The sequence below is a fragment of the Coturnix japonica genome, chromosome 6 (genome assembly GCF_054131305.1).
Source record: "Coturnix japonica strain WE chromosome 6, WE-NBRP24, whole genome shotgun sequence".
Classification (NCBI taxonomy): domain Eukaryota; kingdom Metazoa; phylum Chordata; class Aves; order Galliformes; family Phasianidae; genus Coturnix; species Coturnix japonica.
The window spans coordinates 16,716,793-17,000,418 of record NC_140668.1 but is presented as its reverse complement, the minus strand read 5'-3'; the positions used below and the strand labels follow the sequence as shown (position 1 = coordinate 17,000,418).

General features: G+C 42.3%; 14 protein-coding genes, 3 long non-coding RNA genes and 1 pseudogene across 33 annotated transcripts; 10 read left to right on the top strand and 8 right to left on the bottom strand.

Moving 5' to 3' along the window:
• Window positions 1-23,906: 23,906 nt before the first annotated feature.
• LOC146760394 (uncharacterized) lies at window positions 23,907-40,416 on the top strand. 3 transcript variants are annotated; one of them, XR_014947690.1, is made up of 6 exons: window positions 23,908-24,931; window positions 29,560-29,644; window positions 30,940-31,160; window positions 36,646-36,756; window positions 37,862-38,088; window positions 40,144-40,416. It is a non-coding gene; the product is annotated as an uncharacterized LOC146760394 (long non-coding RNA). The 3 variants fall into 3 exon arrangements; XR_014947689.1 differs by having other exon boundaries at window positions 23,907-24,931; window positions 36,646-38,088; XR_014947691.1 differs by lacking the exon at window positions 36,646-36,756 and having other exon boundaries at window positions 23,910-24,931.
• A 40,835-nt stretch (window positions 40,417-81,251) lies between these two features.
• Window positions 81,252-88,217, top strand: LOC146760393 (nuclear pore complex protein Nup153-like). Its single transcript, XM_085551425.1, has 5 exons — window positions 81,252-81,309; window positions 83,300-83,764; window positions 85,291-85,659; window positions 87,281-87,481; window positions 88,025-88,217. The coding sequence occupies exons 1-5, from the start codon at window positions 81,252-81,254 to the stop codon at window positions 88,081-88,083; spliced, it is 1,152 nt and encodes a 383-aa protein (XP_085407551.1). The 3' UTR covers window positions 88,084-88,217.
• Window positions 88,218-88,365: 148 nt separating this feature from the next.
• LOC146760392 (uncharacterized) lies at window positions 88,366-90,873 on the top strand. The gene is made up of 4 exons (XM_085551424.1): window positions 88,366-88,378; window positions 88,429-89,072; window positions 89,491-89,597; window positions 90,525-90,873. The coding sequence occupies exons 1-4, from the start codon at window positions 88,366-88,368 to the stop codon at window positions 90,871-90,873; spliced, it is 1,113 nt and encodes a 370-aa protein (XP_085407550.1).
• An 8,318-nt stretch (window positions 90,874-99,191) lies between these two features.
• On the top strand, window positions 99,192-104,112 carry LOC146760391 (uncharacterized). Its single transcript, XR_014947681.1, has 3 exons — window positions 99,192-99,533; window positions 100,231-100,498; window positions 103,675-104,112. It is a non-coding gene; the product is annotated as an uncharacterized LOC146760391 (long non-coding RNA).
• Window positions 104,113-109,295: 5,183 nt separating this feature from the next.
• Window positions 109,296-114,608, top strand: LOC146760390 (obscurin-like). Its single transcript, XM_085551360.1, has 6 exons — window positions 109,296-110,057; window positions 110,682-110,795; window positions 111,698-111,969; window positions 112,665-112,927; window positions 113,138-113,402; window positions 114,386-114,608. The coding sequence occupies exons 1-3, from the start codon at window positions 110,045-110,047 to the stop codon at window positions 111,847-111,849; spliced, it is 279 nt and encodes a 92-aa protein (XP_085407486.1). The 5' UTR covers window positions 109,296-110,044; the 3' UTR covers window positions 111,850-111,969; window positions 112,665-112,927; window positions 113,138-113,402; window positions 114,386-114,608.
• A 6,916-nt stretch (window positions 114,609-121,524) lies between these two features.
• On the top strand, window positions 121,525-137,953 carry LOC146760389 (kinesin-like protein KIF20B). Of its 5 annotated transcripts, XM_085551555.1 has the most exons (12): window positions 127,290-127,490; window positions 127,754-127,893; window positions 129,090-129,245; window positions 130,174-130,364; window positions 130,805-130,943; window positions 131,672-131,794; window positions 132,194-132,352; window positions 134,102-134,221; window positions 135,164-135,244; window positions 135,973-136,099; window positions 136,637-136,779; window positions 137,793-137,953. In XM_085551555.1, exons 1-12 carry the CDS (start codon window positions 127,397-127,399, stop codon window positions 137,871-137,873), a joined length of 1,554 nt encoding a protein of 517 aa, XP_085407681.1. In that variant the 5' UTR covers window positions 127,290-127,396; the 3' UTR covers window positions 137,874-137,953. The 5 variants fall into 5 exon arrangements, 4 of the variants coding, with proteins under 4 accessions (XP_085407681.1, XP_085407682.1, XP_085407685.1 ...); XM_085551556.1 differs by lacking the exon at window positions 135,164-135,244; XM_085551558.1 differs by lacking the exons at window positions 127,290-127,490; window positions 127,754-127,893; window positions 129,090-129,245 and having other exon boundaries at window positions 130,287-130,364; window positions 132,142-132,352.
• Window positions 137,954-141,778: 3,825 nt separating this feature from the next.
• On the top strand, window positions 141,779-152,909 carry LOC146760388 (pre-mRNA cleavage complex 2 protein Pcf11-like). The gene is made up of 8 exons (XM_085551423.1): window positions 141,779-142,166; window positions 145,353-145,478; window positions 147,570-147,758; window positions 148,175-148,360; window positions 149,263-150,371; window positions 150,643-150,832; window positions 150,920-151,559; window positions 152,053-152,909. The coding sequence occupies exons 1-8, from the start codon at window positions 141,978-141,980 to the stop codon at window positions 152,907-152,909; spliced, it is 3,486 nt and encodes a 1,161-aa protein (XP_085407549.1). The 5' UTR covers window positions 141,779-141,977.
• A 42-nt stretch (window positions 152,910-152,951) lies between these two features.
• Window positions 152,952-158,338, top strand: LOC146760387 (pre-mRNA cleavage complex 2 protein Pcf11-like). Of its 4 annotated transcripts, none has more exons than XM_085551553.1 (8): window positions 152,955-153,488; window positions 154,166-154,288; window positions 154,814-154,919; window positions 155,217-155,400; window positions 155,801-155,923; window positions 156,422-156,514; window positions 157,187-157,222; window positions 157,921-158,338. In XM_085551553.1, exons 1-8 carry the CDS (start codon window positions 153,410-153,412, stop codon window positions 158,044-158,046), a joined length of 870 nt encoding a protein of 289 aa, XP_085407679.1. In that variant the 5' UTR covers window positions 152,955-153,409; the 3' UTR covers window positions 158,047-158,338. The 4 variants fall into 4 exon arrangements, with proteins under 4 accessions (XP_085407680.1, XP_085407679.1, XP_085407678.1 ...); XM_085551552.1 differs by having other exon boundaries at window positions 152,962-153,488; window positions 154,817-154,919; window positions 157,837-158,338; XM_085551551.1 differs by having other exon boundaries at window positions 152,962-153,488; window positions 157,837-158,338.
• Window positions 158,339-160,526: 2,188 nt separating this feature from the next.
• On the bottom strand, window positions 160,527-186,423 carry LOC146760385 (ankyrin repeat domain-containing protein 42-like). 4 transcript variants are annotated; one of them, XM_085551546.1, is made up of 7 exons: window positions 185,998-186,124; window positions 184,679-184,718; window positions 184,300-184,446; window positions 183,903-184,012; window positions 183,476-183,599; window positions 173,888-174,014; window positions 171,143-172,961 (listed from the first exon to the last, which is right to left on the bottom strand). In XM_085551546.1, exons 5-7 carry the CDS (start codon window positions 183,519-183,521, stop codon window positions 172,433-172,435), a joined length of 702 nt encoding a protein of 233 aa, XP_085407672.1. In that variant the 5' UTR covers window positions 183,522-183,599; window positions 183,903-184,012; window positions 184,300-184,446; window positions 184,679-184,718; window positions 185,998-186,124; the 3' UTR covers window positions 171,143-172,432. The 4 variants fall into 4 exon arrangements, with proteins under 4 accessions (XP_085407675.1, XP_085407672.1, XP_085407674.1 ...); XM_085551549.1 differs by lacking the exon at window positions 185,998-186,124 and adding an exon at window positions 160,527-162,215 and having other exon boundaries at window positions 172,817-172,961; window positions 184,300-185,752; XM_085551548.1 differs by lacking the exons at window positions 184,679-184,718; window positions 185,998-186,124 and adding an exon at window positions 186,289-186,423.
• On the top strand, window positions 163,966-170,245 carry LOC146760386 (ankyrin repeat domain-containing protein 42-like). Its single transcript, XM_085551550.1, has 4 exons — window positions 163,966-164,219; window positions 164,651-164,786; window positions 167,874-168,074; window positions 169,620-170,245. Exons 1-4 carry the CDS (start codon window positions 164,157-164,159, stop codon window positions 169,751-169,753), a joined length of 534 nt encoding a protein of 177 aa, XP_085407676.1. The 5' UTR covers window positions 163,966-164,156; the 3' UTR covers window positions 169,754-170,245.
• A 2,264-nt stretch (window positions 186,424-188,687) lies between the features above and the next one.
• LOC146760384 (kinesin-like protein KIF20B) lies at window positions 188,688-194,632 on the bottom strand. Its single transcript, XM_085551545.1, has 6 exons — window positions 194,510-194,632; window positions 192,552-194,114; window positions 190,835-191,035; window positions 190,541-190,667; window positions 189,861-190,003; window positions 188,688-188,848 (listed from the first exon to the last, which is right to left on the bottom strand). Exons 2-6 carry the CDS (start codon window positions 192,774-192,776, stop codon window positions 188,768-188,770), a joined length of 777 nt encoding a protein of 258 aa, XP_085407671.1. The 5' UTR covers window positions 192,777-194,114; window positions 194,510-194,632; the 3' UTR covers window positions 188,688-188,767.
• Window positions 194,633-195,327: 695 nt separating this feature from the next.
• Window positions 195,328-199,780, bottom strand: LOC146760383 (kinesin-like protein KIF20B). Its single transcript, XM_085551422.1, has 3 exons — window positions 199,591-199,780; window positions 195,940-197,143; window positions 195,328-195,499 (listed from the first exon to the last, which is right to left on the bottom strand). Exons 2-3 carry the CDS (start codon window positions 197,085-197,087, stop codon window positions 195,328-195,330), a joined length of 1,320 nt encoding a protein of 439 aa, XP_085407548.1. The 5' UTR covers window positions 197,088-197,143; window positions 199,591-199,780.
• Window positions 199,781-204,819: 5,039 nt separating this feature from the next.
• Window positions 204,820-208,217, bottom strand: LOC146760382 (obscurin-like). Its single transcript, XM_085551544.1, has 4 exons — window positions 207,874-208,217; window positions 206,622-206,888; window positions 205,717-205,986; window positions 204,820-205,079 (listed from the first exon to the last, which is right to left on the bottom strand). The coding sequence occupies exons 1-4, from the start codon at window positions 208,184-208,186 to the stop codon at window positions 204,901-204,903; spliced, it is 1,029 nt and encodes a 342-aa protein (XP_085407670.1). The 5' UTR covers window positions 208,187-208,217; the 3' UTR covers window positions 204,820-204,900.
• A 1,129-nt stretch (window positions 208,218-209,346) lies between these two features.
• Window positions 209,347-215,269, bottom strand: LOC146760381 (titin-like). 2 transcript variants are annotated; one of them, XR_014947637.1, is made up of 6 exons: window positions 214,887-215,269; window positions 213,517-213,607; window positions 212,685-212,799; window positions 211,220-211,391; window positions 210,502-210,596; window positions 209,347-209,604 (listed from the first exon to the last, which is right to left on the bottom strand). XR_014947637.1 is itself a non-coding variant. In XM_085551359.1 (4 exons), exons 1-3 carry the CDS (start codon window positions 213,655-213,657, stop codon window positions 210,505-210,507), a joined length of 405 nt encoding a protein of 134 aa, XP_085407485.1. In that variant the 5' UTR covers window positions 213,658-214,411; the 3' UTR covers window positions 209,347-209,604; window positions 210,502-210,504. The 2 variants fall into 2 exon arrangements, 1 of the variants encoding a protein (XP_085407485.1); XM_085551359.1 differs by lacking the exons at window positions 212,685-212,799; window positions 214,887-215,269 and having other exon boundaries at window positions 213,517-214,411.
• Window positions 215,270-216,535: 1,266 nt separating this feature from the next.
• Window positions 216,536-220,471, bottom strand: LOC146760380 (uncharacterized). Of its 3 annotated transcripts, none has more exons than XR_014947634.1 (3): window positions 220,374-220,471; window positions 218,297-218,473; window positions 216,536-216,827 (listed from the first exon to the last, which is right to left on the bottom strand). It is a non-coding gene; the product is annotated as an uncharacterized LOC146760380 (long non-coding RNA). The 3 variants fall into 3 exon arrangements; XR_014947635.1 differs by lacking the exon at window positions 216,536-216,827 and adding an exon at window positions 217,551-218,201; XR_014947633.1 differs by lacking the exon at window positions 216,536-216,827 and adding an exon at window positions 217,555-218,222.
• A 2,980-nt stretch (window positions 220,472-223,451) lies between these two features.
• On the bottom strand, window positions 223,452-227,068 carry LOC146760379 (uncharacterized). The gene is made up of 2 exons (XM_085551542.1): window positions 226,196-227,068; window positions 223,452-225,777 (listed from the first exon to the last, which is right to left on the bottom strand). Exons 1-2 carry the CDS (start codon window positions 226,286-226,288, stop codon window positions 224,110-224,112), a joined length of 1,761 nt encoding a protein of 586 aa, XP_085407668.1. The 5' UTR covers window positions 226,289-227,068; the 3' UTR covers window positions 223,452-224,109.
• A 4-nt stretch (window positions 227,069-227,072) lies between these two features.
• Window positions 227,073-229,449, top strand: LOC146760378 (uncharacterized; annotated as a pseudogene). Its single transcript, XR_014947685.1, has one exon. The product of XR_014947685.1 is annotated as an uncharacterized LOC146760378 (transcript).
• Window positions 229,450-234,611: 5,162 nt separating this feature from the next.
• LOC146760377 (nuclear pore complex protein Nup153-like) lies at window positions 234,612-240,709 on the bottom strand (the record flags this gene model as incomplete). The annotated part of the gene is made up of 5 exons (XM_085551543.1): window positions 234,612-235,208; window positions 235,752-235,911; window positions 236,464-236,727; window positions 238,349-238,717; window positions 240,244-240,709. Coding segments are annotated over 5 exons (1,344 nt in total), but the record flags the coding sequence as incomplete, so codon positions are not given.
• Between the last annotated feature and the right edge of the window lie 42,917 nt (window positions 240,710-283,626).

Here is a 283,626-nt window from a genome sequence, read left to right as displayed (position 1 = left end):
GGGCATTAGGGTGCATTGTGCACCAGTGTCCACCAAGGCTTTATATTTCTGTGGTTGAGATGTGCCAGGCCACTTAATCCACACAGTCCAGTATACTCTGTTGTCCCTTTCCCCCCCTGGCTGGGGGCAGGGCCCCTCTATTGTTTACCTCGTTGACTTGCAGCAACTGGAACTCTCCCCTTCTTGGAAGAGTTCACCTTGGTAGTTGTTTCACCTTGTAATTCTTTCACTCGTGCCTGAAGTGCAGAAGTGGATGAATTACACCACTTCTTCATGTCCTCCCCATGACTACAGAGGAAAAGCAACAAGGCAAGACGTGTAGTCTCATTGTTGATTCGAGGTGACTTATCATCGTCATTTGCTTGAATACGAGGACGTCTCTTTTTAATGGTTGAGATTTTCGATGATACAGGTCGAGAGGAACTCATGTTGTTTAGCTTCCTCAATAGGCGATTGTGGAAATCCTGGTTTCCATCATCTTGTACCACCGTGGATTCATCTACATCAGGCACATTAGCCAATTTGTCAATAATATCATTTTGTGTTCCCTCCACTTTGTTTAACCTTTCCACAATTTTGACAATGGCTGAAGTATACAGATTAACTTCTGTGGCGCTTATAAATAATTCAAGTTCCTGAAGTCTGCCAATTAGTTCATTCACAAAGGGTTTCCTGTCCCCTTTGCCATATACTAATGCAAGTGCACTGGCATGCTTTTCTGGAGCTGCTTTTGTAAAGTCACGCCACATTTGTCGTGGAACGCGGACTGCTTCGGGATCATGTAATTGGTCTGGATCATTACGATTGAACTCGCGGCTGTATAGCATTTCCACCAGAGCATTTTCTCTCAAAAACTGGATACCTTTCTCAATATCAGTCCATTTCTTTCTCTCAGGCTCCAAGTCCCGTTTAAAGGGGAATCTATCTCTTACTGCTATCAACATCCGCTTCCAGAGGGTGTAGGACCGATTTTGGCATGTGCCAATACCTCTGTCCACACGTGGGTCCCTGGAAATGCTACCCAGTTGGCGAGCTTCACTGCCATCGAGCCATGCACTGTTGGCACCATTGTCCCAGCAGCGAAGTAACCAAGTGACCATATTTTCTTTTGGCTGACGTGTGTAATCCTTTCTTAGATCTCGAATTTCACTCAGTTTAAAAGATCGATCAATAATGGTCGTAATACTTTGCTCACCTTTTGCTCTATCAAGAGTCCCAGGTGTTGATGGTGGCAACTGTGTTGATGAGGCTGCCCCATCTACAAGTTTGGACTTGAGAAATTCTCGTAAAGAAAAAGTAGCTTTTGGCTCCTCTTCTGACTCTGACCCTGACGCTGATGCTTGTGTTATTTCCTCCAGATAACCCTCCTTCTTTTTCCTCTCTCCTAACTTTCTCTGCTCCTCTAACTTCTTCTGCTCCTCTATCATCTTCTGCTCCTCTATCATCTTCTGCTCCTCTATCATCTTCTTATACCCCTCTAACATCCTCTGCTCCTCCAACTTCTTCTGGTCTTCTGACTCCCCCTGCTCCCCTGAGTCTCCTGAGTCCTGCTCTCCTAACTCCCTCCGCTCTTCTAACTCCTTCTGCATTTTCTCTAACTGAGTTGAAACTTGTTTTGTCTTTCGCCCTCTTACAGGGGCAACCAACATTGTATCTGGTGTCCCAGATGCTTGGTCCAATTGGACTACCTGTGCCCCCGGTGGCTGGTCAGATTGGACTACATGTGCCCCCAATGGCTGGCCAAATTGGACTACATGTGCCCCTGGCAGTTGGTTAAATACATTCAACTCATCCTGGAGGGCACATAGCTGGTCTCGGAGAGCGTTCCGCTCAAACTGGACAGCACCAAGCTCAGTCTGGAGGCTGTTGTAGTTGGATTGGATAGTGTTGTACCCGAACCGGAGGACGTTATGCTCGGCCTGGAGGGCAGTGTGCTCAGTCTGGAGAGTGTTGAGCTTGGTCTGGAGGGCATTGTGCTCGGTCTGAAGAGCGTTATGCTCGGACTGGAGGGCATTATGCTCGGACTGAAGAGTGTTGTGCTCGGTCCGAAGGGCATTGTGCTCAGTCTGAAGAGCGTTATGCTCGGACCGGAGGGCATTATGCACAGACTGAAGAGTGTTGTGCTCGGACTGGAGGGTGTCACAGTTGGTTTGGAAGGCATCATGCTTGGCCTGGAGGGTGCCGCACTCAGACTGGACGGCGTCATACTTGGACTGGAGAGTGTTGTGCTCGGTCTGGAGGGCATTGTGCTCGGTCCGGAGGGCATCGCGCTCAATCTGGAGAGTGTTGTACTCGGACCGGAGGGCGCTGTGCTCGGACTGGAGAGTGTCGTGCTCGGACCGGAGGGCGCTGTGCTCGGTCTGGAGAGTTTCATGCTCGGACCGGAGGGCGCTGTGCTCGGTCTGGAGAGTGTCGTGCTCGGACTGGAGGGCATCGCGCTCAGTCTGGAGAGTGTCATGCTCGGACCGGAGGGCGCCGTGCTCGGACTGGAGAGTGTCGTGCTCGGACTGGAGGGCGCCGTGCTCGGACTGGAGAGTGTCGTGCTCGGACCGGAGGGCGCTGTGCTCGGACTGGAGAGTGTTGAGTTGGGATTGCAGGGAGCTTTTCTCATCCCAAAGTTTTTCTGCGTCAGCTCTATGATTCTCTTTCTCGTACCAGATTGAGTCTCGTTGGTACAGGAGATCTTTTCTCTCAGCTTCAAAAACTTTTTCTCTCTCTACCTTCTCATCCCAAAGTTTTTCTGCGTCAGCTCTAAGACTCTCTTTCTCATGCCAGATTGAGTCTCGTTGGTACAGGAGATCTTTTCTCTCAGCTTCAAAAGCTTTTTCTCTCTCTACCTTCTCAGTCCAAAGTTTTTCTGCCTCAGCTCTAAGACTCTCCTTCTCGGCCCTGAGACTCTCTCTCTCAGCTTCAAAAACTTCCCTCTCAGGAATGGTATTGACTAAGGCCCGATAAGCATTAGCTAGGCCCAAAATCATTTGTGCCTCCTGAGATCTGCCTGAGCCACAACATTCCTGCCTCAAATATGCAATCAAACTCTCAGGATTCTTCAAGTGTTCAGGAGTGAAGCTCCATAACACTGAAGATGTCTGTCCTTTGAGAATCTCTTCAAAGCCTCTCCACACTCCCTGCCACTCAGTATTCTCTGGTTCTAGAGAAGACTTCCTCCGGATGTTATAAATCCAAATACTGAGTGAGATTATTACAATAATCAACAGTAAGATCAGGGAGATTAAGAGTGTGGCCCACTGATCATTCAAAAACTGCATAAAGGATTCATAGAAAGAAAGAGGAGCACGCTTAAAAATCACCATTTCTGTATAATTAGTTGCATTAGTTGCTCCCTCTGGAGCTGTATACAGATACGAAGTGAGCATTGCTAACCATGCTTTCAATCCATTATACAATTGTATAGCTCCATAAGAAAAAGTGGCTAGCTTAAACATGGCCCAATATGTTCGGAGCGTCTCAAAAAAGGAACCAATGGCACACAGTCCCTGGTAAAACAAATTTAGTAGAGAAAACATTTTTTTTCCTCCAATAGAGAGAAAAAAGTAAAAGAAAACAAAACTCAGCAGTGTTTATAAAATATACCGGAGTATTGGCAGTCCGCCTGGACTTTCAAGGTCAAGCTCGCAGGTGCAGAATCGCAAACACGAGATAGCTCCTTAACAGGGAAAAAAAACTCGTAGCTCTGTTAAAAGCTAAAAGAGCAACAGAAGAAAACACAGAAAAAAACAGCAACTCAATTTGCCCGCATCCTCCACCAAAATCTGTCACGGTTTGAAATAAAAATCCACCTGCGTCCGTGACAGGGGGCCGTGGGCCCCGGAGGGGCCCTAGGCCGAAAGGAAAAAGTTAATTAGGAAAAGAAAACAGCGGCAACGATCTAAGGAGGCACACTTATTTACTAAATACTATATCGAAATACAGGATAACACAATATAATACAATATAATTGAAAATTGAGCTAACGAATCAAGCAAAATAGGAGAGAGAATGAGTCCCGTAACCGAGAGGCCTACTGTGAATCTAGGCGAACGGCTGAAGGCTCCCACACACTCCCCTGAACGCCAGAACTCGAAAGACGTCAGTCTGTTCTGCGACAGAGTTAATATAGAGTCCAGGTCCCGTGACCTATCGTGTTGTTCCCTGGGAGATGTATTCTTCTTCTGTAAGTTGCAGATTCAGTAAAATTATTCATGCTTTATATGATGTTATGATGTGGAATACTGATAGCAAAAAAATACAAAATTATTAAACCATGACAGTTAACTTAATCTGTGACATCCCGTAGCAGATCTGGCTGCAGGCACTGCATATTCCTTTACTATGTTAAAAGCCTTCTGCTACAGCTGAGGGCTTCGGTGCTGCAGCACCAGAGCACAGCCCTGAGGGCTGCGTGTCTCAGCACGGCTGCAGGCTGTGCAGCCGGGGCTGCAGGCGGGTGCCCAGGGCTGTCCTGCAGAGCAGGGTCCCTGCTGTGCCCCAGGGGCTGTGTGCCGGGTATGGGACTCTGCCGCCTGCCAGGCTCAGCACTCAGCCTGCCCGGGGAGCTGCCCAGGGCGCTGCGGGGAGACGTGTGGGGGGAAGGAGCCCCCGGCATGTCTTGTGCTGCCACAGCTGCTGCCTGGGGCAGGGGGATCACAGCTCCACTGCACAATAGCATGTTTGTGAAGGCCCTTGGCAAGAGGAGAACAAAGGCAGGAGGTTTCCATTTCCTATTCTGGGGCAAAAAGGATTGGAGTCAGAAACCTAAAAGGGGCTGTCAGAGATCTGAGAATTTTTTTCAGTCATTTGCTTGTTTTGTGAACAGTCACACATGATGTGCTCTCAGTCTACGCCTTCTCTAAGAATGGAACCAATTGTAATTATCTTCAGTTTCTGCAGGCATGAATAATTTGCTTATCATAAAAACAGGCAGCATTATCTAACTGAAACTGTATGTCACTGAAGCTGGGGTAGGGGGCTCTAAGAGCACTTGGGGTAAAGATAAGACAAGAAACAGAAGGAAATATCCAGGGAGAAGGGATAAGAAAAGAAGAGGAAGGTCAGAGCTCCATATGCTGCTTCTGCTTTAGGAATGCTAAAATACATGAAATTAAATGCAAGTAATGGTGCTAAATGTACACTGTTGTAGGAGAATTAAAACATTTCTTATTATAGCAGGAGGAGTGTGTCTGAGAATGGTCTGGACTTGTCATTACCTTCTGCACTCTGAGCAGGACTCCAAGCCCAACAACAGCAGATGCCCAACAGCAGCTCCATCAGCGAGTTCCTCCTGCTGCCGTTGGCAGACACGCGGCAGCTGCAGCTCCTGCACTTCTGGCTCTTCCTGGGCATCTACCTGGCTGCCCTCCTGGGCAACGGCCTCATCAGCACAGCCGTAGCCTGCGACTGCCGCCTGCACACCCCCATGTACTTCTTCCTCCTCAACCTGGCCCTCCTCGACCTGGGCTGCATCTCCACCACTCTCCCCAAAGCCATGGCCAACACCCTCTGGGACAACAGGGCCATCTCCTACACAGGATGTGCTGCACAGCTCTTTTTCTTTACCTTCTTCATCTCAGCAGAGTTTTCCCTTCTCACCATCATGTGCTATGACCGCTACGTTGCCATCTGCAAGCCCCTGCACTACGGGACCTTGATGGACAGCAGAGCTTGTGCCACCATGGCAGCAGCTGCCTGGGGCGCTGGGGTTCTCAATTCCCTGCTGCACACTGCCAGTACGTTTTCACTGCCTCTCTGCCAAGGCAATGTTGTCAACCTGTTTTTCTGTGAAATCCCCCAGATCCTCAAACTCTCCTGCTCAGAATCAAATCTCAGGGAAATTGTGTTTATAATTTTTAGTGCAAGTTTATTCTTTGGATGCTTTGTTTTCATAGTGGTGTCTTATGTGCAGATCTTTGTGGCTGTGCTGAGGATGCCCTCTGAGCAAGGACGGCACAAAGCCTTCTCCACGTGCCTCCCTCAACTGGCTGTGGTCTCCCTATTTCTCAGCACTGGCTTTTTTGCCTACCTGAAGCCCCCCTCCATCTCCTCCCCACTCCTGGATCTGACAGTGGCACTTGTGTACGCAGTGGTTCCTCCAACCCTGAACCCTATTATCTACAGCATGAGGAACAGGGAGATCAAGCACGCTCTCAGGAAGGTGTTGCAATAAGCACTATTCCAGCTTCCATAAAATGCACAACTTCCTCATAGGATTCCCAGTGGTGGTTCTTCATGTTTTATGTATCTTTGGTTGTTTGATTATGTGAGATATAAGAATGTGCAAAAGAAAATAATTTTATTGAACTTATAAATAAAAATGAATTTAAATTCTTTCCTACCTAATTTCATTTTGTCACTTTAGGAGCTGGTGTAAACATGTAACCAGATTCCCTGAATACGTTATAAGATACCTAAAAAGGTTTCAAAAAAGACATTTGCTTAGCTTTTCTTTCTTCCTACTTTGTCTGGATTTGGGGAGGTGCAGCCACAGACAGCAGCTCAATGTACAGCATAGGAAGTTCCGCACGAATGTGCGGAAGAACTTCTTTACAGTGAGGGTGACGGAGCACTGGAACAGGCTGCCCAGGGAGGTGGTGGAGTCTCCTTCTCTGGAGATATTTAAGACCCGCCTGGACGCCTTCTTTTGTGACATGGTGTAGGGAGCCTGCTTTGGCAGGGGGGTTGGACTCGATGATCTCTGGAGGTCCCTTCCAACCCCTACAATTCTGTGATTCTGTGATTCTGTGATTTTCATTTCTGATCTCTTTACACTGCCACAGTGCTCTCAAGTCCTCTCATTTGTGCAGGCTGAATGTCTTCTGTGTCTCATGACAGTCCTGTTGTCTCTACAGCAGCACTCCGGGACAGCAGTCAGTAGCCAGCAATAAGAACGACTGCATCAGTGCTGGTCTCCTTGCTGTCACTGCCATAACAAGAGGGCCCCTTCGGAGCAGGTCCAGAGAACTGGAGGCCTCTTCCAAATCTGGTTAAAGGAATGTACCTCAGGAGCTGCTCCCTGAGAAGACTTCAAGATATTCTGGTGCATTTCACTGACTGGCAGGGATAGTTTCAGAAGTCCCAAGGAGATCTGTAAGGGACTCAAGGCAGTGCTGAGGATTAGAATCTGTGGTCTAATGTCAAGATAAAAAGAAAACGATTATAAATATGATAAATGCATATATACATATATATATAGTATATTTTCACATATGTATAATATAGGCAGTGGCTAACATGTGCATGTACTAGTACATATACATATGATACATAGATGATAATTGTTTATATGCATATCTGTTTGCAAGTCCAGGACCTGTTGCAGGGTTTTTAACAGCCCCAAGGTTCACTGTAGGAACTGGAGAGGCTCTTTTCCTATTGCAGGAGTTGGAGCAACTGCAGAGCTCATTGCCAGAGCTGAAATCACCGCAGGACCTGTGACTGAAGTTGGAGCAGCCACTGTGCTCATTGGAGGGGTTGGAGTGACCACAGTGCTGTACCTCCTGGCACAGTGCACCTCCCTTGGGAGGAATTTGTTTCATTTTCTTATAGCAATACTTGGAACAGCTACAGGACCTGTTGCAGGAGTGAATGCAGAGCTCATTATGAGGGGATGAGTGACAGCAGGATCTGTCCAGAGCATGGAGCAAACGCAGGACATGTGGCAAAACCTTGGAGCTGCTGCAGGGTCTGTGCCAGGAGTTGCAGAGGCTGCAGCACTGTCAGCATTTCCAGCTCTCTGGATCTGGCACACTGCAGTCATGTGTGTTTCTTGGGGGCTACCAGAGCCACAGCAGACCTGCCCCCAATATTCTACCAGTTTCTCAAAATCCTGCAGTTGCTCAGAGATGAAGTTCCAAAGCCCCTGGGGTGCGTACCGCTCCAGGCAGCTGCCCAGACCATCCCACACCCCCTGCCATGCAGAGCCTTCTCACCTTGAAACAGATCTCTCACTGATATTCCTGAATAATTGTTTAACCTCAATCATAGATTCATAGAATCACCAATGTTGGAAAAGGCCTAAAAGATCATCCAGTCCAACCGTTCACCTATTACCAATAGCTCCCACTAAACCATGTCCCTCAACACAACATCCAGTCACTCCTTGAACACCCCTGGGCTCCCAGAGAAGACAATGTAAAATGTGTAATTTCTAATCATACCAACAATATTACTTCCAAAACCCAAAGATGACCACAGAGATGAATGTGCACAAAACTTCACTTTGTCAGCTGCCAATTTTATCATGATACAAACCAAGGTCAAACAGCATAGCAAAATAAATACCCTAATCCAGAATCCAGAGTTGACAAATAATGCAGCAGGGAAAACAAGCAGCAAGCAAGGAGCTGTGCAATGCAGCTTCATGAGAAGACTCAGCAAGCTCCACACATAGGGAAACTATCAGCATCATGGCCAGCAGTTCTCCAACTCCCACAAAGCCCTGTGTTAACTCGATCTGGACAGATGTGCTGTTATCTCAACCCTTGGAGACTCACATCGGGAACAACAAGTGGTTGTTGAACCCAACATGTGGCTCAGCAGCACACAGTGCTTTGTGCACTGCCCCATTCACTGTGGGATGTTGAAGAGAGCTGGGAAAAAAAAGTACAACTTGTGGGTTGTAACAAAGTAATTTACTAGGAGAGATAAAAGGAGAGGAGTAATAGTTATCACTATATATCTGTGGATATGGAATTGTATGTAACAACTGATGCACAAGCACTTGCTCAGCACCATCAGACTGATGCTCAGCTGGGCCCTGGGAAGAGAAGAGACTGGGATGAACTCCCACCCCTTTCAATACAATTTCTGCTTGCTGTCAGCTGATAGAGAACGTCCCTTTGGCCACTTTCAGTCAGCTGTCCTCACTCTGTTCCCTCCCAGCTGCATGTGCCCTCCACTGACCATGGCCTTGGCTCCATACAACACTGCTTAGCAGCAACTGAAAACATCAGAGTGTTATCAATGGTTTTCTTCTAGAACCAAAACAGTGCAGGCAGTCTGAAGAAAACAATTCCATCTGAGCTATAACTCAGATTCCTGCCTGTCCCCCTCCTCTTGTTCTTCCTAATCAGGAAGCAAGGAACAAAATCTGCCGCTCTCCTCTTTGAAATCTTTTCTTCAGTTCTCAGCTGGCTCCTCTGCCATTCCTAGGCAGAGCTCAGTGCACTCTCAAGAGGGGCAGCAGCCTTTCCTCATCTTCCTTGCCCATCCATCATGAAGTGTCAGTGAATAGTGAAAAGGGACCCCATAGTAGATGAAAAGGGAACACTTTGCTACAGAAAGGGAAAGGGGGCCTCACTAAGGCAAAGGGTAGTTACAGATAGTTTATGTTAAGGGGGAGCAGAGAGAGGGGGAATTGCAGACACTAAGCTTGAGAAAACAAGGGGATGAAGGCCATGAAGATCAGGGTGGAACAGCCCAAGAACAGTGTGGTGATTAGATGTCCACAGAGCAACTGGAACCAGTTTGGGGGGTGCCCTTCCTGAAGGGTCGAAAGTTTACAGTGAGGAAGATGATGAGCCTTCATCCCACAACCACCACCACAACTCACTGCGCATGTGCAAGGGGGGAGGGACTGCATGCTAATGGGGTCTCAGGAATGTAATGAATATGTATCCCAATTCCTGCAAACTATTGATGATGTATTAGTTCAGCCTATATCTGTTGCATGCTTTCTCCTGACGGTGTGCAAGTTTGGACCAGCTCTCCCCCTTGCACCAGGGTGTGTGCGCATCACTCATTAAACATACCTGCTTTGTAACTACTTCATGGTTATGGAGTTTGATTCTGCAAGTCAATTTGGCACCCCAGATGGGACCTCCTCTGCTCGGCTGCAGGACCGGCTGAGAAGGGGAACGCCTTTGAAGTGCCCCGAGATTTCTCGGAAGGACTCCCCTCCCTCTTCTGATTACTGCAGGAGCAGACAAGAACCATCTATCGGTGGACCAGGTATGTGAAACTGGGAAACGGGGCACCCGTAAGTCATGAGGAGACATCCTACACAGGGCAGAGAGGAGTCAGCGTGCTCCCCCCCAAGGGACGTGAGCTCACGGGTTAGGTTAGGTTGCCGGCTTGGTTATGAGGCCTCCCTAGGGAGTGCCTACAAAGGGGTCAGTAAGTCGTACTCATGGTAAAAGAGCTATTGGTCACCCTCAGGTGATTGCTAATAGGGCAGAGCTTGTCTGCTCTCTTGTACAGGGTGATTTGGGTAATCCTGGGATAATTGGTATCGTACAGCGCTGTCTATATAGGTGACCTAAGTCAACAACTAGCACCAGTGTTCTTAACATCTTTGGTTAAGCTTAACAAATGATATATTGTAATTCTGTTTTTTTAAATTCTGTAATTCTGAATTGTCGTGTGAGTGTGGTGTGAGTGAGACGCAGCACAGCTGCGAGGCAAGTGCGGAGTCCCGACCCGCGGTTCCGTCCTCCCGCGAGGGAAACGGCCGGGGACGGATGAAGCGAAAGCTGTCACCAATACTTGTTTGTCTTTGTTTTTATACGTGTTTATTTTGTATTATTAGTTACCGGTTGTTGTAAAGTACGTGGTCATAAGTCATAACGATACTGTTGTGTCAGAAGTGGTTTTACTTATAAAATACGGTTGTTTATATTAAGTTACGATGGGGAAATCACAGAGCAAAGAGGTCCCTGAGTGCACACCCCTGGGTTGTATACTGGCACACTGGCGAGATATTGCTGGGAAATCAAGAGGAACCCTGAGTCGGAAAAACTTGATTAAATATTGTAATCAATGGTGGTTGGTGTATAAGCTGGAGGAAGGGGAGAAATGGCCTCTAAATGGAACAGTAAAATATAATACAATCTTGCAGCTTATGTTGTTTCTGAGGAGAGAAAATAAGTGGGAGGAGGTAGCATATGCAGATATGTTCTTCACCCTCCGCAACCACCCGGAATGGCAGAAAGAGTGTGGAATGGGACCGCCACAAGATCCTTTTGTACTAACTATAGAAAAAGTACGGCGGAAGGCAAAAGAAAGTAAAATAAAACGCTGCTGCTCATCCTGTAGTATCGGACAGCAGTGCACAAAGACAGGCAAGGTTAGGGAGCCTGAAGAATTGTCGGAATATCTCCAGGTTCAGTGGGCAATAAGGGTGAGAAATGAGGAAATCCCACTAGATCAAGAAATGCCTTCTCTTGAGGATTCTAATCCTCCTTCACCCCCTTCACCCCCGGCCCTCCCTTCTCCCCCTGAGCCTCCTGCCTCCCCAGTAGCCTCACGTACCCGAAGCCAGCAGCCGTTAACAATAGCTCCGTTGAGGGAAGTGGTACGTCCAGAGGGGGGTACAATGTTAAAGTTCCGTTCTCTTCATTTGACTTAGAATCTTGGAAGGAGGTTTGTAAAAACTACCGAGATGACCCATCAAAGGTAGCAAGACAAATGCAGTTTTTAGTTAGACAATTTGAACCAGACTGGAATGATATTCAGTTGCTGTTAGATCAACTGACTGAAACAGAAAAACAACTGGTTCTAAGAACAGCACAAACCCTGCTTGAGGATAGTTTGCGAGGAACAGATGAAGATATTGAAGACTATTTCCCATTACGAAACCCTTGCTGGGACCCAAATACAGATCATGGGAGGGAGCTTTTGGAGAGATACCAAGAATGGGTAATAAAGGGAGTAGAAAGAGCTATCCCCAGAACAGTGAACTGGTCTAAATTATTTGAAATGAAACAGGGTCCCCAGGAAACTCCCTCGGAATTCCTTGAAAGGCTGAGGAATGTAATGAGAAAACATACCTCCCTGGATCCAAATTCAGAGGAAGGTATTCATCAGTTGGTGTCACTATTCACAGGGCAGTCTGCAGGGGATATAAGAAAGAAGCTACAAAAATTACCAGCAACGGCCAATAGAAATTTGGAAAGTTTGCTAGAAGTAGCTTGGAGAGTGTTTAGCAATCGGGAGGAGGAAGATAGGAAAAAGGACAGACAGATACTGATTGCAGCTTTGCAAGGGACAGGGAGGGGTGAAATGTGCAGAACAAGAAAGCCCCTGGAAAAGGACCAATGTGCCATCTGCCGGAAAAAAGGACATTGGAAAAATGAATGCCCACTGAGAAAACAGAAAAGGGGGGCATGGACTAAGTTCCAAGCCCCCGTAAAGGAGGATTGACTGGAACTGGGCGAGTCTACCCTGGCGGATTCACTGGTTAAGATAAAGCTAGGGAAGAAACAAAAGAGTGTAGAATTTTTAATAGATACTGGTGCGGCTTGTTCAGTACTAAATGAAGAATTAACTCGATTAAGTAAAGAATTTATGACTGTAAAAGGGGCCACTGGTCAACCCGAAAAGGCTTACTTCCTTAAACCTCTGAAATATAAATTGGGGAAGCAGGTAGGGATACATCGATTTTTATACCTACTTGACTCACCACATCACCTCTTAGGACGGGATCTCTTAGAATTATTAGGGGCAGAAATAAAATTTGAGGCAGGAAAGATGCGGTTTAAAGTAAGGGATGATTCTTTAATTGAGGTACTGAGACTAGCACTGATTACAACGAACTCAACTCCCGAAAACACAGGGATGCCCGAAGAAATCAGTAATCAGGTCTATCCAGGGGTATGGGCAACAGAAACCCCAGGGCGTGCAAAAAACGCCCCTCCTGTGGTAATTAATATAAAGCAAGGAGCTCAACCCCCACGAATTAAACAATACCCCCTAAGGATAGAAGATAGAGAGGGAGCACAACCATTAATTGATAAATTCATGAGACATGGGTTATTAGTGGAATGTGAATCTAAATACAATACCCCGATACTCCCAATTAGGAAACCAGACGGGAACTACCGTATAGTACAGGATCTGAGAGCAATCAATAAAATAGTAGAAGATTTATATCCCCTGGTAGCAAACCCATATACACTGCTTACAAAACTATCTAGTGAATTGGCTTGGTTTACCGTACTGGATCTAAAGGATGCATTCTTCTGCTTACCCCTAAGTCCAGAGAGTCAGCTATTATTTGCATTTGAGTGGGAGAACCCTAAATCCGGCAGAAAAACACAACTGACATGGACAGTGCTTCCCCAAGGGTTCAAGAATAGCCCAACTATTTTTGGGAATCAGCTAGCCAAGGATTTGGAACAATGGGAACGCCTCTTAGAAAGGAGTTCTGTTACAGTATGTAGATGATCTATTAATAGCTACTGAAACGGAAGAAGAGTGTGTAACATGGACTATCAGTCTACTGAATTTTCTGGGGCTTAATGGGTATCGAGTCTCCCCACAGAAGGCCCAGGTGGCGAAACGACAAGTAGTCTATTTGGGCTACGAAATCACAGCAGGACTAAGGATGCTGGGAACAGCGAGGAAGGAAGCCATTTGTCAGACCCCCGAGCCCCGGACTGCAAAGGAGCTGCGCACATTCCTGGGAATGACAGGCTGGTGTCGACTCTGGATCCATAACTATGGACTTCTGTGGAACCTCGGGAGAACCAGTACTGCATGATTGCCTGGAAACCATTGATGCGGTGTGTTGCAGCCGACCAGACCTGAAAGAAGAACCACTAGAAGATGCTGAGGACTCTTGGTATACTGACGGTAGCAGCTTTGTGCTGCAGGGGGTACGCAAAGCAGGCTATGCTGTGACAACTACAAACAAGGTAATAGAATCAAAAGCCTTGACCCCAAATACCTCTGCACAAAAGGCAGAAATCATAGCTCTAACTCAAGCATCAGAGCTGGCAGAGGGAAAGAGAATCAACATATGGACAGATTCAAAGTATGCTTTTAGTGTGGTACATGCCCATGGAGCAATATGGAAGGAGAGAGGACTATTATCAACACAAGGAAAGGGCATTAAGCATGCCGAGGAAATTTTAAAGCTCCTGGAAGCAGTTCATAGATCAAGAAAGGTGGCTATTATGCATTGCAGAGCACACCAGAAAGGAAAGATGCCGGAAGAAGTAGGAAATGCTTTTGCAGATCGAGAGGCAAAACGAGCAGCAAGGGAAGACCCGGTGGAAATGCATTCTTTAATTCCAGACGATTCACCTCTGGAACCAAAGTGGAGTGGGCCCTACCAAGTGCTCCTGACCACCCACACGGCAGCAAAGGTGAAAGGACTGACGCCTTGGATACACCACACCCGCCTGAAGAAAGCTCCCAGACAACAGTGGACGGTGAAAGAGGAAGGACCACTGAAGATTGTTGTATTAGGCGAAATCGGACCCTCGGGATGTAACGTGATAGGCCCTCCCCTGCTGGGTCATGCATATGTAAAAAAGGTAAGGATGAAACTGGATACCTATATAAGGGACCCTCACATTCCAATAAAGGCCATTTTACCGCTCACCATAATGGTGTAACAAATAGCTGTGACTTGGTCGGGGCCGTCGATACACATTCACAAAGGGACTTGACTTTCCAGGTTACCAGATCGAGGTAACAAATGGTGCCCCGTGTGAGGCAAAGTCCTGGAGGTGAGTGTGCGACGGCTAAAACCGCGCTGACGGATGCGGTATCCACGGTTCGAGCCCGTGGAAGCACTCTCGGTGGGGTGCAAAGGGGAATGCAGCGCTGCGCCTATCCTACGGCCGATAGTTCGTAGAAGACCAGGAAGACTTCAGGTCTCTGGGTAAATGTATTCCGTCATTAGAGTAGTATTGCAACTTTGTAAAACCTACTATGGTAGGAAAGCTACGCCTTCTAAGAAGGACATTGCAGTCATCATCAGTTGTCTTGAAAAGGAGAGGGAGCTTTCCTCTCCTCGGGTGATTTTGGATCACAATAAGTGGGACTCTTTAACTTTTTCGCTCTTTGAGCGCGCAATGAATGAGCAAAAAGCTTTTGAGCTCAAAACGTGGGCATTGGTGCTACGGGCATTGAAAACGGCTCGGAAAGAGGGGAAGACTGAAACTCAGGTTGGGACGGCGGAATGTGGGTCGGGAGGCTTTTTCTCTTGCAGATGTGAGGATTTGAAAGACAAAGACAAGGTGGCGGGAGCCATCCAGACCGCACCCATCACTCCGGCTGAACAACAAGCAGACGGCCCCGTCCAGCAGCATTCCACACATTCCACATCCTTATCTCTTGACCAGGAGAAGCCTTCCTCTGAGGCCCCATATCGGTATCCAAAGCAACCGGTATCTTCTGCACTCCTTCGCCCATCCTTGGGGGTGGGGAAGGGGAGTGAGCAGGGGCGGGAGGATGGGTCCTTTCCTCGAGATGGGATGGGTTGTGGGTGTGGCTCCGCCCCGTGGGGCGGGGTGGATAGGACTAACCAAGATGGAAGCCAATCCTCATCAACGGGGGCGGAGGCGGAGGCGTTCCTAGTCATCATAACCCTGCTGGTCCAGCTCTACCTGGGGGGAGGGAGAGGGGAGAACAAGAGCGACCAAATCTCGGATTGGTCAAAGATAAGGGAGGCATTCCTTTTTATCGTTAATTGGGGGCCCGGTCAGGGGGCCCCGGGCTCGAGTGGAGCCTCTGAAGCAGAAACAAGACCAGCTGACGAGCGAGCCACGGCAGCCCGAGTTGGAGTCGGTTAAACTCCTGCTGACAACTTGGAGGAGAGGAAGAATGCTTAGGATAAACTGTATTGATTATTGTCACTGTCTTTGTGATTGTTAAATGTTTATGGTATGTGAAAGTATAAATGCAAATGGTGTATGGAACTGTTAATGTTATAGGGATGTGTAAACATGAATGCTATATGGAAGTGGAATTATTAATGTTACATGGAAGTGTAATTGAGGGTTCGAGTAGTGGAATTGTGAAAAAAAAAAAAAAAAAAAAAAAAAAAAAAAAAACGGGAAAAAGGTTACAGAAGAACAGTGAGTTAAAATATTGAATGTGACCTGCTCTAGCCAGAGAAGTTTAAGTGCCAGCAAGAGAATGCAAACCCCCGCGCTGCCCCCCCCCTCACTGCTTACCCCCCGCCCCTCGGCTCCGCCGCTTGTGAAAGTAAACAAATCGTTACTTCTGAATGGGGACAAAAGCAAAGCATTCTGAGTGCTCGTGCCCCTGGTTCAGTGTTAATCACTTCCCCTTCTGGGATCCGTATTACAGACAAAGTTTTCTCCCTCTTTGTCTGCAGTGCTGTTTAACCTCTGAAGATCTCTTGCTAGTCGGAGCAAGAATGCCTTCATTTTCTCCCAATAATATACACATTTAGGGAACTTGGACAAATTTGTTGATGGAGCTTGGAAATTGTATGGAGGGGGAATTGTGGTGGTGGAGCTGGATGGAATGGTGGCAGCCGTACTAGAGCAGGATCTGAAGATCCCAGGATGAGTTTTGCCCGTAGTGGGCTGAATGCAATGTGCACACAGCAGTGCAAAGATATTTGTTTTCTGACAGTTTCAGGTGCATCTCACTCTATACTGCATCAAGAATTACTATACTACCCATAGATGATTTTTGTAACAATAGAAATAAGTGACTATAGCTGTCAATAACTTTTCTGAGTAGTTTGTATTGTAGAGAGATCTAATATAGTGGTTTGTTATCTTTTAAGAACAGGTGTTTCATCTGGGCTCTGTATCATGCACTGGCCATGCATGTATGGAGCACATGTGAAAAAAGCCCTGCACAGGAGAGAGTCTGTGATGGGTGAGAAAGGCAAAGTGCATTTTGAAGCAGGGGACGCCCTGCAGGCACTGCCTATCGCATCCATCACTACTGTGTTCCTTTTCTCTCTCCTTTTGGTGGTTTGCCACCTCATAGTTATCGATAAGTAATAATACATTAGCTTAGAAATTTTCATTTATAGAATTGTCTAAAATGAATGCTTGAATGAGTGTGTATATGTCAACTCAAAAAATTATGACGTTACATGTAATCTTCTGTTTAGTGTATTATCAGTGAAGGTTTTGATTGGATGATGATTATGTTAACATTTAAGTCCCCTGCAGCTCAGTGACACTGGGCCACTGCCATCGTGGTCCTTGGTGTGCTGCGACACATCGAGACAGACAATGGCACGTGCTTCATCTCGAGATCTACTCAAGGAGCATTGGGGAATATCTCACTCGACAGGCATCCCTGGGAATTCCCAGGGACAAGCATTGTGGAAAGGGCCAACCGTCTCCTGAATGACAAGATACGTGTCCTTGGGGAGCGGGAAGGTCACAGAGAATAGAGCTGCAATAGATTTCCTGCTGCTGGCTCAAGAGGCACAGGTGCAAGGACTTTGAATGAGAAAATGGAGTTCCAGCAGATATATGAGAAGCTTTGAGCAGAAGGATGAACTGTATAATATAGCCCAAGATGCCTTGAAAATACTAAATACAGAACCACTAACATTATTACACACTGCACCACATACCTCTGCATGTTTACGTCACTTTTTAAATAACTCACCACAAAAATTTATATAAGTACTAACACTTTTATATACTAGGATTAGGATTGGAGCTTGCGTTGTAACGGGGCATGGTTTTGTTAAGCATGGGGAGAGGGAGATGTTGTATTAGGCGAAATCGGACCCTCGGGATGTAACGTGATAGGCCCTCCCCTGCTGGGTCATGCATATGTAAAAAAGGTAAGGATGAAACTGGATACCTATATAAGGGACCCTCACATTCCAATAAAGGCCATTTTACCGCTCACCATAATGGTGTAACAAATAGCTGTGACTTGGTCGGGGCCGTCGATACACATTCACAAAGGGACTTGACTTTCCAGGTTACCAGATCGAGGTAACAGAAGATCAAAATCCAAAAACATGTATAACAGCTTGGTAATTTTTAGCATGACCGTGACAACAGTCGTAGCCTGGCATGGGAACAGCTACCTGAAAATGACTGAGAAAATTGGCCAGGCTTTCAATAAATCTTGCTGGATATGCACGGCCCTCCCTAGAGGAGAGGGAAGAGTGCCTATGTATGGGGTGGCAACACTAAACTGGACAATTGCAAGCTGGGTGGAATATGGGAAATGTAAGTTTGGTCTAGAAGACAAACAAGACAAACCACAGAAAGGTCCTAGGTTTGAGTTGCTAATCTTAGATTCTACTAGGTCAATCTTTGTAGATAGAAAATTTGATAAGGGGGTGGGGGTGGGATGGCGAAACTTAACGGGCATAGGGTGTAGTTGGGAATATGGGAATTCAGGAATAGTAACAGGGATTGTTAGAATTGGGAAATGGGCACAAGGCACGGGATGCGACCCTAGAACAGATGAGGCATCATACTGGGTCTCAGATAAGAATATTCTCGGAATTGCAAGGATGGCTACATCATTTGCCTACCAAGAAAAGATGCCCAAGCCATGTAAATTACCAAATGGGTATTGGTAGCTGTGTGGGGATGGGCATGCTTGAAAAGCATTACCTATAAATTGGACAGGGACATGTACTGTAGGATATTTGGTACCTCAAACTACAGTACACGAAGACACCCCACGAGGACTTTTAAGAACTCCCTGGATTCGAACTAGGCGCACATACAATCCCTTAGTGCACAGCACAGGCTTTCATAGCTTCTTAAGAATTCTCATTCCATCTCTAGGGGTGACACAACTAGAACAGGCAATTGTGAATATCTCAGCTACTTTAGAAATAGTAGAAAATGCCACAACAGATGCATTACGAGCAATCCAAGAAGAGGTATCCTCCTTATCCAAGGTGGTGATTCAAAACAGGATGGCACTGGATATATTAACAGCCAAAGAAGGGGGGGTATGCACAATAATAAATCAGAGCTGCTGTGTGTACCTAAACAAAGACCTAAGAATTGAAACCGACTTGAGGAAAATTTGGGAACAAACAAAGGTGTTGCACAAGGCAAGTCAGGATAACATAGGCTGGGAAAAAGGATTGTGGGATACACTCACTAGCTGGTTACCAAATTTAGGATGGGTAAAGCAGCTCTTTTTGGTCGGAATCATTATAGCCATCTTGGTGCTGTTAATAAGTTATACCTGTATAGTAGTAAAGTGCTCTATGTGCTTGTACCAAGGTACCGGAAGGGAATACGAGGTTTGGAAGAGATATGAGATGAGACAAAAGGTAGAGAGCGGAGCCTATTTTGAGACCCATTAAGAATCTAGCAGGTAAAAGCCTGCTAGATTAAAGAAAAGGGGGGAATTGAAGAATGAGCAAAGCCTCAAAATAGTGGTAAGGTAACACTTTGCTATAGAAAGGGAAAGGGGAACTTAACAGAAACCAAGACAAAGGGTAACTGTAGATAGTTTACATTTAAAAGGGCAGGGAAAAGGGGAATTACAGACACTTAGTCAAAAGAAAACCAGAGAAGAGGGCAATAAAGATAAGAAGAAACTGTCCAGAGACCTCTGACAAGAAGAAGGATTAGATACCCCCAGGCAAGACTATGCTTACGTGGGAGAATGGTACCAGCAGATAACACCAAGAAGAAAACAGAAGAAGAATTTCACCCCAAAACAACGGCAAGGGTCGCAGGGAATGGGGTCAGGGGGAATGAGGGAATGGGGTTACGGGGAACGGGGCCATAGGGAATGTAATGAATATGTAATCAAACTGAGGAGGAGACTATTGATTATGTATTAGCTTAACCTATATCTGCAACACACTTTTCTCCTTACGGTGTGCAAGTTTGGTGGAGCTATCCCCCTTGCACCCGGCGCTGCGCAACGCTGGAATAAACATACCTGCTTTAGAACCCATCTCTGAATTATAGAGTTTGATTCCGCAAGTCAGGTTAGACTGTTCTGTGAGCTCATGAGCTTCAGAAAAAGGTTGGGGCTTGGTGGGTTGGAGGAACATTCTATAGGAAACTAATGGGGGAATCTCATGTCTGCTGTGATGAGTAATGCTTTAGCAGATGCGCATGAAATGATGGAAATAGATCAACTGTACCACCACATTGAGCACTGAAAATAATTTTGGAAAGCCTGTCTATCCAGGCTATCCAAATAAAAACTTGATAGGAATTTCATTGCTGAGCTGAGGAGGGGATGTGGTCAAGAAGTAGGTAACTTAAAATTCATACAGGGAGCATGCTTTAACATAAATGCATGTTTTGAGTTCTGGTAAGATATGAAGTGTGCACACTGGCACACTTGTATCCATTTTTCTATTATGTCATATGCACTTATTAGTGAAAACCTCCATGTAATTTTTAATATGTGCCGAGTGAGTAAGATAACTCTCAGTGTGAATTTTCCTGCACTATAACTTTTGCTTTCTGGCTTCCACAAAGCACCGTAAGGACTTCATCTGTAATTAGTGAGTTGTTCGCATTGCTGTAAAGTGGTAACCTGCTGTAGCTATTGTCTTCTTGGCTGTACACAACTTTCAAAAATATGGTCTAGGATGTCATTATTCTTTTCTTTGTGGTTCAGAAAAGGAATCCATTTTCTTTGATAAAAGACCCATTGATCTTTGTGATCTATAAATCATTCTTTCAAAAGAAGCCCTTTGAAATATCAATTCAAGGTATTCTCACAGAATATAACTTTATAGCTTTTTCTAGTGATGGAAGATAATCCTTGCGCCTATCAAAAAGGAAAATCCATACTATTTTTCATTGAATTTTGTGACTTTAGTTGAAGCTTTCTGAAGGCCCAACATTACCATCTCTAGCCTTGTATACCATATGAAGTCAAAGCCTTTGTGTCAAAACAGCATTTCCTTACCTCCAGCAGAGCTTGAGATAATTGAATTAAAAACAGGACTGTACGAAACAGCACTCCTTGCAGCACTGCAAAGGCTTAGCACCTTTCATGAGGAACACTTGTGCTGTGTGTGATTTCTTCCTATTTCTATTTTTATTTTATTTTATTTTATTTTATCTTATTTTATTTTATTTTATTTTATTTTATTTTATTTTATTTTATTTTATTTTATTTTATTTTATTTTATTTTATTTTATTTTATTTTATTTTATTTTATTTTATTTTATTTTATTTTATTGTCTTTTAAGGAACTGGTTTTCCATTACTGTAAACTGCTTTTAGGAGCCCTGATAAACTCTCTCCATAGGATGCGTTTCTTAGATGCCAGCTTGAAAGTGTCTTACATCCAGTGGAAATACCTGATCTTGCATAAACCTGTCCTGGACAAATCTGCCTCTACCAAGGCTACAGGCCAGGGTCTGCTAAGACTGTCGTATTTGGTGAAACAACTGGAGGGGAGGTGGTGAGTGAGTGGTGTCATCATGCTCTCACACCAGCTGTCAGTCCTGTAGCTATCAAGTTTTTTGGCATAAGGGTGCATTCATGTTTCTCCTTATGCAATAAAGGACTGAGACTTTTCTTTGTATAATCTGAAAACCCTGGCCACATCTTCAAGGAAAGCACAATGTACGATAACAATGCTGGCTCTATTGCTAGTGGAGGCTAGAGAGCGGGCCTGGGGTGGCTGCCTTTCAGTGCTATAAGTAATGAGCAGTCCTTAAGTGAACAGTTTAGAATTCCTCAGAGACGTTCAGAAACCTGCTGCACAAACCAAGGAATAAACGCAATGCAGCTCTTTTACATAAATAATCCTTTCTGCTTCTAATCTTCTGATTTATTCCCGTGGTGGCATATTGTTTGCGGTGTTTATCTCAAGGGATTGCTATTGATCTCTATTGAAGAGCTGAGGAAATGCATTTATCTGCATGAACCTGTGTCACTGTAGAGGCGCTCTGTGTCTGAGTGTACAGTTCTCCTCTTCGTGGTGATCACGCCTTATCTTTATTTCTCTTTTCCCTCCTCAGTTTATCTTTTGGGTGGCTGGCGCAGAGCAGTGGAATGCTTGGTGTGGTTTGTGAAACTGATTTAGGAAGTCAGCAGTGCTTCTAGTCCAGATCTTACCTCTTCAGTCTGTGACCTGACTGTGGATATAATGTGATTTGGTTTGTTTATTTTTAATAACTTTCTCACAGAGACATCTATACTTCAAGCATGTTCAGTGAAATTGGGGCACTCAGTAGAGGAGGGGAGAAGATGGTAGTGAGGAAATACTACCCAAACTGCATCCTTATTGAAGCTAAATAGGGTATTCCCAAAGGTTGAGAAAAGGACCAAGATCTGAAAGTAGCTGGAGTGCCATGCAGAAGGGGGAGGATTTTGTAGCAAATGTGTCCCTCTGTCTGTATTCTCCTCTGAGAATGTGAGGTCTGAAGGATTCTTCAAAGAGCAGAGCCTTCATCACAGGGTTGTCTCGTCTAAAACTGCAGAATAGAGTGAGAAACCTCTTAGGTCTGGTCCTCAAATGAGAAGATTAAAGAGAAAACCACACTTCTATTTTTGTTCATTTGTCCTTCAACATTAGAAACAAGGCAAATGTTAGATTTCTGTTAATTTTTTTTTTTCCTGTTATTTTTTTTTTTAACCTTGCTTGTATTATAGGAAATGTCAAGGTAACTGACCAAAGCTTTGGTATCATTCCTATGGGTTTTCCTGCCCCTTGAAAAAGGCAACTGAGCAGTTTTTGTGAGACCTAACATCCTGAAGATCCAGATCCAGAGCAATCAGATATGTCTTTGCCCCATTGCACAGGCTGTCACAGCAGCTGGCTTCAGGGCCTTAGGCAAAAAAATCTCCTTGGTCTTCAGCAGGATGCTGTGGAAGGAGTCTGAACTCAGATGAGTTCCTTAAAATCACCCGTAGAGTTCTCCTTCACATTTCTGTAAGGAGTTCAGATGCCATTTCACTGTCTTCCTTGGGATAAGTCAGCTTTGCTGTGGAAATCAGTGAGGCAGGCCATATCCTTGCTAGTTGTTCTGCAGAACCAACCTGCTTGTTCCTGTTGGCTGGGTGAATGGGATTTTGGAAAGATGCTTAATGTCTTTGAAGTATTTTTCTGGTTAAATATTGTTAATCGTCAGAACTATTCAGTTCTTAAGGTAATTTGTGGGTTTCTTTTTTTCTTTCTTTTTTATTTTTTATTTTCTTTAAATCCATTAAAGGCATGAAATGGAAAAAATTCTTTGGTTCAAGATTATTCAATGTAATTAGAACAGTGTCACTCATCTTAGTAAAATCCTCTATAAAAGTGGTTGGTTTTTTTTTTCCGCTCTCGTTAAAACTTAAATCCATGATACATAGGAAAAGATACAAGTTATTGTTCATTTACTCTGTACCTCGCCATATAATATATTCCTAGAAATAGGAGGCTCTTGGTTTTAGTTTTATAAGTTGAATGCAGCTACTGCTACTATAGGTTGCTGCATGTATGGGAGGCCTGGAAGTGCTTTCTGCTGGTATCGGATTAACTACCTCTGTAATGTATGAAATCCTCATGTAAAGGATGGCTGTGCAAGAAGTGTGGCTGGGATGTGAAATATGGATTCATTGGACACCATTAGGCAAGGCAAGCTGCAACGTTATTATCTGCTTGTAGATTGTCTTTAATACCGGAATACATGTTGAGCATCCTTCTGGCCATCAACCAGATGCTGATTGTGACTTGTTGATTTCTCGATTCCAGCTTCAGCCATGACATTCCAGGCTATGAGGAATAAGTTATTCTTACTACCAGTGCTCGGGATGATAAAGAAACTGTTATTGTTTTTCTTCTTCTCTGCTTTTGTCTTTAATTTGATTGCATAAAACCTTATTTTTCATTTTCTATTTTGTTCCTGTAGATCTCATGGTTCAGTGGAAAAGAAATCATGGGATGCTGCTTCCTTCTGCAAGCTCATCACTTTAAATTTTGATCATTCGAGTTAGTATTATTTCAAGGACTGTTCATTAATTAGGATTTGGATTGCCAAATATGACATTGTGCCTTGTGTAATCATGTATCAACATATCAATGACTGTGCTGTTCAGCAAACTCTAATAGCCATTTTGGGCAGATAAAAATTACAATAGAAATTAAAAGCAGATTTAAGTAGTTTTATGCTTATGCTTTATGCTTATGGCTGCATATATCTAAATTTTCCAAGTGTTTCATTTGATTATTCTGGACTCATCTATTATTATTGAAAGATTTTTTCCCCCCTTTTCTATGCTTCTCATGACTTTTTTGGTTTTTTTTTAAGTATCACAATTTGTTCCTCTCTCTGTGTGATGAAGAGACCTCCTCCTAGTTTTCTTCACAAAAGTTTGGCTTGCTCTCCACTTGAATCCTAGGAATGAATTTCATTTGTAGCCTGAAGATCCATAATCATTCTTTGTCTACATAGCTCACACCCTGTCAGAGGCTGCTGTTTCTTACAAATTGCTGAATACCTGCAGTGTTTTGCCTTCTTTCTGTTTGTAATGATTGTGTAACAGCTTCCACCATTCCCTAAGTGCTATTACTGTAGTCTGTTCTCAGTTTGCTGTGCTCAGTCTTGCACTTCAGCAAGCCTTTGATATTTCCAGTTGTCCCATGTGAAGTCTCCAACAGGCCTGATTTTACCTACCAAATACCCATTTTCCTTGGCTTTGTGAGTTACCACTCATCTGACAGTCTCTTAGATGGAACTCTATCCCTGTTCCTTAGTGAGGTTGGTGCACCTGGCTGGATTGCCAAAGAAGTTTAAAATGAAACTATTATTTGGAGACATTTCTCCCGCTGTGCCATAAACTGAGGTTTCCTGTGAGCCCATGAGAGGTTATTAACAACAGGCAGTCATGGAAAAGTCTGTTTCGCAGGACACAAATAAGTTCTATGAAATATAGTCCAGTACATTATTATTACTGTGGAGCAAAGGAATCAGGTTTTATTTGTATGATCTGGAAGCTTTGGTTTTTGGCTGGATAGAATGACTGGAAGATACTGGGAGAAGCTAAATACCAGTAATAAACACTCTTCTTTAGTGCTTCGAGCTTGTATTATATTTTTCTGTATGTTTGTCGGTTTGATATGATTGTCATAACTCAAATCCATTTGTTCTTAGGTGTTTAGGAACTGCTGTGAGCAGCTACAAGTATCATCCATTTATTTGCTCTCCTACAGGAAGATGTGTAAGAATACGAAGTTGCCTGAAAGAGACCTTTCCTGAAGTACTGATTTTGGTTCTCACTCTACAATGTGACAAAGCCACCTTCCTAAGACCTTCATCTACAGGTAATATAACATCAGCTGAGTCCATGGTGCTGCTGTTAGATGCAGCCAAATTGAAAATGTATCATAACTATCAATGCACATTGTACATCAGCATACTGAACACATGCATATGACACAGTCTGTAGCTTAGGATCTCTGGATTCCACAGGTTGGAGTATTGGGCACCATCACAGGTTGTTTACTCACCTGTATGTAATGTATGCTCACTATTTAGCAAATATGATAAATCTGGTATCAAGTTCAATGATATGGTTGGTTGAGGGAATCAGGCTCAAAGAAGAAGAAATGCTTTCAAAACCAGCTGTATTCTGAAGTGCTTTTGGGGTCCTACAGTTGATAGTTTCTGAAGTGCCCAAGCAGCAGGTTGTTTTTGTTTACTTTAAAGCTTGTTGCCTTCTGATTATTTTCTTTCTCTGGTCACTTTTTCTTAAAGGGAAATAATCTGAGTACCAGGTTTACCCACTGTATTTGTTTGTGCGTAGCTTCTTTGCCTTGTTCATGTTTTTGCTTGAGGGGAATGTTGTCTTTGGACTGACTAGGTACTTAGATATTTCTCCTATGTTAGACGAAATATTGTATCCTTTACAGGGTGGGGAGTGCTACCATTTAAGACGATGGAACCAGTCTGTTCCAAAACTGTTTTATATGCATTAGGATCAAGTTAAAGAAGTTTTTTTTTTTCTGTTGCTATGACCAAACTGTTTCGGTAGCTTTGGACCATTTGCATCCTCATCTTTGTATATTATCATTCTGAAGTCAGTGTTTCTACTGCAACACTGGAGCTTTTACAGACTTTGTATTGAGAAACTCTTCCTCAGTCTGGGAACGTATTTCTTGTACAGTCCAAATTATATTCACAAATAACTTGCCTTTGTGCGAGCCCCTACCACCTCCGTGCCTCAGCATGCACCGTACTTTTACAGGATGAATACATTAAAATGCTTAGGCATTCACGGCTGACATTTGTTCTGTTTAATTGAAATAATTTCATCACCTTCTAAACTAAGCTTTTATGACACATCAAAACTTTGGAACATTCTCTTTTCAATTATTTATAAGCCTTACAATATATTTCTAAATTTCTAGTTTAGTTGTCTCAAATCATGTTTTTATGTTTTCTCATAACAGCCTGCTCTTCATCTTAAGAATGCTGTCTAACCTCTAGCTTTCTAGAAAATGTGTCTCCTATGAGCTGTAGGATGAACACACAACACAATCCACTCCATTAAAATGCACACACCATAACAATGCTAAGCTTTTGATGCAGGAGTGCTTTCAAGAAACCCGTGTTTCTTTGTGCTATAACATGTCCATTGCTGAAAGTGGTCTAGTACCTAGAGCTGCCTAAATGAAGATTGTGTTGTAGCTCGACTATATTACAATGACAGTAAATGAAGGACATATTTTGTATTCACTTACCGTGTCTTTTTTTCCAATTTACTGAAATCATGGAAGTATTTATGGTTAGGTTACCTTAACTGAATGGTATATAAGCCCACTATATGGTGGTACATCTATTCTAAGAGTCTGTAATTGAATAAAGTAGGAAAACAGGGTAAGAGTTTATTGACAGAAGAGTGGTTCTGTGTTCACAGACTTCTGCACCATCTTGTCTTATTAACTGAAATGTTGTTTCCCTAGCATATAGCTGTTCTATGGTTGTCTTAATCATTTTGCTCTGTAGCCTCTAACAGCACCCTCAATGTGCTATTAGCAGCAGGGTCGTTCTGTAAATGAATAAGACAAAATATCTGTTTTTTTTTTCCTTTTTCCGGTGAAATTTCTCTGCCTACACAAGTTCTGTGTCCCTGGGAGCTGCAAGGAGTCAATCTTTGGTTCAGGTTGGGAGGAGTTTTATTTCTTTTTTTTTCTTCCTCCTTTTTAAATGTAGTTCAGCCAGCCACTTGGAAGGTGAAGATAAGATAGCACTGAGGTTGTCTGCAGACTCAAGTCACGAGGACTTGTAGGCTTCTCTCTCTGCTCACCATATAGTGTTGCAGCGGGCACTTCTTGGCATCCATGATGAAGGTGTATATTTGATTCTAGTTTCAGTGCTTTTCTCTTGGTTTCTGAAGCTGTGTTCTTGCTAAGCAGGAAGGTGTTTTTGTAGTGTTAGAATTAGCAATCAGTGTTGGAACTAATACCTTTGCTGTGAGCTGGGCAAGAGCGCTTCAGAAATAGCGCGTGGTTGTCATTAAATGCAGTGAAATGCGGCAGTGTCTTCTAAAAAAATTAACTTCCAGGATTTCCTGTGGAGCTGACTATTTTCTTGATCTTCATGTAAGTGCTCAGAATTAGTGCTCATAAAAAGATTTTAGTACTAATCCTCCTGTAGGTTCCTTTGAAATACAGTGTTAACTTTTTTTTTCTTTACTCCCGTAAAAGTTCTTAATGTGCCTCCTACGCTTCTTTCAGTGAACACACAGCCTCTGATTTATTAATGCACAACGTGTCCCAGAAATCAGTTTAACTGATTCCCATCCATCATTCAGCACCATTTCTTCTATTATGTTGCAGAGCAGGTGTCTTTGAAGCCCTATTTTGTATACACTGGGTGATAGTTCCGTCTAACTTTTCTGAAAAAGAGATAGAACTCACCAGTTTTATTATTTATGATTGAAGGGTGCATTAGTAAGAGCAGAGCCAGAAACCTACTTTCCATAAAAATGTTGAATACTGTTTTTCAGAAGCTGCCTTTCATTTACGCTTCTTAAGTTTTAGGAAATAAATTTAATGATCAAGAAAGGACTGACAACACCAGTTCAAACAATGTTTAAGGCCAGGTCTGTGTACAAAAGCAAGGTCTGCAATCATACATTGTGCATTACAAATTAATCTAAACCGGAAATGTTATTTCTTGAAGGCCTGGAGCAAAGACGATATTTATTCCAGGCAAGTACCTTCTGTTCTGCCATGTTGTGTCTGTCCATTGCTCTTAGCTGCCTGTCATCTCTGCTGAATGCAAAATACATTGATTGTCACTTCTGCCCTCTGACATTATTGAAGCCTAAATAGAAGGATGTAGAGCTAGTATTTGTTATGCTACATCAGCCATAACATACTTCCTGTACCAAAACAGTCTCGTAGTCTCTGATGTTCAAAAGTAAGCAATGTCAGGGAAACAAAGACATGCCCATCACTTGGGGACTTGTTTTATTAGCCTCCTCTAGCTAAATACTCCCTGACCTACATCTGGAGCTTGTCTGCAATTAGGAAATAACTATGTCTGCTGTGTTGAGCAAATCAGGAGAGAAGCTCTCAAAACAAGTGAGCAGTGGGTTATGCCTAAGCTGGGGATATTTAAGGCAGAATCCTGAAGTTCACATTCAAGCACGGAAAGTGAGTGACGTGGTAACTTTCTGGTGCACAATCCTACACCCTGGTCAGAAAGGTGACTGAAAGCAGCCCTCTGTGGGTTTGCTGATGGAAAAGCTGAGTTACCAGACTTTGATCCATAATCAGCACCATTTATTCACTGAGACGGTTGGGATGGCCCATGTTAGAGTCAGGCAGTCTCTAATCTTTAAGTAGGAAGTTTGCAAAGCCTTGGATCAGTTACATTCTGAGTAGGAATAAGCTCTGTTTTTTTGTGGGGATTGAATATCAGTAAGACTCCACCAGCAGGGCTCCCCTTTGCTCCCACAGTGAGGTGGTGTCCACAGCTCTGTACCTTTTCCCACATTTCATGGTGTCAGTGTGGAGTTTTTAACAATCAGCAGCACTTAAGTTAGCTAAGAGGCAGGCAGTGTGTTGGCACTGCCAAGAATGTCAGCAAGCAGTTTGTGGCCACCCCACATAATTGACACATCAGTGCGTTATTCAGAGTTTGCTCCGTACAAACTGTTAAACAATGAGTTAGGATTGCCAGCAAGGATAGTCAGTTTGGGAGTATGAAAATGTGTGCATCAGCATCTCTAAAATAAGAGAAGAAGAAGCAGCTTTGAGTCTGGGAAAGATTTACAGGTAGGCAGCACCCACTTGCTTTAATTAAGACTGAAAGAGAAGAGCTGAAGGTGACCTGTAGGGGTATAAATGAAGCTGGTGTGTGTAGTAGCAGAATAGGGATTAAAAGACCTGAGGAAGGGAACTGACTATCAGTGTTTGCTAGTGAGGAAGAGGAACCTGCAGCTTTTGGATGAGTACAGAGCTCTTCACTATTCAGTAAGAACCCAAACAGATTGAATGCAGTTTCCTCCTTTCTGGCTAAACAAAGACTGATGGAATATTACAATAAACTTCAGCCTTTTACTGCTTTAGTCAGTATAAAATTATAGAGAACAGGTCAGCCCTGTGAGTGCAGAGGAAATAGGTCAGGGGTAAAGCATATGAACAATAGCATCTCCATTTTCATAAGATATGTTATTCCTGTTTTGAGGCAGATTCTGGTCTTTGTGAAGTGCCAGAGGGCATCTGTTGTGAACTCTGGAACAGGTAGATGAATGGTGGCTGAATTTAACTAATATAAGGAAGCCTTCATTAACTAATGAACTGAATAAGTACAAAGAGAAACTGAGCTTGAATAACTCAGCTTCTCCTCTGAAAAGAAGAACAATGGCATGGAAATCAAATAACATACTCCTTACGTGGGAATAAATTTCTGGCCAATCAGTCCTTGATTTGTTTTCCAGGTTGTACCCGTGCTGGCAAGCTTCATTTCTCATGAGTTGCTGGTAGTTGCTGGCTCTGGGATTCGTGGGTGGTTTATGCCAGAAGGTGAGTCCCAGTCTTGGCATTTGAGCTTTGTGTTCCACATGCAATGTAGCTGTCAGCATTTGGGCTCATGACCTTATTCTGACTGACATATCCTGTCCTATGCCCTGGAAAACCCATATGTGCACAATCCACTGTCAAACAGAGTTCATAGAGAGGACACGTTATTCATATAAACCTTGTTTTGAAATCTTTGGTCTTGGCCCTTTTCCTGTTTATCTGTAAGTTTATTTACAAGACTGCTCTGTGTCCATTTGTGTCTAGATGATAAGTGACAAAATCAGATCTCACTTAAGGCTTACACTTGTTTACTTCTAGAAGATGGTGTGATATAGGTGCTAGGAGAGGTGAATCTATTGCAAAACAAAACAAAAATATTTCATTCAAAATTGAGCTTAGATACTTTCTTCTTGTAGTTCAGACTCTTTTACAAGGAATACAAATATGCAATCAGGTAATAGTGCAATCAGTGTCCTAATCAAAGTCAGGGGTCACTTGCTAGATGATCTCTTCGTTTGACACAAGTAGTAGGTGGCCAGATAGATAGTAGAGGACAGACAATTGCTATAGATAAAGAAACAATACAACCAAAATCAATTCAAACTTTTTTACTCTTATGACAGCAATATGAGTCATGCTGAAAAAACCTTCACAGCACTCCTTTGTTTTTTTTTTTTTCCCTGGTAAATGTTTCAAAGGCTGAATATGAAATTTGGGTACAATTATTATTCCATTAAAAATAAAGATGTACTGCATCTGATTTCACTGTGTATCCAAACAGTTTTTAACTTTTTTTTTTTTTTTTTCCAGAACAAAATTGCACCAAGTAAATTTGTGCTAGAAACTTGCACTTAACACAGGAAAGAAACATTATTTTCTGGGCTGAGTGTACAGATGCTGCTGCTTTGGTACACGTGAAGTTCTTTTGTGTTTTATAGTCAAGTGTGTGATTTTTTTTTTTCCACGTAGATGTACTTTTCTTTTGAAATGCCATAAAAATGTATTTTCTCCGCTTCCAAACAAAGATCAACAAGTATGTGATGCACTGACATGTCAGCAGTTACACAGGATAATTTTCCATGAAAAGGATGCTAATTAAACTTGAATCAAAATGAATTTGAACTAGAACTTGCCTTCTGGTGGGTGAAGCATGTAACAAAAGTAATAGCCTATGAAAAAATGGGACACGTGTATGAAGGTTTTTCTTTTGTGGTGTGGCACTCAGGAAAATACTCTTCATGTTGTGGAATTTCACGGTGCAGTGGGTGGTAAGTTTCTCTCTATTTCATTCCCCATAGATACTCTTGAAGCAGAACTGCTGAGTCACAGCCTGCACCAGTGACGGAGCTCCTGGTGGGAAGGCAGGGCCTACCCAGGGGAGCTTAAGTGCATGTAATGTGTCTGAGTGATTGGAAGGGCTGGAGCCAAGATCTACCCTTTCCAACACCTCATTTGAGGGTTGGTGGTGAAGGTGAGGATATCTTGTTGGAGATTCCTGTATACCTGAGGCCTTCTCAAAGTAAGTAGCTACTTTTCTTTATTTCTGTGTCTGCTGTGTTTGAGCAAATCCTCACTTGTTGCAGCCTGTGATCTTGCTCCTCTGCTGTTGTAGTTGTGCTTTCTGTTGTGTTACAGCCCTAAATTGTGCTCTTAGTCTGTGGTAGCTCTATGGGCTTTTTCCAGACCTTATTTAAAAACAAATGGAAAATGGGCAAAGTGGGTGTGAGAGTCAGATGAAAAAGTTTGGGTTTCACAGTGTCAACAACATGTATTGCCTCCTTTGGATTCCTTGACAGGTGACAAAAGATCAGAATTTCTATATTCTTCGCTGCACTATTTGTAACAAGGCTATACTACAAAAGGAGAACTGTGGTTTCTTTTTCCTATTTCCATTTCTTTTCTTCCTGTTCATTAAACTTCTCTTTGTAGAACACAGTTTATCAACTGGATGTATATGAAAGGATGCAGCCTTTTCAGCCAGAAATTTGACTCAAGCACTGCTGTTGAGAGGAGAATGCCAGTTGTGCTTGACAACTTAGTACTCTGTTGAGTGTGGAGTAGCTTTTGATTAGTTTTAGTTTTAATGTAGGCATTCTGCAGGTGAGAGGAGGTTCATGTAGAATCAAGGTAAATGTTTTTGAAAGGCTGTTTCATTTGATCAAGCAGCAATAATAAACTTGCAATTGTTGCATATATATTTCTAGGCAAGTCAGTAATTTGCTTCCAAAGTGATTTGGTTATGTTTGGCCACTCATAATGAAAAGCCTTATTCTGATTAATCTACAGCACATGTCAATTAATCTCTTGTGTAAGACTGAACTATAGTGCCTAATGTGGTTCTTCAAAGTGATAACCCTCTTATGCTTTGCTAAAAAAGTACTTGTCTTTGCAGTTCTGAAATAGATTAAATTAAATTTCACATTGTTGCTGTGAAGAGAGGAGGTAGGAAGAGCCCAGTCTCATAGAATCATAACTGGAAAGCAGTTTTGCTCTTCATGAACACTCTTGTAACCTCACTGTACTAACCTATGGGCAGAACCTAAAGGAAATGACATAAAATCCAATTTAACTTCAGACTCTTTCATTTTATAAGCAAGAAGAATTTGTGAATCTGCATAGATGCAATTGAACAAAATATGTAATGCAAGCCCTTTTTCATTGACTTAATTTAACCAATTTCAGCCACGTGTCAAATCACATGAGGGGGATGCTCTAGAAACTAGTAAAGTCACAAACCTCTTAACTAATCTTGTTGATGCTAATTTAAATTCTTGTAAGAAATTTCTATTATAAAAATATCAGAGGGAAATAGGAAATGCTGGTACATAATGCTCAGGAGATATGAAAACTAGTCTGATTGGCTGGGAAACTTGTGCCTTTCAAAATTCCACACTTACGAGCAGTCCTATGAATGTTTTGGTCAGTTGCTGGCATTTAATGAAACCTGCAGAATTCATGGCATCTGTAAGAGCCCCACATTGCATTAGTTGATGATGGGGCTTGGGCCAACAGGCTCAGTGTCTCTGGATGATGGATCTCAGGTTGAAAATCACTGTGCTCGCTCACCCTTCTGATCATCCTGGACGTCAGATTCATGGGAAATCAAAGTTGCTTTGTTATGCTCATTTCTGAATGGAAACGCTTTGCATGCCTCTCATGTCTACATCTGGGCTTTGGGTCAGATGCTTTGCACACTCAAGATTTCATTCAGTAGCTGTGGCAGAGTGCATCATGTTAGGTTTTCATTCGTCAGTCCTGGGTGCTTGAAACTGTAAGGAAGAGCCATTCTCACAATATGAGTGAGAAACCTGAAGTTGTGGGGTCCTCAGCGCATCAGCTGCAGCTGACTAGCTAGTTAAAGATAATCTGGTCTTTCTAATTTAAAAATGTAGTGTAAGATGATAAGTTAAAGGGAACACTGTTACGGTTGTACATGACGCTAGAATAGATTTGTCCTCAGTGCTGTTACAAAACAAATCTCCACAAACAAATTTTAGTGTCTCATTAAAGACTGCTTTATTGAGAGCATAGTGAACAATGGATATTTAAGGTTATTTTTTGAGAGCAGAAATAATTTACGTTTAAAGAAAACTTTGACTTTATTTCTTGACCATCTTAAGCTATAAATCTTAAGCTGTGTTTTACTTGCTCTGTTATTACCAGAAATGCAGTGTAGTAAAACATGAAGTACTCAAACAAAACCCCGCAAACATTATTGAAGTCTTATATGGGCACTTAATGTTGAAACATCTTTACTACCAGTTTATAGACACTTAAAATATCATTGTCCTATAAGGTCAATTGCTCTTGCAACTTCACTAATGGCAGTTACACTGCCTACCCTGTATTGCATTAAATCTTCGTGTACTTATTTAGAGTCATGTGCTTCTTCCACTTTCAATGCTCTTACATATGTTATAGGAATCAGAACTTTTAAAGCAGGCTTTTAAAAATCGGATGTAACTTTTAAATCATATGTGCCTTCCTTTTGTTTATTTCTAGAGCTGTTAGAGACACAAATGAAAATGCTTTTGTAATATAATTGATGTCTGACTATAACATGAATCTTGTCATATTCAACTTTTACCTCTGTTCTTGTACTTGTATCATTCTGCTCTTTTAGCAGAATTGAAGAGGATAGTGTCTGGTCTTGATAGCTTGGGTACAAAAAGGGATCTATGGCGAGTCCTAAATGAAATCATTTATCTGCTTTAAAACTATACTTCAAGGACTGTTATGCCTTCAGCAGAGATTTGCAGGGGAGGGGAAGAGATCAGAATGAAAAACTGAAGCGATGGGTCATCATGACATAGTTGCGTACAAGCATCAATAAATACACTTCTTAGGGGCAGTTGCTGGTACGTCTTCCTCCCAGATATGAGTACAGAGGTATGGTGTCTGCCAGCACCCACTGGGCAGCTCAACACACAGCTACGTGCCACACACACTCAGGAGAATGCACAAAAGGTAATTTGTGTAGGCATAAATATATGTACCGAGAATATAATTCCTTAGGAGCAGGCAAGCTGATTGTTTGATTCAAATTGTTTCTTAATTGAAACACAAAACAGCTCCTCTTTAATCTTCAGAGTACTTGAAATCATGTCTAGCTGGGAATATATGAACAACAGTATATGAACTGCATCTTTGAGGAATGATGTCTCTACTTTTTTCCAGTAACAGATGCCATTTGGATTAACAAATAGGGATTCTCCTCACAGCAGCAGTATCTGATGGGGTTATCAAATTCTCTGAAACTAAAGAGAATGTGACAGTGACATCAATCAGATGTTATTGCTGCACATACAAATTCATTTGCTAGCCCAAGTGGTAGTTCATTTTTGTGCAGCTGGGAAATTCCTTTCAAGATTTGGTAATAGCTCAGCAGTGTGTATGAGTGGATTTGTATACATAAATGACATATATGGGTGCTGTGGCAGCAGTACAAAGCCATACAAATCTGGAGCTGTTTGTTCCTGATTTGAGGCTTGCCATCATCAGAGCTTTGTCTTTTTGGCCTGTGTTAAACATGGGGCGCATAACATCAAGTTGAAACTTGCCGTGGTAGATTCACAGATGTTTCACCTATGTATTTGTTAAATTAAATGTAGGTCTGTAGTGACAAATTTCAGTCTTGATTAAACCTACGTCGGATTATAGTCTGGTGCTGCAGTTTTCACGTTCATTTTGTAGTGGAGTAGGTATCAGGCTTAAAACCTTAACCATAATATTTAGAGGATGTTCAACACTAGACTTCTGTTATAACATTGCCTTTATGGTTTTAAATGGTAATTGCCCTAGTGGCTATTTTATGCACTCAAGTATAAGTGCTCTATATGTGTATAATACCTGGATTTAACAGTTGTCTTTGTTCAGAGCCATATCAGGCATAGCAACAGCTCCTGTGGGTCAAAAGCTTTTGCCTTTTGAATACCCTCCGTGCCTCTCTGAGTTGACCTTCTCTTAGGAAATAGGTTCACAATAGGGCTGAAATGTCCTGCATGCATTTCTCATTTCGTAGTGGAGCATTGCAACTGCTATGTCCTCTTGGGCTTTGAGCTTTGAAGAGCTCCTCTTCCTTATGGCTGCTTTTAGACAAGAAAAAATATGCCAGCAGACTCTATATCTGTGCGTTAGCACTCCATGTACTGCATTCCCTTTCTGGGCTGTTGCATTAATTTCACAGTGTTTTCCAATATCTAGTACCTCTGAATCAAAAGAATCTTGGTCTTTTCTGTTTCTAGCAGTTCTGGATTTAGAACAGTCTAGAAATTAAACGATGTCCTAATCTTTCCTTAGTGGCAAATGAGGGAAGAGTACTTGTCTGTGTGGGCATGGCCAAATTGTGGCACTGGGACTTACAGTCCTGATGTTAATCCATGGAGAGAACATCCTCCTATCCACACTGTTATTGGGCCATGAGAAATTAGTTTATTATGAACAGGATTTAGGAAAAAAAATTAATGAAGTGTCATTAAAAAAAATATATATATATATATACACATATATATTTTTTCTTAAAGCACCCTGTAAAGTAAAAGCATGAATTCAGTTTGTTTGTGGAGTCAGAGGCATCTTGATATGTATTCGCACTTGTTAATGAAGGGGGACAGCTGCCTGGAGATGCAGAAATTGTAGTTGAAAGGAACTCTGAGAAACACTTATAAGTGTATGTCTATGTATTTTTATAGTCTTTTGTACAGATTTGTATCTATTCACTGTAAGAGAAACGCTATCCTTTTACAGTCTCCATTGAGTGGTATTGGCTTTGAAAGGTATATTCCACCCCTGCTTTGTTCACATATGCACATTATTTCTATTTTAAGGTTTGCTGTGAGTAAAAGCAATCACTGGGTAGGATTCATCTCCTTACAACTATGTCTCTTTAGAGTCAGTGGAGATCACATCAGGACAGTCAGTAGATTCTCGAGTGCAATTCCTGCTATCTTAAAGCAACACTTAAATAGGTCAGATTAATTGTGCCTGAGAGGTTTATTTCTTTCCACTGATTATGGAGGGAGAGTAGATGTTTGTATCACAGTCATCAGCTCTGAAGCTCAGTGATGTGCATCCCACCTGTGGTGTCAGCACAGAGTGGTTCCTGCAGTGAGGTGCTTCCCATCTACTGGCCTCCCGCTCTGCATTTCTGTGGTTCTGCTTTCCTGCACACCAGTATGATTTTTGCCTTGACATTAGAGTTCATAGATGTGAAAATGTAGTCTCCAGATGTTTTAATTCTGCCTGTCAGCACAAGAACCACATTCTAAAACACTTCATTTGACATAATGCATAGGAGAGAAGTGGAGGTGCTGTAGGAGACTTTGTCAAATGGGTCCTTTGCTGTTACAACTAGGGCAAGTTAGCCCTGTTTTGAGCATGGTTGGATTATGCAACCTCCAAAAGCCTCTTCCAGTCTGGTTAATTCTATGACTCTTCATCCAGAGTTTTTCAAATTCATGGTTATTAGTGGCAGGTTTTAAGTCGGGCAATCTGTCTTTTAACAGGTCATAACATAGCAGCCAGTCTTGGGCCTGTACCTTGCTATCTGACCTATTCCTGGGGCTGGATGAGGAGAGCTGCCTGGATTTTCTCCATGAAGTTAGGCAGGATCTTCTGTAGGTACTCAGCAGAGCATTGCTTGGCAAACTTTTTTTCCCCTTTCCTTCCTCTACAAAGAATAAGTATATAGAATAAAGTGAAAGAAGATATTTTTCTGTTCTGCTAAGGCAATTTTGTAAGACTTGGCGTGAGTATCCTGGGAGTCTAAGCTAAAGATGGTGAACATATGGGAAAGCCCAGGAGGAAGCACAGAGTTTTAGTTTTCAAACCTTACTCTTGGATTGCTACAGTAATGTAATGAAAGGACATTAAATGAGCTGAAGTTATTAAACCCTAAAGGTTACAGAGTCCTATTGGGGGCCACATTCAAAATGTAATTAAGCCAAGTCCAGATATTTTAATTTCTAGCTGGAGATTTACACAACATAAGTAGATTCTTCTTCCAATTCTAAACTTTATTGAAAATAAGCTTGTTAATTTGTTTATTTCTCTTTAGCAGTAACTGAATAGACATTGTTTAGAGCCACTTGGCTCTAGTAAAACAGTAGGTACCAGTATCAAAGAGTCATGGTTCAAATCAGATCATGTATCTGGGAAAACAGATGCTTGCACTCTGCTATTAAAGTCTCACTCCCCCAAAACCATGTAGTCTGCAAATGGTTATCCATTCTGATCCTCCAAGGCTCTCCCTGCCTGTTGTTCCAGATGGTCCATTGCTGGTATAATGCTCTCCATTACAGTGTGTGAGAGAACAGTGGTCCTAGAACTGTTAATTCTGCTTATTAGGAATATAGGATTACACTTATAAGAGGTTGTTTCCATCTAAAACATTCCGATTTCATTGTAAAATGAACTTGAGTGAGTTTAACTCTTCAAGAACACTATCTTTAAAAAACAAAACACAAGAACAACAACAACAAAAAGTTCACCAAACATGAACACCACCGAGAAAAATCCTTAAAACAAGCCAAAATCCAAAACCAAGGACATATCTTTATGGATTTGACTTGGCTTCCTATTGCTGGATTGGCTCAGCTTTTAGTAGTCCCTTCTCTCCTTCTGTCTGACTAGCTGCTCTTCTCTGAAGGAGTCGGATTGGCTCTGCTATCTATTTTCCTCAGGGAGAAAGCTGGCATGTGGTTCAGGTGCCTTGTGCTGCAGTTTGCAGGTCTGTGCTGGAAAGCTGACTCTTGAGATGACCTGGGTGAAAAAGAAGACGTCACTCCCTCTGCCCCACATCAGTTTATTTCTTGGACTAATTCTGTGACCTGTTTGGGCATTGTGACTCCAAACAAGTTTATTCATGAAACACATCTTGAGTGTGTCCTGTGACTGCCTTGGAGCTGGGAAGATGATTTGAGGGGGCAAGAAGCCAGCAGTCTGCCTTGGTGAGTTGTGCGCACACTAGCTAGGGTTTGAGTGACCTGGAATAATCAGGCACTGGCAAGGTATACCTGGGTGCTGTGAAAAGGTGTGGATTAGAATTCTTAAGGTGAGGGGAGACTCAGTCCTAAAACTCGCTCCTTGGTTGTTTGTCTTGACTGTTGGAGGCAACGGGCTGGCACTGAAAAAATGCTTAAGTTTTAAATTCAGAACAAAAACCTGCAGCAAGCCAAATCACCTTATTTAGAACTTACTAATTGCTTATAACTTTGCTACATCAGTGAAGACATTAGTTAGAAGCAATTGTGGGGCAAGGAGGAAGATAAGAACATGTTTTTAAGACTGTCTTAATATTCAGTCATACTAAACAAGGTTGCTATGCTTGAGACAACAAGAGTAGAGGAGAACTGCTGAGAGTTGCTCTCCTGCTGGAAGGTGTTTGTGTTTGGAAGTACAAGCACTCTGCCCAAGAGACAGCGGGCTGCAGGCTGGCGTAAAAGCTGCTTCAAGGACAGAATCCAGTGAGAATGGTTTGTATGCAGGTGGAGGAGAACATGAACCTTGGGCACCACTCTCCCTTTTTTGTTTTGTTTCTCTACTCTGATAGGGTTGTGTAGGGCTGGGCTTCTTAGAGGAGTAACTGTATTAAAGACAGCAATTCCTGAAAAGGTCAATTTAGGATACCTTCGTCTTGATCGGTAAACAGACAAAAAAATAGATGTGTGAGTTTTGCACTTGAATCTCGATGAGCAGGAGGCATGTGGTAATGTGTGAGAAGAGCCTCAATGTGCAGAGCAGCCCAGAGAGACCAGTTCAGCAGCAGATCTGGATGTGGGAGTCAGACAACGCTCCCACATTAATTAATGAGGTGAGGAAAGAAATAGAATCACGTGTTTTCCAAGTTTGTTCTCCAGAGATGATTTATCTGGAAAAGCTTCTGTGTTGATTTAATGGAGATGTGCACACTATGAGGTGTTTGTATGAACAGTTCTGAGCTATTTGGATGCATGTCCCAAAAGCAGAGTAGGGCAAGCGGTGAGAAACTTCTCCCCTGCTTTTTTATTTGCTTACCTTATTTCTCACTGAACGAAGGTGCATTGGGTCTGAGGGCAGTGTCTGAGCCAGTTATTCCTCTGTCCTTCCAGGGTACAGTGCCAGTCCCTGCCTGTTCCCTGCCGGGTGTTTCCTGAGGGAAAACTGAATGAGGAGTGGGGAGTGAAGAACCTGTTTCCCCCAGGAGAGCAGCTCAGGGATTTGTATTGAAACAGGCCAGTGATTGAGCTTAGTCCTTAACCAAAGTGTTAATGCTGGCAGCTTGCCTGCACAGTATAAAAAAAGAAGTAAAAAAAAAAGGTAGGGGGAAGGATGAGGGTGAAGATGTGGATGGAAAAGAAAACACAGCAGCCTGTACAACCCATGCAAAAGAGACAAAATGAATGTGCTACAAGGAAGGCAAGCTTCCTGGGTGAGGTCAGAATGGAGAGGGGAGCAGGTCACAGGCACAAGCTTGAGAAGGTTAGCTTTGAAAAGCACTCCAATGGCTTTTTTCTGTGCTAGGGAGCAGCAGCTGTTGGTTGTGCCTCTGCTGAGGTTGAATTTTGATCTACTTCAAGCTGCAGTAAAAAAGATGCAATATCCTCTGCAAAATGCCTGCTGAGCACAGAGCTGGGTTTGCAGGGATTGCATGGGTAGATCAATCTATTGGCTTATTAGCTAAAATGATCAGGAATTGCATCACAATGGACTATCGATGTCCCATAGCAGCTGATGGCTCTGAATTCTCATCTCTTCTCTTTGAATATCTATTTTATGTATGTATGTATATACATATATACATACATACATGTATATAAATATAAATTTAAGTTTCTTCATAAATTTTTAGGATACAGTGCACTCGTACCTTGTAACAATTGTATCTTCTGAGATAATTGTGCCCTTAATTTTTTCTGCTGGTTGTTTCTTCTAGGCTTGCCATCTGTGGGACTGGCAGTCCTCAGTGGCTTCAAACATCCCAGTGAAATCTGATCTGATCTTTCCTTTTTCTTTGTCTAAACAAGCATGGTCTAAACTAGTTGGTTCAGGGTGCGTGGCACACAGAGCATGCTTGACTGAGAGTTTCCAGGCAGGGTGAGGATCCTTATGAGGAAAATCCATTCTCTTCAGTGAAAGCTGCCTTCAGAGCCTGGGAGCCCTGGGACAACTGCAGCCGTGCCTTGCAGTAATCTGGTAAGCAAGAGAAAGATGAGGCTGATTGGAAAATAAACCGAAATGATACAATATTTGCAATGGATAGCTTTCCTCCTGTCTCTGCATATATTGAAAGTTTGTGCTATTTGATGATACCTCTCCTTTCCCTACCAGATGTTTTACTGTTTTGCTGCTTGCTCTGAAGCTCTAGCAGAGACCTGCTGTGGTACCTAACTTCTAATCTGAGGGTCAGCAGGTTGGGCTCATTCAACAGCAAACTCTGTGGTCACTAAAGTGTCAGTGATGCCATGTCCCGAGATACATCCCAGTAAGGTTTTCCAGAAGTGAAAAGATGACAGTTCTGACAAAGGCCGATGAAGTGGGAATTATCAAAGCAATGTAAAAGTGGAGTGTGTTCAATGAAGAAAAGAGAAGTTTCCTTTTGGGATTGGGGGAAAGGACTGAAATGAAACGAAGCTTTCTTGTAAATATTATAGAGAAACTCTTTGCTGGCTTGGCTGAAAGACAAAGTTAGCATGAAGTAAACCGGACAATGAATTGTACAGACAGTTGGATAGGCAGGCCTTGGATTTCTTCATAAAGACCATTTCCTGTGTGTTGTTAATCCTGTTGATTTAAAAACAAAACAACAACAAAAGGTTTCCTTAATTGTCCAGAAGTTTGCTGGACCCAAACCTTGATGGCTATTACGTATTTTCCACAGATTGCACAAATCTAAGTTTAGTTTGGATGTCATTCTAGCTGACTCTTTTTCAGCCATGCAGTGGAATTTGAATGTGGGTTATTATAGTGGGCCCCTTTTTCCTTTACTGACAATTTTCCCAGCGGTGTAATCAGTCTGTGATAAGTTTTGATTCTGCGTTAACTCTTGTGAGATTGTTTTTATGGATTCATAAGGAATCAGACGTTTGGAACCTGCGTTAGCAGAACAGAAAAACTTTTCCTCTTGTCCTCTGGATGCAGAAACGTCGTGTCACCTAGAAAGAGTGACACAGTAATCACAAGCTGAATGTGAATTTGCAGAAGAGGGCTGTTGTATGGTCCTTAGCTTAGAACTGCATGATGCTTCTTTAGAAGGGAGACCCTGAAGAGGCGTTCAAAATGGAGTACTTGATATGCTTCAAGTAAAAACCAATGCCTTAGTGGAAATCATGTGTTGCATTTTAATATTTCTGGTTTTGCTAAGGGAGAGGAGAAAAAAATAATCCAGGTTGCTATTTCTAAATGAGTTCTAGCGGTGACCCATACAGTCCACCTTCTTCTTTTACACAGGCACACAAGGGATCTCTCACAGTAAAGAGTGCTAAGTTTGCATGCTTAAATTTAAAATCCTGCTTAAATAGAGTTTAACTAAGACCTTAACTCTCTTGACATTAGACCTAATAATTATTAGGCAAAGCAAGTACTGTCTTTTATTAAACTAATGGGTAGAGTTGGAAGGAAAAAAAAGACAAGCTCCTGGCTGTAAAAGAATTTGTCTTTTTTTTTTTTTTCCTCCCAACATCTCTTAGCGAGAGGTGGGGAGAATGAAGTATTTTCTCTTTCCATTCAGTGCTTTTCTTGCCCATGTCCTTGATTGACCATAACTCTGATATATACTACATTATGAACTATTGCTGTTCTGTGGTTGTGTGATTAAAAATGAGAGAGGTCCTATTGGGGGAAGCTGCAGTCTGACTGGGACTAGACTCCATGGTGAGGTGCAGTAAGCAAAGGAGCAGCATCAGGAAGAGACAGTGAAAAAAGCATGTTTACAAAGGTCAGTTCTCCATGTGGTTTTGGTTTTGAAGACCAAGTACGTAATGCAGTAAGCTTCAGAAGCTATCAGCAGCTTCTCCTAGCTGACAATTCAGGTACTGGGGATAAAAGAAGTGATTTTGAAGGAACTGATGAAACTTGTGAGGTTACATGTTAACATCCAGTAGATGTGAGCTCCCAATTGCCAAGCTGGCCTCTGTGTTCTTTCATTTTTTGAGGCCTGTGGCAGATGTAGGAAAACATGAGGAATTCTGACCTGTGAATTAGGTTGGGATCTTTAATTAGGCAGGGAACACTTAGGAAAAAAATTGGCCTGAATGGGGATTTTTGAGCAATGAGCTGATTTGAGAGGTTCAGGTTTGATATCCTGCCAACTAAAGTTTTGCATTAATACTCAGGCCTCTCTTGCTGCGTGAAGTAGGATGAAATCTGTTTGGGTTTGCCCAGTTTAGCAACATTTTAACTGGTACAAAGCACATATAAACTGTCTGCAGGCTGCTCAGTGTTCCTGACTCATGCTGGATACAAGCAGCAGTTAAAGTTACAGCATCCCATTCTCCAGCTGTGCCTGGTCTAACAGGGCAATATCTGCTTGAGACTAAGAATGGTGTGGGTCTTCCTGGCCAGTTGGAAGAAAGCTTTAGCACGCAAGCCTGGATGTGGAAACAGTCTCGTCTGCAAGAGTCTCATTTCCATTGTTCTGAGACCTCATTTTCTATAATGATGTGGAAACACTGCTAATGAATTTCAATTCACGTTCATCAGATCTCTTGGATTTGATCAAATATAGGCAGGTCTAGTATAAGACTCAGTAAAAGGGGATTTAGTTTCTCAATAGCAGGAGTTATGTTCTCTCTATTGCCCTGTATTATCCAGCATCAGAACTAAGCTTGGTAGAGCCTGTTGCAAAGGTGGAATGTGCTTAGCTTAAAAACTAGGTCAGGGTCTGAGTAGGCAGTGATTAATATCAGGGTTCAGACCATGTGTAACCCATTTCTGTGAAATATTTATATTCTCAAGAAGGATTTTATCATGGGAGGATTTCCCAGCAGGTTAGGCATATACCAATGTAGCCTTCATTTTTCATGCTGTGATTTAACTGGGTCTATTCAAGAAATGAGTAATTGCTACATCATTGTGATTTTTTGCTTTATCTTAGAACTGCAAGTTTACCTGTTGCCTACAGGGTTCTAATATGAACCTGGTGAACCACGAACGAAATGCTGTTTTGGAATGTAGCTGAAATTAAATCTTGATGTGGATCCTTTGCATGATTTCTAGAATAATGTTCTGCAGGGTATCCCTTAACACTGCTGTGATTCTAACACTTGCCTGTAAGAATGTTTCCAACGGCATCCCTAACAGCGACTGGGAATCACTGTATGTTTTCATCTGAGATGTGTACTGACAAAACTTTTAGAAGAGTGTTTTGAGAATGTGATCATTTTCTATCACTTCTATTTTCTTGGAGTGTTTGCTGCTAACTGTGATCATAAACATAATAATAAGAAAGCAAGAGGATGAAAACTGAGACACAGGCAAGATCCACGTACTCTACCTGGTGCTAGTATTGCCTCGCTATGAGAATCATTGTTCTCATCAGCCACAGAAAATGTAGTTTAGTTTTGTCTTCTCAAGCTTATCTACTTTACGCAAGCAGCTCTAAGACACCAGGCTGAGTCATGCCTGGTATGCCTGGTAGATAAGTCTACTTCATGCAGTCATTTAAATTACAGTGCTTATCCCTTTCATAGCATAACGAGTCTTTTTTTCATCTTTGAAGTGCTTTCAGACTGTTTGCTCTTAGTTCACCTAACACCTGAGAGACAGTGACTGAGAAACGGAGGTTAAGGGGCTTGCTTCAGGCACAGAAACAGTTGGTGTCTGGGCTAAATTCAGGTTTCTGTACACTTGATTCCCATTCCAGAATTAGGAGCCTCCATTTAAAAGCCAACTAAAGCTTATATCTCCTTTTTGTTTCTTTACTTTTTTAAAGGGTAAAAACTATTTTGTTGCTCCACTGCAGCAACGCTAATGCAAGTTTTAATGTGGTAGCTGTAAGAAGGTATTTGTTACAGGCGACAGCTTAGAGTTTCTCATAATGACAGCTCCACACAAATAATAATCCAGTAGTTCTGTGTTAGGGTTGTCTGATGGCAACAAAATTCTGAGAATCAAAGGTATGGATGTAATTAGGAATCTTGCTAATGATTCTGTGCGTTTTTGTTTTTTCCTTCTCAATGAAATGAGATTCACACAGATTAATTACTACCTGCTATAAATAAACCCTGAGAATGGCAATCTGCATCGCAGTGGCAGAGGGTAGCTGTCATTTAATATATCACAGCTTTCCACGCACCTGTTCACCCGGTACTGTTCCTATGGCAACTACACTTTATAAGGGAAGCTCTGCATAATTAGCATGGATCGAGGTCTATATCAATCAGAATAATTTGGAAGAGTATGGAGAGCCCAAAGGAGAAGGCAATGCTACTTGTCTCAGTAGGGAAGGTATCAGACCTCTGCTGCGTGCTACATAGTGAGGCAGTTACTAGGAGAATTCAGCAGAATTAGCAAATCTGAGGAAGCCAAATTATACAAAACAAGAAACTTTATCTTTTTTATTTTTTTGGTTATGAAACCATGTTAGAATGAGCTTTGAAAAGTGAACAAAGACAGAAAACCAAACTAAAACAAAAACCATGCTTGCATAGGAGGCTTTGTTGCAACTTAGGACATTTCACAGAGTGCACAAGTGTTGTCAGCCTGGGGACCAGGCGGTGATGGCCAGCACTGCTTGTAATGTCCAGCTATGCCTTTTACCTTATTGATCTTTGTTTTTTGTCAAGACCTGCCAGACGCATTTCAAAGTGACAGATGCAGATGTGTGACCCGTGTTGCCTCACAATGCAGCACATTAAATGTAGAACAACAGCTTTAACTTCAGTTTTATTTTTTTTTCTTGGCTGCTGGTGTCAGAAATGTCACTTAAAAAAAACAAAGCTCAATGATTTTATAAAATGCCTATAAAAAGAATAGTGCTGAAACTGGGAGAGCTTTGTGTCTGGTTGTGTGTGTGTGCACAGAACACTGTCTTGGCTTCAAGTCTCATCTGGAAGTGACTCAGTTTTCAGTAGAGGAGCTGTATCAGGCTCTGCAGCTGTATGTGAAGTATATGACTTTTAATTCACTGGGGATCCAGTTTGAATGCAAGTGTTGATAGAGCAGAATCATACTTGTGTTGTAATAAAACTTCGTAATATGAGTCATCAAAGTATCTCAAAAGAAAAAGGGAATGAGAACTTGAAAATATGTGCTCTTCAGCATTAGTAATGCTGGAAAATAATTTGAAATACAATGGGTGTTAGAGGTCATGCAACAATGTGACAGTGTAGTATGTGTACCATCTTGGCTTTTGAAGATGCAGTTACTGAAATCGGTCTAAATTTGCAGAATTTGTAGATCTTGTATGATAAACAAGGTAGAATCCTTGGGTGATACTGATTTGTGTTACTTCATCATTGCTGAGTTCTGCATTAGGTGACAGGCTGTAGGAAACTCCTTTGCTACATCTGAGTAAAAAGTCTAGGAGAGAAGGTGCTTTTTTTGCTTCTACTGGTTCTGGATTGGGTACTTGGTGGAGAGGCCTCCACTAATGCTATATGTGATTTTTTTATATTTTATTTTATTTTATTTTATTTTATTTTATTTTATTTTATTTTATTTTATTTTATTTTATTTTATTTTATTTTTCCCAATGGGGATGATGGTGGGAGGATTCTTGACTAAAAAAACTGGCATTGCATGCCTCTGTAACAGAATACAGAAAAGATACCCCTCTTAGGTTCTGTGGAGGACAGGGCAGGGACTTGAGTCCTTGATGTCTTGAGGGTTCCTTCCTGCATGGTATCACAGCTTCAAGAGGCAGAGCTTTGGGTGCCTTCCATTTAAGCAGGTGTCTGCAACGCTCATTTTGGAGAATTAGTTTTGAATCTCCCTAAAGAGAGACAATGGAAAGAAGAGCTGGGGTGCAGCCTTAGCTGCGCTCATTCCAGCCTGGCTTTGCACCATTACCATTGTGGCCTTCCTGGGCAGGCTCTGAAGAATAATTTCAGATATGACAATTTCCAGTCAAATAAGAAAATGAATAAGGAGCTTAATTTCTTCCAGGAAAAGGCTGCAATTGAGTGAAGTTTTCTGAGTTGCAACTTTCCAGGGAGATAACTAATAACTACATTCCCCAGAAAAATCTTGCTTTTAGGAGCAAATCTAGCTTCAAGTCTCTATTCTAAGTTAAGGATTTTAGCTCTGAGAGTAATGATGCAATGTAAGTACTTTCATAAATTCAGTTCATTTAAAAAATATATATATTCTGTGGCCCCAAAGTGCTGGATCTCATAAGCTACCCATTTGAAATTGTTAGATAAGTGAGTTTTTTTATTGTTTTTCAGTAGGAAAACATAACCTCAAGATAAGGATTGTTTGGTGCAATCTATTCAGTTTTGGAGATGTGTTCTCTTTGGAGTTCTGCCTCATTTTACTTTTGTGTAAAGGAGAACTCAGTCCTTAGCTCCAGTGGTTCAAATCTTTTCATATTTCTAATCACGTTGAAGAAAAGGGGAAAAAACTTGGCCAGAAAAGCTTAAGTAATATGCGGTCCTAAGTTTTGGAAGGTAATCTTTGTACTCCATTAAGGTTTAAGGGAGGCACAGACAGTGGTTAAAAGAAATTTCCTAACCTATGTCAAATTATTGTGTGATCTACAAAAACAGCAGACTGGACTTTTCTCAGCATGTCTGCTTCTGTTTTTTTCCAGTGTTCATTTTTTGGTTATAAAATGCTATCCTTTTTGACATCTACTAAAAAATGCATTTAAAATCTTCCTTAAATATATGACCATCCATTTATCTGTGCATCGTAGATCTATCTGAAGTAAGAAGATGAGTAAAATGTCTCCTGATGCAATGCTTTAAACAACTAGACTGAAGCAAAGATTATTTCTAAACAGATAATTTACTGTTTATTAAAGGGACTAGATTGGGATAGCAAGAAAAGGTCCTCTAGATCTGAATGTATTAATAAGGAAAAAGCCCACTGTCTTGTCAACTTCTGTGTCTACACCACCAGGGATGCTTCAGTGACAATTACTGAGAGATAGTTACTCATGGAGATTAAATATAAGTTTACTTCCCTCTTCCCCTGCCCCATCCCTCCTGAGCTTAGTGGTATTAGAATGGACCACTGTCATCCAAAAACTTGAGCGAAACCACTGAATCATTCTATATGTGCGTTCAGAAACCCCTTTAACTACAACAGGCTTTAATCACTATCTATAAAAGAAATTGAGATGAAATGGAAGTCTGGTACGTGTGTTATCAGTTCCCAAAGCTAGCCAGTACACTTGGCATAAAAATACGTTCATATTCCAGGCTTACTTTCAATGTATCTTGCTGAAAATGAAGAGACTGTACAAAACCATTCCACCTTTGAGCTTACAGCTGATTTATGTAAGGTAGCAAAATGGGATCAAAGGTGTCCTGATGTGTCTTCTAGATTGTGGTTCTTGTAGATTCATAAAACACTAGTAAATTCAGCAAATTTCACCCTCATGACGAATAGTTTCTTCAGTGAACAATGTTTAATAGACTCCAGGTGATGAGACAGGCAGAACTGCAGGAAAGATCTTTGAAGGTCTGAGGATTAGCAAAATGCATTTGGAGTTTGGGTTTTCCTTGTAAAATGTATGGTCTAGTTTGTCCCTCAAAGACCCAGACTAACTAGTTTCTTCTGTAAGCATGGACCTTCGCTTTGTTTTGCTTTGGTTTCCACACTTTGGATCTGTGTAAATCTGTGTGCCACGCTGAAGAACAGCTGTTGTGAGTTTGCCTTTATTTCTCCCCCCCCCCCCTTATTTTTCTGCCTAATTTTTACTGAATCTGTCTTCTCTTGCAGCTTACTTTAGCTCATTCAGGGCTAGAGATCTGGAATGGGAATAGGAAAAGCAGTCAGTCAGATCTGTAAGCCTCACTTCTTTGGCAAAAGCATTGGCACTAACTCTAGTTCTTCATTACTTTTATTACATCATTATGCTGGCTTACTACACTGACTTTTCAGTGTAAAATTGGCACAGTGTGGGCTTTTGGAAGGTGGGGTTTAATGCAGGTACAAAGCCATGTAAAGCACTTGCTGGGGTTGCACACTGGAGGAAAGAGTAAGTAGGAAAAGAGGCAGATCCCTGTAGCGCCCACATGCTTTTATCTCAAACAGTGGATCTGTTTGTTTCCACTGGCATATGGAGGTGCTTTGGAGAGCAAAAGGATCCAGAATTTTGCCATCTGAGTGAGACTAGGAGTGAAATGTCATGTACCCTTATAGGACTCAATTAAAACATTTTGAAATGCTTGCATTGGGCATGCATACAAACACATTCAGAAGAAAGGCAAGGCTCGATTAATGATGGTGCATCAAAAGTTCAGCATCCTAAACCTTCCCTTTTAAACTCAGGGAGTCTTTAGAGATCTTGTCAACGCTGTTTGTGTTGCTTAACAGTGTCTTCTGCCATTGACAAAGCAGCACTTCGCTTCTGTAGTTAATGTGGCAGATTCTCTCTGTCCCTATTCGGATGCTGATGGAAGTTATTTACAGCCTCAGCAGAAAGATCACACAGCGCTGTGATAACTGGCCCCTATCGACACTGCCAGGTTTCCAGGTCTGTAAGACAAATGTTGCTGCTGGCTCTCAGCACCCTGTGTGCCTTGCATTCTGATGCAGGTTTTTATTACCTGGCAGGTGGCTTGGGAGAAAAAAGAGCTGAGATCAATAACTGCAAACGATCAAGTCATGTCAGAGAGGGGTCAGCAGCCAGCACTAGTGGAAGCTGCCCCTTGACACGGCTCTTGTGGAGGAGGAAAGGGCCTTGATTTCTGAAAAGCACTGTGCTGTGTTAAGAGTGCCTAATTATCGCTGTTGCTACGGCCGGCTAAAATAACAGAGGGCTTTGAACAGGACTGGTGAATAACTGCACTTAGCTCTGATTGTTGGCTGTGTTGCTGCTGTCTCTCAGGTCTATGCTGGGTGTTCCTGGTCTGGAGACCCAAATGCACAGTGCTGTGGGCCTGGGAGAAGACCCAAAGGCCTTGGGCAGCCCCACACCAACTGTGGCCATTTTGTGCCTGGGGTGGACTTATCTCACCTGCTCTTAAACACCACCAGTGTCACCTTCCTTTAGCACACTCCTGTGTGGCAAAACCAAAACCAGCAATTTTTGCTCTGGTTGCCAAAGCAGAACGATGAGAGGCAAGGGCCTTGTCAGAGTTTCAGACAGAACTCCAGCAGATATAGCAACCTCTTCATTTCATCTTGGTTCGTATCTCCTTGGAATTAGATGAGCAGCAGATTCTGCAGTTTTCTTCCAGCGCAATCCAGGAAGATGTCTGTAAGCAATTTCTGCATTAAAGTCCCTATTTATATCCGTAATTAAAGAAGTAAGTATCGTAGTTATCTTTCTAATTTCATAATTACCTCTTTGAAATAATAGCCCTGTTCCAGGTGTTTTCAAAAATAAAACAGCCAGGGAAATTAATTTCAATTAGAATGGAAAAATACAAACTGAAGTGGAGTGTTTTTTTGTTTTTAAAGATAACAGAAAAAACAACAATAAAACACAACTGCAAAGAACAAAAAAAGCCCAACGTGCACTTCTTGGAGTGTACTTCATTTAGATAATTAAATCCGTACAGTGTGAATGAACCATTGGCGGCAGTGCCCTTTGTCAAATGACATTTAGAATGCATTAATCTGCTCAATTCTGAGGCTTCCCAGCAGCTTAAAACACATCTGGAGGCAGAAAAAATCAGTGATTTCTTAATGGGAGTGAATAGTCTTTTGGTATGTAATACAGATGCTCTAGGCTTTCTCACTTGGAAGATTTAGTAATGTTGAGAAACTCAAGCTGTATTCGTGTGAATTCAGAAGCAATCACAAGCTCATAAGCTTGTTTATGCTTATGTTTAAGTGTTTATGTTGGGGTTCAAAATAAAGACTTTTTTTTCCATCCCAAAGAAAATGAGAGAACCCATGAAGGAGAACACTCTTATCTCAACCATTTCTTTTCCTCCTTTCTCCCTAATCTTTCTTCCAGCACCTTTTGTATTGTCTGTTACCACTACAAATCCTATTTTCTTCTTGTGACAGGGTTGTAGGGGAAACTGTTTGATGTGGGATATGTGGAAAGGAGCTCTTAAGAGAGCTGCCAAAGCTGACAGATTTTGGGAGAAAGTCATGCTTGTTAAAGCTCAAAGTCTAAAGTTGAATTCTGTTAGCAGCACCTGTTCTCTTCCCTTCTCTGGCTCTTGGCAACCCTTCAAAGTGGTCACTAGAATAGAGCTCGTCAAAACAGATAAGGCCTGAAAGCAAATTATTAAGGTCACAACTCTCTTCTGGAGTCTTTCAAAGTGTGTTTGTTGCCCTTGTGATGTTGTTGCTCCTATCGGGAATGACATCAGTGAAGTACAGTAGAACCTACCTTCCTGCAGGTCCCCTTGTGAGCCATTAAAATTTGAGACTTTGAAAACTTATTCTGAGTTTTTAATTCATCTGTGCAGGCCTTTGGGGATGAAGCTTCAGGTTTCAGTAAGTGTTTGATACAAGAGAAGGCCTCAAAGTCTGGACCTCTGGATTTGTGTGACATCTGAAAGTGGCCTGGACATCTCTGAAGAGTGTGTTCTCGGGTTGGCTCCCTGAACTTCTCGGAAAAGATCTAACATTGTTCTTAACAAGTACGAAGAAGTGCTGTGGCAGATGGTGAAAATGAACAGGAGGGTTCATTTTACCTCTTTAGAGGTAAATTACAGTACTGGGAATACTTGGTGTCTAAAAGTATGTGCTTTGAGGTTTAGAGGGAACTTAATGATATCTGTGTTACGCTAGCCGTGTACTGTTTCCATTTCGAAGTAAGATCTGGCACGTGCCAACCTTTCCCATCACACACATCACCCGAACTAAATGATTGTTTTCAATTGCATTAATTTTTCTGAATAAAATGTTAGTCCTTTAAGTAATAATGTGGTACAACACATTGGGTGGGAAGGTTCTATGTGGGCACTGAATAGGAATGGAATGAAAGATGACCAGGATCCATTCATAGAAAAGGTGCATTTCAAATTGAGGGTGGGACCGCAGATCAAAAGAAGAGAAACGGAGTGCTTATGATCTCTGAAATTAGTGCTTTAAAAAATAAATAGGGGGAAAAATAATTTTTGAACATTGCAAGATGTAAGGGAATTTACATTGGACGTTTTCGGTAAATGTTCTTTTTGTTAGTAACTAAGGCTTTTGCAGCTTGAAGACTTGATCCCTTGCAGCCTATCATTTTATCTCTCCTTGATCCTGCAGTGAAATCATAATACTTCATTTTTTTGAGCGATATTATGATCATTTCCATGGCAACAGACTGATGTCCAAAGTACGGGATCATGACTTCAGTGTAGGATCAAGGAAGGGGAGATAAAGTCCTTATTAAAATACGCACTTTGTCAGTAAGAAACGAAACTCATGAAAAATCAATTAATTTTATTATGTGTTTCCTTCTCCAACTGAACATAAGTACAATAAAAAGTACCTTTTTTTTTTTTTTTAAAGAGGCTGTTTATTTTTGCTTGTTAATGCTGATCAATAAAACTTTGGCTTTAAAGAAAACATGAACAAAGGAATTCAAGCTATCATATATCGTATACATATATAAAACCTTACATAAAATCCTGATAATATACATATATATTTAAAAAACAGAGTGTTTTCTCACAATCTTTAGTAGGTCTACTGTTATGAAAGTAGACCTTCTCCCCAAAAGATTACTTTTGTGCACTTATATGCCAATTAGGAAGCTCCTGATCATCCCAGCTGTAGTTGTATTCCATTAGGCTCTCTTGGTCATGATATTTCTCTCTTAAGACATTTGTTCTGCCTCCAGTTACCCACATTAGGGAAAAAGAAATACTGGCCTCAGTGACCTATGCTGCAAACCCTGATATGTGTTTGGCAGAGGTGACTGCCTTCTGACCTACCAGATATTTTGGAGGGCATCATGAAAGCCAATGTTAAAAGATGCTATTGGCAGTCCAGAGGCATCAGAATTTTGCCAGATAAAAATGGTCAGTGTTACATTTGTTTTGTGCACTCTCTTTCCCTAGAACTGGCTTGGAGAGGTCACTGCATGAAGACTTTCTTGATGTTTCTAAGTAGGAGCAAGAAGGAAGCAAGGGATGTCCTGTTTTAGTAGTCCTATACTGAAAAATACACAGTGAGCTCTGTGGAATCGTGCCTCATGCAGTGGTTATTAGCAGAGGTTTCATACTCAGTCTGAAGTGGTTGTCAGTCCTGTCTACTCCCTCTCAGACCTTTTCTCTAACCAGTTGTCCTCCAGTGAGGCAGTACCAGGCTATCTGTATGTCTGTGATGTGTGGAAGGGCTGAACGTGTGGTTGCCAGCCTGTAGTGGAGAAGAGGGATGGTAAGGCAAGGATGGATGAGGCTGGACCATGAATCCCAGCCTATCCCATGCTGTTGGCTTCTAAGAAGCCACTATGAGTCAGTCTGTGGTACTCTAATATACTTGCCTTTTGTCACTGGATGAAGATGTTGAATTATCTGCTATCACCCCATGGGCCTAGTTCTCCTCTGTCTTATACCATGTGTGTCAGAAGTATTCCTCCTGAGACCAATATTTTGGTGTAAATTAGAGAATAAAACCCTCAGTGCAGTGGATAAAAAAACAGACATAGATTTCACGATCTCTCCTCCCATCAGTGTGTGCCTGATTTATGCACAAAACTCCTATTAGCATTGGTGGGAGAAGAGATAACTTACATTGCTAAACAGGTTGTTGTTTTTTTTTTTCCTCAGCTGCCTGAAGCTACTCAGCATAAGCCTGTTGTGAAAGTGATTGGAGATTTAGGAGAAGGAATGCCAGAGAGAAATAAGAAAAACAAAACTAATTCTAAACCAAGCAACTGTAAGAACTGTGGGCTTTTTCTTGTGATTTTCCTTGAAACCTAGAGTTTTTAAGCAACTAAATAACTATTCTTAATGGTTTTGAAGTCTTGGAGCGGCTCTGTGGGTGGGGATTTGCAGAGCCCCTGATGAAGGTGGATGTGAAAGGACAAGGAAAGCTCTTAGGTGAGAAAGCAGGAGTAATTTCTCTGCTCATTTCCCTTATCCCAATGTTCCTTGTGACAGCAGAACTCCGTAGAAATGCAGCTCTAGCCCTTACTATTTTGCAAATCAGGTTTTGCTCCCTTTTCCTTTTAATAAAACTTCTGATCTCATTGCCAGCCTCAGAGCTGTAACATTTAAGATTAGTTTTCCCTCTCTCCCTCCTTCTCTGCAATGTCTTCTGAATTTCTATGACTCTTCTTGAATTTCTGGTCTCTAACAGAAAACTTGTTGTCTTGCCCTTATATACAGCCACCAACTTACTCACTGAAATTTTGGGTAGAACCTACCCATTTTGCTGTTTTCCAAGTGCTGGCATTGCAGTAAACTCTTGAAGGCAAGAGTTAACCTTTTTAAAGCAGAAGCATACAGGACCCACATAGACTCTATAGTCTCACTATATTCTCACACTTACCATTTCCTTTATTGATTTGCCTGTCTAAATGAGTACTTCTAAACTCTGTGGGAGTTTTCCAATTAGATAAAAGGCAATTCATGTCACCCTGCTGCAGCTCTAACAGCCATAACCAAGAGCGTGCGTTGAGGACTCTCAGCAGAACAACCTGGTTTAATCAAGGCGGCCCCCTTCGGTGCTGCCTCATCTGTAGGACATCTCTCAACATGCTTTCTTTACTGGAACTTTAGAGGAATGGGCTGCAGCTACACTAACAGCTAGATGGCTAGCAGAGAAGATGTGTGAGCTTCCCTCTCTTCACCTGTTTGGGGAAAGTGCTGCTTCTTTCAGAACACAGGTGTGATGCACGCAGAGCTTGGCAACTGTCATCAGCTGGAGCTGCCTGTAGCATCACAAATGAGAACAAAATGTCTGAGAATGGCACTGCTGCTCATGTGAATGGTGTGGCTTCTGTGAGAGCTGAAACTGATAAACTTGCTAACAGAGCCAAGGTAGCGTTTTCTGAGTCTTATGCGTTTGCTGGAGAGTAATGGACTCTGTGTTTTGTGAGAGAAACTCATTTTCTTGTATGCCTGGAGAGTGCTTATGTACACTATCCTGAGAAGCAACCGATGGACAACCTCTGGGCATGGCTGAAGAAACCACAATGGGAAGTGGGGGTTTCAAATTGAAACTCCATTGAACATTTAATACTCTGCATCCTATCCTGGCTTTGGCCCTCTAAGTTTCTCCCTGCTGCTGCCTTCCACCCTCCTCTGCTGTATGCCCTTCCTAGCTGACCTGTCTACCTTCAGAAGGATCTCCATGCTTTTTGGTTTACTCTCCTGCATCAGGTTTCCGGTGCCTCTCCTTGGTTACTCCAGTGAAACAGCCCACACAACTACCCATCTTTTTGAGGCTGCGAGCAGTCTCCGGGCTCTGCATGGCTTTTAAAGGCAAGGAAGTCCCTCACATCACAAGGATAATGGTCCAGCAGCCTCCTGTTAGCACAACAGATCCCCAGCAGGTCCTTCTTGACCTTGGGCCAATAGTAGGATTTAGCTGCTGATGAGAGGAGGCTGGGGAAGGCTCAGGAGGGAAATGTCCCTCTCATCCAAGAGGAACAATTCTTGGGCCTGAGGGGGCTGAAGCAGAATTTAGAGTAGCACAGCCTGGTCCCACTAGGTGGGAACCCATCATGAGGATAAAGGGATGGGGAAGAGATGGGCATTTGTGGCCTCAAATATTTGTTATTAGGAGAGAAATGTGTCCGAGTATACAGAACTTCATTTGCTTTGCTTCCTACCTGCAGTCCTCTTGGAAGACACCTTTGCTCAGAATTGTTGAGTGGCACTGGGCTGAAGCAAGGGAGATGGGTTTCTCTCTGTGTACTCCTTGGTCTCATTTACTCTTTGGTGTATAGTGAGGGCTGCTCATAGCTCTTTCCGCCCACAGAAAGAGCTTGTAGCTTTGACTGTAGAAGACAGATGTAGATGTGACCTATCTAGATTCTGAGCACGACTGAAATTTCTTTACATGTGTAAGATCTCCACAAAATACTTCTCAGTATCAGATGCTCTTTCTCAAGGAACTGGGCCATCTAAGAGCTCCTTGAGACTCTGGAGCAGTGCTGCTATGTGCCCCAAACTGTGATCAGAGTCCTGTGGAATATTGGGTGGCTGAGGAGTATTTTTCAGTTGCAACTTCCCACACTGTCACTAAAGTTACAATGAGGACTATGTTAATTATTACCAATGCATTTTGTCATTGTCAGAGTTAACGCTGAGTATTATTCTTTCTTTTTTTTTTTTTTTTTTTTTTTTCCTAGCAGGGAGAAGTGAAAATCCTGTTATTTTATTTTGTATCTAATATGATTGTGATATTAGTAATGCACTTTTTTTTTGAGTAATACAACTCTTTGTTCAGCCTTAGCAGTGTATTTGGAGTAGTGGTCTTCTCTTGCTGCCTTGTGTGTCTGCTGGGATGAATGCTGCAGTAACTCTGTAATCTGTAGCCCCTTCTCGAAGTGTATCAGCTGCCCTAACATTCTCATTCTGCTGCCCTTTGTTGTGTGGCTACATAAATCTTTCCATCAAGCACGGTGCCCCTTAGCTGAGAACACCTCAATCCGCTGAGGCATTAGACTTTTCTGAGGAAACAGTATGGCTGAAAAATCTTGCTTATTGGCAGCGTTGGAGAATGTTGCCAATAGGAAAACCCGTGATTTGTCCCTCCTGCCCGCACTACTGCAGTAACCCCATGGCTGACCTGCAGCCTTGCATTGTCAGTATGTTAATGCCACCTGGCTGCTGTAAAGCAGAATGGGAGACGGCTCTGCTCTGCTTGTCTCTCTTCTGGAGTGTTGCTGGCTGTGCTGATTTCTGTCTTCTCTACTCTGCCTACGCATCCACTAAACTTGTAAGAACTCAGTTATGTTAGAGGCTATACCCTCCCCTTTCAAATTCAGGTGAAGTTACCTACTGAACTCAAATGATAGGGGAGGACTTGCAGTTTGCACATTTGCTGGACAGACAGCATGAATATATCAGCACACTACTATTAGAAAACTAGGCTAGAAATAAATAGTAAAATTCCTGTGAATTTATGATGTGGTTCTCTGTATCTTAAACATCCTCATGATACTTGACTCACTTAAACAAATCATTATAAAAACATTCAGTGGGGGAAGTTAGGAAAAATCCCCTAACGATCATGGCAAATGCTGCTTTTCAGCTCTCACTGGAGCACATACCAAGACGCAGAAACCCAGCGTCCAGTGCTGTGATGACTAAGATGCTGCTTCTTTCTCACACTGAGAGACCGAGGGCAATGTGAAAAGGAATAAGAAAAGTAAAAGTGTAGTGGAGATGAAAATTATTTGATGGCAATTAACATGTTTTTCCTACACAAGACTAAGAAAGTTCTTCTTCCTTTTTAATGTTTAGAATGCCCCTAGCTGTAAATCTTACAAGTGTATGGGAGGACTTTATTAATTTTGAGAATTCTTTAACCTTGCTTTACCATCATCTGGGAGGCACAGCTTTACTCAGGAGTATGTAATTGCTGAACAAATGCTGCATCCGAGGGTAAGATGAATAGAATTAAGGTTGCCATGGGTACTTCACTTTTGAATTTCTTTACTTTGGAATTTAAAGTCTAAACATAAAAAATCCCAACAATTTTTAGCGCTGAATACACGTGTAAATTAATGTCTTAACTCATGGCTGCAGTGTAGCCATTACTGTCTAATGTATAATTCTCTGTGTACAGACAAGCTTTGTTTTCACTTGTTCTCTAAGTTTTTAATTGCCTGATGTTTTGCAGTACAACATAAAGCACAGGTGTTCAGAAATTATGTAGAAATGAAGGGAAAAAATTAAAAAAAGAGAAGCAGGTTATCTTTTGACTAAGAAATTACCTCTGGTGTTTGGCAGAGCGAAAGGGAAGATAAATGATGATCAGCGTTCGGCTGGGGGTTTTATGGGCACAGGTGCGGGCTATAAAAAAACAATCAGAAGGAGTCTGTGAATAAAGGCATGTAAATGTCATTGATTGGGGAAATATCAAATTGCAGAGCATCTCTTCTCTTATATGCAGACCTGGGAGCCTGTCTCTGAGAGGGGGATTATCTGATTCCAGCCTGAAGGTTTCATTGTGAAGGGAGGTTGTGATGAGGAGGGGCTTGGCCTCTTCTCCCAGGCAACAAACAGGACCCAAGGAAATGGCCATAAGTTGTACCAGAGGAGGTTTAGACTGGACATAAGACGGAACTTTTTATCTGAAACAGTGGTCAGGCACTGGAATGGCTGCTCAGGGAGGTGATGGAGTCGCCGTCCCTGGCAGTGTTCAAGAGGCGTCAGGATGAGGAGCTATGAGATATGGTTTAGTAGCTTGTGGTAGCAATGGTAATGGGAGGACAGTTGGACTAGATGATCTTGTAGGTCCTTCCCAACATTGTGATTCTATGATCAGAAAGTTGTATTACATTGTTTCTGATGTTCATGCTGGCACCTCATGGATAATGCAGTAGGTGCTGCCTTGAGGTGAGGGGCACTGAAACGATCCCAGGAGGGCCAGACTCACCTCACTGCTGCTGATCTGCCTGGGACCTCACATGTTTGAATGGGGCTGTTAAGTTCATTTTCTGCAGTGTGTTTCTGAAACCTGACAGAAAGACCACAAGACCCTTTCAGGCCTGAGTTACAGGGACAGTGCTCTCATCTGCCACTGAATTAGGCACAAGGGAGGATCCCAATATGTTCTGACCCAAGCTACACCTGGTTGAAGTACTCTTAGTGAAGTTCGTGTAGGGTGGGAATTTCAAGAGAGTACTGAGCAAGCAAGCAGAGAAGTGATGGTTATGTAGGGGCGTCTGCTGGCAGGGCTAAATTCCTGCCCATTTCCAGAGATGCATTGATAGGCAACTCTACCTCTTTGAGTCTTGTGAGATATTCTGGGAAATGTCTTTTTAATGGTAATAGCCACAAGTTATAAGGTGTGCCTTGAGACAGGATGGCTTTTATATGTTCTTACCCACATTACAAATTGTGGTACGTACTTGTGGTATGAGCTGGTGTGTGTGTTAGTCTTGATAGAGTTTAGTCATTATTTCAGCGTCAGTGCTTTTTAATCATGCTTCCCCTGTCAAACATAGCAAATATTTCCATTCTTCACTCTGGTAGTTTTTTCTTTTTCCCTGTAGCCCTTCCAAACGAGACAAAGCAATAGCATTATTTTAGTTCATCTGTATGTTTGTGCATCTCTGCTCTTAGCAAAGAGCATGCTAAAATCGATGTCCATTGAGGAACTGTTGCTATTGCCCTTGCTGCCTGATACTCCACAGTAACTGTAAACTGAAGTCCACTGGAGAGTCTGGGGCTAGAAGAACACTTAATATCAGAAGGGAACCCATATGGTAAATTGTCTTAAGACTAGTTGCTGGAGGATTTGTAGTTTCTAGCCAAAGCAAAGCAATAGTGGATATTTTGAAGAGAAGGAGCCCAAATTTCACTAAGATCAACAATGCTCAGGCTGGGATCTAGAGAGAGTAACTGTGGAGTTCTTCTGATTTGTTCCCTGACGTGTGTTCTAATCTGGGACAACTCATTTACTGAACTTCTAGCTTTGGGTTTTCCTGGCTGTAAAATGAAGATGTGAAGGTTCACAATGATTAAGATGAGGAATGTTATGCAAGTGCTGGAGGAGAAGGGAATGAGATGCTCCTTCTCAACACCAGTCCTTAGAGGAATGTCATTGTGGCATTGTCTGAAATATCTTCGTCTTCACTGTTTTACTCTTCTTGCACTTTCTCCTTTGGGTTAACCTTTTTATTAAGTCTCCAAACTGGCTCAAATTCTCTGTAGACTTAAAGTGAAATGCTAGTAGAGGGGTTTGGTTCTTTAATTCCATGGGGAATGAAACAGAGAGGAAGAGGCCTTAGGAGAGGGCCTAATCTGCAGTGTCAGAAAGGGCTAGAGAAGAAAGAGGAGTTCCAGAGAAAGCTGATGAATTGTGTATATGTGAGAACAGAATGTAAGATATATTTCATGGAACAGTTCTTGACAGAGGCGAGGTGGAAAAGCAGTCCATTGTGCACCTGATTACCTTGATGTATTCTGTGGCAGGCTGTTGTTGGATGGCTTTCTGGCTGGATGGCTTTCTGGATACTTGTCCTGGGGTGCTGCAATATAGCCATTCCTCTTCAGCCCCCAATCTCTTACTGTTATTTTAATATTTCTTTTAGATGTCTCTCATCTCCCATGAGTAACTAACCACAGGCTATCCTGAGCTCTTCTCTATCTGAGGCAGAGATTTAATATCTTTGATATTGGAGATTCTTTCCATTACAACTCTGTAGTGTTTTTTCTTTCTGTTTATTGACATACGTGCACTAAATAAAACAATGTTAAGCCCTGTTTTTGTAAAAGTTCTTTGGAGCATTATTCCATATATTGGAATTTATAGTTCCCTATATAGATTGCCTTGAAACCTCAACAATAGATTTGAAGAACTTTCTGCACACAGTTTTACTATTAGTCTGGAAGCTATTTTATGTATATATTCTTTGTGCATGGGCTCCCTCTGGAGCTTTCTCTTATTAAAAAAAGAAAGAAAACCCTTTAAAACATATTTAGAGGGAGATTTTAATAAAAAGCATCAGAAGTGCTGCTATGTCATTGCAGGGTTCAGTAGAGCACTGTTTGATATCAGTGTTAGGTACATGAACAGAGTCTTACTGTATTATGCCATCTGAGGAGAGGGGCCCTTATAATTAACATCTAGTTGGTCTTGGAGAGAGCCTTGTGTGAAAACAATGCCGCACAGTGTAAGAGTAATTAATTACAGTACTCTGAAGATGCAAAGTGCCATGTAAATCCCAGACATTCATCATAGCGTTTAGACTCTAATGGCTAATAACAGATTTGATTTCGCTTTCAATGAATCATCATAATCAAAGAAAATTTTGCTTCTCTGAATATTTTCACTATTTTCCATATGTGTTTTATTAGAGTGTGAGCACACAGGGAGGAGAAACATTTTAATTTACTGAAATCAAACTCTGCCAGTATTGGTGCAGACACTTCCAGTGCTTTCCCCTTGGAAATTCTGGGAAATTTTTGGAAAGAATTTTATGTGTGAAACCTATTCGGTGATGCTGAAGCATTTACCAGCATCTAGTGGCTGGCAACCCTGCCTGCAGTGGGGCGTTGGAAGTTGGTGATCCTTGATGTCCCTTCTAACACAAGGCATTTAATGATTCTGTGCTTTCATAGTTTTCCTTATCGAGGACAAAGTAAGCAGTAACATCTACATTGGTTTTCTCTGAAGGGAAGATAGTAAAAGTCGTATTTCCTTGAATTATGTTACTACTTTTTGAAGAGCTTTTAGATAGTGTTATTCTGAGGAGCATTTTCTCTTTATTTTAATAAAATTGGATATAATTGTTCTGTGACCAGCTACATGTACTTTTTAAAAGATGCAGTCTGATTGACAACAGTAACAAAAAGACGTTATGTACTTGGATTTTTATCCTGTGATCTGCTTCCCAAGCGTCTTAAACTGAGCAGGGTTGTAGTTTGCTCATGTCTCAGTGCACTGTGACAGGTGCATCAGAAATTCGGTCACCCTTCTGGCCATTACTGTTTTTATCAGAGATTTTAGTACCTTATCAGATTTGAAGGAATTTCTACTGCATAGCGGCGCAACTGGGTTTCTGTTTCTTTTTTGAAGCTATTTCAGTGTTTTCTTGGTTTGTCTTCCTTGTGTTTAACATGAATGGAGTCTTGTACAATTAGCTTACAGACAGTGATGTGATAGAGATATTTCTTGCATGGTTGTAATGAATTTATGACTCTTCTTATAAAGGCATTCTGATAACAAACAATCTTTTTCCTGTGGAACACAGGGAAGGAGGCCAGGATGTTCAGCTTCAACAAAGATTCCCCAGTCATTGTTATATATATATTTTTTTACTCTATGGTGAACCAACTTTTATTTGCTAGTATTAGAAGCTCTTTTGCACTCCAACTTTTGGCAAGAATGACCCAGTGAGCACAAACACTGTTGCTGGGTACGTAGAATCTCTCAGTTTTGGCTGGTGCTCCAGACCCCTTCACATCTGGTCAATTTTTCTCTTGAAGTACATTGGTCTGATTAATTGTCTGGGGTGAGAATATCACAGGTGTCCATACTGTTCAGAGTTTCTTCTAAACGTGGAGGTCTACACAAAGTGCATGCTCCCTTACGCTGGTATTAATCATCCTTGCCTATGCATCTTATTTTTGCAGCATTCCTTCCTGTAATGGGAGGTTGTTAGTGGTTTTGCTGGTCTTGCTGCTTATTTTTATTTATTAGCCGATGCAGGACTAATAGTATATTGGTTTTAAAAAATAATAGAGCCATTATCTTTGAGACCACTATAAGTTGAGTTACTTCTTCCATTAATAATTCACATTTTTAGTCCATTTGCAAATTAAACATCACATTTTCATTTTTAACGTCTACTGCTCTTTGGAAAAATTTAATTTCCTATCATTGTCTCATAATTAAGCTCACTGTGCATACTGTGTAACTTAAAGGACTCTAATAAGTAGGACATAGAACCAACTGTTTCAAATCTCTGCCCTTTAGAGTAGACACATTGAACATAAAAGTGGTTAAAAAAATGAAAAAGCAAGGGAAGCAGCAAAATCCAATGGGATTTTGTTGTTTCACTGAGCCATGTGCCTGGTACTGTGACTGTGGTCCTACTGAAAAAATGTTTCTTGACACTGTGGTAAAATGGGAGTTACCTTTCAGGCTGAAAACTTTTAATGAAGTTCTGTTGCAGTTTGGTTTGGCACACAGCACACGCAGGTGTTTTTGCTCCATTTTCTGTCTTCTGGATCCAGCCACTCTTTTCATGTAGCGAGAAACAACAGCAAGGGCTTCAGCCTGGCAGGGACTGCATGGGACTGATGCTTTGCAGATGGAAAGCAAAGTGCCTTACCCAGGCAAACACAGAGGCACGGCAAAAGTAGGACTGCAGGGAGGTGAAAGAACCAGCTATGGGTCCAACAACATTAGTAAGTTAATTTTCTGGACATCTGTTCAGATCCCATGAATTGTAAAAGGATACATTTTCCCCTGGTGATAGGACCCCACAGTTTGCTCCCTGAGATTTCCGCCTCTCTTTGCAGAGTGAATCTCAGGTGCTTTATGAGCAAATGAAAACCAAGATTTGCCTTGGTCCTGTGCTGTTAACAAGGCTGATTTTCCTCTGTCTGCTTGAGCTGCTGCTGATGCTGCACAAAGCCCAGCTGGTTTTGCAGGAATGGAAATGATATTCCATGAATGATATGAAAGGCATAGAAAGGCAAGAAAGAGGGAAAGTAATCGTGTGGGCTCAGCTGTTTACTATTTTCAGCGTACAGGAGACTTTTTCTGGTCTTCCTAAGTGAACCTGGTGAACTGAATGTATAATGTTAGCTCAGACCATGGTTCCTCAGTTTTCTGTGGTTTGCTAAGTAAGGACAGTGATTACAATTCTTCTTTTTCCTGTAGAAGATCACTGAAAACTAAATGAAAACCGTGCGCTTGTGCTGCACTTGCTGCTATGTCTTTTTCTTCCTCTCTCCCTCCTAACTACCTCCTGACCCAATTAACTGATGGAGAGGTAGAATAATAAAAAAGAATGAGTTCACATTAGTTTCTTGAGCAGAGGTGTCTCATTGAAGAAGATGGGTCTTGTGCGTGCTCCCACAAAGCGAAAATCCTTGGAAAATGCACACAGAGTGCAGAGCTGTGCTTTGGATCAAAACTTTGTAGAAACTAAGCTTCTTAGTTTTGGCTGCTGATGGCTCTGTTAGCTTGTCATTTTAAATGCATCAAGTTCCTCTTTGTGATGGCTGAATGAGTGTTATTCCATTCATTTGCTTTATGTGAGGACATTTTCCATACAGTTGATGCATGAATGGGTTTATGGTCCAATTTAAGATGAGTCTGGGGTTCTTCTGGAATGCTCTGCTCTACCTGTAAGGCTGGTGATTCATAAGGCAGGAGGGGTTTAACATCACAGACAAACACTGATTTATAAGAATATAAAGTGTTAAAACATTCTTTTTCCTCTTATAATTGTCAGTCCTAAGTCTCTTGTGGGGAAGACATATTTCACATTAAAAAAAAAGTAAATGCCACAGTTATACTGAAGACAAGAAGGATTCTTCCCCTCCCCACCCCAGTTTGATTAACCACAGCATTGTTTTTACTCTTGAACATTACTTGTTTCCTCTTCTATCTTGTACCAATAATATCCAGAGAGTGCTTGTACAAGCTTAGAGATTTTATTCCTTAATTTATACTCCAGGGGGTACATCTCCCAGAATCTTTCTAAGGAAAGGCCAGGGAAATGAAAATTGTTGGAGTTCTTATAGCCGCACCACTGAAGTATTTTAACCTTTTTATTGCTGTGTGGGTACATGCCTACAAATATTACCACTGACCTAAGTTTGTTCCGGGTTATAAAACTGCCTCTTGTTGATAAATGGGACTTGTCTTTCCAGAGACCAGGAGGCCAAGTATTTTAGGCCTCACATGATTATGATTTCCTCTTTTATTTCTGCTTATATGAGCTTAATCCAATACCCAGTTGAGGAGATAAGTCTTCCTGTTGACGCATGCAGCAATTGAAGGAAAAGATACAACAAAGCTGTTTGAAAGTTTCTGGTAGTTTATTTTTGTCAAAACAGAAGTGATTTGGTGGTTTCTTTACAGCTCTTCTCTCTGGCTGTAAATATGCCTGGAGAGGGAGCCTCAGTTCTAAACCAGGAAGAGCAGCCCTGAACCACTTACCCCATGCTGCTGATGAGTGTCTGAAGTGTACAGGACCCTTTTGTATTCTCTTTTTGCTACCACGTATAAGAAAGACCTTTTATTTTCATTCTTATACAAAGTGACATTAAGTTAGGTCTGCTTTCCCAACAATCCCACTGATGCATATCTTGGACTTTCTCCTTTGGGCTGCTTCTACAGCATGGTGTGATTGCAGTGGTACAGGGGACATCCTAGGTGGCTGAACTTCCCTTCGTGCAGAGGGCCATCACTGAGCCCAGAGGAAACGTAACTTCCACAGGAGTCCTAGTCTGAAAGTGAGCAAGGACTTTAAAGTGGCCTTTAGGGGCGAATTTATGTCAGCCTCTGCACTCTTCCTTGTGTTAAGCATGCCTTCTGTCATGGAAAAATCCAGGCTTGATTATTTTCATGGATGTATTTCTCAAGCGTATTTAACTCTATTCCTTTCCTCCTTCAGGACTCCAAATAATGTCTTGTGTAATTGCCATTGCGAGCAAATTTTTGGAAAGAATATTGCATTTGAGCTGTCAGCAATGCAATAATATAATAAGCAAATACAAGGTATGGAATAGGGTTGCATTCACAATATCTAAGTGCGTGTATACATAAATGTGAAAACTTGTATGCGTCATATATGTGGAGTGTACATAGGTATAAGTATCTATGTATGTACATGTAAGGAGATTCTTTTACTGCAAGTGGTATTGGTCAGCTGAAATCTGTGAAATAATAAAGTAATCCACATATTGCATGTTGAGAATGAAAGGGAGAAATGTGCATGAGAATACATTGAAAGATCATGTAGCTGTACAGTTAAAGTAAATGTCTCAAAGTTTCAAGAGAAAGTAGGAAAAATACTCTTTACAGCTGTGCACTTTGCAGTTGCTGATCTATGCAAACTGATAAGACTGATAAGCATTTTGGAAAACAGACCAATAGGAAGGGGAAGCTTGTAAAGTCACCTCCCCACACAAAGCAAACAAACAAAAGAAGATAATTCTAGGATGCAGAAATGGGAAGTAATTGCTTTGCTGAGTACCTGAGATACTGCCAAACTCTTCACCTGGTGTGGTTTACTCAGTTTTGGATATCACGCTAAAGAAAGATGTGAACAAACTATAGAGAGCTCACAGAAGAGAATAATCAAAGTGGGAAAGACACACCTGAATGAAGCAATTTCTCAGCATAGAGGGAAGGTGACAGGGTGGGATGTGGTAATGTTTTTCAAATATCCAAGGTGGCTATGTGAGGAAGGAAATAATCTATTTTCGGTATCCAGAGAGTTGTTTGCTAATATGAGTACCGTCATCAGATGCAGAATTGAACTAGGATTTCTTATTTATTTTGTGAATCAACATATGCATGGTCATGTATGCAGCCATTGCTGAATTTGATGGATTTTGTTGGCTCTGCACTACATGCATATGTTGCAGATATCAAAAAGAAAAGTGTATTTTACCAGAATCTATTTCCTTACATTTTCTTGGTGGCTTTTTCTTGTCTTGCTCCCACTCTTGATGCAAGTTCATAATAAAATTAGGCCAACTTGATTCGTTTTTACGCTTGTGGCCTTTTCTTTCTGTAAAGCTGAACTAGATCCACAAAGAGACATCACAGAATTTGGCATCTTTATCCCATCATGTGCTAGGCTGCCTAACTCTAGGTGCAGCATTTGGGAGCTGAGCAGAGGGGCAGGATCACCACCTTTCACTTGCTGGCAGCACTTGCCCTCATGTAGCCCAGGACACCATTCACCTTAGTGGCCAGGGCTCCCTGCTGGTTCTGCCTAGTGTCCAGCAGAACTCTGACTTACTGTCCAGATGGTTGGCACCATCTATGAAAGAGCCTGGTGATTTTTCTCCTCAGTTGCAGAAATTTGCTCTTCCCTTCACTGAGACCCACGGGGATCCTGCCTGAAATGTAACAGTGGCACAGCAGCAGGAAAAAGGGGAGAAAGCATTTGGGGTAGGGAGGCAATGACCACTATGCTGTTGGCAGCACCAACACGATTCTGCATCTCTGTTTCTGCTTGATTTCCATGGTGGAAGTGGACAGCAATGACAGGAGTCCATGGGAGCTGATTTGTGTCCCAGCTGCCACACAGCCCCAGTCTTGCCAGCTCCACCACTGTTGTATTGCTGCTGCTGGTGGGGTGGAGTCTTCCTTGGTGATGGCAGATCCTAGTAGTTACTGGCCTTCCTGTGGGAGGCTCACTGGGTCCCCCCCAGATGGGCTGATGCCACAGGGCCCTGCCGTAGGCTCTGCCAGTTCCTCACCAGATGATGCATGATCCACAATGAAGGTGGAATAGATGCAGCTCTTCTGCCATGGTTGGCACCTCATCCCTGTTGAAGCTGGTTGGGCTGCTGAACTGGGCAGAAAGTCTATTACAGGTGTGCTTGCTACGGTGTTTCACTTCATTGAATAATACGAGATTAATTCTCATTTTTCCTGTGTTCCCTTGAACAGCCACAGGAGCCTCGTGCTATTTGGAGTTTTTTTAAAAGCAAATTGAGGTATCACATATGAAGCTGTTCTCCATTTTAAAAAAATCGGGGGATTCAAGTAAAAAAAGATCATGATGTAACTTAAATGTTTCAAAAATCAAGGGTATCACTCAAGGCTATGTGCTGCTATTGGATTGGAGTTTGATTCTTTAGTGTTCCATGTGTTTTCCTTCCTCTGATGAGTTCCTGCATTACTCACAGTGGGATGGTTTGGGACGGGGTCTGATTTTGTGATGTCATCACGCAGTGTCATCACATGCAATCATAATCGGTCCATCTTCTGCTTATTAGGGTCTTTGTCTCTTTTATTAGTAATATCAGGAGTGCTGATTTACGGTCCTAAATTTCAAAGATGAAATTTAACACCCTCTATCTATAAGGACAGAAATATGGAGAAAGCAGCATGGGCAGCATGGGTAGGAACAGCAACGCCAGCAGTCTTGTCAAAAACACAGAGACTTTTTGTTCTAAGTTTTAAGGGATGTTTATTAGGTATTATAAGCAGCAGGCCGAGAGGCAGATGTTGGGCTCCCGGCCCGCCGGAGCCGTGCTGTGACGGCATTGCGGTGCCGGCCTAGTGCCGCCGCCGGGGCCGCCTCTTGCAGGGCGGCGCAGAGTCCTGGGGGCTGCTGCGGGCCTTCCTCTTCGGGGGGCGCCGGGGCCCCCCAGACGAGCGGTCGCTGCCCTGGGAAGAGGGACCCGCTGTGGCCGCCTGCCCTGGCTCCGTGCTGGGCCCTGCGGTGCTGGTGGAGCGGCCTGGGCCCGAGGCAGGAGGCTCCTGATGGGAGGTGCTGGTGATGGTGCTGGCTGCAGGACTGTCCTCCCTCCCTCCAGCAGCACGGGTGTCCTGGTGGTCCAGCTGGTGGCGGATGGTGGGGCCGTACAGGGCTGCAGCGATGCCGATGAGCCTTCTGACGAAGGGCACCACGTCACCACTGGTGGTCATCTGCAGCGCCTGCACCAAGGCCTCCTGGTCCAGCCCGTGCTGGCACAGGAAGTTCACGGTGGTGCACTGTGCCACGTAGACTTCCCACCAGTCGTCGCTGGACACCTGCTGGATCTCTCCCTGCAGCCATCGGAGCAGGGGTCCGAGGTCTTCCGGATGTTGCTGGAAGAAGGCAGCCCAGACCTCGGCTGGGAAGTTGTGCTCAGCTGGGATGAGCACCGGCTCTGCAGGCCCCTGCTCGTCCTGCAGGCCGTCACCTGAGTGCGCTGCGGGCTGCGGGACAGCACACTCCAGGTAATCCTCGTCCGACCTCACCGAGTATCGGATGGTGGCGACTTTGTGCCCGCATACGGCACAACTCGGCTTCTTCTGTGCCCACCAGACGGCACAGCCGTAGCACAGCTGGTGCTGGCAGGGGGTCACGTAAGCCACATCCTCCCGTACTTGCCCACAGATGGGGCAGGTCCAGTCGGATGTTGCATCCATGGCCCGGGCTGTTCGGTGGGCTGGGGAGAGCTGAGGTCGGGAAGCTGCTCCCCTCACAGGTGCTGCAGCAGGCAGAAAGACGGTGTCACCAACTGCAAAAGACAGAGAGAGGCCACGGTCACTCACTGTCCCAGTCTCTCATCAGCAAACCCTCCCGGTCCCTGTTCCCCTCCTGCCACTGCGGAGGCCATGTCCCCACGGGCATAGGCCGGCCTGGGGAGGGGCCCTCAAGAAGCACCCCCAGCTTCTGGCGTCAGGCATTGCCACGCTGCCCACCTGCGCTGCTGCACGCTCCTCTCCTAGATGTCCCAGACGCCTGCAACCAGCAGGGTCGGGGTACAGCTCAAGAGGCTCTGGGACGGCGGCTGAGTGCTGCGCAAGCAACACCCAGATCACGTTCCAGCTCCAAAACTCGCCCTGTCCACACTCCAGTCCTCGCACACTCGCTCGGTTGGAGGCCAGGCACGAACTGCTGGGCTGGGCTGCTGCGCCCGCATTGGAGCAGTGTGGGCCAAGCAGTCACAATCCATCGCACGGAGATGTCACAGACCAGGGCTTGGCCGTGTTGCTGGGCCTCGCCTTCACTGGGGGACATCACCACCCGTCCCACAGCGACGCCGTCATCCACTGCTTGCTCATCACTATGCGCCAGCCTCACGTGCTGCACGTTTTATTATTCAATAAAATTTCCTGCTTCCCTCTGTCTCTTGAAGTTGGTGATCTTGGAGATCTTTTTCGGCCTTCATGAATCTATGATTTTGTGTTACCCAAGATCACTCTGATTTAGATGCTGAGGGAAACCTTTGTTAATGAATTTTCACTGCCAGTGTATGGAATCTGTTTTAAGATTTTTATATCAAGTAGTTTGAAGAAGGTAAAATAAGAAACAATTTTCTATCCAAGTATTTAGTTGGACATATGCTGCTGGTGTAAAGGAAAGTTACATGGTTTTTTATTATGGAAGATTAAAAATATTTTTTTTTTCTGTTTTTTAGTAAAGTGATGTTTTTATTAGTAAGTATATAAATTTTATTCCTGTACATAACACTGTGCTTTAGCCATTTTCATAAGCCATCTTGGAGTAGATTTATCTTAGAGTAAAAAAGTTACTTCTTACATCCAGTGTCTTGTTTTTCTGTTTTGGAAGAGATACAAAACAGAAGTCAAATGCACATACATCAAGTTATTAGCACTCAGTGGAGAAAATGTAGTGCATTACCAACAACAGTTCAGCTCTAGCTGATCTCCAGACAAAGGTACTTTATGATTCTTACACCTTCACTTGTATGGAGAGCATATCTACTGTCACAGAATATCGCCCAATTGAATGCTGTACTGGCACTATGTAGAAAATGGCACCCACATAAGTGAATGGATGTTTTGTTACTGCTTTCAAAGTGCTACTGAGTATCAGACTTGCCTTGTGACTTGCATAAGGACTGTCCTATTTGAGTTGTGGCTGAATTGATGCTGTCTCCCAGCAAGTGGTTTTGAGGCTTCTCTCTTTCAGCTAGCTTTGAAGGCTCAGGGGCAGCAATTCCTGGCTGAAGGTGAAAATTCTACTGCAAAAAGATGAACTGTCCCCTCGCTAGTGCTTGCTTGTATTTCTGTTCTATTTGGAGTATAATTTCATTTTGGGCCTTCTTCCTCCCGTGTCATATGAAAGTTCTATGCTTCTTTTTGGGTATTTTTTATTTAATTCCTGTCCAGAGGGGTATAAAATGCAAGATGAATTAAGCTCCTTGAAGATAGGAACATCTACCTCTTTTCATGTACCATTTTGGGTGAATGTATATAAAATGTCTAAGAAGATGTTTCATTGAGAAGTAATCTGAAACCTATGGACTGAGTGACAACAAGTTTGTTTTCTTTTGACATGAAGGACCACGTCAATTAATGTTTGAAATTTAAATGACCTTGTGAAGGAGAAAAATAAGTACTAGCACTGTCGAAGGACCTCATGGGACTGGTATCTAAACCTTTTTCTACTAAGCACGGTCCTTTTCAGTGGGGAAAAAAATATTAAGAATATTAAGGAGAATTAGAACTGGATTTTCTTTAAGGTCCTTTCCAACCTGAGCCATTCTATGACGCACTGCTTGCTCTCTTCTGAACTAGAAGAACTTTGCCCTTAAACTGATGCAAATGCAGTAGCTGACATAGAAGAACAAGAATGCTCTCTGAGAGTTTTTGTTATGAAATACGTCAAATTTGGGTACCTTACTAAAAATACATTGTGTTTTGATCTTATTGGCTGTTGGAGCGCTTGAATAGTTAAAGAAACATTGAAAACCAGGATATTTCTGTTGTGAGGTGACTGTCGTTTGAGTTTTCTTTCGTGATGAGCCTTCTTATTTTAAAGGAGCATGATCTTTGTACTTCTTGTTTATCACCTTAATTTTTTATGAATTCAGAATGCTTTAAGAGAACTTGCTATGTCTCTTTGTTTATCTTTTTGCTTTTGTCACTATTAGTTTTGAACACATGAATGTGTGATCAGCTTTAAGAAACTGTCCGGACACAGACCAGAAGAGGAAAAGCTGCCGCAAAGACATGCCATGGTTTTTAACCTCCCAGCAGTTAGCTTGCTCATTCTGACTATGCAATTTTTTAAAAGCCTGCATGAATCCTGGTGTAATCTGAGTCTGCCACACTGTGATTTATGACACCTTAATGCAGGAATTTAGATTTTTGCTTGTCTGCCATGAGGCACCAATTGTAGTAAAGAGTTAACGAGGGGACATGAGTAACTTGAGCACAGAATAATTTTGCTGCCATAGGTAGGATTTAAGCCTTACAAACCTGAACATTGTGTTATAAATATGGTAAACACTGCCTCTTGTGTATGCCATTTGACAAGGAAAAAGTAGGCAGTGTGTTTGGAACTTGCTCCCTATAAATGATAGGACACAGAGCATTCATGCATAATTTTCTGGGGTCTGCATGTGCAGGCTGGTACCAAGTTAATATGCCACATAGGTGCAAATACAAAACATGAAAAAACCACTCACAAGTTGTTCTTGAAGTTTCCATCAAATGCCCTTTGAGTTTATACTTTATTTCTAGGAGTCCCTTATATTTCTTTTTATTCAAGATGTTTGTCATGATGCATCGGATGCAGCACAGATGGGAAATGAGATTTTTATCTGGAAATGTGTATTATCTTTTACAGAAGCATAGAGTCCAGAACAACTCTGAAAAATGAGTTTATCTGTGCAGCTGCCTGGGAGAAGTCTTTCTTAGTTTCTATAGGTACCTTGTATGCTTAGTGGGAATGCATGACCAGCCACTCTTTCTCTGATCATGCAACCTAATATATTTAATTTCGTGGGTAAGGTTCAGAAAAAAGGTGGAAGGGATTTGTCAGGGAATACAGCCAGTACGTGTTTGAAATGTTTCTTTAAACTTGGCTCCTTTAACTATAAAGCTAGAAATTTAACTTGGCTTCCTGGGCAAACTTCAGTCGTCCTGATAAACATACACAAGGATGTTTGGATAACAAAAGAGAGAGCATTACCAAGGTGATGCTTAATTGAGCTAAATCCACATATAATCATTCCTATTATAGTGAGTGCTGTTCCTCTTAGATGAAGTAAGCCACTTAGAAAATTCTGCAAATGTTTCATTGTGTTGCTGCTGCTTCTCTGACTTACACTAATGAGGATGAGGAAATGCTCTACTGAAATCCGTGGTGCTAAGCAACTGTTAAACATCATTTGACATGCCAATATTAAGACAGACTTATGTTTTCTTTGATTTTCTTTTAGTAAATTATTCATTATTATTATAAGTGATTGGGCAAAACTTCAAAAGGAAGAAAAAAGCAGCTAAGGATTGAAACAGGAGGAACTCACGTTGAACTGTTAATACCCACAAGGAAAGTGTTTTGGAACAACAGTAACAAAAAAGGCATAGCCTTTGTCCCAAATCATTTTTCCTCTTGAGTCACTTATCTAAGGACTGTTTGACAGATTCTGGCTCCATTTAATAACAGTTTTATGCACTCTGCACTCTCATTTTCTGTGGCATAAGGAGAACCTGTTGCTATTCAGGTGCCTATTTGGCTAACATAGATAAGTTCACGGGAAATTGGTAGCAACCAGTACATCTGGGAAGAGAGAGATCAACTCAGTATGTTCATTCCGATGCTTTAACTTCTCTTGCTTTTTAAAATTAATTTAATTTATCAGAAGTTGGTAAAAGATTGAAGTAAGGGGAGGAAATGGCATAGGCTGTGGTTATTTCACGCTTGTATTTTGAGGTTGTTTTCTGGGCATGATCTGCATTTCTTGGTCTTGCTTCACTCTATGTAGTGGATGGAGATGGAGGGCTTAGCTCTGGTGTAAAGCCAGCTGTTTCTGCTAGGAATCATGATATTCATTCACAGGTTTTTCCTTCAGGTGATTTTTACTGAAATTAAATGGTCTGGGAGTTACTTGAGTAGCTTATGATGCTTTTCTACAAGCATAAGTGAAGTATTCCTGGTCTTTTAGAGCACAGCTTTTCTTTAAATTAAACCATTTTCTGTGTGCTTTTATATAACCATTTCTTTATCCTTCTTAAAAAAAAATAAAAATAAAAAAAGCAAGTTTATACAGGAGGGAATACAGGAAAGTAGAGAACGATATTTGGCATGTTTTCTGAAAAGGGTAGATTGGGTTCTTGGCATCTGTTTGTTCCATATTTCTGAATATTGGGTTGGCCACAGTTTTTCGCAGTCTTCTTTCTGAAAGCTTTGGTCAGCTTGAATTCTAGAACAGCTGGATCTTCTGTGAAAAGTAGGCGTCAAGAAGACTCTGAGGGTCCTGGATTAGCAATTTCTTTCCCCCAGGCTTTCAGTCGATTGTGGCTGACAGTGCTGTACTTAATACATTTTCTTTCCAGTTGTTTCTGACATATGTAAAGAAATCAATTCTGATATTGCTTTAGAGGAGCACCTTGTTCTCTGGTTTCTTGCTGAAAGCTCACTAAGATCTTATTATTCAGAACTCAGCAATTCCTTAGAGGAATAACTGCTGTAATTTGGACTGGGAATTTAGGTAATGGAACAGTATTTATGTGAGTCCACTTACAGTGGAAAAGAAGGAGAAGAAAAATGTGAATAAAGGAAGGAGAAATATGTCAAGTATTAGTTCAGAAAAAATTAGCATTCAGTAGTTTTGTTCATATTTTATATTAGAATGGCAGATTGTTTAAAATTTAGTCCTAAAGTCCCACAGTAGTGCTAGTAGTTAGATAGACCTCATTTTATCTTTAGGATAGCAAGAAGAATTCCCTTTTTTTTTTTTTTTTTCTTTCCTCCAAAATATGAATTTAATATTGTGACTTGTTAGATATGAATCCGTTTTGCTTTCCTAAGGGCTTGTGCATCGCTGGAGATATTAAAGATGGAATAGCCTTATTCAGTCATCAACAAGGCCGTTACAGGTTTTATTCTCTGGACTATGGTTTCTAGTATTGTGCTCTCCTGGTTTGATATGCTCTCAACAATAAGGCTGCCTTATCTTTTCTCAGGAGGATGTTCTACTGCCTAATACGAATCACTATCAAGAAATACTTAAGATATCAAGTGTACTGTTTCTAAGAGATCTGATGCAGCAGTGTATGAAATTGCTCTGTATGGAACTCGTGCTGATCCATCGACACAGGGAAGCTCAGTCTGAGCTTCATGCTTCTGGAGTTCACAGGAAGGTTCTCATCAGAGGAAAAGGTTTCTTATTTTGCTGCATATATTCCACCTAAAATTAATTTTGAACAAAACTAATGATAATTCATCCACATTGGTGAAATATGAGGTCTGCTTCAAAAATAATGCTTCCTACTTTGTTGGCCTACAACATTAGAGGCAGATGGTGGTGGTACGGCAGTAGAGAATGAAAATTCCCACCAATATTCCATTGCATTTTGTTGCTGTGTGACAGATAGAAGCAGAAGGGCAGACTAACAAAGTGGTTTCTGGCATGGAAGTGCAGATGAAGCAAAAGTGTGTCATCCAGTGGTTTGGACAGGTTATGGAGGCTCTTAATTCTCCCTTATAGATGAGTTCCTTTACTTCATGTGTCTTACTTGTCTTTAAACTCTGTCCATTTTATTAACATAAAGCAAAATTTGCTATCTACTAACTAGAACTGAAGGCAGTTCAGCATGTGAAGTCACTCTGAAGCCAAAGAAGCATGGATTTTTACCTCCCCGATTGCTAAGCAGCAGATGTAATAAAGCTGAAATATTTGTACCACTTATACTGGAAGTATGCTCCCAGTCCCATTCAGGCAAGAGGGCAGACTGAGTGCCACGTATATCCTTTCTTTGTGTGTTTGTGAGAATAAATTGTCTACTCCTTCATAAAATGCGTCTGTGATGACAATCTCATATAAATGAGGGCAACCTCTTGAGACACTATCTCTTTTTACAACAATTGTTTCTCTTTATTGAGATACACAGAACTATTTTCATGAAATAGGATAGTTTCTAAGGCTTCCAATTGTATTATTTTTTGTTTTTCTCTGTCTGTTGCTTTATAAATCAGCAAATCTCTAATGTGTTTGACACTGGGTTTCAACAGCGTAGGCAGGCATTCTGGTTTTCAATTTTCTGTTGAACACAGTGTCGGAGGGTGACAACCCACACTTTAATGGTATTGTTCATTAATTAAATAGTACGGAATACGGATAGGAAACTGATTCCAAGGTCTTTCAAATAAGCAATTTATTTTGATACTGTTTTCCAATACCTATTTAAATGAAGGATAATGGTGACTAGTGGTTGCTTGTCTCTAGGTGCTCTTTAAATTCATCTCCATTAAACTCTGGTCCACTTTCAGACATACCTCTGGGCAGGTAGAACATGCAAGAAAAATGCATTTGATATAAGCAGTTGTTAATTCAATTGTGCTATCTTCTAGTGAGACTGTTTCAGAGAAATGCAAGTAGAAATCTAAGGGAAGTTTGTTTTAATACACGGAATGAAAATGGATTGGGAGTATGCCACTCTAGCCGTGCTCTATCATCTAAATTACTTTTGGTGACCTAATCCTTGCCCATAGCTGTTGATAGTAACCATAAATGCAAACTGACACGTGAAACCTGTTTTGTTCAACTTCAGGCAAAGACTGCTGAATTTGCCTGTTCATCAAATTGTTATGCGCCTCATATGTTTTAAAGTACTTCTATTTTCTCTCTTCGATGGTGTGTGATGCCACAGTAAGTAGTTACTAGTTAATGCTGTTTAATTTCCACCCCTATGAAGGGAGACAGGTCATTTTTACACTTTCTGTATATGAGCATGTGGACGTTCAACCTTTGAACTAAACCTTCAGTTTAGTGTTACAAAAGCAACACTAATCCCCATTGCTGGGACATCCATCAAGAAGTCCATTTGTTTAACTGTTCCACACCATAGACATGAATCCTTTGGTTTCTATGTCTATTTTTGCCACAGCATCCTCGTGTTGTCCTCTGTGCTGCCTTGACTTTTTTTCTTTGGTAGCAGACTGCTTGATAGACTTCATCACAGCATATTTGAACTGAAGAGGTCAATTGCGTAGCCTGAGCTGAACTCTGTTCCTAGCATCAGTTGTCTTGAGTGGTGTAGCTCTGCAATCCATCTTTAGTTTAAAGCATCTGTCGTGGTTTTCAACTCCTTCTCCATAACTGAAGAACCAAGTTATAACATTCAGAACAGGGCAATACAGTGAAGCACTGACATGTTTTGGTAGTTTAAAGAAGCTCCAAGTTTATTGTAGTAAAACAGGGACAGGCAGTTTGCATTTGCTTCTGCAACTCTAATCTCATCAGAGTTAAGACAGCCAAGATAAACCTAAGGCAACTTCCCACTTAACATATCTTTTTAATGCAGTCATGCTTAACGGTGCTGCTGCTGTATATTCCTAGGGTAACTATGGCCTGTTTCTCAGTGTGTGCTGAAGTGTTTCTGTTTTTAATATAAGGATCTGACTTGAAGAGGAGAAAAACATCCCTTTTCCAAGTTTTTCATGCTGAGAACTACAATTAAAAGTAATTGCTTCTATTTCCAAAGTAAAACATGACTTTTAAAAGCTGTAATATTCAGCAGTACCAGGAGGACGCTTATGTCATGTAGAGACAGTTTCGATATTTCACTTTATAGGTGCTCCCATCTGCCTCTCTTAAAGCAGTTCTTCCTGAGAGATGAATGAAGCAGGTTTCTCAAAAAGGCAATATAAAGGGAAGAGGAACACAAAATACCAGAAGTAGAAAAATGAAATAAATATAAATGCCGCATCAATCTGAAGGCATTTGTGCAAATTGCCTCATAAATATAAACAGTGTAGACTGCTGTGATAAGTAGAGGCATTTTAGGGCTGAGATGTTTTGTATACAACTCCGATGCTAATTGTAAACGAAAAAGATTATATTGATAAATGAACCTTGTCTTACTTCTTTTCTTCTTCTTCTTCTTCTTCTTCTTCTTTTTTTTTTTTTTCCCCTCATAAAATAGAGGTACAAATTGCATGAGTTAAATTTGTTTTACCTATAAGCCATTATAAATAAGAGAATCAAGAGAATGTCTGAACTTTGAGAGGAAACAGAACAACGTAAAATGGGTTTAGAAACCTATCTTGATTGGGCAATGAATTGTGCTGAAACAGCTCAACATAGAAGGACATGATCAGAATATCCCAAATTGGGAAATTTAAGTTTTATGCCTGGGAAGGAGAATAGACTGAATTAAAACAAAATACAAGTTCAGATGACATTGGAAGGGGAGATATGGCTTTCTGCAGAGTTTGCGCCTGCCTGGGAAAATCTGCTGTGATCTGACACATCCAGAACAACTGGACAAGTATTGGTTTTGCTGGCTTCCTTAATGTGTTGTTCCCTGGAGTGCACACTGTGGACAGAGTAAAAGCCAGATGCTTGCCAAATACAACAGAAAGGAATTACAGAATTAGAACCCTTAGCAGCCTCTTAAAACGCTATGAAACTTGTGAGATTTACACATGGCATCACTGCTTTCCGGCTTAATGAATTGGCCAAGTCCATTTTCCACTGCCCTTTGGACCTCCTCTGTAGGTCATCTCCCTGCAGAGACAGGCCAGCCTTTTAGGAGACCCAAGCTTTCAAATAGAAAAGCCATTTTTTTAAAGGCCATGCTCCTGTATCCATAGATGTAGGAAGTACTTTTAGCAGTAAGGATGGGGTAGGTTGGAGCATGTGTAGGAAGGCTGGGAAACCTGATGCCCTGACATCCTGCTCTCCATACATTTCCTGCAGGATTTGGGGCAAATTACTTTGCCTCTTTGCCTGGCAGTTACACAGTTGTGAAATGGGGACAGCTGTCCTCCTCTATTTCTCAGAGGACTTGTGAAAATAAAGGCATTAAAGATTGTGAAGCCATCTGTTGCTATGGTGATGAGGCTCATTTAGGCACTGAAGCAGCAAGATTAGAAACTAATATGTTTCCTGCACAACTTATTTAGAAATATGGATAGGCGGCACTGACGTGTCGGGTCTGGCTCTGCCTCCAGTAACAGGGTTACTGATTTTCATTGGGAACAGAATCTGTAGATTGTAGCAGGCACTCTTTGCTAAGCCTTGGTATGTTAAATGCCTCAAATTGGGTCAGTTGCATAATGCCTCATGGTTGCTTGTTACACCAGGTAAAAACAACGTGCAGGATTTTAACACCTATTATGATTGCTAGATGCTTTTGCATTTCTTGTTAGGTATTCAGAGCTCAGGTGAACGCAGTGGGAATGTGAAAATTTTGCTGGGGAGGTACTGGAGGAAAGAGCAGAGAAAGGGTATAGGGAAATGGATTTTCTTACTTCAGCCCTGCCATAAAGAGCATGCTATGGATGAGTCAGAGGCTGGGGAGGAGGATCAGTGGGATACCTGTGATACTGCTGTTGCTGGGGAAGGATGATGAAACTTACTTCCATTGTTGCTTTGCCCTGCAAGTGTAAGTTTGATATCTTGAGGCTGACAGATTTTGCAAATCTTACCTGCCTGTCTTTTCCCAATGCTCTGCATCAGTACAGCTAGTGCCACTTAGCTGTATTGAATAATTCAGGTTGGAAGGGACCTTTGGGTCCTCTGGTCCAATGCCTTGCTCAAAGGAGGGTACGCTTCAAAGCTAAACCAGGTTCCTGGAATTCTTGTCTAATCAAGTTTTAAAAATCTCCAAGGATGAGTATTCCATATCCTTTATGGGCCCCAGTTTCAGTTCTGATCCACATTTTTCACTATTATTTAACTAGAATTTTCTTTGATGCTGCTTATCCCTGATGGGTCTTTATTGGACTCTGAGGAAAAACTGCAGTACCTTGAAGCCACGAGACTGTGCTTACAGGACATTTGCTTATTAGCAAATGCTGCATGACCAGAAATCTTCCTGCTTGCAAGGCCTGAGCTTCACCCCACGTGGGACAGCCCTCTGCCACACTGCTGCTCATTCTCAGCCTGAGTCCTTCCTGCATTATGCTGCTGTGCACCATCTGTGTTTGCCCTTGGAAATAAAAAGACTGGAAAACAAAAACCTACTTATGATGAGGAGCTTTAATAAGCACTTGATACAAATAGAGGAAGCATCTGGGGTCGGCTGTAAGATGTTTGCTTTTAAATGGCCTATCAAAGTATGAGATGCTTTCTCTAAATCTGATCTTGAGAGAAATCTGAGTTCTATATCCCATTTCCAGATGGCATAACTTAATATCATGGTGAATTATTTGGCACACTTTAAACAAATTCTTCTTCTCTCTGCACCTGAGACAGAAGCATCATCAAATTATGTCTGGAAAGTTTGGTGAATTATTGTTTCTTATACTTAAAAACATAATACAGCTTTTCAGACTTTTCTGGGACCTGGTTAGTATTCTCTCTTTTTAAACCTAACATGACTTTTCTCCTATGTGTTTGTGTTTGGGAGTTATTCTAGCACACCATTCTCAACCATCTGTTTTTGTTCAGTGTTTTGAATCTTCTTCCAGCTTCCCCTTCTTCCAGCTCAGAAGTCTCCAATGCAGAGGGAGAATAGGCTCCAGTAAAACACTAGAGTGGTTAAGTGGTTCCAGCATGACCAGCGTGAGTTTGCTCTGTTTTTAAACAATGTGAATATGAACTAAATGAAAATGCTCTGAAGGAGAAGGACAAGGCAGGAAAACTTCTTATTTTCTGTATCTTGCTGAGACATTGTAGTCAGAAGTAACAGGAAAATTGATCATTTTCTCACATCCAGGTGATGGCGCACATGGCCTCTATTAGCTGACAACAAATTTAGATTATGTTTATGTTGTAGCCAGCTTTGTCAGTGATTTTCTTTTGAAGTAGTAAATAATATTAATTGTGTAGAACAGAAGCATAAATACTCTTCTTTACCACTCTCTGCTGTTTAGAACATTATTTTGAGAAGGATTTGTATTTCCTACAGTTTTTAATATTAATTTGTTAAGTCATTCATGGCGTGTTCAAGTGATTAAGACTCAAGGTCTGCTTTCCTGTACCTCTAGGTCATTGCAATGAATTTCAGTTTTTATTTGCTTCTGTTGCCTGAAGTACAAGCCAACAATCACATGTAAATGCACTTCAGAAATTCCACCGGTGTTCCATGAACACTGGCTTATAAATTGAGTTGAGACAGAATAGGATGCAGCTGAAACATAAAAGTAAAAGGTTGCAGAACTGTATTCCTGCAGCTGGGACCATGCCTTGGGGGGCATTTATCAGTTCAGACAGCCTCCTGATTAGGACTCAAAGAAACACAGGAAAGCACAGTGAGGGTGGATGTAGGAATAGGGCATTGCAGAACATACAAGCCAAAATCAAACATCTGAGGAGTCAAAATGTCAGATATGGAGTGGCCGAAAAACAATTGGAAGTCAGTCAAAGGATCCCAAAGCCATCACAACCAAAGCAAAATGTGGTCAGAAACAGGGATAAGGCAGGAATGAGTGGTGCTGACCCTTAGAGCAATCTCAGGATGAGGTGTAAGAGCCCCACGTAGCACAGTGGTGCTGTCCCCATGTCCTCCATGCCTGCCTGGGTGCTGCCACCATGCCTTAGGCTGACTGTGAACACTCTCCAACACCTCTGCAAGCTGTCCTGCTCAGTTGCATTTGCAAATTCTTAAACACTTTCTCCTTGGCAATGCCTCTGCAAGGAAACGAGTGACACTTAGGTCTCTTTCCTTTCACTGTCGGCCTTGTTCTTTGGCTTGTCAGGGTTATTATCATTAAGGGGTTGCAAAGCTCTCTTCAGCCTGTTAGCAATTAGCAGACTGTGGCCTGGGATTTCTGAGACAGAAGATGTGGCCTTGCAAAAGCAGTTACAGCTGAGAGTGGTGTCTTTGCTGTGCTCTCTTAATGCGTAATTGACTGCTCCAGGGCAGAGAGGGAATGAGCAGACAGAAGTATCGGGGAAAAGTGTATCGTTCTGCTTTTTCTTCATCTGATCCAAGCACTTGGTTGAATCTACAGTGAGCAAGGCATGCTTGTAATTGGCCTGACTTTTCTTTGCTGGGTTTTGTTATTCCCCGAACTATTTGGAGCTCTCCAAAGTTTTGGTGTTAAGTCTAAAGGAAGGATTTCTGTATGTTATACTCAAAATGGAGTAAAAGGTCTTCAGGGCCAAAAGCCTTTGGACCTTTGTGGTGCTACCATACTGGAAACCCAAGTTAAACACTCTATCACCACTGCAAGCTTTGTCTCTGCCTTAGAAACTGGACTAGTATTTTGTGGACTAACCTTTGTGTCTGTGAAAGCAGACTTGCACTGTGGTTCAGACCTGGTAGAAGCGAAGTTCTGCTGATCTGGAAGAAATGGTTCTTTGTTCCTATTTTCTTCCACTGTTTGGATAGAGAATGTTTTATGAAAAATGACTGTGTTCCAGGTAGCTTTGTTGCAGCTGATAGCTATGGCACTGCCATGTAGCTGTATCATCTCAGTGACTGCAATAAAAGATTCAGTGGGCTTGATTCTGCTCTCCATCTGATGTGTTTATGCCAGCAGGCTTCTGTGGCTGTATTATTGTTTGTTTCTAACAGTGTCAGAACAGGAACAGAGCTTCTGGGGACAAATATAGGTAAATGGAATATTTCTTTGGAATTCAACTCATTCGTTGCTCTCCCTCACCTGTCTAAGAGCAGACTACCCTGGCAAGGCTCTGAACCAACTTCCCATATTGGTCCTGTTCCAAGAAGGTCATCTGAAAAGTTGTACCACTTGGCAGCGATTTAAAAACAAATAATCAAACCTACTTGTCTCATTTCTTCAGAAGAGAGAGAAAGGGCACCAGTCTTAAAGAGAAATTTTTGAGCTGTGAATTCCAAGGAGACAGTGGCATCAACTACGGCCATGACAAAGTTGGAGGAGAATGCAGATTTAAGAATTACTCTATCCTTACTGAATAGTTGTTAGCTAAGGGTGGAGGAGAGTGGATTTTACATGGTCCCTTGGTTAGTGAGCTTGAGTGCATTATATACTGCTATTATGCATTAAATGCACCATGTACAAGACAAGATGTCTCAGTAGAGTTGAGGTCTCTAAAGTCAGATATAGTAGTGGCTGTCTTCAGCTCTGTCTTTAGTGTGAACATCTTTGCCAAAGGAGGGAACTTGTTTTAATTGACTTTTTTTTCTCTGCCAACATTTTGCTTTGGTAAAATAAGTGAAAAATCCTATTAGACAGGGGAAGGAAAAAAGAGAGGGACTTTTTGTCCCTCAGTGTGTTCTGAATATTTGAAGGATGTGATGTTTAGAAATCAGTGAAAGCTAGATGGGATTTAAATATTAAGGGGCAGGAATTTGCCTTCAGGTAAAGGATGATATTTGCATGACTCATGTTGTTAGGTGAACATTCCTGTGTATTGGTGACCTTTTACCTTGGTAGCAATGGGAAATATGTTAAGTAGGGGGCCCAGTTCTTCATCATGTTCCACCATAGGAAATGATTAGAGGGAACTCAAAAATAGTGTGTAGCATAACAAGATGCTGAACTAAATATTTTCACTGCTCAACTAAATCTCCCATTGCTTTTAATAACACACTATTTTTTTTTTTTCTTTCTTTCTTTTTCCCATGAATACCATACAAGAAGAGGAAATCTTGTAACAACTGCTATGGAAGCCATGAATTTCACTGCAATTTCATTTCTATAGTTTAAATTATATGAAAGAATATGCTGATTTATCTGCTTAACCACGTCTCTCCTCTGCCTGGTATTACAATTTTCAAGGTATCCAAAGAGTATGAATGTTTTGGTGGAGGTTTGTATGGTTTCTATAATGCATCGATACTTGAAACATTTGTCAAGTATGTAAACAAAGTTTATTGAATTTATTCTTTCCTGTTTAAGTCTTGTACGGGCCAGGAGTCCAAAAGAGAATTAGAAAATGGTGTTCTGCATGTCTGCTAATGATGACTTAGGATTGCTGATACTTACTGAACTTGTAGTGAAAGGCTTTTTTTCCTGTTTTAAGGGGAAAAGATCTATTTTATCAAACTGTAGCCACAAGTATTCAAGATTATTTTTCTGATTGGATGTTATCTGAGCTGCCTATGACTGTATCTTTAGTGTCAGTCTTTATGTTGGTCTTTTAGCTGATGCAATATAAAGAAATCATAAACAATGGAGTATGTTTATGTAATTCAAATAAAATAGTGATGCAGATAAAAATAGCTAAGTTCCATTAACTTTTCAGACCATAATAGTGAAACACTTGTAAGTCGTAGGATACGCTTGAATGTCTGTAGTACCAATTTATCCCTCTGCTTAGTCATTCATTTCTATTTAGATCTTGGTGCTTCTGTGCAGCCTGTGATTAGATTGGCAGTTCTCATTTAAACCCTAACTCATTCAGTCTTGGTTATCAAATAGCTTAAAAGGCAAGAACAAACGCTGTTGTTTTTAAGATGTACTGATATATGATTTGCATCCTTACATGTGGTATAGGCTGGATTTACCAGAGTAAATGTTCTTTCATCTGTAGTTTTCTTTGTAGGTATTTTGTGTTTTGTTGTGTGGGTTCAGTACACAATACTTTAAATGTTATATTTGTTCCAAATTCGCTGTTGTAGCGAATCAGAGCGGAGCAGGATGAGAAAGTAGCATGTTTTGTAAAAGAGAAAAATTTTACTTTACAACTCTAGGAAGTGGAGGAACCGGTACTCCCAAAAATATCCCTACCCATCAGTACTGCATCTCTGGCTCCATTCAACTTTAGTTTTCTGACTAGCAGTACTGTGTCATCGTCACCAAGCACTGTTTCAACATCAGTGATGAACAAGGTGAATCTATGTTGTATGCTATAAATGCTTTCCTGTATGAGTCTGTATCTGCTCTTTTGCAAGTTAACTTCTGTGGTGCTCATGAAATTAACTGGTGTTAGTTCATACTGAGTTGAGTAAGTCAGAGCTGTATTGCAGTTTGGAGAGAAAAATGCAGTTTTTTGATTGTCAGTCTTAGACTTGCAAATGTCTGGTTTGGTTTTGGAACTGTGGCAGAAAATGAAGTTGCATCAGCTTCTTTTGCATTTAAGAAATCAGATGAGAAAAAGGACGAAACTCCTGCATCAAAGAGAGGCTTCTCTTTTGGTAACGTGGAGTCGGCTCCTGCCTCGCAGTTTGTTTTGGGAAGGACAGAAGAGAAACAGGATTCTGTCAGTTCTGCTCCTCCGTTACTGTTTGGGAAGAAAGTTGAGAATGAAGAGTCAAAGGCACAACCTGTCTTTTCCATTGGGCAGCCTGAACGTACCAAAGAAGAAAGCACAGCAAAACCTATGTTCAACTTCAGCTTTGTTAAACCATCGGAGAAAGAAACTGAGCAGGCAAAGCCAACTTTTTCATTTGGGGCCCAAGCCAATACTTCAGGTAAGCAGAATATCTTTTATCTTCAGTTGTCTAAGTCCCTCAGATGGTACCTCTGAAGTCATAAGTTACAGAATCTGTAGGAGTTGCTGGGTTCATGTACTGGAGCTTTAGAAAAAGCTTAATTACTCTGTGTAGTGTGATTTGTGTTCCAGTTGTTGACGTATAGACAATTAGTAGAATTCCTGTTTTGATTTCAGTGAGTTTTAAGACTAGGTTTAGACAAAAAATATATACATATTGTCACACATTAAGGAACCTGTATTGCATCCCACATGAGCATGGATGGTTTGTATGGTTTCTGTGCTAGCAGCATAGTTGGTGGTACAGTCTTTAGCGTGGTGACAGAGGCCTCATGCGATGGTTTTCATAGTGAAAGGGGATGTGAGGAGGTGTCTCATTCATGTGTTCTTGCAGCTGTGCTGCTGCAATTTACTGCCATGAAGGTGTGGAAATTGCTTAATAGGTACTACACAGTTTTGTGCATCTTTAACCTTCTGAAAGAGCGGGCTGAAAGATTTTAGTAACAATTGCCATGTGGAAGAATTCTGATTCTGATTTCATGACTTATCAGCCATGGTTTGCAGAACAGCGTTCATTACTCACTTCTACTAACTTTGGAAGTTATAAGGGAAGGAACAGAGAGAATAAAAGCAGCGCATGGGGTTATGGTTCTTATGATTGAGTTGAAGTTCTGGAGTTTGATTTAACCATGGAAATTTGATGAAACACCTTGTGTAAAAATGAGATTTTAACGAGCCTTCTTCAGCACAGTAGAGAGTCCCTTAAAAGTGGCATAGATGAAAAGGGTCCGTAACTTCTGGAAAAACAGCAGTGGGAAATCAAGAACAGGGTCAGGTGTAATAATGAGAGAGCAGAAGCTTAGGGAAAGCTGAAGAACTGCATACTTTAAAAGATAACTTTAAATGTAAAATTGCACTCAGTACTTTGTTACAGTTCTGTAACAGGGGGCTGTTCTCCGTGGCTCCCAAAAGCAGGTCTTGAAAGTACTGAATTACAGTGAGCTTAAGCCAAAAGAGTGAGGCTGCAGGATGATGGGCTTAGCCAGCTTTAGGGCTGTAGGCACAGGGCTGTAATTTCAGGAGAGGCTACAAAAGCAGCTGTACCACTGTGGGTTGTTTTTTTTTTGCTGTGTTATTTAGCAAACTACAGAAGTGTTGCAGGTAATGCATGTTGTTCTTCTCAGAGCATCTGAAGAATAGTTTTGTTTGAGGAGCTGAGATGTACTGGTTCATTCTGGTTCCAGTTGTTATAGCCAGTGCTTGGTGTCCGTAACTACTAAAGCCTAGAACTGTGGTGGTGTCATCATTCTTCACAATTCTCCCATTCCTTTAATTGCACATGGCAGCGATCAGTGTATTAAACCTGGATTTTATGTAATCCACAGTAGCTGGATAATAGTTGAGACATCGTCCAGCATTTCTCCTTGTACAGTGGCTGGAACAGGGTCTCTCTGTTGCGCTTGGTTTGCCGTCTTGCAGCGTTTTATGTTCTGTTCTCCCTCTCAGATCAAGGAGCAGCAAAGCCATCCTTCAGCTTCTTGAGCTCTAGTTCCTCCAGCGCAGCCGTACCTGCCACTTCAGCCAACAGCAGCAGCCTGTTTGGCAGCGTCACTTCTTCCTCCAACCCTGCACCAGTTCCCACTCCCTTTGTGTTTGGGCAAGCCAGCAACACTGTGAGCAGCACCGCTTTTGGCAATTCTGCAGAATCTACAGCATCTCAGTCATTTGGCTTCTCTCAAGAAAACAAACCCACCACCACATCTTCCACCACTGGTGCAGCAGTTAATCCATTTGTCTTCGGTTCAGGAGCCAACAGTAGCAATGCAGCAAGTTCTGGCTTTACCTTTGGAGCCACGGCCACATCGAGTTCAACAGGTACATTTAAGCAGGTGCTTTTGTTTTTGCTCTTAGATCACAAAAGTGGAGCAGGGAAAGAGTGTTTCCTGGAGAATAGATAGGGAAAATGCGTGGAAATTGAGAAAAGTAGTGAATATTTACATCCAACAATATATAAACAGTGCTAATGCTTGGGGCTCAGGTCAAGTTTTGAGGCAGTCTGGGAAATACAGTTTAGGGATCAACTGGCTGTGGTGATATTTTGTGCATTGGATAATCCTTTACTGACTTTCATTTGCATAGGAACTTGTCATTGTGAGAATGAATTTCCCTCTTCTCAGTATCAATCCAGTGCTGAAGGTTAAAAGTTAGTTATAACTTGAATTTTTCTCTCCCATACCTAAAACTCTTCGAGCGTTGTAAATAACATCAAGATTTGTACTATCCACCCTTCACAGGTGTATATTACAAACACAGTATTGATATATGCAGCTGCTGCTTTGTAAAGCATGACTTCTAATGAGCACGATAGCCAGTCCTTCATTTTCTTGGTCTTCATAATCTTCAAATCTTCATAAAAGTACTGGAATGTGGGGATACAAGAAAAGCTGTTCAGAGCAGCAGCTGTGGAGCAAGATAAACAGCATGGGAACCAAGGACACCTCTGCAAGGAGAAGAAGAGTCTCACAGCTCTGATTGGATATGTGCCTGCATGGACAGTTGAAAAGTGTTTTGTAGAATGCTTTGTTGACATATAAGGTGTTTGGGAAAGTTGTAAGGGCGGGTGGGAAAGCTAGAAAATAACAACTTGTGAAGGTATATAAGGGATGTGAGAACTTGTAATAAACGATTTGGATCGTTCACATCTGAGTCCGTGTCGAGTCGCTGCACTGGAATGCTTTTTAGTCCGTCTTAACTTCTGTTTTTTTTCCTGGAAAAACAATCAGCCATTCCAAGTTACATTGCAGCAGTTGGTATTTTTGTGTTGCGTGACGTCTGCTTAAATTGCATTTAGATTAATAGCGCTATTTAGAAGGTCTCTTTTTGCTCAGCAGAAGTGTGTATGTTTGAAGTCACAGCTCAGTCCTGTATTTTTTTCTCATTATTTCTGCTGGCCATGCAGAACCAAAGCAGCTAATTGAATGAGCTTGTTTGCTATTATATGGAGAGACAGAATTATTCTGGTAGCTCAGTTAGGTCCCTGCAAGCCTGATGTGGTCTCCAGAAATTGATAATTGTAAACATTTGGATGAGGAAGGGGTGCAGTTGCTTATGAGAGGAAAGATTGGCGTTCTCCTCATTCTAATAGATCAGGAGCTGTGTTTTGAACGCTTAAAATAATACAAATAAGTGAGTGAGTGTTCTTTACCCGTGGTATAAATAAGTCTTAGTAATACAAATCAGCTTGTGCTATTTGTGGGAGCCTGCTTCTAGAGCATGAATGGCTAACAGTAATTTGAGTCTAGACAACCCGTGTTTGAGGTGTGCGTTGTCTGACTCCTTTAAGTATGCTGTTTTTCATGTAACTTACAAGAAAAGGTAGGATTCCTATCATGAATGAGGTGCTGTTTGTTGTTTTACCTACTTGGCTGCAAACATAAAGCTCTGTAACAAACAAAACAACTCAGCACATACTGAAATTTCTCTTCTTTTCCTTTAGGGTCGTCCTCTACATTTGTCTTTGGGTCTGGGTCTTCAGCGCCTGCTGCTGGACCAGCATTTGGTGCCAGTCAGCTACCAGCTTCACGAGTAACCCAGAAGTATTTACTTTTGGTGCAAATCCTCCTGCACCGGCAGCATCGGTACAACCTTCTGGCTCTTCAGGATTTTCATTCAGCCAGCCTGCAACGTTTACAGTGGGGTAAGAGACCAAATCAGATTTTCACTTGAGCTTTTGGTACTATCTGTGGAGCGCAGGCAGCCTCTACTGATGTTAAATTGTGAGGTGCTCAGATGTACTTCAGAATTTATGTCTAAGGACAGCATCTCTCCTCGCTCTGTTAGTGTGACTGGCTAAGTAGGCAACGATGGCTTTATAGCAGCACAGCTCTCAGAAATATCATGCAGCCATGAGAAGTGTTCTTGAAAAATAAGATCTGAATTGAGCTGTTACGCTGCTGCTTACCTGCTGAATGAGAGAGATTTCATTGCTTTTGGTTTCTGGAACTCTCTTCCCATTCATCATACGTTGTCTGTTGCCAGCTGCTGAGCAGTGAGCAGCCAGATGATAAAACAGTTGTTCTGGAATATCTGCTCAGTGCTGCTACTGAACTGTCAGCTAACAGTAGGGAACGTCAGCTGGGTTTAGACCGTCGTGAGACAGGTTAGTTTTACCCTACTGATGATGTGTCGTTGCACTAACTCTGCGTGGTCCTAACTCTGTGCTACCGGTTTCTATTCATAGGACTAATGGAAAAAATATTTTCTCTGCCTCTGGATCTTCAGTTCCCGGTCGGAAGATAAAGACTGCAATTAGACGTAAAAAGTAATCGGCAGATTGGTAAAGCAACTTTCAAAGCAGCTGCTGCCCTGCATTGTTCAGTTGTTGGGATTGTACCTTGTGCTGGGTTAGCTGAAGTCAGATCTGCCTAAAGAAATATAAAACTTTTCTGCCCTTTCCTTTTCACTCTGGTGTAGTTCATTTTGTAACAAGTAGAGTTGGCAACAGCGCCGTTCTCAAGCGAAACTATTTTAGAATCCAGCAAGTTACTTCTTTCACTGACTTGGCATGGTTCGGCTATAGAGATGAATATAGCCCGCACAGTGAATGGCTTGTGCAATACCTCTTCATCTGCACCACTATGTGAGCTCATCCTGTGCAGCAGGAGGAGAACAGCTGGGAGCTGGAGGTGCTGCAGGCCCAGCTGGAGGGCGAGCGGCTCCACTGCCAGGAGCTGCAGCGCCGCTGGGCTGCCGAGAGATGTGAACTGCAGAAGGCGGCAGAGCGGGAGCGGCAGCTGCTGACCGACCAACTGCGCTGTGCCTGGGAGAAGCAGCAGGCCCAGGAAGAGCAGCAGCTGAAGGAGTGGGAGCAGCGGCAGCGGGCGACGGGGACCCGTCAGCTGCTGCTCTGGAAGGAGGCCGAGCTGCGCGCGACAAAGGAGCTGCTGCAGCGTGATTGCGATGCAGCCCTGCGCCAGGCTCGGGAGCTGCAGCAGCAGCTGGCCAAGGTGCTAAGGAACCCCCCCAGCAGCGAGGCGGCCCATGCCCAGCTGCAGGACGTCCTCAGCAAGCTGCGCTGGGAGACGAATGGTGAGCAGCCCGCCTGCATCCGCCACCTCCAGCGTCAGCTGGAGCTGGAGAGGAGGCTCTTCACCTATTACATCGTGGGGAGCTGGGCAGATGTGCTCTGTAACGCAATGTCCTGCTCCCAAGAAAAAGAGGGAGCTCTGCACTGCCAACGTGCAGAGCAGGGCTCCAGTCGACTTGCCATGAAGGACGCTCACGTCCAGGTACGATGACACACTGAGAGAGTGGGGATTGTTCAGCCTGGGGAGGGGAGGCTCTGGAGAAACCACAGAGCAGCCCTCCAGTGCCTGAAGGAGAACTGGGGAAAGCTGGAGATGTACTGGTTGTAAGGGAGGGTAGTGATACAACAAAGGACAGTGCCCTGAAAGTAGAAGAGGGGAGATCTGGATGAGATATAAGAAGACAGGACACCATGAGGGGGCAGAGGCGCTGGCACAGGCTGCCCAGAGAGGCTGTGGTTGCCACACACCTGGCAGTGCCCCAGGCCAGGCTGGACGCACCTTTGGGCAACCTGACCTAGTGGAAGTTGTCCCTGCCCTTGGCATGGGCTTGGAACGGGAGAGTCTTGAAGGCCCCTTCCAACACAAACCATTCTGTTATTCTATGATTTTCTGGTTCTAGGTGCCAGAGACAGCCAAGGAAGACCTGGGGATCCCGGGCAGCCGGCCCTCTCCCCACCGGGACCCGGCACAGCCCCCCACCTGCCCTGCGCAGCGGGAGGAGAAGAGGCAGGAGCTGAAGGCACTGCAGGCCCAGCTGGAGGGCGAGCGGCTCCGCTCCCAGGAGCTGCAGCGCCGCTGCGCTGCTGAGAGACGTGAGCGGCAGGAGGCGGCAGAGCGGGAGCGGCAGCTGCTGGCCGACAAACTGCGCTCCAAGTGGGAGCGGGTGCGGGTGTCAAAGCTGCAGCGCCTGCGGGAGCAGAGCCTGAGGCAGTGGCAAGCAGAGATCTGCCAACTGCTGCAGGAGAAGGAGGCCCAGCTGCACCAGATGCAGGAGCTGCTGCAGAAGCGGCGCAACGACACCATCCGCCAGGCATGGCAACTGCAGCGGCAGCTGGCGGAGGCGCTGCTGAGGTGCGACAGCAGCAGAGCGGACCGCAGAATGCAGCAGGAAGTCCAGCGGCAGCTCTGCTGGAAGTCCCGTGCAGAGCAGGCCGTGGAGAGCAAGCGCCTCCAGTGTGAGCTGCAGGAGCAGAGAAGACGCTTCCTGCAGTACATCCTGGAGCACGTGGAGGGGCAGCCACGCGTCTTCTTCAACAGGGCCAGGGCCTGCCATCGGGCTGTAGCAGAGGTGGGTGTTCAGGCTACAGAACAACAAGAGGCCTGCCCACCTGAGCGCAGGGAGCAGCAGGAGCAGAACACCCATCTCCTGAGTAAGCTGAAGGAGCTGCAGAGACGGTGCAGCCTCCTTGAAGAGAAGAGCAGAAGCTCTCAGCAGATGTGGGAGGAGGTGGAGTGGCTCAAGGACAAGATGCGTACGCTCTGCCTCCGTACCCAGCAGCTGCTGGAAATACTCCGGCAGCTCAAGGAGGCCTCTTCTGCATCCAAAGAGGCCACAGAGAAGGCAGAGAAGGTCAACCAGCTGCAGAGACAGCATGTGGAAAAGGAGAATGAGACGGCCAAGGAAGACCCGGGGTTCCCAGGCAGCACCAGCAGCAAGCTGCTGGAGCAGTGCAGCTACCTCCAACAAGCCCTGAGGAACCTGGAGAGGCACTGCCAGGCCCTGAAGGCCCAGAACCACCTGCTGAGAGAGGGACGCTCTCCAGAAGCGTGCCAGAAGCTGCAGAGTCTCCAGCAGGCTGACATCAAGCTTGGAGCGCTCAGCAAGCGTCTGGAGGAAAAATGCACACAGCTCCAGGAGATGGGGAAGAAGCTGAGGCCGCACAGAAATCCCAAAGAGGAATGCCCCAATCCCCAGGAAAAGCCAGGGGAGTCAAAAGTGTGGCCAGTGGCAGTCTGCATCTACATTTTCGCAGACCATCACCTCCAAAATGAAGATTCTTAGCTCGTCACAGCTACAAAATCCTTATGAGGGCCCTAATGAGGACCCAGAAAACGAGCTTCCACTGACAGCTGGACAATACGTTTACATCTGTGGAGACATGGATGAGGATGGCTGGTTTCTGGGAGAGCTGACGGATGGCACAAGAGGACTGGTCCCTTCCAATCTGGTGGAAGAAGTTTCAGACGATGACCTGGATATCACCGTGCCTCCAGGGCTTCGTGATCTCCTGCTGGATACCGATGATGAAGAGAGACCAGGAAGCAGGAGCAGGGGCAGAAAGTGATGGTCACCATCCAGAAATCTGTGTCCGTGTGTTGGCTCAGCCTGGGGGACGCCGAGATTCCTCTCCATAAGACAGCAACATCCCATCAAGATTCCACCTTTCTGGATGAAGGCTACCTCATGCTCCACTTGATGTTCAAGTGGAGTGTGGTCCATCAGCAGGAAGGCCTTAAAAATTCATCCCTTGTAAGACTGAGAATTTATTACATTGGACTGGACTAAAACAACAAAAAACACCAAAAACACCAAAACAACTTAAAAAAATTTATATATTATATGTTATTTATATATTATCTATATTATAATATATGATATTATAATATATATATTATAATATATATAATATACATTATATACATAATATATATAATATAATAAATACAATGATAAATAATATTATATATATTATAATATTAAAAAAATACTAATAAAAATAACCAAACCCAAAAAGTGTGTCCAGTCTTCTTGTTTTTAGACAGTCTGCTTTTGTAAAGGTACAAGGAAAGGTAGAGGCTGAGGAAAGCCTCCAAAGTCTTTCTCAAGCGCTCTACCTACAAGTATTAGAATCAAGAGAGAAAGGAATCATCACTGCTTGCCTCTGTTCTTTGGGACACCTTAAGCACCTTGGAAGGCCGCACTTCCTGAGCCCTACAGACAGTCTGTCCCAAAGCAGCTGTTTGATCATTTCCATTGGGTGACAATGCATAGCGCTTGCATCGTCTGCAGGCACGGACTCAGATGCAAATCCACATCCTTAACTGTAGGTCCGTACATCCTTTATATACATGCTCCAGCTCCCCCTTGAAATTTTCTTTCTGTCCCTACATGTCAGCATAGCACTTAGCAAGTCTCCTTCACGTCTAGACACCAACTGCCCATACAAGTGCGTGTGATAATGCACGCGGCTGCCGCCAGCACTCTGTGTAAAGAGAAACTGTCAGAGAGCTGCACATCAGGGAGGGGTTTCTTGGTCTCAGCCTCTGCTTGCTTTTCTGGCTGGCTGTGAGGGACGCTCACGACCAGGTGAGATGGCACACAGAGGGCGTGGATCTCTGGGAGATAGGAGAGTTACATTCCTTGGAGCCAGATGTGCATTCTTCATTCTCAAGTGTTGAAATCTCTTCTGGTGACAAAGCTGGTGAGACTCAGACAGAGGGATGCCGGTGGATGAGAAGGCCAAAAAGACAGCAAGAGCTGTAACAGTACCTGTGGGAGATGCTGATGAGCATGGACTTGATCAGCCTGGTTCTCCAAGGAAGGTTTTGGAGAAGGCAAGGGGCAAGAGATGGGAGCGCAGGGAGACAGAGAGATGCTCTCAGCCAGCATTTGTGTGCCGGGGACAGAAAAGCCACTGGCACTGGAGTTTCTTGCTTGCTTGCAGGAGACTCGAGCTTTGTGGATGTGGCCGTGTATTTCAGCAGGGAGGAGCAGGCGCAGTGAGTGCTCTGCCGAGATGTCATGCCGTAGACATATGATTCTATGGCCCTGATGGCAGAGGGCTTTGCTGCCTTTCCTCCTCATGAAGGCATCTTGGGCACTGCAGAGTGAGCCTGCACAAGCAGCAAAATAAGTGCAGTGCATTTCCTTCCTGATGAATGCAACAGCAACTACAAAAGAAACACGAATGAGTGTGAGTATCAGAAGAGATTAATGTGCTCTGGACTCTGAGGAAAGACCCACAGTCACCGCTGGCAAGCAGGTGTCAGTCAGCCTTTCAATGAGGTCAGGGAGGGATGAAACAAGGCTCCAAGTATTTGTTGCACAGTTGAGTTGCTTCCTGCAGTGCTTCACAGCACAACGTGTTTTTATAAAGATGAATGCCTGGGAAACGGAAAGACTACTTTCATACATCTTGTCTGTGTTAGTTGACTGCAGTTCCAACCAGCTGGACATACAGGGTCTGGCAAATGACACCTGGAAGGAGGTACAGGCAGGAGGCCCAGCACCCTGCAACCTCCAGGTGAGGGAGAGCAGCCAAGGATTCCTTTGGGACCTGCAGGTTCACTGTGTGCAGCATTACATGCAGGAGCATCTGAGTATAGAGATGATGGCAGAGGTACAGAGCTAAGCATCACAGAGAGGGAGAGTTGCTCATTGTTGGAAGTAACCGCGGGAGACGAGTCTCATGCTATCATGATCAACAGGTCTCGTTTATTAGGTGTAACAGCATCTCATTTATACAGTCAGTAATAAGCTCATGCATATTGCAAAAGTAAAGCTCAGGATTGGTGGGTTACATATTACTTCATCTGACCTTTGTGGTTAGCCTTATAGTTACTTTTTCTATGTCTATACATTGCTACACATCTTGTTTTTCCCTTAGGCTGTCCTTGCCTCTAGATACATATTCTGTCTTTAGATACATATCCTGTCTTTCACATCCTGATTTCTCCTCAGCTGGTGCCTTCAATCACGTACCTTCTCTTACAATTTAACTAACGGAGTTTCATCATGTCCTTTCTCACAAAGCCATTCTGCATAAACACTCTCCACAGCTCATCTTGTTTCCCATGGTGAGACAGGAACTAGGAGCCACGAGGAAAATGTGGCCGCATTCTGCTTTCCTCTTCTGTCCCACACCAGCCCTGTCAGAGGGGAGGAACAGCCACGCTTCCACTGAGACGTTCCTCTTCATGCACAAATGAGTGTGCACGGAGCTGTGGACAGTGCTGGGGCTGCACACACATGGGTGTGCACAGGTGTGTCCATGCACTGCAGAGATTTGTGCACGCATGTGGGAGGGTGTGCAAGGACGAGGTGGTACGTGTGTGTGTGTGTGTGTGTGCAGGGATGGGGTGGTACGTGTGTGTGTGTGTGTGTGCAGGGATGGGGTGGTACATGTGTGTGTGTGTGTGCAAGGATGGGGTGATACATGTGTGTGTGTGTGTGTGTGTGTGCAAGGATGGGGTGGAACGTGTGTGTGTGTGTGTGTGTGCAAGGATGAGGTGGTACATGTGTGTGTGTGTGTGTGCAGGGATGGGGTGATACGTGTGTGTGTGTGTGTGTGTGTGCAGGGATGGGGTGGAACGTGTGTGTGTGTGTGTGTGCAGGGATGGGGTGGAACGTGTGTGTGTGTGTGTGTGTGTGTGTGTGCAAGGATGGGGTGGTACATGTGTGTGTGTGTGTGTGCAGGGATGGGGTGGTACATGTATGTGTGTGTGTGCAAGGATGGGGTGATACGTGTGTGTGTGTGTGTGTGTGTGTGCAGGGATGGGGTGGTACGTGTGTGTGTGTGTGTGTGTGTGTGTGCAGGGATGGGGTGGTACGTGTGTGTGTGTGTGTGTGTGTGTGTGTGTGTGTGTGTGCAGGGATGGGGTGGTACGTGTGTGTGTGTGTGTGTGTGTGTGTGTGTGTGTGCAGGGATGGGGTGGTGGCCATTTGCACGAGCACAGAGGTGTGCAAAGCGGTGGGCGATTGCTCCGTTGAAGCAAGAAGCAAGCGTGACAGTGCTCCAGTTGTAAGGAAGTGCATTGCTGGAACAGGGCAGAGCTGAGCCTGCAACTGCAGCCTCCTTTGCACAGCCCAGCTCTCAGAGGGTGAGACAGTTGTGCTTCCTGAGCAGCTCAGGGACGTTGTGGACAGAAGCAGCCGAGTCCAAAGTTCCTGGTGTGAAGTGCTCCGAACATCGGGCTCTCTGGGCGAGCTCCCGGCTGACAGCACTGCTCCCCTCTGCCCTCGCCCGGGCCTGCTGGGAGCTGCAGGGCCTGCTGGGAGCTGCAGGCCCCGCAGGAACTACCACTCCCAGGATGCTGTGCGGCAGCACCGGGCGCCGCCATGACAGTGCTGTGTGCAGTGCTGTGCAGGGCTGGGCCTGTGGGCTCAGGGCACCGGGTGCTCCTTCCCTGAGCCTGCCAGGAGGTAAGGCACCGTGAGGGTGGTTTGGGGGAGACCAAAAGACGTAGAGAGGACGTAGGTGGGACATGGAGGTGAGATAGATGGGGCATGAACTGGATCTAGAGAGAGGGGTGAGAAGGCAAGGTGGATATCCGACAGGTGGGGACAGGGGCCTGTACAGGTCAAGGGCCAAGTCCAGCTCTGCAAGCACAGCAACATGTCGGGGACGCCGGGCTGCGGCTGGGGATGGAGCAGAGCAAGATGGAGAAAGGGGGGAACATTCAGGGAGCGAAGAAATCTCCAAGTGGGGCTTTCTCCATAGCTCAGCCTGCAGCGCAGCCACACGACCTAGGCAGGCCTCAGACTGGGATCCTGCTGCTGGGTGCTGCAGGGTGCAGCCTGGCTCAGTCCTCTCTGCACCTGGGGACTGATGGCTGTGTCTGGGATGGCAGTGAGCCTCCTCCACTCCAGGCTGAGCCACTCAGCTCTCCCAGAATTCCCGTCCATCCCCCTTTCTCATCCCTCCATTCCCACGCAGAACTGACTGAGGAGGGGAGGGATGGGTCCAATGGTGGTGGCAGATCTGGGACACTGCCCTTTCTGCTGCCCTTTCACATTGCCCTGAAGGTGGGCCCGGGGGCCTGGGGAGGTGGGCTTTGTAACTGAAGGAGCGGCTGCAGGCAGGCAGAAATATAGCAAAGACATTTAATAATTGAACATAGCAAACAGTCAAGAAATGACAGTATTCCCAACCATTTCCCATCCTAACAATCCTTTCTGATCCCACCCCCTCAAACTCCCACCCCCAATCAACTTCCCTCCCTCTGCCAAAAACCTCCCAGCCCCCTGTTGTAATCCAAGAAGAATGGCAGCAGCCATGGATCAAGAGAAGGACTTGACAGAGCAGCAGCTGTGGAGCAGGATAAAGAGCAAACCGTGTTGGTGGTGGATGCGGCAGGCAGTGCCAGCAGGGCGTCCCCTGCTTCAAAGTGCACCTTTCCTCTCTCACCCACCACACATTCTCTCCTGCATTCAGGGTCTGAGGGATTTCTTCCAATTGTACTCCATATCCGCATGGCCAGTGCGTGATACAGAGCCCAAGTGGAACACCTGCTTGGAAAATGAAATCAACTCCCCCATTTAGTTCTATGAGCGTGCGCCTTCCTCTCAAGTGATGCGTGGTCATATTTGAAAAATCCAAATTAGTTGGATATAAGAGAGGTAATAGCATCATAACCGAGCATTACTAATACATTCAATGATTATTCCCGCAGATTCCAGCACCACTGGTAACATCAGACCCCATTGGATTCACATCCAATCTATTAACATAGTAGAAGCACAAGATAACCTGGATAATGCCTAATAACTCTGGTTCCTGAGACAGTAGTTGGCGAACCTGAAGGCAAAAGGTCAGCGTGCTAGGACAAACAGCCAGACAGCAGTATGGTTAAATATGGCTGCGTCCATCGACTGCCCGAAAAGCCATGCTTTTATAGCAGACAGACGAGGGCATTTAAAAACCACACACACTAATTGAAGGAAAGCTATTGCAATAACAACCCTAAAACCCCCGTTGAAAGCCCCGAGCTACTCATTCTTTTCCTAGAGGTGTCCTTGGTTCTCATGCTGTTTCTCCCTCCACAGCTGCTGCTCTGTGAAGCCCTTCTCTTGATGCATGGCTGCTGCTCTGTAAAATTCTTCTGGTATTACAACGGCCCCCCAGATTCCCACCCCAATAATTCCTTCCTCCAAATTGCAACACTGAATTTCAGAGTGTAACATTATCAGAGTACAATTTCTCCCCCAGAATTGCCACCGCACCAAGTTCCCTCCTCATCTCCCTTTCTGCTCTTCTCGTCTGCGCGTCTTCCTTACTTTCACCCTGTCCTTTTTCTTCTGGTGATGGAGATCTTCAGGCTGGAGGAGCTCTTGTCTTGCTGCAGCCACCCCAGCATCCCTTGCCAGCTGTGCTGTGCCCAAACTCATCCTCGCTGATCCATGCCAGCCGATCATCGATGTCAGCCATGTCCTCCGGGCTGCCTGCGCTTGTTGTCACTGCTGGAACAGCAGTCTGGAAAAGGCAATCTGGAAAAGTAAGTTCTTTGTACTTGAAAACTTCTCAGTTCCTTCTGATCTCGATATACAAAGTAGTTCCAAGTCCCTGTAGCTTTTGTGTTTTCTTTTGCAGAAGGATTCTGTGATTCTGTGTGATTCTGTGATCTTTGAGATCCTTTTCAACCCAGGCCATTCTATGACTGTACAGTTCCATACTGGAACAAATATAAAATGCTAACTATGTAAAACATGGAGTAAAACCTGTGTGATTTGTCCACACCAGGAGGTGATTAGAAAACAATTTGTAAGCTACAAAGCTGCTTGCTGGAAAGGAAGAGAAAATAAAACTACAAGAAACAGGGAAAACATTTCTTCCTGAAAATAGGAAGAATAATGGACCTGCCATGAAATTTGGGTGAAGCTGCCTGATTTTATGAAGGTATTCACATTATTTTCTTGGTGCTGTGTTTCCCAAATGAGTGGTTTCTGGCTCTGCTGCAGCACCAGTCTGCATGTGAACATCAACTCTACTCTCCATCTGGGAAGATTAAGACTTCACTTCTCCCACCAGCACCACTGAATTACAGTTACTCAGTGATTAAACAAAGGAATCCTTAAAGAAGGGTTTACAGCTGTCGTGTTATCTGAAGTGCTTGGGGCATTCTGATGCTATTAAGCTCTATGTATTAACAAGTTCAGAAAGAAAAGGTAGGCATCTGATTGTTGTGACAGTTTCTAAGTTATTTGGAAAGCTGTACCACCCAACCACTCCTTCTATTTGATGGAGGTGACAAAGCTCAGTTTAATTTCTGACTGCTGTTTAAATTCTGAAGCTCGAGCTGGTTCCTGGAGCAGAAAAAGCTCGGAAGCTGTCCCTCCTACAAGCAGGCACCTCTGAGCAAAATATGACATCTCAATTTCTGATGGTAAGGTCAGGAGATCTGATACCAGCGTCTAGCTTTCGGCTTCATGCTATGTTAGTGGGACCTTTGGCATCTAGCACTTAATGATCTTGAAGGTTTCTTCCAACCCAAGCCCTCCCATGATCCTATGATTCTGTGATTTCACTCAGGTTTATTAAGATGAGATGAGTTCTCCTAAATGCATTGTTCTCCATATGATTATATTTGGAGTCTTAAATTATAATTGGGTGACTTAAACCAGACACCAAACTTTCTGATGGCCAAAATTAAATGAAATCAATCCTTGACTGTGTCAGTAGTCTGTAACTAGAGCCCATCAGGTAATTCCCAGCCTCCTGCCTGTATCAGTGGCTGCACACAGTGAAAAAGTCTGATGGGATTTTAACCTCTAAAATGTTCCAAAGCAACCAGAGGGTGAATATATTCACTATGCAAATACCTGCAGGAATAAGCTTGTCATGTATGTCCTCAGGTACCACAGTAGTTAATGGTGGGACTCAGTAGGTCATGCTGAAAGTTGAGTCTGCTGATCTTGAAGGTCTTTTCCAGCCTACATGACCTTCTGCTAATATTTCTGTATTTATTTCTGTTCAGCTCCCAGAAAACCTCCCACCCAGCCCCCAGCTGACCCCGTGGTGAAAAATAAAACAGAAACCTCAGTGACGCTGGCATGGTCCCCTCCGAAGATGCACCTCCCCATTCCAATCAATGGCTACGTCGTGGAATGCAAGAAACTAACTGGCTTCACCTGGGTGAGGTGCCACGAGTCTCATGTCCCCGTCCCAGAGTTCACGGTGAGCAATCTGTCTGAAGAGGCTGATGATCAGTTCCGAGTGTCTGCAGTCAATGCGCATGGACAGAGCCCGTCTCTGGAATTCCCAGGGAGCGTGCACCTTGGTAAGCACAAAAGCCCCAATGGAAATGGGTCAGTGTGTGCTGAGCAGCTGTGTTGGTTCCCTAAAGATGTTTCCTTTGACTTTAAGGACAGTAGTGCATTAACACACCAAAGGCTTTCCTTTATTCCTAGTTCTCCTATCTCCTATCAACCTCCAGCTACCACTAAAGTGATAAAAGTTCTATTTCTGTGACAGAGACATGAATATCCTTATCTTTTGATATCTCACATGTGCAAGAGGCAGAACTTTCTGTAACAGATCTTAAGCATAGAAGTGCTTCTTCCAGCACTCATGCAAAGGGAGAAGTAGAAATGTCCCTATGATTTAATCTTCCATCTCTAAATGAGATACCAGACTTGCATCTAAAGAGCATTAAGACAAACATGTTGTTCTTCCTCAGACCCAGTCCTGGCTGTGAAATCCCCCCTAACAACTGGTGAAGCTGTACCTGGAGGGGATGCCATGTTTACTATTGACCTTACAACAATGTGTTGCGGCACTTGGTACCTCAGTGGTAAAGTTTTACAGGAAAGCGAGACCTGCATCATCAAGAGAACCCAAACTACTCACAGCCTAATCATAAAGAACGTCACCAAGAACGATGATGGAGCAGAAGTGAAATTTGTTGCCAAAAATGTTGGTTTCAGCAGCAAGATGAGAGTGAGAGGTATTTGCTTTGATCCTTCTCCTTTCCTCTTACAGTCAAGGCAGAGTTGCTGTGATCTGATGATTAGAACTGGGGCTGCAGGCATTCACTGACTGTACCAAATACCTGAAATTGCATCCCATGGACTGATGTGAGTTCTGGTAATGACCTAAACATGATAGCACTGAGTGTAGGGTAAGCCAGTCTACCCAGCTGCTTGGTATCTGAACCAGATTGCTTCATGCCAGCTGATGAATGTCTGCAGTTCACAGCTACTGGCCAGTGCCTTCAGTCACCAGGTTTACCACTGCATCACCATAGAGCAGTACTTTCAGCTCCAGGTTCAGACAGCCTTTCTGATTGCACTGGAATAGTTTAGAAGTAGGGGAGCAATCATTCCAATAATATCTCTATCAATCAGCTTTGCATGACAAAATAGAACAAATAAAGATTCATTATGGGAGGAGCTGTTTGTCATTGGGTGGAAACCTCTGCAGAAGCATGTTTAGAGCATTATTAATCAGTAGAAGGAGATGTTTGGTTGATTTTTACTTAGTAAATCCGGCAAGAAGACCAAATGAAACATCTTGAATTGCTCAGCACTGACACAATGATGAGTGCAGGAACAGAAGGTGATACTTTTTCAGAGATCTTGCAGCAAATATTGACCACGTTAGCCTGATATCAATTGAAATAACGAGGCCTTTGCTCCTGACAGGTGCTGCAGACCAATAAGAGCAAAGATGTAGAAAAGATCTGCGCTCGGCTGCGTGAGGAAGCCAAACTGCAGGCTGAGCTTTCAGACACAGGTGCTACTGTGGAGTGGATGAAGGATGGGAAGGAGCTCAAGGCCAGTGAAAAACATGAACTGCACATCGTGGGGAAGAAACACACCCTGAAAATTCACAGCGTCTCTATGGATGATGCTGGAAGTTATCAGTGCATCTGTGAGGGGGATAAAATGCTCTATCAGCTTTCAGTGAAAGGTATGTGACAGTCTGGGCTGTGCTCCTCCTGCCCAGGGCCAGCAGACTGCATTCACCTGACTCCCCGACAGTCCAGCTGTTGTCAGACAGCATCTGGGGTGTTTTCAGTGGCTGTTTTGACTTGAACTGGCCAATCTGCTTTGTAGAGCCATTTGATTTCTGTGTTCTGTGCTGTGATTCGTCCCTAAGATACAGAGGAAATCAAGGGAAAGATAGGAAAAAGAGCATCCCAGTCTTCCTGTTCTTCTCTCAGGGTGGCCACGAGAGATGATGTCAACAGCTCTTTTTGTAGCAGTGATCCCAAATGTAGAAGAGACCTGTGAAGAGTCACAGGGATGTTTACTTAGCTGTCATTCCATGGTGGGCTTTTTCTTACACAGATGGAGAGAGAAACTTAACTTTCCCACGCAGGTCTCTGTTTTGCTGCAGGGTGTAGGTCTGATCTCTGAGATCCACACGCTGGGCCTTGATTGCAATAAATGAGAGCCCTTTGTTTGCTCCAGTAGAAGACTTTCCATTTCTGCAGTACCCTCTGCAGATGACACAAATGCAAATGCACCTTCTTCCCAGCAACAATTGCCTTTTTTTTTTTTACACTGAGTATGCATGAGGCTCTTCATCATATTCTGCTGGCTTGTCACCCTTGTTGATCCATGGAGAAACAACAAAGCCCTAGAGTAGTGTATGCACTTTGGTATTGGAGAGCTTACTTAATTGCTTCTTCTCAAAGAACAAACTCCAGAGAGACATGGAGACAGCTCCAAACAGAATTGAATAATGGGACTAAATTGATGGAGAGCAGAATTCCTGCCAAGGCTTGTCAGCTAGTCTTAATTTTGCTTTTCTTCTCTCAGTCATGTTAGCATAATATTTCATACTGGCAGGTCTGCCCCCAGAATTAATTGAATTCGCTGATGGATGTTTCCATGTGCTTTGCATTGTAATGTGACTATCAAAAGAGTAATCAATGCTGTTATTTTAAAACCTGTGTTGGCAAGCTGTAAGACAAACAACTGCTGTTGGTAGCTTGGTTACTGCAGAATCAGCTTTCGTGTATCTCATAGATAGGGAAGAGACCCTTAAGGGTCAGCTAGTTGGACTCCGCCCGCAATGAACAGGGGCACCGCAGCTCCATCAGGTGCTCTGAGCCCTGTCCAGCCTGACTTTGAACATCCTCAGGCTCACCAATCTTATACCCCTGCCACACACTCGCAGTATTTCACCATTCAGCATCGCCACTTGTATCTTCTCTTGCTGTAAACCAGAGCTAGCTGGTAAATCATCTGCTGTGCGGGTCAGCTGTGTCTCTCCCATGGGCATCACGTGGCTGCTGGGAGGCTCTGAAGAGCTGCAGCCAGAGGTGTGTCACCCGCTGGGCCTCGTGCCCAAAGGAGCCCACAGGAAAGTGTTGTTGCAGTTTGTCATGCACTGCACTGCCATGAGACTTGACGTGCCAGACATCCTCTGACACGTGACCTCCTGCATCCAGGCAGGACATCTGAGACGTCTCCTTCAGCCTGACGTGGCTGCAGTTTCACACTGGTTTTACTAAGGAAGGAGAAGGCACGTGGATGAAACTCTTTTCCTGCCCTTCCTGGCATTAGCTCATAGTACAAGTAGAGCACTGTCAGGTCAAGCCTGGAGGAGTAATGCTTGTCACTGACATGTTCCTGTTCAGGGTGGAGCTGGAGGGTAGAATAACACAAGATATTGTCATTGAAATTCAATATCTGTGAAATTCAGCTGGCTGCATTCACAGAACCTGGCGTTAAGATCTGTTTTCTGGTTTATTTTCCATAACCCAGTCCTCATTTATGAACTGAAGCTCTACTGAAAGCCTTTCGCTGTGTATGCTCATGCTGCAGTGCAGCTCTTGTGGCCTTTAACAGCACATTCACGTTCCTCTGATCACAGGATCCTTAAGGTTGATTAAGACCCTCTAGTCCAACTGCTCACCCATCACCACCATGATGCTCACCATCAGCTAGCTAAAAACTCAGCAGAGATGATAGATCAAGCACAACACTGGATTTGGGATGGCTAGAGATTCCTAAGATATTGAAGGATTGCTTGCAGGTGGTGTTGGCTCAGGTATTCACCCTGCATCCCACCTCCCGTTCTGTTTGGTTGAGAATCATGCATTCTGCAATTTCACTTTGTAATTCAAAGACCCTGGCTTTACCTGTTGACAAACTGATCTAAAACAAGCCAAGAAGACTCCGTTGGAACTGGTGGATGCAGAACAAAGGCATCCCCAAAGGACAAGTTGCACTGTTTGATGAACATTATTGGATGAGAGCTAAGCTAAGATTTAAAAAGTTCTGGGGCTGTCTCTGAGCATCAGATACAGAGGAAGCCTGCATGATTCCCTGAGAATGGATACCTCCTACTTTGGTGTTGGGTTAAGGGAACACTAGCAGTAACTCCTATCACAAAATGTCACATGGCTCAGACAAAATGCCATCAAGTGGGCTTAATTAGAAGCACCAAATGGTCACAAGATGGTCTTAGGGCAGGGAAGTAATCTATCTATGTGATATTGATTGATGCTGTTAGTTCTTAACAGCTTGACTCTAGAGGGACTGTTCTTCTTTGGTCACCTAGTTTTAAAAGAATAGATGGCTCCTGTCTATTACAATTTTTAACGCATTATTTGTTCACTGATGCCATAAATGTGCCTGTCATAGCAATTGGCCTTGGTATATTCAGTGACTGAAAGCAACAGTTGTTGCTCTAAGAACTGCAATACTAAGCTAGGTCTGCCTGTAGCTGACAGCCATCAGCTTGCTCCTCAGGCAGGTTTCTGTGTGGATGGAATGAAGGGCATGAAATACTGATGTGCTCATCAAACGCTGCTTGTTAGCTTAGAGACAAGGTGTTGAATAGGTTTGTTCATGTATTGCAAACACGTTACTTAGCTGCCTTCATTTTAGCTTCAGAAGAACATGTGCAGAATACAGAATTGATTAGAAGAAATAAGAACTGTCTGCATAGAACTTACTCTTTCCTTCCACAGGAGAATCAAGCAGATGTTTGTATGTGAGTACCTCCAGAGGTGAAACTCGATCACCCAAATGTAATGAGCAGAGACATTACAATCAGTTCTAACTGTATCTTCATGCTGTGCTGAATAAGCCTGAGTCAGGATGTAAACCACTTTCTCTTTTTTTCTTCAGATGGAGCCATTAATTTTGTCAAGAAGCCCAAAATGACTCCAGAAATATCAGTCAGTCCTTCTGAAGACCTGGAGCTGGTGTGTGAGGTGTCAGCTGCAAGCGGAGCTGCCGTATGGAAGAAAGATCAAACAGAGGTGAAGCAGGACCAGAGGACAACCATCATCTCCCAGGGGACGCACCTCAAGCTCATGGTCAAAAATGTGACCCTGAAAGACCAAGGGAGCTACAGCTGTGAAACAAAAGATGACAAAGCAACATTCCAAGTGAAAGTCAGAGGTGAGAAAATGCTTGGAATCCCAGAGATAAAGGAACGCTTCATTTTGTGTGTCTTGCATTGGGAGGATCAACTGACAGCCTCTCTGGTGCAAAACATTTTGGCTATAGGACTTTCTTTGTCATCTAGTGTCATAGCAACACTTTTCTACATGTGCTTTTACATCCAGGAATGAATTACTGCAACAAACCATAGGCAAGGAGGGTAACTTGTGCACATCTTTAGTCATCTGGTGTCTGCAGGGTTACAGTGCAAGAGCACACCAGGCATGCAAGGAGTGAGAAAAGGGGAGGTGTTTGAAGAGATCTGGTTACAAAATTTGAATGACACAATTAGGTGGAAAATGCCACTAATCAGACTCATAAATGGCCTGGGTTGCAAAGCCCCACAGTGCTCATCCAGTTCCAACCCCCTTCTTCCTATGTGCAGGGTTGCCAAGCAGCAGCCCAGGCTGCCCAGAACCACATCGAGCCTGGCCTTGAATGCCTGCAGGGATGGAGCATCCACAGTCTCTTTGGGCAACCTGTTCTAGAGGGCCGTTCCCTTCTGATTTACTGGAAATGTAGAGAGACATGAGAAGAAAAAAAGAGAAGGGAGGAGGTTCAGCAGTGCATGCAGGTGTTCTAAATCTCATGTCCAAATCTGCTATCAGACTGCGAAATGTTTAGCTTTGTGATATGATGTGATATGATATGATATGAAATGATATGCCTATCATTTCCCAAGGCAAGATAGAGGGGAAAGTATTTTCCTGTCTTAATGAGGTATCATGATGCTCCCTGTGAAGGGCAGGTATAGTGAAAATGGGGAACTGGAGTTAGCTCTGCAGCAGACTACAGCAAAACGGTGTGACTGTTGTGATGTCCCTGCAGAGAAAGAAGACCTGTTTACAAACAAGGACAAGGTACAAAAGGAGGTGAAGGCTGTACTCACTCAAAACGCCACGCTGAGCTGCGAGGTGGCCCAGGAGAAGACGGAGGTGAAGTGGTACAAGGAGGGGAAACTGATCACCTCGAGCAAGAAGTTCAAGGTGGAGTCAGAGGGCAAACAGCGTCAGCTGGTGGTGAGCCAGGTGGAGAAGAAAGATGCAGGGGAGTACAGCTGCAAGGCTGCTGGCCAGAAACTCACCTTCAAGATTCATTTCACAGGTGAGAGAAATTGTTTCGACTGTACTGAAGCCCCCAACAAAGAAGGAAGGGAAGGTTAAGTGGTTTGACACATTCAACCCCAGCATTCAGTGATGTAGACGGTGCTTAAATTCTGTTTAATTCGTGTACTTTCTGTTTGTCTTCTGAAGCTATGAACGCAGAGGACTTGGGTAGCCTCAGCTTAAGACAGGCTGGAAATAATTGGGGAATTTCCCTGGGCATCTCAAGTAGATGCAATGATAGCAAAATGAGAAGTCAATAATTTCAGGGGAAATTAAAGAATATGAAAGATATCTTCAGGGCACAAGCACACCCCTGCAAATGCTTCTTCCTAAATAGTCTTAGAGACAGCATTTGGTCACAATGCTAGAAGGCGGCATTGGTGGTTTCTATTAAATTAAAGAAACCTGCAACTAAAAAGGTTTTCCTGTATTTTCTTTTGTTTTCTTCTCTATAGCAGGTACAAAAGAAATGCTTAAAAATAGAAAGGCTTCAAGCTGGTGCTTTTCTTTCCAGAAATGGAGGAGGACAGGCATTCTATTTATTAGGAGAGTCTGATAAGAAAGTGGAAAAAGGCTTTTTACCAGGGTCTATAGCAACATAAGAAGGGGCAATGGTTTCAAAAGTGAAGAGGGTAGACTCAGTTTGGACATGAGAAAAGTTCTTTATGATGAGGGTGGTGATACACTGGAACAGATTGTCCAGTGAAGGTTGTGGGTGACTCATCATTGGAGTGTCCAAGGCCAGGCTGGATGGGGACCCTGGGCAGCCTCATTTAGTGAATGATGTCCCTGACCACGGCAAGAGGTTGGACTGGATGATCTTTAAAGCTTCCTTCTATACCCAAACCGTTCTATGATTCCATAGGGGAAACCATTTTATTACTGCCTATGAAAACTCAGGAGATATTAGAACTGTTTTCAGAAATAAATAGGTGAGAAAAATACATTTCCTCACTATGACTTAATCACAAACAGAATTTAACCTTGACTCTCACCTGGCTTTTGCTGGCAAAGCAACTTACAGCTGTCAGCTTGTTTGGACAATTTAATGCCTGTCCCCTTGTATGAAACAGACTTTTCAATGACTGCGTATGCTGGTGTGCTGCTGGACAGTGGGGAAAGGGGTGTTTTTTAATTTTTGAAGATTTTGGAACATGATACTGGTGGAAATGAAAACAAGTTTAGGGCTATCTAAGCTGTTTTGGTCTGGCAGGGAGGAAGTTCTTCACTAGCAATTGATATAGTTCAGATGTTGGCATTCAGTTCATAGCACTGTCAGGAAATGTGAGTGGGAAAGCTGTCCTCAACGGTACAGTCCAAAGACTAATTTGGGCATTTGTGGAAGGCTGTGTAGAAAAGATTCGTGTCTTAAATGTGCCCGTTTGCCTTCAATTCCAGAAGCAGAAGATGTTTTTATCAACAAGGAGAAGGTGCAGAAGGAGGTGAAGGCTGCACCAACAGAAAATGTCACGCTGAGCTGCGAGGTGGCCCAGGAGAAGATGGGGGTGAAGTGGTACAAGGATGGGAAACTGATCACCTCGAGCAAGAAGTTCAAGGCTGAGTCAGAGGGCAAACAGCGTCGGCTGGTGGTGAGCCAGGTGGAGAAGAAAGATGCAGGGGAGTACAGCTGCGAGGCTGCTGGCCAGAAACTCACCTTCAAGATTCATGTCACAGGTAAGACAGGTGTTGTCTGAAATACAGCAGAGAACAGTAAAGTAAAATCTAGTTTCCATTATACAGTGATCCAGGTGCAGTAGTCTGTGCTGAGGTTTTTCCCCTAGACTTGATTGCCTGGGTTTGTAGCAAGTATTTGGTTTTAGTATGGCACAAAGACCTGTTTCAGTCTGTCTGTAGAATAATAATTACTGATATATGTACAATGGAAGCAATGTTCAAGATATTATTCAAATCTCTCCTGTGCCTGAGATCCCAAACTGTAATTCTTGTTCACCTAAACATTTGACTAAGAGAAGTATGTGCAGTGAGGCTGGAGTGCATGTTCTACGTGCAGCCTTTCATGGCAGGAGAAGCAGGAACTTCTCCTAGTAGTACACTGCCTTTTTACTATGCCTTTATGTTGGAGGCTGCTTCTGGATAGGTGAGTCTGCTACTCACAGTAAGAGACCTGGTAGAGCTGACTATTCCCAGAGCTCAAAGTAAGATAGATATCTGCAAATCACACACAAAGAACAAAGGACTGCGTTGGTGAGCATATTTCCTTTGTGCCTTTGACAGTCACAGTTGTGGCAATGGTAGAGGCCATGAGGAGTCTGTTCAGGAAGCCAGGAGTACTGTTCTGGGTCATGAAAAGGCAGCCAGTGGTTTGACTATCACATGTTTATGTGTTTTGATGTTTCACAGTGGGTCTTAAGTAAAAGGAACTCAGGTTTTGGTTGCCTGCAGGACAGATGTTGTTTTGGGTTCAATATGTTTGCATAGTGACTTGCAACCATGGGACTGGTGTTCAAGGACCCTCTTGGTTCCTTCAGTTCCTAGGTTCTTTCTTGCCTAGATTTGACACTTTGTTTCAACAGAAGAGCTGATATTCTCTAGTGAAGGCTATTAGTTTGGGCACAAGTGGTAACCTAAACCTGTTCCAACCTGTACATAAAAACCTGCAAGATGGTCTCATTTCAGTCCTTCTGTTTTTCTTTTCTTCCCTCAGAGCCAAAACCTGTGTTTATAAACCAGGAGAAGGTGCAGAAAGAGGTGAGTGCTGCCCTGGCAGCAAGTGCCTCCCTCAGCTGTGAAGTAGCACAGGATCCAACTGGAGTAAAATGGTTCAAGGATGGAAGACTGCTTGCCTCCTCCAGAAAGTTCAGAATGGAATGTGTGGGCAAAACACGGCGTCTGGTTGTGGAGCAGCTGGAGAAGAAAGATGCTGGAGAATACATCTGCGAGGCTGCTGGCCAGAAGATGACCTTCGAGCTGGAAACAACTGGTGAGCATTCAGAAATTCTCAGCCAGGATTTTGTAGCCTTGTTGTGAACTGGGTTTTAGGGTGAAATCTCAGTTTTCTTTGCACCTGACAGTGTGAGAATTTGCTCTGGCACTTTGTGTACCTCCCCGGTGCTCAGCTGTTCCTTCCCTTACTTGGGGATAACGTCATTTATTCAAGGTGATGTCCAAACGGGCTTGTTAACAGTCCTCTGCAGTGCTTTAAGCTGTCATAGGTCAGCCAGAATTTATGCATGTTCTATAGCCATTCCTACATGTTGAAAACACTGCACTGTGCTTAAGCTTCAGCATATGTGCCAGTAAGCACAGTTCCATTAATTCTAGGGAATTGGGTGAATTAAGCATAGATCTGAAGGCTGCCTTTACTCAGTGCAGAGATGGAAGGACTAATGTAGATTTGACTTGATATTTTCCCTTCTAGGATGGGAAGGAGCTCTGTCAAAGTAAAAAAGTGGGCATTACTTCCCAGGGAAATAAGAGAAGTCTCATTATTCACAGGTGGTGAACTCTCATTTTCTCTCTCAGTCTGCAACCAGGTTGGGTTGCTGTTTCAGTACTGGCTGTTTTATGCAGGAACTCTGCTCCTGAGGTTAATCCAAGTTGTATCCAGGCCCTTCAGAAGGAAAGGGAAATAGCAGCACAGAAATATGGTCTGATTCTGACATAAATAAGTGCAGACCTGGACAGTTAAAAAGGATTGTGTGATGTTCAAGGGATTTTGAAGCAAAGACGTCCCCTAGGTAAGATTTGTGGCTGACATTCCCCATACATTGTGGGCACACAAGCTAAGGAGAGACTAGTGATGAGCATGCAGAGAAGCCAATGATTCAGACAGGTTTGTAGTGACACGACACTGTAGAGTTCTGTCTAGTTCTCCTTGGCATAGTTTGGAAAATAAAGATGAGGAGATTGGTGGTAACCAGTATGGCTTCCTCAAGGTCAAGCCATGCCTGACAAACTTGGTGGCCTTTCATGATGGAGTAACAGCATCAGTGGATAATGGGAGAGCAACTGACATCATCTACTTGGACTTGTGCAGAGCATTTGATCCCGTCCTGCATGACATCCTGGTCACCAAACTGGAGAACAATGGTTTTGATGGATGGACCAGTTGCAGGATAGGGAACTGTCTGGATGGTCACACTCAGAGAGCTGCAGTCAATAGCTCAGTGTCCAGGTGGAGGGTGGTGTTGGGACCAGTGTTATTTAACATTTTTGTAGGCAACATGGACAGTGGAATCAAATGAACCCTCAGCAAGTTTGCAGATGACACCAAGCTGAGCGGTGCTGTTGATGTGCTAGAGGGAAGGGATGCTACTCAGAGGGACCTGGACAGGCTGGAGAGGTGGGCCCTTGGCAGCCTCATGAACTTGAGTGTGGCCAAGTACAAGGCCCTGCACCTGGGTCAGGGCAATCCCAAGCACAGGCACAGGCTTAGAGGAGAATGATTTGAGAGAAGCCTTGACCCTGAGGAGAAGAGTTGGTCTGGAGGGAGGTGTCCCTGCCTATAGCAGGGGGACTGGAACTAAATGACCTTAAAGATTCAGTCAGTTCTATTGTTTTTCTACCCTTAATTTTGCTTGAAAGGTTTTAGAATAAATGAGATTCTGGTTTCCATGAAAACTGTTTGCAGGGAGCTCCATTGTAGCTAGTAAGTCTATCTTTAAGTTCAAGGGCAATAATGCATTGACTGTGTTGAAGAGAGAAATGACTCAGGAATGGATGATGGTTTAGAATAAAACATAATCCTACTTATTTTCTATGCAAATATGTGTAAGGAAAAGATGCTGCACTCAGTTCTGGAAATACCCTGACAAATATATCTCTAGTGTTTCACAGCTGGAGATATCAAGATTGTTAAACCACTGGAAGATGTGGAAGTGAATGAATATGGGAGTGCATCTTTTGTCTGTGAGATTTCACACGATGAGGTTCAGAGCCAGTGGTAGAAAGATGACAACAAGCTGAAGGCTGATGACAACATCAGAATGCAGCAAGATGGTAGGGTGTAAGAGGGGGATCTTTCTCCTGAGTGGGGGGTGGGTTGGAGATCAAGCATTTAAGACATCTGAAATGAAGTGAAGAGGGTTCAGAAGGGAGTTCCCCTTTTGTTTTGGGACTGAGGTTAGGGTGGAACAAGTGACATGGTGGGATGCTTAGTGTGGGAAGTGTGATGCTATCCCACCATCCCACACTGCCAGGAGCAGGTAGGAAATGAGTGCAGTTATTTCCAACGTGGGGGTGAACAGGGCAGTCAGTTCTCCTCTCCAGAGAGGTTTTGTCTGACAGTGAGTGTGATCCTTCTGTATCAGGTACTTTGAAGGTGACGACGGCCACATTTGGTCAGTCCTTGTAGAAGCCATGTTTAGATTACACTTTGGTGGGGATGTGGACGTGGGGGAATGGGTGGTTTCATTGACATGAGAGAACAGGCAGTGATGCTGTGAAACCAGATGGATGATGCTCAGCCTGGCCATGTGCCTCAGAGCTCTTTGCTCAAGGAAGCCAAGTGTAGTTGTGGGTTTGCTCTCAAGAGCACAGTTTGGTAGGGATGAGTTGGCGGTTGGACTAGATGAGCTTAGTGGTCTTTTCCAGCCTTAGTGACTCTGTGGTTCTCTGCTTCAGGAAAGAGCTACTCGCTGACTTACACACGTGTCCAAGTCAAAGATGCAGCAGAAATAAAATCTGTAGCAGAAAAGGCAGAATCTCGTGAATCTTGTGTCCATCTTACAGTGAAAGGTAATTATGCTTCTGATGACGATTTTGATTAAATTATCTTATATTATAAACGAGCTAACATCCTTTGCTTTAATGTCAAGGAAGTTAAACACCACCAGGACCTTTCACAGAAATAAAAACTCCTACCTACCTACCTTTCTGCCCACAAAATATCCAGCTTCTCTTTTGGAATTTACTTTTGCTAAGTAAAACAGATTATTTTCTTAGGAGGTTGATTTTCTATGTTTAGACTTCAGATTTGTGTTTGAACGTTGAGGGATAAAAAACATAGCTTGACTTTTTCTTCATTTTCTCTTGCTGTTTGAAAAGAACACAGGGTTTTGGTTTTTTTTTTAATATATACAATGTTAGGGTATATATATGATGTTAAGTGTTACAGAGAAAAGGGAGACATTTGAATTAGCACACTACTTAAGAGTTCAGTCCCCAGCTTTACCACTGTTACAATTATAAGGGCAAGAACTTCCTGGAAAATGAATTTCTCCTAAGTAGAGTCATTACATTTGAGCTACAGAGACCTTTACTAGGAGAAAACTTGTTGTTCAGAGCTAAGTTGCTGTATTTAACCAAAGTAATTATCAATGTCCATGTTTCAGTGAACCTCTATTCCATTTCGTAATGCGAGGAGTTTGATATTGGGATGGGAAGGTCATGGTTTGATTTAGATGTTGGACTGGGAATCAGAAGATCTGGGCTCTTTTCAGGTTGTCAATCTTATTGACTGACTTCTTAACAACATTCTTTTCTTTCTATTATTTTTTAATGATGTTTCAAGGCATTCTGAGCTGATAGGTGTAGTGTTCATGTGCAGTAATGCTGACGTGACTAAGTAGGGTGATAATGTAAGGGTTTTTTACATTCCTTCTAAATCTCTGCTTTCTCTTGTTCCATCCTTCTTAAAGAGCAATCCATTAATCTAGTAAAGGAGCTGTGTGATGACTATGTGACTGAGCCTGAAAAAGCCAAATTTGAATGCGAGATATCCATTCCTTCTGTGAAACCTCCCAAGTGGTATTCCTACGTGGGGAAGTCTTACAGGCTGGCAGATACTTGATTATGCAGCAAGAAGGCACCATCCACCAGCTGATCATACCGAAAACCACCACTGATATGACAAGCACCATTCAGTTCTCAATTGGCAAATCAAAATCCACAGCCAATCTGCTTGTCAGAGGTAACATATCCTGGCTTGGTTTACATCATGAAGATGAAGAATTAATTAACGTACAGCCTTCCTTCACTGGGGTCTTTGAAATATTTTGTGTGTGTCTGGAGGGTCTGCTCCATTTCCAGTTCAAAGTCGTTGGACACTAAATGAGACAGCTGCATCTCAGTAAAAGATCTGTTTGAATAGCTGTGATGTGCTTACTATTCAGATCTACAGAGCTGAGGTTTTGTCCTTGGCTATACCAAAGAAGTCAAATCAGGTGAAATTAATTGTATTTCTGAACTAGACAAGGTTAAGTTTGGTAGCACCTAAATTTGATGCAGTTTGTCATTGATTTCATCTGAAAGAAACTTGCAGGCTTTTTATCTGCTGTTGTCCCCAGCATAAGAGTCTCCATTCACATCCTGAAGTATTTGTTATATTTTCAACTCACTCTTATTTGAATAAAAGCCTCAACAATTTGGAGCAATTTAATAAGCACAGAACAAGAGCTGGACCTTGCATTTGGTAGATAATATACAGTATTACTTTATAGAAATGTAGTCAATGGCATTCCCTATAGACAATCGTTTGTTTTATCTTTAGAGTCGTTCAAAGAACCATTGTGAACTTGACATTAATTGGAATGGAATACACGCAAGAGACTTTCCTCTTCTTCCAATTGTCCTCATCCTTTCTTCTCTTCCACCCCTGCTTTGCAGATTACCATATAGAAATCACCAGGAAGTTGGAGGACAAGACAGCTTTGGAACGTCATTCTGTCATCCTGTCCTGTGACTTCAGGCCTTCTCCAAAGGTTGTTAAATGGTTCAAAGGCCACACACTCATCAAGCCCTCTGAGAAGTACAAGATCAAGAGGGATAAGCATTCAGCAGAGCTCAAGATTCTGAAGCTGAAGCCCGATGATGCTGGTGTGTACAAGTGCAAGGCAGGAATTGCAGAGAGGCCACGCTGACAGCTGAAGGTATGAGCAGGGAGGGTGGCCTCTTCCATGTCCTATTTCACCTCAGATTTCTCTTCTCTTGGTTGATTTCTGCCGTTCTCTCCTGCTAACTTTATAAATGTATAATCTTCACTGAGAAGATTACACAAAGATCATCTAGTCCAACCATTCTACCACATCCCAGTATGATTTATAGTAACGGTGGTAACAGTTCACCTTGTTTCCCCACAGCCCGCAATGTAGAAGTAACGAAGCACCTGCAGGATGTAGAAATTGAAGAAGAGAGCTCTGCTGTCTTCTCCTGCGAGCTGTCCCATGATGACGAGGACGTGGAATGGTTCCTGAATGGCAACCTCCTTTACACCAACAATTACAATGACATCAAGAACGTTGGCAATTGCTGCACACTGACAATGAAGCAGGTTAAGCCTGAGGATGCTGGCACAGTGACAGTGAAGTCAGACAAGGTGTCAAAAAGCGCACCTGAAGGTGATAGGTGGGTCTGATCACACCCCTCCTGGATGTAAGAGATGCTAAAGAGCTCCAGTTCATTCTATTGTGCAGCAATCCTGCTTCTAAAGCTGACCTCTATGGGGTGACAAGTCATCAGAGGCTTTCTTCCAGTGGAAGGTTCCATTGCAGCAGATATCAAGGAAGGAGGATGGTTTTGGTGTCCTGCCAAAGCATTCCATTGCTTTTTATCATCATTTTCTTTAGCACAAGGAGAGTTACAAGAGCAGTTTCTTTTACTGCTTCAGTGCCATGCAGTGTCAATGCTGTTGTCTCCAAGGATTTATGACTGAAGGAGAGATCATTCAGTGTGTGTTTTGCCTCTGGGATGACTAATGACCAGGCTGTGAGCAACCTGATCTAGCTGTGAATGTCCCTTTTTATTGCAGGGGAGCTGGGCTAGATGGCCTTTAAGGGTCTCTTCCAATTCTAAGGGTACTGTGATTCTAATCTGCTCTCCCCAGCAATTAAGCTCTTTTACTCTATGCGCTCAGAGTTTGAAGGATTTCCTCTTTCTCCTTTCTTTTGCATTTGGTGGAAGTTTTTTCCCCAGTATAAACATCTGATGTGTGAAATAGAAGATAGATAAAAGGAGTCAATAAAACAGGAAAATCAAAAGTGTTCAGCAGCTTATCCTCTTAATCCTGTGGCCTGCTGTATGAGCTCTGCTCCATGTGAGGGCAGTGCCAGCTCTCCAGCTTTAGAAGAGCTGCATCCCAATTACTGCATATGATATCAGTCCCACCCAAGGCAATGCAGGCTGTCCCTCCTGTTCCCTGTATTCTCCTACTGATTAGTTCAGAATTACATAAAGTGCATTCAGTCAACAGACATGAAACCGCTTTAGGTTCTATATTGGTGTCGTCAGTGCTGGTAAAGATTTATTTATCCCTCTTTAAAAATCTGAAAGCAACTGGAAATGTCTCAACTTCTGTATCACATTGTTCTGTTTTGCCCTTTTAATTGCAGAGAAGCCTGCTGTCTTCATGAAGTCCTTGGATGATGTTTTTGGTGAGGAGCGGGGTGTGATTAAATTGGAATGCGAAGTCTCTAAAGAGAAGGTCAAACCAGTGTGGAAGAAGGACGGTGTTGTGCTCACTTCTGGCAACAAGTATGAGCTGGTACAGTCTGGGAAGACCCTATGTCCCCTTATCCATGACTTCGAGAAGTCAGATTCAGGTTTCTATACCTGTGATATTGTCCGTGATGTTGCCAAATCAAAGGTCGGCATTCAGGGTAAGTACTGTGGAAAGTAAAGGAGTGCTGAAAGCACATTCAGTGTCTTACACCTATTCCCCCACGAGCCTTAATAGTTTCTACAATAGAAGTGTATTACTGCAATTTAGCACAGTGATGTCTGGAAAATTCCCATTGCTTTTGATGTAAATGTATCTCATTTTACCATGAAAATCACCAAACACATCAAGAATGTCCTGGAAATATTTCCTTTCTAAACATCCCTAAAATGGAGAAATGGTTTGAACACCAGTAGGGGTAGGATGGTAACAAATTAGCTAATAGAAACATTTAATTTCTTGTCATAGGCAAAACCCTTTTTCTCACGCAGCATCCTAGAGTTGTCCTCTCTGTTAGGTTGTTCCCTCTGTAGCTCATTGAATCTTCATTCTGCTCCATGGACTGAGCTGCTCTAATTGTAGTTCTTCCAGAGCAAAGACAAGAGATTCACGTCTCTTTTTTTTTTTATAGCTTTCTGGTAATTCTGAGTGGAGAATGTCTTAGAGAATACGTCAGTAAGGAATGCAGCCATGTTCTGCAAATCCTGAGTTAAAACACCAGTACTGCTACTCATGTCAGTCACAAATGCCTTTTCTCCATATAAACCTCATACTAACCTATCTCTTACCTTCCAGAGCTGAATAGTGGCATTACCAAATGGCTGAAAAACACTGAAATCCAGGAGGGAGAAGATTGTACTTTTGAATGCATTCCGTCCCATGAAAGCATTGATGAGTTCAACTGGACACTGAATGGAAGCAGAGTGGAAAGTGGTGGGCAATTTAAAGCTTCTAACGTGAGTCGGAAATATACTCTCCTTATCAAAAGTGTGACTCCTACTGACGCTGGGGAAGTCGTTTTTACTGCCCGTGGTCTAACCTCCAAAGCCTCTCTGTCTGTGAAAGGTAATGAGATGGGAGAGATTCTGGGGTCTGATTCCTTCAACTGTCTTCTGATAAGATTGTCATGAGAGCTAACTCATAATATGGTTAAAGTGAATAGCAACCTTCTACTTGAACCTCGAAGCACTGAGAATTTCTCTTAAAAATAAGTAAAAGGAGGAAACATTTTACACAAATGTGAGAACTACCCAAAGCACTGGGGTAGTGTTGGAAATGGGCATCTCACTACAGCTTGTTCCATTAACAGTAAATCAGGAATGCTCTGTTGAGGGAACTGTGGGAGCAAATATCCTCTAAGTATAAGCTGAAGGGATGGCCTTCACATCATCTAGCTGTACAACAAATTCCTATCTAGAACATGTGCATCTGAGAGCATCATCCGAGGCTCCCAGTGTGATGAGTGGAGAGAAGAAAGAGGCAGTTTTCAGACATGGTTCATCATCCTCAATTGGGTAGATTTAAGAGAGAATAAATGCTGCCTGGAATTCTATTGTCTGTACTTTGCAGATTACTGCTGGCTGTAGGATGGCGTCTGTTGCAAGTGCCTCTCTAACTTATCTCCAGCATGTAGATGCATGTATTTTGAGAGAGGCATCCTACCCTAACTGTATGTTACTCAAAAAGCAATGTTTTCTTCCAGGAAAACCTACTGAGGTTTCAAAACAGCTGGAGGATAAGACAGCAGCAGCAGGACAGGACATCAGCCTGAGCTGTGAGCTGTCAAAACCGGATTTGAACATCAGGTGGTACAAGGATGGCAAAGCAATCAGAAAAAGCCAGAAGTACGACTTGCAGCAGGAGGGAAGTGGGCCATTCTGATCATCCATGACTCTACTGCCAAGGACAGTGGGGAGTACCCCTGTGAGACAGAGGACTCCATAACAAAAGCCAGGGTCACTGTGCAAGGTGAGTTGAAAAGCACACTGGGGATGGCATGTAGAGAAGTCGAGGTAAATATCTGCAGCCTGTGGGTGATGTTTTTCTCTTCTCTTTCCTTGAGCAGGATCAATTCTTAGTTTTCAGAAAATATGATGGATTAAAATCTTTTCCTTAAAATAATCTGGAAACCGAATGATTCTCCAGTGTGATGTGGATCTGGGCAGCCTGGTCTAGTGGTTGGTGGCCCCTTGACAGGGGGTTTAAAACTAGATGCTCTTTGAGGTCCTTTTCTTCTCAGGCCACTATATGATTCTGTGATCATTCTATGGTTCTATGATCTTGGTTGTTAGTGAGCCAAGAAAAGATGGCAATCTGAATTAGTCTATATTGAATATGTGTAATCAAAACTATATGCAGTTGATCAGATGAGATCCTACCAGCGCATGTATAATGGTATTGAACTTTCCAGATATCTACTGGAATTATCAAACCTATGTAAATGGGTGGACTCTGTGGTCTTCTTAGACTCTTTGCATCTCTATGTGATATTCTGAAATGAGGGCAAAGGAGATTCAAGACACCTCTGTATGCTTGGGACTTGTTGGGGTAACAAATCCCTTTGTCCTACACCCACATCCTTTTTTTTTTCCTTCCAGAAAAACCTAATTACTTTATCAAGGAACTTTCAGATGTGAAAATTGAAGAAAGTGGAAGTGCACTTTTTACATGTCAGAGCGAGAAAGCCGCATCCTTTGTCATATGGAGGAAAGGCATTGCTGAGCTCAGGCCTGGCAGGAAATACAAGAGGGCACAGAAAGGACGAGACCTGCAGCTGTGCATAAAAAATCTGGAGAAAAGTGACAGTGACGTGTACACCTGTGACATTGGTGATGCCCAGTCCAGAGCCAAGCTGGTTGTACAAGGTATGTGTGAGAGCCATATGACTGCGCATCCTGTTTCTCCACTACCAAGACATTATCCTGGTAGAATTTGTACATTTATGGCAGGTCTTTGGGGCTGCAGCTGTCTGGCCTGAATAGCGGTTCACAAGCCATGCACAGAGCAAGCTGCACGGAAAGGGAAAGAGCTACCGACTAGAGCAGTGCCATTGAGAACTTTATGTATCATTTAAAAACCAAAAATGCTGATGTACGGTGAGGCTGGTGACCCAGAAATCAGTGTGAACTTTCTATCTCTGACCTTTCTGAGTTACAAATAGTCCTCCAGAGTTCTAGGCAAAAATTCCCTGATGCTGCATTCTGGGTAGTTGTCACGGTTTAAACAAAAATCTACTTGTGTCCATGACAGGGGGGCCACAGGCAAGTGAGGTGCTAGAAGGAGCTGAACCTCTGTCCCAACTACTTCAGAAGCAGCCCAAACCCCCTCATACACAGCTAAGATCTCCTTCTCAGTTGGAGTGTAGCACTCCTCAGACCCTTTATATGCTCGACTCCAAAGTCCCGGGGGTTGGCCTTGGGTTTCTCCTGAAGCTCTTTGCCACAAACTCCAAGTGGGACCTTTCTCTCCAGCAGCAGTGTAGAGGATGTTCTTTACATCCTGTCCCGTCCGTACTGGCCCCAAGGCCACGGCACGGGCTATCTCTTGTTTTACCTGCTCAAAAGCCTGCTGCTGCTCAGGACCCCATGAGAAATTATTCTTCTTCCGTGTTACCTGATAGTGGGGGCTCACTATGTGGCTGTAGTTTGGGACATGCATTCTCCAAAAGCCCACTACTCCCAGAAAAGATTGGGTCTCTGTCTTGTTGGTGGGAGGAGACATAGCAGTGATTTTGTCAGTCACATCTGCTGGGATGTGTCGATGCCCATCTTGCCATTTTACACCTAAGAACTGGATTTCCTGGGCAGACCCCTTCACCTTGCTGCGCTTAATGGCAAAACCAGCTTGCAAAAGAATTTGGATTATCTGTTTTCTTTTCTTGAAAATCTCTGCTGCTGTATGGCCCCACACGACAATATCATCAATATACTGCAAGTGTTCGGGAGCAGTAACATTGTTCATGCTTTATATGATGTTATGATGTGGAATACTGATAGCAAAATTACAAAATTATTAAACCATGACACCCTGGTATTTTTCTTTTTTTTTTCTTCAATATTTTTCTTTTTTTTTTTCTTAAATATTTTCCTTTTTACTATTTAAATGTTATGGGCACATCTTATAGAAACACAAGGCTGTTTACAAAGAAGTGCATGCTGTGTTGCTGTATGATGAGCAAGATACATCTATTCTTCATCTAGCAGGAATAGTTGCTGAGCCTTAAGAACAGTTTCAGAAAGCTTTGGGAATTTGGGCATTTTCCTTGTTTCTGCAACACAAAATGAAAATTTACGCTGTATACAAAGAAAAGGGGAGTCCAAACTTGTACGTTAAATTTGAAGGAGATCAATCTGGGGTAATATTTAAAAAAAAAAAAAAAAAAAAAAAAAAAGGGAGCGTGGTCATCAAATACTATAAAATATATTAGCTGTTACTAGAATGCCACTTATCTTCCCCCCATACGAATCACTGTCATGTTGTATGTGAATTTGTGAGGTGGGTTTTGAAGCTGAAATTAAAAACTTCTTGTATGGCTGTCTTCATAGTGGCTATCCAGACTATCTGTAGAAATAACAGCTATTATGTAGTCAGCTATTCACCAGTTTTAACTGGTTATAAATTACGTTTCAGGGTGGAGAACATAGCATAGTGCCTGACACCTGTGTTGATCCTGAGGGCATTCTTGATTCTGTGCATTATGATGTCATGGATATTAAAGAGCAAGCTGAGGCAGCACATAGTTCCATTGTATCCCTGGAGGACCCGAAGGAAGGTATTGGCTGGTTTGAAAAGCATCTGGAGAAAACTAACTTTGAACTGATGGAGACCAAAGAAGAGCTAACAGAGAAAAACACCAAACTACTTAAAACTGAAGAAGAGCTGATGCAGAAGAACAGAGGTGAGTTATGTGATGTGAAAGGTAGAAGACAGAAATAGTTCATTAATATAAAAGAGAAATAACCAGTTTGAGTAGGAATTAGAGGAGATGTTCTACCTTTGGAACCATAGCCTGTAGATAAGTGATAGTTTGTTCCTTGTGTATATTCAGGTTCAGCAATTCCACGGTTTTTGGTTATTTCTTTTCTTTTTTTCCCCCCCTCCTTTAAACTGCAACTAGCAGCTTTACGCTTTTGTAAGTATGGGGTTAAATGTCTATATCTTGATTTTTACTTTTATATTGTAATCTCTACTCTTCTTTATGTCTTGTTGATGCAATGTTTTCGTTCCAAGAAATATAGAAAACTTTTGAATCACTCCCAATGAGTGAAGACCACATGCAAATTAATTAATCTGTTCAAAAGCTACCTAAACGTTAGAATATCTGGAAAAATTGATTACTTAATAAACTATCTATTGGCTACTTATGTAATACAACCTTTTCTGTGTGTTACAGACTTTGAAATGCAGGTGATTAAATTGGATGAGTCTGTTGAGCAACTTAAAGAAGCAACTGAGGTAACTTTATCAAGAAGATGTTGTGTAAAATTGTTTTAATACCAACTTGTGGTAGCTTAAAATGCTATTCCAGTAGGCTCCATTAATAGATTTCTTACCGAGCTTAGCTTAACTGAATTTGCCTTTAATGCATTGTGTAATTCAGCTACTTAACACTACATTAGAAACTGATGACTGAATTTTTTTTATTTTTTATTTCCAAGAAAATGAATGCACAAAATGAAAGGATTCGAGAGCTAATGGACATCGTGGTGCAGAAAGATGACATTATTACAGAGCTACAAGACTTAAAATCTCATTTAGAAGAAAAAGTAAAAGATTATGTGAGTTTTACACATCTCCGTATCCTTATACAAAAAAAGGAAAACACTAATTCTATGCTTGTAATCAACACAATTTTGGAAAACTGATTTTCTGTATGTAGCTGGTACTCGCTTGAAATTGTAAACAATTCAAATTTATCTGAAGGTAGTTGTTGTTAACACAAACAACAAAAATATCAGTGTGTTCCACTATCTCCTGCCTCACACTCCTACATCAGAGGAAGAGCAACAGTAAAAGTATGTTGAGTAGAGTTGGAAGTACGAGTATGAATGGTCAGGATATCTCCACGTTCTATGCAGTCCATAAAACTTTATCCTGACTAATGTACTGCGAGCTACTGAATATGTGAAGACTAGCTTGATTAAGTATGTGTGCATACCACTTCTGGTGGTTTTTGTTCATTTTTTGATGTTTGGTAGCCTGAAGTAACATTTATAGTTAATTCTGTCACTCAGATCTCTAACCTTGTAAGCTTAGCAACTTGACCCTTCTTAGTCTTTGACTGTCTGCATCACTGCAACTTAGTATTTCCATGGTGTTAAAGCTGACTGTGATGAGTAGTCATGTCCTCACCTATTACTTCTTCCAAGAACAAGGCTCCAACTCTATCTGTGAGATTGTGTGGCCTGAACACTTCTGGGGCTTTTCTTTTCATAAGTTACTAAAGATGAATAATCAGTCCTTGGCAGTGCCAGCATGGCTTAACAATTGTCATCTTGTAAGTAAGGAAGCTTCACTTGTGGTCAAGGACACAATCTAAAATATGCGTGACAGAGCTGACTAAGCTTTAAGGTTGGATTCTATCTGTCACGATGAAAGTGATTTTAGCAGCTTAGCAGAAGTGTGATGTGATGAACTTGTATGAGAGCTGACCATTTGCTCTTTGACCGTGTTTGTAATTTTGTTGACTTCTTGGAAACAGGAAATTCTTTGATAAACTGGTAAACTCTTGATTGTGTGCAAGTCTTTTACTTTGTAACCTGCTAGGCTCTTGCTTTCCCTTGTATACTCTACCGAGTATTGCACTTGTCATTATCTGAAGGTGTACTTGTTCTGTCTGCTATTGAAATTTGTAACTGATGTCTATAGAGTCACCGGGTAAATATTTTAGCTGTATGGTTTTGTGTAAATATTTGCCTACAGAAGATTACTGAGACTTAAGTGCTCCTTTTGTTAAGCTTCAATGTAACTGATCTTATATCAATACAGGAAAAGACTACCTACCATTTAACTACCATTAAAGCAGAACCGGCAGAAGAGAACACTAATAAAGGAACTGAAAGCAGCCAATTTTCAGTGCTTTCAGTTAAAGCACTGAAACAAGAGAAAACTGAGTTGGAAGTGGGAAGAAAGCGCAGTACTGATGAAGAGAAGCCTACTGTGGAAGAGCCACCTCCAAAGAAAGGTACAGTTTCTTCCATCGTTGAACAGGGTGTCTTCCAAAACAATAAATTGCTTCCTATTCCGGATAGGAAACAAAAGGCTGTGAAGCACGTTACCTTATGGTATAAGGAGAAAAGCCAATGTGTTAAACTGTAAATAGAAGTAACTGTTATGTAAATATCCCTTTTTCAGAAGGTCCTATGCTGTTCATTTTTGAATGCTTAAGAATAAAAGTTTTTTGCACTATTTTTTTACTTTTTTGCTGCTTTTTCCTCATCTGTTGATGAACTTGCAGATTTGGTAATAGTTTTAAAGCAGTTTCTTTAGGATTGTTTCAACTGCTGTTGCTGATCTTCTGAGTAGCATTAGCTGCTCAAGTGCTTTTGTTTGTTTGTTTGTTTTGTTTTTCCTGAAGCAACTATCAAAATTGTTGACGACCTGCTAATTGCTCGCTCATGGGCAATATTTGAGCAAAATGGTTTGGATAAGCTCTGATGCATTTAACTTCACTTCTGGGCACAGCTGAGCATCAGTGTTCCTAGAATTACAGAAGGCATATACAATGTAGAAGGGAAAATCTAAAACTTAGCTGTAGTCCCTTCCTTTCTTGTATTCCTCTTGCAAAATATGTGCAAGGGAGAAAGTCAAGGCCTTCTTTGGATGAGATGCTGTTCTTGGATGATTTGTCCCTGCTGCCTTTATTTGGCATAAATATTGAATCCTAATGTGACCACTGAATGGCATCACATATAAGCATCTTACCAGAGACTGAGGGAGGGATGTGGACTCCTCCATACTCCAAATAGTAGTGGGTTTGTTCTAATCATATGACCAAAGCTCTCATTTAAAAATTAATGACAGCAATGCTCCACATAGGAATTAAAATGGGTAGCTGATAGTCACAATGTCAGCATGAAGTTTTCGGTTAAGAAGTACTGAGTATTCAATCATGTTAAAATTTTCTTCTATTTGTGAGTATTAATAGCGTCCAATTTCAAAAAACTCTTAATATATATTCTTTAGCTGTGTTAAATATACACAGTAGAACAATGAGCACAGGTATGTTGTGCTGGTTCTTTTGTAGAATTAGTTATATAAGTAGCACGAGCAAAAGTGTTTTAGGAGATGCTAGGTTATCTCAGCTTAAAGTTCAGGGTCTTTACACCATTCTCTGAGCTTTTAGGTCTTGTTTCCTATGCTCTGTAATAATGCTTTTTCCCTACTTCCTGTGTAAGGAGCTTCTAGACTGAACATTACAAATCTTCTCCCTAGTCTTATTTATCTTGCTTTAGTGCTTGCTTGTTGTTTTCAGCATAAAGTGTTTAGATTACTTATAAATCATATTCCCCTCACTAGTGTTGCTGGGAGCAGCAATCAAACCCAAAACCTGGTTTGGGGTGGAATATGCCACTGCTGTTTCTTCATTATGACTTTTAAATCAGTTGAGGGCTGTATATAAAACTCCTTAGATGAGTTAAGAGGCTGTTTCCATGCAGTACATGTGAATCTGTATGTAATGCAGGCTGCACGTGGGCACTATAAAATTCTGCATTGTAGTAATAAAAGGACTGTACAAGAATCACCATTGAATATATTGTTGTGGTGACCCAATCCCTAGTAAGTCTTGACTTATATTTATTTTTTTTAATACTTAAAGTATGCATATTATGGAATGGACATAACTGGATTCTAAAGCAATGATGAAATACAGCAGAAGTCGCTTTTGATAGAAAGAAAATGCATGTGATTTTAGCTAATTGCTCACCAGTTAAAGAAAAAAACAGCCCCAAGCTAATGGAATATTTATGGAAACTTGAATCTGCAAATTTGTACAACTTTACGAGTGAACTTCATATGCAAAAGAGTAAGTGTGGACAGAAGTAGGAATCCTCATATTTTGTTTAGAGATCAACTGAATAAGAGAGACAGATATCAACACTTAAGTGATCAACTTGTCCAGGGTTTTATCTTTCTTTTGAAAGTAAGAGGACTGTGAGTTGGAATGAAATTTCTTAGAGAACTGTTTATCTACCATTTAGATGTAGATGGAGTGATTCCTGGCTGCCTTATAGGGATTGCTGAAGCAGGGAAGATAGAAAGAATATAGCTGTGAATTATCTATCTCGTTCCCATGTTTCTTAAATCTAATTAGATTTTCTACTGGTGTGGAGTGGAAGGTTTGAGTAGTGCCATGGTAAAAGTGATCTTACAGACTGAAAACCTTTTGCTGTTAATTCTGTATAGAAATCTGAGGCACCTGATTACGTGTTCAGAGGACTTTAATTCCTTCACTAGTATCAAATACTATGTGATGTGAGGGCATAGCTTGCATATTACGACAGTGTTTCACTTAGAAGTTGCTACTTGGTGTTGTGAACTGCTATGTAATAATGATTTTAATCAATCTGAGCTACATTCCTTTTCCCTTTTTTTTTTGGTTTGTTTGTTTGTTTGTTTTACAGTAGTTGTAAATGAGAGAAAGAAAAAGAACACTGTAGAGCAAAAGAAAATTGAACACATGAAACAAAAGTGCTCCGCGTACTGAAAGGAAGTACTAGCACTGAGGGAAAGAACTGAAATCTTGGAACATCATTTAACTGTGCTTGAAGAACAATGCAGAAGAGAAAAAAATAAAAAAGAAGATTTCAGTAAGCAGGTAACAAGCCTGCGTATTGAGCTTTCTTTTTCTGAAGAAACAGCTGATGCCCTCCGTGAACAAATTCTGCAGGGTCAAGCTGACTATCGGGAAATTGCTTCTGAACTGGATGAACAGAAATCTATAAATATGACACTAGAAGACAAAAATGCCCAACTAACAACATAGAAGTTGCCAAAGAATGTATAATTGATAAAGTGTCACAAGTAAAAGAAATGCGGACCAAATTAGATGAATTATACAAATGTCACTTAGAGTTTCACGCCATCGGTACTGACTTTGTCAGTGTAAAGGATTCCTCAGACTCTGAAAAAGATGAGACAGGGACATCTCAAATTAGTTCTGCATGCATTCAGTCACAGACTTCTTCCATCTCAGATCTTGTGCAGGACCTCTCCTTTAACTATAGTCTTGAAAGGATTTGGGAAGTATGCAGAAGTATTGTTGATGTTTCCTCACAAAAAAGTCAGCACATCAAAGCACTGCTTCAAGACAATGAAAACCTAAAGGCAGGACTGAATAATGCTGAAAATCATAATCGTCAACTTGTAATGAAGCTATGTGAGATTACAACTCACACTAGTCAGGAAGATGATCTTGTGAATCAGTTACATGAGCAAATAGAGAAGAAAACTCAGGAGTTTGAAGAAAAGACTGCAGAAGATCAGAGAATGATTGCACAGTTTCAGGAGGAAGTTGCCAACTGTGAGGTAAAAATAAGAGAGCTTGAATATCGCCTGGACGCTTCCAAGACAATTGAAGACAATGTGTCAAAACTCAATGAATTACTTAAAGAAAAAGAATCTATTATTGTTAATCTAGAGACAGTTACAGCAACTCTGCAGGAGAAGTCTGCAAATGCAGACAAAAAGTTTGAAGAGTTAAGTAGCAAAGAAGCAAATCTGATTCAAGAAGTTCTGCAGCTTAAAAACAGCTTGGAGCAGATGAAACACTCTCTTCGGGAAAAGGAAAAGAGTGAAATGGAGAAAGTGCAACGTATAGAATCGTAAGTAACCACTGAGTTAACTTAGAGCCCTTTGAGAATGAACTAGAGTTAAAAATAGTTAATGGGAACATCCCTTCGACTTAATGCATCTGCATGCTTATCAATGGCCAAACTACTACTTTAGGATGCTTTGGTATGCTACTTGAGTTCCAAGGGAAAACAGGAGTGTGCAAGGAAATAAAGAATAATATGGGGATTTCTGGTGGTTTTGTTGTCCATCCCTCAGAATAGCATCTGAATAATTTATTGCTTCAGCATCTGATTATGAGAAGCAAGCTGAAATTCAAAAGTAATTGTTTAAATCTTGTCACTGGTCTAGATAGATTTAAGAGTCTATTTACAAATAGAAACCAACAGGCAGGGCATGGATTAAGCTGTAATTGCTGTTTCCATGAGATGTGTAACAGTAATGTTCTTTGTCTCTTTATTTTTAACATAAGGCTAGAAAATATTCTTTCTGAGAGTTCTGCCCTTGTACTGAATTTGAAAAAAGATTTGCAGAGGAAAGAAGAAGAGTATGCAGATCTAAAAGACAAACATTCTGATGCCAAGAAACAAATTCAGCAAGTACAAAGCGAGGTTTGTAACTCCAAAGCCTAAAACCTAAGTCTTGTGTCTTAGGTAAAGTTGCCATTGAAGCTCTAGAGGGGACCAGAAGTTAAAACATGGTTTCGCATAGATAATGAACAGAGGAAAGTAAAGTTGGTTGGTAGTCTGGAATAAGGTTTGTGAAGAGAATAGCTAATCTGCCTCTGGAGGGGACTTGTTATTATCTCTACGTTACTGGTGACTTGCCATTGGTATCCGTGGTAACTCCAAAGCCTAAAACCTAAGTCTTGTGAAAAAACGCTGATAACTGGGAAGAAGAATGCTATTTACTTGAAGAGAAATAGACTAATTTCCAGAGGCTCTTTAATATAAGCATGTATATTTTTTTTCTTCAATTTCAGCTTCAGTGATGTTAATAGTTAAAATTTAATTATTAAACAAGAAGATATCTTAAAACCCATTTTGCAGGATCTTAGTCTGAAACTTTATTGGGTGTGCTTGGGGTGGAAAATTGAAGCTTAAAAATGAATTCATGTCTTCCTTGGTAACCTTGCACTTGCTGTCGTTTTCCTACTCAGCACTTGTTTGTGAATTCCTCTTTATTTAACAAAGAAGTATTTGGCCAGGTTGGATTACAGAAGTCTTTTAATGAACCGTGAGCTGTGCTTACATTACAGGTGTCCACGATGCGTTCTGTGGAGGAATCCCTCAGGAACAGGATGGATGAACTTGAAAGGATTAATAACCAGTTTAAGGATGAGCTGGATTATAAAGACTATACTATCCAACAACTTAAACAGGTATTTTTCATGCTCTTATTTTTTATTAAATGAATGATGCAGGTTTTCCAAGCAACAGGAAAAAGGTCAAAAAAAAAAAAAATTGGAGCAAAATGAAAGTGGCCAACTGAAATTAGCGGTAGACCATGAAAGATATTCAAATAATTAGTCACTACAGAGCATTGGCAGATTGCTTTAAATACAATAATCTGCATAGTAAATACATATGTAATACATGCATGTAACCTGATCTTGTTGAGTGACATCACGATATGTTAATTGAAATGTCTTACCATAAACTCTTTATATCAGCTTGAGTCCTTATTTATGCTATATGAAAAGCTTATTAATTCTAGGCTGTCTTAAAGATTCTGCTTGTTTTTACTGTGTATGCTTTTCTTTCAACATGAAATATAGGAGCTGGTGGAAACTGAGAGGATGGAAGATATCTCCAAAGACTATGACCATCTATGTGACGGTCAGCCATTATTTGTGTGTGTGTGTGTGTGTGTGTGGAATATCCGTGTAAATGTTGTCACATTGCTAATGACTTTGAGTCTTCTGTGTTTCGATTTTAAAACATGTCTGCATATATTTGTATGTAAATATTTCAATGGAGATGCTCTATTTCTTTTAAAAGAGCTTTTGGTCATGGGAGAATCTTGATTTGAGAATAATGGGAGCTAGTAGGGAGTTCATCTGTAAATTTTCAAACCTTCAGATCTGTGTGCAAGGGATAGAACAATTGAAGTTATGCGGATGACATTAGAAGAACAAGAGGAAATGCAGCTTGAACAAGATGAAATGCTTCAAGCTCAGTTAGAAGAGAACCAAAAATTAGCTTCAGGTAATCTTTCCAGGGAAAGGGAGCAGGGATGCAAAAGGGGTTTAGACGTACTGTGATAACCACTTCCATTTTCATGTGACTGTTACTTAGGCATTAACGTTCCATAGTAAACAACAAATCTCTTGTAGTTAAAGGCTTCTGTTATTTCTTTATGTCTGTAGCAGATAAAACTGAAGCAGCTTTAGTAAAAAGTCATTGGTGTGGTATTTCAAATATATATTTGAAATGATATGCTATCTAACCTCATTTTGTGTATTGAGTAGAACTGATTGCATGGAAACACAAATACAGTGAACTGGAATACCAGAGCAATAGTGACTGGCAGCAAAAGAACAACGAAAGTGATGAGGCAAATTTGAATGAAAACAATACAGAATTAATAAAGCTGCAAAAAGAGCTGGAGGTAACTTAACTTCAAAGTTGTAACTTGATAAAGTAAACTGTTATATTGATTACAGAAACTTCCTGTAAAAGCTGCAGTGCAACATGCAATAGGGACCAGGTGCAGCTTTTTTGTGGTACGTTAAGAATGGCATCACTGATGCCCCCATAGTATAGGAAGTGTAGCCTTCCCTACATTATGCTGCCATGAGCAGTGCTTCTTTTGCTGGCCTCTGAACAGTTAGTTGTCTTATCCCATCTGATCTTATTTTTTGTTGTTGATGTTTGTTTGTTTTTTTAAATAAAAGTAATGGGCTGGCAGTGGGAGTTTTCTAAGTGAGTATACAATAGGTTACATTCACTCTGTTAGTGGAATGGTTCTGAACTTCTTTCCTCCTTCACCTTGAGTAAGCTTATTCATGATATTTTTTTTAATGCGCAGAGCCAATTCACTTTTTCAAGAAGAGGGGAAAGTTGAACATTCATTGCTTCATTCTATACCACGTCAATGTGCTATAAGCAGAGTATGCTTATACAATTGTTGTTTGCAAGAAAGGAATACTAACTCAAAGCAAATTGTAACTTACAATGTATTTGTCAAAACTGTTTTCTGTTAGTTGCTCGGGCAACTAATATAAGCTATCGAAATCATCATCTAACTTTATCACCAGGAAGCCTTTTTTGTTGGGCTGCGGGTCTACTAATTTTCCTTGGTTAAAAGACTTTTATTTTTTCCAAGCAGTTTCTCAGGTGCTCTGTCCTATATATGAGAATGTCTGCCAGTAGGTTTGATAGGAAAGGAGACTACTCCTACAGTGTAAACTGTGTTGCTTTTCTTTGTCTTTCAACCCTAAAGGAGCTGCAAGTTTTTCTACAACTGCTGCAAGGCAGCGTAAAGTGTTAGAAGTTTTTAAGTTAAAAGAGTTTTTCTTATACTGACTTTTGGTGTAAGTTCTGTAAAGCTTGTGTGAACATTTATAAAGAAAAAGAGATGTTTTATGGAGGCTCTCCAGTCTGAATAAGAAATACTGGAAATGATTATTTTTTAATGGAAAAGAACTAATGATTATCCAATACCTGCCTTTGGGAATATTCTGTAGTAAAAACTGCTAATGTTTCTGTTATCTTGCAGAAACAAGTCTATTTAATGATGACCTGGCTTTTAAGACTTTTATTCCTTAATGACTCACTATTTCATTTTTGGTTTCTTTGAAATAGGAAAGTGAGACTAAGTATCAAACTGATAGAAAAAAGTGGCTGGAGGAGAAAGAAGAGCTTCTAAATCAGATAAAAGAAGCAGAGAATCTTCGCAACAAAGAAATGAAACAATTTGCTGAGGACCGACAACATTATGGAAAGCAACAAGCAGAAATCGTAAGTGATGAGGTCCTGGCAGAGTTGTCTGGTGCCTGTAGTTTGGAGACAACTACATACCAAGTATTAACAGTAAGGGTGCATAAGAGCAGCTTGTCCAAGTCCCCTTGCTTTCTTATGTGGCAAAGCCCATATGAGAACTGCTTGATTTGGAAAAGGAAGGAATGGGGGGGCCACAAAAAGAAAGATCTTTCATAAGTGCATAATGAAATGTCACGTATGTGGGACATCAATAAGAAAATTACAGTTGAAAAATAGATCACTATTTAATGAGGCTAAGAAAGTATTTTGTACAATAGCTTTTGTTTGTTCTCTTTTCTGCAAAGCAGAAGGCCTTTAAGCCTTTATAAGGAAGAAAAGGCAATTGAGTTTCTAAAGAAACCCCACAAACTTCTCTCCAGATACTGAATAAAAATACTTGGTCAAACGGCCACAGTTTTGCTCCTTTATCACTTTCCAAATAGTGACTGATAACAAAGTCACTAGACTTACTTGAGCTGTTTGCTGGGCTCTTGTCATGTAACTTCTTAAACATGTGAATCTGTACATTCTGCAAAGCTTTTTTTACATCTGGAAGTAGTTAGTCCCGACTTTCTGGACCTGCAAGCAGCATAGAAGGATGTGAGGAGCTTAGTATTATTATCACTTTGTGACTTTATTTTCCTAAAGCTCATTAGTAATCATTAAATGAGCAAATTGAAGTTCTTAAATAATACTAATATTTTTTCACAAGGAGAGTAATGTAGGTTGTCTAATAGAAGCATGGTTTTGCTTCTGTAAGATTGTAGTGCAACTAGTTCTAGAGCTCCTGTGGATCTTGAAGAGATCATACATTTACTAAGACTGTAAAACGGTGCTAACTACCGAAGTGTTAGAACAGTTCAGTGTGTAGTAGGTGATGTTCACTGTTCATCTGTTCTTCTTTTAGGAAAGACTTGTTGCCCAGCTGGAGGAAAAGGACCATAATCTTCAAAAGTGGCGTGAGGAGAGAGATCAGTTAGTAGAAGCTTTGGAAGAACAGCTCAAAAGTTTGGCTTTAAATGAAAGCTTGGAGCAGATGAAACATTCTCTTCGGGAAAAGGAAAAGAGTGAAATGGAGAAAGTGCAACGTATAGAATCGTAAGTAACCACTGAGTTAACTTAGAGCCCTTTGAGAATGAACTAGAGTTAAAAATAGTTAATGGGAACATCCCTTTGACTTAATGCATTTGCATGCTTATCAATGGCCAAACTACTACTTTAGGATGCTTTGGTATGCTACTTGAGTTCCAAGGGAAAACAGGAGTGTGCAAGGAAATAAAGAATAATATGGGGATTGCTGGTGGTTTTGTTGTCCATCCCTCAGAATAGCATCTGAATAATTTATTGCTTCAGCATCTGATTATGAGAAGCAAGCTGAAATTCAAAAGTAATTGTTTAAATCTTGTCACTGGTCTAGATAGATTTAAGAGTCTATTTACAAATAGAAACCAACAGGCAGGGCATGGATTAAGCTGTAATTGCTGTTTCCATGAGATGTGTAACAGTAATGTTCTTTGTCTCTTTATTTTTAACATAAGGCTAGAAAATATTCTTTCTGAGAGTTCTGCCCTTGTACTGAATTTGAAAAAAGATTTGCAGAGGAAAGAAGAAGAGTATGCAGATCTAAAAGACAAACATTCTGATGCCGAGAAACAAATTCAGCAAGTACAAAGCGAGGTTTGTAGTCAACTGAGATATTTTTTTCTGTAAGATTATGCTTGGCTTTCTGCTGTTAAAACTTCTCAAACTTTAACTATGAAGCTGGAAATTTCACACTAGTGTGGCTAGCAGCAAATCTTAGGTAAAGTTGCCATTGAAGCTCTAGAGGGGACCAGAAGTTAAAACATGGTTTCGCATAGATAATGAACAGAGGAAAGTAAAGTTGGTTGGTAGTCTGGAATAAGGTTTGTGAAGAGAATAGCTAATCTGCCTCTGGAGGGGACTTGTTATTATCTCTACGTTACTGGTGACTTGCCATTGGTATCCGTGGTAACTCCAAAGCCTAAAACCTAAGTCTTGTGAAAAAACGCTGATAACTGGGAAGAAGAATGCTATTTACTTGAAGAGAAATAGACTAATTTCCAGAGGCTCTTTAATATAAGCATGTATATTTTTTTCTTCAATTTCAGCTTCAGTGATGTTAATAGTTAAAATTTAATTATTAAACAAGTAGATATTTTAAAACCCATTTTGCAGGATCTTAGTCTGCAAGTTTATTGGGTGTGCTTGGGGTGGAAAATTGAAGCTTAAAAATGAATTCATGTCTTCCTTGGTAACCTTGCACTTGCTGTCGTTTTCCTACTCAGCACTTGTTTGTGAATTCCTCTTTATTTAACAAAGAAGTATTTGGCCAGGTTGGATTACAGAAGTCTTTTAATGAACCGTGAGCTGTGCTTACATTACAGGTGTCCACGATGCGTTCTGTGGAGGAATCCCTCAGGAACAGGATGGATGAACTTGAAAGGATTAATAACCAGTTTAAGGATGAGCTGGATTATAAAGACTATACTATCCAACAACTTAAACAGGTATTTTTCATGCTCTTATTTTTTATTAAATGAATGATGCAGGTTTTCCAAGCAACAGGAAAAAGGTCAAAAAAAAAAAAATTGGAGCAAAATGAAAGTGGCCAACTGAAATTAGCGGTAGACCATGAAAGATATTCAAATAATTAGTCACTACAGAGCACTGGCAGATTGCTTTAAATACAATAATCTGCATAGTAAATACATATGTAATACATGCATGTAACCTGATCTTGTTGAGTGACATCACGATATGTTAATTGAAATGTCTTACCATAAACTCTTTTTATCAGCTTGAGTCCTAATTTATGCTATATTGAAAAACTTATTAATTCTAATCTGTCTTAAAGATTCTGCTTGTTTCTACTGTGTATGCTTTTCTTTCAAAATGAAATATATGAGCTGGAGGAAAAGGACCATAATATTCAAAAGTGGCGTGAGGAGAGAGATCAGTTAGTAGAAGCTTTGGAAGAACAGCTCAAAACTTTGGCTTCTATTGCCATACAAAAAGAGACAGAAATAGCAGAACTGAGACAATCTGCCTTAAAGGATTCAAGCAAGGTCAGCTCTCCTTTCCTCCTACCTGATTAGCTACCCATAAATTCTGTAAAACTCCTGTACCTGCTCTTTGTATTCTGGGTGTGGTTCTGTTCTTGAACACTGTCGTATTGACATCATGTGCAACTAACCAAAAAAAGCACCAGCTTTTATTTTTGTTCTTCAGAAACAGAATTTCTGTTAATTACTAAAATTTCAATTTTTTCAGTAGTTCAGATAAGCAGATGTCAGTTTGATGCTTATGATCCTACAATCATACTGGACATCTGTAGCTTTTTCTGATAATTCCCAGCATTTCCGGATCCCAAGCTAGGCTCAATACTCAGACAGTAGTTCTGTCTCAGGTTTCTTACTTTCTTTGCTTTCTCTGAGGTAGTATCTACAATGGCATGAAAAGACAGAAGGGGACGCGGAGAGAGATTAAGGGAAGCATCAAAAAGCAGAGGGGGGATGATCTCTGGAAGTTGCATTTCTTATTTCAACATCCAGCTTTTAATCAGGATAGCCAATCTAAGCCGTAGCATAGAATTTCAGAAGCTAAACAGAAGACTAAATGAGTTGTGCTGTTTTGAGAATGTTTGGATTCACTTTCTCTGAGAAGAAAGATGTTCTCATAGCAAAACTTCCCCTACAACTGCTGACTTTCTCACAGTACCGAGGATTTGGGAACAAATAAAAGCTTGGATTATTATATCTTAAGAGAGATGAAGGCTGAAGCACATAAGTAAAATAGAAGAATCAAAATATATTGTATTACAACTTCCCAGGCAATTCTGTGACTACTGCACTTGTAACAGTGACCGTACAAATCCGTGAAATGTTACTGTTCTTGAATAGTTAAGTGTTCTAGCCTGCAATTCTAAAACTGATGCTACTAAGTAATTGCAATACTGCTTGTGTGTGTTAATTCCTTTTGCCAATCCCATAACTCAGCAGTTTTTACTGTTTATTAGGATAATGCAACTGTGATAGAAGAGTTAAGAAAAGAACTGGCTGACAAAGATGACTTTATAAAGGAATTAAAACAACGCATTAACCACAGTAGCCCTCAGTGTTTGCCAGAAATACCTTTACTTGAAGAAAGACAAAGTAGAAGGAATGACTCTGTAAATGAAAAGGTATGATTATATTTATAGAAAGTCAGTACTTAACATCTTGTTAACCCCTTTTTGTTCTTCTGTTTTCCTAGGAGATACTGGAGCTAGAATCATTTTTCTTAGCATATAGTCCTTTAACTACATATTCAGTGATGAGTACTTGTTGGTTCTTTTTGTCTTCCACTCAAACATGAGCTCTCATCTTCTCAAAACTATTTTATTTACTAGAACACCATCTCTCTGTGTACATTATGGAACTTTTCCATGCAGTTTTCCATGTATTCGTATGTGGATGCTGAAGATTAGGCAGAGGTTTAGCCTTTGGTGTTCTAACATAGCAGCTGTGAGCGTGCAGAGTATGGGGGGAATGGATGACAAAACGACCAGCGTTACAGATTTTGTCCCTAAATAATGTCTCGCTTTCTCTCTTTTGGAGGCAGAATACTGCCTGAGACTGTTAGTGAGACCCAGTAGGGTGTATCTGAAGATCACACAATGAATAGATGTTACTACCTTCCCACACTTGTGCTGTGTTTCAGCTTACGTGTTCATGTGGCGTCTGAGCTTGAGGTTTTACACTGTAACTTTAGAAACCTCGAGATATTTTGGAGGTCTAATGCATAGCCTAATCTTTACTCCTTTTAAATATTTACAGCCTAGGAAACAACAAAGCAAAACTAAAACTGGAGAAAGTATTCCATTAAGATGCAAAGCTGAAGACAATTATTTGTCACATCGATGTACTAGGAGCCTCACTTCATTAAATGAATCTGAGGTTAGTATGAAACTTCAGATCTGAAAATGTTGTGATTGTATTGCTTTTGATAAGGAATGAGTAGGAAAAGATCTCATGTTCTCTAAACAATTCCCAAGTTTTAATTTATTTATCCCTTTCAAGGTGATCAGATCACCTGTTTTTATAGCCTTTGATAGGAATAAAAGCTGTTGAAACAATTGTGTGATGCATTTTTGTCAGGTGCTGTTGAAAACTCTCCTCATGTTAATGCTTATGAAGTGGCTCATGATTAGATAAGTTACTTGGAAAAAATTCATAGAGCCACTGAAACGGGCACAGCAAATTGAACTTATTTTCTTCCTCTGCAGGATTTCTGGATATTGTTTTGTTAGCAGATGATGTTAATCATTCCTATATAAGTTTTTAATTGCTAACTTTCATAAAATAGCAGTTACATATATTTTAAAAACAAAGTATTTATTAACCAACTTAATTCTTGGAAATACAGTGGGTGGTGATACTCCATTCAGATTCTTAGCAGAGCCTGATAAAGTGGCTCTGACTACTTTTTGTCTTTCTACAATTAAAAAAAGCATTAAAAACAAGCATTAAAAATGCTATTTCTACCTCAGTAAAGTAGCTGAAGAATTTAATTAATGAACTGCTTTAATGAACAAAACTAATAGCCAAGCTCAGTGATAATGGTTTAAGAGAAGGGAATTTCTCTTAACTCCATTGTGTATTTTCTTTGAAACCTGTAGACATAAATCAGCTTTTTAGACATCATGAGATGTCTAATACTGATATCTTCATGTCCTGTTTTTATAATTGAATGCTTATTTATTATTTGATTTACAGTGGAATAGTTACTACTAGCAAATACTTCCCTACTATTAGCAAAAGTGTTTAAAGTGTTCACTTTTGTGACATCAATTGTTCTTTCCAAAAGAATCATGGCTGAAACTTGTCTTATTTTCCCAGGATTCTGTGAAAAGTGAGAACACGAAAAATACAAAATCTGTCATGGCTTTTAATTCACCCTCTGCAAGTGACGAGAAAATGGTTGTTTTTTGTTCAAGTTTTGAAGCTAGCTTGGGACTTCCTGTAATTGTGTGGTCACACGAAAGAAGCAGTGTCTTATCCTTATGTGTATACCTGAATGGGAATCTTACATGCTTATGAGCTCTTCCTATTAAATTCCATAAGCTAACCAAAGGGCAAGTCAGTCTGTCCCCAGAGCGTGTAATGGCTGTACTGTGTAATGATTTGGAGGGAAGGATATTGCACACTGAATAGTTGGGAAGAGAAGCTTTAGTGTATTATCGTGTGCTTTTGTAAGTGAAGCCCTTGTATTAAACTAAGGTTCATATCATTAATATGCATGGCAGTTATTAAAAACAGATGCTCACATGTGATAGCAGTATCCTTGGCATGGTCAGAGTATGAGTAGTAGATTTTTCCCATCTGTTGTCTTCTGTTTTGTATGTTTGTTTATTTTATGTAATTAGAACAGCTTATGTAAGAAACAACTCCACAGCTTGGGAGCTACTATAAAAGAAACTACTGCCTTATTAAGAAACTTTAAGAAACGTATGCCTTGAAATAGCTGAGATTTTGACAACTCCCTAAAGGGTATAAAATTGTCTACATTACTTGCCATTGTGGTATCATCAGCATAATGAACAGAGGTGTCAGTAGTAAAGCTCAAAATGTCAACTTAAAATAACGTTGATCTAAAATGAAGTTTAAACAATGCTCTTGTTTCACATGTTCACATCTCTGTTGAACAGAAATCCGGAAAAGACTACTTCCTGAGAAAGCGAGTACATGCTTCAAGACTGACTAAAAAGAAGGATGAAACACTGCAAAAAGTTGGAGATTTTATTCAAAGCTCTCCTTCTATTATACACTCTAAAGGTTGGTGTAGAATAAGTTTTATTCCATGTTTTCTAGACATTGTAGAATGGCTTGTTTCTGCTGTAGGCTATTAATGTATGTGTTCTTAGACTTGTCTGCCATGTTAAGTTGTCCTTTGATTTATGAAGTAAATGCATTTATTCGTCTCTTCAGAGATTCATTATTACATTTGTGAAAACCTACAAGTATACAGAGAAAGTTGGTTCTGTCTTGTGCTTCTGTCAGCACGAAAGTTAGGCCTGTTGTTTAACTCCTGCTGAAGTTTCTGACTTCCAGCGACTTCTGAGCCATGATTGTCTTTCATACTCCATTTTAATGCGTGCTTTAAGCTGCCGTACCTGAAACTATAAACTGTTTCAGCTATAGAAGCAATAAAGAACCTCGACGAACAAATACAATTTCTGAGTATTTTCACTTAAATGTTACATGTCATTTATAAACCAAGTTTGTTACGAAGCTTTTTTTGCATTCATTGATTTAAAGACTCACAAAACCAGTAAGTTGATTGGTTTATGTATCAAAACAAATTTATTCTAGCCAAGAAGCTGATGTCAGCAGTAAGTTCTCCTAAATCAAATGAACCTGAAAGTCTCGAAGAAGGAGAGACCAAGCCAAAACGATCCAAAAGGAAGCTGTATTCCACTGTCGTTTCTGGCCCTCTAGATATACCTGCTTATTCGGTAAGCGATTATACTGTAGTCTTGGCTTAAAATAAACTACTAAGGAGTCCAAACAGACTGGAGGTTTCATCTATTTGCAGGAGGAGGTTGAAAGTACTGAGGTATTTCTTTATTCTACCAAGTCATTCTTGTTGGTCTTCCTGCTGTTCTGTTTTAGTTTGTCCTCAAAGATCTCTGTGTTTGGCTGGCTTACAGTTTACTAAGTAGGTGATGTAGCAATCACGGAGATGTCTTCTAATTTGGAATCATAGATAATTTCAATGTGTTGGAGTGGGATTATTCTACTACACGCTTTTCTAGAGCACAACGTAGACAGCTTTTTAGGTATGCTTAAACTATGATCTCCTGTCTAAGCCAACTTGCAAAGGATCTGATGTGCCAGTTTCATGACTCTGTCGGCAGCTATTGTGCTAAGAACATTCTTGCTCTGTTGGAACTGCATCTTTTAATTATATTAGAGTCCTTTTTCTGTTCAGCATAGTGATCATTTGCCCATACTGTAATATCCTTCTGAATTCTTTGATGATTTGACGAATGATAGGGGCAGAAACCAAAATGTTATTTTTTTTTGTTAGAGGATGAAGAAGATGAGACAATTTCTTCTCTCACTGTAGTTCTGAGAACATGGAACTGAACCGAGAACTGAAATTCTGGGCAAGTCATAGCTACAGGGATTGAGGCTAAAAATGTTTTCTGAACGCTTCATGTTTCACAAAACAAGTATTATAATACTCTTTTGAAAACAAGTATTTCAAAATGAAAGCTGCCTTCAGGCTTTCCTCAGATGTGTGTGCTTTTTTAAGATAAACAGGATTTTGTACATTCTCCATATTTGTTCCTTGTGATTAAGCTGCATTAAAATGATCTCGGTATCCCATAGTTTTCTGAATAAAATATAATAAGCAAATGCCATTCTGAAATCCATTTAGGGGAAGAAATATGTTTGCGTGTGTCAAGAAGAGCTTGTCAGTCTTGTGTGAAAAGATGAGTAACTTTTGAAATGTTTTCTTCAGGAATCTGAGGAACAAAAGAAGGAAAGTGATCATCTGATCATCAAGCGACGGCTGAGATCCAGAACAGCTAAAAAACCTTGAAGAAGCGTGTTTGTTCCCCTTTCTCAGGACATACTTTTATCGTAGTATTAAAACTGGTTGTTAATAAACAGTAACAGTTACTCCGTTGTGTTCTTAAATTTGTATATAGGTGTTTGTTGCAGAACGGCGGGAGAAAAGCAGACGACCACACCTGTCATTGACATATGATCAGCTATTCTCGTTTATTCCTTGGCTGCGTGTACCTTTATAATACGGATAATTAGCTCATACATATTACAAATGTGGAGCTCATCATTGGTTCCCAATTACATACCATCCCCGAGTATCTTAACAGCTTGTTGTTATCAACTGAAAGCTACTCCCTTGCTGAGTTCCCAGAACCATGGCTAGTTTCTCACCATCCCAGGGCATCCTGTTGTTCTTGCTGTCCTTGCAGGTGTTATGGCTGCTTGCTTAGCTGCACCGTGTTTACGACACTTCTCAGCTAACTAGCTGTAAAAAACACACTCTACATTTCCCCTGTTTTCTTTTAGGCTGAAAAAGGGTTTGATTTAACGACCGATTAATCATATTTAACAAGCAGTTCAGTTCATTTGTTCAATCAGTTCTCATGTAGTTTTATCCTGCTTTGTAGCTGCTGTTCTGTGAACTTCTCATCTGGATCCATGACGGACGCTCCGTAGAATTTTTCTTACAATACTGCCTATAGAATAGCAACACTACTTAAATTAATAACATAACTATTATAACTCAATCAAGGCCTCGATTGACAATACTCTAAAAGTGAAAAAAGAGACAAGTCAAATACAACATAACAACATTACTGTTAAACCCACTAAAAAGAACAAACATGTTTGTACTGCAACCTAAGTTTCTGTAACCTGAAAATAAATCCATGAGGGTCCCATTGTGTTAATCTGTAACTGATCAGGAAAAGTCTTCAATTTTCATATACTCTGATATATTGATTTTAATGACCACTAAAATTTGTGCAATAAATGCTTTTAAGATGCTCATAACCATGCTCTACCGACTGAGTTATCCGGGCTAATAATTGATTAATGATCGTGCAATTTTATGAAGTAGCATGTCAAATAGAACCAATTTTAAAGGACAAACGTACTAGAGTATCACTAGGGGCATTATTACTTATTGACCCTTGAGAAACAGCAAGCCATGTTGGTGGTGGATGCGACAGGTAGTGCCAGCAGGGCATCCCCTGCTTCAAGGTGCACATTTCCTCTCTCTCCCATCACAGATTCTCTCCTGCATTCAGGGTCTGAAGGATTTCTTCCAGTTGTACACCATATCCGCATGGCCAGTGCGTGATATAGAGCCCAAGTGGAACACCTGCTTGGAAAACAGAATAAACTATCAAATTTAGTTCTATTAGCATGCACTTTTGTCTAAAACGATGCATGGTTATATTTCAAAAATCCCAATTAGTTGGATGTAAGAGAGATATCTATTCTATGTTACAGGGTCATCTCTTTGTCTGGGATTCCTTTCCAGGTTTTGTCTTTGCAAATTAAGAAAAGCTAACTAATAGGCTAATAACATCATAACCAAACAGTACTAAAACATTAAAAGAGCTATTCCTGTAGATTCTAGTATTGATTAGATCAAATCCTGTTTAATATACATCTGATCTATTACTAAAATAGAAGAAGCACACAACATCCTAGCTAATGCCTTAAACTCTAAATCTTGAGACTGCATTGGTAAAACAGAAAATCACACACTATGTCAAACTATTACTAATATTATCTATAACACAGCAAGTTACAAAGCAATATCACTAAGTAAGAAACACACAATTACAATTACTATGAAGGCTGGATGCTATTTTCTGCCTTCAGATGAGACCGAAGATATCATGCTGGAACCCACATAGGGCCAGTCCCTGTGGAAATACGAGCATATTCACAACCCCAAGTTGTCAGTGGTAGGGAACAGTCCCAAAGTCCTGTGGCCATATTCCAAACATTAACCATAGGCTGTTCTGGGGAAGCCTCAAAATGACGATCCACATAAGGCGGGAGAAAAGCAGACGACCACACCTGTCATTGACATATGATCAGCTATTCTCGTTTATTCCTTGGCTGCGTGTACCTTTATAATACGGATAATTAGCTCATACATATTGCAAATGTGGAGCTCTTCATTGGTTCCCAATTACATACCATCCCCGAGTATCTTTGCAGCTTGTTGTTATCATCCTGAAAGTTACTCCCTTGCCGAGTTCACAAAACCATGGTTAGTTTCTCACCATCCCAGGGCATCCTGTTGATCTCACTGTCCTTGCAGGTGGCATGGCTGCTTGATTAACTGCACTGTGTTTACGACACTTCTCAGCTAGCTGTAAAAAACACTCTCTACACAGGGCTCCTTTTCCAATTCTGTAATGCTTTTCTCTTTCAGGGCTGCTTTTCCTTGCTCTTTTCCCCTTGCAGGGCTCCTTTTCCCCTTGCCGGGCTCCTTTTCCAATTCTGTAATGCTTTTCTCTTTCAGGGCTGCTTTTCCTTGCTCTTTTCCCCTTGCAGGGCTCCTTTTCCCCTTGCAGGGCTCCTTTTCCCCTTTGGGGAAAACAGTATTTCCTCCTTTGGGAGGAAATTTTACTACTCGGAAAGGGTAGTCAGGCATTGGAATGCACTGCCCAGGGAGGTGGTGGAGTCACCGACCATGGGAGTGTTCAAGAAACGCTTGGATGTGGTGTTGAGGAATATGATTTAGCCAGGAAGTATCGGTGATGGTTGGACTGGATGATCTTCCAGGTCTTTTCCAGCCTTGATAATTCTGTGATTCTGTGAACCACAGAGAAACACCGTCTGCTTCCTTAAGTGAATCTGGGCTGGAGAACAAAGGACTTGAGCTCATGTACAGTGAGGTGATCTACATGTAATTAAACTGATGTTCGAAAACCTACAGTACAGTGAGGTAATCTACATGTAATTAAACTGATGTTTGAAAACCTACGGTGTTTTACTCTGGTAGTATCTGCAACCTTAGATGTTTGGGAAAGTACTTAATTCTTGAATGGCTTCTTACCACGGTTTAGTGGGCAAATACTGGTGGTAGGTGGATGGACTGGATGATGCTTTAGGTCTTTTCCAACCTTGGTGATTCTATGATAGTATTTCTATCTACCTATCAGGCCTGGCTGCCCTGCCTGTCTCATAGAGGCATCAAGTTCAGTTTTGTTTCCTCATAAAGGAGCAGCATTTTGGAAGGGCTGTGGAGAAAACACTTCGCCACTGAGTTTATTTCCACAAGCTTTATTATTATCTTTGGGAGAATATCATGAGCAGGCTTTGTTACTACGACTACGGAAAGCCGCGTTACCACAACAACGGCTGGCCAATAGCGAACCTGTTCTAGTAAAGATCTATGTTTGATCTAGTAAATGTGTATGTTTGATCTAGTAAAGGTTTATGTTTGGTGGCCCTGCTAGGCAGGGGGTTGGCACTACATGATCCTTGAGGTCCCTTCCAACCCGGGTCATTCTGTGACTGATTCTGTGTGACTCTGTGGAGGGTGAGGAGGAAAGGCGGGATCGCAGCGGAGCACCAATCAGAACTGAGGGCTGAAGGGGAAGGCGGGAGGGATTGGCCCGGGGAGTTAGAGGAGGGGAGTGGGGAAAAACAACCAATCGTAAGTCTGAACGCAGAGGTGAGGGCGGGTTTTTGGCCATAGCAACCAATCATCTGTAGATTGAGATGGTCCAGCGAATCACATTCACGTTCTTCAGGTCGAGACAATCGCATGCGGAGCGGTTGAGCGTCACCCAATGGGGACGCGCTGAGCGAACAAAAGGGGCATTCCAAGCTGCCGGCCCCTTTTTTCCCTCAGCCCAATTTCACATGACGCAACGGTTGGAGGAAGCGGTTCACGAGCCGTAGCCGCCGCCGCCATTTTGTGAGCGTTGAGACTTGAGCTGGCGGTGGTCGGAAGCGCATCGGCGATCTGGACGGCACTAGCAGCGTCATTAAGCAGCGGAGCCGCAGCTCGGAGGATGCGGTAGAGGAGCCCAGCAGCAGCGGAGGGGGGGAAGCGTCGCTCGGCGGCGGAGGCGGCAGGGGAATCGCGGAGAGGGGGCCGTCGGTCGGTGGGTCGGGTCCTGGTGCGGGCCCCGGTCGGAGGAACATGTCGGCCCCGGAGAGCAGCGCTGGTAGCAGCGAGGCCCGGGAGGACACGTGCCGCGATTACCAGTCATTGTTGGAGGACCTGACGTTCAACAGCAAACCTCACATCAACATGCTGACCATCCTGGCCAAGGAGAACGTGCCCTTCGCCAAGGACATCGTCTCCCTGATCGAGGCGCAAATCGCCAAGGTTTTATATTCAACCGCCTACTACTCCTACCTATACTGCTGGGGGGACTGGCCGGTGTCAGGAGAAAGGGCTGAGGGACGGAGGAGGCAGGGAGAGAAGGAGGGCCCGAGAGAGGGAGGCAGCGGGGCCGAGGCTGGGAGGGGGAGGGAAGGGGAGCAGGGCTCGGGGCCTCAAGTGAGGTGCTCCCAGGGTCAGAGATGGCAATGGGGGGAGCAGGGAGAGCTGAGGGAGGGGGTGTGGGGGCAGCAGGCCCGAGGGTCGTCGTTGGGAGCAAGCGGAGGACAGCGTGGCTCGGCAGGGAGCATGGCCCTCCCCTAAGCGGCCTTTTACCCCTCCCTTCCTGGCCAGGCTGAGGGCTGCCCCTTATTCCCACACCCCGTAGGGAACAGGGGACCCGAGGGCACCCGGACGGGTTGGGGTCCCTTGGGTTCGGTAACAGATGCAACATGGCGGCCCGGCCGTGACTGGGCAGAGCCTCGCCCTTGGAACTGAGTTTTCCCCTTTAAACTGGTGTCGAAACCGTTGAATTTAGCAATTTCTAACGTAGATAACGATTTTATAAGTCTCGTTAGCGAGAGCCTGACCTTGTGCAGGTTTGTTGTTTCCCCCCCCCCAATTTATATCCAGGTAGCGTGAAGGAATATAAATAAGGTTGAGTTTATAGCACAGAAATCATCTGCTTTAGAAAGGCTAATTATAATGATTTATTTTAAAGTATTGTTTGTAGTTTGAAAGATAAGGTTATTTTCCCAGTGAGATATTAACTGGAGGAGTAAGGGTGGGGGACTGATCTTGCAGGGAAGTTTTGAGGTGAAAGGCGATCATCTGCTCTTAGTAGGGAAGTGTGTGTGTTGCTGGTCGGGTGATTCTTGTGTTTTCTGCTTAGAGAAAGCGATGTGGGCTTGGGGTAACCCATTTGGCTTGCAGGTGGCTGTTTGCCCTAAGTAAAGCAAGTGCTGTGTTATCTTCACGTGTCTTGGTTAGCGAGTTTGATTTGGTGAGGATGGGAAGAAGAAATTCTCCCCGACTGTGTAGAAAAGCCTGTAGGATCCTAACATGGCGTCTGAAAGGCACGTGATAGAAAAGGAAGGGAAAGAGGAGGCTCCCTCTGAGCCCAACCCAGGCAGTTGCTGACATCAGTCAGCCTCAGAACACGGATGGGGGCGGGGTGGGGGGTTACTGTACCTTTCTATTGCAGCTTTCTGTAAGAAAAGGGTTATTTCTTCAATCCACTGTGTGTTCTTGCCAGTCACCCCTTCCCCATTGTCTCCCTTGCTCCCTCTAATACCAGGCTCCCTCTAATATAGGCCTTTTTTTCCCCCCTTTGGCTTTAAATCACTATTTATAATGGTGAGAATTGTATTGTCTTAATGCTGGGGAGGGAAAGATCTCTTACATTATTTAATCTGTCTTTCTACCAATGCAGGATGGCTCTTTAGCGTTCCACAGACCTCTTCCAGTCTAGTTTTAAATGCTACCAGTGGCCAAGCTTTGCCATTCCTTGGGGAGGTGACGTCATAATCGAATAGATCTCACCATTATATCTCCTAAAGGGCAGTGGTGGATGTATATAACATGTGATAAATATCAATGCTGTCAAATTTCTTCATTTCTGGGTGTTTTAGAGCCTGCCCTGAAGTGTGTTTTTAATTTTTTTTTCCTCCTTCTTTTGAAAGCTGTCTTTAATCTTGTATCAATGGTTAGTTTTGCCTTAGTTACTATTTGTGACTGTGGTTTATTCAAGGCAAGTTTTCTTACTTGTTTTTTTGGGGGGAAAGTGCTCTCCTTTGCTTAAGCCACTTTTAAAAAGTGTTGCCTGGAGGCAGTTTTGTTTAGTGTAAAACTGGAGTGCTCTGCTTTACGACTGAATTAATGGCTCTGAGATGCGTGACTGCTATGATAAAAAAATATGTAAATAAAAAGTGTGAAATATGTATTTGTCTTTTTATTTACCATTGTATAGTGCAGAGTTTGTTTCTGAGACCCATTTTGTGTACAAAGTTGGTTTTTAAAGTCTTTTTTTTCTTTGCAAGTTTGTGACTCGGGGTTTGATTATGGTTTGATTTTCAGTTGTTTTTTTTTTTTAAGTTTTTTTTAGGAAACTAATAAAAAAAAAACCAAAGCCGCACATTTCCAACAATAGCTTTCATACGTTATTTGAAAGAAGAGTGGGAATTCTGTGGTGATGAGCTCAGCGTTAGCATTCTGTGTGTTCTGGTGGTATGCGGAGCCTCCCTGCTGTTGGTTTAGCTCTGTGTGGGTCTCTTTCTTTGCTTAGGGGGTACTGTCTAGATCACCTGAAAACAAGAGGTTCAAATCTGGGATTCCATTTGTGTGGTTATTGGAACGTGGGCTAGAGAACATAATAAACATTACCAAAAAATGAAGACTTAAATAACCCAACTCTTTTGAAGTCACGGTTCTTAGACTGTGCCACCTGAGTAGCTGATGTTGGAAGGAGGGCACTGCTAAACTAATGCTGTCACATTTTGAAGTAGGCTTCCTTAATTTCTGTGTGATTACTTCTAACTACTCCCAAACACATGAAGTGCCAACAGAGACTGGGACTGCTTGCTCCGTTCCCTTGGATTACAGTGATATAGTTGTGACCTTTTCTGCGTGTGGCTTGTGAAAGGACTGTGATGTTCAACGTATAATCTGCTACTACCGAAGTTCTCTAACTCGGGCTGTTCGCAGGAAGTCTGATTTGTGTTCCGTGAAATGGAGAAAAGCAGCATTCGGGAGGTCCAAGTGATAAAATATTTTTTAGAAGTTCCTTGAAGTGCTAGCGATGGCTTCCTGCTCATTTCAAGTTACTTTCTCCAGTGGGTTTTGAAAGGCTGCACTCAGTACACTAGCAGTAATACTGTCTTGTGGGCTTCTTTTTTCTTTTTTTTTTCCCCTTTTTTCACCCCAAAGCTTTGAGACAAACAGGATTAACCCAAGTTGTTCCTTTTCTCTGTGGTAGACCCACCGCATTATACTTTGAACTGAGTATTGATTTTCCAGATTTAAGTTTTTAAGTTTTTGTATAAACCAAAACCAAAATCCCAAGCAAATCCCTTGGTGTGGATAGTGGCAACCCAAAAGAGAGGTCTGTATTTCTGGGATTGGTAATCCCTTTATATATAGTTTAACGTATGTCTTTGTTGTACTAAACTTCTCAGTTTCTTCTTATTACTCCAGGCTCCTGCGTCAGAGAAGCTTCCTGTTATGTACCTTATGGATTCAATTGTCAAGAAAGTTGGAAGAGAGTATCTTACTGCATTTACTAAAAACCTAGTTGCAACATTTATTTGTGTATTTGAAAAGGTATATATACACTTTCAGAAAAGTTCTGTATTTAAGCAAAGTTGTTCCTGGTAAAATAAATACATGCTCTCAGCTTTGGGTTTTCTTGGGTACCGAACCAGAAGAACTAATTGCTTTTTATGAATGGCAAATACTGTATCTATAATGTGGAAGGGCATTCCTGCTGTTGTCAAGCCTGTAAGTTAAGTTAGTAGAACAGTTAATTATGAATTGCTGATTTATTTTTTAAGGAAGTAGTTAGTCTTTGTGTCAGGAATATATTGAGAATCAGTTTCTTAGAGGTTTTCTGAGCTCTCTGAGTTAGATTTGTCTGATTCACTTAATTTTTGGTGTGAAAAATGGGTGCTTAAATTGCAACAAATACCACTAGCAGCTGATATTCTTCAAGTGGTCTGTGATTAAAAAACATGATGGGCGAGGGGGGGAGGTTGTGAGAGTATATTATTGCTTTGTTACGTTAAAGATACCCATTTTAATTTCATTCAGTGTTGAAAATTGCTGCCAAATGTATTCACTTTTTTTTTTTTTTTCCTAAGTCTTTAAACCCAGTGAAGTAATTGTGCTTATTCCTCAATGAGAATGGCAAATCCAAGTCCGGCTTTTGAAAGACTGGACTTGAGTGGGTTTAAGTTGAATTAATGGTTAATTTCTGTGGTTTCCTGTATGCCCTAACATAACAAAGTGGCACTGCATCTGAATGAGATAAGTGGAGCTTTGGTGTATTTGTTATTGCATAGCAGCGAGGATCTGTGATCCCAGAATGTTTTATATCTGTTTTTCAGGTGTACAATGAGTGACTAAATAAGGGGTAGATTGTAATAGTGAGCTCAGAGATATTGAACTCCTTTGTATAGAGTAGATAGGCAGGCATTTACTTATTTTTCCAATATTGGTTTGTGTTCTTTCACATAGTTGCATTTAAACTTGCAGCTGAAGCTCTGGGTAATTCATTTGCTGAGTTTTGTAGTTAACTGTCCAATAAGCTAACTAGAACTATTAAATTGATATTAAATATGTAAAGTGTCAGTCACTTTAGATAACTCATGATATCGCAAGATGAAATTCTCACCCTGACATTGCTAGAGATTCTGTTTTATCAGTAAATGATCACTGAAGGTATCTTTAAACACTTAGCGATGTCAGAAACTGGCTCAGTCATGGCAGCAGTGAACTTGATACCCTCACACTGAAAGTTGTGTAGAGGCACCTCCCACCCATATTAGCTAAGTATGAGTTACTTTTATTGAAGTTCCTGCCCTCTTTTTCAAAGAACTTCTGAACTTTCTGGACAACGTGTCTTAATGTGACACCTAAAATAAAACTGTAGCCCGAAAAAGGTTGAAAAGCCAAAAAAAAAGGGTCAATGTGTAATGGTTGAGCTAGCAGCAGCATGTGTTTTGTCAGCAGATGTTTTCCATTTGTTTAAATTAACTACTTGAGTTATGAGATTAATTGAATTTTTTCTTTAATGTGAGTTTTGAGCTTAATTGCTACATCTGATTGCAAAGAGAAAATGGGTTGTAGCACTATTAGTGCTTGATTTATGGGTCTGATTTTGCAGTTGAACGGAAATGTACTTGAGTTCGTTTTGACTCATACACCTTTTGTTGGATTTATTAGGGGGAAAAAAACCTTCAGTGATTAAACAGCTCAACAAAACACTTTCTCTGTTCAGAAAGTTTGTTGTTCTCTGATTTGGTTGTTGTTGCTGTGTGCCGCTCAGCACGAACATTTGAGTTACTGTATTGTTTCAGAGGCATTTTCTTTGGATATTTTTGTCGCTGTATTTTTTTTGACAGAAATTGGCCAAGTAAAATGAGAATTTTGGTAATGGAAAAGCTGAAAGAAAATTCTCAGAGAACGGTAATACACAATTAAACCTTCACATGTCCGCATTTGAACTTCTGTTACCGATTCTGTTGGTGTAGATGTATCAATCTACACCACTTACAAGTTCTTTGTAGCCAGTTCGTTGTGTTAAAATGATAACTTTGGTAAGAATATAAAGCATATGAGATCTTAAGTTCTACAGAAAAGTATAGGTTGTTTTATATTAACTTAACAAGCCATAGAATTGTTTTATTGTTTTAGGTGGATGCAAATACTAGGAAAAGTTTATTTAAATTACGCTCCACATGGGACGATATTTTTCCTTTGAAGAAACTGTATGCACTTGACGTCAGAGTCAACTCATTAGATCCTGCTTGGCCAATTAAACCTCTGCCCCCAAATGTGAATACTTCTAGCATCCATGTGAATCCTAAGTTTTTAAATAAATCGGTAAGTCTCTATACCTACTGTATGAACAGATGGCAGTACGTGTTGTTTTTGTTGTTTGTATGCAGCTTTTGACAAACGTAGTGTGATAAGAATAAAGCATCTGATCTCTGGAGACAGGCAAGAGGAATTTATGGACTCAGTATTTAAGGGGCTTATTGAAAGTATTTATAACTTGAATTCTAGATTTCCAAACATTTATGTTAAATGGCATATTCTGTCATGGTGGCACAGTTAATCCTATGACAGTAGGCAATTCCTAGAGGAGCAGAAATTGTTTTGTTTGTATTTTGCATAAAAAATGCAGTCATTAACTTGTGCAAGCTAAGTCCCAGTTTTGTATCACACTAGCAGTTAAGAGAGATGGAGTTAGCTGGATCCATTAAGATGTTGAATGTAACCTTATGTTCTATTTTTAGCCAGAGGAATCTACTGCATCTACCTCTGCTGTCACTTCTGGTGCCTCTACTCCTCCAGCTGTTCCAGAAATACAAAAGAATTTGACACAGGAGCAACTGATAAGGCAGCAATTGCTTGCGAAGCAAAAACAGTTGTTAGAACTTCAGCAAAAAATGCTGGAGTTGGAACAGACTAAAGCACAGTTGGTGAGTAGGATAGTTGGTGAATGGTCCATAGTTCGGTCTCACTTTGTTTGGTCGTACCTTAGCGTCTATACTGGTAACTGCAGTTAAGTTTAGACAAGAGGAGCTGTTTTAGGACTAGAGTAGTGCAAGTTGATCTGGTCCTCTAGACCAGTAATTGTTACATAAAAATCTTAAGGATTACATTCAGAACAGGTTAAAAAAGGTTTGTGGTCTTTTGTTCTCATCTTGAAAATTATGTCTGCCTGTGATGTGTCTTCCACCTCTTTTTGTGGCTCACCATAAACAAGGCTTTTTTTGAATACATTTGCGCTTAGAAAATTGAGTATTTCCATAAGGAACGGGGAATCCTGATTGTTGGAAATGTCAAGGCAGTTTCTGTCTTCATTACGTCAGGTTGGTTTGATGTCACAATCTGAGGGTGACATTGAGGGTGGTGGCTGTCACAATCTGAAGGCGGTGGCAGTTAAACCTGTTTTGTTTTTACATTCATAATTGAAAGTCATCTTGTGTTGAAAGTTGATGATACTAAAGTGAAATATCGTAGAAGTGTAGAAATGAAAATATATAAACATGCTTGGCCGTTTAGTTGTCTTGGAAATGAGGAATGTATAGAAAAACTAAAGCTGTATTGAGGTGTGCTTTTGTTGATTTTTTTGCTGCGTTGACCTTGTAGTATTGACTTTGTACTTGATCTTCGCCTTTTGTGTTGGTACTATGTTATTTTAATTGCTGCGATGAGGAATGAATGGGTCATTTTCAGTTAAATGGATTAGTCTGATAACTACTTCAAAACATTTCTATTTTCATCTTTGTTTTCAAAACAGAACACGATCATCTCTGTGCAGGTGTTGTATCACACAGATTAATGCTAGGTTTTTTTTTTTCTTGTCACCTTATTTCAGGCTGTTTCTCTTAGTGTTCAGCAAGGATCATCTTCTATACCTTCAGTTCCAGCGCCTTCCAAGCCACATGTGTCCCAGACACCTCACGTGGCCGTTAAGACGCCTACTCAGGCTTCGTTACAGTCTGAGAAGATCAAACCATCCTCAAGTCCTCCACTTCACGATGTCAAAATAGTAAATAGAGATCCTCGACTTAATAGAATGTCACAACATTCTTCTCATGCTAAAGATCAGTCCCATAGGAAAGAATTTCCACCAAGCGCATCTGGTCAGTCTGATACCAAGGCGAGCAAAACATCCCAGTCTGAAAAACAAAGCTCAACAAAGCCAGAGAAAATGAAAGCAGGTGAAAAACCACAAAAGAAAGAACCTGATCAGTTGGAAACAAAGTCTAAATCTCCATCTCCTTTGAAAAACAAGCTTCCCAATACTAAAGATACTAAAACCCAAGAATCTGAAAGCACAAAAGTATCTGAAATGAGTAAACGGGATCCAAGACTGAAAAAACATCTTCAAGAAAAGCCAGAGAGCAAAGGGGATGAGGTGAAAGAAAAGAGGAGAAATACAGAGAAAAAAGAAAAAGATGAGCATAAGACATCTGAGCATAGACCAGTAGGCAGCAGGAATAAAACAATTAATGGTGTTGTCCAGAAACAAGACGTGACTACAGAAGAATCAGAAAAACAGGGTGGAAAACAAGGGAGATCCAGTAATAGAAAACGGTCACGATCCCGTTCTCCTAAGTCACGGTCACCATCTACACATTCTCTAAAACGAAGAGAGAGGAGACCACCCAAAAGAAGACTCAGGAGTTTATCTCCCACTTCTTCAACTCCTAAAATTGGAAAGATATGCCTGATTGGCGCTAAACAGTCTCATGCTGAAGAAGCCTCACAAGGGGCAAGAGATGAAAGAAATTCTAATAAGCGAAATGTTAAACAAGAGGTGCAAGATCCAAGGAGGGTGAAAAAAAGCCAAGAAGACAGGCCCCAAGAAACAGCAAGCCAGCATTCTACAAAAGGTTCTCCTGATCCAAAGGAGAATGCAGAGAATTGGCAGGGATCCAAAGCAGGCAAGAGGTGGAAACCTGGTTGGGAGGAAAATAAAAAGTAAGTTACCATATTTCGAACAAATTCTCTCTGAAGTAAGTGGAAATTCTGCTCTTGGCTGAAGTACAGTTAGGTTTGGGAGGAAACATTCAGACAGCCCATGCTGACAGAAGTTCTTGATTGAGATTCATAATTTGCTTGTAGTAAAAAATGGCAATTATGCATACTTTCTAAATCGATAGTGATGTTTTACCATGATCGGTTCTGATAGAGATGTAATACATCCTGAATAAATAACTAACTTGTGTTTTAAACGTGTTCCTATTCACAGCTCTCAGCAGACTGAAGAACACCAAGCAGTTGGTAAATCCCCTCACCAACAACACCGAGAAAACTGGCCTGCTGCTAAAGGAATTCTGTCACCCCGAGCACCGAAACAGCAACACCGGTTAAGTGTGGATGCCAATTTGCAAATTCCCAAAGAACTGACGTCTGCAAGCAAGAGAGAATTACTTAAAAAGGTAATACTGATTGATTGATTTGTAGAGGTGTCTTGGATATAGTTGTGCTTTGCTTTTCTTCTTAGAAATCCAAACTTTATGTTACAGGCCAATGACCGCTTAGCATCTGGTGAAATAACACAAGACGAGTTCCTTGTGGTAGCTCATCAGATTCGACAGCTGTTCCAGTACCAGGAAGGAAAGCACAGATGTAATGTGTGGGATAGCCCTACAGATGAAAAAGGCTCTTTGAAAAGGAAGCCTCTTCTGTCGGATGCGGAGTTAACATACTATGAGCATAAAACTAAACTGAAGAGGACACAAGTTCAGCATTCATTGTCAAGACTTGATCTCTTGGATCCTGATGATATTTTGGATTATCATGTACCTGATGCATTGCTCTCTGTGGACTGTGAGCAAGCGAAAGCAAAGTGTGGAGTGCAGTTTGAAAGAAAAGAACCCTTTGGAGAAAGATCAAGACGGCACTCTCCTGTAAGTGGCACCAGCAGACCCTTTGCTGATAACCTTTCACCTCTGGAGGGTCGACAAAGGCTTGAGGAACAAAATGCTACTAAAGGAGGAAGAGGTTCAAAAAACTTCGACCCTTACGACAACTGGGGAGAATCAGATGAATTCAGAGATGCTCTCAGACAGCAGGGAAAAGGTACAACAGAGTTCCAGAAGATCGATGGTGATGCAGTCTGTAGGTTTGATAACCGTGAAGAAAGACAGCTGCTTGGGAAATCTGGTATGCATTTTTGCCTTATTTTACAGATGTCAAATAATTTGCAATCTTTTTGCAAGTAGTTATTGTTGAGTTGTAGGAGATACATAGTCCAACGCCCCAGTGCTAAAGCAAGTACCTTAGAGTAGGAAAGTGTCTGGGCAGATTATGATTATCTCTGGAGAAGGAAAACCTTTCTGGGCAGTTCGTTCCAGTGCTCTTTAACCCTCAGAGTAAAGTGTTTTGTCTTTTTTATTTATGTTTTTATGGAACTTTCTATGTTACAGTTTGGTTCCCATTGCACCTTATCTTGTCGCTGAGCACTGCTGAAAAGAGCCTGACCTCATCTATTATTCCTTTGACCTGCTGGCCGTGCTCTTTTTAACGCACTCTAGGTTTATCATTGGTCTCGTTGGCCACAAGGGCCTACTGTTGATACATGGTCAACCTTTTGTCCACCAGGACACCTAGGTCCTTCTCTGTACAGTGCCTTATCTTTTATTTTCTCCTCTTTCAGGTGTTCGAGATGAACCAAGATCACCATTCAATGAACGTTTCAAAAGAGCTAGATACGAAGATCCAGATAAAGAACCATTTCCTGACAGTCCAGGGTCAAGATTTGGAGGCATAGAAGCAAAGCCGAGAATAAGTGCACTAATGGAAGACAGACCTTTATTTGATGGCTCATCTAGACCATCTGCTGCAAGAGTTGGGGCAGATGGACAAGGAAGTCCTTTTATCGATAGCCCTACTGCTGGTTCAAGTTCTAGAATTGATGGACCGACTGGACAAGCTGCTCTGAGATTTGAGGGCCCTTTGGTGGGGGCAGGTGCTTCTCAGTTTGATGGGCCCCTGGCAGGAGCAGGGGGAGCTGGATCCCTAAGATTTGATGGGCCACCAGGGCAGCTGGCAGGGGCTCTCAGGTTTGAAGGACCTCACGGACAGGTTGGTGGGGGAGGTCCTTTGAGGCTTGAGGGACCTCTTGGACCATTGCGGTTTGAGGGGCCTGCAGGCCAGCCTGTTGGTGGTCCTAGATTCAAAAGACCTGGAGTTGGTCTCAGGTTTGAGGGACCCCGTGGTCAGCCTTCAGGTGGTCTCAGGTTTGAGGGACCTCATGGTCAACCTCTGGGGCCTCGAGGTCAGCCAGGAGGTGGTCTCAGGTTTGAGGGAGGACCACATGGTCATCCCTTGGGGCCTCATGGTCAAGGTGGTCTCAGGTTTGAGGGTCCGCATTTACAGCCATTGGGGCCCCATGGTCAACCTGGAAGCGGCCTCAGATTTGAGGGGCCACATGGGCAGCCAGGTGTAGGGCCCAGGTTGATTGATGGACCAGTGTCAGAGCAGCTGAGAAAGATGCAGACTTTTAAGCTATAGCTTCTGAAGAATGATCATGGCACTGGCAGGCTTTATGGTGTCAGTTGTCCTTGCTGTTGCTTCTTGGAAGCGCTCTCTTCTAAAGGAGAAAGTAATTGTAAATCAGTGAAAACAATGTCTGTTCTCCCAGTAGATTGGAGGTTGTAGGGGACATACTACAAGCGTGCTGTAAAAATTTATTTTCTTTCTGAAGTTTCTTGCAGCTGGCTTGCTGAAAATCCATCTTTCAGGATGCATTTCATGTCATGGGTACTATCTCAGTTATTAGATAAAACCTCATTGTGATCTTGGTGAACGTTTAACAGTTTCTTTTGTTATTAGCCCTTTTTTTTTGGTGAAAAGGATTGCTTTGAAATACTTTAAGTGGAAAATGTGCTTGAAGGATGCGCAAGTAGAAGAAAAGTTTGTACTGAGAAGTGTGTAGAGGTTAATGATGGAATAATTAAAAACAAATTGCCTTGCCAAGATTGCATAAATGCTTAATTTTACAGGTTTCGCACATGTCTGCTCAGACAGGACCTTATGGCCAAGGTCAACAGTATCTACCAAATCCTGGAAGCTTTGTTCAGAACCCTGCAGGTACTGTAATAGTTAACTTCCTTCTGTGTCCTTTGGACTGTTCTCTGTTCATGACCACAAAAATTAGTGCTGTACGGTGATGGTGCCGTGGGTCCTTGTACACTAAAGGGCATCCTTCTCTGTGAGATGGCAGTAGGTGGGGTTTCAGGAGTACTGTCATCTCTCCAGGGGTTTCTCTCAAGCAGTGAGTGCTTTAACTGCGTGGTTTTGGTATGTAGTTACACTTTAAAACAAAACAAAACCACTGAAACCAATTTTTGGATTGCTTTTCACATAGCAGAAGGGCACCTCAATTGGCCAGGCTGAATACACATTCCCACTATATTAATTGTTAGTAATAAAAGTCTTGTATCAAGTTGTAAATGATACAAGTAGATGGATTCTCATGAGATCTTTAAGCACAGAACAAGAAAATACTACGTTTTCCATGGGAATTTCAGTAGAAAACAGGTAGATGGCATTTCAAAACACATTAGGAAGGAAGTTGTAGGGGCAGAAATGAGGCAAAGGCTGCGTATGAGGCAAACTGAAGTGGATGAGTAGATTGAAGTTAAAAAATGGAAGTAAAAAGGGGTAGAAGGAAAAGAGTGTTGTGAAATGCTGATGGAGGTGATTATTTTTTTTTATGCTAACCTTTGGTTTCCTTGAGTGTTGTGACCTTATTTCCCCTCTCCTAGGAGGAGCAGTTCCACATTCATATCCTGATAACCACGTTGGTCAGCTCGATGTCAACGAATTGTTTGCTAAACTGTTGTCGACAGGAATCCTCAAACTGTCAAAAACGGATTCCACTTCAGCACGTATGTAGCTTTCATTACATTCTGACTCTCCAGTTTACGCGTAGCTAAAGTATAAAGTGAAATGTAAGAACTATATGAACTATTGCATTCTTTTTTCTTAAATGGATCTTTGTGGGAAACCATTTGGTGCGTGTGATAAAGTGAATTATTAACTTTCTAAATGTATCTTTTAAGCTATTTAGAGCCTCCATTTCTTTTTTTTTTTTTTTTGGTGCCCCACCTCAATAACTTGTCAGTGATTCTAATCAGATTCCTGTCAGTCTCTGAAATATTTGTCTCTCTCTAAATACTGAATTTTAGTGCCAGAAGCTTAGATGAAGTAGAGTCATATTAAATTGCCATTTGGAGTTGCATACTGTCTTTTGTACGCTTTTTAAAGCTATGAGACTGACTCAGCTCTTATACACATTCAGGTTAACGTAGTCAGGTTATATTTATTAGTATTTGAATAAAAATAATATCCAGGTGCACCTTATTTTGTTCTGAAAATGAGCTGAAATTTTGATGAAATTCTTTCTTTTAAAGAAGCGAATGAAACATCGGCACAGCCAGCAGCTGAAGAGGAGGATGATGACCAGGGTGATCACGATGTCCCAGACCTCACGAACTTTAAAGTTGAAGAACTCAGTCAGTGCGTATTGCAGCATGAGCTTACTCTGCACTAGGAATAATGGCATGGTGGTATCTAGGCGGTTAATCCAAGGCGATTGAGTAGGTGTGATATAACAATGCTAGTGTGTTCACTGTGAGTAGTTCATGCTTATTTGAATGCTTTTTAATGTACTTACATGAATGCTTTGACTGTCAAATGCTTTAACCTTATAGGACAATCATGCTTTTCTTCTACTCCTGAGGTCACTTGAAACAACTTACTGAGAAACTTCCAATTTCTTTCCAAAGAAATGTTAACTTCTTTTTGTTTTTCTAGGCGTTATGATAGTGTTATAAATCAACTATACACTGGAATTCAGTGCTGCTCGTGTGGAATGAGATTTACTACTTCAAAGACAGACGTTTATGCAGACCATTTAGATTGGCACTATCGCCAGAACCGTTCGAAAAAAGACGTTCGCCGAAAAATTACACACAGAAGGTGGTACTACAGCGTAACGGTGAGCAATGCAGGACCTGGGCCTTGTTAATTAGGGCTGGGTTTGGTGTTTCACATACATGGAGTGGGATTGAGATTGAAGTTGTATTACCATTGGAGTTTGGTGATCAGTGATGTATGAAAACTACTTGATATATCAGAAATACTTGCCAAAAGAAAAGGCTGTTATGTGGTGAACAATAAGCAGCTTGGAGTTATCCGTACTGCTTTGGTTGGACTAAGAATGAAATGGAAGTTGAAGTATAATGGCCTTTCGCAGACTGTTTCAGTTTAACAAACTAAGGCTGATTATATCTGTTACTTCAGGGATTCCATTTTTCTTTTCTTTTTTTTTTTTTTTTCAAACGTATTTTTTAATGATTTCTGGCTGTTTGTGATTGTGATTGAATTATTGTCCTTAGGATTGGATTGAGTTTGAAGAAATAGCTGACCTAGAGGAGCGTGCAAAAAGCCAGTTCTTTGAAAAAGCTGCAAAAGAAAAGCAGTTTCAGAGTGTGCCTGCTGGACCAGCTGGAGCAGTTGAGGTGAGTTCCAGTTTTCCTGCTGTAACCCATATGGTCTGTAAGTAGATTCAAGTCTTGTGCCTTGTTCTCAGAGGTCGCTGTTTATTTTGCAGAGGAGTGTGAAGGGTGTTAATGCTTTGTGCAGTTCTCACTCTAACTCAGAGTTGAGTTTTGGAAGATGCCATGAAATAAACTAAATCCCTGCACCAGATTGTCTTAATTGACAGTAAAACAGCATTAGATTGTTACAGAGTGTCTTGCTGAGACTTCCTTGTTAAAGGGACAAGACTTAACTTTTTCAATTGACAAATGTTGTTGCTCATTCTACCAACTGTACTCAAATAATTTCTATTAACATTTTCTTAAAGATATTTTGGAAGCGTGGAGGTAAAATGTAGTTTTCGTGTTATCTTAATGTATATATATTTGTGACTGTTACTAGCCAAGTTCTTGATGTTGGTGTTCAGTAATGGCTTTAATAACACCATGTATCTATCATGTTACTTCAATAACTTTCAGAGGTGTGAAATCTGCCGGGAGCAGTTTGAGCAGTACTGGGATGAGGAAGAGGAAGAGTGGCATCTAAAGAATGCTATCAGAATGCATGAGAAGGTAATCCAATCTTGTTACGTGGCACTCATTTATATTAAAAAGCAAAACAAAAGCGTAAGAGAAGAATTACAGAAATAGATCACAGTGACCCATCTTTTCTGAAGGACCCCCCTGTTAGTTTTCCTGCTTCTAGTTGTATAAATATCTCAACCTTTGGACATGCTTGAAGTCCTGGGATCATTAGTACAGGCTCAATAGGCTTCCATCGTAATATGTTGCTAAAAGATAAATGAAGGTGATCTTCTCTACTTAGCATTGTTGAGTCTGCCTGGATTACTGGGTCCACTTCTGGGCCCCTCATTACAAGAGAGACCGTGCTGGAAAGAGCCCAGTGGTGGAGCCTGTTTCTCTTTGGAGGCCTTCAAAAGCCAAAGGATGTAGTGCTGGGCAGCTTGGCTCCAGATGTCCCTTCCACCCATTCTGTTCTGTGAATGTTCTGTGAGTGTAGGTGTTGGTTTTGGTCCAGTTATTTCCCTGTGCTAAACAAGGTTTTTATATGATGGCTTTTCCTAACTAAGCATACACCAGATATCTTCCCAGTCACATTTGACACCATACTTGTTCTACACATTGTTGTCCTGGAGGAATAGTGTGATTTGGATTTGTTCTGTTTATGACTGGTGCTTTTACTGTATCCCTAATGTATTTAAATGGTTAACAATTATTTTGCAGATTTACCATCCATCCTGCTATGAAGATTACCAAAACGTAAGAAAACCTTTACTTTCATATATATATATTTTTAAACTATTTTGCTTTCAGTTTGTTTGCTTGATCACTGTCTTTATATAGAGCAGGTCTGCAGAATCAGTTCCTCTTGCATGTGCCTAGGCAAAGAATCAGAGGGAATGCCTTGGGAATGGCAAGTTTGTAATGTATAGTTAGAGTTAGCTATGATGTATCCATGACAGCTTTCGTGTTATATAGGTGAGACTAAAGTGAAGCCATTATGATTTTATTGTTAACATGTGTAATCTTAAGAATTTTAAGAAACGGAAAAAATGAGTGTTAGTATATGTTAAATTTGTTATGACTTGGGAGCTAACAGTGGGGGGAATAGTTGGGAATATTTTACAGTAACATATTAAGCATTTCATCACTGTGAGGATAATACCGTTTGATAGTAATTATTGAAAAGTAATGCTATGATATAGTAACTTTGTATTATTAGATAAAGTAGAAAGTAATAAGTGGAAGTTTGGATTTTGAGTGCTCTGCTTGCCCACATGTTTGCGCTTTGAAAGAGACAGAAAGGAAAAGAAGGTAAAAAAAAATGGTTGTTTGAACAATGTGTTAATGCTGTGTGAATGTTTGTTTTATAGACATCATCATCTGATTGCACACCCTCTCCCAGCAAGACCCCTGTAGAAAATCCCCTACATATTATGTTGAACATTGTTAAACAGGAAACGGATGAGTCCTGTGACTCACCTCAAGTGAAAGAAGAACCTGATGGCACCCCTGCTGCCTGTGCAGAAGAGAGCACACCTGCCTCTATAGATGTTAAAACAGAACCAGATGAGTCTGTTTAGAATGAGGTTTGTTTTTTTTTTTTTTACAGAAGAGCTCCTGTGTTAATTCTGGAAAGCAGATACTTTTTATAGGAAATAAAAGCACTCAAATTGAGGCAGGGCCTCAGTGACTGTTTGGTTAATAAATACATTTTTGTATTTAAATTTCTTATTGCCTGCACTGTTTCAGGTGTCATTGTGTGAAAATTCTGTAGATGCGTGAAAATTTAATGGAATGAAATTGTATATGTAAAAAATGTACAATTTTCACTTGTGGAAATGTAAATTATAAATAAAACCTATTTTTGCTATATACGGGGAGTGTAATGTTTATGCACACCAACAAACAAAGACAGCGTTTCTGTACTTTTTTCAGTTTAAATGGAAATAAAAAGACCTCAGTTTTAAACCTGTTGCTGAATCAGATTCAGAAAAGTAAAAGCAAGCAACTTCCTTCAGTTATTTCATAAGCGGGTGATCAAGGGAAGCAATGCTGGGACTTCTCAAGATAAAATCCTAGATTTCTTCTTAACCTTAACTTGAACAATCTTTTACATATCCAGATGTTAAAACAAGTAACCATAAGACCGTTTTGGGTAGAAATGCCAGAATTTAACAAAGCAACCAGAGTTGCTCAGTTGTGAACACAAGTGCCAACAGACCATTAACAAACCAGGATGCCTGGTAGCTGAGACATCTTCAATGATATATTTTCCCATTAGTCACACATAAGAGTTTAATACAGCTGGACAAACTTTTCTTTACAGGGGAGGTATGAATCTAAGAATGCTCATTTGAAGTTTTTTTAAAATTTTTTTTTTTTTTAATTTTTTCGTTGCTTATGACTGAATTTAGGTGATAAACCAGATATCCTGAGATGTTAATACTTCTTAAATGTAATAAATAAAATTGAAGCATATGTTTGTGTCAGTCTCTTCCCTTTCTGTAGTGGGTTTGTGTGGTTGGGTGTGTTTGTGGGATGGGCAGTAAGCTGCATAGGTATGTATGCATGGAAGTGTAAGTGTGCATAAGTCATAGGGTGTTTGTCTTGGGATAAAAATGCATTTTGCCAGGTGTGGATTTCAGGGGCAGGGGTGGATTTCATCTAAAAGTCAGAGGAAATGTCACTGTCTTAGGATAGATGGCTCTTGCAAGGTCGGGTACTCAGAAAATCCAAATTCATCCCAGTGCATGTTGTAAGTATCAGCTGTGAACTTTGACAACCAGACCTCAAGCAATAACCCACACCTTTATGTAAGGCTGCAGTGAGAGGTTTGATATAGGGAAAATCTGGTCTAAAAGCAGTGATGCATTGGCACAGGCTGCTGGGGAAGTGCTGTGGCACTGAGGGATGTGGCCTTCATGATTCTGAGAGGAGCCACAGCAACCTCCCGCATCACTGTGGGGCAGGGCCCGTCCCCCTGAGCCGCCATGGCCGCCCGCCATTTTCCTCCCGCGAGGACTGCGCCCATAGCAACCCTGCTGCGGTGTGGGGGAAGGACTGGAAGAAGAGGAGAACGCGGCTCAAGCCCTATTCCGGCCAGTGAGACTGCTCCGCCCGCAGCCTTATCCCCGCGTCCTCCCCTGACGGCCGGGCCGGGCTGTGCTGCTCCTTGTCCCGCTTCCCCCCATCGGCCGTGAGGGGGACGCCCGCGGGGCGGCTGTGCCCGCGCTTTCCGGCTCTCCTCAGTTGTTTTGCCCGTTAGTTAACTTCATATTTCGTATTGGGCCCACCTAAAATACCCCAGACTAATCGATATTTGCCAAACACGTGGAGAAAGGTGGCATAACCCCCACGGGCACTGCCGGGATGGGGTTATAACCCCACACAGGGCTCAGGACCTCGGTCTTTGCCCACTGTGTGGTTTTGTGCCTCATCCCCTTCAACTGCTGCCAAAAAGCACCACAATGGCTTATTTTTGTGTGTTATGGAGATGTAGGGAAAACCTAACACTGTCTCCTTCCCTCAGGCTGAGTAATTTCTTGGGTGAATTCTGGCTAAGTACCATTGTAACACTTACTCTCTTATCTACTTCTTTCTACAGGGCAACTAGGGAACAAGCATTTGATAACAAAGTGCACTGAAGTTATGGAAAATATCACTTGCTCTCAAAACTGGTTGTGTTTTGTAGGGAGTTTGTGTTAACAGCTGTTCATTAAACTCCAGTCCCAGCTGTGCTCGTGGTGCCTGAGCCATGGGGCTGCAGCTTGGCACCCACCTGCACACAGCTGTAGTTCATTGCCCCTTCTGGAAGAAAAAAGAGGGCAAAATTGTTCTGGATTAAAAAACAGTAAATATTACCTTGAACCCACTGCACTGGTACGTGGTGTTAAGCACATTTGTGCTCTGGCAAGCAGTCTGGTTGGCTAGATATGCTTCTGATGTCAGCCTGCATCACCGTGCTGAAGTCTGTAACCCTCACCTGGCATCGTGAGAAGTCTCTCCCTTGGGGGAAAATCAGGTCCTAGTGATGCTTTGTTTAGAAAACACAACACGAGAATGCTGCATGTACTTAAGTTCTATTTAAAAACATGGACCCCAGGAGGTCCCTTCCAACATGAGCTGTTCTGAGTTGCAGCTGGTGTTGGTTCATGCACTGTTTTGCTGCCTCTGTGCAGGGCAGTGGTACAGCCTGGCGCTGGGGGGAGTGGGAGTGAAGTGATGGTACACCAGGGTGTGATACAACACTCAGCTTTGCTTAATGAAACAGTTTAACACCCTCTTTTCCTCTCTGTGGCAGTGCTGAATCTGGCCAAGCATTACTTTCATGCTACAGACTACATGGGAACAGGTATAAGTACTGGTAAACAACGTCAGCTGTTTTCATCATAATTTCTGCTTTTATGTACGCCAGGCACCTTTGAGCAGCAACTCATTGATATGCTTTAACATTTTTGATCTCACATTTATAACTATTTGAACTGTTGCCTCAATTTCTTCTCCACGGGCAGGAAAACTGAGGCTCTAATAACTTAAGACCAATATTTCTGTGTATGCTTGACTTGCAGAACAACAACCTGCCTCTTCAAGACTTCTTAGAGCCTGAAATTTAATCAAAGAGTGTTGGTGCGTTTTGGTTCCAGAATGATGACTACTCCAGAAGGTGATTATCAATTGTTTTGGCTTACTCATATGCTTAGCTATCTCAAGTTAGCCATCCCAGCCATTAAAACTACTTACATCACTTATTTTTATTGGCAAATATAGGCAAAATGCCAAAATGTTGCAAGAGGATTTAGATATCCAGCTCCCATTGTTTACAGTTACAGTGTCAAACAGTAACTAGGCCTGAAGGAAAATACAGACTATTTGATCCCATGGCCTGGTGATGGTTTTGTTTTTTTTTTTGGACCACGCTGTGTCTACATTCAGAGTTTGATTCTGAGCCACTGAAGTCCACGAAAACACTATTGACTTTGGTGGGAGAAAAATACTAGGTTTCTAACAAAGTAACCTGTGCCAGAGCAGTGCTATGGGTATAGCAGCAGAACAGAGCAGGATGACTAACACATTGTATAAAGCATTGCTTTTATGTAGCAGCTTTAACTGATAGGTTCAGCTCAGTCAAGAGCATCTGCATGACCTTATGTCCTATTAGCAAGGTTTGCCTACTTAGCGAAGGGCCCTTGGTGTGCCGTGTCCTTGGGTGGCAGTAAGGAGTGTGGCCATGCAGAGCCCCTGAGGAGCAATGGCTGAACACCTGAAGGCGTGATTGATGAAACAGTTTAGGAAGAGAGCCAGCATTGGGTTGGACTTGATCCAGCATCTGTATACATAGATGGAGTTTCTCTGCTGTCCTGTTCTTTATCTGTGGCTGCAGGGGACGTGGCTCTTTCAGGTTCTTGAATATTGGTTTGCTTCTGGGAAACACAAAGGGCTAAAGACTTGTGCTGATACAAGTTACCCTCTCATAGGTTACACTATTGTCTGGTTCTTATAAACTGTCACCCTGATGCTTATTTGATTCATCACTTCTTTCATCTCTCTGAAATGTGACTGAGCTGGCTAATGCTTTTATTATCCCTCACTAGATGTCAGGAAGAAGCAAACTTACACCAGTGTACATGAGGCAGTGAAAGCTGGTGATGTAGAACAGCTTGCAGTAATGATAAAACGTGGAGCCTCTATCGACGAGGTGGATTTAGTCCACAAGTTCACACCATTGCACTGTGCTGCACACTCTGGAAGCCTGGAGGTAAAATCATAAAATCATAGAATAACCTGGGTTGAAAAGGACCACAATGATCATCCAGTTTCAACCACCTGCAGGGTTGGCAACAACCAGACCAGGCTGCCCAGAGTCACATCCAGCCTGGCCTTGAATGCCTGCAGGGATGGGGCATCCACAGCCTCCTTGGGCAACCTGTCACCACCCTCTGTGTGAAAAACTTCCCTCTAATCTCTAACCTAAACCTCCCCTGTCTCAGTTTAAATTCATCCCCCCTTGTCCTAAAAATATCTACCCTTGAAAACAGCCATGCCTCCCCTGTTTATGTTAGTGTTTGGACACAGCAAGGTTTTATGGGTTAACGTTTTCCTCTGGGGAGAGGCTGAACACAACATTGCTAGCTTTGATCAAGCTAGATCTATAATCTCTGCCTGCTCTTTTTTTCTGATTTAAGGTATTCACTAAGGAAAGATGTGCAGTTTGTTAGGACTACATTTACCTTTCTGAAGCCCCAGACAGTTTATGTAATCAGTGTTCTCAGATTTTACAAAATCAGAGCTTTTCTAACACCAAACAAGGTGTGCCTTCTGGTCTCCCCTTCTAGCCTCATTACCTTCTTTTGTCCTTGTGTTTTCCCCTTCACTCAGAACACTTGGAAAATCCATAAGGATATGTTTAATATTCTGAAAGTGACTGAGCCAAGCGAGAAGTGACACAAAAATGTTTGTTCATTTCCCAGTGTTCTGTCCCATGCCTCATTCTCTACAGAAACAGTTCAAATACAGTTCATTTTCATAAGCAAGAACACTGACTGTTGATGCAGAAATGATTTGATTTCCAGAAGGACTGAGCTGCTGCATTCAGCACATTCACCTTCCTGTTACAGCCTCCTTGTGCAATGTTTATAGCGATCTTACTTTGAAACAGCAAGGCTGTAAATAACCGTATAAAAAATGAAGTCCCAAAGGAAAGAGAGCTGGAGACTAGCCTAAAAGAAGACAGTAAATAGTAATGATGTGTAACAAAAAGCTTTAACTAGTTTTGTAGTTTATTATTTTCTTAATTGTTCTTTAAGCTTTCCATGGAAAGCAATAACACCTGCTGAAAAAAAGGTGAATAAAGTTAAAATAATCTGTGATGGGTGAGAGGAGAGATGGGATTACATATACTCAAGAAAGCCTAATAAATGAACTGAGGCTTTACATTTGATTCATGGCATCTTTCCTGCTGTTCATTTTAGCTGGACTTCAAATGAGCATCTTTGCACCATTTTTCCCCAGTGTTTTTACCTCATGCCACATGAACGCTCTCACAGTCTGCATTTTAAGTATGGAATTGTAAGATAAAGAAGGCACACTGCAAGTCATTGCAATTAGTAGGTTGGTTGTGCTTTTTGTGCCCTTGGATGAAGCCTTGAGACCATGTCATTTCCTAACACTGTTTGAAATGTAACATCTACTGTTGATTTATAGTTAGCATTTGCCTCAGATGAGTTATAAGAATTGTTATGGAATAAGAGTTTATTAAATGAATAAGAGCTTGTTTTTGGTTGCGCAGTGCCTTCACTGGTTGCTCTGGCATGGAGCTGATGTGACACGTGTGACAGTCAGAGGCTGGACAGCAGCTCACCTTGCGGCAATCTGTGGGCAGGATGCTTGCGTGCAGGTATGTAGAGATATTCACTCTCCAGCAAAAGGAAGGCAGGCCTTTGGTTTGGACACTTCCTCATGAAGATCAGCTGAAAGTGTTCCTACTGGAGCTGGCTCTGTGTCTTTACAGCTGAAACCAAGTCACTGGTAAAATGACTGCACTCGTTTGTTCCCTCTGTGCTATCAGATTTATCAGAGGAACCCAGCTGACCATCTCAAGTCACCCTGTGAGACAGTGTTTGCTCTTTCAGCCTGTGAGCTTTGCATTTCTTGTAGGCTTTGTTAATAAATGGAGCAAACCTAGAAGCTCGAGATGACCGCGGGTGCAGCCCATGGGCAGTCGTACACATTGCAAACCATACTGCGAAGTGGAGCGGTGAGAGCCTTCTACCTGCAATTCCCTAATGCAGAGCCAGAGTCTGGTATCCTTTTCCATACCAAACCCCTCACTAACTGAGGTTTGGGACTATAGATTAACCTCTGTTGGTACATTCTCATTGGTGACGCTGTGAATTTATTTGTAGTGTAAATTTGCATTTTTTTAATCGTAAGATGTTAAAAAAATCCAGTTGTGTATTATATAACGACTAACATGGTGGTAGATGTCTGAAAACACAACTTTTATGTGTGTTTTATTTCAATGAAGCCACGAACCTGTGAGAAATACGTCTTATGCCGCTTTCGTGGCTTGAATTTGGAGAAATATTTGATTTTGTTTAAATAAAGTAGCACAATGAACTGTTGATGCTTATTTATAGAATGTCTCATGTCTAAGCTTCATAAACTAACCTGTAGCTTTTGTTTTAGAATGTAAACGCAGCAGACAGGAATGACTGGAAGCCTGTTCATTATGCTGCTTTTCATGGTCGCTTGGGCTGTTTGCAGCTTCTTGTTAGATGGGGAGCATGCATAGGTGATGTGGATACTGATGGAAACCTTCCAGGTATGTCAGGAATAATCATTTGGTTTTTCAGCCCTTGTTGTGGATGTGATAACTCTAGCACATCATATATAAAACACACCAGCAGCACTGATAGGACAATAGATAATGGTTTGGTAGGACAGAAGGGAACCACTTAAAACTAAAAAAGGAGATTAAATGGTAGGAATAAATTCTTTACTCACAGGGTGCTGAGGCCCTGGCATGGCTGCCCAGAGAGCTGTGGGTGCCCCATCCCTGGAGGTTCTCAGGGTCAGGTTGGATGGACCCTGGGCAGCCTGAGTTGTTGGGGGGCAGGCAGCCCATGGCAGGAGGTAGGAACTGGGTGATCTTTGAGGTCCCTTCCAACTGAACATGTCATTCTGTGATTCCAAGTCTCTGGAGCTGTTCAAGGCCAGGTCAGGTGGCATTTTGGGCAGCCTGGTCTAGTGGGAAGCATCACTGCCTCCCTGCCCATGGATGGTCTCTAAAGTCCTTTCCAAACCTAACCGATGACTGTATGATTTGTTCCATGCTATCAACCTCGTTATTCTATTTTTATAATGATGGGGGAATACATAAATCCCAAAGTACTTGTTGGTTGGCAGCAGTATCCTGTTCAGCTCCCACTGCTGCTGGCAAGGCTCAGAGCTCCTGGGAGCTGGCATAACTCACATCAGAAGCAGGCACAGCCTGACTGAGTGCTGTGTAGGTGGGCATTCCCTGTGCCTGTGCCAATGGAGATCATAGGAGGAGAAGGGCAGGTGGGGCAGCAGGCAGGTTCTGCTGCTATCTGCTCCTTTTTGAATGTATGCCAAGCTTGAACAGCTGTGCCAGTGTGATCAGATTCTGGCATGTTCATATGCAAGCTTTTGCATCCAACTACTTCTTAACTGGCTTGGTAAAACCCTTGTTCTTATTTACCTCTGATTTCTCCATCTTGATTTATGGCATACCAGTATTTCTGTGTTATCTATAGTCTGTACTCTCTTCAAAATCCTGTGTGTAGCCACTTTAGCACAAAAAATGAGCACTCTTTGTTTCTTGCCCTTCATAGTTTCTCCACTGTCCCTTTGCTTACCACGCTACTGCCTCAAATTACTCTGTAAGGTGAATGCTGTCTTTCAACCCTTTATTCTTGTTACATCGTTTCCCCTTTAACATTTGCCTTCTTAAGGTTTGTCATATTATTTGTTCTAAATAGCCTATTTTCTTACCTCTATAACTTGTTTGCAGGTTTAGATTTATTCTTTAAATCCATTTTAAAATATTTTATCCTCTGCCGAGTGCCATTTACCCAGAAAACTGATGTCTATGTTCTGTTCTGCAAACCCAGGCTTTGTTAAAGGACCTGGGGCTCTTACATCCCAGCAGGACATCTGGTGTAGTGGCTCAGGCAATAAAGAATCATGATGCTAGGTGCTCTGGTGACAACATAGAAGGTAGCTCAGTTTGCACTTGCTTCTGTTATCATCCAGAAGAAAGAAAATGCATTGTAACACTGTTAATAAAAGATTAACAGAAGTGCTGTGCTCTACATACCACTGTCAATTTAAATCATCTTTATATAATTCAGCTTCAAGATTAGCTGGCCAGTGCTATAATTTAATCTGAAAGTACTGACAGGAATTTACTGAGGTTGCAAATCTATGCTCCTAAAGCTCAAGAATTGTAACACTGCAACTTTTGCATGTTCAGCCTGGAGAAGAGGAGGCTCAGGGGAGACCTTATTGCTCTCTTTAACTTCCTGAAGGGGGGTTGTAGTGAGCTGGGGGTTGGCCTCTTCTCTTGTGTAATCAGTGATAGAACTAGAGGGAATGGTTTTAAGCTGCGCCAGGGGAGGTTCAGGCTGGACATTAGGAAGTATTACTTTCTCGGAAAGGGTGATGAGGCATTGGAATGCACTGCCCAGGGAGGTGGTGGAGTCACCAACCATGGGAGTGTTCAAGGAATGTTTGGATGTTGTGCTGAGGAATATGATTTAGCCAGGAAGTATTGGTAATGGTTGGACTAGATGATCTTCTAGGTCTTTTCCAACCTTGATAATTCTGTGATTCTGTGATTCTGTGATGTGCCAGAAGTTAGCTTAGGGGACTTGTCCTGGATACATCATTAGCAACTATGAAGATAATCAGAAATACATAACTCTTTTGCCCACAGAATGTCAGTCAGAGCATTTTGATGGAGTGATAATGCATACTGAGTTAATACGTGGGGTGATAATCTATATTATGTTAATACATGGGGTGATAATACGTTGCATAATAACTGTGTTTATTTTGCAACTTCTTCCCATTGATGGGACTGGAGACTATGATTTATTACATAATAACAAACATATATTTTGTACCTCTTACTTTGCTACAGGCCCGGCACTCTACTGGTGTTGAATAACTAAAGCTCAGAGTAGCCTAAAGGACAGGGGAGGGAGCACTTCTGCCATATAGGGAAGCAGTCAGTGCTGCGCTGGGTCAGAACAGCTCCTGCTCACACAACTCTCCACAACTGTAAATGTTAAAATTGTAATAGAAGTGCATTGAATACATCTACATATTAATGGGAATATCAGGGGACGTACCTCCAAAGCTCTTCCCAATAAAGTGAATGTCACTGTCATTTTATAAGGTGAAGTAATGGAGCTGCAGAGGTGTGATGCAGTTTGTTGGGAGTGGTGCAATGGATGTGGGACTGAAACAGGTGCCCTAACTCCTAACCAAAGACTCCTCTTTCAATCCCTCTGTTGTCTTATCTAGGAGAGAGAGGCCAGATCACAGCTGCTAAGGAGTAAACATTCCATGGGAAACAGAAGACCCCACCAGTGCATCCCTAGTTGTTGCTCTGGGGTCTCTTGGCAGTGTCATGATGTGTTGGCTGCAGTCAGCTCTGACAGGGCATTTTCTTTTCAGATCCTGTTTTTGACAGCTTTCTTTTACCTCCTTTGCCTATAGCTGAACTCTGTCCTGGATAGGAGCTGAGCATTCCGTATCCAGCTGCCTGCTCCCTCCCACTGTGCAGTGTTGGACACTAGATCTAACAGTTGGTGGAAACACTGCCTTCCTGGTGGTCAGCAATACCCTGCTCTAACATACTTGGTTTCCCCTTGTTCCATAGCTCATTTGGCAGCAGTGGAAGGACACCTGCATTGCTTTAAGTTCCTGGTCAGTAAAATGGCCAGTGTTATGCACACTTTAAAAGCAAGGAATGACCATGGAGAGACTCCAAGGGACTTGGCTGAGAGGTTCTATAAAGACAATATTCTGCAATATATTGACAGTGTGGAAAAAGAGGGGGAGCATCCAGAGACACAGGAAGGTGAGTAGGTATCAAATCTTAAAAGTTGATTAAAATTTACTGTTAAAATAGACATAGTAATTCTATGAAGCACTCGATTCTGAAATCTTGTATGAGCAGAACTATAACCTTTATATATTGCTATTGTAAGGTATGACTGTTGCTTAGGATGCTTGTGGCTCTTACTGACAGCTAGACTGGGATACTCTGCTCAACTTCATAAATAGTATTTACAATAATCAGAATAAAGCTTCTCACATTGTGTTGCAATATGAGTTGTTGTACCAAGTTGCCCATGTTCTGCCTAGACTCCAGCAGAGATCCAGAATCAATGAGTTTGCAGATTTGCCTGTTCATGATTCTCAATAACTGCTTAGCCTGGAAAGATCCCACTGAAATTAAGGTTACTTGCTAACCAGGAATACTACTGCAGTCAGCATAGCAAAGGACACGAGGGTGGTGAGGTTTCAGAGGAGGACGCTGAACAGAACAAGGATATGAGCACTGCACCTTCACCTCTCTACTATTCCCAGACACATGATTTCCCTATCTGCTAGTCTTTTGTCATTGTGCTTACAGGTATAAACACTAACACGCTCCACCTATAAAAAATAACCAGAAAAATCGAATGGCCTGCATGAATAGTTTTTAAACAAGAATCGTAGAATCATAGAATGGCCTGGATTGAAAAGGACTGCAGTGATCATCCAGTTTCAACCCCACTGCTATGTGCAGGGTCACCAGCCACCGGACCAGGCTGCCCAGAGCCACATCCAGCCTGGCCTTGAATGCCTGCAGGGATGGGGCATCCACAGCCTCCTTGGGCAACCTGTTCAGTGCGTCACCACCCTCTGTGTGAAAAATATCCTCCTAATATCTAACCTAAATCTGCCCTGCCTCAGTTTAAAACCATTCCCCTTTGTCCTATCACTGTCCACCCTCATAAACAGCCATTTCCCCTCCAGTTTATATGCTCCTTTCAAGGACTGGAAGGCCACAACAAGGTCTCCCCTGAGCCTTCTCTTTTCCAATCTAAACAAGCCCAGTTCCCTCAACCTTTCCTCATAGGACAGATGCTCCAGCCCTCTGATCATCTTAGTGGCCGTCCTCTGGACCCGCACCAAGAGCTCCATGTCCTTCCTGTACTGGGGACCCCAGGTCTGGATGCAGTACTGCAGATGGGGCCTCACAAGAGCTGAGTAGAGGGGGAGAAGTAGTATAGTTTATGTATTTGTTTAGACTATGGAAATCTGAATAGGTAGATGACTACTGTTACCGCCAGTAATAAACATTAGCTATAAAATAAAGGTATACTTCTTAGTTCAGATTTGTGAAATTAATCACTCAGCTGTATAAGATGCCTGTAGACGTAACCAAGTGAAGTTTAGTCAAGTCTGTGATGAACAATCCTAGATATGCAGCTGCATTTTAGCTAATTAAAGGTGCATTAACCTTGCTATGGAATGCCTGTGAGTGAGTTGTTATCAAAGATGCAAATTGAGACAAATATGAGCAGGTTTTGTGGAATTACTGGCATCTGCTCAGAAACATGCATTTCATTTTCAGTTTTAGATTTCCCAGCTCATGACGCTGCTTTCAGAGGGGACTTGTTAGAACTCAGAAGATTAGTGAGTTGTGGAGCAATCAATATTAATGAGCGGGATGATAAGGGATCCACTCTCATGCACAAAGGTAAGTAATTATGATCAGTGTTTGAGCTTTTTACTGTTTATTGCTGGCTTCTTTACTTAAATTTTCAACTGGCTGCTCATTAGATAAACTTAATGAAAACCAGCATCTCATTTTCTGAAGGCCTGAAGGAGCAACCTTGAAAAACATTTAATGACATATGCATATGCAGGGGTCACTTTAACAACAAAATAACCAAGCTGAAGTCAAGATAGAACACAGAATCACAGAATCACAGAATCACAGAATGACCCGGGTTGGAAGGGACCTCAAGGATCATGTAGTTCCAACCCTCTGCCTGGCAGGGCCACCAAACATACACCTTTACTAGATCAGGTTGCCTAGGGCCCTGTCCAACCTGGTCTTGAACACCTCCAAGGACGGGGCATCCACAACCTCACTGGGCAGCCTGTTCCAGGCCCTAACCACTCTCCTAGTGAAGAACTTCCCCCTAACATCCAACCTAAATCTTCCCTCTTTTAACTTAAAACCATTTCCCCTAGTCCTGCTATTAACAGTTTGTTTTAAAAAGAAAACAATTTGTATCCAAATAGAAATGGCAAAGAAAAGATAGAGGTATTCCTGTAATATACTTTTAACACAATTTCCCATAATTCGTTTTGCTCAGAGAAAAAATGGCAGAATTTTTTAAAACATGTAGAGAAAAACTTTACATTCCTTCACATTTCTTCCCACTACCTTTTCTTGGATAGTTTCTAGCCAACAATTGTTTCACCCCCAAACTTCACCTCCAGTGTTTCCGTTACGGAGAACTTTTATGGCTGATTATCAGTACATTTCCTTGTTTTAGTCTGACACATCTCCCAATGGGGTGCTGTCAGAGGCAGATCTGTTTTACCTTAAGAAAAAGGCTCGCTGGTTTCAGACAGACATGCCAAGGACAATCTTCCATATGTGAGACATCATTACTGGGGACCATGCAGTGTGGGCAGTAGCCGTGCTGATGCATGGGACTGAGAACATTTAGTACAGAAAGCTCACGTACAGAAAGAGTTGCACGTACATTTCAGGGACCAGAAAAAGGTTCAAACCCACTCCGTGTGATATTCCCTAAAAATCAATATACTCACATATTCTCTGAAATAGCATCTCTCCTTTGTGGTCTTAATGAACCCAAATTATGTCATGTTAAACCATGACAGAAAGGGGAAGTAGGAAGTTCAAAACGCTGCTGTACATGGCTGACTTGTGTTTACCTTTCTTCCCCCAGCTGCAGGACAAAGGCATATCCATTGCTTGCAGTGGTTGATTGAAATGGGGGCTGACTGTGACATTACAGATGATGCTGGAGAGACTCCAAAGGACGTAGCCAAGAGGTAGCAGTACATGCCACAGCTCTTTTGTTCAACATTTATTTTACTATTTAAATATCAAGTCAGCTTTGTTGTAATTACTCCTGATTTTTGGTGATGAAACAAGAACTAATCAAGTCCTTGAACTACACTGATAAGCAAAGCCACATCGTAGCTGTAAAAGTCTGAACGTTTATTTTTTACTTATTTATTTTGAGCAAGGTCAGGCATGAAAGATGAAAACTATTGGATCTGCAAAAGGAAAATTGCGAGCCTGTGTGCTCCAGCTGTACAGAGCAAATGGGAGCTAGAGAAGGCTGGTTGATTTTTATTTGATAAAAGTAATGTAGTTGCTGATGAGATTCAGTTAAGAAATCCTACAAAGCAAAACATGTTTCTGAAGTGGGAGTCGCTGTAATAAGATTTCAGTGAGGCAGAGCGCTGTGGAAAGGAGATTGCTGCTCATGGTTTGTGCACTAATGCTTCCTCAGATCCTGAAACACTGTCCTCTGGACAGGAACACAAAGTGTTTTAGAGTTTCTATCTCATGTGGGGGGCATGGCTGTGTGCTTATAGGTTACAGGGTTATATCAGTGTAGGTTAACTGTTCTCTGTGCAGATTTGCCCAGCTAGCAGCTGTGGAACTTTTGACCCAAAGAACTGGAGATGGTAACTCTAGTGATGAAGAACTGGATGCAAGCAACATAGCATTTTTTGAAAGACATGGTGTGGAAGGGAGTACAGATAGCAAAGAAGACTTAATCCTGGATAAAGAAGAGAAAAAGAATGCACGCAGTAAGCACTGTCTTTCTTCACTCCTTATTCCAACAGGCAGAAGAATTAGTTCTGTTTTCTAAGTAAGTCAACCTATCTGCACCTGCTTTGCTGTCAGTGGGTTTGATAATTAAGATGACATGAGACCAGTTGTTGAATTCAGCCACTGCACACAGCAATGCTGTAATACAGGCCTCCACTAACTCTATTTCCAGCCTGGGACAAAAGGGGGGAGAATAAACCCATTCTGAAGGAGAGTTCTGATGCAAAAGAGTGATCCTGCAATATGCGTGGTAGCTGCTATGACCTGTGGCAGCTGGGGAATGGGGGGACAACTCCTAAAGTCCCCAGTCCAGTCTGAACTGGGCATCAGCTACCCAGCAAGATGAACAGCCAGCAGCCAGTCACCATGGAAGCATTCAAGGACCATTTCACTCCCTTTTCTAAATACAGAGAATTCATATTCTCTGTCCGGGACAAACTGATAACCTCTCAGTTCAGAATGTAGCAAAGGCTGCAGCTCACTTCAGTGTCCCAAGCTGAAAGCTGTTAACATACTCACTCCAGAATTTCCTTGCACCACACCTCACAATCTTAGCGAGATCAAGCAGCAGGGCTGCCATCCATCCCACTAACCGGAGGCAGAGCAGCAGGGCTGCCATCTATCCCACTAACCGGAGGCAGAGCAGCAGGGCTGCCATCCATCCCACTAACCGGAGGCAGAGCAGCAGGGCTGCCATCCATCCCACTAACCGGAGGCAGAGCAGCAGGGCTGCCATCCATCCCACTAACCGGAGGCAGAGCAGCAGGGCTGCCATCCATCCCACTAACCGGAGGCAGAGCAGCAGGGCTGCCATCCATCCCACTAACCGGAGGCAGAGCAGCAGGGCTGCCATCCATCCCACTAACCAGAGGCAAAGCAGCAGGGCTGCCATCCATCCCACTAACCGGAGGCAGAGCAGCAGGGCTGCCATCCATCCCACTAACCGGAGGCAGAGCAGCAGGGCTGCGGGCTCTATCCCGGCTCTCCCTGAGGCGGCCGATCTCGGCTCGGCAGCCATCCAGCTGGCTCTCCAGGTTTTCCCTCCTGACTCGCTCGGATTCCAGCTGAGCCTCCAGCTCCCTCACGGTCCTGCAAAACACAAAGGGGACAAACAGCATCAAGAACAGCCAGCCGTGCCCAGTCCGCTCCAAGAGTGTTTTAAGGAGCAGGCTAGTGAGAGCAGAAAACAGCTCAAATGCAGCGTACTCCTGGCTCGGGACCCTTTGTAAAAGCTCCTGCGTCGACTGCTTTGACTACCATAGAGTCAGCTGTGCTCGACTCTTCTGACCGCGAGATGGAGACGTCTCCCTGCGCAGCGAACCAGCGCCGGGCTCCGGATGGGACGAAACCCAGCTCCGCCCCCAGCAGCAGCTGGCTCCTGTGCACACTTTCCGAAGTGATTTGGAACAATCAAATGAGAGACTGCATGACACTTCTAAAAGGAAGCTGAAGCACTGGTTGAGCCAGTTGCACAGGTCACATCAGTCACATTCACAGTGGCTATTAAATTAACTATTAAATTCCCGAAACTGCTTAGCTGAGACCTAATTCTGATCTATACCTATATATAACAGCAACTGACCACCTGAGAACCACTACTTCAGTTTCAGAAGGTCCTAGGGATGGACCTAGAGATGATGCTCTCTGGCCTCCACTAATTGCACATCACTTGTGACATGGGTTTGAGGAGGCCCAAGCACGTTAAGGACATGTTCATCTACAGTGACTAAGAACAGCACATAGCCAAATGTTTGACAGGCAGAGGTAGAGTTAGGGATGTCTTCTTGTGCAGGCTGTCATCCTGCACAAGCACAAGAAGAATGGAGCCATCAGTCATTTGTGTTGTACTGCAGTGTTGATCCTCATGGCAGGAGCCCACAAATGGCCTGAAGTCCTTTTCTTTTAAGCCTGGCTAAATTCACTAAGTGAAAAAGGCAGAATGGCCAAAGCAATCTGAGTGTAAAGTACCCTTAAAAAATGCACTAAAATGGAACACATTATAATGTTGGCCTTACTTCTTAAACTCCTTTTCCTCTTTTTTCATCTTCCTCTCCTCCTCAGTTATTCCTCCCAGCTGTCTGTAGTTGCTGTAGGAAATTTCCAGAAGTTGCTGAAGTTCCTGAATCCTGCGATAGGCCCTTACTGTAAGACAGGATTCAACAGGTAAGTAAAATGCATGGAAATAGCTGAAGACATTCATGCTGATGTTCAGCATGACAAAGAGTCACACAAAGAGCAGTAACCACGCTCAGCAGATGCTGAGATACACCTGCACAGTACACTGCGCTCAGAAAAAAAGAGCATTCAACTGTGGTTTCACTGCAGGGATTATAACAGTCTAACAGTCAGAATGTCCTGTGCCACAATTCTCTAGAATTTCCTGAAGGGAAGATGTAGTGAGCTGGGGGTTGGCCTCATCTCAGTGCTTACACTGAGCAAGTGCAAAAAGGGAAAAGCAAGACTGAAAGTGAAAAGCAAGACTGAAGGGGAAAAGCAGCAGTGAAACGGAAAAGCAAGACTAAAAGGGAAAAGCAGCATTGAAAAAGAAAAGAAAGACTAAAATGGAAAAGCAGCAGTGACAGGGAAAAGCAAGAATAAAAAGGGAAAAGCAGAAGTGAAAGGGAAAAGCAAGAATAAAAAGGGAAAAGCAGCAGTAAAAGGGAAAAGCAGCAGTGAAAGGGAAAATCAGCAGTGAAAGAGGAAAGGAAGACTAAATGGTAAAAGGAGCAGTGAAAGGGAAAAGCAAGACTAAAAGGGAAAAGCAGCAGTGAAAGGGAAAAGCAAGACTAAAAGGGAAAATCAGCAGTGAAAGGGAAAATAAGTAGTGAAAGAGAAAATCAGCAGTGAAATGGAAAAGCAGCAGTGAATGGAAAAGCAGCAGTGAAAGGGAAAAGCAGCAGTGAAAGAAAAAAGCAGCAGAGAAAGGGAAAAGCGGCAGTTACAGGGAAAAGAAAGACTGAAAGGGAAAAGCAAGACTAAAATGGAAAAGCAAGACTAAAATGGAAAAGCAAGACTAAAATGGAAAAGCAAGACCAAAAGTGAAAAGCAAGAATAAAAGGGAAAAGCAAGAATAAAAGGGAAAAGCAAGACTAAAAGGGGAAAGCAGCAGAGAAAGGGAAAAGCAGCAGTGAAAGGGAAAAGCAAGACTAAAGGGAAAAGCAAGACTGAAGGGGAAAAGCAGCAGTGAAACGGACAAGAAGCAGTGAAAGGGAAAAGCAAGACTAAAAGGGAAAATCAGCAGTGAAAGGGAAAATCAGCAGTGAAATGGAAAAGCAGCAGTGAAAGGGAAAAGTAGCAGTGAAAGGGAAAAGCAGAAGTGAAAGGGAAAAGCATGACTAAAAGGGAAAGGCAAGACTAAAAGGGAAAAGCAAGACAAAAAGGAAAAAGCAGCAGTGAAAGGGAAAAGCAGCAGTGAAAGGGAAAAGCATGACTAAAAGGGAAAGGCAAGACTAAAAGGGAAAAGCAAGACAAAAAGGAAAAAGCAGCAGTGAAAGGGAAAAGCAGCAGTGAAAGGGAAAAGCAGCAGTGAAAGGGAAAAGCAAGACTAAAAGGGAAAAGCAAGACAAAAAGGAAAAAGCAGCAGTGAAAGGGAAAAGCAGCAGTGAAAGGGAAAAGCAGCAGAGAAAGGGAAAAGCATCAGTGAAATGGAAAAGCAAGACTGAAATGGAAAAGCAGCAGTGAAACGGAAAAGCAAGACTAAAAGGGAAAGGCAGCAGTGAAAGGGAAATACAGCAGTGAAAGGGAAAAGCAGCAGTGAAAGGGAAAAGCAAGACTGATAGGGAAAAGCAAGATTGAAAGGGAAAAGCAAGACTGAAAGGGAAAAGAAAGACTAAAAGGAAAAAGCAAGAGTAAAAGGGAAAAGCAAGACTGAAAGGGAAAAGCAGCAGTGAAAAGAGAAAAGCAAGACTAAAAGGGAAAAGCAGCAATGAAAGAGGAAAAGCAGAAGTGAAATGGAAAAGCAAGACTAAAAGGGAAAAGCAAGAACAAAAGGGAAAAGCAGCAGTGAAAGGGAAAAGCAGCAGTGAAATGGAAAAGCAGCAGTGAAATGGAAAAGCAGCAGTGAAAGGGAAAAGCAGCAGTGAAAGGGAAAAGCAGCAGTGAAAGGGAAAAGCAGCAGTGAATGGGAAAAGCAGCAGTGAAAGGGAAAAGCAAGACTGAAAGGGAAAAGCAGCAGTGAAAGGGAAAAAGCAAGACTGATATGGAAAAGCAGACTGAATGGGAAAAGCAAGACTAAAAGGGAAAAGCAAGACAAAAGCGGCAGTGAAAACGAAAAGTAGCAGTGAAATGGAAAAGCAAGACTGAAATGGAAAGGCAAGACTGAAAGGGAAAAGCAAGATTTAAGGGAAAAGCAGCAGTGAATGGGAAAAGCAGCAGTGAAAGGGAAAAGCAGCAGTGAAAGGGAAAAGCAAGACTGTAAGGGAAAAGCAAGACTGAAAGGGAAAAGCAGCAGTGAAAGGGAAAAGCAAGATTAAAAGGGAAAGGCAAGACTAAAAGGGAAAGGCAAGACTAAAAGTGAAAAGCAAGAATAAAAGTGAAAAGCAAAAATAAAAGGGAAAAGCAAGACAAAGAGAAAAAAGAAAGACTAAAAGGGAAAAGCAAGACTAAAAGGGAAAAGCAGCAGTGAAAGGGAAAAGCAGCAGTGAAAGGGAAAAGCAAGACTGATACGGAAAAGCAAGACTGAATGGAAAAAGCAAGACTGAAAGGGAAAAGCAACAGTGACAGGGAAAAGCAAGACTAAAAAGGAAAAGCAGCAGTGAAAGTGAAAAGATTGACTAAAAAGGAAAAGCAGCAGTGAAAGTGAAAAGATTGACTAAAAGGGAAAAGCAGCAGTGAAAGGGAAAAGCAAGACTAAAAGAGAAAGGCAAGACTAAAAGGGGAAAGCAAGAATAAAAGGGAAAATCAAGACTAAAAAGAAAAAGCAGCAGTGAAAGGGAAAAGCAAGACGAAAAGGGAAAGGAAAAATTAAAAGGGAAAGGCAAGACTATAAGGGAAAAGCAGCAGCGAAAGGGAAAAGCAGCAGCGAAAGGGAAAAGCAGCAGCGAAAGGGAAGAGCAGCAGTGAGAGGGAAAAGCAAGACTAAAAGAGAAAGGCAAGACTAAAAGGGAAATACAAGTATAAAAGTGAAAAGCAAGAATAAAAGGTAAAAGCAAGACTAAAAGAAAAAAGCAAGTCTAAAAGGGAAAAGCAAGACTAAAAGGGAAAAGCAAGACTAAAAGGGAAAAGCAAGACTAAAAGGGAAAAGCAAGACTAAAAGGGAAAAGCAAGACTAAAAGGGAAAAGCAAGACTAAAAGGGAAAAGCAGCAGTGAAAGGGAAAAGCAGCAGTGAAAAGGAAAAGAAGCAGTGGAAGGGAAAAGCAGAAGGTAAAGGTAAAAGCAGCAGTGAAAGGGAAAAGCAGCAGTGAAAGGGAAAAGCAGCAGTGAAAGGGAAAAGCAGAAGGGAAAGGGAAAAGCAGCATTGAAAGGGAAAGGCTAGACTAAAAGGGAAAGGCAAGATTAAAAGGGAAAGGCAAGGCTAAAAGGGAAAGGCAAGACTAAAAGGGAAAGGCAAGACTAAAAGGGAAAGGCAAGAACAAAAGGGAAAAGCAGCAGTGAAAGGGAAAAGCAGCAGTGAAATGGAAAAGAATCAGTGGAAGGGGAAAGCAGAAGGTAAAGGTAAAAGCAGCAGTGAAAGGGAAAAGCAGCAGTGAAAGGGAAAAGCAGCAGTGAAAGGGAAAAGCAGCAGTGAAAGGGAAAAGCAGCAGTGAAAGGGTAAAGCAGTAGTGAAAGGGAAAACCAGCACAGAAAGGGAAAATCAAGACTAAAAGGGAAAAGCAAGATTAAAAGGGAAAAGCAAGACTAAAAAGGAAAAGCAAGACTAAAAGGGAAAAGCAGCAGTGAAAGGGAAAATCAGCAGTGAAAGAGAAAAGCATCAGAAAGGGAAATGGAAAAGCAGCAGTGAATGGGAAAAGCAAGACTAAAAGGGAAAGGCAAGACTAAAAGGGAAAGGCAAGAGTAAAAGGGAAAGGCAAGACTAAAAGGGAAAAGCAAGACTAAAAGGGAAAAGCAGCAGTGAAAGAGAAAAGCAGCAGTGAAAGTGAAAAGCAGCAGTGAAAAGGAAAAGAAGCAGTGAAAGGGAAAAGCAGCAATGAAAGGAAAAAGCAGCAGTGAAAGGGACAAGCAAGACTAAAAGAAAAAAGAAGCAGTGAAAGGGAAAAGCAGCAATGAAAGGGAAAAGCAGCAGTGAAAGGGAAAAGCAGCAGTGAAAGGGAAGAGCATCAGTGAATGGGAAGAACAGCAGTGAAAGGGAAGGGCAGCAGTGAAAGGGAAGAGCAGCAGGGAAAGGGAAGAGCAGCAGGGAAAGGGAAGAGCAGCAGGGAAAGGGAAGAGCAGCAGGGAAAGGGAAGAGCAGCAGGGAAAGGGAAGAGCAGCAGGGAAAGGGAAGAGCAGCAGTGAAAGTGAAAAGCAGCAGTGAAAGGGAAAAGCAGCAGGGAAAGGAAAAAGCAAGACTAAAAGGGAAAAGCAGCAATGGAAGGGAAAATCAGCAGTGAAAGGGAAGAGCAGCAGTGAAAGGGAAGAGCAGCAGTGAAAGGGAAAAGCAGGACTAAAAGGGAAAGGCAAGACTAAAAGGGAAAAGCAAGTATAAAAGTGAAAAGCAAGAATAAAAGGGAAAAGCAAGACTAAAAGAAAAAAGCAAGTCTAAAAGGGAAAAGCAAGACTAAAAGGGAAAAGCAAGACTAAAAGGGAAAAGCAAGACTAAAAGGGAAAAGCAGCAGTGAAAGGGAAAAGCAGCAGTGAAAGGGAAAAGCAGCAGTGAAATGGAAAAGCAGCAGTGAAAGGGAAAAGCAGGACTAAAAGGGAAAAGCAAGACTAAAGGGAAAAGCAAGACTAAAAGGGAAAAGCACGACTAAAAGAGAAAAGCAAGACTATTAGGGAAAAGCAAGAATCAAAGGGAAAAGCAAGACTAAAAGGGAAAAGCAATACCAAAAGGGAAAAGCAGCAGTGAAAGGGAAAAGCAGCAGTGAAAGGGAAAAGCAGGAGTAAAAGGGAAAAGCAAGACTAAAAGGGAAAAGCAGCAGTGAAAGGCAAAAGCAGCAGTGAAACAGAAAAGCAGCAGTAAAAGGGAAAAAAGACTAAAAGGTAAAAGCAGCGGTGAAAGGGAAAAGCAAGACTGAAAGGGAAAAGCAGCAGTGAAAGGGAAAAGCAGCAGTGAAAGGTAAAAGCAGCAGTAAAAAGAAAGGCAATACTAAAAGGGAAATCAGCAGTGAAAGGGAAAAGCAGGAGTAAAAGGGAAAAGCAAGACTAAAAGGGAAAAGCGACACTAAAAGGGAAAAGCAACACTAAATGAGAAAGGCAAGACTATTAGGGAAAACCAAGAATAAAAGGGAAAAGCAAGACTAAAAGGGAAAAGCAAGAGTAAAAGTGAAAAGCAGCAGTGAAAGGGAAAAGCAGCAGTGAAAGGGAAAAGCAAGACTAAAAGGTAAAAGCAGCAGTGAAAGGGAAAAGCAAGACTAAAAGGTAAAAGCAGCAGTGAAAGGGAAAAGCAGCAGTGAAAGGGAAAAGCAAGACTAAAAGGTAAAAGCAGCAGTGAAAGGGAAAAGCAGCAGTGAAAGGGAAAAGCAGCAGTGAAATGGAAAATCAGCAGTGAAAGGGAAAAGCAGCAGTGATAGGGAAAAGCAAGACAAAAAGGGAAAATCAGCAGTGAATGGGAAAAGCAAGACTAAAAGGTTAAAGCAGCAGTGAAAGGGAAAAGCAGCAGTGAAATGGAAAAGCAGCGGTGAAAGGGAAAAGCAAGATTAAAAGGGAAAAGCAGCAGTGAAAGGGAAAAGCAGCAGTGAAAGGGAAAAGCAGCAGTGAAAGGGAAAAGCAGCAGTGAAAGGGAAAAGCAAAACTAAAAGAAAAAGGCAAGACTATAAGGGAAAAGCAAGACTAAAAGGGAAAAGCAAGAATAAAAGGGAAAATCAAGACTAAAAAGAAAAAGCAGCAGTGAAAGGGAAAAGCAGCAGTGAAAGGGAAAAGCAGCAGTGAAATGGAAAAGCAGCAGTGAAAGGGAAAAGCAGCAGTGAAAGGGAAAAGCAGCAGTGAAAGGGAAAAGCAGCAGTGAAAGGGAAAAGCAGCAGTGAAAGGGAAAAGTAGAAGGGAAAGGGAAAAGCAGCAGTGAAAGGGAAAAGCAGCAGTGAAAGGGAAAAGCAGCAGTGAAAGGGAAAAGCAGCAGTGAAAGGGAAAAGCAAGACTAAAAGGGAAAGCCAAAACTAAAGGGGAAAAGCAAGACTAAAAGGTAAAAGCAGCAGTGAAAAGGAAAAGCAGCAGTGAAGGGTAAATGCAAGAGTAAAAGAAAAAAGCAGCAGTGAAAGGGAAAAGCAGCAGTGAAAGGGAAAAGCAAGACTAAAAAGGAAAAGCAAGACGAAAAGGGAAAATCAAGACTAAAAGGGAAAAGCAGCAGTGAAACGGAAAAGAAGCAGTGAAAGGAAAAACAGAATTGAAAAGGAAAAGCAGCAGTGAAAGGGAAATGCAGCAGTGAAAGGGAAAAGCAGAAGGGAAAGGGAAAAGCAGCATTGAAAGGGAAAGGCTAGACTAAAAGGGAAAGGCAAGATTAAAAGGGAAAGGCAAGACTAAAAGGGAAAGGCAAGACTAAAAGGGAAAGGCAAGACTAAAAGGGAAAGGCAAGACTAAAAGGGAAAGGCAAGAACAAAAGGGAAAAGCAGCAGTGAAAGGGAAAAGCAGCAGTGAAAAGGAAAAGAAGCAGTGGAAGGGAAAAGCAGAAGGTAAAGGTAAAAGCAGCAGTGAAAGGGAAAAGCAGCAGTGAAAGGGAAAAGCAGCAGTGAAAGGGAAAAGCAGCAGTGAAAGGGAAAACCAGCACAGAAAGGGAAAATCAAGACTAAAAGGGAAAAGCAAGATTAAAAGGGAAAAGCAAGACTAAAAGGGAAAAGCAGCAGTGAAAGGGAAAATCAGCAGTGAAAGGGAAAAGCATCAGAAGGGAAATGGAAAAGCAGCAGTGAATGGGAAAGGCAAGACTAAAAGGGAAAGGCAAGAGTAAAAGGGAAAGGCAAGACTAAAAGGGAAAAGCAAGACTAAAAGGGAAAAGCAAGAATAAAAGGGAAAAGCAGCAGTGAAAGAGAAAAGCAGCAGTGAAAGTGAAAAGCAGCAGTGAAAAGGAAAAGAAGCAGTGAAAGGGAAAAGCAGCAATGAAAGGAAAAAGCAACAGTGAAAGGGACAAGCAAGACTAAAAGAAAAAAGAGGCAGTGAAAGGGAAAAGCAGCAATGAAAGGGAAAAGCAGCAGTGAAAGGGAAAAGCAGCAGTGAAAGGGAAGAGCAGCAGGGAAAGGGAAGAGCAGCAGGGAAAGGGAAGAGCAGCAGGGAAAGGGAAGAGCAGCAGGGAAAGGGAAGAGCAGCAGGGAAAGGGAAGAGCAGCAGGGAAAGGGAAGAGCAGCAGTGAAAGGGAAGAGCAGCAGTGAAAGGGAAAAGGAAGACTAAAAGGGAAAAGCAAGATTAAAAGTGAAAAGGAAGACTAAAAGGTAAAATCAGCAAGGAAAGGGAAAAGCAGCTTTGAAAGGGAAAAGCAGCAGTGAAAAGGAAAAACAGCAGTGAAAGGGAAAAGCAAGACTGAAAGGGAAAAGCAGCAGTGAAAGGGAAAAGCAAGACTGAAAGGGAAAAGCAGCAGTGAAAGGGAAAGCAGGATTGAAAGGGAAAAGCAGCAGTGAAAGGGAAAATCAGCAGGGAAAGGGAAAAGCAGCATGAAAGGGAAAAGGAAGACTAAAAATGAAAAGTAGCACTAAAAGGGAAAAGCAAGACTAAAAGGGGAAAAGCAAGACTAAGAAGGAAAAGCAGGAGTGAAAGGGGAAAGCAGCAGTGAAAGGGAAAAGCAAGACTAAAAGGGAAAAGCAGCATTGAAAGGGAAAAGCGAGACTAAAAGGGAAAAGCAGCAGAGAAAGGGAAAAGCAGCAGTGAAAGGGAAGAGCAGCAGTGAAAGGGAAGAGCAGCAGGAAAAAGGAAAAGCAGCAGGGAAAAGGAAAAGCAGCAGGGAAGGGGAAAAGCAGCAGGGAAGGGGAAAAGCAGCAGGGAAGGGGAAAAGCAGCAGGGAAGGGGAAAAGCAGCAGTGAAAGGGAAAAGCAGCAATGGAAGGAAAAAGCAAGACTAAAAGGGAAAAGCAAGACTAAAAGGGAAAAGCAGCAATGGAAGGGAAAATCAGCAGTGAAAGGGAAGAGCAGCCCTGAAAGGGAAAAGCAGTAGTGAAACGGAAAAGCAGCAGGGAAACGGAAAAGCAGCATGAAAGAGAAAAGGAAGACTAAAAGGGAAAAGCAAGATTAAAAGTGAAAAGGAAGACTAAAAGGGAAAAACAAGATTAAAAGTGAAAAGGAAGACCAAAAGGGAAAATCAGCAAGGAAAGGGAAAAGCAGCAGTGAAAAGGAAAAAGAGCAGTGAAAGGGAAAAGCAAGACTGAAAGGGAAAAGCAGCAGTGAAAGGGAAAAGCAGCGGTGAAAGGGAAAATCAGCAGTGAAAGGGAAAATCAGCAGTGAAAGGGAAGAGCAGCAGTGAACGAGAAGAGCAGCAGTGAACGGGAAGAGCAGCAGTTACAGGGAAAAGCAGCATGAAAGGGAAAAGTAAGACTAAAAGGTTAAAGCAAGATTAAAAGTGAAAAGGAAGACTAAAAGGGAAAATCAGCAAGGAAAGGGAAAAGCGGCAGTGAAAGGGAAAAGCAGCGGTGAAAACGAAAAGCAGCAGTGAAAGGGAAAAGCAAGACTAAAAGGGAAAAGCAGCATTGAAAGGGAAAAGCAAGACTAAAAGGCGAAAGCGAGACTAAAAGGGAAAAGCAGCAGTGAAAGGGAAAAGCAGCAGTGAAAGGGAAGAGCAGCAGGAAAAAGGAAAAGCAGCATGAAAGGGAAAAGGAAAAGCAGCAGGGAAAAGGAAAAGCAGCAGGGAAAGGGAAAAGCAGCAGTGAAAGGGAAAAGCAGCAGGGAAAGGGAAAAGCAGCAGGGAAAGGGAAAAGCAGCAGGGAAGGGAAAAGGAGCAGGGAAAGGGAAAAGCAGCAGGGAAAGGGAAAAGCAGCAGGGAAAGGGAAAAGCAGCAGGGAAAGGGAAATGCAGCAATGGAAGGAAAAAGCAAGACTAAAAGGGAAAGGCAAGACTAAAAGGGAAAGGCAAGACTAAGGGAAAAGCAAGACTAAAAGGGAAAAGCAGCAGTGAAAGGGAAAAGCGGCAGTGAAAGGGAAAAGGAGCACAGAAAAGCAGCACTGAAAGGGAAAAGGAACAAGAAAATGCAGCACTGAAAGGGAGAAGGAGCCGTGAAAGTGAGAAGCAGAACTGATAAAGAAAATGAGCCCTGAAATGGAAAAGGAGCCGTGAGAGGGAAAAGGAGAACTGATAAAGAAAAGCAGCCCTGAAAGGGAAAAGCAGCCTTGAAAGGGAAAAGGAGCCCCGAAAGGGAAAGGAACAGCATAAAGTAACACTGATAGGGAAAAGGAGTACATAAAGGGCAAAGGCAATACTGAAAGAGAAAAGGAGCCCTGAAAGGGAAAAGCATCAAAGCAAGGGAAAAGAAGCACTGAAAGGTAAAAGGAACAAGCACAGGGAGCAGGCAGGTAGGCACAGCAATCAAAATTATATCATTCATGACATAAGAAACTCACTTTTGCCTGGTGGCAACGACAGTCCATTCCCATCCTGTCCCTCCATGTAATGAACATTGCATTTGGCCTTCTAACAGCCTCCTGGATGAATCCACCAAAAGCAAGGAAGCACCCTGCCCTTACTCTGAAGAGAGAAAGAAAGCAAAGTTCATGGAAACAGGCACACAAGGCTCGCAACAAGACACGGTGCTCCAGATCATGACAGAGATAGGGCTACCACAGTGCCAGAACATGATTTACCACTAAAGGAAACATCTGGGGGCACATTCACAACTTCAGCACAAGCTGTAACGGCTCAGCATGTTTAGCTTTATCGTTCAGCTGGAGAACGAGATACTCCGAAGTATCAGTCAGCAAGCACTCGGATGAGCCTGCCCTCTGGTTTTAACGATGACAGACATCATTACTGCCACCTCTGACACCTTACCAGGAGATGCTTCCATTTATTAGCTTGGTTTTGATTCCTTCCATCAGCAGCTGCTCCTAAACTGACCTCCATTCATACAGTGATACCATCAACTTCCAGCACGAGCTGACCTGCAAGACAGAGAAGAGAAAGAAGGATGGCAACAAACACTGACATAGCACAATCTAATATTCTTGAACAGCCACAAAAGAGACAAAACAGGAGATAAGTGCATCTGCAGCAACACCCCAGTTCATAAAGAAACGCAACTCCAGCCTGGCCTCAGCAGCCCTTATATATTTCTTACACATTTGATTAAGCCAACTGCAGTTTGAACCAGGAGAATTCACAATCTCTTGCAAATGAGCAATACAAAGAAATATAAAAAAAAAAAAAAAAGGAAAACACACAAACACACCTCCCTGACATGACATCTTGCCTCCTGAGCAGGTCACAGTGTCCCTCACTCAGATGTAGAGCAGGGAGGAAGATGAGACCCCATGTGTTCCTTGCTGCGCACTCCCATCTAAAAGGTCCATATGCTCCTTGGGAAGCACAATGCCACCTGAGGAAAAGAGAAAGCAAGAACAGGACATGCAGGCGGCTATCACCCAGCAGAAGGCCAGATCCTTCCATCTGTTATCCGCTCCTCTTTTTAGTCCTAATAGGGCCCCGAGGATACAGAAATAGCAGTGCTTAGCAGAAGGACTCGGAGAAGGACCGGTAGAAACTGTCAGGAGGACAACTGGCATCGTGTGGACACAAACAGGCTGTTGGTGCAAGGAAGGAAACAGCACCTGAGCATTTCACCAGACAGGTTCCATCCTCTCTGTCTTCCTGCAAAGATACAAGGATAAAAACTTCATTTCCTCTGAGCAACAATTGGAAACAAGACCAGAAAATTATTCATTCAAAGGCACTTTTAGGAGATGTATAACAGAGTCCTTCCCAGTTACACGAGCTTACGCTGTGGCCTTTGGAGAAACAAGCTGCCTTTGTGGTCCTGAGGACTCCTTTTTGTCATCTGTTGGGCACAGCAAGAGAGCTTTTCTTGTACAAATCTATGCCCTGTGTACCTTTCTCCATCCCAAAACCTAGAGTTGCGGTGCAGACACTGGAGGCTGACCAGAGCAGTAAAAGAACAGAAGAGGGGAAAAGCAGATACAGGTAAGACACCTAAAAGAAAGGAAAAGAGCAGAAGAGAAGGAAGGATACGGTTAAGAACAAAGGACAGAAGATGGAAAGTGCTATAGAGGATTGGACTGGACATGAGCAGATCAGAGCTACACCAAGGTGTGGCTTCTCCCTGTGTCCCTATCCACCACTGGCAACATCCCCCAATGACAGGGATGATGCTGCTCCAGCAGCTGATGGGGTTGTGGTCTGGGGTTACGTTCTATGCAGAGCCTCCACAACCTGCTACAGACCTCCAGTTCCCTGCCACTTCTTTTTTTTCCAGGTGTCTGCACACAAGGAACAGGTGTTCTCTATGCCCTGCATACTGGTAATTAGTGTGGGCAATTACTGTGTGGGAATTGGGGGAGGGAAATTCAGGGGTGGGATAGTGAGGAGGAATTGGAGGGGGCTGGGAAATTGTTTGGGTGGGATTGTAGAGATCAGATACAACTGCTAGGATGGGGGATATTTGGTTGGAAATACTGTCATTTCTATTACTCATTGCTTTGTATAAGTTATTAAATGCTTTATGTTCCCTCTGCTACATCTCTGCTTGCAGTCATTTGTGCAGTGACAAAGGTCCTCAGCTCTACATGCCCCTCCAGGGTAGGATGGAGCACCACAGATGGCAGTGTTCCACAGCTGCCACCAGCAGCCCCAGCTCGTCCCTCCACACCTGAGGTGTGAGTGGCTGTGAGAGGAATGTCTCTGTGGAAGTGCAGCTCATTCCTCCCCTCTGATGGGGGCAGAAGGCATCTGCATTTCCCTCATGGCTCTTATTTCCTGCGTTACTGTGGGAAATGAGCTGAGCCACTGTGCCTCCCTACTATGGCAAGCTCTGCAGCTCTGCCACTGTCTTTATACTCAGCTGTTCCTGTGTGTAATGCTCCACACTTGGACCCTGCAGAGCCCAAAGGCCTCCTTGGCTGCTGTTACTCACCTGGACATTGAGGGTGCTGTGTCTCCAGTCTGTACCTGCTTCCAGGTGTCACTTGCAAGACACTGCGAGTCCACCTGGTTGGAACTGCAGTCAACAAACACAAATGTGAAAGAAATAAGAAAGGATTCTTTCATTTCACAGGCTTTCATCTCCATTGAAAGATGTTCTGCTGTGCAGCACAGCTGGGAGCATTTCATATGTGCAAAAAAGGGGGATAGGCCCTGGCTGTGCCGGGCCCCCTTCCGGCCCAAGCCCCAAAGCAGCCCCGACTGTGCTGGGTTCCCCTCTCACCTGGGCCCTGCAGTGGCCTCAGCTGTGCCTGGTCCCCCTCTGCTCTGGGCCCTGAGCTGGCCCCAGCTGTGCCTGGTCCTCCTCCATCCTGGGCCCCAAGGCCCTGCCTCTGCCTGCTCCCCCTCTGCTCTGGGCCCTGAGCTGGCCCTAACTGTGCCAGGCCCCCCTCTGGCACAGGCCCTGCCTCAAGCCCCGCCCCCTGTGGGCAGCACTGCTAGTGCCTGTTGGTTTTGCTCTCTTCCCTCTTCTTTCCCTGTTCTCTTCACAAATGCTTTCAGATCCCCCAGGATGACGTGCACTGACACTGCTGCCTTCTTCCTGCACAAACTTTCTGGGCAGCTCAGCTTTTTCTACAGAGCAGCGTGCCTTTGGAAGTGCTTGGAGGATGTAAACTAACAGCAAGAGAACACTGAGCTCTTCTGGGTCTTCCTAGGCATGGCAAAGAGACAGGAGAGTGTGCTCAGCCTCGAGTGGTTGCTTGTATGCAGAAATCACAGTTGTCAACATCTGTGCTGTTTTGCTGTAGGCAGTAGTGTGTGACAAGAAGCCTACAATTACCAATTTAGTGAACGTAATTAATTGTAACAGTTCCCCTTTCTTCTTCCCTTGACACTTGGGTTATGGAGTTCTCCTATGCTATGTGCCGGTGTAATACCTCTGAGCCACAGCACTGTTGCGTTTAGCAAAGCTCATGGCAACAGGCTTTGGCCAACCTCAGAGCTACGTAGATGATGATAAGATATCCAATGATAGGAGGGAAAATGAACAAGCTCCAAGGTAAGTGTTGTTTTTTCCTTCTAGTCAGCATGCCATCGCTAAATCTTCCATGCTATGACTTTTATCGTGACAGTGATGATCCCTTAACTTCACACCTTTAGCACTGCACTTTCTATGGCTGTACGATTGTATCAGACCTCAGGGAAGTCACGTGGAAGAGACAAGCCTTTGAAATTAAGCTTGATTCGCTTTGCCCCTCATACACCTGATCGCTGCATCCCTTACTTGGCAAATGGTCTTTCTGCGGGGTGTAGATGAGGAAAGGGGAGGAGGAAAATAAAGCAGCTGCTTTGTCTTAGAGCTCTTGTTTCGTTGGGGTCTGGCCATATTTTCTGAAACTAAAAGACGATGTGTGAAAGAAGGACAGGAAAAGGCACAAGGAGGTTTTGGGTTTGGTGCTGACTCCAGCTCGCTGCTTGCTGCTGGGAAAGGCACACTTAGCTCCAAGGAAGGATGCATGCGGGGAAATCCAGTGGCCAGGGGCAAGGGGTACCCAGCAATAGAGGGCAACAAGAGCTGGGGTGATTTGCTATTAAACTGCAGCCAGTGAAGTCCTGTCCCATTGGATCTGACATATGTCTCCCCATTCCTTTCCAGTTTGTGCAGAGATGGCATGAGGCATTGCTTTCTGCCAGACTGCAGGAGCAGAAGCATTTCAGGTGCCTAAATGGTTTGGTTTCCTCATTGTGGTGGAATGGGGTACGCATAGAAGGAAGACTTCCATTCTTGGGGTGGATATGCACATGGGAGGCTGCACAGGGAAGGCTCCATCCTGGCCAGTTCAGCCAGCAGCTGTATCCAGCTGGCAGAAGCCCCAGCCCATGAGGCCGGCACTGGCCCTGGGCCATAAAGCCACAGTAAGGGAAGCCAACATCAACTCTGGAGCCTAAAGCCACAGTCAGAGAGGCGAGCACCAGCCTCGGGGCATACAGATGTGAACCCCTATTCATTCCCACTATCTCCCCTGGGACTCCATTGAGCGCTATGAGGCCACATTAGTCTTCACTGGTTTTTAATGAAAATTACAAAACCATGACATCTGCACAAGAGTCACCTTCACTTCCCTGTTGTCTTTTAGTCTTGCTTTTCCCTTTCACTGCTGCTTTTCCCATTCACTGCCGCTTTTCCCTTTCACTGCCGCTTTTCCCTTTCACTGCTGCTTTTCCCTTTTAGTCTTGCTTTTCCCTTTCACTGCTGCTTTTCTCTTTTAGTGTTGCTTTATCCTTTCTCCTGAGAGTGTTTTTTACAGCTAGTTAGCTGAGAAGGGTTGTAATCATGGTGCAGCTAAGCAAGCAGCCATAACACCTGCAAGGAGAGCAAGAACAACAGGATGCCCTGGGATGGTGAGAAACTAGCCATGGTTCTGGGAACTCAGCAAGGGAGTAGCTTTCAGTTGATAACAACAAGCTGTTAAGATACTCGGGGATAGTATGTTATTGGGAACCAATGATGAGCTCCACTTTTGCAATATGTATGAGCTAATTATCCGTATTATAAAGGTACATGCAGGCAAGGAATAAATGAGATTCGCTGATCATATGTCAATGACAGGTGTGGTCGTCTGCTTTTCTCCCGCCGTTCTGCAACAAACACCTATATACAAATTTAAGAACACAACGGAGTAACTGTTACTGTTTATTAACAACCAGTTTTAATAATATGATAAAAGTATGTCCTGAGAAAGGGGAACAAACACGCTTCTTCAAGGTTTTTTAGCTGTTCTGGATCTCAGCCGTCGCTTGATGATCAGATGATCACTTTCCTTCTTTTGTTCCTCAGATTCCTGAAGAAAACATTTCAAAAGTTACTCATGTTTTCACACAAGACTGACAAGCTCTTCTTGACACACGCAAACATATTTCTTCCCCTAAATGGATTTCAGAATGGCATTTGCTTATTATATTTTATTCAGAAAACTATGGGATACCGAGATCATTTTAATGCAGCTTAATCACAAGGAACAAATATGGAGAATGTACAAAATCCTGTTTATCTTAAAAAAGCACACACGTCTGAGGAAAGCCTGAAGGCAGCTTTCATTTTGAAATACTTGTTTTCAAAAGAGTATTATAATACTTGTTTTGTGAAACATGAAGCGTTCAGAAAACATTTTTAGCCTCAATCCCTGTAGCTATGACTTGCCCAGAATTTCAGTTCTCGGTTCAGTTCCATGTTCTCAGAACTACAGTGAGAGAAGGAATTGTCTCATCTTCTTCATCCTCTAACAAAAAAAATAACATTTTGGTTTCTGCCCCTATCATTCGTCAAATCATCAAAAAATTCAGAGGGATATTACAGTATGGGCAAATGATCACTATGCTGAACAGAAAAAGGACTCTAATATAATTAAAAGATGCAGTTCCAACAGAGCAAGAATGTTCTTAGCACAATAGCTGCCGACAGAGTCATGAAACTGGCACATCAGATCCTTTGCAAGTTGGCTTAGACAGGAGATCATAGTTTAAGCATACCTAAAAAGCTGTCTAAGTTGTGCTCTAGAAAAGCGTGTAATAGAATAATCCCACACCGACACACTGAAATTATCTATGATTCCAAATTAGATGACATCTCCGTGATTGCTACATCACCTACTTAGTAAACTGTAAGCCAGCCAAACACAGAGATCTTTGAGGACAAAATAAAACAGAACAGCGGGAAGACCAACAAGAATGACTTGGTAGAATAAAGAAATACCTCAGTACTTTCAACGTCCCCCTGCAAATAGATGAAACCTCCAGGCTGTTTGGACTCCTTAGTAGTTTATTTTAAGCCAAGACTACAGTATAATCGCTTACCGAAGAAGCAGGTATATCTAGAGGGCCAGAAACGACAGTTGAATACAGCTTCCTTTTGGATCGTTTTGGCTTGGTCTCTCCTTCTTCGAGACTTTCAGGTTCGTTTGATTTAGGAGAACTTACTGCTGACATCAGCTTCTTGGCTAGAATAAATTTGTTTTGATACATAAACCAATCAACTTACTGGTTTTGTGAGTCTTTAAATCAATGAATGCAAAAAAAGCTTCGTAACAAACTTGGTTTATAAATGACACGTAAAATTTAAGTGAAAATACTCAGAAATTGTATTTGTTCATCGAGGTTCTTTATTGCTTCTATAGCTGAAACTGTTTATAGGTTCAGGTACGGCAGCTTAAAGCACGCATTAAAATGGAGTATGAAAGACAATCATGGCTCAGAAGTCGCTGGAAGTCAGAAACTTCAGCAGGAGTTAAACAACAGGCCTAACTTTCGTGCTGACAGAAGCACAAGACAGAACCAACTTTTTCTGTATACTTGTAGGTTTTCACAAATGTAATAATGAATCTCTGAAGAGACGAATAAATGCATTTACTTCATAAATCAAAGGACAACTTAACATGGCAGACAAGTCTAAGAACACATACATTAATAGCCTACAGCAGAAACAAGCCATTCTACAATGTCTAGAAAACATGGAATAAAACTTATTCTACACCAACCTTTAGAGTGTATAATAGAAGGAGAGCTTTGAATAAAATCTCCAACTTTTTGCAGTGTTTCATCCTTCTTTTTAGTCAGTCTTGAAGCATGTACTCGCTTTCTCAGGAAGTAGTCTTTTCCGGATTTCTGTTCAACAGAGATGTGAACATGTGAAACAACAGATGGGAAAAATCTACTACTCATACTCTGACCATGCCAAGGATACTGCTATCACATGTGAACATCTGTTTTTAATAACTGCCATGCATATTTTTTTTTTTATTATTTTGTTTTCTGTTGGGTCTAGGTCATACCTCATCCATGTCATCACTTCTTTTCTTTTTTGCCTTAGGCATTTTCACTCCTAAAGGTATCATGCTGCCGTGCTGCTTTATCTCCGTCTTATCAGGTTGCAGAAGTGTCAGTGGGATTTCCAGCTCCGGTTTTGGGAACCGACTAGTTTTGCCATTTTCTGCGGACACTCCAGAAGAGTCGAGGACAGTTTCCAAATGCTCCTGATAGCACAGAAGAATTTTAAGTGCAAGTGTTAAGGTAGCCATGAGATTAAAAAGCTATAAAGCATCTGGAAAAGGATATGTAAGCATTCGATTTTCCTGCTGTAAGAACACTTGTAACAGAAGGAGTCTATTTCAGTTTCAGCAGAGTTTTACCCCTCTTTCCTAGAACTTGTTACATTTAAAATTATTTCCAATCTATGATCACAAAAAAAGTTCTCCATGTTAAACTGAGCCTGATACTTTACAAGTCATTTTTTCTCAAGGGCACAGACAACTACACTTTTTTTTAATAGAGAATGGTGGTAGAACTGACACGATTTTCTTCATCTCAACTCTGCTGCGTCAGAACTGGGCAGGAACAGGAGCATTTGATTCAAGTGTTCGATTAACTTCCAGCTTAATCTTAGGGAATTTGCCATTCCTCTTCTACACTAGAGATGTTATTTACATAAATAAGGTCCAGCTGGCAAGGTGCAAGCCCAGTACAAGTCATTAAAGAACTCCATTGCTATCTTTTCCCTGGAGAGAATACAGACATTCAAGCAATGACACCGTACTTAAGCTGAAGGCTATCATGTACCTGCTCATGGTCAAATGGCAGCAAATGCACAGCTAAGTGACAGAGAAATGTCAGTATGCATTTCCCCAGCAGCACTTACTGTCCACAATCCACCCAATCCTGTTTTTCTCAACAGGAACAACAAAGTCAGAACTGAGATCACCTGGACTCCTCCTTCTCTATGGCAGGAATTCAGCTAGCATATCAAAAATGAGTTCAGATGCTGGTTGAACACATGGAAGACAGGCTGCTGAGGACATGGTAGACATGGAAAATGGTAGATGGCTGCTTCTACTGCTGCTAGTAACTAGCAAACTCCAGTGTCCCAAACACAGACTAGCAGCTTTTACTACTTACACTGTTCCGACCCCCTGAGGGGAGTCTTCTTCCTCTCAAAAAGTTACCAAAGATTGTAGAAAGACAAAAAGTAGTCAGAGCCACTTTATCAGGCTCTGCTAAGAATCTGAATGGAGTATCACCACCCACTGTATTTCCAAGAATTAAGTTGGTTAATAAATACTTTGTTTTTAAAATATATGTAACTGCTATTTTATGAAAGTTAGCAATTAAAAACTTATATAGGAATGATTAACATCATCTGCTAACAAAACAATATCCAGAAATCCTGCAGAGGAAGAAAATAAGTTCAATTTGCTGTGCCCGTTTCAGTGGCTCCATGAATTTTTTCCAAGTAACTTATCTAATCATGAGCCACTTCATAAGCATTAACATGAGGAGAGTTTTCAACAGCACCTGACAAAAATGCATCACACAATTGTTTCAACAGCTTTTATTCCTATCAAAGGCTATAAAAACAGGTGATCTGATCACCTTGAAAGGGATAAATAAATTAAAACTTGGGAATTGTTTAGAGAACATGAGATCTTTTCCTACTCATTCCTTATCAAAAGCAATACAATCACAACATTTTCAGATCTGAAGTTTCATACTAACCTCAGATTCATTTAATGAAGTGAGGCTCCTAGTACATCGACGTGACAAATAATTGTCTTCAGCTTTGCATCTTAATGGAATACTTTCTCCAGTTTTAGTTTTGCTTTGTTGTTTCCTAGGCTGTAAATATTTAAAAGGAGTAAAGATTAGGCTATGCATTAGACCTCCAAAATATCTCGAGGTTTCTAAAGTTACAGTGTAAAACCTCAAGCTCAGACGCCACATGAACACGTAAGCTGAAACACAGCACAAGTGTGGGAAGGTAGTAACATCTATTCATTGTGTGATCTTCAGATACACCCTACTGGGTCTCACTAACAGTCTCAGGCAGTATTCTGCCTCCAAAAGAGAGAAAGCGAGACATTATTTAGGGACAAAATCTGTAACACTGGTCGTTTTGTCATCCATTCCCCCCATACTCTGCACGCTCACAGCTGCTATGTTAGAACACCAAAGGCTAAACCTCTGCCTAATCTTCAGCATCCACATACGAATACATGGAAAACTGCATGGAAAAGTTCCATAATGTACACAGAGAGATGGTGTTCTAGTAAATAAAATATTTTTGAGAAGATGAGAGCTCATGTTTGAGTGGAAGACAAAAAGAACCAACAAGTACTCATCACTGAATATGTAGTTAAAGGACTATATGCTAAGAAAAATGATTCCAGCTCCAGTATCTCCTAGGAAAACAGAAGAACAAAAAGGGGTTAACAAGATGTTAAGTACTTACTTTCTATAAATATAATCATACCTCATATAATCATACTTCATAGGGGAAGTTTTGCTATGAGAACATCTTTCTTCTCAGAGAAAGTGAATCCAAACATTCTCAAAACAGCACAACTCATTTAGCCTTCTGTTTAGCTTCTGAAATTCTATGCTACGGCTTAGATTGGCTATCCTGATTAAAAGCTGGATGTTGAAATAAGAAATGCAACTTCCAGAGATCATCCCCCCTCTGCTTTTTGATGCTTCCCTTAATCTCTCTCCACGTCCCCTTCTGTCTTTTCATGCCATTGTAGATACTACCTCAGAGAAAGCAAAGAAAGTAAGAAACCTGAGACAGAACTACTGTCTGAGTATTGAGCCTAGCTTGGGATCCGGAAATGCTGGGAATTATCAGAAAAAGCTACAGATGTCCAGTATGATTGTAGGATCATAAGCATCAAACTGACATCTGCTTATCTGAACTACTGAAAAAATTGAAATTTTAGTAATTAACAGAAATTCTGTTTCTGAAGAACAAAAATAAAAGCTGGTGCTTTTTTTGGTTAGTTGCACATGATGTCAATACGACAGTGTTCAAGAACAGAACCACACCCAGAATACAAAGAGCAGGTACAGGAGTTTTACAGAATTTATGGGTAGCTAATCAGGTAGGAGGAAAGGAGAGCTGACCTTGCTTGAATCCTTTAAGGCAGATTGTCTCAGTTCTGCTATTTCTGTCTCTTTTTGTATGACATTAGAAGCCAAAGTTTTGAGCTGTTCTTCCAAAGCTTCTACTAACTGATCTCTCTCCTCACGCCACTTTTGAATATTATGGTCCTTTTCCTCCAGCTCCTATATTTCATGATGAAAGAAAAGCATACACAGTAGAAACAAGCAGAATCTTTAAGACAGCCTAGAATTAATAAGGTTTTCATATAGCATAAATAAGGACTCAAGCTGATAAAAAGAGTTTATGGTAAGACATTTCAATTAACATATCGTGATGTCACTCAACAAGATCAGGTTACATGCATGTATTACATATGTATTTACTATGCAGATTATTGTATTTAAAGCAATCTGCCAGTGCTCTGTAGTGACTAATTATTTGAATATCTTTCATGGTCTACCGCTAATTTCAGTTGGCCACTTTCATTTTGCTCCAATTTTTTTTTTTTTGACCTTTTTCCTGTTGCTTGGAAAACCTGCATCATTCATTTAATAAAAAATAAGAGCAAGAAAAATACCTGTTTAAGTTGTTGGATAGTATAGTCTTTATAATCCAGCTCATCCTTAAACTGGTTATTAATCCTTTCAAGTTCATCCATCCTGTTCCTGAGGGATTCCTCCACAGAACGCATCGTGGACACCTGTAATGTAAGCACAGCTCACGGTTCATTAAAAGACTTCTGTAATCCAACCTGGCCAAATACTTCTTTGTTAAATAAAGAGGAATTCACAAACAAGTGCTGAGTAGGAAAACGACAGCAAGTGCAAGGTTACCAAGGAAGACATGAATTCATTTTTAAGCTTCAATTTTCCACCCCAAGCACACCCAATAAACTTGCAGACTAAGATCCTGCAAAATGGGTTTTAAAATATCTACTTGTTTAATAATTAAATTTTAACTATTAACATCACTGAAGCTGAAATTGAAGAAAAAAATATACATGCTTATATTAAAGAGCCTCTGGAAATTAGTCTATTTCTCTTCAAGTAAATAGCATTCTTCTTCCCAGTTATCAGCGTTTTTTCACAAGACTTAGGTTTTAGGCTTTGGAGTTACCACGGATACCAATGGCAAGTCACCAGTAACGTAGAGATAATAACAAGTCCCCTCCAGAGGCAGATTAGCTATTCTCTTCACAAACCTTATTCCAGACTACCAACCAACTTTACTTTCCTCTGTTCATTATCTATGCGAAACCATGTTTTAACTTCTGGTCCCCTCTAGAGCTTCAATGGCAACTTTACCTAAGATTTGCTGCTAGCCACACTAGTGTGAAATTTCCAGCTTCATAGTTAAAGTTTGAGAAGTTTTAACAGCAGAAAGCCAAGCATAATCTTACAGAAAAAAATATCTCAGTTGACTACAAACCTCGCTTTGTACTTGCTGAATTTGTTTCTCGGCATCAGAATGTTTGTCTTTTAGATCTGCATACTCTTCTTCTTTCCTCTGCAAATCTTTTTTCAAATTCAGTACAAGGGCAGAACTCTCAGAAAGAATATTTTCTAGCCTTATGTTAAAAATAAAGAGACAAAGAACATTACTGTTACACATCTCATGGAAACAGCAATTACAGCTTAATCCATGCCCTGCCTGTTGGTTTCTATTTGTAAATAGACTCTTAAATCTATCTAGACCAGTGACAAGATTTAAACAATTACTTTTGAATTTCAGCTTGCTTCTCATAATCAGATGCTGAAGCAATAAATTATTCAGATGCTATTCTGAGGGATGTACAACAAAACCACCAGCAATCCCCATATTATTCTTTATTTCCTTGCACACTCCTGTTTTCCCTTGGAACTCAAGTAGCATACCAAAGCATCCTAAAGTAGTAGTTTGGCCATTGATAAGCATGCAGATGCATTAAGTCGAAGGGATGTTCCCATTAACTATTTTTAACTCTATTTCCTTCTCAAAGGGCTCTAACTTAACTCAGTGGTTACTTACGATTCTATACGTTGCACTTTCTCCATTTCACTCTTTTCCTTTTCCCAAAGAGAGTGTTTCATCTGCTCCAAGCTGTTTTTAAGCTGCATAACTTCTTGAATCAGATTTGCTTCTCTGCTACTTAACTCTTCAACCTTTTTGTCTGCATTAGCAGACTTCTCCTGCAGAGTTGCTGTAACTGTCTCCAGATTAACAATAATAGATTCTTTTTCTTTAAGTAATTCATTGAGTTTTGACACATTGTCTTCCATTATCTTGGAAGCCTCCAGGCGATATTCAAGCTCTCTTATTTTTACCTCACAGTTGGCAACTTCCTCCTGAAACTGTGCAATCATTCTCTGATCTTCTGCAGTCTTTTCTTCAAACTCCTGAGTTTTCTTCTCTATTTGCTCATGTAACTGATTCACAAGATCATCTTCCTGACTAGTGTGAGTTGTAATCTCACATAGCTTCATTACAAGTTGACGATTATGATTTTCAGCATTATTCAGTCCTGCCTTTAGGTTTTCATTGTCTTGAAGCAGTGCTTTGATGTGCTGACTTTTTTGTGAGGAAACATCAACAATACTTCTGCATACTTCCCAAATCCTTTCAAGACTATAGTTAAAGGAGAGGTCCTGCACAAGATCTGAGATGGAAGAAGTCTGTGACTGAATGCATGCAGAACTAATTTGAGATGTCCCTGGCTCATCTTTTTCAGAGTCTGAGGAATCCTTTACACTGACAAAGTCAGTACCGATGGCGTGAAACTCTAAGTGACATTTGTATAATTCATCTAATTTGGTCCGCATTTCTTTTACTTGTGACACTTTATCAATTATATATTCTTTGGCAACTTCTATGTTGTTAGTTAGTTGGGCATTTTTGTTTTCAAGTGTCATATTTATAGATTTCTGTTCATCCAGTTCAGAAGCAATTTCCCGATAGTCAGCTTGACCCTGCAGAATTTGTTCACGGAGGACATCAGCTGTTTCTTCAGAAAAAGAAAGCTCAATACGCAGGCTTGTTACCTGCTTACTGAAATCTTCTTTTTTATTTTTTTCTCTTCTGCATTGTTCTTCAAGCACAGTTAAATGATGTTCCAAGATTTCAGTTCTTTCCCTCAGTGCTAGTACTTCCTTTCGGTACGCGGAGCACTTTTGTTTCATGTGTTCAATTGTCCTTTGCTCTACAGTGTTCTTTTTCTTTCTCTCATTTACAACTACTGTAAAACAAACAAACAAACAAACAAAGAAAAAAGGGAAAAGGAATGTAGCTCAGATTGATTAAAATCATTATTACATAGCAGTTCACAACACCAAGTAGCAACTTCTAAGTGAAAAACTGTCACAAATATGCAAGCCATGCCCTCACATCACATAGTATTTGATACTAGTGAAGGAATTCAAGTCCTCTGAACACGTATTCAGGTGCCTCAGATTTCTATACAGAATTAACAGCAAAAGGTTTTCAGTCTGTAAGATCACTTTTACCATGGCACTACTCAAACCTTCCACTCCACACCAGTAGAAAATCTTATTAGATTTAAGAAACATGGGAACGAGATAGATAATTCACAGCTATATTCTTTCTATCTTCCGTGCTTCAGCAATCCCTATAAGGCAGCCAGGAATCACTCCATCTACATCTAAATGGTAGATAAACAGTTCTCTAAGAAATTTCATTCCAACTCACAGTCCTCTTACTTTCAAAAGAAAGATAAAATCCTGGACAAGTTGATCACTTAACTGTTGATATCTGTCTCTCTTATTCAGTTGATCTCTAAACAAAATATGAGGATTCCTACTTCTGTTCACACTTACTCTTTTGCATATAAAGTTCACTCATAAAGTTGTACAAATTTGCAGATTCAAGTTTCCATAAATATTCCATTAGCTTGGGGCTGTTTTTTTCTTTAACTGGTGAGCAATTAGCTAAAATCACATGCATTTTCTTTCTATCAAAAGCGACTTCTGCTGTATTTCATCATTGCTTTAGAATCCAGTTATGTCCATTCCATAATATGCATACTTTAAGTATTAAAAAAAATAAATATAAGTCAAGACTTACTAGGGATTGGGTCACCACAACAATATATTCCATGGTGATTCTTGTACAGTCCTTTTATTACTACAACTACAGAAATGCAGAATTTTATAGCACCCACGTGCAGCCTGCATTACATACAGATTCACATGTACTGCATGGGAACAGCCTCTTAACTCATCTAAGCAGTTTTATATACAGCCCTCAACTGATTTAAAAGTCATACTGAAGAAACAGCAGTGGCATATTCCACCCCAAACCAGGTTTTGGGTTTGATTGCTGCTCCCAGCAACACTAGTGAGGGGAATATGATTTATAAGTAATCTAAACACTTTATGCTGAAAACAACAAGCAAGCACTAAAGCAAGATAAATAAGACTAGGGAGAAGATGTGTAATGTTCAGTCTAGAAGCTCCTTACACAGGAAGTAGGGAAAAAGCATTATTACAGAGCATAGGGAACAAGACCTAAAAGCTCAGAGAATGGTGTAAATACCCTGAACTTGAAGCTGAGATAACCTAGCATCTCCTAAAACACTTTTGCTTGTGCTACTTATATAACTAATTCTACAAAAGAACCAGCACAACATACCTGTGCTCATTGTTCTACTGTGTATATTTAACATAGCTAAAGAATATATATTAAGCGGTTTTTTAAATTGGATGCTATTAATACTCACAAATAGAAGAAAATTTTAACATGATTGAATACTCAGTACTTCTTAACAGAAAACTTCATGCTGACATTGTGACTATCAGCTACCCATTTTAATTCCCATGTGGAGCATTGCTGTCATTAATTTTTAAATGAGAGCTTTGGTCATATGATTATAACAAACCCACTACTATTTGGAGTATGGAGGAGTCCACATCCCTCCCTCAGTCTCTGGTAAGATGCTTATATGTGATGCCATTCAGTGGTCACATTAGGATTCAATATTTATGCCAAATAAAGGCAGCAGGGACAAATCATCCAAGAACAGCATCTCATCCAAAGAAGGCCTTGACTTTCTCCCTTGCACATATTTTGCAAGAGGAATACAAGAAAGGAAGGGAATACAGCTAAGTTTTAGATTTTCCCTTCTACATTGTATATGCCTTCCGTAATTCTAGGAACACTGATGCTCAGCTGTGCCCAGAAGTGAAGTTAAATGCATCAGAGCTTATCCAAACCATTCTGCTCAAATATTACCCATGAGCGAGCAATTAGCAGGTCGTCAACAATTTTGATAGTTGCTTCAGGAAAAACAAAACAAACAAACAAAAAAAAACACTTGAGCAGCTGATGCTACTCAGAAAATCAGCAACAGCAGTTGAAACAATCCTAAAGAAACTGCTTTAAAACTATTACCAAATCTGCAAGTGCATCAACAGATGAGGAAAAAGCAGCAAAAAGGAAAAAAATAGTGCAAAAAACTTTTATTCTTAAGCATTCAAAAATGAACAGCATAGGACCTTCTGAAAAAGGGATATTTACATAACAGTTACTTCTATTTACAGTTTAACACAGTGGCTTTTCTCCTTATACCATAAGGTACGCGCTTCACAGCCTTTTGCTTCCGATTCGGAATAGGAAGCAATTTATTGTTTTGGAAGACACCCTGTTCAACGATGGAAGAAACTGTACCTTTCTTTGGAGGTGGCTCTTCCACAGTAGGCTTATCTTCATCAGTACTGCGCTTTCTTCCCACTTCCAACTCAGTTTTATCTTGTTTCAGTGCTTTAACTGAAAGCACTGAAAATTGGCTGCTTTCAGTTCCTTTATTAGTGTTCTCTTCTGCCGGTTCTGCTTTAATGGTAGTTAAATGGTAGGTAGTCTTTTCCTGTATTGATATAAGATCAGTTACATTGAAGCTTAACAAAAGGAGCACTTAAGTCTCAGTAATCTTCTGTAGGCAAATATTTACACAAAACCATACAGCTAAAATATTTACCCGGTGACTCTATAGACATCAGTTACAAATCTCAATAGCAGACAGAACAAGTACACCTTCAGATAATGACAAGTGCAATACTCGGTAGAGTATACAAGGGAAAGCAAGAGCCTAGCAGGTTACAAAGTAAAAGACTTGCACACAATCAAGAGTTTACCAGTTTATCAAAGAATTTCCTGTTTCCAAGAAGTCAACAAAATTACAAACATGGTCAAAGAGCAAATGGTCAGCTCTCATACAAGTTCATCACATCACACTTCTGCTAAGCTGCTAAAATCACTTTCATCGTGACAGATATAATCCAACCTTAAAGCTTAGTCAGCTCTGTCACGCATATTTTAGATTGTGTCCTTGACCACAAGTGAAGCTTCCTTACTTACAAGATGACGATTGTTAAGCCATGCTGGCACTGCCAAGGACTGATTATTCATCTTTAGTAACTTATGAAAAGAAAAGCCCCAGAAGTGTTCAGGCCACACAATCTCACAGATAGAGTTGGAGCCTTGTTCTTGGAAGAAGTAATAGGTGAGGGCATGACTACTCATCACAGTCAGCTTTAATACCATGGAAATACTAAGTTGCAGTGATGCAGACAGTCAAAGACTAAGGAGGGTCAAGTTGCTAAGCTTACAAGGTTAGAGATCTGAGTGACAGAATTAACTATAAATGTTTTCAGAGCTACTTCAGGCTACCAAACATCAAAAAATGCACAAAAACCACCAGAAGTTGTATGCACACATACTTAATCAAGCTAGTCTTCACATATTCAGTAGCTCGCAGTACATTAGTCAGGATAAAGTTTTATGGACTGCATAGAACGTGGAGATATCCTGACCATTCATACTCGTACTTCCAACTCTACTCAGCATACTTTTACTGTTGCTCTTCCTCTGATGTAGGAGTGTGAGGCAGGAGTTAGTGGAACACACTGATATTTTTGTTGTTTGTGTTAACAACAACTACCTTCAGATAAATTTGAATTGTTTACAATTTCAAGCGAGTACCAGCTACATACAGAAAATCAGTTTTCCAAAAATGTGTTGATTACAAGCATAGAATTAGTGTTTTCCTTTTTTTGTATAAGGATATGGAGATGTGTAAAACTCACATAATCTTTTACTTTTTCTTCTAAATGAGATTTTAAGTCTTGTAGCTCTGTAATAATGTCATCTTTCTGCACCACGATGTCCATTAGCTCTCGAATCCTTTCATTTTGTGCATTCATTTTCTTAGAAAAAAAAATAAAAAAAATTCAGTCATCAGTTTCTAATGTAGTGTTAAGTAGCTGAATTACACAATGCATTAAAGGCAAATTCAGTTAAGCTAAGCTCGGTAAGAAATCTATTAATGGAGCCTACTGGAATAGCATTTTAAGCTACCACAAGTTGGTATTAAAACAATTTTACACAACATCTTCTTGATAAAGTTACCTCAGTTGCTTCTTTAAGTTGCTCATCAGACTCATCCAATTTAATCACCTGCATTTCAAAGTCTGTAACACACAGAAAAGGTTGTATTACATAAGTAGCCAATAGATAGTTTATTAAGTAATCAGTTTTTCCAGATATTCTAATGTTTAGGTAGCTTTTGAACAGATTAATTAATTTGCATGTGGTCTTCACTTATTGGGAGTGATTCAAAAGTTTTCTATATTTCTTGGAACGAAAACATTGCATCAACAAGACATAAAGAAGAGTAGAGATTACAATATAAAAGTAAAAATCAAGATATAGATATATAAGATATATTTAACCCCATACTTATGAAAGCGTAAAGCTGCTAGTTGCAGTTTAAAGGAGAGGGGGGAAAAAAGAAAAGAAATAACCAAAAACCGTGGAATTGCTGAACCTGAATATACACAAGGAACAAACTATCACTTATCTACAGGCTATGGTTCCAAAGGTAGAACATCTCCTCTAATTCCTACTCAAACTGGTTATTTCTCTTTTAGATTAATGAACTGTTTCTGTCTTCTACCTTTCACATCGCATAACTCACCTCTGTTCTTCTGCATCAGCTCTTCTTCAGTTTTAAGTAGTTTGGTGTTTTTCTCTGTTAGCTCTTCTTTGGTCTCCATCAGTTCAAAGTTAGTTTTCTCCAGCTGCTTTTCAAACCAGCCAGTATCTTCCTTTGGGTCCTCCAGGGATACAATGGAACTATGTGCTGCCTCAGCTTGCTCTTTAATATCCATGACATCATAATGCACAGAATCAAGAATGCCCTCAGGATCAACACAGGTGTCAGGCACTATGCTATGTTCTCCACCCTGAAACGTAATTTATAACCAGTTAAAACTGGTGAATAGCTGACTACATAATAGCTGTTATTTCTACAGATAGTCTGGATAGCCACTATGAAGACAGCCATACAAGAAGTTTTTAATTTCAGCTTCAAAACCCACCTCACAAATTCACATACAACACGACAGTGATTCGTATGGGGGGAAGATAAGTGGCATTCTAGTAACAGCTAATATATTTTATAGTATTTGATGACCACGCTCCCTTTTTTTTTTTTTTTTTTTTTTTTAAATATTACCCCAGATTGATCTCCTTCAAATTTAACGTACAAGTTCGGACTCCCCTTTTCTTTGTATACAGCGTAAATTTTCATTTTGTGTTGCAGAAACAAGGAAAACGCCCAAATTCCCAAAGCTTTCTGAAACTGTTCTTAAGGCTCAGCAACTATTCCTGCTAGATGAAGAATAGATGTATCTTGCTCATCATACAGCAACACAGCATGCACTTCTTTGTAAACAGCCTTGTGTTTCTATAAGATGTGCCCATAACATTTAAATAGTAAAAAGGAAAATATTTAAGGAAAAAAAAAGGAAAATATTTAAGAAAAAAAAAAAGAAAAATACCAGGGTGTCATGGTTTAATAATTTTGTAATTTTGCTATCAGTATTCCACATCATATCATCATATAAAGCATGAATAATTTTACTGCTCCCGAACACTTGCAGTATATCGATGATATTGTCGTGTGGGGCCATACAGCAGCAGAGATTTTCAAGAAAAGAAAACAGATAATCCTAATTCTTTTGCAAGCTGGTTTTGCCATTAAGCGCAGCAAGGTGAAGGGGTCTGCCCAGGAAATCCAGTTCTTAAGTGTAAAATGGCAAGATGGGCATCGACACATCCCAGCAGATGTGATTGAAAAAATCACTGCTATGTCTCCTCCCACCAACAAGACAGAGACCCAATCTTTTCTGGGAGTAGTGGGCTTTTGGAGAATGCATGTCCCAAACTACAGCCACATAGTGAGCCCCCTCTATCAGGTAACACGGAAGAAGAATAATTTCTCATGGGGTCCTGAGCAGCAGCAGGCTTTTGAGCAGAGAAAACAAGAGATAGCCCGTGCCGTGGCCTTGGGGTCAGTACGGACGGGACAGGATGTAAAGAACATCCTCTACACTGCTGCTGGAGAGAAAGGTCCCACTTGGAGTTTGTGGCAAAGAGCTTTAGGAGAAACCCAAGGCCAACCCCTGGGACTTTGGAGTCGAGCATATAAAGGGTCTGAGGAGTGCTACACTCCAACTGAGAAGGAGATCTTAGCCGTGTACGAGGGGGTTTGGGCTGCTTCTGAAGTAGTTGGGACAGAGGTTCAGCTCCTTCTAGCACCTCGCTTGCCTGTGGCCCCCCTGTCACGGACACAGGTAGATTTTTGTTTAAACCATGACAACTACCCAGAATGCAGCATAAGGGAATTTTTGCCTAGAACTCCGGAGGACTATTTGTAACTCAGAAAGGTCAGAGATAGAAAGTTCACACTGATTTCTGGGTCACCAGCCTCACAGCATTTTTGGTTTTTAAATGATACATAAAGTTCTCAATAGCACTGCTCTAGTCGGTAGTTCTTTCCCTTTCCGTGCAGCTTGCTCTGTGCATGGCTTGTGAACCGCTATTCAGGTCAGACAGCTGCAGCCCCAAAGACCTGCCATAAATGTACAAATTCTACCAGGATAATGGCTTGGTAGTGGAGAAACAGGATGCGCAGTCATATGGCTCTCACACATACCTTGTACAACCAGCTTGGCTCTGGACTGGGCATCACCAATGTCACAGGTGTACACGTCACTGTCACTTTTCTCCAGATTTTTTATGCTCAGCTGCAGGTCTCGTCCTTTCTGTGCCCTCTTGTATTTCCTGCCAGGCCTGAGCTCAGCAATGCCTTTCCTCCATATGACGAAGGATGCGGCTTTCTCGCTCTGACATGTAAAAAGTGCACTTCCACTTTCTTCAATTTTCACATCTGAAAGTTCCTTGATAAAGTAATTAGGTTTTTCTGGAAGGAAAAAAAAAAGGATGTGGGTGTAGGACAAAGGGATTTGTTACCCCAACAAGTCCCAAGCATACAGAGGTGTCTTGAATCTCCTTTGCCCTCATTTCAGAATATCACATAGAGATGCAAAGAGTCTAAGAAGACCACAGAGTCCACCCATTTACATAGGTTTGATAATTCCAGTAGATATCTGGAAAGTTCAATACCATTATACATGCGCTGGTAGGATCTCATCTGATCAACTGCATATAGTTTTGATTACACATATTCAATATAGACTAATTCAGATTGCCATCTTTTCTTGGCTCACTAACAACCAAGATCATAGAACCATAGAATGATCACAGAATCATATAGTGGCCTGAGAAGAAAAGGACCTCAAAGAGCATCTAGTTTTAAACCCCCTGTCAAGGGGCCACCAACCACTAGACCAGGCTGCCCAGATCCACATCACACTGGAGAATCATTCGGTTTCCAGATTATTTTAAGGAAAAGATTTTAATCCATCATATTTTCTGAAAACTAAGAATTGATCCTGCTCAAGGAAAGAGAAGAGAAAAACATCACCCACAGGCTGCAGATATTTACCTCGACTTCTCTACATGCCATCCCCAGTGTGCTTTTCAACTCACCTTGCACAGTGACCCTGGCTTTTGTTATGGAGTCCTCTGTCTCACAGGGGTACTCCCCACTGTCCTTGGCAGTAGAGTCATGGATGATCAGAATGGCCCACTTCCCTCCTGCTGCAAGCTGTACTTCTGGCTTTTTCTGATTGCTTTGCCATCCTTGTACCACCTGATGTTCAAATCCGGTTTTGACAGCTCACAGCTCAGGCTGATGTCCTGTCCTGCTGCTGCTGTCTTATCCTCCAGCTGTTTTGAAACCTCAGTAGGTTTTCCTGGAAGAAAACATTGCTTTTTGAGTAACATACAGTTAGGGTAGGATGCCTCTCTCAAAATACATGCATCTACATGCTGGAGATAAGTTAGAGAGGCACTTGCAACAGACGCCATCCTACAGCCAGCAGTAATCTGCAAAGTACAGACAATAGAATTCCAGGCAGCATTTATTCTCTCTTAAATCTACCCAATTGAGGATGATGAACCATGTCTGAAAACTGCCTCTTTCTTCTCTCCACTCATCACACTGGGAGCCTCGGATGATGCTCTCAGATGCACATGTTCTAGATAGGAATTTGTTGTACAGCTAGATGATGTGAAGGCCATCCCTTCAGCTTATACTTAGAGGATATTTGCTCCCACAGTTCACTCAACAGAGCATTCCTGATTTACTGTTAATGGAACAAGCTGTAGTGAGATGCCCATTTCCAACACTACCCCAGTGCTTTGGGTAGTTCTCACATTTGTGTAAAATGTTTCCTCCTTTTACTTATTTTTAAGAGAAATTCTCAGTGCTTCGAGGTTCAAGTAGAAGGTTGCTATTCACTTTAACCATATTATGAGTTAGCTCTCATGACAATCTTATCAGAAGACAGTTGAAGGAATCAGACCCCAGAATCTCTCCCATCTCATTACCTTTCACAGACAGAGAGGCTTTGGAGGTTAGACCACGGGCAGTAAAAACGACTTCCCCAGCGTCAGTAGGAGTCACACTTTTGATAAGGAGAGTATATTTCCGACTCACGTTAGAAGCTTTAAATTGCCCACCACTTTCCACTCTGCTTCCATTCAGTGTCCACTTGAACTCATCAATGCTTTCATGGGACGGAATGCATTCAAAAGTACAATCTTCTCCCTCCTGGATTTCAGTGTTTTTCAGCCGTTTGGTAATGCCACTATTCAGCTCTGGAAGGTAAGAGATAGGTTAGTATGAGGTTTATATGGAGAAAAGGCATTTGTGACTGACATGAGTAGCAGTACTGGTGTTTTAACTCAGGATTTGCAGAACATGGCTGCATTCCTTACTGATGTATTCTCTAAGACATTCTCCACTCAGAATTACCAGAAAGCTATAAAAAAAAAAAGAGACGTGAATCTCTTGTCTTTGCTCTGGAAGAACTACAATTAGAGCAGCTCAGTCCATGGAGCAGAATGAAGATTCAATGAGCTACAGAGGGAACAACCTAACAGAGAGGACAACTCTAGGATGCTGCGTGAGAAAAAGGGTTTTGCCTATGACAAGAAATTAAATGTTTCTATTAGCTAATTTGTTACCATCCTACCCCTACTGGTGTTCAAACCATTTCTCCATTTTAGGGATGTTTAGAAAGGAAATATTTCCAGGACATTCTTGATGTGTTTGGTGATTTTCATGGTAAAATGAGATACATTTACATCAAAAGCAATGGGAATTTTCCAGACATCACTGTGCTAAATTGCAGTAATACACTTCTATTGTAGAAACTATTAAGGCTCGTGGGGGAATAGGTGTAAGACACTGAATGTGCTTTCAGCACTCCTTTACTTTCCACAGTACTTACCCTGAATGCCGACCTTTGATTTGGCAACATCACGGACAATATCACAGGTATAGAAACCTGAATCTGACTTCTCGAAGTCATGGATAAGGGGACATAGGGTCTTCCCAGACTGTACCAGCTCATACTTGTTGCCAGAAGTGAGCACAACACCGTCCTTCTTCCACACTGGTTTGACCTTCTCTTTAGAGACTTCGCATTCCAATTTAATCACACCCCGCTCCTCACCAAAAACATCATCCAAGGACTTCATGAAGACAGCAGGCTTCTCTGCAATTAAAAGGGCAAAACAGAACAATGTGATACAGAAGTTGAGACATTTCCAGTTGCTTTCAGATTTTTAAAGAGGGATAAATAAATCTTTACCAGCACTGACGACACCAATATAGAACCTAAAGCGGTTTCATGTCTGTTGACTGAATGCACTTTATGTAATTCTGAACTAATCAGTAGGAGAATACAGGGAACAGGAGGGACAGCCTGCATTGCCTTGGGTGGGACTGATATCATATGAAGTAATTGGGATGCAGCTCTTCTAAAGCTGGAGAGCCGGCATTGCCCTCACGTACAGCAGAGCTCATACAGCAGGCCTCAGGATTAAGAGGATGAGCTGCTGAACAATTTTGATTTTCCTGTTTTATTGACTCCTTTTATCTATCTTCTATTTCACACATCAGATGTTTATACTGGGGAAAAAACTTCCACCAAATGCAAAAGAAAGGAGAAAAATGAAATCCTTCAAACTCTGGAGTGCATAGAGTAAAAGAGCTTAATTGCTGGGGAGATCAGATTAGAATCATAGTATCCTTAGAATTGGAAGAGACCCTTAAAGGCCATCTAGCCCAGCTCCCCTGCAATAAACAGGGACATTCACAGCTAGATCAGGTTACTCACAGCCTGGTCATTAGTCATCCCAGAGGCAAAACACACACTGAATGAGCTCTCCCTGCAGTCATAAATACTTGGAGACAACAGCATTGACACTGCATGGCACTGAAGCAGTAAAAGAAATTGCTCTTGTAACTCTTCTTGTGTTAAGGAAAATGATGATAAAAAGCAATGGAATGCTATGGCAGGACACCAAAACCATCCTCCTTCCTTGATATCTGCTGCAATGGAACCTTCCACTGGAAGAAAGCCCCTGATGTCTTGTCACCCCAGAGAGGTGAGCTTTAGAAGCAGGACTGCTGCACAATAGAATGAACTGGGGCTCCTTAGCATCTCTTATATCCAGGAGGGGTGTGATCAGACCCACCTATCACCTTCAGGCACGTGCTTTCTGACACCTTGTCTGACTTCACTGTCACTGTGCCAGCATCCTCAGGCTTAACCTGCTTCATTGTCAGTTTGCAGCAATTGCCAACGTTCTTGATGTCCTTGTAATTGTTGGTGTAAATGAGGTTGCCATTCAGGAACCATTCCACGTCCTCGTCATCATGGGACAGCTCGCAGGAGAAGACAGCAGAGCTCTCTTCTTCAATTTCTACATCCTGCAAGTGCTTCGTTACTTCTACATTGCGGGCTGTGGGGAAACAAGGTGAACTGTTACCACTGTTACTATAAATCATACTGGGATGTGGTAGAATGGTTGGACTAGACGATCTTTGTGTAGTATTCTCAGTGAAGATTATACATTTATAAAGTTAGCAGGAGAGAACGGCAGAAATCAACCTCAAGAAAAGAAATCTGAGGTGAAATAGGACATGTAAGAGACCACCCCCCCTGCTCTTACCTTCAGCTGTCAGCGTGGTTTCAGTCTCTGCAATTCCTGCCTTGCACTTGTACACACCAGCATCATCGGGCTTCAGCTTCAGAATCTTGAGCTCTGCTGAATGCTTATCCCTCTTGATCTTGTACTTCTCAGAGGGCACGATGGGTGTGTGGCCCTTGAACCATTTCACAACCTTTGGAGAAGGCCTGAAGTCACAGGACAGGATGACAGAATGACGTTCCAAAGCTGTCTTGTCCTCCAGCTTCCTGGTGATTTGTATATGGTAATCTGCAAAGCAGGGATGGAAGAGAAGAAAGGATGAGGACAATTGGAAGAAGAGGAAAGTCTCTTGCGTCTGCTCCATTTCAATTAATCTCATGTTCACAATGGTTTTTTGAACTATTATTGAATATTGAACTATTTGAACTAAAGATAAAAAAAACGATTGTCTATAGGGAATGCCATTGACTACATTTCTATAAAGTAATACTGTATATTATCTACCAAATGCAAGGTCCAGCTCTTGTTCTGTGCTTATTAAATTGCTCCAAATTGTTGAGGCTTTTATTCAAATAAGAGAGAGTTAAAAATATAACAAGTACTTTAGGATGTGAATGGATAATCTTACGCTGGGGACAACAGCGGACAAAAAGCCTGGAAGTTTCTTTCAGATGAAATCAATGAGAAATGGCATCAAACTTATGTCCTACCAAACTTCAACTTGTCTAGTTCTGAAATACAATTAATTTCACCTGATTTGACCTCTTTGGTATAGCCAAGGACAAAACCTCAGCTCTGTAGATCTGAATAGTAAGCACATCACAGCTATTCAAACAGATCTTTTACTGAGATGCAGCTGTCTCATTTAGTGTCCAACGACTTTGAACTGGAAATGGAGCAGACCCTCCAGACACACACACAATATTTCAAAGACCCCAGTGAAGGAAGGCTGTACGTTTATTAATTCTTCATCTTCATGATGTAAACCAAGCCAGGATATGTTACCTCTGACGAGCAGAGTTGCTGTGGATTTTGATTTGCCAATTGAGAACTGAATGGTGCTTGTCATATCAGTGGTGGTTTTCGGTATGGTCAGCTGGTGGATGGTGCCTTCTTGCTGCATAATCAAGTTTCTGCCAGCCTGTAAGACTTCCCCACGTAGATACCACTTGGGAGGTTTCACAGAAGGAATGGATATCTCGCATTCAAATTTGGCTTCTTCAGGCTCAGTCACATCCTCATCACACAGCTCCTTTACTAGATTAATGGATTGCTCTTTAAGAAGGATGGAACAAGAGAAAGCAGAGATTTAGAAGGAATGTAAAATACCCTTACATTATCACCCTACTTACTCACGTCAGCATTACTGCAAAAGAACACTACACCTATCAGCTCAGAATGCCTTAAAACGTCATTAAAAATAATAGAAAGAAAGGAATGTTGTTAAGAAGTCAGACAATAAGACTGACAACCTGAAGAGAGCCCAGATCTTCTGATTCCCAGTCCAACATCCAAATCAAACCATGACCTTCCCATACCGCTATCAAAATCCTCGCATTACGAAATGGAATATAGGTTCAATGAAACACGGACGTTGATAATTATTTTGGATAAATACAGCAACTTAGCTCTGAACAACAAGTTTTCTCCTAGTAAAGGTCTCTGTAGCTCAAATGTAATGACTCTACTTAGGAGAAATTCATTTTCCAGGATTTTCTTGCCCTTATAATTGTAACAGTGGCAAAGGTGGGGACTGAACTCTTGAGTAGTGTGCTAACTCAAATGTCTCCCTTTTCTTTATCACACTTAACATCATATATATACCTAGCATTGTATATATTAAAAAAAAAACAAACCCTGTGCTCTTTTCAAACATACAGAGAAAATGAAGAAAAAGTCAAGCTATGTTTTTATCCCTCAACGTTCAAACACAAATCTGAAGTCTAGAGGTAGAAAATCCACCACCTAAGAAAATAATCTGTTTTACTTAGCAAAAGTAAATTCCAAAAGAGAAGCTGCATATTTTGTGGGCAGAAAGGTAGGTAGGTAGGAGTTTTAATTTCTGTGAATGGTTCTGGTGGTGTTTAACCTCCTTGACATTAAAGCAAAAGTTGTTGGCTGGTTTATAACATAAGATAATTTAAGCAAAATCGTCATCAGAAGCATAAGTACCTTTCACTGTAAGATGGGCACTTTTTCTGCTACAGATTTCATTTCTGCTGCATCCTTGACTTGGACACGTGTATAAGTCAGCGAGTAGGTCTTTCCTGAAGCAGAGAACCACAGAGTCACTAAGGCTGGAAAAGACCACTAAGGTCATCTAGTCCAACCTCCAACTCATCCCTACCAAACTGTGCTCTTGAGAGCAAACCCACAACTACACTTGGCTTCCTTGAGCAAAGAGCTCTGAGGCACATGGCCAGGCTGAGCATCATCCATCTGGTTTCACAGCATCACTGCCTGTTCTCTCATGTCAATGAAACCACCCATTCCCCCACATCCACATCCCCACCAAAGCGGAATCTAAACATGGCTTCTACAAGGACTGACCGAATGCGGCCACCGTCACCATTAAAGTACCTGAGACAGAAGGATCACACTCACTGTCAGACAAAACCTCTTTGGAGAGGTGAACTGACTGCCCTGGTCACCCCCACTTTGGAAAGAACTGCACTCATTTCCTACCTGCTCCTGGCAGTGTGGGATGGTGGGATAGCATCACACTTCCCACACTAAGCTTCCCACCTGTCACTTGTTCCACCCTAACCTCAGTCCCAAAACAAAAGGGGAACTCCCTTCTGAACAATCTTCACTTCATTTCAGATGTCTTATATGCTTGATCTCCAACCCACCCCCCACTCAGGAGAAAAATCCCCCTCTTACACCCTACCATCTTGCCGCATTCTGATGTTGTCATCAGCCTTCAGCTTGTTGTCCTCTTTGTACCACTGGCTCTGAACCTCATCGAGTGAAATCTCACAGACAAAAGATGCACTCCCATATTCATTCACTTCCACATCTTCCAGTGCTTTAACAATCTTGATATCTCCAGCTGTGAAGCACTAGAGATATATTTGTCAGGGTATTTCCAGAACTGAGTGCAGCATCTTTTCCTTACACATATTTGCATAGAAAATAAGTAGGATTTTGTTTTATTCTAAACCATCATCCATTCCTGAGTCTTGTCTGTCTTCAACACAGTCAATGCATTATTGCCCTTGAACTTAAAGACAGACTTACTAGCTACAACGGAGCTCCCTGCAAACAGTCTTCATGGAAACCAGAATCTAATTTATTCTAAAACCTTCCAAGCAAAATTAAGGGTAGAAAAACAATAGAACTGACTGAATCTTTAAGGTCATTTAGTTCCAATCCCCCTGCTATAGGCAGGGACACCTCCCTCCAGACCAACTCTTCTCCTCAGGGTCAAGGCTTCTCTCAAATCATTCTCCTCTAAGCCTGTGCCTGTGCTTGGGATTGCCCTGACCCAGGTGCAGGGCCTTGTACTTGGCCACACTCAAGTTCATGAGGCTGCCAAGGGCCCACCTCTCCAGCCTGTCCAGGTCCCTCTGGGTAGCATCCCTTCCCTCTAGCACATCAACAGCACCGCTCAGCTTGGTGTCATCTGCAAACTTGCTGAGGCTGCATTTGATTCCACTGTCCATGTTGCCTACAAAAATGTTAAATAACACTGGTCCCAACACCACCCTCCACCTGGACACTCAGCTACTCACTGCAACTCTCTGAGTGTGACCATCCAGACAGTTCCCTATCCTGCAACTGGTCCATCCATCAAAACCATTTTTCTCCACTTTGGTGACCAGGATGTCATGCAGGACGGGATCAAATGCTCTGCACAAGTCCAAGTAGATGATGTCAGTTGCTCTCCCATTATCCACTGATGCTGTTACTCCATCATGAAAGGCCACCAAGTTTGTCAGGCATGGCTTGAATTTGAGGAACCCATATTGGTTACCACCAATTACCTCATCTCTATTTTCCAAACTATGCCAAGGAGAACTAGACAGAACTCTACAATGTCGTGTCACTACAAACCTGTCTGAACCATTGGCTTCTCTGCATGCTCATCACTAGTCTCTCCTTAGCTTGTGTGCCCACAATGTATGGGGAATGTCAGCCACAAATCTTACCTAGGGGACATCTTTGCTTCAAAATCCCTTGAACATCACACAATCCCTTTTAACTCTCCAGGTCTGCACTTATTTATGTCAGAATCAGAACTTATTTCTGTTCTACTATTTCCCTTTCCTTCTGAAGGGCCTGGATACAACTTGGATTAACCTCAGGAGCAGAGTTCCTGCATAAAACAGCCAGGACTGAAACAGCAAACCAACCTGGTTGCAGACTGAGAGAGAAAATGAGAGTTCACCACTTGTGAATAATGAGACTTCTCTTATTTCCCTGGGAAGTAATGCTCACTTTTTTACTTTGACGGAGCTCCTTCCCATCCTAGAAGGGAAAATATCAAAGTCAGATCTCCATTAGTCCTTCCATCTCTGCACTGAGCAAATGCAGCCTTCAGATCAATGCTTAATTCACCCACTCCCCTAGAATTAATGGAACTGTGCTTACTGGAACATATGCTGAAGCTTAAGCACAGTGCAGTGTTTTCAACATGTAGGAATGGCTATAGAACATGCAGAAATTCTGGCTGACCTATGACAGCTTAGAGCACTGCGGAGGACTGTTAACAAGCCCGTTTGGACATCACCTTGAATAAATGACGTTATCCTCAAGTAAGGGAAGGAACAGCTGAGCACTGGGGAGGTACACAAAGTGCCAGAGCAAATTCTCACACTGTCAGGTGCAAAGAAAACTGAGATTTCACCCAAAAACCCAGTTCACAACAAGGCTACAAAATCCTGGCTGAGAATTTCTGTGTTAGAGTTGAAGCTCAAGACTGTACTCCAACCAACAATATTTTGTGCAGCAAGACCTCAGGAGTTCACAAGAAACCCAAAACAAACTTCCATTTCAACTTGATAAATGAACTCAGGACATAATAACAAAGAGTGCTGATCTGGGCAAGTAAAAGAGCATAAAGAGAAGAGGGCAGTGCAAAAGCTATCAAGCAAAAGCTCAGACTCGCATCCCTTGGAAGTGAAATTAAAGCCTCTCATTCATTTCCAGAGAAGTCAGAAAGGAAAATACCATTACATGCCATACCTTGAACCACTTGACGTCCACGTTGAGCCTGGACAGCTGACACTCACCTCTTTCAGCACCTGCTACTGGTTTATAAACACAGGTTTTGGCTCTGAGGGAAAAAAAGAAAAAGTATTGACTGAGGGACTGAAATGAGACCATCTTGCAGCTTTGTATGCACAGGTTGGAACAGGTTTAGGTTACCACTTGTGCCCAAACTAATAGCCTTCACTAGAGAATATCAGCTATTCTGTTGAAACAAAGTGTCAAATCTAGGCAAGAAAGAACCTAGGAACTGAAGGAACCAAGAGGGTCCTTGAACACCAGTCCCATGGTTGCAAGTCACTATGCAAACATATTGAACCCAAAAGAACATCTGACCTGCAGGCAACCAAAACCTGAGTTCCTTTTACTTAAGACCCACTGTGAAACATCAAAACACATAAACATGTGATAGTTACCCCTGGGCAGCCTGTGCCAGTTAATTCTGGGGGCAGACCTGCCATTATGAAATATTATGCTAACATGACAAAGAGAGAGAAGAAAAGCAAAATTAAGACTAGCTGACAAGCCTTGGCAGGAAGTTCTTTTCTCCATAAATTTAGTCCCATTATTCAATTCTGTTTGGAGCTGTCTCCATGCCTCTCTGGAGTTTGGTCTTTGAGAAGAAGCAATTAAGTAAGCTCTCCAGTGTCAAAGTGCATACACTACTCTAGGGATTTGTTTTTTCTCCATGGATCAACAAGTGTGACAAGCAAGGAGAATATGATGAAGAGCCTCATGCATACTCAGTGTAAAAAAGAAAAAGGCAATTGTTGCTGGGAAGAAGGTTCATTTGCATTTGTGTCATCTGCAGAGGGTACTGCAGAAATGGAAAGTCTTCCACTGGAGCAAACAAAGGGCTCTCATTTATTGCAATCAAGGCCCAGCGTGTGGATCTCAGAGATCAGACCTACACCCTGAAGCAAAACAGACTTTCCCTGCGTGGGAAAGTTCAGTTTCTCTCTACATCTGTGTAAGAAAAAGCCCACCATGGAATGACAGCTAAGTAAACATCCCTGTGACTCTTCACAGGTCTCTTCTACGTTTGGGATCACTGCTACAAAAAGAGCTGTTGACATCATCTCTCATGGCCACCCTGACAGAAGAGCAGGAAGGCTGGGATGTTCTTTTTCCTATCTTTCCCTTGACTTCCTCTATATCTTAGGGACGAATCACAGGACAGAACACAGAAATCAAATGGCTCTACAAAGCAGATTGGCCAGTTCAAGTCAAAACAGCCACTGAAAACACCCCAGATGCTGTCTGACAACAGCTGGACTGTCGGGGAGTCAGGTGAATGCAGTCTGCTGGCCCTGGGCTGGAAGAGGACAGCCCAGACTGTCACATACCTTTCACTGAAAGCTGATAGAGCATTTTATCCCCCTCACAGATGCACTGATAACTTGCAGCATCATCCATTGAGTCATTGTGAATTTTCAGGGTGTGTTTCTTCCCCACAATGTGCAGTTCATATTTTTCACTGGCCTTGAGCTCCTTCCCATCCTTCATCCACTCCACAGTAGCACCTGTGTCTGAAAGCTCAGCCTGCAGTTTGGCTTCCTCACGCAGCCGAGCGGAGATCTTTTCTACATCTTTGCCCTTATTGGTAAATCTCACTGCAGCACCTGTCAGGAGCAAAGGCCTCGTTATTTCAATTGATATCAGGCTAACGTGGTCAATGTTTGCTGCAACATCTCTGAAAAAGTATCACCTTTTGTTCCTGCACTCATCATTGTGTCAGTGCTGAGCAATTCAAGATATTTCATTTGGTCTTCTTGCAGGATTTAGTAAGTAAAAATCAACCAAACATCTCCTTCTACTGATTAAGAATGCTCTAAACATGCTTCTGCAGAGGTTTCCACCCAATGACAAACAGCTCCTCCCATCATGAATGTTTATTTGTTCTATTTGGTCACGCAAATCTGATTGAAAGAGTTATTATTGGAATGATTGCTCCCCTACTTCTAAACTATTCCAGTGCAATCAGAAAGGCTGTCTGAACCTGGAGCTGAAAGTACTGCTCCATGGTGATGCAGTGGTAAACCTGCTGACTGAATGCACTGGCCAAGAGCTGTGAACTGCAGACATTCATCAGCTGGCATGAAGCAATCTGGTTCAGATACCAAGCAGCTGGGTAGACTGGCTTACCCTACACTCAGTGCTATCATGTTTAGGTCATTACCAGGACTCACGTCAGTCCATGTGATGCAATTTCAGGTATTTGATACAGTCAGTGAATGCCTGCAGCCCCAGTTCTAATCATCAGATCACAGCAACTATGCATTGACTGTAAGAGGAAAGGAGAAGGATCAAAGCAAATACCTCTCACTCTCATCTTGGTGCTGACATCAACATTTTTGGCAACAAATTTCACTTCTGCTCCATCATCGTTCTTGGTGACGTTCTTTATGATTAGGCTGTGAGTAGTTTGGGTTCTCTTGATGATCCAGGTCTCGCTTTCCTGTGAGACTTTACCATTGAGGTACCAAGTGCCGCAACACGTTGTTGTAAGGTCAATAGTAAACATGGCATCCCCTCCAGGTACAGCTTCACCAGTTGTTAGGGGGGATTTCACAGCCAGGACTGGGTCTGAGGAAGAACAACATGTTTGTCTTAATGCTCTTTAGATGCAAGTCTGGTATCTCATTTAGAGATGGAAGATTAAATCATAGGTACATTTCTACTTCTCCCTTTGCATGAGTGCTGGAAGAAGCACTTCTGTGCTTAAGGTCTGTTACAGAAAGTTCTGCCTCTTGCACATGTGAGATATCAAAAGATAAGGATATTCATCTCTCTGTCACAGAAACATAACTTGTATCACTTTAGTGGTAGCTGGAGGTTGATATGAGATAGGAGAACTAGGAATAAAGGAAAGCCTTTGGTGTGTTAATGCACTACTATCCTTAAAGTCAAAGGAAACATCTTTAGGGAGCCAACACAGCTGCTCAGCACACACTGACCCATTTCCATTGGGGTTTTTGTTCTTACCAAGGTGCACGCTCCCTGGGAATTCCAGAGACGGGCTCTGTCCATGCGCATTGACTGCAGACACTCGGAACTGATCATCAGCCTCTTCAGACAGATTGCTCACCGTGAACTCTGGGACGGGGACATGAGACTCGTGGCACCTCACCCACGTGAAGCCAGTTAGTTTATTGGGTTCCACATGTAGCCATGGATTGGAATGGGGAGGTGCATCTTCGGAGGGGACCATGCCAGCGTCACTGAGGTTTCTGTTTTATTTTTCACCACGGGGTCAACTGGGGGCTGGGTGGGAGGTTTTCTGGGAGCTGAACAGAAATAAATACAGAAATATTAGCATAAGGTCATTTAGGCTGGAAAAGACCTTCAAGATCAGCAGACTCAACTTTCAGCATGACCTACTGAGTCCCACCATTAACTACTGTGCTTCCTGAGGACATACATGACAAGCTTATCCCTGTAGGTATTTGCATAGTGAATATATTCACCCTCTGGTTGCTTTGGAACATTTTAGAGGTTAAAATCCCATCAGACTTTTTCACTGTGTGCAGCCACTGATACAGGCAGGAGGCTGGGAATTACCTGATGGGCTCTAGTTACAGACTACTGACACAGTAAAGGATTGATTTCATTTCATTTTGGCCATCAGAAAGTTTGGTGTCTGGTTTCAGTCACCCATCTAGACTCCAATTATAATCATATGGAGAACAGCACATTTAGGAGAACTCATCTCATCTTAATAAACCTGAATGAAATCACAGAATCATAGGATCATGGGAGGGCTTGGGTTGGAAGAAACCTTCAAGATCATTAAGTGCTAGATGCCAAAGGTCCCACTAACATAGCATGAAGCCGAAAGCTAGACGCTGGTATCAGATCTCCTGACCTTACCATCAGAAACTGAGATGTCATATTTTGCTCAGAGGTGCCTGCTTGTAGGAGGGACAGCTTCCGAGCTTTTTCTGCTCCAGGAACCAGCTCGAGCTTCAGAATTTAAACAGCAGTCAGAAATTAAACTGAGCTTTGTCACCTCCATCAAATAGATGTGGTTGGGTGGTACAGCTTTCCAAATAACTTAGAAACTGTCACAACAATCAGATGCCTACCTTTAATTTTTAACTTGTTAATACATAGAGCTTAATAGTATCAGAATGCCCCAAGCACTTCAGATAACAGGACAGCTGTAAACCCTTCTTTAAGGATTCCTTTGTTTAACCACTGAGTAACTGTAATTCAGTGGTGCTGGTGGGAGAAGGGAAGTCCTAATCTTCCCAGATGGTGAATAGAGTTGATGTTCACATGCAGACTGGTGCTGAAGCAGAGCCAGAAACCACTCATTTGGGAAACACAGCACCAAGAAAATAATGTGAATAGCTTCATAAAATCAGGCAGCTTCACCCAAATTTCATGGCAGGTCCATTATTCTTCCTATTTTCAGGAAGAAATGTTTTCCCTTATTCTTGTAGTTTTATTTTCTTTTCCTTTCCAGCAAGCAGCTTTGTAGCTTACAAATTGTTTTCTAATCACCTCCTGGTGTGGACAAATCACACAGGTTTTACTCCATGTTTTACATAGTTAGCATTTTATATTTGTTCCAGTATGGAACTGTACAGTCATAGAATGGCCTGGGTTGAAAAGGATCTCAAAGATCATCCAGAATCACACAGAATCACAGAATCCTTCTGCAAAAGAAAACACAAAAGCTACAGGGACTTGGAACTTCTTTGTATATCGAGATCAGAAAGAACTGAGAAGTTTTCAAGTACAAAGAACTTACTTTTCCAGATTGCCTTTTCCAGACTGCTGTTCCAGCAGTGACAACAAGCGCAGGCAGCCCGGAGGACATCGCAGACATTGATGATCGGCTGGCATGGATCAGCGAGGATGAGTTTGGGCACAGCACAGCTGGCAAGGGATGCTGGGGTGGCTGCAGCAAGACAAGAGCTCCTCCAGCCTGAAGATATCCATCACCAGAAGAAAAAGGACAGGATGAAAGTAAGGAAGACGCGCAGACGAGAAGAGCAGAAAGGGAGATGAGGAAGGAACTTGGTGCAGTGGCAATTCTGGGGGAGAAATTGTACTCTGATAATGTTACACTCTGAAATTCAGTGTTGCAATTTGGAGGAAGGAATTATTGGGGTGGGAATCTGGGGGGCCATTGTAATACCAGAAGAATTTTACAGAGCAGCAGCCATGCATCAAGAGAAGGGCTTCACAGAGCAGCAGCTGTGGAGGGAGAAACAGCATGAGAACCAAGGACACCTCTAGGAAAAGAATGAGTAGCTTGTGGCTTTCAAGGGGGATCTTTGACCAGGGGTTGTTATTGCGGTAGCTTTCCTCCAATTGGTGTCTGTGGTTTTTAAACACCCTCGTCTGTCTGCTATAAAAGCATGGCTTTTCGGGCAGTCGATGGACGCAGCCATATTTAACCATACTGCTGTCTGGCTGTTTGTCCTAGCACGCTGACCTTTTGCCTTCAGGTTTGCCAACTACTGTCTCAGGAACCAGAGTTATTAGGCATTATCCAGGTTATCTTGTGCTTCTACTATGTTAATAGATTGGATGTGAATCCAATGGGGTCTGATGTTACCAATGGTGCTGGAATCTGCGGGATAATCATTGAATGTATTAGCAATGCTCGGTTATGATGCTATTACCTCTCTTATATCCAACTAATTTGGATTTTTCAAATATGACCACGCATCACTTGAGAGGAAGGCGCACGCTCATAGAACTGAATGGGAGAGTTGATTTCATTTTCCAAGCAGGTGTTCCACTTGGGCTCTGTATCACGCACTGGCCATGCGGATATGGAGTACAATTGGAAGAAATCCCTCAGACCCTGAATGCAGGAGAGAATGTGTGGTGGGTGAGAGAGGAAAGGTGCACTTTGAAGCAGGGGACGCCCTGCTGGCACTGCCTGCCGCATCCACCACCAACACGGTTTGCTCTTTATCCTGCTCCACAGCTGCTGCTCTGTCAAGTCCTTCTCTTGATCCATGGCTGCTGCCATTCTTCTTGGATTACAACAGGGGGCTGGGAGGTTTTTGGCAGAGGGAGGGAAGTTGATTGGGGGTGGGAGTTTTAGAGGGTGGGATCAGAAAGGATTGTTAGGGTGGGAAATGGTTGGGAATACTGTCATTTCTTGACTGTTTGCTATGTTCAATTATTAAATGTCTTTGCTATATTTCTGCCTGCCTGCAGCCGCTCCTTCAGTTACAAAGCCCACCTCCCCAGGCCCCCGGGCCCACCTTCAGGGCAATGTGAAAGGGCAGCAGAAAGGGCAGTGTCCCAGATCTGCCACCACCATTGGACCCATCCCTCCCCTCCTCAGTCAGTTCTGCGTGGGAATGGAGGGATGAGAAAGGGGGATGGACGGGAATTCTGGGAGAGCTGAGTGGCTCAGCCTGGAGTGGAGGAGGCTCACTGCCATCCCAGACACAGCCATCAGTCCCCAGGTGCAGAGAGGACTGAGCCAGGCTGCACCCTGCAGCACCCAGCAGCAGGATCCCAGTCTGAGGCCTGCCTAGGTCGTGTGGCTGCGCTGCAGGCTGAGCTATGGAGAAAGCCCCACTTGGAGATTTCTTCGCTCCCTGAATGTTCCCCCCTTTCTCCATCTTGCTCTGCTCCATCCCCAGCCGCAGCCCGGCGTCCCCGACATGTTGCTGTGCTTGCAGAGCTGGACTTGGCCCTTGACCTGTACAGGCCCCTGTCCCCACCTGTCGGATATCCACCTTGCCTTCTCACCCCTCTCTCTAGATCCAGTTCATGCCCCATCTATCTCACCTCCATGTCCCACCTACGTCCTCTCTACGTCTTTTGGTCTCCCCCAAACCACCCTCACGGTGCCTTACCTCCTGGCAGGCTCAGGGAAGGAGCACCCGGTGCCCTGAGCCCACAGGCCCAGCCCTGCACAGCACTGCACACAGCACTGTCATGGCGGCGCCCGGTGCTGCCGCACAGCATCCTGGGAGTGGTAGTTCCTGCGGGGCCTGCAGCTCCCAGCAGGCCCTGCAGCTCCCAGCAGGCCCGGGCGAGGGCAGAGGGGAGCAGTGCTGTCAGCCGGGAGCTCGCCCAGAGAGCCCGATGTTCGGAGCACTTCACACCAGGAACTTTGGACTCGGCTGCTTCTGTCCACAACGTCCCTGAGCTGCTCAGGAAGCACAACTGTCTCACCCTCTGAGAGCTGGGCTGTGCAAAGGAGGCTGCAGTTGCAGGCTCAGCTCTGCCCTGTTCCAGCAATGCACTTCCTTACAACTGGAGCACTGTCACGCTTGCTTCTTGCTTCAACGGAGCAATCGCCCACCGCTTTGCACACCTCTGTGCTCGTGCAAATGGCCACCACCCCATCCCTGCACACACACACACACACACACACGTACCACCCCATCCCTGCACACACACACACACACACACACACACACACACACACACGTTCCACCCCATCCCTGCACACACACACACACACACACACGTACCACCCCATCCCTGCACACACACACACACACACACACACACACGTACCACCCCATCCCTGCACACACACACACACACACACACACACACACACGTTCCACCCCATCCCTGCACACACACACACACACACACACGTACCACCCCATCCCTGCACACACACACACACACACACACACACACACACGTACCACCCCATCCCTGCACACACACACACACACACACACACACACACACACACACACGTTCCACCCCATCCCTGCACACACACACACACACACACACACACACACGTTCCACCCCATCCCTGCACACACACACACACACACACACACACACGTACCACCCCATCCCTGCACACACACACACACACACACACACACGTACCACCCCATCCCTGCACACACACACACACACACACATACCACCCCATCCTTGCACACACACACACACACACACACACGTACCACCCCATCCCTGCACACACACACACACACACACACGTTCCACCCCATCCCTGCACACACACACACACACACACACACACGTACCACCCCATCCCTGCACTCACACACACACACACACACACATGTACCACCCCATCCCTGCACACACACACACACACACACACATACCACCCCATCCCTGCACACATACACACACACACACACATACCACCCCATCCTTGCACACACACACACACACACATACCACCCCATCCTTGCACACACACACACACACACACATACACACGTACCACCCCATCCCTGCACTCACACACACACACGTACCACCCCATCCTTGCACACACACACACACACACACATTCCACCCCATCCCTGCACACACACACACACACATGTATCACCCCATCCCTGCACACACACACACACACACACGTATCAACCCATCCCTGCGCGCACACACACACACACACACACACACACATACCACCCTCTCCCTGCACTCACACACACACACACACACACACACACATACCACTCTCTCCCTGCACTCACACACACACACACACACACGTACCACCCCATCCCTGCACACACACACACACACACATGTACCACCCCTTCCTTGCACACACACACACACACACACACGTACCACCCCATCCCTGCACACACACACACACACACACACACGTACCACCCCATCCCTGCACACACACACACACACACACACGTTCCACCCCATCCCTGCACACACACACACACACACACACACACGTACCACCCCATCCCTGCACACACACACACACACACACACACACACGTACCACCCCATCCCTGCACACACACACACACACACACATACCACCCCATCCCTGCACTCACACACACACACACACACATGTACCACCCCATCCCTGCACACACACACACACACACACACACACGTACCACCCCATCCCTGCACACATACACACACACACACACACACGTACCACCCCATCCTTGCACACACACACACACACGTACCACCTCATCCTTGCACACCCTCCCACATGCGTGCACTAATGGACTCACCCATGCACACTCACATGTGTGCAACCCCAGCACTGTCCACGGCTCCGTGCACGCTCATTTGTGCATGAAGATGTGCACAGCCTTGCTCACAGCCATGTGCATACACACAAGTGGGCAAGAACAAACAGTCCACTGGCGTCCCTCTGTCTGTGTCTCACCGGCTGTGTCACCAGAAGAGAATTCAACTCTCAAGAATGAAGAACTCACATCTGGCTCCAAGGAATGTAACTGTCCTATCTCCCAGAGATCTCCACTGTCTCACCTGGTTGTGAGCGTCCCTCACAGCCAGCCAGAAAAGCAAGCAGAGGCTGAGACCAAGGAACCCCTCCCTGATGTGCAGCTCTCTGACAGTTTCTCTTTACACAGAGTGCTGGCGGCAGCCGCGTGCATTATCACACGCACTTGTATGGGCAGTTGGTGTCTAGACGTGAAGGAGACTTGCTAATTGCCCTGCTGACATATAGGGACAGACAGAAAATTTCAAGTAGGAGCTAGAGCATGTATATAAAGGATGTACGGACCTACAGTTAAGGATGTGGATTTGCATCTGAGTCTGTGCCTGCAGACGATGCAAGCGCTATGCATTGTCACCCAATGGAAATGATCAAACAGCTGCTTTGGGACAGACTGTCTGTAGGGCTCAGGAAGTGCGGCCTTCCAAGGTACTTCAGGTGTCCCAAAGAACAGAGGCAAGCAGTGATGATTCCTTTCTCTCTTGATTCTAATACTTGTAGGTAGAGCACTTGAGAAAGACTTTGGAGGCTTTCCTCAGCCTCTACCTTTCCTTGTACGTTTACAAAAGCAGACTGTCTAAAAACAAGAAGACTGGACACACTTTTTGGGTTTGGTTATTTTTATTAGAATTTTTTTAATATTATAATATATATTATATATATTATATAATTTATTATTGTGTTTATTATATTATATATATTATGTATATAATGTATATTATGTATATTATAATATATATATTATATAATCATATATTATAATATATAATATATATAAATAATATACAATATACAAATTTTTTAAAGTTGTTTTGGCGTTTTTGTTGTTTTTTGTTGTTTTATTCCAGTCCAGTGTAATAAATTCTCAGTCTTACAAGGGATGAATTTTTAAGGCCTTCCTGCTGATGGACCACACTCCACTTGAACATCAAGTGGAGCATGAGGTAGCCTTCATCCAGAAAGGTGGAATCTTGATGGGATGTTGCTGTCTTATGGAGAGGAATCTCGGCGTCCCCCAGGCTGAGCCAACACACGGACACAGATTTCTGGATGGTGACCATCACTTTCTGCCCCTGCTCCTGCTGCCTGGTCTCTCTTCATCATCGGTATCCAGCAGGAGATCACGAAGCCCTGGAGGCACGGTGATATCCAGGTCATCGTCTGAAACTTCTTCCACCAGATTGGAAGGGACCAGTCCTCTTGTGCCATCCGTCAGCTCTCCCAGAAACCAGCCATCCTCATCCATGTCTCCACAGATGTAAACGTATTGTCCAGGTGTCAGTGGAAGCTCGTTTTCTGGGTCCTCATTAGGGCCCTCATAAGGATTTTGTAGCTGTGACGAGCTAAGAATCTTCGTTTTGGTGGTGATGGTCTGCGAAAATGTAGATGCAGACTGCCACTGGCCACTCTTTTGACTCCCCCGGCTTTTCCTGGGGATTGGGGCATTCCTGTTTGGGATTTCTGTGTGGCCTCAGCTTTTTCCCCATCTCCTGGAGCTGTGTGCATTTTTCCTCCAGACTCTTGCTGAGCACTCCAAGCTTGATGTCAGCCTGCTGGAGGTCTCTCAGCAGGTGGTTCTGGGCCTTCAGGGCCTGGCAGTGACTCTCCAGGTTGCTCAGGGCTTGTTGGAGGTAGCTGCACTGCTCCAGCAGCTTGCTGCTTGTGCTGCCTGGGAACCCCGGGTCTTCCTTGGCCGTCTCATTCTCCTTTTCCAGATGCTGTCCCTGCAGCTGGTTGATGTCCTCTGCCTTCTCTGTGGCCTCTTTGGATGTGGAAGAGGCCTCCTTGAGGTGCTGGACTATTTCCAGCAGCTGCTGGGTACAGAGGCAGAGCGTACGCATCTTGTCCTTGAGCCGCTCGACCTCCTCCCACATCTGCTGAGAGCTTCTGCTCCTCAGCAGGCAGCACTTCTCTCCAAGGAGGCTGCACTGTCTATGCAGCTCCTTTAGCTTCCTCAGCAGATGGGTGTTCTGCTCCTGCTGCTCTCTGTGCTCAGGTGGGCAGGCCTCTTGTTGCTCTGCAGCCTCCTTTTCCAAATGCTGTCCCTGCAGCTGGTTGACCTCCTCTGCCTTCTCTGTGGTGTCTTTGGATGCGGAAGAGGCCTCCTTGAGCTGCCAGACTATTTCCAGCAGCTGCTGGGTACGGAGGCAGAGCGTACGCATCTTGTCCTTGAGCCACTCCACCTCCTCCCACATCTGCTGAGAGCTTCTGCTCTTCTCTTCAAGGAGGCTGCACCGTCTCTGCAGCTCCTTCAGCTTACTCAGCAGATGGGTGTTCTGCTCCTGCTGCTCCCTGCGCTCAGGTGGGCAGGCCTCTTGTTGTTCTGTAGCCTGAACACCCACCTCTGCTACAGCCCGATGGCAGGCCCTGGCCCTGTTGAAGAAGACGCGTGGCTGCCCCTCCACGTGCTCCAGGATGTACTGCAGGAAGCGTCTTCTCTGCTCCTGCAGCTCACACTGGAGGCGCTTGCTCTCCACGGCCTGCTCTGCACGGGACTTCCAGCAGAGCTGCCGCTGGACTTCCTGCTGCATTCTGCGGTCCGCTCTGCTGCTGTCGCTCCTCAGCAGCGCCTCCGCCAGCTGCCGCTGCAGTTGCCATGCCTGGCGGATGGTGTCGTTGCGCCGCTTCTGCAGCAGCTCCTGCATCTGGTGCAGCTGGGCCTCCTTCTCCTGCAGCAGTTGGCAGATCTCTGCTTGCCACTGCCTCAGGCTCTGCTCCCGCAGGCGCTGCAGCTTTGACACCCGCACCTGCTCCCACTTGGAGCGCAGTTTGTCGGCCAGCAGCTGCCGCTCCCGCTCTGCCGCCTCCTGCCGCTCACGTCTCTCAGCAGCGCAGCGGCGCTGCAGCTCCTGGGAGCGGAGCCGCTCGCCCTCCAGCTGGGCCTGCAGTGCCTTCAGCTCCTGCCTCTTCTCCTCCCGCTGCGCAGGGCAGGCGGGGGGCTGTGCCGGGCCCCGGCGGGGAGAGGGCCGGCTGCCCGGGATCCCCAGGTCTTCCTTGGCTGTCTCTGGCACCTAGAACCAGAAAACCATAGAATAACAGAATGGTTTGTGTAGGAAGGGGCCTTCAAGACTCTCCCGTTCCAAGCCCATGCCAAGGGCAGGGACAACTTCCACTAGGTCAGGTTGCCCAAAGGTGCGTCCAGCCTGGCCTGGGGCATTGCCAGGCGTGTGGCAACCACAGCCTCTCTGGGCAGCCTGTGCCAGCGCCTCTGCCCCCTCATGGTGTCCTGTCTTCTTATATCTCATCCAGATCTCCCCTCTTCTACTTTCAGGGCACTGTCCTTTGTTGTATCACTACCCTCCCTTACAACCAGTACATCTCCAGCTTTCCCCAGTTCTCCTTCAGGCACTGGAGGGCCGCTCTGTGGTTTCTCCAGAGCCTCCCCTCCCCAGGCTGAACAATCCCCACTCTCTCAGTGTGTCATCTTACCTGGACGTGAGCGTCCTTCACGGCAAGTCGACTGGAGCCCTGCTCTGCACGGTGGCAGTGCAGAGCTCCCTCCTTTTCTTGGGAGCAGGACATTGCGTTACGGAGCACATCTGCCCAGCTCCCCACGATGTAATAGGTGAAGAGCCTCCTCTCCAGCTCCAGCTGATGCTGGAGGTGGCGGATGCAGGCGGGCTGCTCACCATTCGTCTCCCAGCGCAGCTTGCTGAGGACGTCCTGCAGCTGGGCATGGGCCGCCTCGCTGCTGGGGGGGTTCCTTAGCACCTTGGCCAGCTGCTGCTGCAGCTCCCGAGCCTGGCGCAGGGCTGCATCGCAATCACGCTGCAGCAGCTCCTTTGTCGCGCGCAGCTCGGCCTCCTTCCAGAGCAGCAGCTGCCGGGTCCCCGTCACCCGCTGCCGCTGCTCCCACTCCTTCAGCTGCTGCTCTTCCTGGGCCTGCTGCTTCTCCCAGGCACAGCGCAGTTGGTCGGTCAGCAGCTGCCGCTCCCGCTCTGCCGCCTTCTGCAGTTCACATCTCTCGGCAGCCCAGCGGCGCTGCAGCTCCTGGCAGTGGAGCCGCTCGCCCTCCAGCTGGGCCTGCAGCACCTCCAGCTTCCAGCTGTTCTTCTCCTGCTGCACAGGATGAGCTCACATAGTGGTGCAGATGAAGAGGTATTGTACAAGCCATTCACTGTGCGGGCTATATTCATCTCTATAGCCGAACCATGCCAAGTCAGTGAAAGAAGTAACTTGCTGGATTCTAAAATAGTTTTGCTTGAGAACGGCGCTGTTGCCAACTCTACTTGTTACAAAATGAACTACACCAGAGAGAGAAGGAAAGGGCAGCAAAGTTTTATATTTCTTTATGTTAGGAAAAATGGTAAATTTCTCAACCAATATGCTACTCAAGTATCCCCTGTATAGCCCTGAACCATGACCCATGTAGGGGTGTTAGAGTATTGTGAAGTTATGAAACAGCAGAGGTAGACAATAATAGTGCTGACATTGCTATTTAGTAGTTAATCAGTTAAAATGTATAGTTTAACCATAAGACAGATGGAATGGACTGGTCTAGCCCGGATGGCTCGGATGAAAGAAGATAATGAATTTCTGGACAAGTTCAAAAGAAGAGTAACACGTGAAGCATGAAGCCTGGGCCTAGGATGAAACACGAGAAAGAAGGACTGAAGATGTATTGATTAATCACGAGAAATGAATAACATAAATGATGTAATGTTTACCTAATCATATAAATATAGGACGTTTGTAAAGCTTAAGGGTCATTCACTAGGAGTGACCCAAGCTCTGTATGCATGTTTCACCTGAGCACTGAGCTTGTTAATAAAATCAACCCTGGAGTACCCACGAGTTCGAGTCTCGACCTGGTTCCTTTCTGCAACAGTTTGGCACCCCAGATGGGACTCTAGGCGTTGATTGGGGTAAGTGCCTAAATTTTTTATTATATCCAGGGGGAAGTGCATCCACTCTTTTAAGGGTTCGAGTCCTATTTTTGGGGTTCGAGTCCCCGAGGCTTCTTATTTTTGGGGGGTTTGGGGTTCTATTTTTCTGAGGTTTATTTTCCTCATTACAGAGTGGCTGCAATTCTCACTGGACCTTGGATTTCTATTTGGAGAATAGTTATGGGGGGATCGCCGTCTATAATTAAGGGTTCACCCTTAGAGGAAATTTTGTGTAACTGGAGTAAGATTGAAGGTGTTGTGGGGTTAAAAAAGAAGCGAGTGATCACTCTGTGTCAGGATGACTGGCCATTCTTAACCCGGGTTCGTGGGGCTGGTCCCGACGAAGTATGGCCACCTGAGGGGACGTTTGATGATAAACGTCTTGCTACCATGCGGCGAATACTCCAAGATAGAAATCCTTATCAAATGGATTATTTATATGTGTGGATAAATTGGGCTGATAAAAGAAATCAAATTAAGTTGGGGAAGGCTACTAGCAAAACTGAATTATTAGCATATTTTGATGAATTACATCAGGGTGGGTATAATTCTGATCGGGAAAAAGATGGAAATAATAAAGAAGTGGGGCAGTATCCGATGACTATTGAATTTCATTCTAATCCGAGGGTTGGTCCTGATACCGGCCCTGATGTACCACCTCTATTAGCAGCAGCAGTACATCAGCCTTGGAAACCGGGAGATTTGATGCTATGGCAAGAGAAAATGCCGCGTTTATGGGAGGATGCGGAAAAATGTGCTAAGATGTTGTCTAGTATTTTCAGAGATTATAAACCTAATTGGGAGGACATACAGACTCTGTTACAGGAATTATTTACTGTAGAAGAGAGAGAGAAGATCATGGCTAAGGATAGAGAGTTATCAAATACTAATCCAGGAAGACCCGTATGGCCCATAGCTGATCCGAAATGGAATATTGTTAGACAGGATGAGCTTCAGGCTTGGAGAACGGCTACACAGGGTTTGCTAGAGGCTGTACGCCAGTGTGTCGAGCGGGTTACTAATTGGTCCAAAGTACAGGAATGTCAGCAACGGTTGGATGAACATCCCAGTGATTATTGGCATAGACTTCGTTCTGTTTTACTTAAGTATGGGGGTATGACAGAGCAGACTTTTCAAGAGCCGCTTGCAATTAGTGTGTTTGTAAATCAGGCTGCACCCGATATTAATAAGTATTTTAAGAAACATATGCCGGGATGGCAGGCAGAGGGGTTGCAAAAAATATTATCTGTTGCTACGTTTGTATACAATGGGCGAGATCAGGAGAGACAGGAGAAAATGCAAAAAGAGAAGGATGAGGAGCGAAAGCGACAGGAACGAGAGAGAGAGACCGAGAGGAAACGTGAGAGGCAGGAAAAACGAGAAGATATGGCTTTTTTGGCAGCTGCGATTACTCAGTCAGCTCAACAGAATAGGTGGCAAAATGCTAGAGGCAGAGGTAGAGGAAATCGGGGAAGGAGACGAGGATTTCCACCCCAGATTGGTGGAGAAATTGTATGTTATTGATGTGGAGATTTTGGACATATGCAGCGAGAATGCCCCCTCAGACCTCGACCTTTTCTAACCCCCCAGGGTTATCCGGTGACAGACGCATCTGGGCCTCATATAGATTCAGGAGTGGGAGGCTTGCGACGAACTCACTCGCAATAACAGGAGGATGGCTGTTACTCTGAGTCCAGAAGGTCATGTAATCGCAGAAGTAGATGGGCTAGAAGTTACATTCTTAGTAGATACAGGAGCAACTTTAAGTTTGTTAAATTTTGATTTGCCTGAAAAATCACTAGAAACTGTTACTGTCAAGGGAGTTTTAGGGGTAGAAGAGAAATACTTGAGTAAACCACTGCCTGTAACCTTGTCAGGACGGATGACATGGGCACAGTTTGTTATTTCACCCACTTCTCCAATATCCCTATTAGGAAGAGATGTCCTCCGAGAACTAGGCACTAAATTAGATTTGAATTCAAAAGGGATGAAACTTTACTTTTTGGGGAATGTACTAGCTGTAGAAAGAGAACAGAAACAGAAAATTGAAATTCCAGATGACTTAAAAGACATACCCTCCGGTTTGTGGAGTCATAGTAGTAAGGATATAGGATTTTTGAAATCTGCAAAACCAGTGGTAATCAAGACAAAAGCTGGACCACCGCCCTCAATTAAACAGTACCCGATTGCGACAGAAGCATTACCTAGTTTAAAGAAACAAATTCAGTATTTTATTGATGAAGGGATATTGAGACCCATTATTAGTCCATATAATACTCCTATTCTGCCTGTTTCTAAAAATAGAAAGGATGAGGACGGGAACCCTGAATATCGTTTTGTACAAGATTTAAGAGCAATTAATGAACATGTTGAAGCCCTGCACCCTGTAGTTCCTGACCCTTCACTAATATTAACTGAAATACCAGAATGGTCCAGGTGGTATACTGTAATGGATCTGACGGGAGCTTTCTTTAGTATACCTATTGCTGAGGAAAGCCAAGAGATCTTTGCTTTCACATGGGAAGGGAAACAGTTAACGTGGACTCGGTTACCTCAGGGGTTTACGAGTTCACCAACTTTGTTCTCACAGATTTTGAAAAATGATTTAAAGGATGTTATTTTACCTCAAAAATCGGTGTTGGTTCAATATGTTGATGATTTACTTATTGCTAGTGCAACAAAAGAAGCTTGCATAGAAGACACAAAGTATTTATGTAATAAATTGTATGAAAAAGGACATAAAGTCTCCCTTTCCAAATTGCAGTTTTGTAAGCCTGAGGTAAAGTATTTAGGGTATGTATTAGCTTCAGGGGTAAGGAAAATTGATCCAGAACGAATTAATGCTGTACAAGCAGTACCTAGGCCAATCACAAAGAAACAGATGAGGGCATTTTTAGGACAGGCTGGATTTTGCCGACCATGGATTATAGGGTATAGTGAAATTGTTAAACCTTTACAAGAAGCTACTAAGGACCAGGCCATCGAACCGATACCATGGACTGATGAAATGCAGCAAGCTTTCCAGGCTATTAAACAGGCGCTGGTATCCGCACCGGCTTTGGGACTGCCCGACTATGGTAAGCCGTTTACCTTATATGTTACCGAATCAAGAGGAATTGCAAAAGGAGTTTTAGTTCAAAAATTTGGACCTTACGAGCGGCCTGTCGCCTATTACTCACAGTCATTAGATCCTGTTGTGAGGGGAACTCCCTATTGCATTCGAGCTGTGGCTGCAGCGGCAGAACTCACCGAGAAAGTCCGGACCATTGTCTTGGGACATCCCCTGGTTGTAAAGGTTCCGCATGAAGTAGAAATCTTGCTTAAAAGGTATGCAGAAAAATCCCTTTCTCCACAGCGCGCTCACCGCTACGAAGTCATTTTGCTCCTAGCTGATAATATCACCTTAGAGCGATCAAAACCTTTGAATCCAGCCACCTTACTCCCTGATTCAACTGGAGAACAAAATAAACACGATTGTGTGCAGGTGATTCACTCAGTCTCACGACCGAGGGAAGACTTAAAGGATGAGCCATTAACAGAGCCTGAGTTAAACTTGTTTACTGACGGTTCTAGTTATTACATTGCAGGAAAGCGATACACCGGATTTGCTGTGACAACTGAGACAACTGTTCTACTAGCAGAATCTCTCCCAAGCGGGTTGGGAGCACAAGGAGCAGAACTTATTGCGCTCTGTAGAGCGGCACGATTAGCACGCGGCAAGAAGGTAAATATATACACGGACTCAAAGTATGCTTTTGGAATTTGCCATGCTATCGGCATGCTCTGGAGAGAGCGAGGCTTTCTGACCTCTGCAGGGAGAACAATAGCTCACGGTGAGCTAATAAATGACCTATTACTGGCTATACAAGAACCACGAGAGATTGCTGTAGTTTACATACCTGCACACAGCTCTAAAAAACATGCGTTAGCAAAAGGAAACCAACTTGCAGATGCGGCAGCTAGAGCAGCTGCTGTGCACCCTAATTATAGTGTTCCTATTATGACTGTACAAACTATACCACTGCTATCGGACCCTAAGACACTTTATACAGAAATGAATAAAGAGGAACTGGAGGTGTGGATGCGTATGGGAGCTGTTCAAAAGGATGGGATTTGGATGATTGGTGATAAACCTATGTTACCACATAAATATTTGCTAACTTTAGTAAGGTGGTATCATGATAGAAGCCATGGCGGTCCAGGAAATATTGCAAATCAGATTGATCGTTTGTGGATAGCACCGGGAGTATATGCAGCAGCTAGACGAATTGCTGCAGGATGTGAAATATGTCAAAAGTACGGGATAACCAGACCCAGGATGGAAGAAGGGAAGAGACCTCCAGCTGAATATCCTTTTCAGAAACTTCAAATTGACTTTGCTGAAATGCCACCAGTATTGGGATTTAAATATATGTTAGTTATTGTGGATCATTTGTCTGGCTGGGTGGAAGCATTTCCTACACGAAAGAATGATACAAAAACTGTGATTAAAATTCTGTTACGAGACTTAATTCCAAGGTACGGAGTCCCAGAAGAAATAGACTCAGACAGGGGAACACATTTTGTTTCCTCAATGATGGCCGAATTGTCAAAGACACTGGGAATTACTATGGCGGCACATACACCGTATCATCCACAGTCATCCGGAAAGGTAGAGAGAATGAATAGGACTATTAAAGATAGATTAGGCAAAGTAATGTCACAAACAGGACTCAAATGGCCAGATGCATTACCTTTAGTCTTATGGGATTTGAGAACATCCCCTAGGGAGCCTTTAAAAATTAGTCCAGCTGAGGTTTTATTTGGGAGAGTAGTGGCAGTACCAGGAACATATGTCTCAGCAAAAACTGCACTTTTGGAAGGGGAAGAGAATATTACTCAATATTTGTTGTATTTACAAGATTCTTTTAAGAGAATTCAGCAATATGCTTATTGTTATCAAGGATTACCAAGAGATGTTAAAGTACATGATATTATTCCAGGAGATATGGTAATGGTGAAAGTGTTTAAACGGAAACATAAAATGGAGCCCAAATGGGAAGGGCCCTATTGTGTGTTGTTAACTTCTCTTTATGCTATCAAGGTCAAGGGTAAAGAGGCATGGATCCATCATACTCATGTGAAAAAGGTCTCTGCATCCTTTTCTTCCTCGTCTGCATAGCTTCAGGACATCGGTACCAGTATGAATTCTCCTATCGGGACATTTTGACTGGACATCAGGTAACTTTGAAAACGAAAGAGGTTTCTACGACTCAGCGTGAATTCATCATAGAAGGAGAAAGAAATACTGACTTATTACAACTCAACAATGTCCGAACCCCTTTTGGCACATTTCGATGGTATATCCCCGGTAGTACTCGAGCTAATTTTAGTTTTTGCATTAGAGCACGATTTTCTTATCCTTCATACCCCAGAGTACCTCCTCCTCGGCTCCGAGCGGTATGGGTTAACCATAATATTAATTTTAGAGAACCAAGCAGTGGTACTGGAATCTGGTGTGTGGGTATGCTCCCCGGCTTCAACAATTCGTGCTGTCATAAATTCTCCATTGCGTACCCTCGGGACGGGTTTAAATTAGTTCATACACATTGGCAAGAGGTAAAATGGGGACCTATGTCCTGGCATGACACAAGTAGCCATACTCAGCAGATGAGACACCGAAGGTCTTTACAGCCACATGTCTCTTATGAATTAGGCCACTATCGTTATTGGACAGATAATTCTCATGTATCAATAATGCAATCGTTTGCCCAGAATCTAAATGTCAGTGATTGTTGGATTTGTTCAGCCTTACCTAGATCAGTAGCACATGGAGTAAATTTGATTGGTATCCCTATTCATGTTAATACTACTATTGGTCATATTTGGAATACAACAATATTAAGAAGTAATTTTACCACTCATGCTTTATCATTGGCTCATACACGATTGGAGAACAATACTTATATTCATTGTGTTGAAAATCGTGATTCTACTGGAACCTATTTGGGAAATTGGACTTTACGATGTGATAATCTCACTGCTATTAAAAACAGAAATCAATTGATTTTGAGTCTCCCAGGAGCCTATTGGCTGTGTGGAGAACATGCGTACAAAATTTTACCCAAAAAGTGGCGAGGAAGATGCACTTTAGGCCTAGTTGTACCCGATATGGAGATCATTCCCAGAGAAATAAATGGAACGTTATGGCATAGGTCTTTCTATGGACGTACTAAAAGAACTATTTTAAATCCTTTAATTGAACGACCAACAGGATTCCATGCATTTGTGCGTTGGTTTATACCTGGTTTAGGTGTTAGTGAATTGGAAAAAGCAATACTGAATGTGTCAGGGGAGGTGGAGAAGTTAGCTAATGCAACGGCTTATGGCTTATTAACTATACAAGGCGAGCTTACAAACTTATCTAAAGTAGTTTTGCAAAATAGAATGGCACTAGATATGCTTTTAGCTTCGCAAGGGGGAGTGTGTACTGTATTGAATGCTAGTTGCTGTATGTATGTTGATCAAACTGGAGAATTATTAACTGATGTTGGGAAAATATGGGAAGTAAGTAAGACAATGCAAGAAATACAGAAGGATGATACTCGATGGGGTTTTTCTGAAACATGGCATTGGCTGACATCCTGGTTGCCAAATCTTTCTGCTATTGCTAAGAAAATTATCTTGATTATAATTGTTGTGATTGTTCTGATTGTTATTGTTTATGTACTAATACAATGCTGTATGCGAATGGGGTCTGCTTTAACTGTAAAGGCACCACCGCCACCTAAGATAGTTTTTGGTGGATATCAGTAGAATACTTGGGAAAGTAGCTATTAGAAAAGGGGGGACTGTTAGGAAAAATGGTAAATTTCTCAACCAATATGCTACTCAAGTATCCCCTGTATAGCCCTGAACCATGACCCATGTAGGGGTGTTAGAGTATTGTGAAGTTATGAAACAGCAGAGGTAGACAATAATAGTGCTGACATTGCTATTTAGTAGTTAATCAGTTAAAATGTATAGTTTAACCATAAGACAGATGGAATGGACTGGTCTAGCCCGGATGGCTCGGATGAAAGAAGATAATGAATTTCTGGACAAGTTCAAAAGAAGAGTAACACGTGAAGCATGAAGCCTGGGCCTAGGATGAAACACGAGAAAGAAGGACTGAAGATGTATTGATTAATCACGAGAAATGAATAACATAAATGATGTAATGTTTACCTAATCATATAAATATAGGACGTTTGTAAAGCTTAAGGGTCATTCACTAGGAGTGACCCAAGCTCTGTATGCATGTTTCACCTGAGCACTGAGCTTGTTAATAAAATCAACCCTGGAGTACCCACGAGTTCGAGTCTCGACCTGGTTCCTTTCTGCAACACTTTAGGCAGATCTGACTTCAGCTAACCCAGCACGAGGTACGATCCCAACAACTGAACAATGCAGGGCAGCAGCTGCTTTGAAAGTTGCTTTACCAATCTGCCGATTACTTTTTACGTCTAATTGCAGTCTTTATCTTCTGACCGGGAACTGAAGATCCGGAGGCAGAGAAAATATTTTTTCCATTAGTCCTATGAATAGAAACCGGTAGCACAGAGTTAGGACAACGCAGAGTTAGCGCAACGACACATCATCAGTAGGGTAAAACTAACCTGTCTCACGACGGTCTAAACCCAGCTGACGTTCCCTACTGTTAGCTGACAGTTCAGTAGCAGCACTGAGCAGATATTCCAGAACAACTGTTTTATCATCTGGCTGCTCACTACTCAGCAGCTGGCAACAGACAACGTATGATGAATGGGAAGAGAGTTCCAGAAACCAAAAGCAATGAAATCTCTCTCATTCAGCAGGTAAGCAGCAGCGTAACAGCTCAATTCAGATCTTATTTTTCAAGAACACTTCTCATGGCTGCATGATATTTCTGAGAGCTGTGCTGCTATAAAGCCATCGTTGCCTACTTAGCCAGTCACACTAACAGAGCGAGGAGAGATGCTGTCCTTAGACATAAATTCCGAAGTACATCTGAGCACCTCGCAATTTAACATCAGTAGAGGCTGCCTGCGCTCCACAGATAGTACCAAAAGCTCAAGTGAAAATCTGATTTGGTCTCTTACCCCACTGTAAACGTTGCAGGTTGGCTGAATGAAAATCCTGAAGAGCCGGAAGGTAGTACCGATGCTGCCGGTGCAGGAGGATTTGCACCAAAAGTAAATACTTCTGGGTTACTCGTGAAGTTGAAATTAGAAGTACTACTCCCAAACTGGAATACGGGACCTGAGAAAGACGGGGTAGAAGGAGAAGGGAATAAGAAAGTTGAAATTTGAGTTTGTTCTTTCCAGGAAAGTCCTCCCCTCCTTCCTCCCACCACCTCTAACATACATTGCTTAGACCTTGCTCAAGGCGGCACAGCTTGGGGTGGGAGGGAGGTTTACCAGAAATGCTAAGTTACAACAGGAACAACACCTAGACAACGTCATTTGTTTCAGTAGAGCATCATAAAGAGATTTTTAGACTGCTGGCAAATTGCTAAGGAACTGTCTGCTGCTACCTGTACTGCCATTAGTCTATGGCTGCATGCACCACAATATACAACAATGTACAACCTATTGGTGAAGGTAGTGTACCTCTCCGGCAGTAAGGAATCAGATGCAAAATACTTAACCCTGTGTCTTCTCCCTCTATGGAGGGCAATTCTTACAGTAGAGTATGTACAAAAGGCAGAAGTAATTTCATTCACTAAACTTCAGCTGCACTTCATGGAAACCAACTCACTGACTAACCAAGCTCTCTTTGAGACCTGAAACGAAAAGGATGGTCAACACTCACCAGCATTGGAGGCACCAGAGCCAAAACCTGGCTGTTGGCTCAATTGCTGTCCAAACACAGTACTGCTTGTCACAGAGCCGAAGGCAGGAGGCGCAGGCTGAGAGCCAGATGAAAACAGTGATGTCGACAAAGATCCAAAGCTGGGAGCATTTGGCTGGCCAGGGCCCTGGCTCTGGCCAAATGCTGGTAGCTGACTGGCACCAAATGCTGGTCCAGCAGCAGGCGCTGAAGACCCAGACCCAAAGACAAATGTAGAGGATGACCCTAAAGGAAAAGAAGAGAAATTTCAGTATGTGCTGAGTTGTTTTGTTTGTTACAGAGCTTTATGTTTGAAGCCAAGTAGGTAAAACAACAAACAGCACCTCATTCATGATAGGAATCCTACCTTTTCTTGTAAGTTACATGAAAAACAGCATACTTAAAGGAGTCAGACAACGCACACCTCAAACACGGGTTGTCTAGACTCAAATTACTGTTAGCCATTCATGCTCTAGAAGCAGGCTCCCACAAAGAGCACAAGCTGATTTGTATTACTAAGACTTATTTATACCACGGGTAAAGAACACTCACTCACTTATTTGTATTATTTTAAGCGTTCAAAACACAGCTCCTGATCTATTAGAATGAGGAGAACGCCAATCTTTCCTCTCATAAGCAACTGCTCCCCTTCCTCATCCAAATGTTTACAATTATCAATTTCTGGAGACCACATCAGGCTTGCAGGGACCTAACTGAGCTACCAGAATAATTCTGTCTCTCCATATAATAGCAAACAAGCTCATTCAATTAGCTGCTTTGGTTCTGCATGGCCAGCAGAAATAATGAGAAAAAAATACAGGACTGAGCTGTGACTTCAAACATACACACTTCTGCTGAGCAAAAAGAGACCTTCTAAATAGCGCTATTAATCTAAATGCAATTTAAGCAGACGTCACGCAACACAAAAATACCAACTGCTGCAATGTAACTTGGAATGGCTGATTGTTTTTCCAGGAAAAAAAACAGAAGTTAAGACGGACTAAAAAGCATTCCAGTGCAGCGACTCGACACGGACTCAGATGTGAACGATCCAAATCGTTTATTACAAGTTCTCACATCCCTTATATACCTTCACAAGTTGTTATTTTCTAGCTTTCCCACCCGCCCTTACAACTTTCCCAAACACCTTATATGTCAACAAAGCATTCTACAAAACACTTTTCAACTGTCCATGCAGGCACATATCCAATCAGAGCTGTGAGACTCTTCTTCTCCTTGCAGAGGTGTCCTTGGTTCCCATGCTGTTTATCTTGCTCCACAGCTGCTGCTCTGAACAGCTTTTCTTGTATCCCCACATTCCAGTACTTTTATGAAGATTTGAAGATTATGAAGACCAAGAAAATGAAGGACTGGCTATCGTGCTCATTAGAAGTCATGCTTTACAAAGCAGCAGCTGCATATATCAATACTGTGTTTGTAATATACACCTGTGAAGGGTGGATAGTACAAATCTTGATGTTATTTACAACGCTCGAAGAGTTTTAGGTATGGGAGAGAAAAATTCAAGTTATAACTAACTTTTAACCTTCAGCACTGGATTGATACTGAGAAGAGGGAAATTCATTCTCACAATGACAAGTTCCTATGCAAATGAAAGTCAGTAAAGGATTATCCAATGCACAAAATATCACCACAGCCAGTTGATCCCTAAACTGTATTTCCCAGACTGCCTCAAAACTTGACCTGAGCCCCAAGCATTAGCACTGTTTATATATTGTTGGATGTAAATATTCACTACTTTTCTCAATTTCCACGCATTTTCCCTATCTATTCTCCAGGAAACACTCTTTCCCTGCTCCACTTTTGTGATCTAAGAGCAAAAACAAAAGCACCTGCTTAAATGTACCTGTTGAACTCGATGTGGCCGTGGCTCCAAAGGTAAAGCCAGAACTTGCTGCATTGCTACTGTTGGCTCCTGAACCGAAGACAAATGGATTAACTGCTGCACCAGTGGTGGAAGATGTGGTGGTGGGTTTGTTTTCTTGAGAGAAGCCAAATGACTGAGATGCTGTAGATTCTGCAGAATTGCCAAAAGCGGTGCTGCTCACAGTGTTGCTGGCTTGCCCAAACACAAAGGGAGTGGGAACTGGTGCAGGGTTGGAGGAAGAAGTGACGCTGCCAAACAGGCTGCTGCTGTTGGCTGAAGTGGCAGGTACGGCTGCGCTGGAGGAACTAGAGCTCAAGAAGCTGAAGGATGGCTTTGCTGCTCCTTGATCTGAGAGGGAGAACAGAACATAAAACGCTGCAAGACGGCAAACCAAGCGCAACAGAGAGACCCTGTTCCAGCCACTGTACAAGGAGAAATGCTGGACGATGTCTCAACTATTATCCAGCTACTGTGGATTACATAAAATCCAGGTTTAATACACTGATCGCTGCCATGTGCAATTAAAGGAATGGGAGAATTGTGAAGAATGATGACACCACCACAGTTCTAGGCTTTAGTAGTTACGGACACCAAGCACTGGCTATAACAACTGGAACCAGAATGAACCAGTACATCTCAGCTCCTCAAACAAAACTATTCTTCAGATGCTCTGAGAAGAACAACATGCATTACCTGCAACACTTCTGTAGTTTGCTAAATAACACAGCAAAAAAAAAACAACCCACAGTGGTACAGCTGCTTTTGTAGCCTCTCCTGAAATTACAGCCCTGTGCCTACAGCCCTAAAGCTGGCTAAGCCCATCATCCTGCAGCCTCACTCTTTTGGCTTAAGCTCACTGTAATTCAGTACTTTCAAGACCTGCTTTTGGGAGCCATGGAGAACAGCCCCCTGTTACAGAACTGTAACAAAGTACTGAGTGCAATTTTACATTTAAAGTTATCTTTTAAAGTATGCAGTTCTTCAGCTTTCCCTAAGCTTCTGCTCTCTCATTATTACACCTGACCCTGTTCTTGATTTCCCACTGCTGTTTTTCCAGAAGTTACGGACCCTTTTCATCTATGCCACTTTTAAGGGACTCTCTACTGTGCTGAAGAAGGCTCGTTAAAATCTCATTTTTACACAAGGTGTTTCATCAAATTTCCATGGTTAAATCAAACTCCAGAACTTCAACTCAATCATAAGAACCATAACCCCATGCGCTGCTTTTATTCTCTCTGTTCCTTCCCTTATAACTTCCAAAGTTAGTAGAAGTGAGTAATGAACGCTGTTCTGCAAACCATGGCTGATAAGTCATGAAATCAGAATCAGAATTCTTCCACATGGCAATTGTTACTAAAATCTTTCAGCCCGCTCTTTCAGAAGGTTAAAGATGCACAAAACTGTGTAGTACCTATTAAGCAATTTCCACACCTTCATGGCAGTAAATTGCAGCAGCACAGCTGCAAGAACACATGAATGAGACACCTCCTCACATCCCCTTTCACTATGAAAACCATCGCATGAGGCCTCTGTCACCACGCTAAAGACTGTACCACCAACTATGCTGCTAGCACAGAAACCATACAAACCATCCATGCTCATGTGGGATGCAATACAGGTTCCTTAATGTGTGACAATATGTATATATTTTTTGTCTAAACCTAGTCTTAAAACTCACTGAAATCAAAACAGGAATTCTACTAATTGTCTATACGTCAACAACTGGAACACAAATCACACTACACAGAGTAATTAAGCTTTTTCTAAAGCTCCAGTACATGAACCCAGCAACTCCTACAGATTCTGTAACTTATGACTTCAGAGGTACCATCTGAGGGACTTAGACAACTGAAGATAAAAGATATTCTGCTTACCTGAAGTATTGGCTTGGGCCCCAAATGAAAAAGTTGGCTTTGCCTGCTCAGTTTCTTTCTCCGATGGTTTAACAAAGCTGAAGTTGAACATAGGTTTTGCTGTGCTTTCTTCTTTGGTACGTTCAGGCTGCCCAATGGAAAAGACAGGTTGTGCCTTTGACTCTTCATTCTCAACTTTCTTCCCAAACAGTAACGGAGGAGCAGAACTGACAGAATCCTGTTTCTCTTCTGTCCTTCCCAAAACAAACTGCGAGGCAGGAGCCGACTCCACGTTACCAAAAGAGAAGCCTCTCTTTGATGCAGGAGTTTCGTCCTTTTTCTCATCTGATTTCTTAAATGCAAAAGAAGCTGATGCAACTTCATTTTCTGCCACAGTTCCAAAACCAAACCAGACATTTGCAAGTCTAAGACTGACAATCAAAAAACTGCATTTTTCTCTCCAAACTGCAATACAGCTCTGACTTACTCAACTCAGTATGAACTAACACCAGTTAATTTCATGAGCACCACAGAAGTTAACTTGCAAAAGAGCAGATACAGACTCATACAGGAAAGCATTTATAGCATACAACATAGATTCACCTTGTTCATCACTGATGTTGAAACAGTGCTTGGTGACGATGACACAGTACTGCTAGTCAGAAAACTAAAGTTGAATGGAGCCAGAGATGCAGTACTGATGGGTAGGGATATTTTTGGGAGTACCGGTTCCTCCACTTCCTAGAGTTGTAAAGTAAAATTTTTCTCTTTTACAAAACATGCTACTTTCTCATCCTGCTCCGCTCTGATTCGCTACAACAAATATACAACGAATTTGGAACAAATATAACATTTAAAGTATTGTGTACTGAACCCACACAACAAAACACAAAATACCTACAAAGAAAACTACAGATGAAAGAACATTTACTCTGGTAAATCCAGCCTATACCACATGTAAGGATGCAAATCATATATCAGTACATCTTAAAAACAACAGCGTTTGTTCTTGCCTTTTAAGCTATTTGATAACCAAGACTGAATGAGTTAGGGTTTAAATGAGAACTGCCAATCTAATCACAGGCTGCACAGAAGCACCAAGATCTAAATAGAAATGAATGACTAAGCAGAGGGATAAATTGGTACTACAGACATTCAAGCGTATCCTACGACTTACAAGTGTTTCACTATTATGGTCTGAAAAGTTAATGGAACTTAGCTATTTTTATCTGCATCACTATTTTATTTGAATTACATAAACATACTCCATTGTTTATGATTTCTTTATATTGCATCAGCTAAAAGACCAACATAAAGACTGACACTAAAGATACAGTCATAGGCAGCTCAGATAACATCCAATCAGAAAAATAATCTTGAATACTTGTGGCTACAGTTTGATAAAATAGATCTTTTCCCCTTAAAACAGGAAAAAAAGCCTTTCACTACAAGTTCAGTAAGTATCAGCAATCCTAAGTCATCATTAGCAGACATGCAGAACACCATTTTCTAATTCTCTTTTGGACTCCTGGCCCGTACAAGACTTAAACAGGAAAGAATAAATTCAATAAACTTTGTTTACATACTTGACAAATGTTTCAAGTATCGATGCATTATAGAAACCATACAAACCTCCACCAAAACATTCATACTCTTTGGATACCTTGAAAATTGTAATACCAGGCAGAGGAGAGACGTGGTTAAGCAGATAAATCAGCATATTCTTTCATATAATTTAAACTATAGAAATGAAATTGCAGTGAAATTCATGGCTTCCATAGCAGTTGTTACAAGATTTCCTCTTCTTGTATGGTATTCATGGGAAAAAGAAAGAAAGAAAAAAAAAAAATAGTGTGTTATTAAAAGCAATGGGAGATTTAGTTGAGCAGTGAAAATATTTAGTTCAGCATCTTGTTATGCTACACACTATTTTTGAGTTCCCTCTAATCATTTCCTATGGTGGAACATGATGAAGAACTGGGCCCCCTACTTAACATATTTCCCATTGCTACCAAGGTAAAAGGTCACCAATACACAGGAATGTTCACCTAACAACATGAGTCATGCAAATATCATCCTTTACCTGAAGGCAAATTCCTGCCCCTTAATATTTAAATCCCATCTAGCTTTCACTGATTTCTAAACATCACATCCTTCAAATATTCAGAACACACTGAGGGACAAAAAGTCCCTCTCTTTTTTCCTTCCCCTGTCTAATAGGATTTTTCACTTATTTTACCAAAGCAAAATGTTGGCAGAGAAAAAAAAGTCAATTAAAACAAGTTCCCTCCTTTGGCAAAGATGTTCACACTAAAGACAGAGCTGAAGACAGCCACTACTATATCTGACTTTAGAGACCTCAACTCTACTGAGACATCTTGTCTTGTACATGGTGCATTTAATGCATAATAGCAGTATATAATGCACTCAAGCTCACTAACCAAGGGACCATGTAAAATCCACTCTCCTCCACCCTTAGCTAACAACTATTCAGTAAGGATAGAGTAATTCTTAAATCTGCATTCTCCTCCAACTTTGTCATGGCCGTAGTTGATGCCACTGTCTCCTTGGAATTCACAGCTCAAAAATTTCTCTTTAAGACTGGTGCCCTTTCTCTCTCTTCTGAAGAAATGAGACAAGTAGGTTTGATTATTTGTTTTTAAATCGCTGCCAAGTGGTACAACTTTTCAGATGACCTTCTTGGAACAGGACCAATATGGGAAGTTGGTTCAGAGCCTTGCCAGGGTAGTCTGCTCTTAGACAGGTGAGGGAGAGCAACGAATGAGTTGAATTCCAAAGAAATATTCCATTTACCTATATTTGTCCCCAGAAGCTCTGTTCTTGTTCTGACACTGTTAGAAACAAACAATAATACAGCCACAGAAGCCTGCTGGCATAAACACATCAGATGGAGAGCAGAATCAAGCCCACTGAATCTTTTATTGCAGTCACTGAGATGATACAGCTACATGGCAGTGCTATAGCTATCAGCTGCAACAAAGCTACCTGGAACACAGTCATTTTTCATAAAACATTCTCTATCCAAACAGTGGAAGAAAATAGGAACAAAGAACCATTTCTTCCAGATCAGCAGAACTTCGCTTCTACCAGGTCTGAACCACAGTGCAAGTCTGCTTTCACAGACACAAAGGTTAGTCCACAAAATACTAGTCCAGTTTCTAAGGCAGAGACAAAGCTTGCAGTGGTGATAGAGTGTTTAACTTGGGTTTCCAGTATGGTAGCACCACAAAGGTCCAAAGGCTTTTGGCCCTGAAGACCTTTTACTCCATTTTGAGTATAACATACAGAAATCCTTCCTTTAGACTTAACACCAAAACTTTGGAGAGCTCCAAATAGTTCGGGGAATAACAAAACCCAGCAAAGAAAAGTCAGGCCAATTACAAGCATGCCTTGCTCACTGTAGATTCAACCAAGTGCTTGGATCAGATGAAGAAAAAGCAGAACGATACACTTTTCCCCGATACTTCTGTCTGCTCATTCCCTCTCTGCCCTGGAGCAGTCAATTACGCATTAAGAGAGCACAGCAAAGACACCACTCTCAGCTGTAACTGCTTTTGCAAGGCCACATCTTCTGTCTCAGAAATCCCAGGCCACAGTCTGCTAATTGCTAACAGGCTGAAGAGAGCTTTGCAACCCCTTAATGATAATAACCCTGACAAGCCAAAGAACAAGGCCGACAGTGAAAGGAAAGAGACCTAAGTGTCACTCGTTTCCTTGCAGAGGCATTGCCAAGGAGAAAGTGTTTAAGAATTTGCAAATGCAACTGAGCAGGACAGCTTGCAGAGGTGTTGGAGAGTGTTCACAGTCAGCCTAAGGCATGGTGGCAGCACCCAGGCAGGCATGGAGGACATGGGGACAGCACCACTGTGCTACGTGGGGCTCTTACACCTCATCCTGAGATTGCTCTAAGGGTCAGCACCACTCATTCCTGCCTTATCCCTGTTTCTGACCACATTTTGCTTTGGTTGTGATGGCTTTGGGATCCTTTGACTGACTTCCAATTGTTTTTCGGCCACTCCATATCTGACATTTTGACTCCTCAGATGTTTGATTTTGGCTTGTATGTTCTGCAATGCCCTATTCCTACATCCACCCTCACTGTGCTTTCCTGTGTTTCTTTGAGTCCTAATCAGGAGGCTGTCTGAACTGATAAATGCCCCCCAAGGCATGGTCCCAGCTGCAGGAATACAGTTCTGCAACCTTTTACTTTTATGTTTCAGCTGCATCCTATTCTGTCTCAACTCAATTTATAAGCCAGTGTTCATGGAACACCGGTGGAATTTCTGAAGTGCATTTACATGTGATTGTTGGCTTGTACTTCAGGCAACAGAAGCAAATAAAAACTGAAATTCATTGCAATGACCTAGAGGTACAGGAAAGCAGACCTTGAGTCTTAATCACTTGAACACGCCATGAATGACTTAACAAATTAATATTAAAAACTGTAGGAAATACAAATCCTTCTCAAAATAATGTTCTAAACAGCAGAGAGTGGTAAAGAAGAGTATTTATGCTTCTGTTCTACACAATTAATATTATTTACTACTTCAAAAGAAAATCACTGACAAAGCTGGCTACAACATAAACATAATCTAAATTTGTTGTCAGCTAATAGAGGCCATGTGCGCCATCACCTGGATGTGAGAAAATGATCAATTTTCCTGTTACTTCTGACTACAATGTCTCAGCAAGATACAGAAAATAAGAAGTTTTCCTGCCTTGTCCTTCTCCTTCAGAGCATTTTCATTTAGTTCATATTCACATTGTTTAAAAACAGAGCAAACTCACGCTGGTCATGCTGGAACCACTTAACCACTCTAGTGTTTTACTGGAGCCTATTCTCCCTCTGCATTGGAGACTTCTGAGCTATAGGGAAGCTGGAAGAAGATTCAAAACACTGAACAAAAACAGATGGTTGAGAATGGTGTGCTAGAATAACTCCCAAACACAAACACATAGGAGAAAAGTCATGTTAGGTTTAAAAAGAGAGAATACTAACCAGGTCCCAGAAAAGTCTGAAAAGCTGTATTATGTTTTTAAGTATAAGAAACAATAATTCACCAAACTTTCCAGACATAATTTGATGATGCTTCTGTCTCAGGTGCAGAGAGAAGAAGAATTTGTTTAAAGTGTGCCAAATAATTCACCATGATATTAAGTTATGCCATCTGGAAATGGGATATAGAACTCAGATTTCTCTCAAGATCAGATTTAGAGAAAGCATCTCATACTTTGATAGGCCATTTAAAAGCAAACATCTTACAGCCGACCCCAGATGCTTCCTCTATTTGTATCAAGTGCTTATTAAAGCTCCTCATCATAAGTAGGTTTTTGTTTTCCAGTCTTTTTATTTCCAAGGGCAAACACAGATGGTGCACAGCAGCATAATGCAGGAAGGACTCAGGCTGAGAATGAGCAGCAGTGTGGCAGAGGGCTGTCCCACGTGGGGTGAAGCTCAGGCCTTGCAAGCAGGAAGATTTCTGGTCATGCAGCATTTGCTAATAAGCAAATGTCCTGTAAGCACAGTCTCGTGGCTTCAAGGTACTGCAGTTTTTCCTCAGAGTCCAATAAAGACCCATCAGGGATAAGCAGCATCAAAGAAAATTCTAGTTAAATAATAGTGAAAAATGTGGATCAGAACTGAAACTGGGGCCCATAAAGGATATGGAATACTCATCCTTGGAGATTTTTAAAACTTGATTAGACAAGAATTCCAGTAACCTGGTTTAGCTTTGAAGCGTACCCTCCTTTGAGCAAGGCATTGGACCAGAGGACCCAAAGGTCCCTTCCAACCTGAATTATTCAATACAGCTAAGTGGCACTAGCTGTACTGATGCAGAGCATTGGGAAAAGACAGGCAGGTAAGATTTGCAAAATCTGTCAGCCTCAAGATATCAAACTTACACTTGCAGGGCAAAGCAACAATGGAAGTAAGTTTCATCATCCTTCCCCAGCAACAGCAGTATCACAGGTATCCCACTGATCCTCCTCCCCAGCCTCTGACTCATCCATAGCATGCTCTTTATGGCAGGGCTGAAGTAAGAAAATCCATTTCCCTATACCCTTTCTCTGCTCTTTCCTCCAGTACCTCCCCAGCAAAATTTTCACATTCCCACTGCGTTCACCTGAGCTCTGAATACCTAACAAGAAATGCAAAAGCATCTAGCAATCATAATAGGTGTTAAAATCCTGCACGTTGTTTTTACCTGGTGTAACAAGCAACCATGAGGCATTATGCAACTGACCCAATTTGAGGCATTTAACATACCAAGGCTTAGCAAAGAGTGCCTGCTACAATCTACAGATTCTGTTCCCAATGAAAATCAGTAACCCTGTTACTGGAGGCAGAGCCAGACCCGACACGTCAGTGCCGCCTATCCATATTTCTAAATAAGTTGTGCAGGAAACATATTAGTTTCTAATCTTGCTGCTTCAGTGCCTAAATGAGCCTCATCACCATAGCAACAGATGGCTTCACAATCTTTAATGCCTTTATTTTCACAAGTCCTCTGAGAAATAGAGGAGGACAGCTGTCCCCATTTCACAACTGTGTAACTGCCAGGCAAAGAGGCAAAGTAATTTGCCCCAAATCCTGCAGGAAATGTATGGAGAGCAGGATGTCAGGGCATCAGGTTTCCCAGCCTTCCTACACATGCTCCAACCTACCCCATCCTTACTGCTAAAAGTACTTCCTACATCTATGGATACAGGAGCATGGCCTTTAAAAAAATGGCTTTTCTATTTGAAAGCTTGGGTCTCCTAAAAGGCTGGCCTGTCTCTGCAGGGAGATGACCTACAGAGGAGGTCCAAAGGGCAGTGGAAAATGGACTTGGCCAATTCATTAAGCCGGAAAGCAGTGATGCCATGTGTAAATCTCACAAGTTTCATAGCGTTTTAAGAGGCTGCTAAGGGTTCTAATTCTGTAATTCCTTTCTGTTGTATTTGGCAAGCATCTGGCTTTTACTCTGTCCACAGTGTGCACTCCAGGGAACAACACATTAAGGAAGCCAGCAAAACCAATACTTGTCCAGTTGTTCTGGATGTGTCAGATCACAGCAGATTTTCCCAGGCAGGCGTAAACTCTGCAGAAAGCCATATCTCCCCTTCCAATGTCATCTGAACTTGTATTTTGTTTTAATTCAGTCTATTCTCCTTCCCAGGCATAAAACTTAAATTTCCCAATTTGGGATATTCTGATCATGTCCTTCTATGTTGAGCTGTTTCAGCACAATTCATTGCCCAATCAAGATAGGTTTCTAAACCCATTTTATGTTGTTCTGTTTCCTCTCAAAGTTCAGACATTCTCTTGATTCTCTTATTTATAATGGCTTATAGGTAAAACAAATTTAACTCATGCAATTTGTACCTCTATTTTATGAGGGGAAAAAAAAAAAGAAGAAGAAGAAGAAGAAGAAGAAGAAGAAGAAGAAGAAGAAGAAGAAGAAGAAGAAAAGAAGTAAGACAAGGTTCATTTATCAATATAATCTTTTTCGTTTACAATTAGCATCGGAGTTGTATACAAAACATCTCAGCCCTAAAATGCCTCTACTTATCACAGCAGTCTACACTGTTTATATTTATGAGGCAATTTGCATAAATGCCTTCAGATTGATGCGGCATTTATATTTATTTCATTTTTCTATTTCTGGTATTTTGTGTTCCTCTTCCCTTTATATTGCCTTTTTGAGAAACCTGCTTCATTCATCTCTCAGGAAGAACTGCTTTAAGAGAGGCAGATGGGAGCACCTATAAAGTGAAATATCGAAACTGTCTCAACATGACATAAGCGTCCTCCTGGTACTGCTGAATATTACAGCTTTTAAAAGTCATGTTTTACTTTGGAAATAGAAGCAATTACTTTTAATTGTAGTTCTCAGCATGAAAAACTTGGAAAAGGGATGTTTTTCTCCTCTTCAAGTCAGATCCTTATATTAAAAACAGAAACACTTCAGCACACACTGAGAAACAGGCCATAGTTACCCTAGGAATATACAGCAGCAGCACCGTTAAGCATGACTGCATTAAAAAGATATGTTAAGTGTGAAGTTGCCTTAGGTTTATCTTGGCTGTCTTAACTCTGATGAGATTAGAGTTGCAGAAGCAAATGCAAACTGCCTGTCCCTGTTTTACTACAATAAACTTGGAGCTTCTTTAAACTACCAAAACATGTCAGTGCTTCACTGTATTGCCCTGTTCTGAATGTTATAACTTGGTTCTTCAGTTATGGAGAAGGAGTTGAAAACCACGACAGATGCTTTAAACTAAAGATGGATTGCAGAGCTACACCACTCAAGACAACTGATGCTAGGAACAGAGTTCAGCTCAGGCTACGCAATTGACCTCTTCAGTTCAAATATGCTGTGATGAAGTCTATCAAGCAGTCTGCTACCAAAGAAAAAAAGTCAAGGCAGCACAGAGGACAACACGAGGATGCTGTGGCAAAAATAGACATAGAAACCAAAGGATTCATGTCTATGGTGTGGAACAGTTAAACAAATGGACTTCTTGATGGATGTCCCAGCAATGGGGATTAGTGTTGCTTTTGTAACACTAAACTGAAGGTTTAGTTCAAAGGTTGAACGTCCACATGCTCATATACAGAAAGTGTAAAAATGACCTGTCTCCCTTCATAGGGGTGGAAATTAAACAGCATTAACTAGTAACTACTTACTGTGGCATCACACACCATCGAAGAGAGAAAATAGAAGTACTTTAAAACATATGAGGCGCATAACAATTTGATGAACAGGCAAATTCAGCAGTCTTTGCCTGAAGTTGAACAAAACAGGTTTCACGTGTCAGTTTGCATTTATGGTTACTATCAACAGCTATTGGCAAGGATTAGGTCACCAAAAGTAATTTAGATGATAGAGCACGGCTGGAGTGGCATACTCCCAATCCATTTTCATTCCGTGTATTAAAACAAACTTCCCTTAGATTTCTACTTGCATTTCTCTGAAACAGTCTCACTAGAAGATAGCACAATTGAATTAACAACTGCTTATATCAAATGCATTTTTCTTGCATGTTCTACCTGCCCAGAGGTATGTCTGAAAGTGGACCAGAGTTTAATGGAGATGAATTTAAAGAGCACCTGGAGACAAGCAACCACTAGTCACCATTATCCTTCATTTAAATAGGTATTGGAAAACAGTATCAAAATAAATTGCTTATTTGAAAGACCTTGGAATCAGTTTCCTATCCATATTCCGTACTATTTAATTAAGGAACAATACCATTAAAGTGTGGGTTGTCACCCTCCGACACTGTGTTCAACAGAAAATTGAAAACCAGAATGCCTGCCTACGCTGTTGAAACCCAGTGTCAAACACATTAGAGATTTGCTGATTTATAAAGCAACAGACAGAGAAAAACAAAAAATAATACAATTGGAAGCCTTAGAAACTATCCTATTTCATGAAAATAGTTCTGTGTATCTCAATAAAGAGAAACAATGGTTGTAAAAAGAGATAGTGTCTCAAGAGGTTGCCCTCATTTATATGAGATTGTCATCACAGACGCATTTTATGAAGGAGTAGACAACTTATTCTCACAAACACACAAAGAAAGGATATACGTGGCACTCAGTCTGCCCTCTTGCCTGAATGGGACTGGGAGAAAACAGCTGGTGCAGACTGAGACTATGAACATGGAACAGCCAAAACAGATGCATCTGTCAATTCCTGACAGTCTAAATGCTATTGAGAATATCTCACACGTTGGAAGGAGCAGTGCAGAGCATCTCAAACATAAGTCAAGCACTTTGAGCAGAGCTGCCTACTAAGTTGAGCATAGTGGCTTTGGTTAGAAGGTGACAATGAGCAGCACACTGAAGGTCACCTCTCGATACATTTTCTCAAAAGAGACACATCTCAAAAGATTTACATGTATGGTTGGTGTTAGGAACAACGGAAATTTAGAGCTGGTACAGTAGAAAAGCCTGTTCAGGTAAAGGTTCAGATGCTGTACTCCCTAGTATTAATTCAGAATCTCTGTTTTATTCTGTGGCCTAAATTCACACTCATACTTATGAAAGCAGTAGAAAACTTCTTGATTTACTTATTTTTCAATCTTGCTCCTCACAACAAAAAGCAAACTTAGCAGCTTCTGACCAAAGCAAATTGGAGGTTCTGCAGTTAATATTGCCTTCACATTAGTGCACATACATAAAATGCCCCTTGCTCTTCCCACTGCTCATGCAGTCACATTTTGCAGTCTATTCAGCAGGTGATGCAGTAACAACTGAACACTGATAAAACCTTGACACTAGCTTACCAAGAAGGCTTGGGCGCAAAGCTAAGCAGCAGCACGTATCCTTACTTTCAGCAGATGGACAGAACTACTTCCAGAGAGCTCCCTGGGGAGCCCTTGGCCAAGAAAAGCTGCAGATTTCTAAATGGGCTTTACCAGTTACTCTGCTCTTGCTGTCACAAAGGTCCTTCTCTCAGTTGCTTTCCTCTTTAAGCCAGCAGTAAGGCACCTCAGCAAACGTCCAACCACGTGAGATGGCAAAAATTCTGCAAACATCTATGAAGATTACAGGCATGTCATGGGGAGGTGCTACAGAGGAGAAATTTCTTCACTAGTTTAGTTGGTTTGGATGAAGTAGGTAATGAAGTAGATAATACTCATAACAAGCTTTCCTGGTATTCTGCAGGCATAGACATAACTGACTTCAGAGATGAGCTGAAAATAGTGACATAACTGAGCATACTTCCAGTATAAGTGATACAAATATTTCAGCTTTATTACATCTGCTGCTTAGCAATCGGGGAGGTAAAAATCCATGCTTCTTTGGCTTCAGAGTGACTTTGCATGCTGAACTGCCTTCAGTTCTAGTTAGTAGATAGCAAATTTTGCTTTATGTTAATAAAATGGACAGAGTTTTAAGACAAGTAAGACACATGAAGTAAAGGAACTCATCTATAAGGGAGAATTAAGAGCCTCCATAACCTGTCCAAACCACTGGATGACACACTTTTGCTTCATCTGCACTTCCATGCCAGAAACCACTTTGTTAGTCTGCCCTTCTGCTTCTATCTGTCACACAGCAACAAAATGCAATGGAATATTGGTGGGAATTTTCATTCTCTACTGCCGTACCACCACCATCTGCCTCTAATGTTGTAGGCCAACAAAGTAGGAAGCATTATTTTTGAAGCAGACCTCATATTTCACCAATGTGGATGAATTATCATTAGTTTTGTTCAAAATTAATTTTAGGTGGAATATATGCAGCAAAATAAGAAACCTTTTCCTCTGATGAGAACCTTCCTGTGAACTCCAGAAGCATGAAGCTCAGACTGAGCTTCCCTGTGTCGATGGATCAGCACGAGTTCCATACAGAGCAATTTCATACACTGCTGCATCAGATCTCTTAGAAACAGTACACTTGATATCTTAAGTATTTCTTGATAGTGATTCGTATTAGGCAGTAGAACATCCTCCTGAGAAAAGATAAGGCAGCCTTATTGTTGAGAGCATATCAAACCAGGAGAGCACAATACTAGAAACCATAGTCCAGAGAATAAAACCTGTAACGGCCTTGTTGATGACTGAATAAGGCTATTCCATCTTTAATATCTCCAGCGATGCACAAGCCCTTAGGAAAGCAAAACGGATTCATATCTAACAAGTCACAATATTAAATTCATATTTTGGAGGAAAGAAAAAAAAAAAAAAAAAGGGAATTCTTCTTGCTATCCTAAAGATAAAATGAGGTCTATCTAACTACTAGCACTACTGTGGGACTTTAGGACTAAATTTTAAACAATCTGCCATTCTAATATAAAATATGAACAAAACTACTGAATGCTAATTTTTTCTGAACTAATACTTGACATATTTCTCCTTCCTTTATTCACATTTTTCTTCTCCTTCTTTTCCACTGTAAGTGGACTCACATAAATACTGTTCCATTACCTAAATTCCCAGTCCAAATTACAGCAGTTATTCCTCTAAGGAATTGCTGAGTTCTGAATAATAAGATCTTAGTGAGCTTTCAGCAAGAAACCAGAGAACAAGGTGCTCCTCTAAAGCAATATCAGAATTGATTTCTTTACATATGTCAGAAACAACTGGAAAGAAAATGTATTAAGTACAGCACTGTCAGCCACAATCGACTGAAAGCCTGAAAGACTGGGGGAAAGAAATTGCTAATCCAGGACCCTCAGAGTCTTCTTGACGCCTACTTTTCACAGAAGATCCAGCTGTTCTAGAATTCAAGCTGACCAAAGCTTTCAGAAAGAAGACTGCGAAAAACTGTGGCCAACCCAATATTCAGAAATATGGAACAAACAGATGCCAAGAACCCAATCTACCCTTTTCAGAAAACATGCCAAATATCGTTCTCTACTTTCCTGTATTCCCTCCTGTATAAACTTGCTTTTTTATTTTTATTTTTTTTTAAGAAGAATAAAGAAATGGTTATATAAAAGCACACAGAAAATGGCTTAATTTAAAGAAAAGCTGTGCTCTAAAAGACCAGGAATACTTCACTTATGCTTGTAGAAAAGCATCATAAGCTACTCAAGTAACTCCCAGACCATTTAATTTCAGTAAAAATCACCTGAAGGAAAAACCTGTGAATGAATATCATGATTCCTAGCAGAAACAGCTGGCTTTACACCAGAGCTAAGCCCTCCATCTCCATCCACTACATAGAGTGAAGCAAGACCAAGGAATGCAGATCATGCCCAGAAAACAACCTCAAAATACAAGCGTGAAATAACCACAGCCTATGCCATTTCCTCCCCTTACTTCAATCATTTACCAACTTCTGATAAATTAAATTAATTTTAAAAAGCAAGAGAAGTTAAAGCATCGGAATGAACATACTGAGTTGATCTCTCTCTTCCCAGATGTACTGGTTGCTACCAATTTCCCGTGAACTTATCTATGTTAGCCAAATAGGCACCTGAATAGCAACAGGTTCTCCTTATGCCACAGCAAAATGAGAGTGCAGAGTGCATAAAACTGTTATTAAATGGAGCCAGAATCTGTCAAACAGTCCTTAGATAAGTGACTCAAGAGGAAAAATGATTTGGGACAAAGGCTATGCCTTTTTTGTTACTGTTGTTCCAAAACACTTTCCTTGTGGGTATTAACAGTTCAACGTGAGTTCCTCCTGTTTCAATCCTTAGCTGTTTTTTTCTTCCTTTTGAAGTTTTGCCCAATCACTTATAATAATAATGAATAATTTACTAAAAGAAAATCAAAGAAAACATAAGTCTGTCTTAATATTGGCATGTCAAATGATGTTTAACAGTTTTAAAGAAATCTAAGGGACTCCTAGAAATAAAGTATAAACTCAAAGGGCATTTGATGGAAACTTCAAGAACAACTTGTGAGTGGTTTTTTCATGTTTTGTATTTGCACCTATGTGGCATATTAACTTGGTACCAGCCTGCACATGCAGACCCCAGAAAATTATGCATGAATGCTCTGTGTCCTATCATTTATAGGGAGCAAGTTCCAAACACACTGCCTACTTTTTTCCTTGTCAAATGGCATACACAAGAGGCAATGTTTACCATATTTATAACACAATGTTCACGTTTGTAAGGCTTAAATCCTACCTGTGGCAGCAAAATTTTTCTGTGCTCAAGTTACTCATGTCCCCTCGTTAACTCTTTACTACAATTGGTGCCTCATGGCAGACAAGCAAAAATCTAAATTCCTGCATTAAGGTGTCATAAATCACAGTGTGGCAGACTCAGATTACACCAGGATTCATGCAGGCTTTTAAAAAATTGCATAGTCAGAATGAGCAAGCTAACTGCTGGGAAGTTAAAAACCATGGCATCTCTTTGCGGCAGCTTTTCCTCTTCTGGTCTGTGTCCGGACAGCTTCTTAAAGCTGATCGCACATTCATGTGTTCAAAACTAATAGTGACAAAAGCAAAAAGATAAACAAAGAGACATAGCAAGTTCTCTTAAAGCATTCTGAATTCATAAAAAATTAAGGTGATAAACAAGAAGTACAAAGATCATGCTCCTTTAAAATAAGAAGGCTCATCACGAAAGAAAACTCAAACGACAGTCACCTCACAACAGAAATATCCTGGTTTTCAATGTTTCTTTGACTATTCAAGCGCTCCAACAGCCAATAAGATCAAAACACTATGTATTTTTATTAAGGTACCCAAATTTGACGTATTTCATAACAAAAACTCTCAGAGAGCATTCTTGTTCTTCTATGTCAGCTACTGCATTTGCATCAGTTTAAGGGCAAAGTTCTTCTAGTTCAGAAGAGAGCAAGCAGTGCGTCATAGAATGGCTCAGGTTGGAAAGGACCTTAAAGAAAATCCAGTTCTAATTCTCCTTAATATTCTTAATATTTTTTTCCCCACTGAAAAGGACCGTGCTTAGTAGAAAAAGGTTTAGATACCAGTCCCATGAGGTCCTTCGACAGTGCTAGTACTTATTTTTCTCCTTCACAAGGTCATTTAAATTTCAAACATTAATTGACGTGGTCCTTCATGTCAAAAGAAAACAAACTTGTTGTCACTCAGTCCATAGGTTTCAGATTACTTCTCAATGAAACATCTCCTTACACATTTTATATACATTCACCCAAAATGGTACATGAAAAGAGGTAGATGTTCCTATCTTCAAGGAGCTTAATTCATCTTGCATTTTATACCCCTCTGGACAGGAATTAAATAAAAAATACCCAAAAAGAAGCATAGAACTTTCATATGACACGGGAGGAAGAAGGCCCAAAATGAAATTATACTCCAAATAGAACAGAAATACAAGCAAGCACTAGCGAGGGGACAGTTCATCTTTTTGCAGTAGAATTTTCATCTTCAGCCAGGAATTGCTGCCCCTGAGCCTTCAAAGCTAGCTGAAAGAGAGAAGCCTCAAAACCACTTGCTGGGAGACAGCATCAATTCAGCCACAACTCAAATAGGACAGTCCTTATGCAAGTCACAAGGCAAGTCTGATACTCAGTAGCACTTTGAAAGCAGTAACAAAACATCCATTCACTTATGTGGGTGCCATTTTCTACATAGTGCCAGTACAGCATTCAATTGGGCGATATTCTGTGACAGTAGATATGCTCTCCATACAAGTGAAGGTGTAAGAATCATAAAGTACCTTTGTCTGGAGATCAGCTAGAGCTGAACTGTTGTTGGTAATGCACTACATTTTCTCCACTGAGTGCTAATAACTTGATGTATGTGCATTTGACTTCTGTTTTGTATCTCTTCCAAAACAGAAAAACAAGACACTGGATGTAAGAAGTAACTTTTTTACTCTAAGATAAATCTACTCCAAGATGGCTTATGAAAATGGCTAAAGCACAGTGTTATGTACAGGAATAAAATTTATACACTTACTAATACAAACTTCACTTTACTAAAAAACAGAAAAAAAATATATATTTTTAATCTTGCATAATAAAAAACCATGTAACTTTCCTTTACACCAGCAGCATATGTCCAACTAAATACTTGGATAGAAAATTGTTTCTTATTTTACCTTCTTCAAACTACTTGATATAAAAATCTTAAAACAGATTCCATACACTGGCAGTGAAAATTCATTAACAAAGGTTTCCCTCAGCATCTAAATCAGAGTGAACTTGGATAACACAAAATCATAGATTCATGAAGGCCGAAAAAGATCTCCAAGATCACCAACTTCAAGAGGCAGAGGGAAGCAGGAAATTTTATTGAATAATAAAACGTGCAGCACGTGAGGCTGGCGCATAGTGATGAGCAAGCAGTGGATGACGGCGTCGCTGTGGGACGGGTGGTGATGTCCCCCAGTGAAGGCGAGGCCCAGCAACACGGCCAAGCCCTGGTCTGTGACATCTCCGTGCGATGGATTGTGACTGCTTGGCCCACACTGCTCCAATGCGGGCGCAGCAGCCCAGCCCAGCAGTTCGTGCCTGGCCTCCAACCGAGCGAGTGCGCGAGGACTGGAGTGTGGACAGGGCGAGTTTTGGAGCTGGAACGTGATCTGGGTGTTGCTTGCGCAGCACTCAGCCGCCGTCCCAGAGCCTCTTGAGCTGTACCCCGACCCTGCTGGTTGCAGGCGTCTGGGACATCTAGGAGAGGAGCGTGCAGCAGCGCAGGTGGGCAGCGTGGCAATGCCTGACGCCAGAAGCTGGGGGTGCTTCTTGAGGGCCCCTCCCCAGGCCGGCCTATGCCCGTGGGGACATGGCCCCCGCAGTGGCAGGAGGGGAACAGGGACCGGGAGGGTTTGCTGATGAGAGACTGGGACAGTGAGTGACCGTGGCCTCTCTCTGTCTTTTGCAGTTGGTGACACCGTCTTTCTGCCTGCTGCAGCACCTGTGAGGGGAGCAGCTTCCCGACCTCAGCTCTCCCCAGCCCACCGAACAGCCCGGGCCATGGATGCGACATCCGACTGGACCTGCCCCATCTGTGGGCAAGTACGGGAGGATGTGGCTTACGTGACCCCCTGCCAGCACCAGCTGTGCTACGGCTGTGCCGTCTGGTAGGCACAGAAGAAGCCGAGTTGTGCCATATGCGGGCACAAAGTCGCCACCATCCGATACTCGGTGAGGTCGGACGAGGATTACCTGGAGTGTGCTGTCCCGCAGCCCGCAGCGCACTCAGGTGACGGCCTGCAGGACGAGCAGGGGCCTGCAGAGCCGGTGCTCATCCCAGCTGAGCACAACTTCCCAGCCGAGGTCTGGGCTGCCTTCTTCCAGCAACATCCGGAAGACCTCGGACCCCTGCTCCGATGGCTGCAGGGAGAGATCCAGCAGGTGTCCAGCGACGACTGGTGGGAAGTCTATGTGGCACAGTGCACCACCGTGAACTTCCTGTGCCAGCACGGGCTGGACCAGGAGGCCTTGGTGCAGGTGCTGCAGATGACCACCAGTGGTGACGTGGTGCCCTTCGTCAGAAGGCTCATCGGCATCGCTGCAGCCCTGTACGGCCCCACCATCCGCCACCAGCTGGACCACCAGGACACCCGTGCTGCTGGAGGGAGGGAGGACAGTCCTGCAGCCAGCACCATCACCAGCACCTCCCATCAGGAGCCTCCTGCCTCGGGCCCAGGCCGCTCCACCAGCACCGCAGGGCCCAGCACGGAGCCAGGGCAGGCGGCCACAGCGGGTCCCTCTTCCCAGGGCAGGGACCGCTCGTCTGGGGGGCCCCGGCGCCCCCCGAAGAGGAAGGCCCGCAGCAGCCCCCAGGACTCTGCGCCGCCCTGCAAGAGGCGGCCCCGGCGGCGGCACTAGGCCGGCACCGCAATGCCGTCACAGCACGGCTCCGGCGGGCCGGGAGCCCAACATCTGCCTCTCGGCCTGCTGCTTATAATACCTAATAAACATCCCTTAAAACTTAGAACAAAAAGTCTCTGTGTTTTTGACAAGATTGCTGGCGCTGCTGTTCCTACCCATGCTACCCATGCTGCTTTCTCCATATTTCTGTCCTTATAGATAGAGGGTGTTAAATTTCATCTTTGAAATTTAGGACCGTAAATCAGCACTCCTGATATTACTAATAAAAGAGACAAAGACCCTAATAAGCAGAAGATGGGCCAATTATGATTGCATGTGATGACACTGCGTGATGACATCACAAAATCAGACCCCGTCCCAAACCATCCCACTGTGAGTAATGCAGGAACTCATCAGAGGAAGGAAAACACACGAAACACTAAAGAATCAAACTCCAATCCAATAGCAGCACATAGCCTTGAGTGATACCCTTGATTTTTGAAACATTTAAGTTACATCATGATCTTTTTTTACTTGAATCCCCCGATTTTTTTAAAATGGAGAACAGCTTCATATGTGATACCTCAATTTGCTTTTAAAAAAACTCCAAATAGCACGAGGCTCCTGTGGCTGTTCAAGGGAACACAGGAAAAATGAGAATTAATCTCGTATTATTCAATGAAGTGAAACACCGTAGCAAGCACACCTGTAATAGACTTTCTGCCCAGTTCAGCAGCCCGACCAGCTTCAACAGGGATGAGGTGCCAACCATGGCAGAAGAGCTGCATCTATTCCACCTTCATTGTGGATCACGCATCATCTGGTGATGAACTGGCAGAGCCTACGGCAGGGCCCTGTGGCATCAGCCCATCTGGGGGGACCCAATGAGCCTCCAAGAGGAAGGCCAGTAACTACTAGGATCTGCCATCACCAAGGAAGACTCCACCCCACCAGCAGCAGCAATACAACAGTGGTGGAGCTGGCAAGACTGTGGCTGTGTGGCAGCTGGGACACAAATCAGCTCCCATGGACTCCTGTCATTGCTGTCCACTTCCACCATGGAAATCAAGCAGAAACAGAGATGCAGAATCGTGTTGGTGCTGCCAACAGCATAGTGGTCATTGCCTCCCTACCCCAAATGCTTTCTCCCCTTTTTCCTGCTGCTGTGCCACTGTTACATTTCAGGCAGGATCCCCGTGGGTCTCAGTGAAGGGAAGAGCAAATTTCTGCAACTGAGGAGAAAAATCACCAGGCTCTTTCATAGATGGTGCCAACCATCTGGACAGTAAGTCAGAGTTCTGCTGGACACTAGGCAGAACCAGCAGGGAGCCCTGGCCACTAAGGTGAATGGTGTCCTGGGCTACATGAGGGCAAGTGCTGCCAGCAAGTGAAAGGTGGTGATCCTGCCCCTCTGCTCAGCTCCCAAATGCTGCACCTAGAGTTAGGCAGCCTAGCACATGATGGGATAAAGATGCCAAATTCTGTGATGTCTCTTTGTGGATCTAGTTCAGCTTTACAGAAAGAAAAGGCCACAAGCGTAAAAACGAATCAAGTTGGCCTAATTTTATTATGAACTTGCATCAAGAGTGGGAGCAAGACAAGAAAAAGCCACCAAGAAAATGTAAGGAAATAGATTCTGGTAAAATACACTTTTCTTTTTGATATCTGCAACATATGCATGTAGTGCAGAGCCAACAAAATCCATCAAATTCAGCAATGGCTGCATACATGACCATGCATATGTTGATTCACAAAATAAATAAGAAATCCTAGTTCAATTCTGCATCTGATGACGGTACTCATATTAGCAAACAACTCTCTGGATACCGAAAATTGATTATTTCCTTCCTCACATAGCCACCTTGGATATTTGAAAAACATTACCACATCCCACCCTGTCACCTTCCCTCTATGCTGAGAAATTGCTTCATTCAGGTGTGTCTTTCCCACTTTGATTATTCTCTTCTGTGAGCTCTCTATAGTTTGTTCACATCTTTCTTTAGCGTGATATCCAAAACTGAGTAAACCACACCAGGTGAAGAGTTTGGCAGTATCTCAGGTTCTCAGCAAAGCAATTACTTCCCATTTCTGCATCCTAGAATTATCTTCTTTTGTTTGTTTGCTTTGTGTGGGGAGGTGACTTTACAAGCTTCCCCTTCCTATTGGTCTGTTTTCCAAAATGCTTATCAGTCTTATCAGTTTGCATAGATCAGCAACTGCAAAGTGCACAGCTGTAAAGAGTATTTTTCCTACTTTCTCTTGAAACTTTGAGACATTTACTTTAACTGTACAGCTACATGATCTTTCAATGTATTCTCATGCACATTTCTCCCTTTCATTCTCAACATGCAATATGTGGATTACTTTATTATTTCACAGATTTCAGCTGACCAATACCACTTGCAGTAAAAGAATCTCCTTACATGTACATACATAGATACTTATACCTATGTACACACCACATATATGACGCATACAAGTTTTCACATGTATGCATACACGCACTTAGATATTGTGAATGCACCCCTATTCCATACCTTGTATTTGCTTATTATATTATTGCATTGCTGACAGCTCAAATGCAATATTCTTTCCAAAAATTTGCTCGCAAGGGCAATTACACAAGACATTATTTGGAGTCCTGAAGGAGGAAAGGAATAGAGTTAAATACGCTTGAGAAATACATCCATGAAAATAATCAAGCCTGGATTTTTCCATGACAGAAGGCATGCTTAACACAAGGAAGAGTGCAGAGGCTGACATAAATTCGCCCCTAAAGGCCACTTTAAACTCCTTGCTCAATTTCAGTCTAGGACTCCTGTGGAAGTTATGTTTCCTCTGGGCTCAGTGATGGCCCTCTGCACGAAGGGAAGTTCAGCCACCTAGGATGACCCCTGTACCACTGCAATCACACCATGCTGTAGAAGCAGCCCAAAGGAGAAAGTCCAAGATATGCATCAGTGGGATTGTTGGGAAAGCAGACCTAACTTAATGTCACTTTGTATAATAATGAAAATAAAAGGTCTTTCTTATACGTGGTAGCAAAAAGAGAATACAAAAGGGTCCTGTACACTTCAGACACTCATCAGCAGCATGGGGTAAGTGGTTCGGGGCTGCTCTTCCTGGTTTAGAACTGAGGCTCCCTCTCCAGGCATATTTACAGCCAGAGAGAAGAGCTGTAAAGAAACCACCAAATCACTTCTGTTTTGACAAAAATAAACTACCAGAAACTTTCAAACAGCTTTGTTGTATCTTTTCCTTCAATTGCTGCATGCGTCAACAGGAAGACTTATCTCCTCAACTGGGTATTGGATTAAGCTCATATAAGCAGAAATAAAAGAGGAAATCATAATCATGTGAGGCCTAAAATACTTGGCCTCCTGGTCTCTGGAAAGACAAGTCCCATTTATCAACAAGAGGCAGTTTTATAACCCGGAACAAACTTAGGTCAGTGGTAATATTTGTAGGCATGTACCCACACAGCAATAAAAAGGTTAAAATACTTCAGTGGTGCGGCTATAAGAATTCCAACAATTTTTATTTCCATGGCCTTTCCTTAGAAAGATTCTGGGAGATGTACCCCCTGGAGTATAAATTAAGGAATAAAATCTCTAAGCTTGTACAAGCACTCTCTGGATATTATTGGTACAAGATAGAAGAGGAAACAAGTAATGTTCAAGAGTAAAAACAATGCTGTGGTTAATCAAACTGGGGTGGGGAGGGGAAGAATCCTTCTTGTCTTCAGTATAACTGTGGCATTTACTTTTATTTTAATGTGAAATATGTCTTCCCCACAAGAGACTTAGGATTGACAATTATAAGAGGAAAAAGAATGTTTTAACACTTTATATTCTTATAAATCAGTGTTTGTCTGTGATGTTAAACCCCTCCTGCCTTATGAATCACCAGCCTTACAGGTAGAGCAGAGCATTCCAGAAGAACCCCAGACTCATCTTAAATTGGACCATAAACCCATTCATGCATCAACTGTATGGAAAATGTCCTCACATAAAGCAAATGAATGGAATAACACTCATTCAGCCATCACAAAGAGGAACTTGATGCATTTAAAATGACAAGCTAACAGAGCCATCAGCAGCCAAAACTAAGAAGCTTAGTTTCTACAAAGTTTTGATCCAAAGCACAGCTCTGCACTCTGTGTGCATTTTCCAAGGATTTTTGCTTTGTGGGAGCACGCACAAGACCCATCTTCTTCAATGAGACACCTCTGCTCAAGAAACTAATGTGAACTCATTCTTTTTTATTATTCTACCTCTCCATCAGTTAATTGGGTCAGGAGGTAGTTAGGAGGGAGAGAGGAAGAAAAAGACATAGCAGCAAGTGCAGCACAAGCGCACGGTTTTCATTTAGTTTTCAGTGGTCTTCTACAGGAAAAAGAAGAATTGTAATCACTGTCCTTACTTAGCAAACCACAGAAAACTGAGGAACCATGGTCTGAGCTAACATTATACATTCAGTTCACCAGGTTCACTTAGGAAGACCAGAAAAAGTCTCCTGTACGCTGAAAATAGTAAACAGCTGAGCCCACACGATTACTTTCCCTCTTTCTTGCCTTTCTATGCCTTTCATATCATTCACGGAATATCATTTCCATTCCTGCACAACCAGCTGGGCATTGTGCAGCATCAGCAGCAGCTCAAGCAGACAGAGGAAAATCAGCCTTGTTAACAGCACAGGACCAAGGCAAATCTTGGTTTTCATTTGCTCATAAAACACCTGATATTCACTCTGCAAAGAGAGGCGGAAATCTCAGGGTGATAGGACTGTGGGGTCCTATCACCAGGGGAAAATGTATCCTTTTACAATTCATGGGATCTGAACAGATGTCCAGAAAATTAACTTACTAATGTTGTTGGACCCATAGCTGGTTCTTTCACCTCCCTGCAGTCCTACTTTTGCCGTGCCTCTGTGTTTGCCTGGGTAAGGCACTTTGCTTTCCATCTGCAAAGCATCAGTCCCATGCAGTCCCTGCCAGGCTGAAGCCCTTGCTGTTGTTTCTCGCTACATGAAAAGAGTGGCTGGATCCAGAAGACAGAAAATGGAGCAAAAACACCTGCGTGTGCTGTGTGCCAAACCAAACTGCAACAGAACTTCATTAAAAGTTTTCAGCCTGAAAGGTAACTCCCATTTTACCACAGTGTCAAGAAACATTTTTTCAGTAGGACCACAGTCACAGTACCAGGCACATGGCTCAGTGAAACAACAAAATCCCATTGGATTTTGCTGCTTCCCTTGCTTTTTCATTTTTTTAACCACTTTTATGTTCAATGTGTCTACTCTAAAGGGCAGAGATTTGAAACAGTTGGTTCTATGTCCTACTTATTAGAGTCCTTTAAGTTACACAGTATGCACAGTGAGCTTAATTATGAGACAATGATAGGAAATTAAATTTTTCCAAAGAGCAGTAGATGTTAAAAATGAAAATGTGATGTTTAATTTGCAAATGGACTAAAAATGTGAATTATTAATGGAAGAAGTAACTCAACTTATAGTGGTCTCAAAGATAATGGCTCTATTATTTTTTAAAACCGATATACTATTAGTCCTGCATTGGCTAATAAATAAAAATAAGCAGCAAGACCAGCAAAACCACTAACAACCTCCCATTACAGGAAGGAATGCTGCAAAAATAAGATGCATAGGCAAGGATGATTAATACCAGCGTAAGGGAGCATGCACTTTGTGTAGACCTCCACGTTTAGAAGAAACTCTGAACAGTATGGACACCTGTGATATTCTCACCCCAGACAATTAATCAGACCAATGTACTTCAAGAGAAAAATTGACCAGATGTGAAGGGGTCTGGAGCACCAGCCAAAACTGAGAGATTCTACGTACCCAGCAACAGTGTTTGTGCTCACTGGGTCATTCTTGCCAAAAGTTGGAGTGCAAAAGAGCTTCTAATACTAGCAAATAAAAGTTGGTTCACCATAGAGTAAAAAAATATATATATAACAATGACTGGGGAATCTTTGTTGAAGCTGAACATCCTGGCCTCCTTCCCTGTGTTCCACAGGAAAAAGATTGTTTGTTATCAGAATGCCTTTATAAGAAGAGTCATAAATTCATTACAACCATGCAAGAAATATCTCTATCACATCACTGTCTGTAAGCTAATTGTACAAGACTCCATTCATGTTAAACACAAGGAAGACAAACCAAGAAAACACTGAAATAGCTTCAAAAAAGAAACAGAAACCCAGTCGCGCCGCTATGCGGTAGAAATTCCTTCAAATCTGATAAGGTACTAAAATCTCTGATAAAAACAGTAATGGCCAGAAGGGTGACAGAATTTCTGATGCACCTGTCACAGTGCACTGAGACATGAGCAAACTACAACCCTGCTCAGTTTAAGACTCTTGGGAAGCAGATCACAGGATAAAAATCCAAGTACATAACGTCTTTTTGTTACTGTTGTCAATCAGACTGCATCTTTTAAAAAGTACATGTAGCTGGTCACAGAACAATTATATCCAATTTTATTAAAATAAAGAGAAAATGCTCCTCAGAATAACACTATCTATAAGCTCTTCAAAAAGTAGTAACATAATTCAAGGAAATACGACTTTTACTATCTTCCCTTCAGAGAAAACCAATGTAGATGTTACTGCTTACTTTGTCCTCGATAAGGAAAACTATGAAAGCACAGAATCATTAAATGCCTTGTGTTAGAAGGGACATCAAGGATCACCAACTTCCAACGCCCCACTGCAGGCAGGGTTGCCAGCCACTAGATGCTGGTAAACGCTTCAGCATCACCGAATAGGTTTCACACATAAAATTCTTTCCAAAAATTTCCCAGAATTTCCAAGGGGAAAGCACTGGAAGTGTCTGCACCAATACTGGCAGAGTTTGATTTCAGTAAATTAAAATGTTTCTCCTCCCTGTGTGCTCACACTCTAATAAAACACATATGGAAAATAGTGAAAATATTCAGAGAAGCAAAATTTTCTTTGATTATGATGATTCATTGAAAGCGAAATCAAATCTGTTATTAGCCATTAGAGTCTAAACGCTATGATGAATGTCTGGGATTTACATGGCACTTTGCATCTTCAGAGTACTGTAATTAATTACTCTTACACTGTGAGGCATTGTTTTCACACAAGGCTCTCTCCAAGACCAACTAGATGTTAATTATAAGGGCCCCTCTCCTCAGATGGCATAATACAGTAAGACTCTGTTCATGTACCTAACACTGATATCAAACAGTGCTCTACTGAACCCTGCAATGACATAGCAGCACTTCTGATGCTTTTTATTAAAATCTCCCTCTAAATATGTTTTAAAGGGTTTTCTTTCTTTTTTTAATAAGAGAAAGCTCCAGAGGGAGCCCATGCACAAAGAATATATACATAAAATAGCTTCCAGACTAATAGTAAAACTGTGTGCAGAAAGTTCTTCAAATCTATTGTTGAGGTTTCAAGGCAATCTATATAGGGAACTATAAATTCCAATATATGGAATAATGCTCCAAAGAACTTTTACAAAACAGGGCTTAACATTGTTTTATTTAGTGCACGTATGTCAATAAACAGAAAGAAAAAACACTACAGAGTTGTAATGGAAAGAATCTCCAATATCAAAGATATTAAATCTCTGCCTCAGATAGAGAAGAGCTCAGGATAGCCTGTGGTTAGTTACTCATGGGAGATGAGAGACATCTAAAAGAAATATTAAAATAACAGTAAGAGATTGGGGGCTGAAGAGGAATGGCTATATTGCAGCACCCCAGGACAAGTATCCAGAAAGCCATCCAGCCAGAAAGCCATCCAACAACAGCCTGCCACAGAATACATCAAGGTAATCAGGTGCACAATGGACTGCTTTTCCACCTCGCCTCTGTCAAGAACTGTTCCATGAAATATATCTTACATTCTGTTCTCACATATACACAATTCATCAGCTTTCTCTGGAACTCCTCTTTCTTCTCTAGCCCTTTCTGACACTGCAGATTAGGCCCTCTCCTAAGGCCTCTTCCTCTCTGTTTCAGTCCCCATGGAATTAAAGAACCAAACCCCTCTACTAGCATTTCACTTTAAGTCTACAGAGAATTTGAGCCAGTTTGGAGACTTAATAAAAAGGTTAACCCAAAGGAGAAAGTGCAAGAAGAGTAAAACAGTGAAGACGAAGATATTTCAGACAATGCCACAATGACATTCCTCTAAGGACTGGTGTTGAGAAGGAGCATCTCATTCCCTTCTCCTCCAGCACTTGCATAACATTCCTCATCTTAATCATTGTGAACCTTCACATCTTCATTTTACAGCCAGGAAAACCCAAAGCTAGAAGTTCAGTAAATGAGTTGTCCCAGATTAGAACACACGTCAGGGAACAAATCAGAAGAACTCCACAGTTACTCTCTCTAGATCCCAGCCTGAGCATTGTTGATCTTAGTGAAATTTGGGCTCCTTCTCTTCAAAATATCCACTATTGCTTTGCTTTGGCTAGAAACTACAAATCCTCCAGCAACTAGTCTTAAGACAATTTACCATATGGGTTCCCTTCTGATATTAAGTGTTCTTCTAACCCCAAACTCTCCAGTGGACTTCAGTTTACAGTTACTGTGGAGTATCAGGCAGCAAGGGCAATAGCAACAGTTCCTCAATGGACATCGATTTTAGCATGCTCTTTGCTAAGAGCAGAGATGCACAAACATACAGATGAACTAAAATAATGCTATTGCTTTGTCTCGTTTGGAAGGGCTACAGGGAAAAAGAAAAAACTACCAGAGTGAAGAATGGAAATATTTGCTATGTTTGACAGGGGAAGCATGATTAAAAAGCACTGACGCTGAAATAATGACTAAACTCTATCAAGACTAACACACACACCAGCTCATACCACAAGTACGTACCACAATTTGTAATGTGGGTAAGAATATATAAAAGCCATCCTGTCTCAAGGCACACCTTATAACTTGTGGCTATTACCATTAAAAAGACATTTCCCAGAATATCTCACAAGACTCAAAGAGGTAGAGTTGCCTATCAATGCATCTCTGGAAATGGGCCTGCCAGCTTACGCCCCTACATAACCATCACTTCTCTGCTTGCTTGCTCAGTACTCTCTTGAAATTCCCACCCTACACGAACTTCACTAAGAGTACTTCAACCAGGTGTATCTTGGGTCAGAACATATTGGGATCCTCCCTTGTGCCTAATTCAGTGGCAGATGAGAGCACTGTCCCTGTAACTCAGGCCTGAAAGGGTCTTGTGGTCTTTCTGTCAGGTTTCAGAAACACACTGCAGAAAATGAACTTAACAGCCCCATTCAAACATGTGAGGTCCCAGGCAGATCAGCAGCAGTGAGGTGAGTCTGGCCCTCCTGGGATCGTTTCAGTGCCCCTCACCTCAAGGCAGCACCTACTGCATTATCCATGAGGTGCCAGCATGAACATCAGAAACAATGTAATACAACTTTCTGATCATAGAATCACAATGTTGGGAAGGACCTACAAGATCATCTAGTCCAACTGTCCTCCCATTACCATTGCTACCACAAGCTACTAAACCATATCTCATAGCTCCTCATCCAGACGCCTCTTGAACACTGCCAGGGACGGCGACTCCATCACCTCCCTGAGCAGCCATTCCAGTGCCTGACCACTGTTTCAGATAAAAAGTTCCGTCTTATGTCCAGTCTAAACCTCCTCTGGTACAACTTATGGCCATTTCCTTGGGTCCTGTTTGTTGCCTGGGAGAAGAGGCCAAGCCCCTCCTCATCACAACCTCCCTTCACAATGAAACCTTCAGGCTGGAATCAGATAACCCCCCTCTCAGAGACAGGCTCCCAGGTCTGCATATAAGAGAAGAGATGCTCTGCAATTTGATATTCCCCCAATCAATGACATTTACATGCCTTTATTCACAGACTCCTTCTGATTGTTTTTTTATAGCCCGCACCTGTGCCCATAAAACCCCCAGCCGAACGCTGATCATCATTTATCTTCCCTTTCGCTCTGCCAAACACCAGAGGTAATTTCTTAGTCAAAAGATAACCTGCTTCTCTTTTTTTAATTTTTTCCCTTCATTTCTACATAATTTCTGAACACCTGTGCTTTATGTTGTACTGCAAAACATCAGGCAATTAAAAACTTAGAGAACAAGTGAAAACAAAGCTTGTCTGTACACAGAGAATTATACATTAGACAGTAATGGCTACACTGCAGCCATGAGTTAAGACATTAATTTACACGTGTATTCAGCGCTAAAAATTGTTGGGATTTTTTATGTTTAGACTTTAAATTCCAAAGTAAAGAAATTCAAAAGTGAAGTACCCATGGCAACCTTAATTCTATTCATCTTACCCTCGGATGCAGCATTTGTTCAGCAATTACATACTCCTGAGTAAAGCTGTGCCTCCCAGATGATGGTAAAGCAAGGTTAAAGAATTCTCAAAATTAATAAAGTCCTCCCATACACTTGTAAGATTTACAGCTAGGGGCATTCTAAACATTAAAAAGGAAGAAGAACTTTCTTAGTCTTGTGTAGGAAAAACATGTTAATTGCCATCAAATAATTTTCATCTCCACTACACTTTTACTTTTCTTATTCCTTTTCACATTGCCCTCGGTCTCTCAGTGTGAGAAAGAAGCAGCATCTTAGTCATCACAGCACTGGACGCTGGGTTTCTGCGTCTTGGTATGTGCTCCAGTGAGAGCTGAAAAGCAGCATTTGCCATGATCGTTAGGGGATTTTTCCTAACTTCCCCCACTGAATGTTTTTATAATGATTTGTTTAAGTGAGTCAAGTATCATGAGGATGTTTAAGATACAGAGAACCACATCATAAATTCACAGGAATTTTACTATTTATTTCTAGCCTAGTTTTCTAATAGTAGTGTGCTGATATATTCATGCTGTCTGTCCAGCAAATGTGCAAACTGCAAGTCCTCCCCTATCATTTGAGTTCAGTAGCTAACTTCACCCGAATTTGAAAGGGGAGGGTATAGCCTCTAACATAACTGAGTTCTTACAAGTTTAGTGGATGCGTAGGCAGAGTAGAGAAGACAGAAATCAGCACAGCCAGCAACACTCCAGAAGAGAGACAAGCAGAGCAGAGCCGTCTCCCATTCTGCTTTACAGCAGCCAGGTGGCATTAACATACTGACAATGCAAGGCTGCAGGTCAGCCATGGGGTTACTGCAGTAGTGCGGGCAGGAGGGACAAATCACGGGTTTTCCTATTGGCAACATTCTCCAACGCTGCCAATAAGCAAGATTTTTCAGCCATACTGTTTCCTCAGAAAAGTCTAATGCCTCAGTGGATTGAGGTGTTCTCAGCTAAGGGGCACCGTGCTTGATGGAAAGATTTATGTAGCCACACAACAAAGGGCAGCAGAATGAGAATGTTAGGGCAGCTGGTACACTTCGAGAAGGGGCTACAGATTACAGAGTTACTGCAGCATTCATCCCAGCAGACACACAAGGCAGCAAGAGGAGACCACTACTCCAAATACACTGCTAAGGCTGAACAAAGAGTTGTATTACTCAAAAAAAAAGTGCATTACTAATATCACAATCATATTAGATAAAAAATAAAATAACAGGATTTTCACTTCTCCCTGCTAGGAAAAAAAAAAAAAAAAAAAAAAAAAGAAAGAATAATACTCAGCGTTAACTCTGACAATGACAAAATGCATTGGTAATAATTAACATAGTCCTCATTGTAACTTTAGTGACAGTGTGGGAAGTTGCAACTGAAAAATACTCCTCAGCCACCCAATATTCCACAGGACTCTGATCACAGTTTGGGGCACATAGCAGCACTGCTCCAGAGTCTCAAGGAGCTCTTAGATGGCCCAGTTCCTTGAGAAAGAGCATCTGATACTGAGAAGTATTTTGTGGAGATCTTACACATGTAAAGAAATTTCAGTCGTGCTCAGAATCTAGATAGGTCACATCTACATCTGTCTTCTACAGTCAAAGCTATAAGCTCTTTCTGTGGGCGGAAAGAGCTATGAGCAGCCCTCACTATACACCAAAGAGTAAATGAGACCAAGAGTACACAGAGAGAAACCCATCTCCCTTGCTTCAGCCCAGTGCCACTCAACAATTCTGAGCAAAGGTGTCTTCCAAGAGGACTGCAGGTAGGAAGCAAAGCAAATGAAGTTCTGTATACTCGGACACATTTCTCTCCTAATAACAAATATTTGAGGCCACAAATGCCCATCTCTTCCCCATCCCTTTATCCTCATGATGGGTTCCCACCTAGTGGGACCAGGCTGTGCTACTCTAAATTCTGCTTCAGCCCCCTCAGGCCCAAGAATTGTTCCTCTTGGATGAGAGGGACATTTCCCTCCTGAGCCTTCCCCAGCCTCCTCTCAGCAGCAGCTAAATCCTACTATTGGCCCAAGGTCAAGAAGGACCTGCTGGGGATCTGTTGTGCTAACAGGAGGCTGCTGGACCATTATCCTTGTGATGTGAGGGACTTCCTTGCCTTTAAAAGCCATGCAGAGCCCGGAGACTGCTCGCAGCCTCAAAAAGATGGGTAGTTGTGTGGGCTGTTTCACTGGAGTAACCAAGGAGAGGCACCGGAAACCTGATGCAGGAGAGTAAACCAAAAAGCATGGAGATCCTTCTGAAGGTAGACAGGTCAGCTAGGAAGGGCATACAGCAGAGGAGGGTGGAAGGCAGCAGCAGGGAGAAACTTAGAGGGCCAAAGCCAGGATAGGATGCAGAGCATTAAATGTTCAATGGAGTTTCAATTTGAAACCCCCACTTCCCATTGTGGTTTCTTCAGCCATGCCCAGAGGTTGTCCATCGGTTGCTTCTCAGGATAGTGTACATAAGCACTCTCCAGGCATACAAGAAAATGAGTTTCTCTCACAAAACACAGAGTCCATTAGTCTCCAGCAAACGCATAAGACTCAGAAAACGCTACCTTGGCTCTGTTAGCAAGTTTATCAGTTTCAGCTCTCACAGAAGCCACACCATTCACATGAGCAGCAGTGCCATTCTCAGACATTTTGTTCTCATTTGAAAAGGGTGATGCTACAGGCAGCTCCAGCTGATGACAGTTGCCAAGCTCTGCGTGCATCACACCTGTGTTCTGAAAGAAGCAGCACTTTCCCCAAACAGGTGAAGAGAGGGAAGCTCACACATCTTCTCTGCTAGCCATCTAGCTGTTAGTGTAGCTGCAGCCCATTCCTCTAAAGTTCCAGTAAAGAAAGCATGTTGAGAGATGTCCTACAGATGAGGCAGCACCGAAGGGGGCCACCTTGATTAAACCAGGTTGTTCTGCTGAGAGTCCTCAACGCACGCTCTTGGTTATGGCTGTTAGAGCTGCAGCAGGGTGACATGAATTGCCTTTTATCTAATTGGAAAACTCCCACAGAGTTTAGAAGTACTCATTTAGACAGGCAAATCAATAAAGGAAATGGTAAGTGTGAGAATATAGTGAGACTATAGAGTCTATGTGGGTCCTGTATGCTTCTGCTTTAAAAAGGTTAACTCTTGCCTTCAAGAGTTTACTGCAATGCCAGCACTTGGAAAACAGCAAAATGGGTAGGTTCTACCCAAAATTTCAGTGAGTAAGTTGGTGGCTGTATATAAGGGCAAGACAACAAGTTTTCTGTTAGAGACCAGAAATTCAAGAAGAGTCATAGAAATTCAGAAGACATTGCAGAGAAGGAGGGAGAGAGGGAAAACTAATCTTAAATGTTACAGCTCTGAGGCTGGCAATGAGATCAGAAGTTTTATTAAAAGGAAAAGGGAGCAAAACCTGATTTGCAAAATAGTAAGGGCTAGAGCTGCATTTCTACGGAGTTCTGCTGTCACAAGGAACATTGGGATAAGGGAAATGAGCAGAGAAATTACTCCTGCTTTCTCACCTAAGAGCTTTCCTTGTCCTTTCACATCCACCTTCATCAGGGGCTCTGCAAATCCCCACCCACAGAGCCGCTCCAAGACTTCAAAACCATTAAGAATAGTTATTTAGTTGCTTAAAAACTCTAGGTTTCAAGGAAAATCACAAGAAAAAGCCCACAGTTCTTACAGTTGCTTGGTTTAGAATTAGTTTTGTTTTTCTTATTTCTCTCTGGCATTCCTTCTCCTAAATCTCCAATCACTTTCACAACAGGCTTATGCTGAGTAGCTTCAGGCAGCTGAGGAAAAAAAAAAAACAACCTGTTTAGCAATGTAAGTTATCTCTTCTCCCACCAATGCTAATAGGAGTTTTGTGCATAAATCAGGCACACACTGATGGGAGGAGAGATCGTGAAATCTATGTCTGTTTTTTTATCCACTGCAGTGAGGGTTTTATTCTCTAATTTACACCAAAATATTGGTCTCAGGAGGAATACTTCTGACACACATGGTATAAGACAGAGGAGAACTAGGCCCATGGGGTGATAGCAGATAATTCAACATCTTCATCCAGTGACAAAAGGCAAGTATATTAGAGTACCACAGACTGACTCATAGTGGCTTCTTAGAAGCCAACAGCATGGGATAGGCTGGGATTCATGGTCCAGCCTCATCCATCCTTGCCTTACCATCCCTCTTCTCCACTACAGGCTGGCAACCACACGTTCAGCCCTTCCACACATCACAGACATACAGATAGCCTGGTACTGCCTCACTGGAGGACAACTGGTTAGAGAAAAGGTCTGAGAGGGAGTAGACAGGACTGACAACCACTTCAGACTGAGTATGAAACCTCTGCTAATAACCACTGCATGAGGCACGATTCCACAGAGCTCACTGTGTATTTTTCAGTATAGGACTACTAAAACAGGACATCCCTTGCTTCCTTCTTGCTCCTACTTAGAAACATCAAGAAAGTCTTCATGCAGTGACCTCTCCAAGCCAGTTCTAGGGAAAGAGAGTGCACAAAACAAATGTAACACTGACCATTTTTATCTGGCAAAATTCTGATGCCTCTGGACTGCCAATAGCATCTTTTAACATTGGCTTTCATGATGCCCTCCAAAATATCTGGTAGGTCAGAAGGCAGTCACCTCTGCCAAACACATATCAGGGTTTGCAGCATAGGTCACTGAGGCCAGTATTTCTTTTTCCCTAATGTGGGTAACTGGAGGCAGAACAAATGTCTTAAGAGAGAAATATCATGACCAAGAGAGCCTAATGGAATACAACTACAGCTGGGATGATCAGGAGCTTCCTAATTGGCATATAAGTGCACAAAAGTAATCTTTTGGGGAGAAGGTCTACTTTCATAACAGTAGACCTACTAAAGATTGTGAGAAAACACTCTGTTTTTTAAATATATATGTATATTATCAGGATTTTATGTAAGGTTTTATATATGTATACGATATATGATAGCTTGAATTCCTTTGTTCATGTTTTCTTTAAAGCCAAAGTTTTATTGATCAGCATTAACAAGCAAAAATAAACAGCCTCTTTAAAAAAAAAAAAAAAGGTACTTTTTATTGTACTTATGTTCAGTTGGAGAAGGAAACACATAATAAAATTAATTGATTTTTCATGAGTTTCGTTTCTTACTGACAAAGTGCGTATTTTAATAAGGACTTTATCTCCCCTTCCTTGATCCTACACTGAAGTCATGATCCCGTACTTTGGACATCAGTCTGTTGCCATGGAAATGATCATAATATCGCTCAAAAAAATGAAGTATTATGATTTCACTGCAGGATCAAGGAGAGATAAAATGATAGGCTGCAAGGGATCAAGTCTTCAAGCTGCAAAAGCCTTAGTTACTAACAAAAAGAACATTTACCGAAAACGTCCAATGTAAATTCCCTTACATCTTGCAATGTTCAAAAATTATTTTTCCCCCTATTTATTTTTTAAAGCACTAATTTCAGAGATCATAAGCACTCCGTTTCTCTTCTTTTGATCTGCGGTCCCACCCTCAATTTGAAATGCACCTTTTCTATGAATGGATCCTGGTCATCTTTCATTCCATTCCTATTCAGTGCCCACATAGAACCTTCCCACCCAATGTGTTGTACCACATTATTACTTAAAGGACTAACATTTTATTCAGAAAAATTAATGCAATTGAAAACAATCATTTAGTTCGGGTGATGTGTGTGATGGGAAAGGTTGGCACGTGCCAGATCTTACTTCGAAATGGAAACAGTACACGGCTAGCGTAACACAGATATCATTAAGTTCCCTCTAAACCTCAAAGCACATACTTTTAGACACCAAGTATTCCCAGTACTGTAATTTACCTCTAAAGAGGTAAAATGAACCCTCCTGTTCATTTTCACCATCTGCCACAGCACTTCTTCGTACTTGTTAAGAACAATGTTAGATCTTTTCCGAGAAGTTCAGGGAGCCAACCCGAGAACACACTCTTCAGAGATGTCCAGGCCACTTTCAGATGTCACACAAATCCAGAGGTCCAGACTTTGAGGCCTTCTCTTGTATCAAACACTTACTGAAACCTGAAGCTTCATCCCCAAAGGCCTGCACAGATGAATTAAAAACTCAGAATAAGTTTTCAAAGTCTCAAATTTTAATGGCTCACAAGGGGACCTGCAGGAAGGTAGGTTCTACTGTACTTCACTGATGTCATTCCCGATAGGAGCAACAACATCACAAGGGCAACAAACACACTTTGAAAGACTCCAGAAGAGAGTTGTGACCTTAATAATTTGCTTTCAGGCCTTATCTGTTTTGACGAGCTCTGTTCTAGTGACCACTTTGAAGGGTTGCCAAGAGCCAGAGAAGGGAAGAGAACAGGTGCTGCTAACAGAATTCAACTTTAGACTTTGAGCTTTAACAAGCATGACTTTCTCCCAAAATCTGTCAGCTTTGGCAGCTCTCTTAAGAGCTCCTTTCCACATATCCCACATCAAACAGTTTCCCCTACAACCCTGTCACAGGAAGAAATTAGGATTTGTAGTGGTAACAGACAATGCAAAAGGTGCTGGAAGAAAGATTAGGGAGAAAGGAGGAAAAGAAATGGTTGAGATAAGAGTGTTCTCCTTCATGGGTTCTCTCATTTTCTTTGGGATGGAAAAAAAAGTCTTTATTTTGAACCCCAACATAAACACTTAAACATAAGCATAAACAAGCTTATGAGCTTGTGATTGCTTCTGAATTCACACAAATACAGCTTGAGTTTCTCAACATTACTAAATCTTCCAAGTGAGAAAGCCTAGAGCATCTGTATTACATACCAAAAGACTATTCACTCTCATTAAGAAATCGCTGATTTTTTCTGCCTCCAGATGTGTTTTAAGCTGCTGGGAAGCCTCAGAATTGAGCAGATTAATGCATTCTAAATGTCATTTGACAAAGGGCACTGCTGCCAATGGTTCATTCACACTGTACGGATTTAATTATCTAAATGAAGTACACTCCAAGAAGTGCACGTTGGGCTTTTTTTGTTCTTTGCAGTTGTGTTTTATTGTTGTTTTTTCTGTTATCTTTAAAAACAAAAAAACACTCCACTTCAGTTTGTATTTTTCCATTCTAATTGAAATTAATTTCCCTGGCTGTTTTATTTTTGAAAACACCTGGAACAGGGCTATTATTTCAAAGAGGTAATTATGAAATTAGAAAGATAACTACGATACTTACTTCTTTAATTACGGATATAAATAGGGACTTTAATGCAGAAATTGCTTACAGACATCTTCCTGGATTGCGCTGGAAGAAAACTGCAGAATCTGCTGCTCATCTAATTCCAAGGAGATACGAACCAAGATGAAATGAAGAGGTTGCTATATCTGCTGGAGTTCTGTCTGAAACTCTGACAAGGCCCTTGCCTCTCATCGTTCTGCTTTGGCAACCAGAGCAAAAATTGCTGGTTTTGGTTTTGCCACACAGGAGTGTGCTAAAGGAAGGTGACACTGGTGGTGTTTAAGAGCAGGTGAGATAAGTCCACCCCAGGCACAAAATGGCCACAGTTGGTGTGGGGCTGCCCAAGGCCTTTGGGTCTTCTCCCAGGCCCACAGCACTGTGCATTTGGGTCTCCAGACCAGGAACACCCAGCATAGACCTGAGAGACAGCAGCAACACAGCCAACAATCAGAGCTAAGTGCAGTTATTCACCAGTCCTGTTCAAAGCCCTCTGTTATTTTAGCCGGCCGTAGCAACAGCTATAATTAGGCACTCTTAACACAGCACAGTGCTTTTCAGAAATCAAGGCCCTTTCCTCCTCCACAAGAGCCGTGTCAAGGGGCAGCTTCCACAAGTGCTGGCTGCTGACCCCTCTCTGACATGACTTGATCGTTTGCAGTTATTGATCTCAGCTCTTTTTTCTCCTAAGCCACCTGCCAGGTAATAAAAATCTGCATCAGAATGCAAGGCACACAGGGTGCTGAGAGCCAGCAGCAACATTTGTCTTACAGACCTGGAAACCTGGCAGTGTCGATAGGGGCCAGTTATCACAGCGCTGTGTGATCTTTCTGCTGAGGCTGTAAATAACTTCCATCAGCATCCGAATAGGGACAGAGAGAATCTGCCACATTAACTACAGAAGCGAAGTGCTGCTTTGTCAATGGCAGAAGACACTGTTAAGCAACATAAACAGCGTTGACAAGATCTCTAAAGACTCCCTGAGTTTAAAAGGGAAGGTTTAGGATGCTGAACTTTTGATGCACCATCATTAATCGAGCCTTGCCTTTCTTCTGAATGTGTTTGTATGCATGCCCAATGCAAGCATTTCAAAATGTTTTAATTGAGTCCTATAAGGGTACATGACATTTCACTCCTAGTCTCACTCAGATGGCAAAATTCTGGATCCTTTTGCTCTCCAAAGCACCTCCATATGCCAGTGGAAACAAACAGATCCACTGTTTGAGATAAAAGCATGTGGGCGCTACAGGGATCTGCCTCTTTTCCTACTTACTCTTTCCTCCAGTGTGCAACCCCAGCAAGTGCTTTACATGGCTTTGTACCTGCATTAAACCCCACCTTCCAAAAGCCCACATTGTGCCAATTTTACACTGAAAAGTCAGTGTAGTAAGCCAGCATAATGATGTAATAAAAGTGATGAAGAACTAGAGTTAGTGCCAATGCTTTTGCCAAAGAAGTAAGGCTTACAGATCTGACTGACTGCTTTTCCTATTCCCATTCCAGATCTCTAGCCCTGAATGAGCTAAAGTAAGCTGCAAGAGAAGACAGATTCAGTAAAAATTAGGCAGAAAAATAAGGGGGGGGGGGGAGAAATAAAGGCAAACTCACAACAGCTGTTCTTCAGCGTGGCACACAGATTTACACAGATCCAAAGTGTGGAAACCAAAGCAAAACAAAGCGAAGGTCCATGCTTACAGAAGAAACTAGTTAGTCTGGGTCTTTGAGGGACAAACTAGACCATACATTTTACAAGGAAAACCCAAACTCCAAATGCATTTTGCTAATCCTCAGACCTTCAAAGATCTTTCCTGCAGTTCTGCCTGTCTCATCACCTGGAGTCTATTAAACATTGTTCACTGAAGAAACTATTCGTCATGAGGGTGAAATTTGCTGAATTTACTAGTGTTTTATGAATCTACAAGAACCACAATCTAGAAGACACATCAGGACACATTTGATCCCATTTTGCTACCTTATATAAATCAGCTGTAAGCTCAAAGGTGGAATGGTTTTGTACAGTCTCTTCATTTTCAGCAAGATACATTGAAAGTAAGCCTGGAATATGAACGTATTTTTATGCCAAGTGTATTGGCTAGCTTTGGGAACTGATAACACACGTACCAGACTTCCATTTCATCTCAATTTCTTTTATAGATAGTGATTAAAGCCTGTTGTAGTTAAAGGGGTTTCTGAATGCACATATAGAATGATTCAGTGGTTTCGCTCAAGTTTTTGGATGACAGTGGTCCATTCTAATACCACTAAGCTCAGGAGGGATGGGGCAGGGGAAGAGGGAAGTAAACTTATATTTAATCTCCATGAGTAACTATCTCTCAGTAATTGTCACTGAAGCATCCCTGGTGGTGTAGACACAGAAGTTGACAAGACAGTGGGCTTTTTCCTTATTAATACATTCAGATCTAGAGGACCTTTTCTTGCTATCCCAATCTAGTCCCTTTAATAAACAGTAAATTATCTGTTTAGAAATAATCTTTGCTTCAGTCTAGTTGTTTAAAGCATTGCATCAGGAGACATATTACTCATCTTCTTACTTCAGATAGATCTACGATGCACAGATAAATGGATGGTCATATATTTAAGGAAGATTTTAAATGCATTTTTTAGTAGATGTCAAAAAGGATAGCATTTTATAACCAAAAAATGAACACTGGAAAAAAACAGAAGCAGACATGCTGAGAAAAGTCCAGTCTGCTGTTTTTGTAGATCACAGAATAATTTGACATAGGTTAGGAAATTTCTTTTAACCACTGTCTGTGCCGCCCTTAAACCTTAATGGAGTACAAAGATTACCTTCCAAAACTTAGGACCGCATATTACTTAAGCTTTTCTGGCCAAGTTTTTTCCCCTTTTCTTCAACGTGATTAGAAATATGAAAAGATTTGAACCACTGGAGCTAAGGACTGAGTTCTCCTTTACACAAAAGTAAAATGAGGCAGAACTCCAAAGAGAACACATCTCCAAAACTGAATAGATTGCACCAAACAATCCTTATCTTGAGGTTATGTTTTCCTACTGAAAAACAATAAAAAAACTCACTTATCTAACAATTTCAAATGGGTAGCTTATGAGATCCAGCACTTTGGGGCCACAGAATATATATATTTTTTAAATGAACTGAATTTATGAAAGTACTTACATTGCATCATTACTCTCAGAGCTAAAATCCTTAACTTAGAATAGAGACTTGAAGCCAGATTTGCTCCTAAAAGCAAGATTTTTCTGGGGAATGTAGTTATTAGTTATCTCCCTGGAAAGTTGCAACTCAGAAAACTTCACTCAATTGCAGCCCTTTCCTGGAAGAAATTAAGCTCCTTATTCATTTTCTTATTTGACTGGAAATTGTCATATCTGAAATTATTCTTCAGAGCCTGCCCAGGAAGGCCACAATGGTAATGGTGCAAAGCCAGGCTGGAATGAGCGCAGCTAAGGCTGCACCCCAGCTCTTCTTTCCATTGTCTCTCTTTAGGGAGATTCAAAACTAATTCTCCAAAATGAGCGTTGCAGACACCTGCTTAAATGGAAGGCACCCAAAGCTCTGCCTCTTGAAGCTGTGATACCATGCAGGAAGGAACCCTCAAGACATCAAGGACTCAAGTCCCTGCCCTGTCCTCCACAGAACCTAAGAGGGGTATCTTTTCTGTATTCTGTTACAGAGGCATGCAATGCCAGTTTTTTTAGTCAAGAATCCTCCCACCATCATCCCCATTGGGAAAAATAAAATAAAATAAAATAAAATAAAATAAAATAAAATAAAATAAAATAAAATAAAATAAAATAAAATAAAATAAAATATAAAAAAATCACATATAGCATTAGTGGAGGCCTCTCCACCAAGTACCCAATCCAGAACCAGTAGAAGCAAAAAAAGCACCTTCTCTCCTAGACTTTTTACTCAGATGTAGCAAAGGAGTTTCCTACAGCCTGTCACCTAATGCAGAACTCAGCAATGATGAAGTAACACAAATCAGTATCACCCAAGGATTCTACCTTGTTTATCATACAAGATCTACAAATTCTGCAAATTTAGACCGATTTCAGTAACTGCATCTTCAAAAGCCAAGATGGTACACATACTACACTGTCACATTGTTGCATGACCTCTAACACCCATTGTATTTCAAATTATTTTCCAGCATTACTAATGCTGAAGAGCACATATTTTCAAGTTCTCATTCCCTTTTTCTTTTGAGATACTTTGATGACTCATATTACGAAGTCTTATTACAACACAAGTATGATTCTGCTCTATCAACACTTGCGTTCAAACTGGATCCCCAGTGAATTAAAAGTCATATACTTCACATACAGCTGCAGAGCCTGATACAGCTCCTCTACTGAAAACTGAGTCACTTCCAGATGAGACTTGAAGCCAAGACAGTGTTCTGTGCACACACACACAACCAGACACAAAGCTCTCCCAGTTTCAGCACTATTCTTTTTATAGGCATTTTATAAAATCATTGAGCTTTGTTTTTTTTAAGTGACATTTCTGACACCAGCAGCCAAGAAAAAAAAATAAAACTGAAGTTAAAGCTGTTGTTCTACATTTAATGTGCTGCATTGTGAGGCAACACGGGTCACACATCTGCATCTGTCACTTTGAAATGCGTCTGGCAGGTCTTGACAAAAAACAAAGATCAATAAGGTAAAAGGCATAGCTGGACATTACAAGCAGTGCTGGCCATCACCGCCTGGTCCCCAGGCTGACAACACTTGTGCACTCTGTGAAATGTCCTAAGTTGCAACAAAGCCTCCTATGCAAGCATGGTTTTTGTTTTAGTTTGGTTTTCTGTCTTTGTTCACTTTTCAAAGCTCATTCTAACATGGTTTCATAACCAAAAAAATAAAAAAGATAAAGTTTCTTGTTTTGTATAATTTGGCTTCCTCAGATTTGCTAATTCTGCTGAATTCTCCTAGTAACTGCCTCACTATGTAGCACGCAGCAGAGGTCTGATACCTTCCCTACTGAGACAAGTAGCATTGCCTTCTCCTTTGGGCTCTCCATACTCTTCCAAATTATTCTGATTGATATAGACCTCGATCCATGCTAATTATGCAGAGCTTCCCTTATAAAGTGTAGTTGCCATAGGAACAGTACCGGGTGAACAGGTGCGTGGAAAGCTGTGATATATTAAATGACAGCTACCCTCTGCCACTGCGATGCAGATTGCCATTCTCAGGGTTTATTTATAGCAGGTAGTAATTAATCTGTGTGAATCTCATTTCATTGAGAAGGAAAAAACAAAAACGCACAAAATCATTAGCAAGATTCCTAATTACATCCATACCTTTGATTCTCAGAATTTTGTTGCCATCAGACAACCCTAACACAGAACTACTGGATTATTATTTGTGTGGAGCTGTCATTATGAGAAACTCTAAGCTGTCACCTGTAACAAATACCTTCTTACAGCTACCACATTAAAACTTGCATTAGCGTTGCTGCAGTGGAGCAACAAAATAGTTTTTACCCTTTAAAAAAGTAAAGAAACAAAAAGGAGATATAAGCTTTAGTTGGCTTTTAAATGGAGGCTCCTAATTCTGGAATGGGAATCAAGTGTACAGAAACCTGAATTTAGCCCAGACACCAACTGTTTCTGTGCCTGAAGCAAGCCCCTTAACCTCCGTTTCTCAGTCACTTTCTCTCAGGTGTTAGGTGAACTAAGAGCAAACAGTCTGAAAGCACTTCAAAGATGAAAAAAAGACTCGTTATGCTATGAAAGGGATAAGCACTGTAATTTAAATGACTGCATGAAGTAGACTTATCTACCAGGCATACCAGGCATGACTCAGCCTGGTGTCTTAGAGCTGCTTGCGTAAAGTAGATAAGCTTGAGAAGACAAAACTAAACTACATTTTCTGTGGCTGATGAGAACAATGATTCTCATAGCGAGGCAATACTAGCACCAGGTAGAGTACGTGGATCTTGCCTGTGTCTCAGTTTTCATCCTCTTGCTTTCTTATTATTATGTTTATGATCACAGTTAGCAGCAAACACTCCAAGAAAATAGAAGTGATAGAAAATGATCACATTCTCAAAACACTCTTCTAAAAGTTTTGTCAGTACACATCTCAGATGAAAACATACAGTGATTCCCAGTCGCTGTTAGGGATGCCGTTGGAAACATTCTTACAGGCAAGTGTTAGAATCACAGCAGTGTTAAGGGATACCCTGCAGAACATTATTCTAGAAATCATGCAAAGGATCCACATCAAGATTTAATTTCAGCTACATTCCAAAACAGCATTTCGTTCGTGGTTCACCAGGTTCATATTAGAACCCTGTAGGCAACAGGTAAACTTGCAGTTCTAAGATAAAGCAAAAAATCACAATGATGTAGCAATTACTCATTTCTTGAATAGACCCAGTTAAATCACAGCATGAAAAATGAAGGCTACATTGGTATATGCCTAACCTGCTGGGAAATCCTCCCATGATAAAATCCTTCTTGAGAATATAAATATTTCACAGAAATGGGTTACACATGGTCTGAACCCTGATATTAATCACTGCCTACTCAGACCATGACCTAGTTTTTAAGCTAAGCACATTCCACCTTTGCAACAGGCTCTACCAAGCTTAGTTCTGATGCTGGATAATACAGGGCAATAGAGAGAACATAACTCCTGCTATTGAGAAACTAAATCCCCTTTTACTGAGTCTTATACTAGACCTGCCTATATTTGATCAAATCCAAGAGATCTGATGAACATGAATTGAAATTCATTAGCAGTGTTTCCACATCATTATAGAAAATGAGGTCTCAGAACAATGGAAATGAGTTACTCTTGCAGACGAGACTGTTTCCACATCCAGGCTTGCGTGCTAAAGCTTTCTTCCAACTGGCCAGGAAGACCCACACCATTCTTAGTCTCAAGCAGATATTGCCCTGTTAGACCAGGCATAGCTGGAGAATGGGATGCTGTAACTTTAACTGCTGCTTGTATCCAGCATGAGTCAGGGACACTGAGCAGCCTGCAGACAGTTTATATGTGCTTTGTACCAGTTAAAATGTTGCTAAACTGGGCAAACCCAAACAGATTTCATCCTACTTCACGCAGCAAGAGAGGCCTGAGTATTAATGCAAAACTTTAGTTGGCAGGATATCAAACCTGAACCTCTCAAATCAGCTAATTGCTCAAAAATCCCCATTCAGGCCAATTTTTTTCCTAAGTGTTCCCTGCCTAATTAAAGATCCCAGCCTAATTCACAGGTCAGAATTCCTCATGTTTTCCTACATCTGCCACAGGCCTCAAAAAATGAAAGAACACAGAGGCCAGCTTGGCAATTGGGAGCTCACATCTACTGGATGTTAACATGTAACCTCACAAGTTTCATCAGTTCCTTCAAAATCACTTCTTTTATCCCCAGTACCTGAATTGTCAGCTAGGAGAAGCTGCTGATAGCTTCTGAAGCTTACTGCATTACGTACTTGGTCTTCAAAACCAAAACCACATGGAGAACTGACCTTTGTAAACATGCTTTTTTCACTGTCTCTTCCGGATGCTGCTCCTTTGCTTACTGCACCTCACCATGGAGTCTAGTCCCAGTCAGACTGCAGCTTCCCCCAATAGGACCTCTCTCATTTTTAATCACACAACCACAGAACAGCAATAGTTCATAATGTAGTATATAACAGAGTTATGGTCAATCAAGGACATGGGCAAGAAAAGCACTGAATGGAAAGAGAAAATACTTCATTCTCCCCACCTCTCGCTAAGAGATGTTGGGGGGAAAAAAAAAAAAAAGACAAATTCTTTTACACCCAGGAGCTTGTCTTCTTTTTCCTTCCAACTCTACCCATTAGTTTAATAAAAGACAGTACTTGCTTTGCCTAATAATTATTAGGTCTAATGTCAAGAGAGTTAAGGTCTTAGTTAAACTCTATTTAAGCAGGATTTTAAATTTAAGCATGCAAACTTAGCACTCTTTACTGTGAGAGATCCCTTGTGTGCCCGTGTAAAAGAAGAAGGTGGACTGTATGGGTCACTGCTAGAACTCATTTAGAAATAGCAACCTGGATTATTTTTTTCTCCTCTCCCTTAGCAAAACCAGAAATATTAAAATGCAACACATGATTTCCACTAACACATTGGTTTTTACATGAAGCATATCAAGTACTCCATTTTGAACGCCTCTTCAGGGTCTCCCTTCTAAAGAAGCATCATGCAGTTCTAAGCTAAGGACCATACAACAGCCCTCTTCTGCAAATTCACATTCAGCTTGTGATTACTGTGTCACTTTTTCTAGGTGACACGACGTTTCTGCATCCAGAGGACAAGAGGAAAAGTTTTTCTGTTCTGCTAACGCAGGTTCCAAAGGTCTGATTCCTTATGTATCCATAAAAACAATCTCACAAGAGTTAACGCAGAATCAAAACTTATCACAGACTGATTACACCGCTGGGAAAATTGTCAGTAAAGGAAAAAGGGACCCACTATAATAACCCACATTCAAATTCCACTGCATGGCTGAAAAAGAGTCAGCTAGAATGACATCCAAACTAAACTTAGATTTGTGCAATCTGTGGAAAATACGTAATAACCATCAAGGTTTGGGTCCAGCAAACTTCTGGACAATTAAGGAAACCTTTTGTTGTTGTTTTGTTTTTAAATCAACAG

Bases quoted from the DNA above. Each gene is read 5' to 3' on its own strand.
- LOC146760393 (XM_085551425.1), top strand. From the start codon at position 81,252: ATGACAAAGTTGGAGGAGAATGCAGATTTAAGAATTACTCTATCCTTA. The intron at 81,310-83,299 runs GTTAGCTAAGGG...TACTGAGTTGAG, and splicing joins TCTATCCTTACTGAATAGTT to TAAGTCAGAGCTGTATTGCA. The intron at 85,660-87,280 runs GTACATTTAAGC...CTTTTCCTTTAG, and splicing joins GGCCACATCGAGTTCAACAG to GGTCGTCCTCTACATTTGTC.
- LOC146760392 (XM_085551424.1), top strand. The intron at 89,073-89,490 runs GTACGATGACAC...TTCTGGTTCTAG, and splicing joins TGAAGGACGCTCACGTCCAG to GTGCCAGAGACAGCCAAGGA. The intron at 89,598-90,524 runs GCAGGAGCTGAA...CAGCACCAGCAG, and splicing joins GCGCAGCGGGAGGAGAAGAG to CAAGCTGCTGGAGCAGTGCA.
- LOC146760390 (XM_085551360.1), top strand. The intron at 110,796-111,697 runs GTAATTATGCTT...TCCTTCTTAAAG, and splicing joins TGTCCATCTTACAGTGAAAG to AGCAATCCATTAATCTAGTA.
- LOC146760389 (XM_085551555.1), top strand. From the start codon at position 127,397: ATGCGGATGACATTAGAAGAACAAGAGGAAATGCAGCTTGAACAAGAT. The intron at 132,353-134,101 runs GTCAGCTCTCCT...AAATATTTACAG, and splicing joins CCTTAAAGGATTCAAGCAAG to CCTAGGAAACAACAAAGCAA. The intron at 134,222-135,163 runs GTTAGTATGAAA...TTATTTTCCCAG, and splicing joins CTTCATTAAATGAATCTGAG to GATTCTGTGAAAAGTGAGAA.
- LOC146760388 (XM_085551423.1), top strand. From the start codon at position 141,978: ATGTCGGCCCCGGAGAGCAGCGCTGGTAGCAGCGAGGCCCGGGAGGAC. The intron at 148,361-149,262 runs GTGAGTAGGATA...ACCTTATTTCAG, and splicing joins AACAGACTAAAGCACAGTTG to GCTGTTTCTCTTAGTGTTCA. The intron at 151,560-152,052 runs GTATGCATTTTT...CTCCTCTTTCAG, and splicing joins ACAGCTGCTTGGGAAATCTG to GTGTTCGAGATGAACCAAGA.
- LOC146760387 (XM_085551551.1), top strand. From the start codon at position 153,410: ATGTCTGCTCAGACAGGACCTTATGGCCAAGGTCAACAGTATCTACCA. The intron at 154,920-155,216 runs GTGCGTATTGCA...TTGTTTTTCTAG, and splicing joins AAAGTTGAAGAACTCAGTCA to GCGTTATGATAGTGTTATAA. The intron at 155,401-155,800 runs GTGAGCAATGCA...TATTGTCCTTAG, and splicing joins GGTGGTACTACAGCGTAACG to GATTGGATTGAGTTTGAAGA.
- LOC146760386 (XM_085551550.1), top strand. From the start codon at position 164,157: ATGACCGCGGGTGCAGCCCATGGGCAGTCGTACACATTGCAAACCATA. The intron at 164,787-167,873 runs GTATGTCAGGAA...CTTGTTCCATAG, and splicing joins TACTGATGGAAACCTTCCAG to CTCATTTGGCAGCAGTGGAA. The intron at 168,075-169,619 runs GTGAGTAGGTAT...TTTCATTTTCAG, and splicing joins GCATCCAGAGACACAGGAAG to TTTTAGATTTCCCAGCTCAT.
- LOC146760385 (XM_085551548.1), bottom strand. From the start codon at position 183,521: ATGGAGGGACAGGATGGGAATGGACTGTCGTTGCCACCAGGCAAAA. The intron at 174,015-183,475 runs GTGAGTTTCTTA...CCTGTCTTACAG, and splicing joins GTCGTTGCCACCAGGCAAAA to TAAGGGCCTATCGCAGGATT. The intron at 172,962-173,887 runs GTAAGGCCAACA...TGTGTTTTGCAG, and splicing joins GAGGAAAAGGAGTTTAAGAA to GACCGTGAGGGAGCTGGAGG.
- LOC146760384 (XM_085551545.1), bottom strand. From the start codon at position 192,776: ATGTGGCGTCTGAGCTTGAGGTTTTACACTGTAACTTTAGAAACCTCG. The intron at 191,036-192,551 runs GTTAGTATGAAA...CTGTGCTATCAG, and splicing joins CTTCATTAAATGAATCTGAG to GAGCATTTGGAAACTGTCCT. The intron at 190,004-190,540 runs GTTGGTGTAGAA...AATTTATTCTAG, and splicing joins TTCTATTATACACTCTAAAG to CCAAGAAGCTGATGTCAGCA.
- LOC146760383 (XM_085551422.1), bottom strand. From the start codon at position 197,087: ATGAAACAAAAGTGCTCCGCGTACCGAAAGGAAGTACTAGCACTGAGG. The intron at 195,500-195,939 runs GTAAGTAACCAC...TTTTAACATAAG, and splicing joins AAAGTGCAACGTATAGAATC to GCTAGAAAATATTCTTTCTG.
- LOC146760382 (XM_085551544.1), bottom strand. From the start codon at position 208,186: ATGATTTATAGTAACAGTGGTAACAGTTCACCTTGTTTCCCCACAGCC. The intron at 206,889-207,873 runs GTGGGTCTGATC...TTTTAATTGCAG, and splicing joins CACGTGCCTGAAGGTGATAG to AGAAGCCTGCTGTCTTCATG. The intron at 205,987-206,621 runs GTAAGTACTGTG...CTTACCTTCCAG, and splicing joins ATCAAAGGTCGGCATTCAGG to AGCTGAATAGTGGCATTACC.
- LOC146760381 (XM_085551359.1), bottom strand. From the start codon at position 213,657: ATGGTCTCATTTCAGTCCCTCAGTCAATACTTTTTCTTTTTTTCCCTC. The intron at 211,392-213,516 runs GTATGGCATGTA...ATATATCTCTAG, and splicing joins TGGACGTCAAGTGGTTCAAG to TGCTTCACAGCTGGAGATAT. The intron at 210,597-211,219 runs GTAGGGTGTAAG...TCTCTGCTTCAG, and splicing joins CATCAGAATGCGGCAAGATG to GAAAGACCTACTCGCTGACT.
- LOC146760379 (XM_085551542.1), bottom strand. From the start codon at position 226,288: ATGTCCTGCTCCCAAGAAAAGGAGGGAGCTCTGCACTGCCACCGTGCA. The intron at 225,778-226,195 runs GTAAGATGACAC...TTCTGGTTCTAG, and splicing joins TGAAGGACGCTCACGTCCAG to GTGCCAGAGACAGCCAAGGA.